Genomic DNA, 288,358 nt, shown 5'->3' on the forward strand with positions numbered 1-288,358 from the left:
GTAGGAGTGAAAATCTTGCAGGACGAGTACAAAAAAAAGTACTCGCCCTGCAGGGTGACTGAAGTTTTCAAAGTTTGTTCAGCCCTGTAATGATCTGAGGACAGGGTGTTTAAGATTTTTTTATTGTAAATATGTATGCAAATCATTTGTGATACACCTGTTGAATTACAACATAGACACACCGTTGAAGAAATAGAAAATCTGTTAAATATGTATTCTCCAAAAATGTTTGAAATATAACTTTTCTATTTACCCATCACATGACTACAATAGTGGTGTAAGCCATTTGGCCAATATTACTGAATAAAATATATCTGCTGTGTAAACTACCTGCATCCTCAGACAAAGATAAAAAGATACTGGTGGTTTCTCCTGACAACAATAATTTCCACACTTCGCTTATCTTCCAAGGTGATTTTATGGATCATTCACGTCTGCGATGCGTTTTCCAGCTACAGCAGAATGAACACTTGAAATATAGTTTGTAACAGTGTTGTTCAATGGAAACATATACAGCATCTTTTTGACTGCACTATCTCTGCATTATGGGTAAATCATCCAAGAATAACATTCATCAAACCGATTAACAGGCCAACATCACCTTTCCATCTTCCTAAGTATTATACCCCAAAAATACAAAGATTTTTAATCGATTAATTATTTCATTTTACAACATGCAGCAGGTGTCCATATTCTATTACTTTACAGCTTTTACGACATCTGTTCAAACCCCGCACATGAAATATGGGTTTGTTTAGACAATACCTCAAAAGACGATAACATGTCTGAATAATGTCGCCCTTCATTTCCTGTCGCAATGTGAGCTTGTGATCAGTCATCTGCTGTCGCCAACTTCAAAGGATGGGAAAATGCTAATCGAAATTATCGAAACTTCAATCGTCAATTTAACATTTTTTTCGATTTTTTTTCGATTTTTTTTATTCCTATGTTCTTTGGAACTTTCTTCTTTGACATCTGTCTTGGCAACAATAACGTTTTAGCAATGCATGTAAAGTACTACTGTGTATTGATGACTCCATTAGGAGCTATTTTAAATGGCATTCTTGGGAACAATTTCCGATATTTTCACAATTTCACCATTTAATATCTTCCTACTTTTACCACTGCATTTCATCTATACCATTTAGTGGTTGTGGGTCAAAGAGTTGGCAGGAATGCCACGGTGGTTTTACTAGGTGGTAGTAATTGCAGCAGTGGTCCATGCCATTTTCATCGCTCACAGATTGCACGTTCCGTTCTCTCACACACGCTTGCTTAGCAAATCATGTTGTCACTAATTAGGTTTCCCACAATATGTGTTTTTGGAATACCGTCATAAGCAAAATGATATATCACCTACCCTTGGCGGAGATGAATAATGAATCAACCTGTTAACACTCCCTGTTATGTTGCAATAATTACAAAAGAGCTATACGAAAGGAATCAAATTATACAATCTCTTTGAGTTCCATTTCAACTTTCCCAACTGAGATAACTTATAAAACGGTTCGTTATGTGATTCGAAACAATTTCTACTTGAAACAAATTCGATCTTGTGAGTCCTTATTTTGTCATGGAAAAACAGACGCAGAGGCAGTACATCAGACACGCGAGATTTTTAGGGGAGAAATAAAACCAGGGATACTTCTGCTTAAACATTTCAGTATGAACTTTACAAAAGACGTAAAGGAAACAAGTTTCGATTTCATGCATGAGAGGAAATTTTGGCGCGATAATACTGAAAATATTTTCTAAGAAACTAACGTCGTATTGTCATTTGAAAGGAAATTTTTCGTATACCCTGTACTTACTTCGAATGTATCTCTGCGTGAATAGTGAATTCAGTTTCCACGAACTCTTTGTCACTCCTCAGTAGTTGTGGACACATCCGAGTAATCGGTATTGAATGGGTGAGTTTCTGCCTAACGTCAAATTAGCAGATAGAATTCCACCCTACAGCAAGCTGCCAAGCTTGTTGAGCCTTCTTCATTACGGAAAAACAAGCAATTTTAGAAATAATCAACTTAATGGCAACTGGTGAATCACGTACATGGCCATGGACAGCGAGGACTTCGAGTGTCGCCAATAATCGACAAGGACTCAGTTTAAGGAGCCTGGTGTTCCCTACCGTTGTCAAAAATACTCATAAACGTCAGACATTCGTATTCATTTGCACCGAGTGTCCAAACCGAGCTGAGTACGTCGGGACTCAAAAATAGAGGTCAGCTTGGTAAACTAAAATGAAAAATCACAACCGTTCTGTGTCCCGATAATATAATGCGAGTTCTATTAATTGCCATCACGTTTACAACCTGACGTTATTAATGTTAAGCCCAATGCAGCTTAATACGATGAAGTTTATCTTAATGCTTTATTCGGGTCAGATTACATAGGCATCTGTGGAAAGAAGCACAAACGTGACTGGGGACAAGTTACAGAAATTGTGTTCCCTTGTAGATTACTTTTTTATGTTCATTAGAGAATTAATCCCATTTTGTTTCCACACAGTCAGGGTTCCTTGAAACAAACTGGAATCAAATGAGGCAGATAATTCCTGGTTGATTATGACTTTCGTAATAAATCCAAAACAGCGACCGTCTCGCAGACACCTATGACCTTAGGCTTTTCACAGGAATGAAGGCTAGGACACCGTGATACAACAGAATACGACTGAATACAACTATGTTGTGCTGTAGAAGTACATTGTACAGTGTAGAAGACACTGATTTGAAATCATTTGAAAACTACCCTGAATGCGGAGACAGTTGCAATTAAAAGTGTTTCGATTTTAATTACTATGTTATAACTGTTTGGCAATAATGGTGTTGTAACTATTATTAAATGTAACTGCGAAGTGATTATGGCTTCATACAAGTGACGGTAGCTTTTCAGATCATAAATGCCTGCAGTTTGTTATCAAATATGGCCGTCCTTCAGAAAAGGAATAAAGGAAAAGAGTCTTTGAGTTGCCTTTCTCACGAATCAAACTGCGAATGTAAAATTACATACCCTCCCTTTGAGGATTGGATCTTCTCGTATACGAAAAATAGAACGAATATGTTGAAACGCCTGTTCCCGCACTCCCAAGTTTTATATGGTAATCTCACACGCAGCAAGTCTAGAAGACAGGGGTTTCAGACGAAGAGGTAAATGGCTTGAGTGTCTCGGTGAACAAGTCTTTAGGATGACCTAAAATCACCTAATCAGTAAAAATGCTCTGCTCGTGTTCTAACTTACATACCTCTACACTTACGCTAGTTGTTACGACAAAAAGTACATTTGTGTTACTAACTTGCATTTACATAGGACACTGGTGTTCGTGTTGTCTGCAGTGAAAACTTGGTAGATTTCGACGAGCGTCTACGAATGACTGTTACAACAAAATCATTAGTTGAAGGATGTTTCCATCATATGTATCAAACCTGGTAAATGCCATTAAGCAACAAGGAACACTAGCAGTAAACTCCCACCTCAATTGTCTTCCAGTACAATAGTTCACAGATATATCAAACAGTTTACAGCTGTGAGAACAATCGGTATAACATATTATGCTTTCAAGTAGGTAGCATACGTACTGTAATTTGAAATTTGAGGTGGCAATTGGAGGACTCGTAAGAGATGCTCAATAAATAATCTCAATTCTCAGTGATTACAGATCCCTTGTTGATATGAAAACTGCAGACATTTGAGCACATATCGTATTCCAAGGGACCACGTCTTCACGTTTAATTCTTCAACCAAATTGGATCCCAGTATTTTATGAAATCGGGTTGAGTGAAGAGTTACACTTGCAATGAAAACGTTATGAATAAACCTTTGGACAATTTTCCATTGAATTATTTGTTGGTATACCCGTTTCAGTTTCTGCACACCGAACTCATAACACCACATGTTAGTACTGGATATATTCTCACAAATGAAAGACAAAGGTGTCTCATTTGTAAACGATTTACCACCCGTAAAACTCAAACGCCTACCTCCATTATCTGCCCTGTTTTTATATTGTATTGCCATTTACAGTTACAATGTTGTTGTGTCACTAGTGTTCACTTGAAATCTGTGATCTACTAGTTGTCTTACTGTCTTTTGCTGACAGGATTTTACCTTTTTTATAAGGATATCTGAGTCCCGATGGTAGCTAGTACGGTTATCTACCTTCAGTTGTTTGTGATCGAAAGCCTGTGTTTTATATCGTATTGTCTTCTTTAATTACGATGTTTTAGTTTTGTATTCTAGTTTCATGTTCATATATTTGACAGTTTAATGTTTTTACTGTCCTTCGATGAAAGGTTTTTACGTTCTCAATTTATTGATTTTAATATTGATATGAATTACATTGTTCTCATCACGATATGGCTAGAATATTGCCGATGTGATGCTAAATATTAACTCACTCACTGTAATTTACCTTTATTTATTGTAAAACCATAACTCGTCAGTTACGATATGGATGAAATATTGCCGATGTGACCCCAAATTTTAACCCACTCACTCACTCACTCAGAGATACCAGCCACGTCACTCATGCAATGGTGCAAAGAGGGGGGTCCAGCAACCAACACCACGCACAAAGACGTTTGTCGACATTCACTCTGAATACTCCGCACCATACATGTGGAATAAAATTTCAATCCATATCAAATCCCGAAACAATCTCACTGGATTCAAATAAAAAATGAAGACACACTTTTGGAGTTTTTGATCAGTAAAATTATCTTTCTCTTGACACAACAGCTCTTTTGATCAGCATTTACTGGATGTCATCGCTTTGAGTTTTACTTAAGAGTAGAACGTTTTCACACGTTTGTGAAATCATGTTTCCTGCATTTTGCACTTCCTGTGTTATGCTCGATAGTAGATGTTGCTGTCACATAGGCATCTAAATCATTTTATAATTCTAAATGTGTTCTTAGCTGATTAGATAAAGATTTCCAGAACCAAAATGGTAACATACACATTAACAATGATAGTTTGTTACATTCCTGACAAGGGTTAGCAGATTTATTGTCGCAACATTTGATATATCGAATTCACGAAGGTGGGGATTAATCGTGTTTGGACAAGCGCCACATTGGATTGTATTTCAGTTCAGATGAGCCTTGAGGAATGTTCATCATATCATGTTTCAGTAATCACTTTCATTATACATCCGCAATAAAAGCAGGATTTTCTGACATTTGGCAATGTTGCTTTAATTCCGAATAAGATATCGTCGTGTTGACTGCTTCTGTAATTGCTGATTGCGTATTGACGGTCACTGCTCGGGTTTATAATGGTAGGTGGTGGAGAAACAAGGATATTCGTCCGAGACTAAGATGAATGAGGTGAGGTGAGACTAGCTGACTTGGTTGACACTTATCGTCGTGCATAGATCGATGCTCATGATGTTGATCAGTGGATTGTATGGTCCAGACTCGATTATTTACATACCTCTGTCGTATGTCTGAATACTGCTGAGAGCTCCAATCAGGGCTACAATATATTGTAATTTTAAACCTTTTGACGTTTCGTCATATAAAGCTGCTGTTTATAGCACTCTATATCCCTTTTGTATGGGCATTACATTTTGAGAAGACCATGCAGAACGAGAATACAAAAGTTCGAATTTACTTTCAACCTGTGCTTCTAAGAGGCTAGTAACGAGATCAAAACAAGAAACTGAGGATGACATAAACAGGTGTATTGTACCCAATAAACGTAGATGTGTGATTCGTCCACTCGTTCCTGCAACTTTAAGTTTACGTACTTTTGTCCTTGACATAAATTCATCAAATGACGTTGGTGCCGGAAATTATAAAACCATAAATGTTAATGTTCTTGTTGCCATTCTTTCGTATTCAACACACATCTCCTGTGGTAATATGATACTTTCTCATTGGCTGGAAAAATATAAAGTGTAAAGATTTGTTTTTAATTAGCTTTTAATGATTTGAACGTCGATAGTGATGTTCATACATTGAAACACAATTACAGAAAATTCAAAACGACAAACCGTGTTGCGAGCGATGATGAGTGAGTACTGGTCCCTTATGCTGCTATTAGGCTTCACGGAGTCTGTATTTACACGAATACAGAATTTTACGAATTTTAACAGTGCTTCAGATTATTATATCTATACTAGGCGCATAAAAATTACATTCAAATTTTATAATCTAAATTTATCAAAACTGTGTAGACACTTAAAGATTTAAGTTCAGAGATAAATGACATGTATCCAACATGCATGCGGGTGCCACGTTCCGTGGCGTCAGTGGTTTCGTCCTTGAGACGTGCAATACATTGTTGCACGTGTATTCCGGGAAACAAAGCAAATGAATGCCACACAATACTGTCACTTTGGTGGTGGTGGTGGTGGTGGTGGTGGTGATTCCGTGATGATTTGGGTGGAACAACAACACGCCAAAGAAGTCCTTTAGTGATTGCGGGCAACATAACTGCTGTGGGCTACAGGTGTCAGATTTTTCGACCTGTGGCAATTCCTTTTCTGCAACGTCATGGCCTGAGTTAGCATTCCAACAGGGCAATGCCCGCCCTCTTACGGCAAGGGTTGCTATGGATTTCTTGCAACACCACAACGTTGACTTACTGCCTTGGTCTACAAATTCACCGGGTCTCTCAATGTTTGGGACGAGATGGGTCGACGTCTACGTCGTGTTCCTCATTCTCCAAATTACGTCCTTGACCTTGCAACAGAAATTCAGAGAATCTGGCGTGACATCCCACATCCTGCCCCGATGGCGGACATACCCGTTATTGGGCTTGTGACATGATCGTTTGACCCCTGTCCCGCTTATGGACCCGTGACGTGATTGACTTTTCAATTGAAATTCTCCCGACTTGTTAAGATGCCTCCATTAAAGTTTATATGTACCTTTGACATAGTTGTCGTACTTATTAACTGGGATAATATTTTGACAATGCACAGTTTCTTTATGTGGCTAGTATATATTTCTGTTCTCATCTTATCTCCGGGAAGCTAGATTTTGCGAACTATTATTCACTAAGTTTATATTTGAGAAAACCTCTAGTTACGTAAACGTGCCAGTCAGAAAGGACAAAACGTCACAAGGCAGGGGCGATGTCTTCAAGAAGACACAAATGAGGTAGCCGTTGTTATTACACTACTGCTGAGAGGGTAATAAGCCCCAAACCTGTCAAAGTCAAATTTAAACCTACCAAATGTTTAAAAGTAGTAGTTTTGTTAATTTGACCGTCGGCTAAATTTTCGTTCAATCACCAGCGGCTGAAAGGATGGTTTAAATCCATCTAGGGTCCATGCAGTATCAAAAGTAGTGTGAGTTCGCATAGTTCGAAGTACTCCATAGAGTCCTATTAGCATTAGCTTCACATGCTAGTTTTAATTCGAACTGTGATAGTCTAGTTGTTTCATTTCATGTCTTTTGACGACGGGTTTTATAAAACACACATACTCTTAATAAACGTCAAATTTGTTCTCATCACGATATGACTGAACCATTGCCGATGTGACGTTAGGTATTGACTTACTCACTATTAAGCTAGTGTTGATAGGAGAGGAACATGAAAGTATGAAAATAGATATAATTCTTTATTTCAATAATGCAAACGCCGAACATTCAATAGCATGCTTGATTTCGTTAATACATTACGAAAGGTTAGGGAGTAGAAGATCATGGCACCGGTAGCTTAAAACATATGTTGCTTGAATTCCGCTAATGTGCCTTCTTTCGCTAGAAATAACACGTGGCCTTGACGTTGTGTAAAGAACCATCAACAAATCACCTTGTTTCATATATACTGTCCATTTCACTTGATGAGCGTGGACGTATCTCATCAAATACGTGTTGTACGTAATGAAAGGACTTAACCTACATCAGTGAGCATCTCAAATATCTCTTTAATGGCACGAGTGGACTGACATCTCGTCAACATATTTTTCAGAGAAAGAGGTTCTTAAATCATCTACATGAAATACGAGATGAAGCTCCGAGACTTTTCCGAATGTATTGCGTAGTTTGTATGAGATACTGATATGATGAGATCAGGTCTTGCCAGCCAAATGTATGTGGTACATCTGTTTCACTGTCTTCAGTTGTTGGCGATCAATAGCCCCGTTTTACACTGTATATTCTAAAACAGATGTTTGTGATACTCTTGCTACAGTCAGTCGATGTCTGGTTATTATTTTTTTGTGTATGTACACCATTTCTCTTCACTATATGCCAGAAATATTGCCGAGGTGACGATAAATTTTAGTTCAGTTACTCACTGTTTCACTGTCTTTTTTTTGTAGTTCGTCTCGATCTTGTGCTAAGGCGGCACTCAACAGATCTGTGACACCACTTCTTATTCCATACTCAGATTAAAAAGCTACAATTACATGTTAGATCCGTGTTCTGATGCAGAAGAAGTGGGCCATTGATGTAGGTATCAATAAATTGCTTGCTACAAAACCTTATATTGGCTACACCTACTTGGGTTGTCTGTCCAGATGTGAGGAGGCCATCATGCGACGAATAAGGGCCCTCCTTTCTACATGTATATCCCTTGTGATGAAAGCATGTCTTTCTTGACTGCATTGAATATTCTATCACAAGGGATACGTATCAAACCAAGAACTCTGAAGGATGTTTTAACGATACTAGTTCCCATTTAATTATTGCATTTTTAAAAGAATTAAATTTGATTAATGGCATGTAAATAGATACATATTTTATGGTTATAAGTATATATTGGTAACCTGGAATGTGAAATTGTTGTTGTTTTAACGTCGGCTATTACTTACAATCGCTAGCAGCTGAAGGATCCAAGTAGGTAGCAAAGGTACTGTAAGTCCCCATGGTCACCAAATATGGTAATGTCCCACAAGGCAGTATTTTGTCAGTTACTTAATTTAGTATTAAAATAAACAGTTTTAAATGATGCAGTTGATGGATCACTCTTCGTGGATGATTCTAATGTTTCTTGTCGTGGGAAAACATGCATACAATAGAGAGGCAGTTATCCCAATAAAATTCATAAATGGTGTCTTGAAAACGGCCTTAAATGTTCCAAATCCAAAACCAATTGTGTACATTTGTGTAGAAAATACAAACTTCATAAAGACCCAAAACGTGTTTTTGACTCTCAACTGACTTTTTTACCACATATCAAATACTTTAAAAATAGATGGCCGAAAGCGCTTGATTTACTGAATTTAAACTAATTCAAAGTGGGGAGGGGACCAAACTACCCTCCTACACTTACACAGATCGTTCGTTCGATCGAAACTTGATTATGGTTCCATCGTATATGGTGGAGCTTGTAACAACAACCTCAAAATACTTGATTCTATTCATCACCAGGGTCTAAGACTTTGGATCTTTTAGAACCTATTGACAGCCTCTACGTCGAGGTAGATGAACCATCTCTTAGCCAACAACGTATAAAACTCTGCTTACAGTATATAACACAACTATATTCTCACGAGTCTAACCCTGCATTTAATTGTGTTTTTAATCCTCTTTATGAGGATCTGTATCAAAAAGTCTTCTCTTGTTCCGCCATTAGGACTAAGAGTCAAATCTATACTTACTGCAGCTGACATTGATGTCAATGATATATCCCCTTCCCGTATTCTTTCTCTTCCTCCTTGACAGTTGGTGAGGTCGCTAGTTGATCTCAAACTAACATCGTTTAAAAAGTCAGAAACTAATTAATTATAATACAAACAAGAATTTAATCAATTAAAAAGAAAATATAATTCATATAAATCCCTAGTTACAGATGGATCCAAGCGTGGTGGCGCAGTAGCTTGTGTCACTGTCATTAGAATCACAACAATATCTTCTAGAGGACCGAAAAGTAGTTCTATTTTCACTGCTGAAGCACGCCATGTTAACGGCTCTTAAATATATTCAAAGACACCCTAAACATGAACAATATATAGTCTATTCAGACTCACTTTCCTGTCTTCAGGCGGTTAAAAACTTATCATGTAAACATCCACTTTTAATAGAAATTATTGAATTGCACAATGATCTTGCCACTGACCAATACGGCATCGTCTTCTGTTGGTTACCGAGGCACGTTGGCATTTCTGCGAATACAATGGCCGATCTTGCTGCCAAAGCAGAACTGAACAAACCTGTGACACCTCTTCTGATTCCATACTCAGACTATAAAGCTACAGTTAAATCGTACATCCGTGATCAGATGCAGAAGAAGTGGGACTCCCAAGTAGGTATCAATAAATTACATGCAACAAGACCCTATATTGGTTACACCTACTTGGGTTGTCCAGATTTGAGGAGGTCGTTATGCGACGATGTCGCATTGGCCATACTAGATACACTCACGAATATGTACTGCATAGCGGATGATCCATGCAGCTGAACCCTTTGGTGGTAGATCTGTAATGATGTGGGGGTGTATCTCCTATGACTGAATCTTATCAGCTTTCAAGGGCCACTCAGTGGTCAGAGATACTAACAAGAAGTACTGGAAGCTGTTGCTGTCCCACATTAGGATAACCACCTCCTCGCCAGTCTGCCTGTATTTATGGACGATAATGCTGGGTATCGCATACTTGCAGAACAACGTAGTTGACAGATTGCTTTGGCCCGCGAGAAGCCCTGATCTCAACCCAATTGACCATTTATGGGACCATCTCGGGCATCAAGTTCAAGTAAGTGATCCACCTGTACAAAATCTGCAGGAATTAGCCCAGGCTCTTCATGACGACTGGCAGAGGATTCCAATGATGCGCATTCGGCGTTTGATTTCCAGCATGAGGACTGCAGCAGTTGTCCGTGCTAGGGGAGGATACAACAAATATGTCACCATTACTGCTGGCTCAGGATTGAACAATTAACGTTTTTGGAGAATTTTCTGTTCGTTGGACCACAGACATTGTCTGTGTAACCATAGTTTTGGATATGACTACTGATTACGTTTTAGTGCCCCCATATGACTGACAATAAATTACAGCCGAAAGTAGCAGCAATGTTGGTAGTTGATGGATTGACACTTTAGATGCTTCAGTTAACGAAATTATAACCATGTGTTTGGATTCCATATCATGAATGACCAGTGTGTTGTGTTAAACAAAATCTTATGGCATGAAAATGGGTGGTGCTTAATTAATACTCATGTGTATATATTGTACAGTCCAAATAGTGATATTAGTTTTAACTTGCTAGTTCTAGCAATTCTAACTGTGATATTCCAGCTGTGTTACTGTCCTTCGTCGACAGGATTTTCATAATATGCATATATTCGTTTTCTATGTCAAGCATGTTCTCGTCACGATATGGCTGCAATGCTGACGATGTGACGTTAAATATTAACTCACTCAATTGTAGTTCGTCTGCCTTCAAGTACTTCCGTCCCTGCAGAATGACAACAGATACAACTCCAGACTGACCAGCAGTCGAAATCAGACAGAATCAGCACCTGGTGTTTTTGTTTCTTTACAGACACTCTAATACAGTGTGTCAAACAGAGGACACTCCCAGCCACAACATGTCCTCCACTTCCTGTCACTGATGAACTCAGGCAGACGACACTTGACTCAGCTCCGGTTTGCCACACAGTCATTCTGTGACATAGGTACTGTTTACCGACTGACTATGCACCAGCGATCTTCCCCAATCTTTTCAAATTTGCTCCTTGACAGGGTTTGAATGTGGTGTGCATCTTGCATCTGTTGGTTCGGTAACATATTCATCACTGGCTGAAGTCTGGTGTGGGTTGACTTCTGAATTTCCAATACAACTTATCAGCTGGAGAAAGGGTGTTGGTCATTTCAGTACTCTCCCTAATCTTTTTGTTTGTCTCTGTGTTGTTTACCGCCTCAACGGTATCAAAACTAAATGGCGGCGATTTGTCAATCATCCATTCTGAACCAGACAATCCAGTTCCAGTTGTTGGCGATCTATAGCACGTGTTTTATATTGTATTTCCTTCTTTAATTTAATTTGTTCATATCCGTGATACTCTAATATTTTTACTGTCCATTGTCGACAGATTGAACTCTTCGTAATGTTTTCATTTTTAGTATTGTATAAGTTGTTTTCGTCACGATGTGCCGGTGTGACGTTAAATATTAACTCACGCACTCCCATATAACAAACAGATGAAACAATGTTGATTCGTGATTCGTGATGCATTTTTACGAGACTGTTGACGACATCAGTTTCAAGTTCTATTTCACATTGTTAGCTTACATGCTCAGTACCCAACTGACCTGACGCTTATGTTGAATTATCCACACATTATATGCCATTTGTTTCGTAAAATCTGTCAACAAAGGGAAATAATACAACAAAGTTCTCAATGATAGAAATTTAAGGCAAGCATGCAAGCTTTAAAACAATTATTACAACACAGAATAATTACGCTACGTCAACCCCTCTTGAAGGTATAGTCACAATCAAACTTAAGTATTCAATCTCAAAAACCAGAATGCATATGCTAATAACAGTACATATCAAAAGTTATCAATTAATTCAATTTCATGTAAACAATCAATGAGGATTAAAACTTTTAAAAAATAAATGAACGTGTACATTACGAAAAGATCCATTATCGTTCTTACACGGAAATACTTGTCCCGTGTGATGGAGGAATCAATACAGTCAAGCGGGATATGCTTGACCGTGATTCTTTCATTAGGATGCAGAATGGAGGATGATCAACTTTTAATACGTATTTCTCAGTATATCGAGAATGGCATGCTGCATCGTCATATAATGACCTCTTCAAGTCTGGACTGGCAGCACAGGTAGGTGTAACCGATATGGGGTTTATTTCATGCAATGAATTTATACCTGCTTAGGTGTTCCACTTGCTTTGCATTAGATCCTGGATATACGATTTTATCATCACTCACGGTTCATAATCACTCTTCTCCACGCTGAACATGAGCACGCAGCCTTCTTTCCTGTTGGGGTCATCAAGTGGCTGTACCATGAATCGGTTCTGATACCCCGCTCTTTTTCATCGGTCACTGTTAATTATCGAGGACTGCGGGGATTTTGTCCGCTCAAACCTACGCATGACAGGATCAAACAGGGGAAGTCAACAGGTTAATTGTCTGTTATCCTGATTTGCGTCCGACCTGTCATACTTGATTGAAAACGATCTGACACTCATATTTAAGGTGCTCAAAAGGATGACTGAAAATATCAATCAGTTTGATCGACAAGAATTATATTGGGCATACAGAGCCCGAGATGATGTAGATCTCGCTGTATTCTTCATTTTGAAAGGAAACGAATACAACTATATCAACATTGATTCATGGCTGTACAGTATACATATCCTTTGGATATAGAAATAGCTATTTCATATTCCTTTCAACGGTAATGTCTCATCTGAGGAGCATCGCTTAGTGTTACACTGACGCTCGTATTTCAGATATGGTTACAAAACAGTGTGTCTGAATGTAGTTATGTAACGGTCTGTCCACAAATGTGTCTATGGAACGAAAAGTATATATATGTAATGTAACGGGTCAGTTTGTCAATTAGATCTCAACCCGTCATATACCTTTTGAAATGTCAGCCTTAATTCTCTACAACTGTTTATAGGGGTGTTTCGGACCCCTCACTATGATTCCTTCTAGAGTACATACTGTTGGTTACCTGAAGGTTCCGAATACATCATCTGGTTACCTGTAGATTATATACAAGTGGAGTGCCTGATAAAACTACCTGTAAAGATCAGGGTTTAGGATGGTCTTCAGCAACCCAAGCTTAACGCAAGAGGTAGTCACGAGATCGGGTAGTCAGACTCACTGACTTGGTTGATACATGCCAGTTTTGTAGATCGATGCTCATGATGATGATCACTGCTGGGCCAGCCTCGATTATTTACAGACCACCGCCACATAGCTGGAATATTGCTGAGGGTGGCGTTAAACAACAATCAAAGCTAACGAACCATTCCAGTTAAAAAGAGTAAAACATGCTCTTTTATTCCTATTCCTATTGGAAAGAGTCAGATTATCACAAATAGACATTTTACGACTGTTTCGTCTAGTTGGCCACACTTTTCTTCTTATGAGCAATATTCGAGATGGGTGAATGAGTTAGCTTTTACGCCGCACTCAGCAATATTCCGATGAAAATCGGGTGCTTTTAAGCCACATTTTCAGCAGCATTCCATCAGATATCTGTATAACTGTTCTGTCAGTTTGATGGGACATGGAAGCGCGACTTGATGTAAACAACGTGACAAACATAACGAACCGAAACAGAATATTTTCGAAAACAAGGTTTAAAATCAAGATCACCGGTTCCTGACACACCTTAGGGCCTTAACTCATGGTGAAATGAAGAACATTTCATGCTGGCTCCATCAACACTTCACCATGTCGTGTGGTTGTTAGCAGGTCGGCGATACCAACCTACAAATCGCAGACACGGATTAGTAAGGAATTTCAGCCTACCAAGATGAGATGACCACTTCACTTGACGTGTACAGTGTCAACAGTAGAGTAGTAGCCTAGTGGTAAAAGTGTTCGCTCCTCACGACTGTGACCTGGGTTCGATTCTGGATACAATATATAGAGCCCATTTATGGTGTCTTCTGCCGTGTTATTCCAGCAGTAAGCGACAATGTCTCTTAAAGAGGCGAAGACAAGACGCATTCACCTGAGAATGACTAAAGAGGTCATTTACTAAAGAGGTCATTTACTAAAGAGGTCATTTACTAAAGAGGCCCAAGGCAGCTGCGACCAGACGTACAGGAAGAAGTCAGCGGAAGATGCTGACATAAAGTAGTGATGTCTTCGACAGTCTGGTACCCGACTCAGTTAATCGTTAATGTCATGTATAAAACTGATTATCCTTCTAATTAGGGAAATATTGTACAATATTGATCTTTGAAGTCTAACGGCTTGTAACGTTTGAATGACTACATCGGCATATGCTTGCCTGTAGCCAACAGTGTTGAAGTTTCTTGGTCACAAATAAACCTATTTAAAAAAAAAACCATTTAATAGAAACAGAGGCGGGATGAGATGGTACTGTAAATATATACCTTCTGGTGGCTTGGGAGGTATGATCCCCAGGGAGCTGAAAGTGAACATCAAGAGCATACTGATCCATGGTAACAATGCAGCAATTTTTAAAAGCGTGTAAGTTCATTAACGAATGGCGTCAAAGAAGGTGTGATAGATATTTAGAGTGGACGTCTATTGATTGTACTGCATCCTTCCTCTTCACAATCCAACGTTTATACGTTTATACCTGCATCACAAGCATATTTTCCCCGAAAAATGAGTGATAAGTCATCTGTTTGACTCTGAGAATTTGCTGTCTTTGTGCCACAAAGATGTCACCAGTTTCTCATTTATCTGTCACCAGTTTATCTATGCCCAGTTCGTCAACGATCCATGATCATTTTCTCATTGATCTCTATCCAGTTTCTAACTTTGTGTTGACAGTTCCTCACATATTTCTACGACGTTGCTCAACGAAGGATCGTCAATCTATCACTAATGGATCCACGGTATAGCACTCTCCATCTTTCCTTTATGATGTTTGTCAGTGAGAGCCACGGAAAACTCTTTCACTGTTATCGGTTTCCTGGCTTAGGTATCACTGAATATTTGCTAACTCCATCTGTCCTAAATGTCCTAAATGTCCTAAACATAGCCTGCTGAAGCACTCATCACGCAGAAGACGCGGGTTTGATTCCCTACATGTGTACGATGTGTGAAGCCCATTTCTGGTCTCCAATATTGCCGATGTGACGTTAAACATTAACTCACTCACTCACTCTATTTTGCAGGTTTTGCTACACTCGAAGTAACATATAAAAGACGAAACTGATATGCATTAGTTCAAATGAATGATATTCCTCGTCGGTCTGTGAGCAATCGAGTCTGGATCATACAATCCATGACCCTGACCCTGACCATGACCATGACCATGACAATGACGTTAATAACGTCATCAGCATTGACCTACGCGTCTAGCTCATCATGACGGTAGGCATTTACCTCTTGAGACTAGAATGCTGATGACCTCACTATATGCAGGGTACTGTTCATGCAGTTACTTCAAACTCCACCAAATACTAGTTCACTGACATCATTTCACTTAATATATAATCAATTGCTCGCCTGTGTCCGCTCTTTTCCAAACCTGATGTGTCTGACAGATGATGATAAAATATGGACCTCCGAGTCAGGTCATATCTGAATCAATCTGTAAAGCCGTTCCGTGCATATAAAACCTGACAGCGCTGTGGCATGTGGCTCCCTTGCTCTGGGAGGAGATCAAAGCTTCGCCCGAGACCCTGAGGTAACGTATTCTCCTTCCTAAGCAGCGTTAATTGCATGTATGCGGTTATGATGTCATAGATGGAGTGTTTCAGCATGATAACGAAGAGTAATGTGACATTACTTCATTAATCTTTGTGACTAACTTGCTAATATAATGTCATCAACTATAGATACGTCTTGCGGCATCAATGAAACTTGCTTTCATCTGAATACAGCGGTCAGTGACCTTGAAAGGAGATTGAAAACGCACACCTCTGTTGTAATATCACTATTCCTAACATTCTATAAAAGGCTGCCTTTATGGCAATAACCGCATATTTCACCCGGTGATTACAAGATTCCTCCGATCTTTATGTTATGACCGTAAAGATTTTTGCCTGACTTCTTGGGATGAGGAGAAGTTGAAATGTCAACAAATCTGATCTTGATAAATCAGAAAACAAAAAACAGTGTGTTTTACATTTTCCCCAGTCAGATTACTGGATTAGGACTCTGAAGGACTATCATAGCAAAGTAGGTACAACATAACACACAATGTTCCAATGTCTGATGACCGTCACTGGGTTTTACAAGGATATTTCAGTATAACGGTATTAAGAGACATAATGCTCAACAAATACCACATGGTGTCAGATAATTAGAAATAATAAGCGTTATACATTAGAGTGGCGATAACACGACGGGCAGTTGTGAAACAGTGAAACGCAGAAAATACTTGAATTCTGTAGAAACTTCAGACTGATAAGTGTCTATTTTCTTTGACATTTTACCAGCACATATGTATCCATTGAGTGGAAGGTTTATGCTATGGATAGCTTTGAAATTCTTATGAAACATGGACAATGATGAAAAGAAGAGCGTTCAACTTCAACAAACTTCCTGCTTGTACGGAGTGTGCATGGCGAGACAACTTCAAACTGTACTCTCATTAAAGCAAATCGAGCGTAATGATGACGTCATCGGTAATGGAATGGATATGACGCAGCGACTGCAAAGCTGTTTTGAGAACAAGGGAAAGCGGAACGGATCAGGTGAAAGTAAGACATCATCTCCGCCAGCTTCAATTAGAGTAAAATTGAAATTTAGAAAGTAACGTTGAGTGACATCAAAGTCGATGTAACGAAGTGTTCATGCCAAGAAAAATGACGTTGATAATATGTGTAGCACGTGGAAACCCGGTCAGGTAATTGGTAATTTTTCATTTGAAGTCAAGTGCTTCATCTTGGAGACATCAAAGAATGAGAGTTTAGATAGCCTGAAAGCTCCACGTGAAGTACCATGTGACTGACGTCAGTTTTTAAGATGCCATAATGGTCTTGGTGGCTTTGCATCTCAATAAACGCTTGACACAACCGGAAGGAAGGTTGCAGCAGGTGTGTAACAGCCATGACTCACAAACTTCCTGGAGCCATGTCCCTGACCAAATATTTTCATTTTGTTCATGATGTATCTGTTGTCTAGCTAATAGGGCTCCTAGGATACCAATTTGTAAACTTAAGCACCTTATGAAAGGTGCCTTATGAATATTCATGACCCGAATTCAGGATGATGGGCATGGAAGACCATGCAGGCAGCACAAAACTTTAAAGAGGCATCAAGGGTCAGGCATATGAAGAATATAACCTTTGGTAGAACATCTACACATGGAACTATTCAGAAATGTAACCGAAACCATTGGCGGTTAGGAACTTTAGATTCCTATGTCCGTAGACAAGAGCTAGATACGTTATCAAATGGAATTTCAACCTTTTACGAAGGATGCAAGGGCTATGTGGCCAAAGGTGCATTACGACTTATTATGATGCTTTTATTAAAAGTGAGACGAAATGAAGGTTTTGCAATTTGGAAACAACTGTAAAACAACGAGTAATAAATACACATCGCACTGTCGTAAATCCATGCCAACTTGATGTACTAAACTAACCCTAGCTTGATGGCTGGTCATTGCAAAAATAAGTGAGTGTCATGATTTTGAATCTATACACTTGTAAGATGAACTTAGTTTAAGAATATTTAAGGATTACATGGCCTGAAGCTATTCACGTAACTTGCATGAACAGATATATGACTGTGACCAGCTTATCCTAAAGTCCCAGCACTGAGCTCGTTTGAATTAGAGACCACCTAAGCACACAGACTTGATTAAACATTTCCTCGTCATGTTACGTGCAACATTAAACATAAGATAAACTGAAAATTATAATGAGACGCATGGAGCGTTTCATGGGTTAAAAAAGAGCGCTTGCCCTTACCATTTGGCAAGTCAGCATGGAAATGTTTTGCATGTTATATATGTCACCTTGCCCCAATTTTGAAACCAATCTTTGCAGTAATAGAAAATATGTATCTAGTGATCCTAGGTGAGTGAATGAGTTTAGTTTTACGCCGCACTCAGCAATATTCCAGCTAAATGGCGGCGGTCTGTAAATAATCGAGTCTGGACCAGGCAATCCAGTGACCAACAACATGAGCATCGATCTGCACAATTGGGAACCGATGACATGTGTCAACCAAGTCAGCGAGTCTGACCACCCGATCCCGTTAGTCGCCTTTTACGACAAGCATAGTCGCTTTTATGGCAAGCATGGGTTGCTGAAGGCCCAGGACCTTCACAGGTCCCTAGGCTAAGATGCACAGTCATGTCCTTCTACGCTGCCTTTGATATACTGTAACTAGTAGTGGTATAACAACAGAGGTGTGTGTTTTCAATTTCCTTGCAAGGTCACTTTATTCAGATGATAACAAAATTCACTGAGTGTGTGAGTGAGGTGATATGTAACGTCAAATCGGCAATATCTCAGCCATATCATGACGAAAACAATTTACATGACAAAAGGTAAAACATTTTGAAAAACATAACCTGTCACGATGGACAGTAACAATACTAGTAACAATATCACAAATATGTATATAACACTAGCATGGAAAAGTAAACATTCTAGAAATTAAAGCAGATAATACAACATAATACGCGGGCTATAGATCGCCAACAACAGAAGGCAGATCACCATACTAGAGACCGTGGGGACTTACAATACCTCTGCTACCTGCTTGGACCCTAGTTGGATTTACACCATCCCTTCAGCCGCTGGCGACTGTAAGAAATGCTAGCCAAAATTAAAATAACAAGAATACAACGATTATAAACTCGGTTGACTTAAATTGACATCGAATGTTTTGGGACTTACATAACCTCACACGAGGACAATAATTATACAATACTTCAAGCCCCTTTGAGAGTACAACCACTAACAATTCTAGTTACTAATCTCAACTACCAATTATTAAAATACATCTACAGAACATATTACTCAAAATGCTACAATGAAACCAATTTCCTTTAATAAACCAACAATTAAATGAGAACTAACTGTGTTGGAAAGATCCTTAACTGTTTCTACAGTAAAACATTTATCCCTTATGATGGAGAATTCAACAGTCAATCAGAATATGCTTGACCATGACTCCCTGATCACAAGGGATACAAAACGGAGGATCCTCCCCCTTTATCAGGCATGCATGAGTATGTCTTCTATGGCCAATACGACATGTCGCAAAATGACCTCTTCAAACCTGGACTGACAGCCCAAGTTGGTGTAACCGATATAGCGATTTATTTCATGTAATGTATTTATTCCGATTTGCGTGTCCCACTTCTTCTGCATCAGATCACGGATGTACGATCTAGTGGTAGCTTTATGATCAGTGTCTGGAATAAGGAGTGGTGTAACAGAGTTGTTGAGTGCTGCCTTAGCAGCAAAATCGGCCACTGTGTTCCCAGAAATGCCTATGTGGCTAGGTAACCAACAACAGAGGTCGAAATGGCCAGTAGCAAGACCATTACATTATTCAATAGTTTCTATTAAAAGTGGACGTTTACAAGAAGGATTTTTAATAGCCTGAAGACAAGAAAGTGAATCAGAAAAGGTAATGTATAGGAGAAAACACGCCTCCGCGGTTTTGGTAGACAATGTAAAACCGGCGGGGGAGGAAAATCCCGAGGGGCACGCATGGGTTGCTGAAGACCAATTCTACTCCGGACCATCACAGGCCCAAAGATCAATGAAATAGTGTCACATATTACTCTTCGGTATCGAGCTGAAACACTCTCTCTATGACATGGATAACGCTTCCAGACAATTGATAGTTTTTCGGCAGGGGAAAAATACTACCTGAAGGTTACGGGTGAAGCTTTGATCTCCAAGTGTTAAGGAACCACATGCCACTACATTGACTAGCTAGTCTTATCTGCATTGATCGACTTTACAAATTGATCCAGATGTGACATAACCTGGAGGTACCTGTTTTACCATAGTCTGCCAAGAACAAAAGATTTTGAAAGGACAGAACAAAACCATTGATGTCGATTATTTAATCTGTTGATAGCAGTAGAATAAGACGATATCAGGAAAGTTGTAATGATGTATTTGTTTTTAATCCATATTTTTTCGGGACCCAGTATACACAAACCCTTACATGGATACAAGCTATACATTAGCGGGGAATATTTCAGATTCACTAGTAATGATAATACTAATAGTCTGCTTATGTGGAGCTCACATCTAAGCATGCAGCCTGCTCACGGCACTATATGCATTAACACCGGATTCTATAATGTACTTGCATGGTTAACCGGAAGGCAGTTAAAAATATAAGGAAAATACTTAACAGCATAGTGACGTTAACCAGAGTAGATTTAGTTATATTTGATATCATTACATGTGTAAAAAGGACGTAATTCTCATGATATTTTAATGAACCATCAATCCTCTCTGGAGTCTGTACATAGTGAGCAAATTACTTAGTTACTTAACAATAAACCCGGTAATAACAATTACGATGACATTTAATAGATTCCATATAAAACAAACTGTCGTTAGTTTGTAGGGAACTAGTGTTTATTGGTGCTGCTAAAACATGTGACCACGATACGAAAGCACAAAGTACAATATCCTGAGTGTGTTCTAACGACACACATGTACAGGCAACATTCTGGAAAATACGTTAAGTAGCGTGAACATGTACTATCTGCACATTGTATGTGTACTGTCAGATTGGTGTGTGTTTTAGATATTCCACATTTGACAAAACAGAACAGACTTTCTCAAATACGTCCTGCGATTTAACACTTTATATTTCGTTTTGCCAAACTTAAGCTCTAGTAGAATATTTTTAAAATACTTTTTAAAACTTACTTGAAAGGTAAGAAACGATATTGGACTTACGATGTGAGTGTGTATGGGGTTTGTTCAGATTCAAATGAATATACTTTTTTCAACAAGTACATCATTCAATAATTCTGTTCATATTTTTAGCCAATGCCCACAGTACCCAAAAACCTAGCTGAATTTCTTTGTCCTTACAACATACATTTTGAGAAGATTCAGTGTTTTCCGTGGGTTTCCATTTAATTTTTACTTTTTTTAAAATAACAGGTGCGCGTATTTGGATAGCAAGAAACGCTATTGATTAGCTATGACAGAATTATATATTTAAACGTGAATCAAGATGTTTATCGTGTCTATTTTCCACATGAACATGATGGTATCTTTAGGGGAACCAACACTGGCCCGACATCAGTATTATTCCGTTTTATAATTCTGTTATGTTGTTATAAATCCTACCGTCTGTCAATATACAACCAAAACACTAAGATGACCATGACATTGGCAATAGTATCCCATTCATATTTAAACCATGCATGTTCAACTTAATCGATATTCTACTCGCGTAAATGCAATTAATGTTTTAAAAATGTTGTTGTTTTTAAAGTAAATATCATCACTGATTCCTTCTAACCCAGTCCTTACAGTTTTAGCCTCCTTATTTTGATGGAACTAATTCCATATCACGTTTGTGATACATGACACATGCAACAACAGTAAGGTATTTTGAACAACACAGGCACATATTATTGTCCCGTCTAAATTAATACTGTGTCATCAACAAAGTGAGCGTTGTGTGACATAGAGCCAGAAACTAGTAAAGCAGTAATTAGTGGTTCTCAGTGAATAACTGCCAACAGAGTGATAGCTGAAGTCTGTCGCACTCCAGGGAAATACTGTGGTACAATCGGTGAGAAACTGGTGATGGGTCGTTGACAACTTGGTGACAGATTCGTGGCACAGTGACAGTAACTATCACTGATCACAATCGTTTTCTGTTCCAGGTTTTCCCAATGTGTACTTGTTCACATCAACTTTACGTAGTAATATGCTCACAAGTAGGAACGTTTCCTTCACGGAGAATTCATTTACAATGATAATTGTTCAGCATACGTCTTAACGTACCCGTGGATTTAAAAAATCAAGTATATCTAGCCATGGTAGATCTGAATAGCTATTTCTTTGACTATGGATATCTATCTCTTTACGAAAATTATCTACAGAAATAATCAACAGATTTCAAATAGCTCATCACACTGCATGTTTTAGTGGATCAGTGACATAAGTTTTCAGAACAATATACACGCACTATTCAGCAGGCGGTTAAGAAAATCCAGTGCGTGATATCATTAACATCGGTCTACACAAATGGAAAACGATAACATTCATCGACCACATCCGCAAGTCTATTTGAACGCTTCGGACGCTTATGGTTACATGTACATATTACACCTGTTTCCGGAAAATACATCCCACTGTGACCCATCCCAATTTTGATTATTTACATGGGATAGAAAGACTGAAGCTGTAAAAGAAAGTAGAAACACGCCAACGCAAGTAACCGCTGCGAATGTCAGAAAGCATCGCCCAATCTTCAGTTTGATTAACAGTAGATGAGAGAGTTAGATTTTCGTTCGCATGGAATGAAACACTAACAGCCCACTTACACAGTTACACAATAGTGGTGGCGCCAGGCTGACTTCAGACTAAGACATAACCATGTAACATAGATGACAAATTTCAGTGAGACACGACCTGTGAAAAACGTATAAAAGACCGGATGCTATTTTATTCAATTCCACACTCACTTCTAAGTAAAAGAGTCTAGACCGGATATATGCTACGATGCTGGCCGTGGGTCGATTCCATACAGTCAGTCACTGTAACCACTGTCACTGTAACCATTTGATTGTATCCACTCAGACATACACGCAAGCTCGAAGAATTTGTGAACTCCATATCCTGTTTTCCAGGGGCCGTTGACGAGTCAAAATGAAGGCTCTGGTTCGGCACACCATTTGAGCACATTGTGTGAAGTACAATCCCTTTGTCACAATCTTTGGACATGTTGTCTCTGCTTATAAACAGGTTCTGTTTCAACAAGTATGTGATTACGCTGTGGGCAGAAAGCCTGAAGTGAAGGTCTTTGGAGTTATTTTCAACAATAGACGACCACAACGTATAAAAAATCGGGTTTTGTTCAATCTACTAAATATGAGGATATATTGGTGTAAACTCCTGGAACTGTGTAATAATTATATACCTTTGTGCAGCTACCTTGAACTCAAACCTTAAACGATACAAGAAACGTGTTAAGGTGATCAATGTTGCCACTTGTCTCATTGTGGTTTCAAGGCTATTTCCATTTAACCATTATAGACTGAATCAAAAAAGAAACTTCACATTCTTCCTTCAGGGCACTATAAAAGAACAAGAGATGGTAAGATGGTTAAATTGTTGTTATTTCACTGCTGCGATCTGTGTGATGTACTTTATATAGTGACAGTGCCACAATCAGTTCCATTAGGCTACACCGCCGTTCCAAAACATGGAGATACAGAATGTCAAGACACAAGAACAAATATTCGAAATTGCGCGGTTCAATATTGTGTATGGCCGCCCCGCACATTCACCACTGCCAAACACCGTCTCCTCATCGACTGCTTGGTGCTTCTGGACACGTGGATGGGAATTCTGCGCCATTGTTCATGCCAGGCAGCGCCAAGTTCCATGACGTTGATTCCAGCCTTTTGAAGGAAATTTCGTGTCAACATCGCGGTATCATGAAAATGTAGTTCTGAGCCATGAGCCGCCATGAAAGGGACGAGTCCAGGGATGAGTACCTGGTCGCGGTAAGCAGCAGCTGTGAGGTTTCCACGGATGACATGTTGGGAACGGTTGTTCCCACACAAAGCATCCCACACCATGCAACTTCCGCCCACGAATCTGTCGACTTCCTGTACACAACACTGGGCATACCGTTCACGGAGTCGTCTTCCTGCCTTTATCCTTGCCGTCCACGAATCTGAGGGTAAACCTGGATGCATCGCTAAAGACGACTTGATTCCAGTTTCTCTTGGTACATCGGAGGCGACGTTGGGCCAGTTGATGAAAGTGTTGGCCCATAATATGGGCTTCGAGAATGGAGACTGGCAGCCCGCAACCGATTTCGAATGGTGTGTTAGAAGAATAGACCTCTAAACATGTCAGCCCTGGTTCCTGTAGCCAGCAGAAATCTGTCACGTAGGTGACGTAGGATGATTTGAGGGTCTTATGCTCGTGACGTCACACGTGCACGACTCGACCTTGGGCGATCAGAAGTGGTGCCAGTTTGTTGTAGACGACCTCGCAAGTCATACACAGTACGACGGCTGCATCCCTCTTGCGACGTCGATAACTGATCTTCCCGCTTGCAACATGCCAACGGCACGCTCACATTGCGCATTTGACAATCGTGGCATTTAAAGTACCGTTAGAACTGTGTTTTTTCAATTCTTGGAGCCAATGCAAACACGTGCAAATGAAGAACACGCGAAGATCACGTGATCGACTGCGCGTGCAAAACCTGGTTTGGAACTAACGTCATTTGCACGACGAATGGATTGGTTTGAATGGGTTTTGCTAACGCTTTCCTAGATTCGAAGGATAAAAATCCCATTTCGGATACCTAGATGTATGATCAGAGAAAAATTATTCATAATTTTAAAAAATTACATTACAAGTTTCTTTTTTGACTCAGTGTATATGAAGGGAACGGTGGCGGCTTAATTATATAGATAATGATGACACCGATACTACCAAGGACGTATCTCATTGTAGTTTGGCCTTTTGGCCACATCTATGTAGTTCCATTTGCATTTAGACTCGATTTGTTAACTAACAACATCGTACAGCTGTAGTGTTGTTGACACAAATACATACTCGTGATGTAGCCACAACTGTACAATCAACTCTGCTTTGGCCACAGAGATCTTATGAATTAGAAAAGGGTTTGTCGCTTCTACTTATAAGAAATAAGTTTTGGTATGGTTTGGTGTCGTATACTGGATTTTGGAATCGGTTGGAATTGTCGAATGTCGACCTTCCTCTGGTCTTGAAGGCTGAAGCAGGACTAAAGAGGGTCCGACACTTGACAAGGCTGCCAAAATGATGATCCTGTGTGGACAATTTCCGTATGCTTGCCCGTCTCCGGCTCTGCAAGCTCTACTTCTGTGGTTTCCACATGCTTTCCATATATTGCCAAAATCATGAATCTGTAATGCATGCACATAATTCGATTAGGCATGTATTAAAAGGACTTAATGACCATTTTTAGCAGCTCTAATACATGTTGTACAGGATTTTTAAAACGTTGGTGGCAACACACTGTTGTATGTGATGTAAATCTGGACTCGTTGATAAGACGCCAAGCAATGTAAAGTCTACTTCAAACTTCAAATATATCATTTTGTATTTGCATGTGATTGTGTCATTTATTGTTTAACAATGTTCCAAATGAAATGCAATGTGTATGTTCATTCCGTAAATGGCTGCTATACTAGACTAAGACAGCAAGATCTCGACAGTAGTGCTGTCCAAGTAAGTTTCGATTTTGGGTTAAGCAAGGGAAGTTAGGTCTTGCCTCTCATCAATGTTCATCCAAAGTTGCAAGACGACAAGCATTGTGTGGCGTTCGTACATACTGGATGCTCTGCTTAGGCCTTTCTTGCTAGTTCAGTAACTGTCGCTCAGGTGACTATTACCATCACTGTCCTATTTTCAATAAGCACTGCACTTGCATAAACCTGTGAGTGAGTGTGTGGGCTAGGTATTACGCCACGCTCAGCAACATTCCAGCTATATGACGGCGGTCTGTATATAATCGAGTCTGGCATTAACCTTTGATTTTGTACTGCTACTCTGTTCTGTAAAGCCCTAGTCATATTTTTGTAGTGAGTTGTAGTCATATACGACAAAATGGTGTGGATGTCAACTCCTTCTCTATTGTTTTCACGACGTTTCTGGGCTATTCCTTGCCCCTTCGTCCGATTGTAGTCAGTATACTTATCCAATTTAGGACACAACTTTAGTGTGGTATGGTGATCTACCTTCAGGTGCTGGTGATCAGTAGGCTGTTTTTATTTTGTATAGTTTTGTATCTTATTTTGTATCTTCAGTAATAGATTTAACGCAGCATACACGTTTTGAACCAAATCTATTATATTTCTTTATGATACAGTCTTTCGACGACAAGTTTATAGGATATAGATATATTTTGATTTCATTGAGGGATTGTTTACCTCACGATGTGCCTGAAATACTGCCTTTGTGACGTTAAATATAATCTCACTCACCCATTAGGACACAATTGTGTTTTGTGTTGGTTAGTTTCACACGTAAGAGTATTCACTGGTAAAAGGATGGTCATTTTGCAGTTTCATAAATATGGCAGATAAGCAGGTTCGTTTTGATGCGGAACACGTTTAGAGACTGAACGAAATGTTTTAGCAAACTCGTGTATCTTGGAAACACAAAACCACCAACAAAAGCTTGAGTACGTATAGGCCATCGACTCGATACACACTCTTGAACATCCGGGTTAGAACTGACCTTCTGCATCCCATGCTTGTCGCAGGAGACGAATGGGTGATCAGGCACTTTGACTTGGTCGACGCACGTTATCGTATCTCAGACAAGGGAATTATCTATCCCTGACTCATTTGTACACTCCAAGGTGGTTGCGTGTACTCTCAAACGCTTCGACCGCCTCCGCGGTGTGGTGTCTAAATCGTCCACCCAGACAGAGGGAGGTTGCTGATTCAATCCCAACCGCGTCAAACCAAAAGACGTTAAAATGTGTTTTTGTTGGTCTGGGCTTGGCGCTCCTCATTACTGGATACAACAAGGACTGGTCGGCACGGAGTCGGTATACTGTGTCTGAGTGTGATATCCCTGCTTAACAGCCCCATGGTATCTGTTACAAGAAACTATGTACCCTGTGTCACATAGCTCATGGCAAACCCTTCAGACAGAACGTGGACGTCTGTTAATGGTATTACATCATAACACACACTATACCTGTATGCAGAATCCCTCGTGGGAATTATAGGACAGAGCTGGAAAACAGAAATTTGAGGAGGGAATTTGGGTGATGACGTTACGAAAACCGACGGAGTGGTTCGTGCGCATACCGTATGCGGCGGGATGTGACAATAGGAGTGCCTTCTAAAGGTACGCAGTTGTGTCCCTTTATCTCGCGTCTGATCATACTTAATGCTATTTTGGCCATCATCAGATTTATCCTCAGGTAAATCTGGTCAAAAGATACCCCCTTCTTAAATTTAATTTATGTATGCTGTTTTTATTAGAGATAAAAAATGTTGATACCCTCCGGTGACATATTTGTTTTCGAATATTAATCTAGAGTGGGTTTACTATCACAAACTCCTATGCTGTTATAAAAATCTTTTTTAATTGATGAATCCTGTTTTCTAGAAGTTAATTGATATGCCATATCCTACATACTGTCTTGGGAAATGAGTTTCCTACTTTTCACATATGAATACTGGAAGATCTATGTAGAAAACACATACTGAATAATAAAAGTAAACAATTTACTTTTAAGAGAACGTTTAATTTTGCCACAAGGGGGATGCATGTGACCTCACCTCACCTCACTACAAGGGCTGAAACACTCTTTCCCGTTAACGCTGAACTTGGTTTATGACAGGAACTACACCAGAAAAACATAAAACCCATTGAAAGAATTCATAAAACATCTTTAATGTTTTAAACTTGAGAATTATGCAAGAATTGTTTGGGGGTTTTTGGGGGGGTTTTTTTTCATAGTGACTTCAGGTCAGATGGAAGCAGCTTGCGCTCGTCATTACTGGATACAACAAGGACTGGTCGGCACGGAGTCGGTATACTGTGTCTGAGTGTGATATCCCTGCTTAACAGCCCCATGGTATCTGTTACAAGAAACTATGTACCCTGTGTCACATAGCTCATGGCAAACCCTTCAGACAGAACGTGGACGTCTGTTAATGGTATTACATCATAACACACACTATACCTGTATGCAGAATCCCTCGTGGGAATTATAGGACAGAGCTGGAAAACAGAAATTTGAGGAGGGAATTTGGGTGATGACGTTACGAAAACCGACGGAGTGGTTCGTGCGCATACCGTATGCGGCGGGATGTGACAATAGGAGTGCCTTCTAAAGGTACGCAGTTGTGTCCCTTTATCTCGCGTCTGATCATACTTAATGCTATTTTGGCCATCATCAGATTTATCCTCAGGTAAATCTGGTCAAAAGATACCCCCTTCTTAAATTTAATTTATGTATGCTGTTTTTATTAGAGATAAAAAATGTTGATACCCTCCGGTGACATATTTGTTTTCGAATATTAATCTAGAGTGGGTTTACTATCACAAACTCCTATGCTGTTATAAAAATCTTTTTTAATTGATGAATCCTGTTTTCTAGAAGTTAATTGATATGCCATATCCTACATACTGTCTTGGGAAATGAGTTTCCTACTTTTCACATATGAATACTGGAAGATCTATGTAGAAAACACATACTGAATAATAAAAGTAAACAATTTACTTTTAAGAGAACGTTTAATTTTGCCACAAGGGGGATGCATGTGACCTCACCTCACCTCACCTCACTACAAGGGCTGAAACACTCTTTCCCGTTAACGCTGAACTTGGTTTATGACAGGAACTACACCAGAAAAACATAAAACCCATTGAAAGAATTCATAAAACATCTTTAATGTTTTAAACTTGAGAATTATGCAAGAATTGTTTGGGGGTTTTTGGGGGGGTTTTTTTTCATAGTGACTTCAGGTCAGATGGAAGCAGCTTGCGCTCGTCATTACTGGATACAACAAGGACTGGTCGGCACGGAGTCGGTATACTGTGTCTGAGTGTGATATCCCTGCTTAACAGCCCCATGGTATCTGTTACAAGAAACTATGTACCCTGTGTCACATAGCTCATGGCAAACCCTTCAGACAGAACGTGGACGTCTGTTAATGGTATTACATCATAACACACACTATACCTGTATGCAGAATCCCTCGTGGGAATTATAGGACAGAGCTGGAAAACAGAAATTTGAGGAGGGAATTTGGGTGATGACGTTACGAAAACCGACGGAGTGGTTCGTGCGCATACCGTATGCGGCGGGATGTGACAATAGGAGTGCCTTCTAAAGGTACGCAGTTGTGTCCCTTTATCTCGCGTCTGATCATACTTAATGCTATTTTGGCCATCATCAGATTTATCCTCAGGTAAATCTGGTCAAAAGATACCCCCTTCTTAAATTTAATTTATGTATGCTGTTTTTATTAGAGATAAAAAATGTTGATACCCTCCGGTGACATATTTGTTTTCGAATATTAATCTAGAGTGGGTTTACTATCACAAACTCCTATGCTGTTATAAAAATCTTTTTTAATTGATGAATCCTGTTTTCTAGAAGTTAATTGATATGCCATATCCTACATACTGTCTTGGGAAATGAGTTTCCTACTTTTCACATATGAATACTGGAAGATCTATGTAGAAAACACATACTGAATAATAAAAGTAAACAATTTACTTTTAAGAGAACGTTTAATTTTGCCACAAGGGGGATGCATGTGACCTCACCTCACCTCACTACAAGGGCTGAAACACTCTTTCCCGTTAACGCTGAACTTGGTTTATGACAGGAACTACACCAGAAAAACATAAAACCCATTGAAAGAATTCATAAAACATCTTTAATGTTTTAAACTTGAGAATTATGCAAGAATTGTTTGGGGGTTTTTTGGGGGTTTTTTTTCATAGTGACTTCAGGTCAGATGGAAGCAGCTTGCGCTCGTCATTACTGGATACAACAAGGACTGGTCGGCACGGAGTCGGTATACTGTGTCTGAGTGTGATATCCCTGCTTAACAGCCCCATGGTATCTGTTACAAGAAACTATGTACCCTGTGTCACATAGCTCATGGCAAACCCTTCAGACAGAACGTGGACGTCTGTTAATGGTATTACATCATAACACACACTATACCTGTATGCAGAATCCCTCGTGGGAATTATAGGACAGAGCTGGAAAACAGAAATTTGAGGAGGGAATTTGGGTGATGACGTTACGAAAACCGACGGAGTGGTTCGTGCGCATACCGTATGCGGCGGGATGTGACAATAGGAGTGCCTTCTAAAGGTACGCAGTTGTGTCCCTTTATCTCGCGTCTGATCATACTTAATGCTATTTTGGCCATCATCAGATTTATCCTCAGGTAAATCTGGTCAAAAGATACCCCCTTCTTAAATTTAATTTATGTATGCTGTTTTTATTAGAGATAAAAAATGTTGATACCCTCCGGTGACATATTTGTTTTCGAATATTAATCTAGAGTGGGTTTACTATCACAAACTCCTATGCTGTTATAAAAATCTTTTTTAATTGATGAATCCTGTTTTCTAGAAGTTAATTGATATGCCATATCCTACATACTGTCTTGGGAAATGAGTTTCCTACTTTTCACATATGAATACTGGAAGATCTATGTAGAAAACACATACTGAATAATAAAAGTAAACAATTTACTTTTAAGAGAACGTTTAATTTTGCCACAAGGGGGATGCATGTGACCTCACCTCACCTCACTACAAGGGCTGAAACACTCTTTCCCGTTAACGCTGAACTTGGTTTATGACACGAACTACACCAGAAAAACATAAAACCCATTGAAAGAATTCATAAAACATCTTTAATGTTTTAAACTTGAGAATTATGCAAGAATTGTTTGGGGGTTTTTGGGGGGGTTTTTTTTCATAGTGACTTCAGGTCAGATGGAAGCAGCTTGCGCTCGTCATTACTGGATACAACAAGGACTGGTCGGCACGGAGTCGGTATACTGTGTCTGAGTGTGATATCCCTGCTTAACAGCCCCATGGTATCTGTTACAAGAAACTATGTACCCTGTGTCACATAGCTCATGGCAAACCCTTCAGACAGAACGTGGACGTCTGTTAATGGTATTACATCATAACACACACTATACCTGTATGCAGAATCCCTCGTGGGAATTATAGGACAGAGCTGGAAAACAGAAATTTGAGGAGGGAATTTGGGTGATGACGTTACGAAAACCGACGGAGTGGTTCGTGCGCATACCGTATGCGGCGGGATGTGACAATAGGAGTGCCTTCTAAAGGTACGCAGTTGTGTCCCTTTATCTCGCGTCTGATCATACTTAATGCTATTTTGGCCATCATCAGATTTATCCTCAGGTAAATCTGGTCAAAAGATACCCCCTTCTTAAATTTAATTTATGTATGCTGTTTTTATTAGAGATAAAAAATGTTGATACCCTCCGGTGACATATTTGTTTTCGAATATTAATCTAGAGTGGGTTTACTATCACAAACTCCTATGCTGTTATAAAAATCTTTTTTAATTGATGAATCCTGTTTTCTAGAAGTTAATTGATATGCCATATCCTACATACTGTCTTGGGAAATGAGTTTCCTACTTTTCACATATGAATACTGGAAGATCTATGTAGAAAACACATACTGAATAATAAAAGTAAACAATTTACTTTTAAGAGAACGTTTAATTTTGCCACAAGGGGGATGCATGTGACCTCACCTCACCTCACTACAAGGGCTGAAACACTCTTTCCCGTTAACGCTGAACTTGGTTTATGACAGGAACTACACCAGAAAAACATAAAACCCATTGAAAGAATTCATAAAACATCTTTAATGTTTTAAACTTGAGAATTATGCAAGAATTGTTTGGGGGTTTTTTGGGGGTTTTTTTTCATAGTGACTTCAGGTCAGATGGAAGCAGCTTGCGCTCGTCATTACTGGATACAACAAGGACTGGTCGGCACGGAGTCGGTATACTGTGTCTGAGTGTGATATCCCTGCTTAACAGCCCCATGGTATCTGTTACAAGAAACTATGTACCCTGTGTCACATAGCTCATGGCAAACCCTTCAGACAGAACGTGGACGTCTGTTAATGGTATTACATCATAACACACACTATACCTGTATGCAGAATCCCTCGTGGGAATTATAGGACAGAGCTGGAAAACAGAAATTTGAGGAGGGAATTTGGGTGATGACGTTACGAAAACCGACGGAGTGGTTCGTGCGCATACCGTATGCGGCGGGATGTGACAATAGGAGTGCCTTCTAAAGGTACGCAGTTGTGTCCCTTTATCTCGCGTCTGATCATACTTAATGCTATTTTGGCCATCATCAGATTTATCCTCAGGTAAATCTGGTCAAAAGATACCCCCTTCTTAAATTTAATTTATGTATGCTGTTTTTATTAGAGATAAAAAATGTTGATACCCTCCGGTGACATATTTGTTTTCGAATATTAATCTAGAGTGGGTTTACTATCACAAACTCCTATGCTGTTATAAAAATCTTTTTTAATTGATGAATCCTGTTTTCTAGAAGTTAATTGATATGCCATATCCTACATACTGTCTTGGGAAATGAGTTTCCTACTTTTCACATATGAATACTGGAAGATCTATGTAGAAAACACATACTGAATAATAAAAGTAAACAATTTACTTTTAAGAGAACGTTTAATTTTGCCACAAGGGGGATGCATGTGACCTCACCTCACCTCACTACAAGGGCTGAAACACTCTTTCCCGTTAACGCTGAACTTGGTTTATGACAGGAACTACACCAGAAAAACATAAAACCCATTGAAAGAATTCATAAAACATCTTTAATGTTTTAAACTTGAGAATTATGCAAGAATTGTTTGGGGGTTTTTTGGGGTTTTTTTTTCATAGTGACTTCAGGTCAGATGGAAGCAGCTTGCGCTCGTCATTACTGGATACAACAAGGACTGGTCGGCACGGAGTCGGTATACTGTGTCTGAGTGTGATATCCCTGCTTAACAGCCCCATGGTATCTGTTACAAGAAACTATGTACCCTGTGTCACATAGCTCATGGCAAACCCTTCAGACAGAACGTGGACGTCTGTTAATGGTATTACATCATAACACACACTATACCTGTATGCAGAATCCCTCGTGGGAATTATAGGACAGAGCTGGAAAACAGAAATTTGAGGAGGGAATTTGGGTGATGACGTTACGAAAACCGACGGAGTGGTTCGTGCGCATACCGTATGCGGCGGGATGTGACAATAGGAGTGCCTTCTAAAGGTACGCAGTTGTGTCCCTTTATCTCGCGTCTGATCATACTTAATGCTATTTTGGCCATCATCAGATTTATCCTCAGGTAAATCTGGTCAAAAGATACCCCCTTCTTAAATTTAATTTATGTATGCTGTTTTTATTAGAGATAAAAAATGTTGATACCCTCCGGTGACATATTTGTTTTCGAATATTAATCTAGAGTGGGTTTACTATCACAAACTCCTATGCTGTTATAAAAATCTTTTTTAATTGATGAATCCTGTTTTCTAGAAGTTAATTGATATGCCATATCCTACATACTGTCTTGGGAAATGAGTTTCCTACTTTTCACATATGAATACTGGAAGATCTATGTAGAAAACACATACTGAATAATAAAAGTAAACAATTTACTTTTAAGAGAACGTTTAATTTTGCCACAAGGGGGATGCATGTGACCTCACCTCACCTCACTACAAGGGCTGAAACACTCTTTCCCGTTAACGCTGAACTTGGTTTATGACAGGAACTACACCAGAAAAACATAAAACCCATTGAAAGAATTCATAAAACATCTTTAATGTTTTAAACTTGAGAATTATGCAAGAATTGTTTGGGGGTTTTTGGGGGGGTTTTTTTTCATAGTGACTTCAGGTCAGATGGAAGCAGCTTGCGCTCGTCATTACTGGATACAACAAGGACTGGTCGGCACGGAGTCGGTATACTGTGTCTGAGTGTGATATCCCTGCTTAACAGCCCCATGGTATCTGTTACAAGAAACTATGTACCCTGTGTCACATAGCTCATGGCAAACCCTTCAGACAGAACGTGGACGTCTGTTAATGGTATTACATCATAACACACACTATACCTGTATGCAGAATCCCTCGTGGGAATTATAGGACAGAGCTGGAAAACAGAAATTTGAGGAGGGAATTTGGGTGATGACGTTACGAAAACCGACGGAGTGGTTCGTGCGCATACCGTATGCGGCGGGATGTGACAATAGGAGTGCCTTCTAAAGGTACGCAGTTGTGTCCCTTTATCTCGCGTCTGATCATACTTAATGCTATTTTGGCCATCATCAGATTTATCCTCAGGTAAATCTGGTCAAAAGATACCCCCTTCTTAAATTTAATTTATGTATGCTGTTTTTATTAGAGATAAAAAATGTTGATACCCTCCGGTGACATATTTGTTTTCGAATATTAATCTAGAGTGGGTTTACTATCACAAACTCCTATGCTGTTATAAAAATCTTTTTTAATTGATGAATCCTGTTTTCTAGAAGTTAACTGATATGCCATATCCTACATACTGTCTTGGGAAATGAGTTTCCTACTTTTCACATATGAATACTGGAAGATCTATGTAGAAAACACATACTGAATAATAAAAGTAAACAATTTACTTTTAAGAGAACGTTTAATTTTGCCACAAGGGGGATGCATGTGACCTCACCTCACCTCACCTCACTACAAGGGCTGAAACACTCTTTCCCGTTAACGCTGAACTTGGTTTATGACAGGAACTACACCAGAAAAACATAAAACCCATTGAAAGAATTCATAAAACATCTTTAATGTTTTAAACTTGAGAATTATGCAAGAATTGTTTGGGGGTTTTTTGGGGTTTTTTTTTCATAGTGACTTCAGGTCAGATGGAAGCAGCTTGCGCTCGTCATTACTGGATACAACAAGGACTGGTCGGCACGGAGTCGGTATACTGTGTCTGAGTGTGATATCCCTGCTTAACAGCCCCATGGTATCTGTTACAAGAAACTATGTACCCTGTGTCACATAGCTCATGGCAAACCCTTCAGACAGAACGTGGACGTCTGTTAATGGTATTACATCATAACACACACTATACCTGTATGCAGAATCCCTCGTGGGAATTATAGGACAGAGCTGGAAAACAGAAATTTGAGGAGGGAATTTGGGTGATGACGTTACGAAAACCGACGGAGTGGTTCGTGCGCATACCGTATGCGGCGGGATGTGACAATAGGAGTGCCTTCTAAAGGTACGCAGTTGTGTCCCTTTATCTCGCGTCTGATCATACTTAATGCTATTTTGGCCATCATCAGATTTATCCTCAGGTAAATCTGGTCAAAAGATACCCCCTTCTTAAATTTAATTTATGTATGCTGTTTTTATTAGAGATAAAAAATGTTGATACCCTCCGGTGACATATTTGTTTTCGAATATTAATCTAGAGTGGGTTTACTATCACAAACTCCTATGCTGTTATAAAAATCTTTTTTAATTGATGAATCCTGTTTTCTAGAAGTTAATTGATATGCCATATCCTACATACTGTCTTGGGAAATGAGTTTCCTACTTTTCACATATGAATACTGGAAGATCTATGTAGAAAACACATACTGAATAATAAAAGTAAACAATTTACTTTTAAGAGAACGTTTAATTTTGCCACAAGGGGGATGCATGTGACCTCACCTCACCTCACTACAAGGGCTGAAACACTCTTTCCCGTTAACGCTGAACTTGGTTTATGACAGGAACTACACCAGAAAAACATAAAACCCATTGAAAGAATTCATAAAACATCTTTAATGTTTTAAACTTGAGAATTATGCAAGAATTGTTTGGGGGTTTTTTGGGGTTTTTTTTTCATAGTGACTTCAGGTCAGATGGAAGCAGCTTGCGCTCGTCATTACTGGATACAACAAGGACTGGTCGGCACGGAGTCGGTATACTGTGTCTGAGTGTGATATCCCTGCTTAACAGCCCCATGGTATCTGTTACAAGAAACTATGTACCCTGTGTCACATAGCTCATGGCAAACCCTTCAGACAGAACGTGGACGTCTGTTAATGGTATTACATCATAACACACACTATACCTGTATGCAGAATCCCTCGTGGGAATTATAGGACAGAGCTGGAAAACAGAAATTTGAGGAGGGAATTTGGGTGATGACGTTACGAAAACCGACGGAGTGGTTCGTGCGCATACCGTATGCGGCGGGATGTGACAATAGGAGTGCCTTCTAAAGGTACGCAGTTGTGTCCCTTTATCTCGCGTCTGATCATACTTAATGCTATTTTGGCCATCATCAGATTTATCCTCAGGTAAATCTGGTCAAAAGATACCCCCTTCTTAAATTTAATTTATGTATGCTGTTTTTATTAGAGATAAAAAATGTTGATACCCTCCGGTGACATATTTGTTTTCGAATATTAATCTAGAGTGGGTTTACTATCACAAACTCCTATGCTGTTATAAAAATCTTTTTTAATTGATGAATCCTGTTTTCTAGAAGTTAATTGATATGCCATATCCTACATACTGTCTTGGGAAATGAGTTTCCTACTTTTCACATATGAATACTGGAAGATCTATGTAGAAAACACATACTGAATAATAAAAGTAAACAATTTACTTTTAAGAGAACGTTTAATTTTGCCACAAGGGGGATGCATGTGACCTCACCTCACCTCACTACAAGGGCTGAAACACTCTTTCCCGTTAACGCTGAACTTGGTTTATGACAGGAACTACACCAGAAAAACATAAAACCCATTGAAAGAATTCATAAAACATCTTTAATGTTTTAAACTTGAGAATTATGCAAGAATTGTTTGGGGGTTTTTGGGGGGGGGGGTTTTCATAGTGACTTCAGGTCAGATGGAAGCAGCTTGCGCTCGTCATTACTGGATACAACAAGGACTGGTCGGCACGGAGTCGGTATACTGTGTCTGAGTGTGATATCCCTGCTTAACAGCCCCATGGTATCTGTTACAAGAAACTATGTACCCTGTGTCACATAGCTCATGGCAAACCCTTCAGACAGAACGTGGACGTCTGTTAATGGTATTACATCATAACACACACTATACCTGTATGCAGAATCCCTCGTGGGAATTATAGGACAGAGCTGGAAAACAGAAATTTGAGGAGGGAATTTGGGTGATGACGTTACGAAAACCGACGGAGTGGTTCGTGCGCATACCGTATGCGGCGGGATGTGACAATAGGAGTGCCTTCTAAAGGTACGCAGTTGTGTCCCTTTATCTCGCGTCTGATCATACTTAATGCTATTTTGGCCATCATCAGATTTATCCTCAGGTAAATCTGGTCAAAAGATACCCCCTTCTTAAATTTAATTTATGTATGCTGTTTTTATTAGAGATAAAAAATGTTGATACCCTCCGGTGACATATTTGTTTTCGAATATTAATCTAGAGTGGGTTTACTATCACAAACTCCTATGCTGTTATAAAAATCTTTTTTAATTGATGAATCCTGTTTTCTAGAAGTTAATTGATATGCCATATCCTACATACTGTCTTGGGAAATGAGTTTCCTACTTTTCACATATGAATACTGGAAGATCTATGTAGAAAACACATACTGAATAATAAAAGTAAACAATTTACTTTTAAGAGAACGTTTAATTTTGCCACAAGGGGGATGCATGTGACCTCACCTCACCTCACTACAAGGGCTGAAACACTCTTTCCCGTTAACGCTGAACTTGGTTTATGACAGGAACTACACCAGAAAAACATAAAACCCATTGAAAGAATTCATAAAACATCTTTAATGTTTTAAACTTGAGAATTATGCAAGAATTGTTTGGGGGTTTTTTTGGGGTTTTTTTTTCATAGTGACTTCAGGTCAGATGGAAGCAGCTTGCGCTCGTCATTACTGGATACAACAAGGACTGGTCGGCACGGAGTCGGTATACTGTGTCTGAGTGTGATATCCCTGCTTAACAGCCCCATGGTATCTGTTACAAGAAACTATGTACCCTGTGTCACATAGCTCATGGCAAACCCTTCAGACAGAACGTGGACGTCTGTTAATGGTATTACATCATAACACACACTATACCTGTATGCAGAATCCCTCGTGGGAATTATAGGACAGAGCTGGAAAACAGAAATTTGAGGAGGGAATTTGGGTGATGACGTTACGAAAACCGACGGAGTGGTTCGTGCGCATACCGTATGCGGCGGGATGTGACAATAGGAGTGCCTTCTAAAGGTACGCAGTTGTGTCCCTTTATCTCGCGTCTGATCATACTTAATGCTATTTTGGCCATCATCAGATTTATCCTCAGGTAAATCTGGTCAAAAGATACCCCCTTCTTAAATTTAATTTATGTATGCTGTTTTTATTAGAGATAAAAAATGTTGATACCCTCCGGTGACATATTTGTTTTCGAATATTAATCTAGAGTGGGTTTACTATCACAAACTCCTATGCTGTTATAAAAATCTTTTTTAATTGATGAATCCTGTTTTCTAGAAGTTAATTGATATGCCATATCCTACATACTGTCTTGGGAAATGAGTTTCCTACTTTTCACATATGAATACTGGAAGATCTATGTAGAAAACACATACTGAATAATAAAAGTAAACAATTTACTTTTAAGAGAACGTTTAATTTTGCCACAAGGGGGATGCATGTGACCTCACCTCACCTCACTACAAGGGCTGAAACACTCTTTCCCGTTAACGCTGAACTTGGTTTATGACAGGAACTACACCAGAAAAACATAAAACCCATTGAAAGAATTCATAAAACATCTTTAATGTTTTAAACTTGAGAATTATGCAAGAATTGTTTGGGGGTTTTTTTGGGGTTTTTTTTTCATAGTGACTTCAGGTCAGATGGAAGCAGCTTGCGCTCGTCATTACTGGATACAACAAGGACTGGTCGGCACGGAGTCGGTATACTGTGTCTGAGTGTGATATCCCTGCTTAACAGCCCCATGGTATCTGTTACAAGAAACTATGTACCCTGTGTCACATAGCTCATGGCAAACCCTTCAGACAGAACGTGGACGTCTGTTAATGGTATTACATCATAACACACACTATACCTGTATGCAGAATCCCTCGTGGGAATTATAGGACAGAGCTGGAAAACAGAAATTTGAGGAGGGAATTTGGGTGATGACGTTACGAAAACCGACGGAGTGGTTCGTGCGCATACCGTATGCGGCGGGATGTGACAATAGGAGTGCCTTCTAAAGGTACGCAGTTGTGTCCCTTTATCTCGCGTCTGATCATACTTAATGCTATTTTGGCCATCATCAGATTTATCCTCAGGTAAATCTGGTCAAAAGATACCCCCTTCTTAAATTTAATTTATGTATGCTGTTTTTATTAGAGATAAAAAATGTTGATACCCTCCGGTGACATATTTGTTTTCGAATATTAATCTAGAGTGGGTTTACTATCACAAACTCCTATGCTGTTATAAAAATCTTTTTTAATTGATGAATCCTGTTTTCTAGAAGTTAATTGATATGCCATATCCTACATACTGTCTTGGGAAATGAGTTTCCTACTTTTCACATATGAATACTGGAAGATCTATGTAGAAAACACATACTGAATAATAAAAGTAAACAATTTACTTTTAAGAGAACGTTTAATTTTGCCACAAGGGGGATGCATGTGACCTCACCTCACCTCACTACAAGGGCTGAAACACTCTTTCCCGTTAACGCTGAACTTGGTTTATGACAGGAACTACACCAGAAAAACATAAAACCCATTGAAAGAATTCATAAAACATCTTTAATGTTTTAAACTTGAGAATTATGCAAGAATTGTTTGGGGGTTTTTGGGGGGGGGGGTTTTCATAGTGACTTCAGGTCAGATGGAAGCAGCTTGCGCTCGTCATTACTGGATACAACAAGGACTGGTCGGCACGGAGTCGGTATACTGTGTCTGAGTGTGATATCCCTGCTTAACAGCCCCATGGTATCTGTTACAAGAAACTATGTACCCTGTGTCACATAGCTCATGGCAAACCCTTCAGACAGAACGTGGACGTCTGTTAATGGTATTACATCATAACACACACTATACCTGTATGCAGAATCCCTCGTGGGAATTATAGGACAGAGCTGGAAAACAGAAATTTGAGGAGGGAATTTGGGTGATGACGTTACGAAAACCGACGGAGTGGTTCGTGCGCATACCGTATGCGGCGGGATGTGACAATAGGAGTGCCTTCTAAAGGTACGCAGTTGTGTCCCTTTATCTCGCGTCTGATCATACTTAATGCTATTTTGGCCATCATCAGATTTATCCTCAGGTAAATCTGGTCAAAAGATACCCCCTTCTTAAATTTAATTTATGTATGCTGTTTTTATTAGAGATAAAAAATGTTGATACCCTCCGGTGACATATTTGTTTTCGAATATTAATCTAGAGTGGGTTTACTATCACAAACTCCTATGCTGTTATAAAAATCTTTTTTAATTGATGAATCCTGTTTTCTAGAAGTTAATTGATATGCCATATCCTACATACTGTCTTGGGAAATGAGTTTCCTACTTTTCACATATGAATACTGGAAGATCTATGTAGAAAACACATACTGAATAATAAAAGTAAACAATTTACTTTTAAGAGAACGTTTAATTTTGCCACAAGGGGGATGCATGTGACCTCACCTCACCTCACTACAAGGGCTGAAACACTCTTTCCCGTTAACGCTGAACTTGGTTTATGACACGAACTACACCAGAAAAACATAAAACCCATTGAAAGAATTCATAAAACATCTTTAATGTTTTAAACTTGAGAATTATGCAAGAATTGTTTGGGGGTTTTGGGGGGGGGGGGGGGGGTTTCATAGTGACTTCAGGTCAGATGGAAGCAGCTTGCCTGTGACAAGAGCAACCGAAGAAACAAATCCAGTGGCCATGTTGTTAGAGAAGTGAACCTGTATCTGGTTATCCCCCTGGACGAACACAGATGACGGGACTACAAACTCCCAAACATCCCAATAGGTACTGCTGGCAGGATTGAACTTGTTAGAGTCAAACAACTTAAAGAAGGAATCAAGGCGGTGGTCATTAAAAGTAAGGTATGATACACTGTTTGTTTCATTGATCAGCCAACTGGTTGAAACTCTCAGTCTTGCACTGTCATACTGGCCATTTGGTAGAGATATCACGGTCGAGACAACATTACCCTTGATTGGTATCAACGTCTCCGTCCCGTAATATGTGGTTTCGTTGAGAGTGACTGAAGGCAGTTGGTTTGAAGGGGTGTTGAATGTAAAGTGACATGACGCTTCAGGAAGAAGTTCAACAATTCCTTGTGTCTTCTGGAGGTCGATGGTTTCGTTGAAGGTGATGACCGGGAACCAGTCGTCCTTGATGGTTATGCAAGTAGCTTGGCCTGTTGTTGGTATGATCCAGTCATCTTGGAAGACTAACTTTACAGTCTGTGACCTCCGAGAATAGCTGTGCAAGAGAATGACGGTTTCGTTCATGGATGAACTTGACATTGCTAACGGCGACACTGTTCTTTCCTCTCCATCATACTGGCTGGTCGTTCTGATAAAGGAGAAGCCTGATGCGAATTTGTACCAAAACTCGAAAAAGTCAACAATACGAGTGGGTTTTCCATCAGGCGTGAAAAGTGAATAGTTTAGAGTATAACGTCCTGGCCCTTCTTCACTGGCTAGAAGAAACACAACCGCTCTGTCAATGTATTCCCTCAGACCCAGTTGGGTAAATTTGTGGCCATTAGACTGGTAGATTGTTGAAAAGTCAATTATAGGTGATGGAGCATATTTATCAAATCCAATAACTGCGTCACGACCATATTCACTGATAACAAGGGGGATCATCTTTCCGGTCTTCTGAAAGGCATAATTTTCAACCAGGTCGATAAATGCTACCAGACGTGCTTCATTTGCTCCAGTGAAGTTGTAAGATCTTCCCGAAACAACGAGGTTGTTATACGAATGGAAAGAAAACACATCTATGTAACCTAAAGTCCCATCCATGAAATATGCCACTTTTTCCCAGTATGAAAAGCTGCTTAAATCTGAAAACTGTGTATAACTGCCTATTGTAGGGCCAGCCACCTTGATGTTAAATCTGGCATGGAGTTTCTCCGCAACTAATCTGTGAAAGGTGGTAATAGTCGTGAAATTCAGGATAGCCCATTTATCACTCGGCTCGTTTATGGGCTCAAGGTAGGGTGGTATACGTCCTTTGGTGCAGTCATACACTCCTTGCATCAACAGCATCGTAAACTCGGCAGCAACATCAACGTTGTTTGCGAAATGGCCATCATGTTCAGATGTGTCTACCCAACTCGGGTATTCAAGAGCTGTCAGTAGGGTTAGAATAAAACTGATACACAAATGAATTTTGTCTTATAATAAGTGGAAAGTCTTAAAACGCTGACAAACTGAAACATGTGAAACTTTACGACCTAGAAAACGTTCAAATGTGTCTTTCCATCTCAGTTGGGACAGAAATGCAATTATCATAGAGGTACTGCCGCCATCCCCTTTACCAGAGAAGTAGCAATTTGCGGTGAGATATTTCAAATAGAATGGGAATAGAATAAAACAGATACACAAATGAATCTAGTGTTGAAATAAGTGGAACGTGGTAAAACAGTGACAAACTGAAAAATTTGAAACTTTACGACCTAGAAAACGTTCAAATGTGTCTAGCCATCTCAGGTGGGACAGAAATGCCATTATCATAGAGGTACTGCCGCCATCCCCTTTACCAGAGAAGTAGCTATTTGCGGTGAGATATTTCAAATATTGCCGTGGTTTGTTGGACATTTGTTCACTTCTGGGCACTAGTTTGGTCGCTGACTGTGAACCGGCTATTCCTGCACCAACAGGGGTTAAGAGAACCAATGAGGGAAAATCATGTTGGCACATTGATGATATCGGGTTTTGACCCAATGATACCTGCTACCAAACATCGAGAAAACAAAACTGAATCAAGACACAATAACAGGACCTTAGCCACTTGAGTTCTGAGATGTTCCACCATGGCGGCAGAATCACCGCCTTTAATATTCTTACCTCCTGCCACCAAGATCATGTCGTTCTCAAAACCAGTGTTGATGTTCTCTAGGTAATCAGGACACAGTTTCTGTTGTCTGGTGACATTCTTCAGGTAATTGGGATCAGGGTAGCCACTACGGTTTGGATCTTCCGGCCACTGTGGGTAATATACCGTGGAAAAAAGAAGTGAATTACGCCAAAGTTTGCGTTCACAACCATAGTTTAAAACTGCATATAGCCGTATTTTAAATATCTGTGTTTATTTCTAGTGTAATGTGTTTTGTCCAATGTGGAGCTTTTAATCCCACTAGTCTCTCAACGAATGGCTGAATGTTTTTTAAAAAAATTTCGAACATTATTCAAAGACACCCTTAGGTTTAAATCAGTTCGTCTTTTCCTAACATTGATGTACTTAATTGAAACACTCAATGGTCAACATATTCGGTTACGGTGTAGATACATTACATTATCATCATTGGTTTAATGAATATTTATTTCAACAGTCACCGATTTTACTTCAGGTCATAAGTGGTCATTCTCAAGGGACACGAGACGATCCGACTTAAAACCGCTGTTTCAAAAGCTTGTGTGAGCTGAATTCACTGTACACTGTGCATACAGTTACACTGACTTGGGCGATGATCACATGGCATTCCAGTAGCACAGATCGATGATTATCATATCAATCACCTGCTTGTCCGGTCCAGACTCGATTTTTTAACAGTCGTCGCTAAGTCAGGCGATCAGTAAAAGAAACCTTACGAAGAAAGTATTTACTTGTTTGATGAGGTTTCCGGTATTTTCAGGACCTGGAAAACGCCCACTATCAGTCCGAAGCCGCCGACAGTTTGGAATGAGGTTTGTTTGATCCAAACCAAAGTGTTTGTTCCACCTGTTATTGTCGTAGCTAACGTTTCCTCCCTGTGCCAGCCACTGAGGGTGAATCGTCACAGTGGTGACACTGTACACGTCATCATCACTGAATGCGCCACCTACTACCAGACTTAAGGCGAAAAACACCTGTGTCCATTTCATTTCCTGCAACACATGAAATCAACGACTTATTTCATGTTGAAGTCATTTCACATTTACGATGATTTGTTTTTTGTCAGTACAAGGGCAGTTAGTCATATACTGTCATGACAGGATGCAAACAGATGAGATGCAAACAGTGATAAATGTATATATGTTGCAGTCAGACTGTGCAATCAGTCATTTCGTGAAATGACTGAAACTTGGAGTCAGTTCGTGACATGACTGTTTTGGTCAGCCACTTCATGAAATGATTGAAATCTGTAGTCATTTGGCCCGGAGCGTTACACTATCTGACTGCAATGGTTGCTCGTTAGTGATACTGCTTCTCGTATTTTGTTTTGAGCATTCTGAAAGTGATGAAAACACCTTAATTAATGTAATCGTGCAATGTGTTAGGGTCAGGGATAGGACTCTGAAGCAACATAGTTATCACAACATCCTTTTCTGCAGTTTGCATTCCGGTTTCTCAAGGATTAATTCTTTCCTGGAGAAGATTCATAAGGGTAGTGTAGTCCAAATGCCGCCATGTTGGGAACCATTGCTCAAGTCGAACTCACGTCAACTAGCCTCCCACGAGATATCGTGGAAAGTCTGCAAACAGAACAAGGCCAACAAGCCGTCTTCAACCCTGAATCAGCATCAACCGAATCAGCATCTGAACTTACTGAAGAACCAACCGCCGAAACCACCGTAAGGTCTCCTCATCCTACTCCAGAAAATTCAACACTTCAGCTCTAAGAACGAGAAGACCATACCCTGAACCCTAGAACACTGGCTGCAGAATCACATGTGAAACAGACAGAGTATCACCAACAAACAACCATTTCAGTCAGATAGAGTAACTCACAGGGCCAAACTTCATTTTCGAAGATAAATAAATAATTTCTTGAATTTATGCGTGACACTAATCCCTGAAGGTACACACACAGTATCCACTTTTAATTTCGATAGATTAAATTTACAATACAATGGCTTAGAACTGACAAGAATGGCGAGTCAGATGACGAGGTCTAGATCTCCAGGTACAGACACTAGGAAGTCAGATATCACGAACCAAATAAGACTCCAAAGACTCAACTTAGATCATGCATAATTAATCAATTAATTAATTAAATGTTCTGTTGCATTTCCCTCCTGTCAAACCCGCATAGTTCTTGACATATACCATTATTTAGATTCTCCGGAAGATTACATATATACGACATACTCACGTGAACCTGTAGGCTTAAATACTCGGCTACACTCGGAGCGAGCGTCTATAAAGCAACAGCCAGTCACATTGACATTACCATACCATAAATGCATTTACAAGATAAGATACGTTGGTATGTAGGTGTGGTGTTGGAATATCTCTGAGATAAATGCCTTCACCATGAAAGAAAAGGAATTTGCACCAAAACATGAACATTGTAACACCAAATCTTGATATATTACTAGTTAGTCAAAGGCAGGTTTTAATTCATTGTGAAAACGTAAAAGGCGACTAACGGGATCGGCTGGTCAGACTCGCTGACTTGGTTGTCACATGTCATCGTTTCCCAGTTGTGCAGATAGATGCTCCTGCTGTTGACCACTGGATTGACCGGTCCAGACTCGATTATTTACAGACCGCCGCCATATAGGTGGAATATTGCTGAAAGCGGCGTAAAAATGAACTCACTCACTTATTGTATCAATGCTCCCGATAGGGAATGGTCTAAGGGAGACAATTTCCATTTGTTTATGTGCCCTTAGACAAAAGGGTGACAACTCTGCAGTTTCCCACTTGGCGTCCATGCAACCATGTGATCGCACGCAGGAGTAAGACTTTAGATTTCCCGATTCTTCATGTCTTTCAACTATACACCTATGCAAATTCTTTTGTCAACAGACAACTACCGTCGTTGTTCTCAGAGGTGTTGTTGCCTCGATGTATCGTAGACTCGATTAAAAACAACAACATACACTGTTCTATTCATAGATGCTCATGAAGTCGTTGAAGTAACGGTTAACTAATTGCAGACACACTTATTTAGAGAGCTTTTTTATAAAATTCTTTCGGCTGAGTTGCAGAGCTCTGTGACTCGACGTGTCCTTTTGATGGACGTTTGCAGCAACTGGAACGCGTTTCAGAACACAGATAGAGTGTGATCAAGATACACCAGCCGTTTTCACACATAAGTGCACGACAGACTAGTAACTGTTATCTAAGGAATTCTTGTGAGAAATGTAAATATAGAAAGCACTTTTACAGTGACTTATAACATACTAGGCTATCGTGTCATAGTAAAGTAGCATGTACGTAACATGACCTCAGTGAGTGAGCGCGTATTACGTCGCATTCCGCAATATTTCAGCAATACGGCGGCTGTCTGTAAACGATCGAGTCTGGATCAGACAAGCCAGTGGTCCAGCTTCGATCTACGCATCTGGAATACGATGACATGTGTCAACCTGTTAGCGAGCATAATCACCCGATCCCTTTAGTCGCCTCTCACGACATGCATGGCTTACAGAAGATCAATTTAACCAGGATCCTCACGAGATACATGACCTTATCTTGTCCTTGACCTGAACATGACCTTATCATTTAATAGAAAGTTGTGAGGACCACAGATAATTTGTAAATTCTAAAGATAAACACCAGTCCTCAGCGCAGTTCTACAATACCAAAGCCATACTCACAACACGTTCCCTTCTTTACACGCACCTTATATAACATTGTCAAGCAAGTATTGTGAAAGGTTTTCGTCACATAACAGCGCAGAATCCTTCATATAGGGTCAGCCATGTCTTTAGTCCAGCGGGAGGGAGACACAACATAATGTAAATCAAGTGTTTTAGGTGAGCAACCTTCACACGGCAAACTAAAGTTTAACGACAGAAGCAGAAACATTACAACAGACAGATAGACGGACAGACTGACGGATGGATATTCAATCCAAAGACAACTGGCCCAAAATACACACCTATTGACATTCAAATTCTGCGCATGTACAAAATACTTTATAAACCACCCTGAGAATGAACGTAAGTCTCAAAATAGTCGATGTAGAATTAAGTCTACCGAGTTATTGATCGTTGTATTCTTGTTATTCTAATTTTGCCTAACATTTCTTACAATCGTCAACAGGTGAAGGTATGGTGTCCAACTAGGGTCCATGCAGGTAGGAAAGGTACTGTAAGCCCCCATGGCCCCCAGTATGGTGACTTACCTTCTGTTGTTGGCGATCTATAACCTGTTTTGATATTGTATTGTCCAAATAGTGATATCAGTTTTAACTTTCCACATTAGTTTTAATTCAAATCATGATATTCTAGTTGTTTTACTGTCCTTCGTCGACAGGTTTTTAAAACTACATATAGTCCTTTTCAGCGTTGAACAGTTCTCCTCACGAGATGGCTGTAATATTGCCGAGGTGACGTTAAATGTTAACTCACTCATTTAAATTTACACGCTAGTTTTTATTCTAATAGTAATAATAAAAATAATATGTGCATTTATACTGACTCCATTCACGTGGTGAATTCTCATAGAGCTAAAAGTCAAAGTATGCATATTATTGCCCTGGATAACCCAACCTGCCAAATAGGTGCTAGAAGGTTATAGTCGCATGACTCATCCCGCCGGGTACCCATTATCTGCTGGTTGAACAGAGGCAATTGTGAACAAACTTGCCAAAGAAGAGACCTAGAAACTCTGCAACAGTTAAGCTGCCAAACACGGTCACCTATGTCAGAATGTTTGAAGATTATGAAAAATAAAGGCAAAAGATCTACTTAATGTTTCCCTGTCATGTAAAATACAGGTGAAGACTCCAAGTAACGGCAGTGACATTGTAGCAGTATATAATGTCTCTACCGTATTGGCCCTGTCAAGGCCGTTTTCTCCTCTGTCACAACCGTTACGCCACCCTGTCCTTACCGTAACGTAAAGTCATACTTATAATGCTCACTGGTTTTATTCAAAAATTTTTGTTATATAAGATTCCAAAACATCAGATATATCTTTGAACTGAAAATTAGATACCAACAACATTAAACTACAAAATATATATATATATATATATATATATATATATATATATATATATATATATATATATATATATATATATATATATATATATATATATATATATATATATATATATATATATATATATATGCACACTTTAAATATATATATACACTAAAGATGACATAAAATATGCTTCCACTTGTAAATGAGATTTAAACTGTGTACATATAAACGATTGTGACAGATTATCAACCTGCATATGCCATTCCTGCTTAAGGTTAAGAGTTAATCTCTGACTGAAGTTCAACATTTGAAAATCACCCACTCCCTGAAACCAAATCCATATTTGAGAGGAGTACTCTTAGTATGATTAGCCCTAGTGATTCCACCTCCCTCTCCTAAAAACATCCTGTAACACTGGACGAAAGTTATCCATGTACAATAATTGACACCAACATGTGACAGTAACATATCAGCAACTCGCTTTCAACACCAATTTCAGGGTTGTCAACCTGTTCTTGAGAAACAGGATCGGTCACTATTCTTACGAACTTTTCCATCAAACTTCCGGTGTTGTCAAACTCAAGCTTGATGTGTGGCGTGTTGTTAAACTCGCTTCGCTCAGAAATTGTCTCGTGATTTTTCTGGTCAACTGGATCTACAAAATTGCATCGATCAAATGATAGTAAAGTTTGACAACAGGTGTTTGACGTGTGTAAACGCCAGTTTCGCAATCTTTAAAATTTTCACAGGTGTTGTCAAAGTTTAACTTGCCGTGTGAAGGTCATTTCAGAGGTACCAGGTGACTCGCATGTGCAGAAAGTCAGACAAAATAACAACCGGTGACCCGGTTTGTCACTCCAAATACCGACTTTCCTTATCACTTGCTTTGACTGCTGTATGGCAATAAAGACCAGACTATCTGTCAATGACTAAGTTCCTTTGAAAATATATATATACATATGTATCTTTCACAGTGAGATATACTTCTACGAGTACAGAGAGTACAAACTTACCCCTGATGTGTTGTGAAACAAATTAGTACCCCAAATGTGAGTGACACTTTGACATGCACTAACCCCAAGGTTACCCTATCATGCCAATGCACCACACCTGCATGCCATTGCATGTTATCTGGTACGTACATTTGTGGAATGTTAGTGTCAAACTGGTATTTTCCATGAAATCCAATATAAAGGCTGTCGCTCCTAGTGTCGATGACCAGTCAAACCTGGACCGTCTCGTGAGTATGACTTTGGTACGTACTATTCATGTCATGAGCCATAATTCACGTCAAAGACTATTGATTTCATACTAAACCATTTATCACAATGTTAAAAGTCTGTTTAGGGTTCAAAGCAAACGGGTGTTATTTATTTAATGAAATCAGTTCTACTTTTAAGTAAATAATTTCGTTCATTTCATTTCATGTTGCAGAAAATGAAATGGACACAGGTCTTGTTCACTCTGAGTCTGACAGTGGTCGGAGGCTACAGTGACACTACGGTGACTATCCACCCTCAGTGGCTTGCACAAGGAGGAAACGTTCGTTACGACAACAATAGATGGAACAAACACAATTGTCTGGATCAAGAAAACCTCATTCCATACTGTCGGAGGCTTCGTACTGCTAGTGGGCGCTGGGGTAACCCAGATACTAGCCGTCGTCTCTTTCAAGACGTGAGAACGTTTGTTTGTTTGTTTGTTGTTCGATGTTACGCGTGTTCAGGACCTGTTCCCCGCTTGATAAAACTACCCGTAAAAATTCGGCCAATTGCAAATGCCAATTGCGTAGATCGATGCACATGCTGTTAATTACTGGATCGTGTGGTCGAGACTATTTAAAGATGGCCGCCATGCATCTGGAATATTGGTGAATGCAGCATTAAACAACTCCAAACAAGAAGAAAGTGGGAGAAGAAATTAGTCAGAATCCTTTTGGTGGTGTCTCCTTTACCTTTCCCGACCCGTGAAGGTCCCGGGGTAGAATAGGCCTTCAGCAACCAATACTTGCCATAAAAGGCGACTATGCTTGTCGTAAGAGGCGACTGACAGGATCGGCTGGTCAGACTCGCTGACTTGGTTGTCACATGTCATCGGTTCCCAATTGTGCAGATTGATGCTCATGCTGTTGATCACTGGATTGTCTGGTTCAGACTCGATTATTTACAGACCGCCGCAATATAGCTGGAATATTGTTGAGCGCGGCGTAAAACTAAACTCACTCACTCAGTCCCTTTACTTTTGCCAGAAAAGCACGCTTTCATGACGCCATATATTGTGTGTTTAGACTGAGAAGCGGCAATAACCATTCCCGCAATGTCGTTGATTACAAGGCCATTAATCTTCTAAACATCTGTTGCAGTGGCCAGAAGACCCGAACCGCAGTGGCTACCCTGACCCCAACTACTTGAAGAACGTCACCAGACAGCAGCAGTTGTGCTCTGGTTACTTGGAGAACGTCAACACTGATTATGAGAACGACATGATCATGGTGGCAGAAGGTAAGTTGAAACAGAAAGCCCTAGCAGACATTATGGGTAAGACCAAAACGAAGTAACATTGTTTCTGATCACGTATTTTCAGGTTCGTTGTATTATATGTGTTCATTCGACCTCTAGCAGCAAAACTGTCTACTACCATTGGGCCAATATCTTGTTTCTCTACTGATTCCTACTCCTTCATGTGGTGTTACTTTCCTTGCCAATTTCGCTCTACAGAACGTTTAATCATAGGATACATTTCCTACAATCGCCAGCGACTAGAGTGATGGTGTCAATCCAACTAAGTTCCATGCACACAGCAAAGGCACTGCATGTGCAAAAATTGCAATTTTATCGTCAGTTTTTATATCAATCAGTATATATTCAGAACTGGAGGCAACAGGTGCAAAGTAAAAGTACAGTAGAATGGACTTCTCTTTATAACTGCATGATAACTAAACAAAGCAATATTTTTAGCAGATGAAAATATAATTGTTTAAATATTTAAATTTGTGGTTTGGAGGTCGTTTCGTAAAAACCTGGGTTTGTTTCTGATGTTACTCATAATGATCACAAATTAGTAGAAGCATATTAATTAGCATATTCGTGTCTCTTATGAATTTTACGAACGACAAAAACCCCGTCTCGTTGAAACTATACAAACATTAGGGTCACCATGACTTTGACCCTGACCAAATGTTCAATGTACATTCATTTCAACACCAAATTCATTTTTGTATCTGTTCTACTCTGTTCTATTACTTATGGCAGCTCTTGAGTTCCCGAGCTGGATAGACATGTCGGAACACGATGGCCATTTCCCAAACAACGTCGATGCTGCTGCAGAGTTCATGATGTTGATGGTGCAAGGAATTTATGACTACACCAAAGGAAGGATACCACCCTATTTTGAGCCTATTAATGAACCGGATGGTAAATGGCAAATACTGAATTTCACCACCATTTCCACTTTTCACAAATTAGTTGCTGAAAAACTCCATGCCAAATTTAACATCAAGGTGGCTGGTCCTACAGTTACCAAAGAAATTAACAACGCAGCTTTAAGGGACTTTTCGTTTTGGCAAAAAGTGGCAAATTTCATGGATATCACTTTAGGATATATAGATGTATTTTCTTTCCATGCATACAATGATCTCGTTCTTTCGGGAAGATCTTACAATTTTACTGGAGCAAATGAAGCACATTTGGTAGCATTTATCGACCTGGTTGAAAACTATGCCAGTCAGAAGACCGGAAAGATTATCCCCCTTGTTATAAGTGAATATGGTCGCGGTGGCGTCATAGGATACGATAAATTTGCTCCATTACCTATTATTGACTTTTCAACGATCTACCAGTCTAATGCCCATAGATTTACCCAACTAGGTCTTAGGGAATACATTGACAGAGCGGTGGTGTTTCTTCTAGCCAGTGAAGAAAGGCCAGGACGTTATAGTCTCAACTATTCACTTTTCACACCTGATGGAAAACCCACTCATATTGTCGATGTTTACGAGTTTTGGTACAAATTCGCGTCAGGCTTCTCCTTTATCAGAACAACCAGCCAATATGATAGAGAGGAAAGAACAGTGTCGCCGTTAGCAATGTCAAGTTCATCCATGAACGAAACCGTCATCCTCTTGCACAGCTATTCTCGGAGGTCACAGGCTGTAAAGTTAGTCTTCCAAGATGACTGGATCAAACCAACAACAGGCCAAGCTACCTGCACAACCATCAAGGACGACTGGTTCCCGGCCATCACCTTCAACGAAACCATCGACCTCCAGAAGACACAAGGAATAGTTGAACTTCCTCCTGAAGCCTCATGTCACTTTACATTCAACACCCCTTCAAACCAACTGCCTTCAGTCACTCTCAACGAAACCTCTTTTTACGGAGTGGATACGTTGATACCAATCAAGGGTAATGTTGTCTCGACCGTGGTATTTCTACCAAATGGCCAGTATGACAGTGCAAGACTGAGAGTTTCAACCAGTTGGCTGATCAATGAAACAAACAGTGTATCATATCTTACCTTTAATCTCTACCGCCTTGACTCTTTTTTTAAACTGTTTGATTCGGACAAGTTTAATCCAGCCGGAAACACGAATTGGAATGTTTGGGAGTTTATTGTCCCCGCATCTGTGTTTGTCCCAGATTCTAACCAGGTCCAGGTTCACTTCTCTAACAACACGACAGCAGGATATGTTTCTTCTGTTGTTCTTGTGACAGGCAAGTTGGTTCAATCTGACTTGATGTCAGACTAATGGTCATATTCCAATTATTAAACAACTGCCATTAATGTGCCTTTGTTGTCATATTCCCAGTCCATAAATCAGGTTCATTTTAATTGCAGTGAGTGTTGACCAGAACTTGAACCTCATGGTTGAAGGGGATACATAGTTATAGGTGTGGTTGAGAGCACACACCTACATGCAGACACGTGTACTAAATCACTGAGTCTGAGCGACTATGCTTGTCGTAAGAGGCAACTAAAGGAATTGGGTGGCCAGGCTCGCTGACTTGATTGACACATGTCATCGGTTCACAATTGCGCAGATCGATGTTCCTGCTGTTGATAACAGCCATATAGCTGGAATATTGCTGAGTGCGGGTTAAAACTAAACTCACTAGCTCACTCACTCACTGACTCCTCCGCCGTTTCTCCTCTGTCACAGCCGTTACGCTACCCTGTCCTTCCCGTAAAAAAGTCACATTTATATGGTTACTGATTTTATTCAGTTGATGTTTATGTTAAATAAGTGACCGAAACATCAGATATCTTTGAATTGATAATTTAGATACCAACAACATTAAACCAGAAAAATGTCACGGCCGTCACAAAGTCAGTTTCTCCTTACCGTAACAAACCCCATGATAACGACATACAGAAATCTCAAACAGCATGTTGCACACGCCTTTTTTGCGATAAAATTCGGAGAAATGATTTTTAATGTGTCAGTGTTTCCTCACTGCAGTTGCTTGTATACATGAAGTAGAATCAGAAACCAGTACAGGGAGGGATCATTATTGCAATTTTTGGGATGATGTTACGGTAGTGGTCTTTTTTAACAAAGGGTGCTTTCCGTGCAAACAAGGCTAAACCACGCCAAGCATCTGGCTGTAGCATCATTAACTACAATTCTTTTGAAAAACTTTCATGTCAATGTTAAAGTAACCAGGCTTTGAAAACATAGTATTTTTCTTATTTTAATTTTGGCTAGAATTCCCTTCACTCACCGGAGGCTGAAGAGATGGTGTAAATCCAGCTAGGGTCCATGCAGGTAGCAAAGGTACTGTAAGTCACCATGGTCCCTAGTCTAGTGATCTTCCTTCTGTTGTTGGCGATCTATAGCCTGTTTCTGTACTGTTTTGTCCATGTAGTGATATTAGTGTTAGCTTTCTACGTTAGTTTAATGCTAATTGTGATATTCTAGTTGTTTTACTATCTTTTATAATACACATACATCCCATTTCAGTGTTAAATGTTCTCGTCACGATATGGTTGAATTATTGCCGATGTGACGTTAAATATTAACTCACTCTTTTGAAAAACACGAAAAAGACTGCACATCGGCGAACGAGTGAAAGTGGGTGGTTTGAGGGTTTTAAGATAAATATCACAATGTTTTTCCCAATTTTGCCACTGTAAAGTGTAGAATATACTGAGATAGCTAGTTACCATAAAACATAAAACAAATATTGGTTTTGACTTACTTTTGTCGCGTCGAACATATAACATAAATATGTACGATATATATGACTGCTGTCAATAATTTTCTGGACCTTATATAAATATATACAGATTTTTGTCAACTTACTGAAGCCTTGAGCTAATAGCAAGTTAGCAAATGAGGTATAAGAACTGCATGTACATATGTCTGGTATATTGTCCCGCAACTGATGATATCGTTCACAATACTGACACAATCGTTCTTAATACAATGTAGACGATTATCTTCCCCTATCACCAGCGATTCTGACGTTGCCACCTCTACATCCACAACAACCTTAGTAAGATATGTTACTACTTCTAAACTATCTATATGAAACGAATCAGACAAATTGTCAACCTGCATATGACACTCCTGCTAAAGCCTATCGCTTAATTTCTGACTAAAGTTACAAATAAACATGTCAACATCACCCGCTTCCTGAGATACCCATACGAAACCACATCCATATTTGAAAGGAGTATTCTTAGTATGATTAGCCCAAGTGATTCCAACTCCCTCACCTAATGATACAAACATCCTGTAACACTGATCAGGTAGATGATGTTGATCCATGTACATTCATGTACACCAATATTTGACAGAAACATTACAACAACTCGTCTCCAACATCAATTTCAGAGTTGTCAAACTGTGGTTGAGAAACAGGATCGGTCACTATTCTTACCAAATTTTCCATCAAACTTTGAAGTATTGTTAAACTCGGGTTTTTTTTCGGAAACAACCCATCGTAGTGAACGAAATTGTCACGTGATGTTTTTGGTCGTCTGGTCAACTAATAAGAAATGGTGTGGCAGTGTGGCAAATGTAGCGCAAATAGGGTTGCGCTGCATAGAGAATATGACAAGCAAAGGTTGGCAACGCACTTCCCTCGATTCGTTTCAAAAAAATACTTCCATGTCAAAATAAAATTTCGCCACCATCAAAGGTATACACCCATTTCTTCACTGGGTTGTGCTTTCACATTTCCAACCCCATGTTGAACAATTACTCAAGGGAAATATTTTTATTCAACGTTTTAAGCGCAACTCGTGGGATAGCAGACCGTTCTTCGCCTCCATTCCCCCTTCCAGCTTCCGGTTCAACGGAGTGAAGGAAAATTAGGGTATTATTCCACATGGAATACTTACAGTTACCTCCCCTGCTTCATTCGCCCATTACGCCAGAAATGTTTTTATTTAGAATAAATGTTACGAAGATTATAACAATAGCGACGACAAGTAAGATAAATAAACTCCAACAGGTTCGTGATAAAATTAGGCAATATGCTATTTCTTATTAATTTCTGCTTATTCTTGTTCCATCACTCCGTTGAACCAGAAACTAGCAGGGGTAATGGAGGCGAAGAACGATCTGAATACAGCGAGTGGCGCTTAAAATGTTAAATAAAATCAGGGAGACTATATAGAGAGGGAGAAGAAACGAAAAACCGCTGAACACATGTCTCGCCTCGTCACGCGACCAGTGTAGGCACTATGGCGGCAGTTTAGTATTTAACATTGAGCCCATTTTATTTCCAGCAGCTGATTACATTCACTGAGTGTTGTAACAACTGAAAACCTATATGTAGAAGATAAATTAACTATTTTGTCACATCAGTTTAAGTCAACTAATTGTTATTAGTGTCAGTATTGGGCCAGTAGATTTGTATTTAAGTTTCAAGTCGGTATGTTATGACTCACTGGCATCCATTCTCGATAAACTCAACAAAAATAAAAAACTTTACACTCGTTTCAAAGTCAATAATTTGAACATTTTGGAAAATGGGTGTGAAATAACGACTGCATTCAATTTTCTTGTCATTAAAGATGATTTAGCATACAGATCATGTTTGTCATGGAATCGGTTCCACCGGAAATGCGACTACAATGTCTATGATCAAAAGTTGTGAGTCACAACTTAATGAAATCATGTCAACATCGGGTGTGTCCTCCATGGGCGTTCACAACTGCGATACAACGTCTCCTCGTGGATTGGATGATGCGTCTGAACACAGCTTGGGGAATGCGCCGCCATATTTGTACCAACAAGCTCCTGCAAGTTCTGTGGAGGGTTCCTTACTTGAAGGAGCCGCCCGCCTAACACATCCCACACATGCGCATTAAGGTTACCTGGATGACAATGAGTCGGGATCGAGCATGACCGTTGACAGTACCCCCAAACATAAGGCTACCTCCCCCAAATCGATCCACATCCTGTACGCAACACTGGACATTGCGTTCTCCTCGTCTTCTCCAAACTCTAACCCTTCCATCAGCAAAAATTAATGTGAACCTTGATTCATCACTAAACACAGCCCTATTCCAATCTCGCTGGGTCCATCTCAGGTGCAGTCGTGCCCAGAGAAGACGTCGGCATCGATGGAAACGGGTTAGAATTGGTCCACGATATGGTCGCCGTGCATGAAGACGATCAGAGCGCAGGCGATTTCGAATGGTTTGGTCAGTCACTCGACCTCCAAACAATACATTCCCAGTGGATGAGGCAGTGACAAGCTGATTACGCATATGACGTAAGACAATCTGTCGGTCCTCTGCGTGCGACGTCACACGTGGTCGACTAGGACGTGGGCGGTCAGCTGTGGTGCCAGTGTGATGGACACGTATCTGGAGATTATGGATGGTCTGTCGAAGGCATCCCATAACCCTCGCCAAGGTGAATGTTTGACGAATAATTAACCACAAAACCGTGTTTTTTCTGAGATGACACTCTGCTACCGTGAGATCAGTTGCACGTGTATCAATAGGTCACGTGACTTGTGGCACGGGGAAACGTGATTTTAGCGTGCAGCGCTCTCGCACGTGCTACGTAAGCCCCAACACTAGAATGAATATGTGACGTAATGCCCTTGACAACGCATTTAACCATTATCAAAACTAGAACTCTTTCAAGGAAAGTTTCAAAACACTATTTGAAAAATAATGATCGTCAAGTTGTTGGGTTTTTTTTCATTTTTGCTGAATAGACAAAATAAGGTCTATAAAAACCTTTCACACATTCGTATAATTCTTAGAATCGAAACATACCTTTAGTTGGAAAGTATTTGCAAGTAGTAGTGATAGGTTTATGACTTAAAAATGGTTACGGTGTATTTGAGGTGTGTGAAAAATATGGCATAGCGCCGATCTGTTCTGATCCACCATTGAAATGCTACACGACGTTGTTTGAATGTTCCTTGTCATTGCTTCAAAAACATCTTTCACATACACCTTTCATTCTTATGAAGCGAGTATACTATCAGGTGAAATGAGTTTGTATGTAATAGTGATACTCTCATCGTCTAAAAAACATATGTTAGGGTCTATTTGAGGTGAGTGAAAAATCTGACATATCGCTGATTTGATCTGATCAGCCATTAAAGTACTATACTTGTTCAAGTGTTCCTAGTTATTGCTTCAAAAACATTTTTCACAGACACCTTTCATTCTTATGAGGGGAATAGACTATTAGGTGAAACTATAATAGTGATAGTTTCATCATCTAAAAACCATGTTGATCTGATTTGATCTGATATGATCTGATCAGCCATGGAAGTACTACACTGCGTTGTTCGAAAGTTTCTAGTTATTATTCTAAAACATCATTCACATACACCTTTAATTTTTATGATGGGAATATACCATCAGGAGAATGCTTTTTGCAAGTAATAGTGATAGTTTTATGATTTTAGACTAATTGTTAGGGCGTATGTGATGTGTGATGAAAAATATGACGATCTCATCTGATCCGCCATTGATGCTGGTGATGCTTGAGGGTTATAGTTCTGTAACTTCTTTGTTTCTTATTGATCTTAATATATTTTGGTGATCTTATTATTTGACAAAACTGGAAAGGCTTTGTGATAATTTTAAACTTTCTGTTTTTGAGTGGTATGTGGCAATGTCAGTTAACATTTTATTAATGTCCATGTCATTCCCCACATACGGTAAGATATCTGAATTAAATATTAATGTAAACACAAATGATTTTTGTTAAAAGGACAGATAATGTTAACACATGTGTTACTTTTGCGATACCTTTTCGTTCTTAAACATGTTTTGGGAGGGATAAACAATAATCTGCCTGAAGTTCTGAAGTTGAAGTTGCGCAAGTCACTGTGTGCACTGGAGCATGACGAGACAAACATTAATTAGTACAAATGGTCAAGAAAGCAAGGGAGTGACCTATCCCTGTTGCAGATTATCCCTGATAAAACATATTCCACGTGAGTAATTATTAAACATGGGGTTGGAAATCTGAGAGCACAACCAAGTGAGGAAATGGGAGTATACCTTTGATGGTGGCGATATTTTATTTTGACATGAAAACTATCTGTCGATCTGAAGCGAGGGAAGTACCATGCCAACCTTTGCTCGCTTCGCTCGCATATAGGAAGACATATCAAATTCTCTATGCTGCGCAACCCTATTTGGGCTACAATCTGCCTGTGACTCGACCTACAACATGGCATCGATCAAATGACAGGAATGTTTGACAACATGTGTTTCACATGTGTAAATGCCACTTTTTAAAATTTTCACAACATGTGTTGTCAAACTTTAGTTTGTGTGAAAGTCGCTTTAGAGGTACCAGATGACTCGCATGTGCAAAAAGTCAGACAAAATAACAACCGGTGACCCGGTTTGTCACTCCAAATACCGAGTTTCCTTATCACTTGCTTTGACTACTGCTGTATGGCAATGAAGACCAGACTATCGGTCATTGACTAAGGTCTTTTGAAGTATGTATATGCAGATGTACCTTTCACAGATATACTTATATTAGTACAAAGAAGGTGCAATATGAAGAACACTGTTTCACATACCAAACACACTCGTAGGCTTCGTAGACATTCCATGTTTACAGTGTTACTTTGGTCAGACATATTAAAACTTACCCCTGATGTGTTGTGAAACAAATTAGTACCCCAAATGTAGAGTGACACTTTGACCTGCACTAACCCCAAGGTTACCCTATCATACCAATACACCACACCTGCATGCCATTGCATGTTATCTGGTACGTACATTTGTGGAATGTTAGTGTCAAACTGGTATTTTCCATGAAATCCAATATAAAGGCTGTCGCTCCTAGTGTAGATGACCAGTCAAACCTGGACCGTCTCGTGAGTATGACTTTGGTACGTACTATTCATGTCATGATGCATAATTCACGTCAAAGACTATTGATTTCACGAAAGGAAATGAAGGATTATTTTCACGCACTTGGGGGTTTAACGGGCATATAGTCATGGAAATGTATAAGAGGACAAGTGAAAGCTGTGCTTGTTTCATCACGACAGTACTAGGAATCCATCTTTGGACTCCAGTGTTTGAAAGACAAGTATACTGGTGAAATGAATAAGGGAAATATGACAATACAAGTGTGTATTTCCAGATTTCCACTCACAGTGCACTATGTACCTTGGGAAGAAACCTTGAAAAGAATAAACGGATGCTTGTACTTCCACGTGCTCAGTTGTTAATTTCCATGAGTATATTTGTCTTTCCAACACAGGAGTCTTAAGAAGGACCCCTAACACATAAATTCGTGATGTAAACAGAACAGCTACATAATGATGATCACACAAAAATGACAGTGGATTATAGTTAGCTATCCAACCTCCTATCTTCGACGTTCAAACTCTCCGATGCATCATTCTTTTATTGGGAAACCAGTAAAACCAACTAGAATAAATTATCACAGTACCAAAACGTAAACCTAGTCTCTATCTTTAAATCTGAATTTCAAATTAGGACAATATAATATAGAAATCGGGCTATACATCACTAGGGACCATGGGGACTTACAAAATCTTTTACTAGCAGCATGGATCATAGTTGAATTCAATCACCCATTCAGCCGTTGGCCATGGTAATCAGATCTATTTAACTTGTAGTCTACTTGCAACAACAAGTTATGTATATACCGAAGTATAACTGTATGCATAATATTGACGTGGATCATACAAAACCACTTATCACAATGTTGAAAGTCTGTTTAGGGTTAAAAGCAAATGGGTGTTATTTATTTAATGAAATCAGTTAGAGTTTTAAGTAAATACTGTTATTCAATGTTGCAGAAAATGAAATGGACACAGGTCTTGTTCACTCTGAGTCTGACAGTGGTCGGAGGCTACAGTGACACTACGGTGACTATCCACCCTCAGTGGCTGGCACAAGGAGGAAACGTTCGTTACGACAACAATAGATGGAACAAACACAATTGTCTGGATCAAGCAAATCTCATTCCATACTGTCGGAGGCTTCGTACTGCTAGTGGACGCTGGGGTGACCCAGACACTTACCGTCGTCTCTTTCAAGACGTGAGAATGCTTGTTTGTTTGTCTTTTTGTTTGTTTGTTTGCTTGCTTGTTTGTATGTTGTGCAATGCCTCGCTCACCAATATTCCAGATATACTAGTATGGTTTGTTTGAGGATAGGGGTTCTGTTGGCGGTGAAGGTAAGTAGTGTTCGATGTTACTCGTGTTCAGGACTTTTCCCCTAATGTCCCTGCTTGATGAAACTACCCGTAAAGATCGGGATTTAAGTTGGAGGCGGCTAACGCGATCGGATGGCCAGGCTCGCTGCTCTGGTTGACTCATACCATATCCCACTGATCACTAGATACTGTGGTCGTGACTATTTATAGATGACAGCCGTGCAGCTGGAAAGATTGAGTAATGCAGCGTTTAACAACACCAAACAAGAAGAAAGGAGGGGGCTGGGGCAAATATATGCGCCAGTATTATCAAACATGAGGCAACCGAAATAAATATTGAAATAGTGAACAGGTGGAATTTGGAACTGTACGTAATACATGCCGCCATGTATTGTGTGTTTAGACTGAGAAACAGCAATACACTGTAATAACGCAATGCCGTTGATTACGAGGCCATTAATCTTATAAACATATATATTGCAGTGGCCAGAAGACCCGAACCGCAGTGGTTACCCTGACCCCAACTACTTGAAGAACGTCACCAGACAGCAGCAGTTGTGCTCTGGTTACTTGGAGAACATCAACGCTGGTTTTGAGAACGACATTATCATGGTGACAGAAGGTAAAACGAAACCGAAAGCCGTGGTGGAAATTATGGATAAAACCATAACCAACTAACATAGTTTCTGATCACGTTGAATGGAAGCTGTCTAAACCGGCACTCATTGGGACTGAATAAATCATACAGTTTAGACAATGTGTCGGATTGTACAGCTGATGATAAATGTACAAGTCATGGATGGAACTGAGATTTTATGCCATTGTTGAAAACTTGCCGGATTGGACAGATTCCGGTTTTGACAGCTTCCACTGTACTTTCATTTCCGTTCTATTATATGTGTTCATTGGACCTCCAGCAGTAAAACTAGGCCAATTGGGCCAGTATCATATTTCGCCACTGATTCCTACTGGTTCGTACTTCTTTCATTGCCAATTTCGCTCTGTAGAACTTTTAATCGTAGGATGGGACGGTTTTGTGGTTTTAGGTTGCTTTGTAAAAAAACTGGTTTGTTTCTGATGTTACTAATAATGATCACAAATTAACAGAACATCATACTCGTGTCTTTATGAAATTTTCCCTTATAACGACTTCAATGTGTCTTAGCTGAAAAAAACTGGGATAAGGTTATTTTTACTTTTCTTAATATAAACCCCTGATACATTTGAAATATTTCACTGTGAACCTGAACCTGTCTTATCATTGAGATTGTGTGTCTTGTCTGACTTCATTCTTTCAATGTGCTTCTTGTCAAATACATCGAAAGCCACAAAAACGTCTCGTTGAGACAACTTTACAAACACTAAGGTCACCATGACTCTGACCGAGATGACCATTTTTACATCATGCATTCTCTTATACAGTAATATTCCATTCATCATATAATTTTCCTTTTCAAATTGTCTGTGTTTTCACAATGTTCAGTATCCATTCATTTCAACACCAAATTCATTCTTGTATCTGTTCGGCTCTGTTCTATTACTTTTGGCAGCTCTTGAATTCCCGAGTTGGATAGACATGTCGGAACACGATGGCCATTTCCCAAACAACGTCGATGCTGCTGCAGAGTTCATGATGCTGATGGTGCAAGGAATTAATGACTACACCAAAGGACGGATACCACCCTATTTTGAGCCTATTAATGAACCGGATGTTCAATGGCAAATACTGAATTTCACCACCATTTCCACTTTTCACAAATTAGTTGCTGAAAAACTCCATGCCAAATTTAACATCAAGGTGGCTGGTCCTACAATTACCAGTGAAATTGACAGGTCAGATTTAAGGGACTTCTCGTTTTGGCAAAAAGTGGCAAATTTCATGGATATCACTTTAGGATATATAGATGTATTTTCTTTCCATGCATACAATGATCTCGTTCTTTCGGGAAGATCTTACAATTTTACTGGAGCAAATGAAGCACATTTGGTAGCATTTATCGACCTGGTTGAAAACTATGCCACTCAGAAGACCGGAAAGATTATCCCCCTTGTTATAAGTGAATATGGTCGCGGTGGCGTCATAGGATACGACAAATTTGCTCCATTACCTATAATTGACTTTTCAACGATCTACCAGTCTAATGCCCATAGATTTACCCAGCTGAATCTCAGGGAATACATTGACAGAGCGGTGGTGTTTCTCCTAGCCAGTGAAGAAAGGCCAGGACGATACAGTCTCAACTATTCACTTTTCACACCTGATGGAAAACCCACTCGTATTGTCGATGTTTACAAGTTTTGGTACAAATTTGTGTCAGGTTTCTCCTTTATCAGAACAACCAGCCAGTATGATGGAGAGGAAAGAACAGTGTCGCCGTTAGCAATGTCAAGTTCATCCATGAACGAAACAGTCATTCTCTTGCACAGCTATTCTCGGAGGTCACAGGCTGTAAAGTTAGTCTTTAAAGATGACTGGATCAAACCAACAACAGGCCAAGCTACTTGCACAACCATCAAGGACGACTGGTTCCCGGCCATCACCTTCAACGAAACCATCGACCTCCAGAAGACACAAGGAATTGTTGAACTTCCTCCTGAAGCCTCATGTCACTTTACATTCAACACCCCTTCAAACCAACTGCCTTCAGTCACTCTCAACGAAACCACATATTACGGGACGGAGACGTTGATACCAATCAAGGGCAATGTTGTCTCGACCGTGATATATCTACCAAATGGCCAGTATGACAGTGCAAGACTGAGAGTTTCAACCAGTTGGCTGATCAATGAAACAAACAGTGTATCATATCTTACCTTTAATCTCCACCGCCTTGACTCTTTTTTCAAACTGTTTGATTCGGACAAGTTTAATCCAACCAGCAACACGTATTGGAATGTTTGGGAGTTTATTGTCCCCGCATCTGTGTTTGTCCCAGATTCTAACCAGGTCCAGGTTCACTTCTCTAACAACACGACAACAGGATATGTTTCTTCTGTTGCTCTTGTGACAGGCAAGTTGGTTCAATCTGACTTGATGTCAGACTAATGGTCATATTCCAATTATTAAACAACTGCCATTAACGTGCCTTTGTTGTCATATTCCCAGTCCATAAATCAGGTTCATTTTAATTGCAGTGAGTGTTGACCAGAACTTGTTGAGAGCACACACCTACATGCAGACACGTGTACTAAATCGCTGAGTCTGAGCGACTATGCTTGTCGAAAGAGGCGACTAACGGGATTGGGTGGTCAGTCTCCCTGACTTGATTGACACATGTCATCGGTTCACAATTGCGCAGATCGATGCTCATGCTGTTGGTAACAGCCATATAGCTGGAATATTGCTGAGTGCGGGTTAAAACTGAACTCACTCGCTCGCTCACTCACTCACTGACTCGGAAATATTGAAACAGCTGACTTCGCAACCTAGTCGCCATTTCATTGTAGGGCAAGACAGAAGTCCTAGAAACACTCAGGAATCAAGCTACCAACTGTGATCTGAGCTCTCTGGACAGGACCACACACTATAAACTATGCATATATATATATATATATATATATATATATATATATATATATATATATATATGTGTGTGTGTGTGTGTGTGTGTGTGTGTGTGTGTGTGTGTGTGTGTGTGTTTCATTTTTCGTTTTTAACATATTTTTCTTGAAATTGTTTTACTACCTACTACCGTAATGAAAATTGTAACGTCATATTGTAAAGAAAGCAAACTCTAAGACAGCATTCATTTATTGTACAAATATATCAAAATATCTAGTTTTACGATACAACATGGCTAATGACTTTTGATATTTTATACTTACTGCTCAGAAGGAGTCAACATGCCAAAACATTCCTTTCACTTCTGATTTGCAAATGTAAAGTAATACGTAGCAAAATCTCTAACATGAGAATATGAATTAGATTATGCTTACTGGACGCTCTACTACCTAACATAATTGCACTACAAATCCAAACATAAGCAGATAAATCCATTTTAATTTAATAAGGAATTAAATTGTTATGGCAATTGTTATGAAATTTCTTAATCACATATTTCAGAATGTTTGAAGAATATGAAAAAAGGCAAACAATTTACTTGACATTTCCCTGCCATTTAAAATACAGGTGACGACTCCATGTAACATACGGCAGTGACATTGTGACAGTATATAATGTCATTACCGCATGGACCCAGTCAAGGCCGTTTTCTCCTCTGTCACAGCCGTTACGCTACCCTGTCCTTCCTGTAACTAAAAGTCATATTTATATGGTTACTGATTTTATTCATTTGATGCCAAATGTTTATGTTAAATAAAATTCCGAAACATCAGATATCTTTGAATTGAAAATTTAGATAGCAACAACATTAAACTAGAAAAATGTCACGGCCGTCACAAAGTCTCTCCTTACCGTAACAAACCCCATGATAACGACATACAGAAATCTCAAACAGCATGTTGCACACGCCTTTTTTGCAATAAAATTCAGAGAAATGAATTTTAATGTGTCAGTGTTTCCTCACTGCCGTTGCTTTTATACATGAAGTAGAATCAGAAAACAGTACATTATTGCATTTTTTTGGATGATGTTACGGTAGTGACATCAAACCTCTTGACAAAGTTTGGTCTTTCTTAACAAAATGCGCTTTCCGTGCTAACAAGGCCAAACCACGCCAAGTATTTGGTTGTAACATCATTAATTGTGACATAACTACAATTCTTTTGAAAAACTTTCATGTCAGTGTAAAAGGAACCAGGCTTTCCAAACATAGTATTTTTCTTATTTTAATCTTGGCTAGAATTCCCTTCACTCACCGGAGGCTGAAGAGATGGTGTAAATCCAACTAGGGTCCATGCAGGTAGCAAAGGTACTGTAAGTCACTATGGTCCCCAGTCTGGTGATCTACCTTCTGTTGTTGGCGATCTATAGCCTGTTTCTATACTGTTTTGCCCATGTAGTGATAATAGTGTTAGCTTTCTACGTTAGTTTTAATGCTAATTATGATATTTTAGTTGTTTTACTATCTTTTGTCGACAGCTTTTATAATACACATACATCCCATTTCAGTGTTAAATGTTCTCGTCACGATATGGCTGAACTATTGCCGATGTGACGTTAAATATTAACTCACTCTTTTGAAAAACATGAAAAACACAGTACATCGGCGAACGCGTGAAAGTGGGTGGTTTAAGGGTTTTAAGATAAACATAATAATGTTTTTCCCAATTACACTCATATATACATCTCACACTCCTGCTAAAGCCTATCGGTTAATCTCTGACTAAAGTTACAAATAAACATGTCAACATCACCCGCTTCCTGAGATACCCATACGAAACCACATCCATATTTGAAAGGAGTATTCTTAGTATGGCTAGCCCATGTGATTCCAACTCGTTCACCTAATGATACAAACATCATGTAACACTGATCAGGTAGGTGAGGTTGATCCATGTACATTCATGTACACCAATATTTGACAGGAACAAAACAACAACTCGCCTCCAACATCAACTTCAGAGTTGTCAAAATGTTGTTGAGAAACAGGATCGGTCACTATTCTTACCAACTTTTCCATCAAACTTTGAAGTATTGTTAAACTCGGTTTTCTTTCGGAACAACCCATCGTAGTGAACGAAATAGTCACGTGATGTTTTTGGTCGTCTGGTCAACTCGACCACAGGCAAACTGTAGCGCAAATAGGGTTGCGCTGCATAGAGAATATGACAAGCAAAGGTTGTTAACGCACTTCCCTCGATTCGTTTCAAAAAAATACTTCCATGTCAAAATAAACTTTCGCCACCATCAAAGGTATACACCCATTTCTTCACTGGGTTGTGCTTTCACATTTCCAACCCCATGTTGAACAATTACTCAAGGGAAATATTTTTATTCAACGTTTTAAGCGCAACTCGTGGGATAGCAGACCGTTCTTCGCCTCCATTCCCCCTTCCAGCTTCCGGTTCAACGGAGTGAAGGAAAATTAGGGTATTATTCCACATGGAATACTTACAGTTACCTCCCCTGCTTCATTCGCCCATTACGCCAGAAATGTTTTTATATAGATTGAATGTTGCGAAAATTATAACAATAGCGACGACAAGTAAGATAAATAAACTCCAACAGGTTCGTGATAAAATTAGGCAATATGCTATTTTTATTAGTTTCTGCTTACTATTGTTCCGTCACTCCGTTGAACCAGAAGGGGCAGGGGTAATGGAGGCGAAGAACGATCTGAATACAGCGAGTGGCGCTTAAAATGTTAAATAAAATCAGGGAGCCTATATAGAGAGGGAGAAGAAACGAAAAGCCGCTGAACGTATGTCTCGCCTCGTCACGCGACCAGTGTAGACACTATGGCGGCAGTTTAGTATTTAAGATTGAGCCCATTTTATTTCCAGCAGCTGATTACATTCACTGAGTGTTGTAACAACTGAAAACCTATATGTAGAAGATAAATTAACTATTTTGTCACATCAGTTTAAGTCAACTAATTGTTATTAGTGTCAGTATTGGGACAGTAGATTTGTAGTTAAGTTTCAAGTCTGTATGTTATGACTCACTGGCTTCCATTCTCGATTCACCGCGAAGATAAACTCAACAAAAATATAAACTTTACACTCGTTTCAAAGTCAATAATTTGAACATTTTGGAAAATGGGTTTGAAATAACGATTGTATTCAATTTTCTTGTCATTAAAGATGATTTAGCATACAGATCATGTTTGTCATGGAATCGGTTCCACCGGAAATGCGACTACAAAGTCTATGATCAAAAACTGTGAGTCACAACTTAATGAAATCATGTCAATATCGGGTGTGTCCTCCATGGGCGTTCACAACTGCGATACAACGTCTCCTCGGGGATTGGATGATGCGTCTGAACACAGCTTGGGGAATGCGCCGCCATATTTGTACCAACATGGCACCAAGCTCCTGCAAGTTCTGTGGAGGGTTCCTTGAGGGTCACTCCATGATATTGATGCTAGCGTTCCTGAGTAAATTCGTAGTTTAACTGGCCGTATATGGTCTGGCGTTGTCCTGTTTGAAAGCCAGACCTGGGACATGAACTGCCATGAATGGCAAAAGCTCTGGAACGAGCACCTGATCCCTGTATGTTCCCGCATTAAGGTTTCCCTGGATGACAATGAGTCGGGATCGAGCATGACCGTTGACAGTACCCCCAAACATAAGGCTACCTCCCCAAAATCGATCCACATCCTGTACGCAACACTGGGCATTGCGTTCTCCTCGTCTTCTCCAAACTCTGAACCTTGATTCTTCACGAAACACAGCCCTATTCCAATCTCGCTGGGTCCATCTCAGGTGCAGTCGTGCCCAGAGAAGACGTCGGCGTCGATGGAAAGGGGTTAGAATTGGTCCACGATATGGTCGCCGTTTTGCTGAATAGACACAATAAGGTCTATAAAACTTCTTTCATACATTCGTTTAATTCTTAGAATCGAAATATACCTTTAGTTGGAAAGTATTTGCAAGTAGTAGTGATAGATTTATGACTTAAAAACTGGTTACGGTGTATTTGAGGTGTGTGAAAATTATGACATATCGCCGATCTGTTCTGATCCACCATTGAAATACTACACGACGTTGTTTGAGTGTTCCTTGTCATTGCTTCAAAAACATCTTTCACATACACCTTTCATTCTTATGAGAGGAATATACTATCAGGTGAAATGAGTTTGTATGTAATAGTGATAGTCTCATCGTCTAAACAACATATGTTAGGGTGTATTTGAGGTGTGTGAAAAATGTAACATAGACTTGATCTGATGAGCCATTAAAATACTATACTTTTTCACAGACATTCTTATGAGGGGAATAGACTATTAGGTGAAACTATAATAGTGATAGTTTCATCATCTAAAAACCATGTTTGATCCGATATGATTTGATCAGCCATGGAAGTACTACACTGCGTTGTTCGAGAGTTTCTAGTTATTATTCTAAAACATCTTTCACATACACCTTTAATTTTTATGATGGGAATATACCATCAGGAGAATGCTTTTTTGCAAGTAATAGTGATAGTTTTATGATTTTAGACTAATTGTTAGGCGTATGTGATGTGTGTGAAAAATATGACGATCTCATCTGATCCGCCATTGATGCTGGTGATGCTTGAGGGTTATAGTTCTGTAACTTCTTTCTTTCTTATTGATCTTAGTATGTTTTGTTGATTTTATTATTTGACAAAACTGGAAAGGCTTTGTGATAATTTTAAACTTTCTGTTTTTGAGTGGCGTGTGGCAATGTCAGTTAACATTTTGTTAATGTCCATGTCATTCCCCACATACGGTAAGATATTTGAATTAAATATTAATGTAAACACAAATGAACGTTTAAAATGGACAGCTGATGTTACCACATGTGTTACTTTTGAGACACGTTTTCGTTCTTAAACATGTTTTGGGAGGGATAAACAATAATCTGCCTGAAGTTCTGAGTTGAAGTTGCGCAAGCCACTGTGTGCACTGGAGCATGACGAGACACACGTTAATTAGTACAAATGGTAAAGGAAGCAAGGGAGTGACCTATCCCTGTTGCAGATTATCCCTGATAAAACATATTTCACGTGAGTAATTATTAAACATGGGGTAGGAAATCTGAGAGCACAACTAAGTGAGGAAATGGGAGTGTACATTTGATGGTGGCGATATTTTATTTTGACATGAAAACTATCTCTCGATCCGAAGCGAGGGAAGTACCATGCCAACCTTTGCTCGCTTCACTCGCATATAAGAAGACATGTCATATTCTCTACGCTGCGCAACCCTATTTGGGCTACAATCTGCCTGTGACTCGGCCTACAACATGGCATTGGTCAAATGACAGGAATGTTTGACAACATGTGTTTCACGTGTGAAAAAATGCCACTTTTTAAAATTTTCACAACATGTGTTGTCAAACTTTAGTTTGCCGTGTGAAAGTCGCTTTAGAGGTACCAGATGACTCGCATGTGCACAAAGTCAGACAAAATAACAACCGGTGACCCGGTTTGTCACTCCAAATACCGAGTTTCCTTATCACTTGCTTTGACTACTGCTGTATGGCAATGAAGACCAGACTATCGGTCATTGACTAAGGTCTTTTGAAGTATGTATATGCAGATGTACCTTTCACAGATATACTTATATTAGTACAAAGAAGGTGCAATATGAAGAACACTGTTCCACAAACCAAACACACTCGTAGGCTTCGTAGACATTCCATGTTTAAAGTGTTTCTTTGATCAGACATATTAAAACTTACCCCTGATGTGTTGTGAAACAAATTAGTACCCCAAATGTAGAGTGACACTTTGACCTGCACTAACCCCAAGGTTACCCTATCATGCCAATGCACCACACCTGCATGCCATTGCATGTTATCTGGTACGTACATTTGTGGAATGTTAGTGTCAAACTGGTATTTTCCATGAAATCCAATATAAAGGCTGTCGCTCCTCGTGTCGATGACCAGTCAAACCTGGACCGTCTCGTGAGTATGACTTTGGTACGTACTATTCATGTCATGATGTATAATTCACGTCAGAGACTATTGATTTCACGAAAGGAAATGAAGGATTATTTTTCACGCACTTGGGGATTTAACGGGCATATAGTCATGGAAATGTATAAGAGGACAAAGGAAAGCTGCGCTTGTTACATCACGGCAGTACTAGGAATCCATCTTTGGACTCCAGTGTTTGAAAGACAAGTATACTGGTGAAATGAATAAGGGAAATATGACAATACAAGTGTGTATTTCCAGATTTCCACTCACCGTGCACTATGTACCTTGGGAAGAAACCTTGAAAAGAATAAACGGATACTTGTACTTCCACGTGCTCAGTTATTAATTTCCATGAGTATATTTATCTTTCCAATACAGGAGTCTTAAGAAGGACCCCTAACACATAAATTCGTGATGTAAACAGAACAGCTACATAATGATGATCACACAAAAATGACAGTGGATTATAGTTAGCTATCCAACCTCCTATCTTCGACGTTCAAACTCTCCGAAGCGTCATTCTTATAATGGGAAACCAGTAAAACCAACTAGAATAAATTATCACAGTACCAAAACGTAAACCTAGTCTCTATCTTTAAATCTGAATTTCAAATTAGGACAATATAATATAGAAATCGGGCTATAGTTCACTAGATACCATGATGACTTACAAAATCGTTTGCTAGCAGCATGGATCATAGTTGAATTCAATCACCCATTCAGCCGTTGGCCATGGTAATCAGATCTATTTAACTTGTAGTCTACTTGCAGCAACAAGTTATGTATATACCGAAGTATAACTGTATGCATAATATTGACGTGGATCATACTAAACCACTTATCACAATGTTGAAAGTCTGTTTAGGGTTAAAAGCAAATGGGTGTTATTTATTTAATGAAATCAGTTAGAGTTTTAAGTAAATACTGTTATTCAATGTTGCAGAAAATGAAATGGACACAGGTCTTGTTCACTCTGAGTCTGACAGTGGTCGGAGGCTACAGTGACACTACGGTGACTATCCACCCCCAGTGGCTGGCACAAGGAGGAAACGTTCGTTACGACAACAATAGATGGAACAAACACAATTGTCTGGATCAAGCAAATCTCATTCCATACTGTCGGAGGCTTCGTACTGGTAGTGGACGCTGGGGTGACCCAGACACTTACCGTCGTCTCTTTCAAGACGTGAGAATGCTTGTTTGTTTGTCTTTTTGTTTGTTTGTTTGCTTGCTTGTTTGTATGCTGTGTAATGCCTCGCTCACCAATATTCCAGATATACTAGTATGGATTGTTTGAGGATAGGGGTTCTGTTGGCGGTGAAGGTAAGTAGTGTTCGATGTTACTCGTGTTCAGGACGTTTCCCCTAATGTCCCTGCTTGATGAAACTACCCGTAAAGATCGGGATTTAAGTTGGAGGCGGCTAACGCGATCGGATGGCCAGGCTCGCTGCTCTGGTTGACTCATACCATATCCCACTGATCACTAGATACTGTGGTCGAGACTATTTATAGATGACAGCCGTGCAGCTGGAAGATTGAGGAATGCAGCGTTTAACAACACCAAACAAGAAGAAAGGAGGGGGCTGGGGCAAATATATGCGCCAGTATTATCAAACATGAGGCAACCGAAATAAATATTGCAATAGTGAACAGGTGGAATTTGGAACTGTACGTAATACATGCCGCCATGTATTGTGTGTTTAGACTGAGAAACAGCAATACACTGTAATAACGCAATGCCGTTGATTACGAGGCCATTAATCTTATAAACATATATATTGCAGTGGCCAGAAGACCCGAACCGCAGTGGTTACCCTGACCCCAACTACTTGAAGAACGTCACCAGACAGCAGCAGTTGTGCTCTGGTTACTTGGAGAACATCAACGCTGGTTTTGAGAACGACATTATCATGGTGACAGAAGGTAAGATGAAACAGAAAGCCGTGGTGGAAATTATGGATAAAACCATAACCAACTAACATAGTTTCTGATCACGTTGAATGGAAGCTGTCTAAACCGGCACTCATTGGGACTGAATAAATCATACAGTTTAGACAATGTGTCGGATTGTACAGCTGGTGATAAATGTACAAGTCATGGATGGAACTGAGATTTTATGCCATTGTTGAAAACTTGCCGGATTGGACAGATTCCGGTTTTGACAGCTTCCACTGTATTTTCAGTTCCGTTCTATTATATGTGTTCATTGGACCTCCAGCAGTAAAACTAGGCCAATTGGGCCAGTATCATATTTCGCCACTGATTCCTACTGGTTCGTACTTCTTTCATTGCCAATTTCGCTCTGTAGAACTTTTAATCGTAGGATGGGACGGTTTTGTGGTTTTAGGTTGTTTTGTAAAAAAAACTGGTTTGTTTCTGATGTTACTAATAATGATCACAAATTAACAGAACATCATACTCGTGTCTTTATGAAACTTTCCCTTATAACGACTTCAATGTGTCTTAGCTGAAAGAAACTGGGATAAGGTTATTTTTACTTTTCTTAATATAAACCCCTGATACATTTGAAATATTTCACTGTGAACCTGAACCTGTCTTATCATTGAGATTGTGTGTCTTGTCTGACTTCATTCTTTCAATGTGCTTCTTGTCAAATACATCGAAAGCCACAAAAACGTCTCGTTGAGACAACTTTACAAACACTAAGGTCACCATGACTCTGACCGAGATGACCATTTTTACATCATGCATTCTCTTATACAGTATTATTCCATTCATCATATAATTTTCCTTTTCAAATTGTCAGTGTTTTCACAATGTTCAGTATCCATTCATTTCAACACCAAATTCATTCTTGTATCTGTTCGGCTCTGTTCTATTACTTTTGGCAGCTCTTGAATTCCCGAGTTGGATAGACATGTCGGAACACGATGGCCATTTCCCAAACAACGTCGATGCTGCTGCAGAGTTCATGATGCTGATGGTGCAAGGAATTAATGACTACACCAAAGGACGGATACCACCCTATTTTGAGCCTATTAATGAACCGGATGTTCAATGGCAAATACTGAATTTCACCACCATTTCCACTTTTCACAAATTAGTTGCTGAAAAACTCCATGCCAAATTTAACATCAAGGTGGCTGGTCCTACAATTACCAGTGAAATTGACAGGTCAGATTTAAGGGACTTTTCGTTTTGGCAAAAAGTGGCAAATTTCATGGATATCACTTTAGGATATATAGATGTATTTTCTTTCCATGCATACAATGATCTCGTTCTTTCGGGAAGATCTTACAATTTTACTGGAGCAAATGAAGCACATTTGGTAGCATTTATCGACCTGGTTGAAAACTATGCCACTCAGAAGACCGGAAAGATTATCCCCCTTGTTATAAGTGAATATGGTCGCGGTGGCGTCATAGGATACGACAAATTTGCTCCATTACCTATAATTGACTTTTCAACGATCTACCAGTCTAATGCCCATAGATTTACCCAGCTGAATCTCAGGGAATACATTGACAGAGCGGTTGTGTTTCTTCTAGCCAGTGAAGAAAGGCCAGGACGTTATAGTCTCAACTATTCACTTTTCACACCTGATGGAAAACCCACTCGTATTGTCGATGTTTACAAGTTTTGGTACAAATTTGTGTCAGGTTTCTCCTTTATCAGAACAACCAGCCAATATGATGGAGAGGAAAGAACAGTGTCGCCGTTAGCAATGTCAAGTTCATCCATGAACGAAACCGTCATTCTCTTGCACAGCTATTCTCGGATGTCACAGGCTGTAAAGTTAGTCTTCCAAGATGACTGGATCAAACCAACAACAGGCCAAGCTACTTGCACAACCATCAAGGACGACTGGTTCCCGGCCATCACCTTCAACGAAACCATCGACCTCCAGAAGACACAAGGAATTGTTGAACTTCCTCCTGAAGCCTCATGTCACTTTACATTCAACACCCCTTCAAACCAACTGCCTTCAGTCACTCTCAACGAAACCACATATTACGGGACGGAGACGTTGATACCAATCAAGGGCAATGTTGTCTCGACCGTGATATATCTACCAAATGGCCAGTATGACAGTGCAAGACTGAGAGTTTCAACCAGTTGGCTGATCAATGAAACAAACAGTGTATCATATCTTACCTTTAATCTCCACCGCCTTGACTCTTTTTTTAAACTGTTTGATTCGGACAAGTTTAATCCAACCGGAAACACGTATTGGAATGTTTGGGAGTTTATTGTCCCCGCATCTGTGTTTGTCCCAGATTCTAACCAGGTCCAGGTTCACTTCTCTAACAACACGACAACAGGATATGTTTCTTCTGTTGCTCTTGTGACAGGCAAGTTGGTTCAATCTGACTTGATGTCAGACTAATGGTCATATTCCAATTATTAAACAACTGCCATTAATGTGCCTTTGTTGTCATATTTCCAGTCCATAAATCAGGTTCATTTTAATTGCAGTGAGCGTTGACCAGAACTTGTTGAGAGCACACACCTACATGCAGACACGTGTACTATATCGCTGAGTCTGAGCGACTATGCTTGTCGTAAGAGGCGACTAACGGGATTGGGTGGTCAGGCTCGCTGACGCCAACTGTGATCTGAGCTCTCTGGACAGGACCACACACTATAAACTATGCATACATACATACATACATACATACAAACATACATACATACATACATACATACATACATACATACATACATACATACATACATACATACATACATACATACATACATACATACATACATACATACATACATGTGTGTGTGTGTGTGTGTGTTTCATTTTTCGTTTTTAACATATTTTTCTTGAAATTGTTTTACTACCTACTACCGTAATGAAAACTGTAACGTCATATTGTAAAGAAAGCAAACTCTAAGACAGCATTCATTTATTGTACAAATATATCAAAATATCTAGTTTTACGATACAACATGGCTAATGACTTTTGATATTTTATACTTACTGCTCAGAAGGAGTCAACATGCCAAAACATTCCTTTCACTTCTGATTTGCAAATGTAAAGTAATATGTAGCAAAATCTCTAACATGAAAATACGAATTAGATTATGCTTACTTGACGCTCTACTACCTAACATAATTGCACTACAAATCCAAAAATAAGCAGATAAATCCATTTTAATTTAATAAGGAATTAAATTGTTATGGCAATTGTTATGAAATTTCTTAATTACATATTTCAGAATGTTTGAAGAATATGAAAAAAGGCAAACAATTTACTTGACATTTCCCTGCCATGTAAAATACAGGTGACGACTCCATGTAACATACGGCAGTGACATTGTGACAATATATAATGTCATTACCGCATGGACCCAGTCAAGGCCGTTTTCTCCTCTGTCACAGCCGTTACGCTACCCTGTCCTTCCTGTAACTAAAAGTCATATTTATATGGTTACTGATTTTATTCATTTGATGCCAAATGTTTATGTTAAATAAGACTCCGAAACATCAGATATCTTTGAATTGAAAATTTAGATAGCAACAACATTAAACTAGAAAAATGTCACGGCCGTCACAAAGTCTCTCCTTACCGTAACAAACCCCATGATAACGACATACAGAAATCTCAAACAGCATGTTGCACACGCCTTTTTTGCAATAAAATTCAGAGAAATGAATTTTAATGTGTCAGTGTTTCCTCACTGGCGTTGCTTTTATACATGAAGTAGAATCAGAAAACAGTACATTATTGCATTTTTTTTGGATGATGTTACGGTAGTGACATCGAACCTCTTGACAAAGTTTGGTCTTTCTTAACAAAATGCGCTTTCCGTGCAAACAAGGCCAAACCACGCCAAGTATTTGGCTGTAACATCATTAATTGTGACATAACTACAATTCTTTTGAAAAACTTTCATGTCAGTGTAAAAGGAACCAGGCTTTCCAAACATAGTATTTTTCTTATTTTAATTTTGGCTAGAATTCCCTTCACTCACCGGAGGCTGAAGAGATGGTGTAAATCCAGCTAGGGTCCATGCAGGTAGCAAAGGTACTGTAAGTCACCATGGTCCCTAGTCTAGTGATCTTCCTTCTGTTGTTGGCGATCTATAGCCTGTTTCTGTACTGTTTTGCCCATGTAGTGATAATAGTGTTAGCTTTCTACGTTAGTTTTAATGCTAATTATGATATTTTAGTTGTTTTACTATCTTTTGTCGACAGCGTTTATAATACACATACATCCCATTTCAGTGTTAAATGTTCTCGTCACGATATGGCTGAAATATTGCCGATGTGACGTTAAATATTAACTCACTCTTTTGAAAAACATGAAAAACACAGTACATCGGCGAACGAGTGAAAGTGGGTGGTTTAAGGGTTTTAAGATAAACATAATAATGTTTTTCCCAATTACACTCATATATACATCTTACACTCCTGCTAAAGCCTATCGGTTAATCTCTGACTAAAGTTACAAATAAACATGTCAACATCATCAGCTTCCTGAGATACCCATACGAAACCAAATCCATATTTGAAAGGAGTATTCTTAGTATGGCTAGCCCAAGTGATTCCAACTCGTTCACCTAATGACACAAACATCATGTAACACTGATCAGGTAGGTGAGGTTGATCCATGTACATTCATGTACACCAATATTTGACAGGAACATAACAACAACTCGCCTCCAACATCAATTTCAGAATTGTCAAACTGTTGTTGAGAAACAGGATCCGTCACTATTCTTACCAACTTTTCCATCAAACTTTGAAGTGTTGTTAAACTCGTTTTTTTTTCCGGAACAACCCATCGTAGTGAACGAAATTGTCACGTGATGTTTTTGGTCGTCTGGTCAACTAATAAGAAATGGTGTGGTAGTGTGGCAAACTGTAGCGCAAATAGGGTTGCGCTGCATAGAGAATATGACAAGCAAAGGTTGGCAACGCACTTCCCTCGATTCCTTTCAAAAAAATATTTCCATGTCAAACTAAAATTTCGCCACCATCAAAGGTATACACCCATTTCTTCACTGGGTTGTGCTTTCACATTTCCAACCCCATGTTGAACAATTACTCAAGGGAAATATTTTTATTCAACGTTTTAAGCGCAACTCGTGGGATAGCAGACCGTTCTTCGCCTCCATTCCCCCTTCCAGCTTCCGGTTCAACGGAGTGAAGGAAAATTAGGGTATTATTCCACATGGAATGCTTACAGTTACCTCCCCTGCTTCATTCGCCCATTACGCCAGAAATGTTTTTATTTAGAATAAATGTTACGAAAATTATAACAATAGCGACGACAAGTAAGATAAATAAACTCCAACAGGTTCGTGATAAAATTAGGCAATATGCTATTTCTTATTAATTTCTGCTTATTCTTGTTCCGTCACTCCGTTGAACCAGAAGCTAGCAGGGGTAATGGAGGCGAAGAACGATCTGAATACAGCGAATGGCGCTTAAAATGTTAAATAAAATCAGGGAGCATATATAGAGAGGGAGAAGAAACGAAAAGCCGCTGAACGTATGTCTCGCCTCGTCACGTGACCAGTGTAGACAATATGGCGCCAATTTAGTATTTAAGATTGAGCCCATTCTATTTCCAGCAGCTGATTACATTCACTGAGTGCTGTAACAACTGAAAACCTATATGTAGAAGATACATTAACTATTTTGTCACATCAGTTTAAGTCAAATAGTTGTTAATAGTGTCAGTATTGGGACAGTAGATTTGTAGTTAAGTTTCAAGTCGGTATGTTATGACTCACTGGCTTCCATTCTCGATAAACTCAACAAAAATAAAAACTTTACACTCATTTCAAAGTCAATAATTTGAACATTTTGGAAAATGGGTTTGAAATAACGACTGCATTCAATTTTGTTGTCATTAAAGATGATTTAGCATACAGATCATGTTTGTCATGGAATCGGTTCCACCGGAAATGCGACTACAATGTCCATGATCAGAAGTTGTGAGTCTTAATGAAATCATGTCAACATCGGGTGTGTCCTCCATGGGCGTTCACAACTGCGATACAACGTCTCTTCGTGGATTGGATGATGCGTCTGAACACAGCTTGGGGAATGCGCCGCCATATTTGTACCAACAAGCTCCTTTAAGTTCTGTGGAGGGTTCCTTACATGAAGGAGCCGCCCGCCTAACACATCCCACACATGCTCTATGGGGTTTGGGTCGGGAGATCTTGAGGGCCACTCCATGATATTGATGCTAGCGTTCCTGATCCCTGTATGCTGCCGCATTAAGGTTTCCCTGGATGACAATGAGTCGGGATCGAGCATGACCGTTGATAGTACCCCCAAACATAAGGCTACCTCCCCCAAATCGATCCACATCCTGTACGCAACACTGGACATTGCGTTCTCCTCGTCTTCTCCAAACTCTAACCCTTCCATCAGCAAAAATTAATGTGACCCTTGATTCATCACTAAACACAGCCCTATTCCAATCTCGCTGGGTCCATCTCAGGTGCAGTCGTGCCCAGAGAAGACGTCGGCATCGATGGAAACGGGTTAGAATTGGTCCACGATATGGTCGCCGTGCATGAAGACGAGCAGAGCGTAGGCGATTTCGAATGGTTTGGGCAGTCACTCGACCTCCAAACAATACATTCAAAGTGGATGTGGCAGTGACAAACCGGATTACGCAAATGACGTAAGACAATCTGTCGGTCCTCTGCGTGCGACGTCACACGTGGTCGACCAGGACGTGGGCGGTCAGCTGTGGTGCCAGTATCTGGAGATTATGGATGGTCTGTCGAAGGTATCCCATAACCCTCGCCAAGGTGAATGTTTGACGAATAATTAACCACAAAACCGTGGGTTTTTTTCTGAGATGACACTCTGCTACCGTGAGATCAGTTGCACGTGTATCAATAGGTCACGTGACTTGTGGCACGGGGAAACGTGATTTTAGCGTGCAGCGCTCTCGCACGTGCTACGTAAGCCCCAACACTAGAATGAATATGTGACGTAATGCCCTTGACAACGCATTTAACCATTATCAAAACAAGAACTCTTTCAAGGAAAGTTTCAAAACACTATTTGAAAAATAATGAGCGTCAAGTTGTGTTTTTTTTTTCATTTTTGCTGAATAGACAAAATAAGGTCTATTAAAACTTCTTTCACACATTCGTTTAATTCTTAGAATCGAAACATACCTTTAGTTGGAAAGTATTTGCAAGTAGTAGTGATAGGTTTATGACTTAAAACTGGTTACGGTGTATTTGAGGTGTGTGAAAAATATGGCATAGCGCCGATCTGTTCTGATCCACCATTGAAATACTACACGACGTTGTTTGAGTGTTCCTTGTCATTGCTTCAAAAGTATCTTTCACATACACCTTTCATTCTTATGAGGGGAATATACTATCAGGTGAAATGAGTTTGTATGTAATAGTGATACTCTCATCGTCTAAAAAACATATGTTAGGGTCTATTTGAGGTGAGTGAAAAATCTGACATATCGCTGATTTGATCTGATCAGCCATTAAAATACCATACTTGTTCAAGTGTTCCTACTTATTGCTTCAAAAACATTTTTCACAGACACCTTTCATTCTTATGAGGGGAATAGACTATTAGGTGAAACTATAATAGTGATAGTTTCATCATCTAAAAACCATGTTGATCTGATTTGATCTGATCAGCCATTAAAATACTATACTGGTTCAAGTGTTCCTAGTTATTGCTTCAAAAACATTTTTCACAGACACCTTTCATTCTTATGAGGGGAATATACTATTAGGTGAAACTATAATAGTGATAGTTTCATCATCTAAAAACCATGTTGATCTGATTTGATCTGATATGATCTGATCAGTCATGGAAGTACTACACTGCGTTGTTCGAGAGTTTCTAGTTATTATTCTAAAACATCATTCACATACACCTTTAATTTTTATGATGGGAATATACCATCAGGAGAATGCTTTTTGCAAGTAATAGTGATAGTGTTATGATTTTAGACTAATTGTTCGGGCGTATGTGATGTGTGATGAAAAATATGACGATCTCATCTGATCCGCCATTGATGCTGGTGATGCTTGAGGGTTATAGTTCTGTAACTTCTTTCTTTCTTATTGATCTTAGTATTTTTTGTTGATTTTATTATTTGACAAAACTGGAAAGGCTTTGTGATAATTTTAAAACTTTATGTTTTTGAGTGGTATGTGGCAATGTCAGTTAACATTTTGTTAATGTCCATGTCATTCCCCACATACGGTAAGATATCTGAATTAAATATTAATGTAAACACACATGATTTTTGTTAAAAGGACAGATAATGTTAACACATGTGTTACTTTTGCGATACTTTTTCGTTCTTAAACATGTTTTGGGAGGGATAAACAAAAATCTGCCTGAAGTTCTGAAGTTGAAGTTGCGCAAGTCACTGTGTGCACTGGAGCATGACGAGACAAACGTTAATTAGTACAAATGGTAAAGAAAGCAAGGGAGTGACCTATCCCTGTTGCAGATTATCCCTGATAAAACATATTTCACGTGAGTAATTATTAAACATGGGGTTGGAAATCTGAGAGCACAACCAAGTGAGGAAATGGGAGTATACCTTTGATGGTGGCGATATTTTATTTTGACATGAAAACTATCTGTCGATCTGAAGCGAGGGAAGTACCATGCCAACCTTTGCTCGCTTCACTCGCATATAAGAAGACATGTCATATTCTCTATGCTGCGCAACCCTATTTGGGCTACAATCTGCCTGTGACTCGACCTACAACATGGCATCGATCAAATGACAGGAATGTTTGACAACATGTGTTTCACATGTGTAAATGTCACTTTTTAAAATTTTCACAACATGTGTTGTCAAACTTTAGTTTGCCGTGTGAAAGTCGCTTTAGAGATACCAGATGACTCGCATGTGCGAAAAGTCAGACAAAATAACAACCGTTGACCCGGTTTGTCACTCCAAATACCGAGTTTCCTTATCACTTGCTTTGACTACTGCTGTATGGCAATGAAGACCAGACTATCGGTCATTGACTAAGGTCTTTTGAAGTATATATATGCAGATGTACCTTTCACAGATATACTTATATTAGTACAAAGAAGGTGCAATATGAAGAACACTGTTTCACATACCAAACACACTCGTAGGCTTCGTAGACATTCCATGTTTACAGTGTTACTTTGGTCAGACATATTAAAACTTACCCCTGATGTGTTGTGAAACAAATTAGTACCCCAAATGTAGGGTGACACTTTGACCTGCACTAACCCCAAGGTTACCCTATCATACCAATACACCACACCTGCATGCCATTGCATGTTATCTGGTACGTACATTTGTGGAATGTTAGTGTCAAACTGGTATTTTCCATGAAATCCAATATAAAGGCTGTCGCTCCTAGTGTAGATGACCAGTCAAACCTGGGCCGTCTCGTGAGTATGACTTTGGTACGTACTATTCATGTCATGATGCATAATTCACGTCAAAGACTATTGATTTCACGAAAGGCAATGAAGGATTATTTTCACGCACTTGGGAGTTTAACGGGCATATAGTCATGGAAATGTATAAGAGGACAAGTGAAAGCTGCGCTTGTTACATCACGACAGTACTAGGAATCCATCTTTGGACTCCAGTGTTTGAAAGACAAGTTTACTCGTGAAATGAATAAGGGAAATATGACAATACAAGTGTGTATTTCCAGATTTCCACTCACAGTGCACTATGTACCTTGGGAAGAAACCTGGAAAAGAATAAACGGATACTTGTACTTCCACGTGCTCAGTTATTAATTTCCATGAGTATATTTGTCTTTCCAACACAGGAGTCTTAAGAAGGACCCCTAACACATAAATTCGTGATGTAAACAGAACAGCTACATAATGATGATCACACAAAAATGACAGTGGATTATAGTTAGCTATCCAACCTCCTATCTTCGACGTTCAAAGTCTCCGAAGCATCATTCTTATAATGGGAAACCAGTAAAACCAACTAGAATAAATTATCACAGTACCAAAACGTAAACCTAGTCTCTATCTTTAAATCTGAATTTCAAATTAGGACAATATAATATAGAAATCGGGCTATACTTCACTAGGGACCATGGGGACTTACAAAATCTTTTGCTAGCAGCATGGATCATAGTTGAATTCAACCACCCCTTCAGCCGTTGGCCATGGTAATCAGATCTATTTAACTTGTAGTCTACGTGCAGCAACAAGTTATGTATATACCAAAGTATAACTGTATGCATAATATTGACGTGGATCATACAAAACCACTTATCACAATGTTGAAAGTCTGTTTAGGGTTAAAAGCAAATGGGTGTTATTTATTTAATGAAATCAGTTAGAGTTTTAAGTAAATACTATTATTCAATGTTGCAGAAAATGAAATGGACACAGGTCTTGTTCACTCTGAGTCTGACAGTGGTCGGAGGCTACAGTGACACTACGGTGACTATCCACCCTCAGTGGCTGGCACAAGGAGGAAACGTTCGTTACGACAACAATAGATGGAACAAACACAATTGTCTGGATCAAGCAAATCTCATTCCATACTGTCGGAGGCTTCGTACTGCTAGTGGGCGCTGGGGTGACCCAGACACTTATCGTCGTCTCTTTCAAGACGTGAGAACGCTTGTTTGTTTGCTTGCTTGTTTGTATGTTGTGCAATGCCTCGCTCATCAATATTCCAGATATACTAGTATGGTTTGTTTGAGGACAGGGGTTCTGTTGGCGGTGAAAGTAAGTAGTGTTCGATGTTACTCGTGTTCAGGACGTTTCCCCTAATGTCCCTGCTTGATGAAACTACCCGTAAAGATCGGGATTTAAGTTGGAGGCGGCTAACGCGATCGGATGGCCAGGCTCGCTGCTCTGGTTGACTCATACCATATCCCACTGATCACTAGATACTGTGGTCGAGACTATTTATAGATGACAGCCGTGCAGCTGGAAAGATTGAGGAATGCAGCGTTTAACAACACCAAACAAGAAGAAAGGAGGGGGCTGGGGCAAATATATGCGCCAGTATTGTCAAACATGGGGCAACCGAAATAAATATTGAAATAGTGAACAGGTGGAATTTGGAACTGTACGTAATACATGCCGCCATGTATTGTGTGTTTAGACTGAGAAACAGCAATACACTGTAATAACGCAGTGCCGTTGATTACGAGACCATTAATCTTATAAACATATATATTGCAGTGGCCAGAAGACCCGAACCGCAGTGGCTACCCTGACCCCAACTACTTGAAGAACGTCACCAGACAGCAGCAGTTGTGCTCTGGTTACTTGGAGAACATCAACGCTGGTTTTGAGAACGACATTATCATGGTGACAGAAGGTAAGATGAAACAGAAAGCCGTGGTGGAAATTATGGATAAAACCATAACCAACTAACATAGTTTCTGATCACGTTGAATGGAAGCTGTCTAAACCGGCACTCATTGGGACTGAATAAATCATACAGTTTAGACAATGTGTCGGATTGTACAGCTGGTGATAAATGTACAAGTCATGGATGGAACTGAGATTTTATGCCATTGTTGAAAACTTGCCGGATTGGACAGATTCCGGTTTTGACAGCTTCCACTGTATTTTCAGTTCCGTTCTATTATATGTGTTCATTGGACCTCCAGCAGTAAAACTAGGCCAATTGGGCCAGTATCATATTTCGCCACTGATTCCTACTGGTTCGTACTTCTTTCATTGCCAATTTCGCTCTGTAGAACTTTTAATCTAGGATGGGACGGTTTTGTGGTTTTAGGTTGTTTTGTAAAAAAACTGGTTTGTTTCTGATGTTACTAATAATGATCACAAATTAACAGAACATCATACTCGTGTCTTTATGAAATTTTCCCTTATGACGACTTCAATGTGTCTTAGCTGAAAGAAACTGGGATAAGGTTATTTTTACTTTTCTTAATATAAACCCCTGATACATTTGAAATATTTCACTGTGAACCTGAACCTGTCTTATCATTGAGATTGTGTGTCTTGTCTGACTTCATTCTTTCAATGTGCTTCTTGTCAAATACATCGAAAGCCACAAAAACGTCTCGTTGAGACAACTTTACAAACACTAAGGTCACCATGACTCTGACCGAGATGACCATTTTTACATCATGCATTCTCTTATACAGTATTATTCCATTCATCATATAATTTTCCTTTTCAAATTGTCAGTGTTTTCACAATGTTCAGTATCCATTCATTTCAACACCAAATTCATTCTTGTATCTGTTCGGCTCTGTTCTATTACTTTTGGCAGCTCTTGAATTCCCGAGTTGGATAGACATGTCGGAACACGATGGCCATTTCCCAAACAACGTCGATGCTGCTGCAGAGTTCATGATGCTGATGGTGCAAGGAATTAATGACTACACCAAAGGAAGGATACCACCCTATTTTGAGCCTATTAATGAACCGGATGTTCAATGGCAAATACTGAATTTCACCACCATTTCCACTTTTCACAAATTAGTTGCTGAAAAACTCCATGCCAAATTTAACATCAAGGTGGCTGGTCCTACAATTACCAGTGAAATTGACAGGTCAGATTTAAGGGACTTTTCGTTTTGGCAAAAAGTGGCAAATTTCATGGATATCACTTTAGGATATATAGATGTATTTTCTTTCCATGCATACAATGATCTCGTTCTTTCGGGAAGATCTTACAATTTTACTGGAGCAAATGAAGCACATTTGGTAGCATTTATCGACCTGGTTGAAAACTATGCCACTCAGAAGACCGGAAAGATTATCCCCCTTGTTATAAGTGAATATGGTCGCGGTGGCGTCATAGGATACGACAAATTTGCTCCATTACCTATAATTGACTTTTCAACGATCTACCAGTCTAATGCCCATAGATTTACCCAGCTGAATCTCAGGGAATACATTGACAGAGCGGTTGTGTTTCTTCTAGCCAGTGAAGAAAGGCCAGGACGTTATAGTCTCAACTATTCACTTTTCACACCTGATGGAAAACCCACTCGTATTGTCGATGTTTACAAGTTTTGGTACAAATTTGTGTCAGGTTTCTCCTTTATCAGAACAACCAGCCAATATGATGGAGAGGAAAGAACAGTGTCGCCGTTAGCAATGTCAAGTTCATCCATGAACGAAACCGTCATTCTCTTGCACAGCTATTCTCGGAGGTCACAGGCTGTAAAGTTAGTCTTCCAAGATGACTGGATCAAACCAACAACAGGCCAAGCTACTTGCACAACCATCAAGGACGACTGGTTCCCGGCCATCACCTTCAACGAAACCATCGACCTCCAGAAGACACAAGGAATTGTTGAACTTCCTCCTGAAGCCTCATGTCACTTTACATTCAACACCCCTTCAAACCAACTGCCTTCAGTCACTCTCAACGAAACCACATATTACGGGACGGAGACGTTGATACCAATCAAGGGCAATGTTGTCTCGACCGTGATATATCTACCAAATGGCCAGTATGACAGTGCAAGACTGAGAGTTTCAACCAGTTGGCTGATCAATGAAACAAACAGTGTATCATATCTTACCTTTAATCTCCACCGCCTTGACTCTTTTTTTAAACTGTTTGATTCGGACAAGTTTAATCCAACCGGAAACACGTATTGGAATGTTTGGGAGTTTATTGTCCCCGCATCTGTGTTTGTCCCAGATTCTAACCAGGTCCAGGTTCACTTCTCTAACAACACGACAACAGGATATGTTTCTTCTGTTGCTCTTGTGACAGGCAAGTTGGTTCAATCTGACTTGATGTCAGACTAATGGTCATATTCCAATTATTAAACAACTGCCATTAATGTGCCTTTGTTGTCATATTTCCAGTCCATAAATCAGGTTCATTTTAATTGCAGTGAGCGTTGACCAGAACTTGTTGAGAGCACACACCTACATGCAGACACGTGTACTAAATCGCTGAGTCTGAGCGACTATGCTTGTCGTAAGAGGCGACTAACGGGATTGGGTGGTCAGGCTCGCTGACGCCAACTGTGATCTGAGCTCTCTGGACAGGACCACACACTATAAACTATGCATACATACATACATACATACATACAAACATACATACATACATACATACATACATACATACATACATACATACATACATGTGTGTGTGTGTGTGTGTGTTTCATTTTTCGTTTTTAACATATTTTTCTTGAAATTGTTTTACTACCTACTACCGTAATGAAAACTGTAACGTCATATTGTAAAGAAAGCAAACTCTAAGACAGCATTCATTTATTGTACAAATATATCAAAATATCTAGTTTTACGATACAACATGGCTAATGACTTTTGATATTTTATACTTACTGCTCAAAAAGGGGCCAACATGCCAAAACATTCCTTTCACTTCTGATTTGCAAATGTAAAGTAATATGTAGCAAAATCTCTAACATGAGAATATGAATTAGATTATGCTTACTTGACGCTCTACTACCTAACATAATTGCACTACAAATCCAAACATAAGCAGATAAATCCATTTTAATTTAATAAGGAATTAAATTGTTATGGCAATTGTTATGAAATTTCTTAATTACATATTTCAGAATGTTTGAAGAATATGAAAAAAGGCAAACAATTTACTTGACATTTCCCTGCCATGTAAAATACAGGTGACGACTCCATGTAACATACGGCAGTGACATTGTGACAATATATAATGTCATTACCGCATGGACCCAGTCAAGGCCGTTTTCTCCTCTGTCACAGCCGTTACGCTACCCTGTCCTTCCTGTAACTAAAAGTCATATTTATATGGTTACTGATTTTATTCATTTGATGCCAAATGTTTATGTTAAATAAGACTCCGAAACATCAGATATCTTTGAATTGAAAATTTAGATAGCAACAACATTAAACTAGAAAAATGTCACGGCCGTCACAAAGTCTCTCCTTACCGTAACAAACCCCATGATAACGACATACAGAAATCTCAAACAGCATGTTGCACACGCCTTTTTTGCAATAAAATTCAGAGAAATGAATTTTAATGTGTCAGTGTTTCCTCACTGGCGTTGCTTTTATACATGAAGTAGAATCAGAAAACAGTACATTATTGCATTTTTTTGGATGATGTTACGGTAGTGACATCGAACCTCTTAAAAAAATTGGTCTTTCTTAACAAAATGCGCTTTCCGTGCAAACAAGGCCAAACCACGCCAAGTATTTGGCTGTAACATCATTAATTGTGACATAACTACAATTCTTTTGAAAAACTTTCATGTCAGTGTAAAAGGAACCAGGCTTTCCAAACATAGTATTTTTCTTATTTTAATTTTGGCTAGAATTCCCTTCACTCACCGGAGGCTGAAGAGATGGTGTAAATCCAGCTAGGGTCCATGCAGGTAGCAAAGGTACTGTAAGTCACCATGGTCCCTAGTCTAGTGATCTTCCTTCTGTTGTTGGCGATCTATAGCCTGTTTCTGTACTGTTTTGCCCATGTAGTGATAATAGTGTTAGCTTTCTACGTTAGTTTTAATGCTAATTATGATATTTTAGTTGTTTTACTATCTTTTGTCGACAGCGTTTATAATACACATACATCCCATTTCAGTGTTAAATGTTCTCGTCACGATATGGCTGAAATATTGCCGATGTGACGTTAAATATTAACTCACTCTTTTGAAAAACATGAAAAACACAGTACATCGGCGAACGAGTGAAAGTGGGTGGTTTAAGGGTTTTAAGATAAACATAATAATGTTTTTCCCAATTACACTCATATATACATCTTACACTCCTGCTAAAGCCTATCGGTTAATCTCTGACTAAAGTTACAAATAAACATGTCAACATCATCAGCTTCCTGAGATACCCATACGAAACCAAATCCATATTTGAAAGGAGTATTCTTAGTATGGCTAGCCCAAGTGATTCCAACTCGTTCACCTAATGACACAAACATCATGTAACACTGATCAGGTAGGTGAGGTTGATCCATGTACATTCATGTACACCAATATTTGACAGGAACATAACAACAACTCGCCTCCAACATCAATTTCAGAATTGTCAAACTGTTGTTGAGAAACAGGATCCGTCACTATTCTTACCAACTTTTCCATCAAACTTTGAAGTGTTGTTAAACTCGTTTTTTTTCCGGAACAACCCATCGTAGTGAACGAAATTGTCACGTGATGTTTTTGGTCGTCTGGTCAACTAATAAGAAATGGTGTGGTAGTGTGGCAACCTGTAGCGCAAATAGGGTTGCGCTGCATAGAGAATATGACAAGCAAAGGTTGGCAACGCACTTCCCTCGATTCCTTTCAAAAAAATATTTCCATGTCAAACTAAAATTTCGCCACCATCAAAGGTATACACCCATTTCTTCACTGGGTTGTGCTTTCACATTTCCAACCCCATGTTGAACAATTACTCAAGGGAAATATTTTTATTCAACGTTTTAAGCGCAACTCGTGGGATAGCAGACCGTTCTTCGCCTCCATTCCCCCTTCCAGCTTCCGGTTCAACGGAGTGAAGGAAAATTAGGGTATTATTCCACATGGAATGCTTACAGTTACCTCCCCTGCTTCATTCGCCCATTACGCCAGAAATGTTTTTATTTAGAATAAATGTTACGAAAATTATAACAATAGCGACGACAAGTAAGATAAATAAACTCCAACAGGTTCGTGATAAAATTAGGCAATATGCTATTTCTTATTAATTTCTGCTTATTCTTGTTCCGTCACTCCGTTGAACCAGAAGCTAGCAGGGGTAATGGAGGCGAAGAACGATCTGAATACAGCGAATGGCGCTTAAAATGTTAAATAAAATCAGGGAGCATATATAGAGAGGGAGAAGAAACGAAAAGCCGCTGAACGTATGTCTCGCCTCGTCACGTGACCAGTGTAGACAATATGGCGCCAATTTAGTATTTAAGATTGAGCCCATTCTATTTCCAGCAGCTGATTACATTCACTGAGTGCTGTAACAACTGAAAACCTATATGTAGAAGATACATTAACTATTTTGTCACATCAGTTTAAGTCAAATAGTTGTTAATAGTGTCAGTATTGGGACAGTAGATTTGTAGTTAAGTTTCAAGTCGGTATGTTATGACTCACTGGCTTCCATTCTCGATAAACTCAACAAAAATAAAAACTTTACACTCATTTCAAAGTCAATAATTTGAACATTTTGGAAAATGGGTTTGAAATAACGACTGCATTCAATTTTGTTGTCATTAAAGATGATTTAGCATACAGATCATGTTTGTCATGGAATCGGTTCCACCGGAAATGCGACTACAATGTCCATGATCAGAAGTTGTGAGTCTTAATGAAATCATGTCAACATCGGGTGTGTCCTCCATGGGCGTTCACAACTGCGATACAACGTCTCTTCGTGGATTGGATGATGCGTCTGAACACAGCTTGGGGAATGCGCCGCCATATTTGTACCAACAAGCTCCTTTAAGTTCTGTGGAGGGTTCCTTACATGAAGGAGCCGCCCGCCTAACACATCCCACACATGCTCTATGGGGTTTGGGTCGGGAGATCTTGAGGGCCACTCCATGATATTGATGCTAGCGTTCCTGATCCCTGTATGCTGCCGCATTAAGGTTTCCCTGGATGACAATGAGTCGGGATCGAGCATGACCGTTGATAGTACCCCCAAACATAAGGCTACCTCCCCCAAATCGATCCACATCCTGTACGCAACACTGGACATTGCGTTCTCCTCGTCTTCTCCAAACTCTAACCCTTCCATCAGCAAAAATTAATGTGACCCTTGATTCATCACTAAACACAGCCCTATTCCAATCTCGCTGGGTCCATCTCAGGTGCAGTCGTGCCCAGAGAAGACGTCGGCATCGATGGAAACGGGTTAGAATTGGTCCACGATATGGTCGCCGTGCATGAAGACGAGCAGAGCGTAGGCGATTTCGAATGGTTTGGGCAGTCACTCGACCTCCAAACAATACATTCAAAGTGGATGTGGCAGTGACAAACCGGATTACGCAAATGACGTAAGACAATCTGTCGGTCCTCTGCGTGCGACGTCACATGTGGTCGACCAGGACGTGGGCGGTCAGCTGTGGTGCCAGTATCTGGAGATTATGGATGGTCTGTCGAAGGTATCCCATAACCCTCGCCAAGGTGAATGTTTGACGAATAATTAACCACAAAACCGTGGGTTTTTTTCTGAGATGACACTCTGCTACCGTGAGATCAGTTGCACGTGTATCAATAGGTCACGTGACTTGTGGCACGGGGAAACGTGATTTTAGCGTGCAGCGCTCTCGCACGTGCTACGTAAGCCCCAACACTAGAATGAATATGTGACGTAATGCCCTTGACAACGCATTTAACCATTATCAAAACAAGAACTCTTTCAAGGAAAGTTTCAAAACACTATTTGAAAAATAATGAGCGTCAAGTTGTGTTTTTTTTTTCATTTTTGCTGAATAGACAAAATAAGGTCTATTAAAACTTCTTTCACACATTCGTTTAATTCTTAGAATCGAAACATACCTTTAGTTGGAAAGTATTTGCAAGTAGTAGTGATAGGTTTATGACTTAAAACTGGTTACGGTGTATTTGAGGTGTGTGAAAAATATGGCATAGCGCCGATCTGTTCTGATCCACCATTGAAATACTACACGACGTTGTTTGAGTGTTCCTTGTCATTGCTTCAAAAGTATCTTTCACATACACCTTTCATTCTTATGAGGGGAATATACTATCAGGTGAAATGAGTTTGTATGTAATAGTGATACTCTCATCGTCTAAAAAACATATGTTAGGGTCTATTTGAGGTGAGTGAAAAATCTGACATATCGCTGATTTGATCTGATCAGCCATTAAAATACCATACTTGTTCAAGTGTTCCTACTTATTGCTTCAAAAACATTTTTCACAGACACCTTTCATTCTTATGAGGGGAATAGACTATTAGGTGAAACTATAATAGTGATAGTTTCATCATCTAAAAACCATGTTGATCTGATTTGATCTGATCAGCCATTAAAATACTATACTGGTTCAAGTGTTCCTAGTTATTGCTTCAAAAACATTTTTCACAGACACCTTTCATTCTTATGAGGGGAATATACTATTAGGTGAAACTATAATAGTGATAGTTTCATCATCTAAAAACCATGTTGATCTGATTTGATCTGATATGATCTGATCAGTCATGGAAGTACTACACTGCGTTGTTCGAGAGTTTCTAGTTATTATTCTAAAACATCATTCACATACACCTTTAATTTTTATGATGGGAATATACCATCAGGAGAATGTTTTTTGCAAGTAATAGTGATAGTGTTATGATTTTAGACTAATTGTTAGGGCGTATGTGATGTGTGATGAAAAATATGACGATCTCATCTGATCCGCCATTGATGCTGGTGATGCTTGAGGGTTATAGTTCTGTAACTTCTTTCTTTCTTATTGATCTTAGTATTTTTTGTTGATTTTATTATTTGACAAAACTGGAAAGGCTTTGTGATAATTTTAAAACTTTATGTTTTTGAGTGGTATGTGGCAATGTCAGTTAACATTTTGTTAATGTCCATGTCATTCCCCACATACGGTAAGATATCTGAATTAAATATTAATGTAAACACAAATGATTTTTGTTAAAAGGACAGATAATGTTAACACATGTGTTACTTTTGCGATACTTTTTCGTTCTTAAACATGTTTTGGGAGGGATAAACAAAAATCTGCCTGAAGTTCTGAAGTTGAAGTTGCGCAAGTCACTGTGTGCACTGGAGCATGACGAGACAAACGTTAATTAGTACAAATGGTAAAGAAAGCAAGGGAGTGACCTATCCCTGTTGCAGATTATCCCTGATAAAACATATTTCACGTGAGTAATTATTAAACATGGGTTTGGAAATCTGAGAGCACAACCAAGTGAGGAAATGGGAGTATACCTTTGATGGTGGCGATATTTTATTTTGACATGAAAACTATCTGTCGATCTGAAGCGAGGGAAGTACCATGCCAACCTTTGCTCGCTTCACTCGCATATAAGAAGACATGTCATATTCTCTATGCTGCGCAACCCTATTTGGGCTACAATCTGCCTGTGACTCGACCTACAACATGGCATCGATCAAATGACAGGAATGTTTGACAACATGTGTTTCACATGTGTAAATGTCACTTTTTAAAATTTTCACAACATGTGTTGTCAAACTTTAGTTTACCGTGTGAAAGTCGCTTTAGAGATACCAGATGACTCGCATGTGCGAAAAGTCAGACAAAATAACAACCGGTGACCCGGTTTGTCACTCCAAATACCGAGTTTCCTTATCACTTGCTTTGACTACTGCTGTATGGCAATGAAGACCAGACCTCATTGACTAAGGTCTTTTGAAGTATATATATGCAGATGTACCTTTCACAGATATACTTATATTAGTACAAAGAAGGTGCAATATGAAGAACACTGTTTCACATACCAAACACACTCGTAGGCTTCGTAGACATTCCATGTTTACAGTGTTACTTTGGTCAGACATATTAAAACTTACCCCTGATGTGTTGTGAAACAAATTAGTACTCCAAATGTAGGGTGACACTTTGACCTGCACTAACCCCAAGGTTACCCTATCATAGCAATACACCACACCTGCATGCCATTGCATGTTATCTGGTACGTACATTTGTGGAATGTTAGTGTCAAACTGGTATTTTCCATGAAATCCAATATAAAGGCTGTCGCTCCTAGTGTAGATGACCAGTCAAACCTGGACCGTCTCGTGAGTATGACTTTGGTACGTACTATTCATGTCATGATGCATAATTCACGTCAAAGACTATTGATTTCACGAAAGGCAATGAAGGATTATTTTCACGCACTTGGGAGTTTAACGGGCATATAGTCATGGAAATGTATAAGAGGACAAGTGAAAGCTGCGCTTGTTACATCACGACAGTACTAGGAATCCATCTTTGGACTCCAGTGTTTGAAAGACAAGTTTACTCGTGAAATGAATAAGGGAAATATGACAATACAAGTGTGTATTTCCAGATTTCCACTCACAGTGCACTATGTACCTTGGGAAGAAAGGAAGTGGATTATAGTTAGCTATCCAACCTCCTATCTTCGACGTTCAAAGTCTCCGAAGCATCATTCTTATAATGGGAAACCAGTAAAACCAACTAGAATAAATTATCACAGTACCAAAACGTAAACCTAGTCTCTATCTTTAAATCTGAATTTCAAATTAGGACAATATAATATAGAAATCGGGCTATACTTCACTAGGGACCATGGGGACTTACAAAATCTTTTGCTAGCAGCATGGATCATAGTTGAATTCAATCACCCATTCAGCCGTTGGCCATGGTAATCAGATCTATTTAACTTGTAGTCTACGTGCAGCAACAAGTTATGTATATACCAAAGTATAACTGTATGCATAATATTGACGTGGATCATACAAAACCACTTATCACAATGTTGAAAGTCTGTTTAGGGTTAAAAGCAAATGGGTGTTATTTATTTAATGAAATCAGTTAGAGTTTTAAGTAAATACTATTATTCAATGTTGCAGAAAATGAAATGGACACAGGTCTTGTTCACTCTGAGTCTGACAGTGGTCGGAGGCTACAGTGACACTACGGTGACTATCCACCCTCAGTGGCTGGCACAAGGAGGAAACGTTCGTTACGACAACAATAGATGGAACAAACACAATTGTCTGGATCAAGCAAATCTCATTCCATACTGTCGGAGGCTTCGTACTGCTAGTGGGCGCTGGGGTGACCCAGACACTTATCGTCGTCTCTTTCAAGACGTGAGAACGCTTGTTTGTTTGCTTGCTTGTTTGTATGTTGTGCAATGCCTCGCTCACCAATATTCCAGATATACTAGTATGGTTTGTTTGAGGACAGGGGTTCTGTTGGCGGTGAAAGTAAGTAGTGTTCGATGTTACTCGTGTTCAGGACGTTTCCCCTAATGTCCCTGCTTGATGAAACTACCCGTAAAGATCCGGATTTAAGTTGGAGGCGGCTAACGCGATCGGATGGCCAGGCTCGCTGCTCTGGTTGACTCATACCATATCCCACTGATCACTAGATACTGTGGTCGAGACTATTTATAGATGACAGCCGTGCAGCTGGAAAGATTGAGGAATGCAGCGTTTAACAACACCAAACAAGAAGAAAGGAGGGGGCTGGGGCAAATATATGCGCCAGTATTGTCAAACATGAGGCAACCGAAATAAATATTGAAATAGTGAACAGGTGGAATTTGGAACTGTACGTAATACATGCCGCCATGTATTGTGTGTTTAGACTGAGAAACAGCAATACACTGTAATAACGCAGTGCCGTTGATTACGAGACCATTAATCTTATAAACATATATATTGCAGTGGCCAGAAGACCCGAACCGCAGTGGTTACCCTGACCCCAACTATTTGAAGAACGTCACCAGACAGCAGCAGTTGTGCTCTGGTTACTTGGAGAACATCAACACTGATTATGAGAACGACATGATCATGGTGACAGAAGGTAAGATGAAACAGAAAGCCGTGGTGGAAATTATGGATAAAACCATAACCAACTAACATAGTTTCTGATCACGTTGAATGGAAGCTGTCTAAACCGGCACTCATTGGGACTGAATAAATCATACAGTTTAGACAATGTGTCGGATTGTACAGCTGGTGATAAATGTACAAGTCATGGATGGAACTGAGATTTTATGCCATTGTTGAAAACTTGCCGGATTGGACAGATGCCGGTTTTGACAGCTTCCACTGTATTTTCAGTTCCGTTCTATTATATGTGTTTATTGGACCTCCAGCAGTAAAACTAGGCTTATTGGGTCAGTATCATATTTCTCCACTGATCCCTACTGGTTCGTACTTCTTTCACTGCCAATTTCGCTCTGTAGAACTTTTAATCGTAGGATGGGATGGTGTAAATCCAACAAGGGTCCATGCAGATAGCAAAGGCACTGGATGTGAAAATATTGCAGTTTCATCGTCAGTTTTTATGTCAATCAGTCTGTCCAAAGTACAAGTATATAAAAATTCTCAGCAGCATGGCCTTCTCTACATAAAAGCATGATAAATAAACAAAGCAATATTTTCAATTAAAAATAGGTTAGCAGTTGGAAAACGTCGTTGAAATTTGTGATTTCGAGGCTGTTTTGTAAAAAACTGGTTTGTTTCTGTTGTTACTAATAGTGATCACAAATTATCAGAACATCATACCCGTGTCTTTATGAAATTTTCCCTTATAACGACTTTAGTCTGTGTAAGCTGAAAGAAACTGGGATAAGTTTATTTTTACTTTCTTAATATAAATACAATGTATATATGTTTCACAGATGAAGTTTTCTACAGGAATTATTTTGGAGTTGCATGCAGCCCATATTTCTCAGCAATCTTTGCTTCCTACGAGTAAATTTAAGAAATGCTCTTGGTTTCCAGTTCGCTGTCCTTTTACAAGTCGTTGGTTGCAAATAGTTCCAGCTTGGGAACTTAAACATGACATGTTTTCATGAACTTTCTGCCAATTCATGGTCACTACCGTCACAAGAGCCCAGATGTGAACCTTCCTTTATAAACCCCTGATACATTTGAAATCTTTCACTGTGAACCTGAACCTGTCTTATAATTGAGATTGTGTGTCTTGTCTGACTTCATTCTTTCAATGTGCTTCTTGTCAAATACATCGAAAGCCACAAAAACGTCTCGTTGAGACAACTATACAAACACTAAGGTCACCATGACTCTGACCGAGATGACCATTTTTACATCATGCATTCTCTTCTACAGTATTATTCCATTCATCATATAATTTTCCTTTTCAAATTGTCAGTGTTTTCACAATGTTCAGTATCCATTCATTTCAACACCAAATTCATTCTTGTATCTGTTCGGCTCTCTTTTGGCAGCTCTTGAATTCCCGAGTTGGATAGACATGTCGGAACACGATGGCCATTTCCCAAACAACGTCGATGCTGCTGCAGAGTTCATGATGTTGATGGTGCAAGGAATTAATGACTACACCAAAGGACGGATACCACCCTATTTTGAGCCTATTAATGAACCGGATGTTCAATGGCAAATACTGAATTTCACCACCATTTCCACTTTTCACAAATTAGTTGCTGAAAAACTCCATGCCAAATTTAACATCAAGGTGGCTGGTCCTACAATTACCAGTGAAATTGACAGGTCAGATTTAAGGGACTTCTCGTTTTGGCAAAAAGTGGCAAATTTCATGGATATCACTTTAGGATATATAGATGTGTTTTCTTTCCATGCATACAATAATCTCGTTCTTTCGGGGAGATCTCACAACTATACTGGAGCAAATGAAGCACGTTTGGTAGCATTTATCGACCTCGTTGAAAACTATGCAACTCAAAAGACCGGAAAGATTATCCCCCTTGTTATAAGTGAATATGGTCGCGGTGACGTCTCAGGATACGATAAGTTTGCTCCATTACCTATTATTGACTTTTCAACGATCTACCAGTCTAATGCCCATAGATTTACCCAACTAGGTCTTAGGGAATACATTGACAGAGCGGTGGCGTTTCTTCTAGCCAGTGAAGAAAGGCCAGGACGTTATAGTCTCAACTATTCACTTTTCACACCTGATGGAAAACCCACTCGTATTGTCGATGTTTACAAGTTTTGGTACAAATTCGCGTCAGGCTTCTCCTTTATCAGAACAACCAGCCAATATGATGGAGAGGAAAGAACAGTGTCGCCGTTAGCAATGTCAAGTTCATCAATGGAAGAAACCGTCATTCTCTTGCACAGCTATTCTCGGAGGTCACAGGCTGTAAAGTTAGTCTTTAAAGATGACTGGATCAAACCAACAACAGGCCAAGCTACTTGCACAACCATCAAGGACGACTGGTTCCCGGCCATCACCTTCAACGAAACCATCGACCTCCAGAAGACACAAGGAATTGTTGAACTTCCTCCTGAAGCCTCATGTCACTTTACATTCAACACCCCTTCAAACCAACTGCCTTCAGTCACTCTCAACGAAACCACATTTTACGGAGCGGATACGTTGATACCAATCAAGGGAAATGTTGCCTCGACCGTGATATCTCTGCCAAAAGGCCAGTATGACAGTGCAAGACTGAGAGTTTCAACCAGTTGGCTGATCAGTGAAACAAATAGCGTGTTATATCTTACCTTTAATCTCCACCGCCTTGACTCATTTTACAAACTGTTTAATTCGGACAAGTTTAATATAGCCGGCAACACGTATTGGAATGTTTGGGAGTTTATTGTCCCCGCATCTGCGTTTGTCCCAGATTCTAACCAGGTCCAGGTTCACTTCTCTAACAACACGACAGCAGGATACGTTTCTTCTGTTGTTCTTGTGACAGGCAAGTTGGTTCAATCTGACTTGATGTTAGACTAATGGTCATGCGTAATTATTAAACAATTGACATTAATGTGTCTTTGTTGTCATATTCCCAGTTCATAAATCAGGTTCATTTTAATTGCAGTGAGAGTTGACCAGAACTTGAGTGAGTGAGTTTAGTTTTCCACCGCAGTATTACAGGACGTTGTTTGGGTACTTACATGGATTTGGTGCTTCATGTGTCCGGGGTATGGCCGCCTTACCTCCTTCATGTCACGAGATGGTTAGCAAAAATCCTAGATAAATTATTTTCCCAGTATCAAGACGGTGGAGGAGGCTAGTGGTTAAAACGTTCGCTCGTCAAGCCGTAGACAGCCACATGGGTACAATGAGTGAAGCCCACTTCTTGTGTCTCCAGCTGGGATATTACTAAAGGCGGCGTATAGTTAAAGTCATGCGCTCAAAGCTGCTATAGTCACCGGTACTCCTACATAACGTAACGTGAAAACTGACAGATTGTTTGCGGAGGATCTCATCATGGGTTATTTCTGCCTACGTTTAGGTGCGTAATCCAGTTCTTTACTGCACGAAAGACTACTGACACATACACAGAAGAGTTACATAACATATATCATCCACTTCTGGTATCCATTCATTTCTTTGCAAACACATATATAATGAATAAATAGTGATACTTCATGTTGTTTGAAGGTTCCCCGCAGGGCAGTAAGGAGCAGAGTATTTGAACACTGACATGTGATAAAAGTCATTTTGATTATTTTGGGTGTCATCCATGGAGCATATAGGCAAAATGGGATTCATCTCCGATAACCTGACAGAATGGACTGAACCTTTAAAGCTTTGTATTGGACAGATATCTTCCTCGCGTATGTATGTATGTATGTATGTATGTATGTATGTATGTATGTATGTATGTATGTATGTATGTATGTATGTATGTATGTATGTATGTATGTATGTATGTATGTATGTATGTATGTATGTATGTATGTATGTATGTATGTATGTATGTATGCATGTTTGTATGTGTGTGTGTGTGTGTGTGTGTGTGTATGTGTGTGTGTGCACGTGTGTGTGTGTCTGTGTCACTGTGTCAGCAGTGGAGAGGATTGTGTTTAGGCGATGCGGCTACTGTGGGGTAAGCAAGTCAGTAGTGAGATATGTATCCTGACAATATGTGGAGTGTATGTGGCCCATGTATGTAGCATAATTATATTCTGCACCCGTGTGGCACTACTTCATCAAATTGAAAAGCATATATGATGAACGAGTGTGCGGCGTATCGTAGAGAATAAGTGAGGGTTTTTTTACGCCGTACTCAGCAATATTCCAGCTATATGGTGGCGGCCTGTAAGTAATCGAGTCTGGGACAAACACGCTAGAGATCGACAGCATGAGCACCAAACTACACAACTGGGATACGATGACATGTGCCAACCAAGTTTGCGAGTTTGACCACCCGATCAAGTTGGTCGTCTCTTACGACAAGCACCGAAGACCAATTCTTACCCGGATCTTCACGGGTTGAATGTCGTGATCTTCACGCGTTGAATGTCGTGAAGAAGGCCAGCAGTGAAGCAACGTCTATATAATGAATGACAAGTGTGAAATGAGTCACCGCAAACCTAACAAACAGGACATTTTTTAAACTTTTTGTTGTTTTCCTCTTTTGGGGACGGATTCTGTGAATAATCGAGCCTGTAGCAAACAGTATGTGAATGACATCACGATAATCTGTCAACGCAGTTAGGACACAATAACATGTTAAGTCATGCCACAGAGCTGCAACAAGCATCATCCCCTATTTCATGTTTATGTGACCGCCAGGAAATCGAAACACCAACCAGCCCGATCAGCCTCTCTGACCACTACAATAATTCTCTCCTACGTTTCATTGCTAATGATTATGATAATTTCCAATATATTCAAATATCTGTCGACAAATACAACTGAAAAAGTATGAATGGGCATATTTCTTACGTACTGATTGTGTTTCGTCATGTTAGGTGGCGTTTTCAATAAAAAGGTTGTGGAGTCACTAACCAGTTTTGATCATTTTAAAATATCAAGATCACCATACTAGGGACTAAAACTTTCTGAGAACAGTTCAGAATTATATATCCTCATGTTAAATGTCCCTTTTCTGTTTTGCTAGGAGTGAGTGAGTAAGTTTAGCTTTGCACTCAGCAATATTCCAGCTATGTAGTGGCGGGCTGTAAATAATCGAGTGTGGACCAGACAATCCAGTGATCAACAATACGAGTATTGATCTGCGCAATTGGGAACCGATGACATGTGTCAACCAAGTCAGCCACCCGGACCACCTGATCCCGTTTGTCACCTCTTACGACGAGCAAAGTCGCCTTTTGGGGCAAGCATATGTTGCTGAAGGCCTGGTTTACCACGGATCTTCACGAGTCAAATAACAAATGCTACAACTGGTTACCACATGAAAAAAGGCCAATTAACTTAGGTGCGTTGCATTTGCTTTTGAACTGTTGAGACGTCCAACAAAACCAGTTTTTGTGCTTTACAATTTCTGCGTATACCCTTGAGCTTCAGGGGTACCAAGCCATTTTCTCCAGTACGCTTGACCGGTTGCACAGTTTTAAGTTTAGATATTAATGAGGACTTAGATCCTTGATTGGCATTTTTGAAGATGCGATTTTGATGAATATAGAGATTTTGTGTGTTACATCTTCTTATTCTGAAGAACAACGTTTTATGGCTTGTCTAGCCCCCATTATCAGGTAGAACCCAATCATTGAGGACTTGTCCAACCTTTTAGCAACATTCAAGTGAGTCCAGGCTGCTTTATAATGGTAGTTATGTTCTGGAACTTGTTAGAGCGACAGTGTTACTTGCGCCTTACAGATTATCCTATCAACGCACCTTGTTGTTATCTTGAACATGAATTCAAAAAACGGAGTGAAGGTGACTGTTAGCTGTCATGAAATCTGACTATATAGACTTCACCTTCTCGTGTACATGTGGAATGGAATTTGGACCGTCTCGTGAGTATGACTTATGTGTGTAATGTTCATGTTGGACATGTTGAAGTGGAGGACTGTTTGTAGTACACGGATGAAATGCAAACATTTGTCTCATTTCATACACCTGGCGATATATATGAGGTTTAACCGGAGCTCATGTAAATATATAGTTTGCATATTTATTAGGTTAAGTTGGTTTCTCAAACTAAAATGTCGGTCAAGATATGTGTGCTCGTTAAAATGAAATTCAAGTATCCCTTGTTCATCAGTCCACAAGCAGAACCACTGGGATTAATATATTTAATTCCTGACAACTCTCAGTACACAGCCAATTCATCGGGCGCATAAGCATTACATACTGGCATAAGACTAGGAAAATGTATCCAAATGTGACAGTGCTGAGGGCCCAAGAAATTAATTTTTAGTTAATAAGTAGATAAGTAATTAATTTCGTTGCTTAAAAATAACCACATGGCCTTACTTTCAAGAGTGAGTGAATTTAGTTATACTCCGCACTCAGTAATATTCCAGATATAAGTCGGCGGTTTTACTTTCAATAAATCATTTCCTGTTTTACAGAAAATGAAATGCACACAAGCCTTTTTCATTCTGAGTCTGTCAGTTTCCGGTGTCTTCAGTAACGATGGTGTATACAGCGACACCACCATCACCATCCACCCTCAGTGGCTGGCACAGGGAGGAAGCGCTCGCTACGACTTTAATAGGTGGACCAAGCACAATAACTTGGATCAAACACGTCTCATTCCAAAATGTCGGAAGCTCCGAACTGACAGTGGACGGTGGGGCGACAGAGATTATAATGGTGATCTCTTCCTGGACGTGAGAAATTTTTTTAGCTTATTTGTTTTCAGTTTATTGCTGCCATTACGACGATGTATCAACATTCGGGTGTAACCCAGACAGTAATGTGATTGATGTCCTGCCATTCTTCAGACAGTCATTCTTCAGACACTTGCGTAGAAGGATTAATCACCCTCACTCCACAGCAGAGATTTTAAATTTTGAATTAGTCTGTTCGTTATAGTTTTTGAGAGTAGAGAGATTTTAAAACGAATTAACTTTGATTAAATTGTTATCATATTGCTATATAAGTGTAGCATTAAACTGGAGCCATTATGTCATTATGGCTGGTTCAGAAAGCAGATCTTGTTACGTCGCAGATGTGTCAGGACAAGTGTTTTTTTTCAAGGTTATCTGTACAGCAAGAATGATATGCACACACTGAAGACGTGTTGTACCAGAGTTTAGTGGATGCCCTTGGCCACCTGCTTCACCTTGGCTGAAGCCCAAAACTGACCCTGTGACTCTAAACCTGACCCTGTGACTCTGTACGTTATTGCATACTTTTCCATACTATTAGTAACATTTTCATGATTATTAATGATTACAACAAGTAACATTATCTCATTGAGTGTAAATGAACATAAAATGTATGAATATTTTGTTACATGGTATTCGTAAAAACATGATGAGATCATATGAATAAATTATATAAATACACATGTCAAAGTGATTGTGTTCCCTAGCGGGGTTCTTCCTTGTCTCTGTCAAAGATAACAACTTTCTTTATTGCTGTGCATTGTTGCTTTAAGCTGTCTGAAGAATGACTGTCTGAAGAATGGGAGATAACCACTAGTATCATTCCCAATAATCTAATGTTTGGGATATGATGGCATGCACTAACAAGGTCTGCTGGTCTGACCACCAGATGGGAGTAGACGCTTTTGACAAGTTCTACAGTTGTTCTTCACGGTCAATTCCAGCCCTGGTATTCAATGATGACGTGAGGGCCACTGATAAAACATACTAGATATTACTTTACCTGCAAGTTATCAAGTATTTTTCAAAGTTATACCTAACCATATTAAGCTGAAACGTTAATGATGATAATGATAATGATAATGATAAAGGATATCTTAGATTACCACATTTGCATGGATGTCGTCGTTCTTTCACGTTTACATTAAACCGAGACCCAGTAACAGTAGCGGTGATACCCGTGAAGGTACCGAGGTAGAAAAAGGCCTTCAGCAACCCACGCTTGCCCCAAAAGGTCACAATGCTTGTCGTAGGAGGAGACTGACGGGAACGGGTGGTCGGGCTCGCTGACTTGGTTGACACATGTCATCGGTTCCCAATTGCGCAGATCAATACTCGTATTGTTGATCACTGGATTGTCTGGTCCACACTCGATTATTTACAGCCAGCCACTACATAGCTGGAATATTGCTGAGTGCAAAGCTAAACTTACTCACTCACTCCTAGCAAAACAGAAAAGGGACATTTAACATGAGGATATATAATTCTGAACTGTTCTCAGAAAGTTTTAGTCCCTAGTATGGTGATCTTCCTTCAGTTGTTGGCGATCTATAGCCCTTGTACTAAATTGTATTGTCTGCTTTAATCACTGGAATGTATCTGTATTTGTGATACCCTAGTATTCCTTACTGTCCATCGCGACAGGTTTTATTCTTCAAAATATTTTCATTTTTCTCATATAAATTGTTTCCGTCACGATATGGCTAAGATATTGCCGATGTGTGTTATTAGCTCACTCAGGAAAGTTTCATGAACATCTCATACCTATTTATAAAATTGCACAAGGTTGGATACAAGTCCATTAATCTAATAAGCATATTGCCTGCAGTGGCCAGAAGACCCAAACCGTAGTGGCTATCCTGACCCCAACTATCTGAAGAACGTCACCAAGCAAGAAGAACTGTTCTTCAAGTATGTAGAGAACATCAACACTGGTTATGAGAATGACATGATCATGATGGCAGAAGGTGAGAAGGTTCAGTATAAATGCAGCGTGGTGGTTACCAAAACAAATAATAATTTCTCACACCATTGGTTTGTTTTATCATGTGGATATAGTTTTATTGTCAGTGGCCACGCTGACGCCCAAACGTGAGCCAATTCAATTTAACCCCCAAATATCTCATGACGAAGCTCCACTTGTATGGCGGTGGTTAGATATGGTCTACTAATGTGCTTCAAGATAAACAAACGAAATGCAAACAGTGTGTTTTCTAACAGAGAGATCGAGTGACATTAGCAGTAATACTGCGTCTCTTTCCCATACTTCAGATGTTCTATTGGTGTTATATCACTATTTCTTACCCCATGTATGTTCTGTTATTTCTCGCATATCGAAATTAAACATTAAACATTAAAAAATACTTTCAAAACATTTCCTTTCCACCCATTTCATACAAACAAATTAATTCTTGTATCGTTTATTCTTACCATACTGACAGCCCTGTTCTTCCCGAGTTGGATAGACATGTCGGAACACGATGGCCATTTCCCAAACAACGTTGATGCTGCTGCAGAGTTCATGATGTTAATGGTGCAAGGAGTTTATGACTACACCAAAGGACGGATACCACCCTATTTTGAGCCTATTAATGAACCGGATGGTAAATGGCATATACTGAATTTCACAACTATTAACATCTTTCACAAATTAGTTGCTGAGAAACTCCATGCCAAATTTAACATCAAGGTGGCTGGACCAACACTAACCAGTCAAATTAAAAATTCGGATTTGGAGGACTTTTCGTATTGGCAAAAAGTGGCAAATTTCATGGACGTCAATTTAGGCTTCATAGATGTATTTTCATTTCATGCATACAATGACATCGTTGTTTCGGGAAGATCTCACAATTTTACTGGAGCAAATGAAGCACGTTTGGTAGCATTTATCGACCTGGTTGAAAACTATGCCTCTCTGAAGACCGGAAAGATTATCCCCCTTGTCATCAGTGAATATGGTCGCGGTGCAGCCATAGGACGAGACAAGTATGCTCCGTCACCCATTATGGAATTTTCAACAATCTACCAGGCGAACGGTCATAGATTTACCCAGCTGAATCTCAGGGAATACATTGACAGAGCAGTGGCCTGGATTCTCGCCAATGAAGAATGGCCAGGGCGATACAGCATAAACTATTCACTCTTCACTCTTGAAGGGAAACCCACAAATATTGACAACATTTACGAGTTTTGGTACAAATTCGCGTCAGATTTCTCCTTTATCAGAACGACTAGCCAGTATGATGGAGAGGAAAGAACAGTGTCGCCGTTAGCAATGTCAAGTTCATGCATGAACGAAACCGTCATTCTCTTGCACAGCTATTCTCGGAGGTCACAGGCTGTAAAGTTAGTCTTTAAAGATGACTGGATCAAACCAACAACAGGCCAAGCTACTTGCACAACCATCAAGGACGACTGGTTCCCGGCCATCACCTTCAACGAAACCATCGACCTCCAGAAGACACAAGGAATTGTTGAACTTCCTCCTGAAGCCTCATGTCACTTTACATTCAACACCCCTTCAAACCAACTGCCTTCAGTCACTCTCAACGAAACCACATATTACGGGACGGAGACGTTGATACCAATCAAGGGCAATGTTGTCTCGACAATGATATCTCTGCCAAAAGGCCATTACGACAGTGCAAGACTGAGAGTTTCAACCAGTTGGCTGATCAATGAAACAAACAGTGTATCATTTCTTACTTTAAATGACCACCGCCTTGACTCCTACCTTAAACTGTTTGATTCGGACAAGAATGCCAGCCACACGTATTGGAATGTTTGGGAGTTTCTAGTCCCGTCATCTGTGTATGTCCCGGGGGATAACCTGGTACAGATTCACTTCTCTAACAACATGGCAACAGGGTATGTTTCTTCTGTTGTTCTTGTCATAACCAAGCTGGTGCAGTCTGACTGAAGACATAGTAATAATACCAATTCTGATATATGTCTCAGAGTTATAGCATTAAAGAAATTCCATCAATGTGTTTTATATCATTACCCTTATACTTTCATGTCAAATTATACTTCAGTGTGATGTTTTAAATATAAACAGTCGCTAAAACGACATGTAATTGTTCTTGTCGCAGCAAAATCTGTCTTGGTTGACTCAAAGTGAGGAAAGTGCTAATTCTGACTACTGGCTCCTCAGTTGCAACTGACACAATTAAACGAACAGAACAAAATCGTTTTCAGCAACTAAAGGTACATATACATACATAAACTGATGGATAACAATATACACATGTAATCTATTAATACCTATGTTTTCGTTAAGACTGATGTTTGTTATCAACACAGGATATAAACAGACACACACCCTTGATGACATCAATCTTTTTATTCTGTGTGATAAATGTGAAAATTAAAAGTTGAGCGACATTTGCAAACTTATTTTGAAATATTCAAATTTCTAATGAAAGTAATTATCACACTTGTGAAATACATGCCATTCAGCTTCAAAGACTAAAATACAAAACAGGCAATGCTTTTCATTATATGCAACAATAGTTTGAAATTACAACACTGAAATCGGGCATTTATCATTTCAAAAGATTACGTGATATTATTATTTACCGGGTAGCTCCATTTGCTCACAGCTATACGGTGACCACCAATTTTCAAACAAATGGTGTGTTTATTTTCTATTTTCCTTTTTGAGTGTGGTTATTCCTTGGATTTCAATTATTTTTCGTAGGATCTGAAACCGTGAAGATCTGGGTTAGAATTGTTTTCGAGTAACTCATGCTTGTCGTAAGAAGCGACTAACGGGATTGGGTGGACAGGCTCGCTGATTTGGTTGACACGTCATCTTATCCCAATCGCGTAGATCGATGTTCATGCTGTTTGATCAATGGATTGTCAGGTCCAGACGCGATCATTTACAAACCACCGCCATATAGCTGGAACATTGCTGAGTGCAGCGTGAAACTCTCCTCGCTCACACTCTCGTAACACCTGAGTGGCAGGGTGACATGCACTTAATTCAAGGCTACGTTATCACCACACCTACATTCCAGCGAATGGTTTTATCATGTACCAGTACGTACGGAACGCGGCAGATAATTCCCATGAATTGTGACCTAAAACCTGTGTGTTTGTGATGACACCTCACATTCCCTCCATGATGAAATGGACACAGGTCTTTCTAGCAGTGTGTCTGACAACATGTGTAAACACTGACACCACTGTGACGATCTACCCTCAGTGGCTGGCACAGGGAGGTAATGCCCGCTATGAGATTGACAGGTGGAACAAGCACAATGGTCTGGAAAAGGAAAATTTGATACCAAATTGTCGGAGCATTCGGACTGACAGCGGGCGCTGGATACATGCAGATTATGCTGATCGACTCTTCCAGGATGTAAGATTTCTAAATATTTCTAATTAAATTCGTAAATACGTTCTGTAAATAACTCACACATCTAATACCCATGAATATTCAGGATAGGTCTTTGTTAATTGGTCTTCAGCTACCCATGTTTGCCGTAAGAAGCGATCAACTGGATCTGGTGTTAAGGTTTGCTGACTTGGTTGACATATGGTACCGTTCCATACTGTGTTGATCGATGCTCATGCTGTTGATTAATAGACTATCAGGCCCAGACTCGATTATTTACAGGCCGCCGCCACAGAGCAGGATCAATGCTGAATGCTGCGTTGGAAACCAAACAACCACATCCCATATTAAAAGAAAGTGCGTTTTGACATAATTTCATACATAAATGTATTGGAAAAGATCATTGCGGTAGAGATATTGCACTGCAATATGAATTTCCTGAACGGAAAGTTAAAAAAGCCTCCTTGTAGGTCGTAACATATGTAGGGGTTGACATGGAGAAGCCTACAAGTATACTTCTTAGTGACTAGGCAACAATATTGACTGAACAATGTTGACTAAAAATGATTTTCATTTCTTATATTACGTGATTACAGTACAAAAACCGTCGGGGATCATGCATACTTTTGAGAGACAATGTTATGAAACTTAGCCTTCACATCAAAATGATCCCCAAATATTCAATTAACCTTTTTGTCATATTGAGATATAGTTCCAAATGGTTTCATCATATACATTATAAAACATAAAGTCTAAAGGCTAAAGTCCTCGGCTAACGTAACTGTATTTAGACGTACAATGATTATGTGCTGATATGCAATGATGAATATTCACGAAACAGGCCATGTATGTAAAAATCTTCTGGTCAGTCAAACATGTTGATTGTAGTGGCCTGAGGACCCAAACCGTAGTGGCTACCCAGACCCCAACTATCTGAAGAACGTCACCAAGCAACAAGAACTGTTCTCCACCTACCTTACCAACATGGAAAGTGGTTTCAAGAACGAAATGATCATGATGGCGAGAGGTCAGAAAGTCTTTTCATAACTTTTATAATCAAAACATTCGTACCTCTTCATCTTTATAGCACAGTGAAAATACCAGCAAAGGCCGAAAGAAATGCCAGAAAAATCGAAAATCAGATATATTACAAAGAAGCGGCGAGGATCAACAGACAGACGTGCCTGATTCAACATGTCCATTATATCCTGTGCTTAACATTGAAGCTATATGCCTGCTCTATTACGCATTGTCCTACATCTTAGTTGATATGCTTACGTTGTGGAGAGGGGGCTTGCAGATAAAATAGGCAAATATGAAGATAAATCCACAACTACACAGTAGTAAACAGCCAAAATGGTCACTACCTTTTCTCACACATCATCTTGATTATACTGGAAGACTGCTGAAAGTGAACTGTACACCACAACCTGATACAGCACGTCCATCGGTTTAGATTGTTTCATTAGGCGGGGTCATGGTCATCATTCATTGAATCCTGTGGTGTATCCTCAGTTTGAGCCAACAGGCTATGCATTATCTAACACATTTGTACCTCCTCATGCCAATAATAAGGTGAGAAGAGTCGGCTCAAAACGTCTTTCGCGGCTCCTTCGTTTGGCAATGGGTGAAGATAGGAACCAAACGTCCAGCTGTATGGACCAGTGATTAAGCAGTTCCATAATGCCAAATTGTGATACTCAGCTCGACGTCTTATTTCTTCTCTTAATAACTAAAGTTGTGTGTTCTCTTTGCAACTTCTTTGAGTGGCATTGAGAAGTTGGTGTGATTAACAACGAGGAGAGTGCTATGGATATAACCTCTTTAATATTAATACTTGCTTGATAGCATCGCTCATGTTATCCATAGAATTCTCCTCTTTGTTTTCGTTGAAGATACAAGCATAGATGTGTTTCAGTTCTTACAGTGTCACTGCATTTTACATTCTAGCTCACAACTGGCCAAATTGGATAAATCAGTCTGATCATGCGGGTCAGTTCCCGAACAACATCGACGCTGCTTCGGAGTTCATATTATTGATGGTGCAGGGAGTGTATGATTACGCACAAGGTCACATCCCGCCATATTTCGAGGTCGTCAATGAACCGGATGTAAAAGAGCAGATCTTTGATTTCAGCACGACTGTCGCCTTCTTCCACAAAGCCGTTGCTGAGAAACTCCATGCCAGGTTTAACATTAAAGTGGCTGGTCCAACAATTACAGGTTATAACACAGTGGTGGACAGGAATAACTTTTCTTTCTGGACAAAACTGGTGGACTTCTTGGACATCACTTTAGACCATTTAGACGTGTTTTCCTTCCATTCATACAACACACTTAATGTCTCAGGAAGGTCCCACCAATTTAATGGGATAAATGAAGCACGTCTGGTAGCTTTTGTTGACCTGATTGAGAACTATATACATGGTAAGACGGGGAGGATTATGCCCCTTGTTATCAGCGAATATGGCCGAGGGGGAGTGATGGGCATCAGTTCGACCGCTCCGTCTGGAATAGTTGAGTTTGCAACAATATACCAGTCTAATGCTCACAGATTCACCCAACTTGGTCTCAGAGAATACATTGATAGGACGGTGGTGTTTCTGCTAGCCAATGAACAATATCCAGGACACAACAGCCTCAACTGGTCTCTTTTTACCCTCCAAGGAAACGCAACACCTATTGCCGATGTCTTCAAATTTTGGTACAATTTCACATCTGAATATTCATTCATCAGAACCACCAGTCAGGTTGGCGTGCAGGAACGGACCGTGTCACCATTAGTGATGTCAAGTTCCTCGCGCAATGAAACAGCCGTTCTCTTGCTCAGCTATTCTCAACAGCCACAGACAATCAGGTTAGTTTTCCAAAACGACTGGATCAAACCGACTACGGGAGAAGCGACTTGCATCACCATCAAAGACAACTGGAATCCTGTCATGACCTTCAACGAACCCATTGACATCGGTAAAAGTGGCGGAATGGTTGTCTTGCCACCTGAAGCAACCTGTCGCTATACATTCAAGACCCCAGCCGACCAATTACCTAAAGTCACGTTCAACGAAACTACGTACTACGGGAGTGATATAATAATACCCTTTAAAGACGGCACCGCTGAGACAACCATACCCATCCCAAATGATAAATTCGATAGCGCGAGGTTACGAGTATCAGTAAGTGTCCCCACGAATGAAACAAACAGCATGTCATCTGTTACTTTCAACAACCAACCTCTAGACGTCTTTTACAAGCTGTTTGACTCCGACAAAACTAGCAGTAAAATCTTCAACTACATGGATGTTTGGGAGTTGGATGTCCCGCAATCCTTGCTGAACTCCACTTCTAACGTGGTCCAGGTTAACTTCTCTAACAGGGAGTCGAAAGCTCGCGTAACTTCGACCACCCTTATCACAGGCAAGCTTGTCCCTTCCGACATTATGAGATAACATACTGCCCAATGATTTGGCGGTGACCTTGACACAGCCAAGTTTGTCCCTTCCACAATTATAGAGTGCATACCGACTTATTTTTAAGCTGAGACATTATTAAACATGATGAACGATTGTATTTTTGTTGTTGTGTAAAGTACATAGTGCAGGTGGTAACTGTATCAAAACATATTTAGCGCCTTGCTTGACGTTGTGTGTTGACACCTAGATATTATGGTTAGATGTACTGCCCAAACAGCACTATTAGTTTCAACTTCCCATGCTAGTTTTAAATTCTAACTGTGATATTCTAGTTGTTTTACTGTCTTTCGTTGACAGTTTTTCATTATATATATATATATATATATATATATATATATATATATATATATATGTGTGTGTGTGTGTGTGTGTGTGTGTGTGTGTGTGTGTGTGTGTGTGTATATATGTGTATATATATATATATTCCTTTTCTATGTCAAGTATGTTCTCGTCACGATATGGCTCCAATATTGCCGATGTGACCTTAAGTATTAACTCACTCACTCACTCACTACTATGGTTAGAACTGGATTTCAATAGAGATCAGTTGTGCCTTTAGAACGAAGACAACAGTCTCATTCAGATAGATGGGCTGCTAAATGGTCGACTTATCAGTGTCACACAACCTCTAAATTCTTTTCGCGTGTTCGTTGTGCAGACCGCCAATGGTGTTGAGGACGTTCCAAGACACTAAGTTGGGAAGTTACCTGAGATTGTAACATCAACGAATTATGAAACAGTGACATGCATCAACCCACGCAAAGCTTGTCGTACACAAACACAAACAAACATATTCATTCGTCTTCAGTGTCTGAAGATTTACATGTGACGTTTGCGTAAGATATATGACTACAGCGTGTTAGGTATCAGTAATCACATGGGGAGACAACCTGGCTCTCTTTATCTTCAGTGAGTCAGTGAGTATGGTTCTACGGGCTCTTTAGCACTATTGCAGCAATAACAGAGAACACAAGAAATGGGTCTCACACATTGTACTCACGCGGCTTCAGCTTCAGCATATCAATAATTACTTCATGACACTTGCACTAAATATCAAATATCTAAACTTTAACGAGCCAGGATGTCATTCAGTCATCTGGGTGTATCAACACAGAACCAATATTAAACTTTTTAAATTCAAAATCAACTACAAACACTGCTGTATCGAACAATCGATCTCTCGGTCGCCTCGAAGTAAGCACTTGGTCCCTGCGTATGCCGGATTTAGTGATCATTCAGTTGGTGTGTTGAACATCGGATAACTTGAAGTGTTTGCGTAGGTCCTTTCAACTTCGACATAACGGTGATTGACTCTATTGCGGTGTAATTATCATGAAATGAGGGGGGGGGGTGAGGAGTCGTCTAGTGGTTGTAGCGTTTGCTCGTCAGGCGGCGGAAGACCCGGGTTCGATTCCCCTCATGGGTACAATGTGTGAAGCCTAGACCCCTCCTCATGCAAAATACGTTTCCCTAACGTAACGTGAAACTAGTGTCACTTCATCACATCCTTTTATGGGTTGGCATTTTGTCAGACGTTTAATATGTATCAGAAAATGCCACTTTTACTTTTAAAAACCCAATATCTATGTATTAATATTTTGCTAGTTAAGTTGGCAGGATAATTAAACTAATCAATTCATGACATGATCTACAAGATAACCAAAATTCATCACATTTTGAACTGATTTATGGCTAAAAAGGACCTTCAGAATGACTGGGGCTCCAAAATGAAATTCAAATAATTAACTTGATATTAAACACTGATGTCGTCAGTGATGCAAATATGCATGTGAAGTCTCAGCTTCTTTGGACTAGCGTTTTCAGAGATGTCAAGGACACCACACAACAGTGAGTGAGTGAGAAAGGTTTCAAGTGACTTTAAGCAAAAGACCAGGATTTCATGGCAACCACACCACAAAAAGACCAAAAAATGATCATTGGACCTTCGATCCTGTGGCGTAATATGCTTTCAAAAATATATATTAGACCATGGTGAGTTTCATGAGGATTACGTCACAAATGTCCAAATGTCTTTTCAGCCATGTCTTCGTTTAGCGCCAATAAATGTCAACTGAACATTTTAACCTCATGCATTTGCCAGAACTGACCGTCGAACCCTGGATATAGCTCAGGACAGGACTCTATCTCTCTCTCTCTGTCTCTCCCTCTCTCTCTGCCTTCCTCTGTGTGAGAGAGAGAGAGAGAAAAAAAAAAGAGAGTGACCAACCCATGTAGTGTCAGAGGTAGTGGGGACATCAAGTTTGTACACAAGTCCTGGAGAGGGGTTTCACTGATTATGTCAGACAGGCATTTAGGTTCACTTACTTTGTACATTAATTTTAGGGTGGGAGTGAGGTGTCATTCACATTGTACATGCAACTCCATAAAATCATCACCACCTCTTCCAGACGTAAATTATCAATGATATGTACACAAACCATTACAAGTTTCTTCACTTATAGATAAATAAAGTAGGACTGGATGGCCAGGGTGCTGAATCGGTTGAAAAGTCATCATATTCCAGTTGTGCCGATCAGTGCTTATGATATCAATCACACGATTGTCCAATCCAGACTCACTTGCTTACAGACTGCTGTCATGCAGGAAAATTGCTGACTGTGGCGTTTAACAACACACAAAGATAAATGATAAAAATCTTTATTTCTTCATGACTTTACAAAAATAATTTTTTTATCATCATTGTCTGTATCAGTTCTGTTGCACCACATACATGTACAACAATAATCAAATTACTCAAACAGTTTCTACAACTGTACATTTCCTGAAACAATGGATCAAGCAATGTTTCAAGTGTTCCACAGATTAAAAAATCATATTAACTCCAACCCGAACATTAAAATATTGTTTCCAGTGATCAAACCTTTGTGGTGTTGGGTGCCATTGCGCAAAGCAACTTAGTGCTTCCACAGTTTAAGACTGCGTTAAGGTGTGGCAGGTACAAGTTAAAACCACAACCTCTTTGTACAATGACACCTTGCATTCTTATTGGTCTTATGGTCCAACACTGAAAGTCATCCAACACCCCACCAGTGCTTCAGACAGGATTAATGGGAGTGTGGTCAATTGGCGCCTTGACCACTAACCTGTGTGTTGGTGCAGTTGAGACTATTGCATTCATGGTAACCATGGTATAGAAGACCTGTGGACTGCATTAAATGTTGCACCAACAGGTACACTGTAGCACTGAAAAGTGCCACTGCATATTTTGTGTCGTTGTAACATGAATGGTGCTGCCTCGCTGAAGAACTGCAAACCTTTATAAATGTGTGCTTTCATCTAACACTGGCAAGAGCACTCAGGGTAATTTAAAATTATTCTTAATCTTGTGGACTTGGAGTCAACAGAGTCTCTATGACTTATCACAGACTGGTTTTATCCGGGCACACTACTATCATAAAAGAAGGCTGTGCTGACTTCATATGTTACACAGTTGTGTTGAACATCACGAAGAGAACTGAAATAATTGTTTTCAATTTATAACCTCTTGGCACTTGTGGAGATAGTTCATGAGAGTCGCTATAGGATATTGATAAAAATATGCCCAAACAAGTCATCATATGTATGGGTAATAAGACATCTCTGTATGATAAAATAAAGAATGCAAAACATCAGAAGATTTAAGAACAAACACATTTACAAACATCAGCAGTGTCATTGTTAAAACTAAATAAAAAACGTCTTCATAAAAATGTTCCTCAGTATAGAAAACATCTCGTAATCCACTATAACTTATCATTGGATACAGTTCACAACGAACAACTTGAGAGATGAAGGTTGTCATAGAACCTACTTATTGTCTAAGTTTGAGTGAATATTCAGTGGCACAATTATGTTTTTGAAAGTATATTTGATTAAACACTCCTGTTCCCTGTTCAATATATTCAGAAAGTGTTAAAAAATGTGGGTTTTTTGTACTTTTTTAACAACAAAAAGAACAAATATCAACATTACATTTAAACTTCAAGTTAAACGTGCTTTACAGTAGACACTGTGCTTGCTGACCGATTCTATTTGAAAAAGTCAAGGAAGAAACAAAACACTTATATCATGAAAAAAACCAAACTAATATTGGCATATAATTATGATTATTATGCATCTGACCTTTAACAGTACTGATGATCAGCCTCTGGTCTATGCAAAGCAGTAACAAAGGGCATCAGTTACTCTGTCAATGTTTTGTTAATCCTTCATTTGATTTTCTTGTAGTTCCTTTGAAATTTTTGTAACACATAACATGCAGCAGTGTGTCCAACATGTCGCTAGTGTAAGTCTACAGAGTGGTGGTCCCAGACCCCTGCTGTATCATCTATGCTTCACATATCACTTCTCCATCAGCTTATAGACTATAGGATATAAATACAGTCAAGCACTGTTGCATCGAACACTGATAACTCAATATTTCGGTTATTAAAATATCTTGGTCCTGGCAAAATCATTCATAATTTTTAATCATTATTCAAGCTCTTTCAGCTTGATATGGATGTCTTGACATTTCTGACATCTCAATATACTTTCACGGTCCTAACAAAATCACTCATAATTTATAATCATTATTCAAGCTCTATTCACTTGATACAGATGTCTTGATATTTCTGATATCTCAATGTAATTTCCAACAAAATCATTCATAATTTATAATCATTATTCAAGCTCTTTTCACTTGATACAGAAGTCTTGATATTTCTGACATCTCAATATAATTTCCAACAAAATCATTCATAATCAGGATTCAAGCTCTATTAACTTGATATGGAAGTCTTGATATTTCTGATATCTCAATATAATTTCATGGTCCAAGCAAAAAAATACCCTTTATACTGATATTTGCAAATGAACTCAACACTCATCCACCTGTCATGGGCAAATATACCTATGAAGTGACGTTGCTTCCAGACATTTACACGGTGCGGCACGAATCACTGTTATGACTAAACACCTCTGATGACGAATTTAAGTTTCGAATCAAAACATACTGAGAATCCAGTGAGGGTTTTGTGTAACATGAGCTGAATCATGTATGATTGCGATCCCTGTGTGTACAAATGTACATACAAATAAATATACATGAAATCTACTTTTTTGTTTTGTTTTCTTTCACAGTGATATATGATAATAGGCCCTGTTTGGATATCTTGAAGTTCAGATTACTTGATGTTTTTTCTTGGTCTTGAATATCGAGACAACATTGCTCCACTGTAAATAATGAACATGTGAAAATACAAGCATTCATTATTCTGTTCCATGTTTCATCACAAGTTTTCTGCTGCATTATGGGTAAAACTCAATATACAAAGGAATACTGTGATGAAGCGGTGTTCCCCTACTTATTTCCTCCAGTATATTTCCTGACATTCTTGTCAAACACGTACATCCTCATGCATGATTTGTTAATGGTTTGAAAGGGGGCACTCATGATTAAATGTATTTTTACCATTAAATCTGGAGGGGATTTTCAAGTTCAAGTTCAACATCAGTCTTCCTGACAAGACATGTCATGACTCTAACCCTTGTAGGGGCAGTAGGATAGCCCGGTGGTTAAAGTGTTTGCTCATCATGCCAAAGACCCGGGTTCAAATCCCATATAGGAATAAAGTAAGAAGTCCATATCTGGTGTCTGCTGCCATGATATTGCTGGAATATTGGAAAAGACGTTGTAAAACTAAACTCACTCACTCACTCACTCACTCACTCTACATTATAGAATTTGTTCTGTTCGAAAGGACCACTCACACCTCCACACTCAACAATATTCACTGCTGATCTTTCATGCCACTATGTACAGGGGGTTTTTGGCATCATCAAATATGTTCTCAGGGAATATCCCTAAAATATACGCAACATTTGTCAACATTTATTATGGGGATTTAGTTTTAACACAAGTTTCATAGCTGAAATTTCATGACTTTTAAAAACGCATTTGAATGAAGCAGAAAGACATGGTAATACCCACTGACCAAGAGATTCCTTTTCTGCAAGAATGTGCACATTATTTGACTATTTACACAGTGAAAAGAAAACACAAAGAAGACTTACACTGCTTAAAACCCACATCAGAGCAAGATCACAATTATCAGGGTATGAAATAAGCCCAAACCCAAAAATGGACGTAACCCGACCAAACACCAACAATTACTCCAATGTATGGAACACCTAAAATTTTTACCAAGATTGATGCTCATGATGTCAATCACTTGGTTGACATGTGCAGAAATCTTTGCAGACCACCACCATACCGCTTGAGTGCAGCATTAAACGACAAAATATGAAACTGCCCTTTGTTTGAAGAAAGGCAGGTTTCCACAGCAACACATTTAGAGCTATATTCCACCAAATCTTGTAGCTATCAACTCCTTTCACACTGTACTACACCTAGGAAATGGTATTCTCCTCAGCTCCAGAGCTTGCCATTCAGTACCATTCAGTACCATTCAGTACCATCTGGAACTATACCTGGGATACAGCTGCAGTCAGTGTCAGATTACTGATAAATGCCTTCATTTTCATAAACCATATTGTAGAGCTATGCTACCTAGTCTAACGTACAAACTGGAATGAGAGTAACAAAACACTTTCAATTCGGGTTAGTGATATCAAGATGTGGCTGATAACATTGACTGTAACAGATTTTGCTGGAAATTCACCAGCAGAAAACTGACAAATCAACAATGTTTGGATGGGAAAGATATTGTCATGTTTACTAGATCTGGTTGTCGCTTGTCTTCCAATTTCAAAATATTTTATTCACAGTGTGAAAAAGATTGGGAGCAAGTTCCAACATAGAACACTTTTTCCTTGTTTAAAACGTCATTAACAATAAACATCAGCATTAAGAAAGTACTAAATATTCGATGCGAAAACTGAACGAACATAAGGAAAGGATAAGGAAAGGGAGAACCCATCTCATGAAAATTCCAGATCCCAAGAATGGATTGAGGTGTTAGGGAATTTTACTGAAATCATGGGATAAAGATAATAGCAATCAAGAGGATAAAAAGGTGATGCTCTTGACATAAAGCTGGAAAGGTCAGGTGCTTGACACACCTCATTAATACCATCATAGATAACACTGATAATACATGTACTTGTTTTTTATAAAACCTTTGTGTAATTAAGTATTGTTAATATCCTGGTTTGGTGCCATTTTGAACAGTATTATATCATGACAAAGAAGCTAGGATTCTGAAACTATTATCAGGGACTAAGCACAATTAAGCTGCACAACTACGACCATCTGGATGATTGATTCATCTCAACACAATGTTCACAGGAAAGTTATACTTGATATAGTGTAGGTTACAAGATTCTGTTTTTCTCTAGCCATGTTTAATCATGTGACATACATGATAAAACAATTTTTTTTTTAAACTTCAACTTTCAAGAAAGCTGACACTGACTCTACAAGGAAAGTAAGAGGTAAATGTTCTTCAAGAAAACAAGACAATAGACAGACAATATAAACTATGTGAACTGATTGATTGTGTATGTTGTTACGCCTACAACTGTGACCTTCATTTTGCTCACAAGCTGCTCACAACTGTGAAGGTGTCAGAATACCATTCCAAGTTTGGACATACATTTTCTAAAACAGATATGCAAGTCCAATATTTCAACTGCCTGAGAAGTTAAAACTCTTAAAAATAAAGGGTTGTGTCTGCTTCCATTTTGTGCTGATATACAAATTCTCCTTCAAATATATATATATTGTAGGTTTTAAAGCTATATATACATAAAAAATATCCCTGGAGCCTCTCGGCTCCGGATCAGGATTGGGGTAAGGGTCAGGTCAGGGTCAAGCTTAGGTAAATACATTTACAAACATCAGGAGTGTTATTGTTAAAACTAAATAAAAAACGTCTTCATAAAAATGTTCCACAGTATAGAAAACATCTAGCAATCCTCTATAACTTATCATTGGATACACTTCACAACGAAAGTATATTTGATTAAACACTCCTGTTCCTTGTTCAATATATTCAGAAAGTGTTAAAAAATGTGGGTTTTTTTTTACTTTTTTAACAACAAAAAGAACAAATATCAACATTACATTTAAACTTCAAGTTAAATGTGCTTTACAGTAGACACAGGGTCAGGGTTAGGTTTAGGGTCAAGCTCAATATGTGAGTAAAGGTCACAGCCAATGCGTGGGTTAAGGTTATAATCACTGTCAGATTTGGGGTCAGGATCTTGGTAAGGTTAGGGTCAAGGTCACAGATAGGTTCATGGTTACAGATGGTTTATTTATTGTGATTCATGTCTATTTCTGGGACTAAACTCCAAACATTTTCTGAGTACATATAATAACATATATATTGAATGAAATTATGTAAAATCAAATTACACAGATAAAATTCTTTTAGCTATTTAATAGTCTTCACATCAGTGATAAAATATCCTCTGTAATTCAAACATAAAATGACACAGCTGTAAGATGGTGAGCATGAAGCTAAAATCAAGGTCAACAAATTTTGACAAAAGTTAGAATAAAAGGAAAGACATAAAACACAAAGGCAACATAAAACATCTTACACTATGTATCTAATAAACATTTTAAAAGACAATGCAAGTGTTTTGAACACATGCTCAAAGAATTTCTATAACAACAAAATTCATATTGCACATTACTTCAGAATTTCCTATTTGTTACTGCAAAACCAAGACAGATATCCCTGTGTCATCTGCAGGAGGAGCCACCAGTATGGTCCACTCCTTGTCAGATGGGGCGTGACTCTGATATATGACATTGTGGTGATGTTCTGGGTGTTGGCGCTACGGCCGACCGGCCTTCAGAACCATCACCTGCTGGTTGTCATCTGTCCAGCCGGAGATATCTGTGGGAGGTCAGTTCCACCAGGAGCTCATTCTCAGCTGGTTCTTGTAGCAGACCACTGGAAGAACAGACAACACATATATACTGAGGGAAACAAATAAGGGAACACATGAAAGCTCAAGCATTCCTATAGTCTTTTCTAGGTTTCTTTGCAATCTTTGTATTGCACTGTGGTTAAAAATCTGAAAATAAATAAAGGAACTCTGCAATGAAGTGGTGTTCCCTTATCCGTGTCATTCAGCAAATATTTCATTACACTAAATTCAGGCCCACCTGCATGTAGAACAGCCATCATGTATTAGAATTAATCCTCAGCTACCCATGATTATTGTAAGAGGTGACCCATGGTCAGACTTATGGACTTGGTGTCACATTATCACATCCCAATTTTGTTGAATAACATGCTGCTGATAACTGGATTGTTGAGACTGGTTCAGACTTGATTGTTTACAGAACAACTCCATATAGCCGGAATATTGTGCAGGGTTCAATATAGCCATTGAACAGACAACCACAATGCTAGGTGAATGAGAATCAGGCCAGAAATATATTGTTAAAGCTATCCCAATAAACTAGTTGAAAGTTTCAGAAAATCAATTCTTTATTTAATGCAAATGAAGATGATAAAGGCAATTATTATGATGTTACAAGTCTGCTGCAAAGGTTTAAGATATTATTGCTACATTAAAAAGGTGTTATGTGAAAGAAGGTAGGAACCATTAAAATTCAAATGTAACATTTAACTTGAATCTTAGTTTATGTGTTTGGTTGATTTATATCAATTCCAAGGGCTGACAAAAACTTACCATCTTCAGTTACCAAACGTCACCCCAATTCTGACTGATGGGCATTTTGATACTGATAATTTGCAGGGCCAGTAAAGTCTGATGTGGGCAAGCAACATATTTACTTCAACTAGCCCTCCCAGCCTGTGACTTTTAAAAATTAATTCATACGATGGCTGAGTGCAGCATTAAACAAAAACCAAACAAACAAAATATTGGTGTTGAAAGGACATATCTTTCTGTCTGTCTCACTGACCCTAAATCCTCTAATTTTGCCTTCTGCTAAATCCTGAATGTAATGTTGTTCTAAATAAAACAATTCTACATTTACCATTTCCAGGTTCCAAATATCCTATCTTTCGGTCTTATTTCCACATCAGATTGAATGGAATATTTGTGTTTCAACAAAATTTTACATTTCACAGACTAAGTGCCAGCATTGATATCCATCTGTTAATTTACCTTATGTTCACATACAGACAATCGGTTTAAACCCTCGTCTCAGTAATGAGTTATGATAGGTTCACTGGAAGATTTTTAACATGTTTGCTGACTCATCACAACATTTCATGGACAGAAATTGTCATCAGCACATTTTGGGCACAAATTGATTCACATACAGACTGACGGGAACACATTGAGCAGACAGAGATTCACCATAACAATGTACAAACAGACTTACAGCAATACTGCCCTATGCCTGGTTGAACTGGAATACTCTGGTCGGTCAAGTAAATATCTTCACTAAACCTTGCTGTGGTACAGCAGTGCCAAACTACTAGAATGTTTTGTTAGTTGTTCTGTTGTTTATAATTGATACAGAATATTCGCATAAGAATCCAAGTTGTTAATTGTGGTCAAGTGAAACTAATGTTTGGACAAGTGGATTTTGAAAGTTTACTGGACTTGTGTCCAGTGGAGTTCTGAAAATAATTTCAACCCTTGTTCAGTGAAGCATTATGAGTAAAGCTATACTCGACAGAGCATTTCATGAACAGACAGACTTACCGGAACATTTCATGTACAGACATGAGGTGACTGGCCTCTTCAACTTGTCTGGATTCTGAACGATCACGGGAGGCATGCAGTATCTTGTCCCATTTCATGATGAAGTTCTGTAGCAGTGTTTCACCAACATTATTACCCTGTGTATCTCGTAACCACAACAACAGTGCAGACCTCAATTTTCAAACAATTCTGTAGTGGTCTATCAACAATTTGGATGAGGCAAAACCTGGATGATAAATTACTACCCAAAGGTCTCTTCTTTCGCCTGTAATGTTCTCAACTGGTCCTGATCAAACAGAAGTGACTGACCAAGTTTGGTCTCATTTGGTCTTTAAAGGCATAATGTCACAAATTTTCATCAATATTTTGGCCTATACTATATATATTGGGACTTATGCTCTCACTTTAGCTTCTTATTGATGCAATAATACGAATTCCTTACAACTTGGCCAAGATCAATAATTTCAACATCAAGGTGAACAGCTTCCAAACAGATAAAACTATATCTGGAATGTTAAGGATTGCTCCATACATCGAAAACTGTCGCATGCATTGTCAGTGTTTGCAGAACTGGTTTCAATCACAAGTTGGGTGTAGGATATTCTTAAAGAGTGCTCCAAGGACATAACTCCATGGGATTCACTTGAAATAATGTTCAGCTGGTAAAGGGCACGAGGGTTGATTTCACACATTATTGCATTAATTCATTCAAACTTTTCTTCAATTTATTATTGTAATTTATATATGTGTTCCTTTTGGAATAATTATATGGTAACTTCCCAGAGGGTTTACAATTTGTATTTACTGAGAGATTATTGTGTTGGCTGCCTGTAAATGGTACCAGATTTATTTGGGACTGACACACCTCTGACAGACACACCCCTGACAAACACACTGATAAATCTGCCACAAACACACCTGCCACAGACTCAACTGACGCAGACCACACCTGACACACATTCACCTGGCACAGACACACCTGACTTGGACACATCAGACACAGACATACCTGACACAGACAAACCAGACACAGACACACCTGACACAGACTCACTTGACACAGGCACAACACCAACAGAAACACCAGACACACCTGACATAGACTCGTTTGACATAGATAGATCAGACACAGATACACTTGACACAGATACACCAGACACGGACACACCACCAACAGATACAGCTGCGACAGACACACCTGACACAGACACACCTACGTTTGACAGCACGTGTAAGTATTCACAGCCAGATTACCAGTGTCATCATGTCCTGCATGGTCTCCAACACAGAGAGACACAGAGACTCACCTCTAGGATCAAAGCTGTGAACAGGTTGAGAACGATGACCACAGTCAGCAGCCACCAGGCTATAAAGAACAGGTAGGACCATCTGGAACACCCACCACATCATAAGTCTACCGTCTCTAAACAATATCATGTACGACCTATTGTCACACACAGCAAAACTAACCTATCTGCATTCTATTGTTCGGAGATTGCTTGCTACACATATCTGTAGGAATACTTCCTTTTGTGAAGCATTCCGGTGCTACAAACATGCTTACAATTTTACAATTTTACAATATCCCGGTACTGAAAACATATTTCTCAGAGTGCAATATTAAGGTATTTACACATTTTCTTTATGTATTCTATATCAAATACCACTCATTTTTGTCTCTCTGAATCACAAATTGTCACTAAACTTTCCCATGCCATTTTGCATAAACTGATGTGGACTAAACACTGGTAATATAAAAGATCACAAAAACTGCTGCAATAAATACACATATGAAAAATAGATTTCAGTTAAACATGAATGCTAAATATTTGTAGTTTTCAAACTGTTTGTTTCCTTTCATTTTTGGGTGAATCTTTGGTATGTATGGCTATCACAGAATGGTATGTGTTACTTACGCAGATGTTGCTTGTTTGAATGCGGCAAGGAATACCATCCAGTTATTCACCACCATGATGTCCCATAACACCACCACAGATGCCTACAACATAACAGCAGTCATGTACTTGAAAATATCTGCGGACAATTCGGTCCCAGCATTTCATCACTGTCATCAAGTCGAAGTAGATGTGATCAACTAACTAATCAAATAATCGACAGTGCTGACATTGCAAGCTGTGATACTCACTGAAAAACCATGCCCCATTCTTAATACAAACACGGGCAGTGGCATAGTGAAGTGGTTAAATAGTTCGCTCGTCATGCCGAAGACCTGGGTTTGATTCCCCACATGGGTACAATGAGTGAAGCCCATTTCTGGTGACTCCTATTGTGATATTGCTGGAATATTGCTAAAGAGGCATAAAACTAAACACACTAACTCACTCTTGTCACAAGGAATATCAAACATCAAAGCTTGACAGAATCTTATTTGCTGAAACAGATTCCACTAGATGTAAACCTGAAGCAGCAATGACTTATTCCTTCTCAACCTGATATAAAGCTATCCTTTTGACCAACCATCTCACTGGTGAGTAGAGTCCAGCTGACTGACCTCCAGTCATTTTCTAAGAATAACTTCAAAGCTGTGAGGAGCTAGAGACTATCTGTCCCAGTTTTAGCTGGGCTACAGCAGGACTAGAGCTACTTGTCACCCAGCAGCGTTTAGTGCCTGTGGTAAATGTGTTGTACATGACAGTATTGTATAACATACAGCAAAGTCATCGAAGTTGTTGGCCCAGTACTGCAGCTGTTGGTAGGTCCCACACTCAAAGCTGGAGCTGAAACAGATGGGCTTCAGTGAAACAACAGATATACAGTCCTTTTTCTCAGTACATCCAACTTGTCCTGCATTTTTGGTGGGGAAAAACATATATATTTGCCATTCAATTCAACAATATTCAATGCATAATGTTACACAACATGAGAAGGTATTTACATAAACACAGGTATTTCATCTGATAATTAAAAAATTGCAGAATCTGGAAATACATGAGTATTAAACAAAAAACAAACAACAAAAACTTCTAATTTTAAGAACATCTTGGAAGGAATAAAGCTATATAGGCTTACCTACAGAAATACCTCACAATGTCGAAATAACAAGAATATTTGAATTCTGTCAAGTCTCAAGCAAGATTTTCAGGAATTCTGGCAAAAATTTCCACAAAGCATTAATGCACATAAACTTTCAAGACAAATACTGAGAGTACATTTTTGTCTTCCTATCAATCATTTCATTGCATTAATCATCAAATATTTTATTTCACAACATACACATCAATGGCATGAATTGAAAAAAATGGTTGACAATCATTCCAATATGTCACATCATTACAAAGCCCAGCTATCAGACTCATATCTGTGTTTCTGTCTGCTCATAGATCATCAGACTGGCAGACTCACCTGTTGGTGTCATTCTTGTTGGTATTCACTGGCTGGTACTTGATGACATCGTGGAACAGCTCCATGCCCAATATAGCGAAGGAGTAGTAGATCACCTGGACACAACAGTCACATATATTACTGGACATTGGATACAGTGGAACCCTTCCTATCTGGACCCAGGATACCTGACTCCGATTTCAAACTTAAGTTTTCACCCAAATTTCAAACTGAGTTTGACAATTTGAAACAGCTGATTTTCCAACTCTGCCACATTTTTTCATATAAAAAGCCCAAACAATTTAAGTAATCTATCTGCAAAATTCAAATTGTCTACCGTATTTGAATTTGATATTGATTTCTGTTATTCCAGGAAATGCATTTTCCTGTCTTTTCTCAAATTTGAGCAAAAACTGTAGCTTATGCCAAAATGCACACTTTAGTATGTTTAAATAAATTGGGGCCTACAAAATTGGGGCCCAAACTCCCATTGCCAGATGCCAGGGACAAGTCAGTTTTTATTTCGGGTGATCAGTTATTTGTATCTTACTTCCCCGTGGAATACTAGACATTTTCTTCTTACGGTTTCAAACTGCAAATATACTTGGATTTCATTTCAAATCTGCTCAAAATCTAGCTATTAAACTAAGAGGAAAATTTGTCAGGACAAGTTACATTCTTAAGTAAGTAAGTGAGTTTAGTTTTAATCCGCACTCAGCAATATTCCAGCTATATCGCAGTGGTCTTTAAATAATCAAGTCTGGACCAAACAATCCATTGATCAACAACATGAGCATCGATCTGCGCAATTGGGAACTGATGACATGTGTCAACCAAGTCAGCAAGGCTGACCATCCGATCCCGTTGGTCACCTCTTACAAGAAGCAGAGTCGCCTTTGATGGCAAGCATACGTTACTGTAGGCATATTCTACCCTGGACCATCACAGGTCTACTTTCTTAGAGTCACTTGCCCTGTGGCAAGTGGCTTTTAAAAAAAATTCTGAGCCCCTGAATGATATTTACATGAAACAAGGTAAACATAACACAACATATTCCATTTGTCCAGAAAATTCAGTTTCTGGATCCAGACATTTGGATTTCAATGACAACAGTATCACCACTTTTGTGTTCATCATAAAGGCCTAGGAGTCTCAGAGGTCAAAAACTAAGAAACCAGTGCTTACAACAAGGATACCAGCAAAGGCCTTGAGGTTCTTCACCAGGTCTATGAGGGTGCTTGCTATCACAGATGTGGCCTGCAGGATGTCAATGAGATGCAGTGTGACACAAGAGCATTTACAAGGTGTTAAATACATAAATACATAATACATAGGGCTCTTACGATTCACTCGCTTTATTAGAGAAACGAACTATTTCTCTACATGGATTCAATTCACTATTCACTGATGCCAGAATCAAATATTAACATTTTTACATGGAACTTGCTATTTATCAAAGTAAGATAGGCAATCATGCAGTAATGGACTTGTGTCATTTTGTCAAGGCCCTTTATGGTACTGTTATAAGGCTATGAGTGTTTTTCTAGTAATGTACTGCTTGTTATCTCAATTCCTTGACATGAAACATAATGTATTCCCTATATTCTAGACTAATAACTAGTCCCTGAAATGAACATATTTTACTGAAATATGTTTATATTAAAAAAAACATAACATAATGAAATGGAGCACTGAGACTTTCTTCATTTTCTAGGGGAATCTAGCCTTGCCACATTCTCTAGACTTGCATGAGCTTTCTTGGATATATTTGCTTCAGGGTCTGTACGACAGACTACCTATGTTCCTGAAATGTATCATATTCACCTCATACTGTGTTTGTTGCAGCTCTAATTAGTTACCTAAGGTTGAAACACACAGAGACTCTGCCACATGACGAGGACACTTAACTACTCAAGTGGTTTAACATCAGTGTTCGAAATAATCGCAAGCCCAGAAGCTCAGTGCTGGTTGTTATTGTATCGAGCAGGCAGTTTTAAATATCTGCTGGCCCTGGTGGCCATAAGTACATTTTCTCTCTGTTTTCTTCAACTGGAATCTTTCCCCTTTTTTTTCTTTATTAACGTTCATGAAACATCTATGATCCATTGGATTATGTTAACTTACAGTTTCACTTCCTGGTGTTTAAGTACTTTTGCACATAGGAATGTCACCACCAATCTTTAATAACTAAAAACATCTCTCTGCGCCATAGGCTTCGCTAACTGATTTTGCAGAAACAGTGTGAAACTCTGTACAGGGTAGTCTATTTTGTTCTTATAGGTTTGACTTTAACAAAATGGGCCTGCAGATTTGATTCTGGGCCTTTAGATATTAAAGCCTGTAGGCGGTAGCAGGCCATACTGACCAGTAGGCAAATTAAAGTGTTTAACATTGAACAGTAAGCCAGTTGAATCCCTGCTCATCTGTTTGAAGTGGAAGCAAAAGTCAAGGTGATAGTGGTATCACACCATCCCCACTTGGTGAAATACACCAAACAAATCTGGAAACAACTGGGCTGAACAGGGATTTGAATCCACAACTACGTTTCTAACTTGAACAAGGGAGATAACTCTGCACTATGAACTGCTCTGCCACAGTCAATACAGGCATTTTACTCTCACTCATTCAAGCAACCATCTGCTCAGTGACTCACTCCATCACCTACTCACCCACCCTCAGTCACTAAAGGCAGTTTACTCTCACTCACTCATGCAGCTCAATCTCACTCACTCACTAGCTCACTCACTCATTCATGTATTCTGACCTTGATGTGGGGGATGATGCGGAAGAGCCTGACCATGATGAGGATGTTGATGAAGCGTACAGTGTTCCACAGCTTGGACGTGGTGGCATGTGTCGGGACGCTACAAACAGAACATTCAGGAACACAAACCACATATCACAGCTGCACATAAACAAACTACAAAAAGGCATCAGAAATTCTACCACATTTGTCCTCAACTGTAGTTATGTCACAAGCCTGTCTCACTCTTGATTTCAATTATCCACTGTTTCTAAATTTCTTGTCCTTCATTGTAATTAGTGTTATTAGTGTGACCATTTTTTCAAACTAAGATTTTCAAAGCTCTCTTATTATTAATTCAATTCAAATTTCAATATTGAACCCTCCCCGCAATCATTTTTGATTCGATTCAGAAATCCATTGTCAACTTGGTGATGTCTGCTAAACACTATAGTAGTTTTGATTGGAGCTGTAAGTGCCATACATTAACATTAACATACCACTATCTTAGCGCTAAGAGAGCTTCAAAAATCTAGGCCCTGGATGTATCAAATGCTAGAACATCAGTGAATAACAACAGTCACTTAAAGGAAAGATGCTGTAACATTCACTGTTCCAACTAAACACAGGATCTATAAAACAGTGTTCAGGATAACACAAAAACCTGCATATTTCACACAAACGCACAATATTTTCTACCTGTGTTCTATACAAATAGCTTTTTGTGTTCTTGGAACAAGTAACCAAAAACGTATTTGCCCAAGGAATTAACAAAATAAAATAAGGTTTCTCTGAGCTAATTGAATTTGTGAATAATGGCAACATGCCCTGCAATGCAAGGAAATGATGTCGAAGTTGTAAGGGAGCTACCACAAACACTGTACAATCTTCATTAAATTCCTTTCATAAAAACATGTATGCACTGGTATGCTATGAAAAGTCCAGAAGATTTTCATGAACAAGATCAGAGCTAAAACAAAGTTTATTAACCTATAAGATACCACACTATGCATCATTATCAGTGACCACAACAATTCTGATTTGGGATTCTACCACAGGCCCTGTGATCAAGGCTAGAAAACGACCCCTTCAACAAACTAAAGGGATATCTTGGTTGTGCCTTCTACAATGAGATAACAGATGACATATCCCATACAGAATGCATTGACAGTTTCCCTGGGGCTCACCTGGACGAGTAAGGAAATCCATACTGTACTCCCGTAAATATCTCTCCTACCTGAAAAAAACAGACAACACTCTTGAAATCATGAACAGTCACTCTACAGATGTTTTACTACAACATTTATCCATAGCAACATGACTCTGCTGCTGCAACGATTCTCCCCAACCTTGATTCAGTTCAAATTTCAAAATTGAACCCTCACCGCAATCATTTTTGATTCGATTCAGAAATCCATTGTCAACTTGGTGATGTCTGCTAAACACTATAGTAGTTTTGATTGGATAATTATCCAGGTATCGACCGATCATGTTTCGCCTTATTTCAGTGCTTGAAACTGTTCAAGTTGGAGTCAAATTTACTTTCTAGCTGTGTGGAAATAATTAAAATAGTCATTTAAATATTGAATAGAAACAGTGAATCTTCAAGCCCTAGAAGAGAGACATTTCTTCACATATCACTGTAAATCCAGACACGTTTACAATCAAAACTGCTAGATCTTTACTTCTTATCACATTTTTTAAAACATTCCAACAGAGTATTTTTGGTAACAGTAACTTTTTCTTTTAACGGTTTGATGAATTATTATTTCTAAAGCTCCCTCTTAGACTATTTATGCTATTCAATGACTTCTGGGGGTCTCATTCTGACCATTAAATGATTCATCCATTAACAACATGATATAACTGAATATTACAATACTTAATATTCCTTATAGGTCTCCAGCTTCAAATGATACAACTAGATTTATGTAAGTATAATACTAAAGCCCACGTTTTTATATCTTCATACGTGAAGATAGGACCGAATATAGGAAACATGTAGATAAAACTCATCCGAGAATCACTACAACCACAAAGATGGCACAACAACCTACCACCAACGCCAGGGTGATGAGGGCATCAAAGATATTGGTCCAGTACCATATGTAGCGCCGAGGACCCATTGCCCACACTTTCAGTGACTGTTCCACAAAGTAGTAGATGACAAACGTGAAGTTGGTCACCTGCAGAGATGAATCAAAGATGTTCTTGTAACTATCTTTGTAACTTAATGTAACATTTAAAATACAGTGGAAGCTGTCAAAACAGGCATCTGTCCAATCCGGCAAGCTGTCAACACTAGCATAAAATTATGGATTATTTCTTCAGTCCCGATAAGTGCTGGTTTAGACAGCTTCCACTGTATATAGGGAGGCTTATCACTATCTGTGTTTTATCATAGTTGTATATCGATAAGACAAATGGAAACATGAATATTTTCATACTGTATTCAGCAAACCTCTAAGGATTCCTCAAACTGCATTTTCAAGACAGTGTCAAATGGAATTTGAGTTATCCTAAACAATCATTACCCATGAAGATCTGAGTGAGAACTGGTCCTCAGTATCCCATGATTGTCCAAAGAGGCATCTAATGGGATCAGGTGGTTGGATTCACTGATACATGTCATCATATTTCACTTGTGTAGACTGATGCTCATGCTGTTGATCACTAAACAGTCTGGTCCAGATTCACTTATTTACAGACCGCTGCCAAATAGCTGGAAAATTGCTGGTTGCAACATTAATCAACAACCTGACCAGTCAACTTAATCAGTCTTACATAGATTTTATGTGAAAACTTCCACAAACCCTCAACAAGGAATGACTGGAACGGATGGACTCGTCATATCGTGTGGCAAGCTGTACCTGTAAACAAAGAAGGTGAAGGTCATTATGGTATACTGGTAGGTAATGAAGTCGTAGTTCATGCCAGGGTTTGGGTTCTAAAAATATCAAGATTCTACAACACTCATAGCAATAATTCTACACCTGTGGCATCAGCAGAACAAGGGACTGACTGTTTGGTTTGGTTTTACTACGCTTTTAGCAATATTCCACAGTGGATGAAATAGAACCTGCCCAGCGGCCCACTGCTTGCTAGTTTCCTGATGGGCTTACAACTTTATTTTATAGCCAGCCCTGTGGGCCAATACATTTTCCCAGAATACATATACTGAACATCATTGAAAACGCACCACCCCTAAAATTGTGGATTTCTAAGAGCAGAAGTGAGCAATCTATGTAAATTTTACATATTTGTGTAGACCAATGTTTGATAAAGAAAAGAAGCAAAAAACAATCAAGCAAAACAGTGAAGATTTAATGCAGCTGACAATGAAATAAAGATGGGGTCAAAATGGAAAGTCAGTAGCGTGTATGACCCCCGTTAGCAGCAACACAAGCTGTGCAACGTCTCCTCATTGAACGGATAAGTCTCTGAATAAAGTCCTGAGGCACTGCATTCCACTCTTGCTGCAAGGCATTGTCGAGTTCCCCAAGGTTGTTGATCTGCGGACGACGTGCGAGGCGTTGGCCGATGTAATCCCACAAGTGTTCGATGGGTGACAAATCTGGTGACAATGCAGGCCAATGAAGTAGAGGAATGTTGTTGTTAGCCAGATACTGTATCGAAACACGTGCAGTGTGGGCTCGTGCATTGTCATGTTGAAATGTGTGCAGATCTTGATGCTGGTGAAAGAAGGGAACGACGTTGTTCTGAAGAATGTTGTCACGGTAGTAAACGGCATTCACTCTGCCACGACAAACAATCAGAGCGGTTCTGTGGTGATAACTTATCCCTCCCCACACCATAATGCTGCCTCCACCCCACCGATCGATTTGCACAACACAATCCTGATGATAACGTTCACCCCGTCGACGCCATACCCGTAGACGCCCGTCAGCATTTCGCAAGTGAAAACGCGACTCGTCGGAGAACACCACACCATGCCAACGTCGTAACAACCACACACGATGCTGTTCAGCCCATTGTCGGCGTTCACGGCGATCCCTGTCAGTCAGGATGGGTCCAACGTAAGGGCGTCGACAACGTAACCCTGCCGCACGGAGACGGCGTCGGACGGTGGAAGCGCTGATCAAACCACGTCGACCCTGGACAGCGTTGGCGGTTCTGGCAGCGGGCAAGGTTCGATCCCGAATATGGCGCCGTACAATGTCTCGATCTTGACGAGGGGTGGTAACACGTGCCTGACCTGGGCGTTGCCGGTCCCTGCTGGTTCCTGTTTGTTGGTATCTGTTAGCAAGCCTCAGAATGGTCGAAAGATGACACCCAAATCGTCGTGCAATGTTTCTGCTTGAAGCGCCGACCTGCAACATACCCAAGGCCTGTTCTCGTTCCTCTGGTGACAATCTTGGAAAAAACTTTACTTACGAAAGTACTGCGAAAATGAGAACGGTTTTGTGCCGAAGGTCATTTATACCCCTGAACAGCATGCTTTCTGCATGCAATTTGTGCCCTTCGTGTGTGATGTGCATGAATTTTGTTGTTTTCATGTGATGTCTTCGATGATGTGTTCGAACGATCCGTTTTTTACTGTAGAGCGTTATTTACGATCCAGTGTGTTATTATCAAAATTCCCACCATTAATTTTCCATTTCCAAAAGATTCTATTGCCTTATTTCAAAATTTACAGGTGGTGCGTTTTCAATGATGTTCAGTATATTTGACCTTGACATTGATTACAGGACAAATTTTGAAAATAGTTTACAACTGTGGTAGCTAGATGATGTCTGTATAGTTCATGATCAATCAAACTTCCACAGATCAGCCTACCCATTTATCTAACACTAAATGTGACTGGTCTAGAGAATGCTTTCAGCCAATGTTGTTCTTTTCTCCTTTTCTGATTCAGATGGCAGTGACACTAAACGAATCAACAGTGACCACCAAGTTATGACTTGATTAAATTTGCTTTGGTACATGTTTAAGTTTAACTCACTACAAGTAGTTCATTAATTACTTTATTTTAACACCATATCTCAGTTTCCTATTTTTAATACAGGAATACAGGGCTGGTATTCTAGTAACATCATTGAGTTGGGTAGGGGCCAGAAATGGGCTTCACACACTCTTCACGTTTAACAAGGGAGGTAACCACTGTAAAATGGTCATGAATGTTGACAATGATGGTTCCTACCCACAAAACTGAGCTGGCAAGAGATGTATTGCAGGGTGACTCGTTCACAATCAACAGATCCTGGTAGGGTCAAGGGAGGTAAATCTACACAGTAGCATGGTAAATCTTGCATGCATAAAAGTAATAATATATATAATATCTAGACATCAAAAATTGTAAATACTGCTATAAAAACTGGATTATGACATCACCAGCTCCTGAAAATAAAAAGTGTTTCAGTGTTTGAAGACATATTTAAAGATATACATGGATTTATGAAAGACATCCATGACATTTTCTAGGAAGCTGGAGGTTATTACAACTCTACTCACAGAGATGGCAATGACATTGGCAACAGCGATGAAACTTCCGAAGTAGGAGAAATAGTTGTGGACAAACACCCTCTGTATTCTTCTCAGTACTGGATTTTCATACCAGTGGACATCCGGCCTCTGTGAGACATAGGCTGGTGTCAGTGACCAGTTCTTACTGTGTTTAATGCATAATGGTAACACTAAAATACTGAAATTCACTACATGTAAATATTAGATTGCTATATTCAACATGTTAAGGCTGACAGATTACAACACCGACTGCTAGTTTCACAGATTTGAATTTTGTCCAGTCTCCCAAACAAAGATATATCTAGACCATCAGCAGACCTTAAGACCAGTCTCCAGGCAGACTCAATTACAGTCTTTCAGCAGAAGTCATGGCAAGTCCACAAGCTTAGCCTATAACCTAATGATCAGTAATATTCCTGTATAATTCATTCAAATGTAATCTTATAATAGATCATTGCTGGTTTCTCCACTGGCCCACATCAAAATCAGTTCATCCAACTTCCTGTAGATCTATACAAAAGCATTCCGTCACTACTCACACAAGTTTAGTCAGTTTCAGAGAGAAAGAACATACCTTATCCTTCGTGTGCTCCCTTTCCAGCTCCTCAAACAGAGTCTGGAACCCGGTGGCCGAGTATGTACCCTGGGGGCTCTGCATCAACTCCTGCAAGATTGAGCACAAGACGCTGTAGTGGTTGCCCATGACTACGCAGTGGTCATACACGACCGGCACAGAAGTAGTTAATGCACCGCCTCTTGTTCACTTATCACAACACTTCTTCTGACTTGTTTGTTTGTTTGTTTCAAACAGTATATGTGCATGCAGACCAATATGAACATTCTGCTGATCAATACACTGACAAGAAGGGGGCCCAGTCGCCAAGCAAAGTTGTGTAACTTGATGACATATTAAACCTGAGTTCATAGGTGCATAGCAAGCCAATTTTATTGGGTACGCCCAATTCTAAACAAAGATTTATATTTAGGTAAAATTGAGGACTTGTCCAACTTTTTAGCAAAAATCATGTTTAAGCCTGGGCTTTCTCTAATGGTACCTGTGCCCATGAAATCCTGGTTCTCCTTGGCTATATTTTCTGCTGTTGTCAGCACCATGTTCCTGCTTGAAGATATCATCAAAAAGGACACTGTCTGACATTTGCATAACTTTGTTCTTCCTCACATATTTTGCTCAAGTGATAAAATTAGATTACTGTTCACTGAGGTGTTAATTCCAACTAACTCACTCACTCACCTATATAAGAAGTACAAGGTAAGAAGGACTCATCAAGTAATTTTGTAAATATTTTAAGTCTGTTTCATTCAAATTTGTTATACCTGGGCCTCCTTTCACAAAGAACTAAGCTGATCGAAAGTCACTAACGTAACCTTGGTGTAATGTCAAAGTAGGGGATTCAGGTTAATCTTAGTAAAGGTCAGAACACCTGATAATGTTTATATGTGATGTCATGTTACACAATTTAATTAACTATGCACTCTGTGTTTACTGATGTGTTGGTATTGTGAGAATTCAAAAAGCAGAATGATATCTCCTCAGAAACAGCACAGTGGGGTAGCTCAGTGGTTAAAGCATTCATTCATCATGCCAAAGACTCAGGTTCGATTCCCTACATGGATACAATGTATGAAGTCCATTTCTGGTGTCCTTTGCCACGATACTGCTAGAATATTGCTTAAAACTAACACTCACTCACTCAGAAACATATGGCCCTTTGAAGCTGGAACTATGAATATATCATCCTTGTAATGTGTCTTTAACATGTGCTTTCACATCTACAACAGGAATTGTTGACAGGCAACCATACTGAATGTGTCAGTTTGTGCTCAGTGGGCTAAATAACTACTAACAATTTGAACACACAGAATCAGAACCTTCTAAACACAGACTTAGCTTGTGATGAGAGAGTGAATATCACTTTACCTGGAGGAGAGCCTGTTTGACGGACTTGGACAGGTAGGCTCTCTGTACAACTGCTTTCACAACAGGTGCCCCCACCTCAATGCTGTCAATTACATGATGTGATGTTTTAAAATTAAATCAAGTCAATCATATGTATGTAACGTTTAGATGGTATAACATCGCACATACAATACACTGATTTGTATATCCAGTATGGTTTGAAAATTAACATACCATTTTGATACTGATTTTAAGGGTCAATTTTATGACCCCAGTTTACATATGAGATTAGCTTATCTTTGACAATATATAGCATATGATATGAATATTGAAAACAAGTTCATGGTGTTCAAATGTACACATGTAATTAAACACCTGCTTCTGTTTTAAAACAGTAAGAAAACGGCACATACAGTTATCTTATCTATAAACATTAATAAGAGTCCTCATGATGTTGGAATCACTTTTCCAAAAGGGATGAAGCAATATCCTTTCAAGCTGATTCTCACCCTACAGAAGGGAGACAAGAATTATGACGGAAACACAGTTTCCGCCGTCTCAAGACTTCGAAAGCAGCTCTCACTCCAAGCCGGCGTCGAAAAAAACTTGCCTGCATGGAATTCTGAAGAGAAGGAAAAGAATAGCTTCAAGATTAATATCGGAATACATTAGCTTTGGCAGAATCAACAAGTGATTGTGCTCTGATAGTGTCAAACCATTTAGGTGATTAAAATTAAAACTATACAAAGGATTGATCGACTCATTGTTGTTAAACACTGCACTTGGCAACATTCCAGCTAATGTAAATAATTGAGTGTGAACCAGACAATCCAATGATCAACAGCATGAGCATTGTTCTATAATAATAATAAGAGTATTTATATAGTGCTGACTTCCACCAAACTAAGGCAATGCTCAAAGTGCTGACAAGTCACTGTTCATATGCACAAGATAATACATGGATTTATGAAAAATATTTTGAAAGAGATGTGTTCGGACTCTCATTTTGAAGTGTGGCCGAGTTGGTACTAGTGTTAGATCAAGAGGCAGAGTTCCAAAGGGTAGCAGCTGCATCCTGAAAGAACTTGGCACCAAACAGTTGTGAGTGTTCTATGTATTTACAATAACATACATCATCAAGTCAGTAATGCTGATCCTCCGATCCTCTTACATCCAACATGGTTTCTGAAGACTGTCTCTAACCCAGATTTTCCTAATCTAGACTAAAGGATATCATATAGTTATAATACACATTGGAATATAGTATTATTTAAGCAAAAGGATGCCTCTCTGGTCTTGTGGATAGAGCATCTGGCCAAAGAGCAGCTGGTAAGTGGCTGAGAGTGTTGTTGAGTGTTCCAGTGGGTTGGTGTTTTGGTGAATGAGTGTGTTCATGGATGGTTGCTTGGATGGGACAGTGTTCTGGATGAAGAAATCTGAGAGTTCTGGTGGGTGGATGTTTGGGAACATGACGTGCTGGTGTATAGGTGAATGTATTTGGGTGGGTGAGTGCTAGGGGTGAAGGATGAGAATATTTTGAGCACAGAGCTGTTTTTGCATCTGCGAAAAAGTGTGGAAGTGGCATGGTGGGTTGTGGCGAATTGTGTTTGACTGGCTGCTTGAGAGAGTGAGTGTGAAAGAGATTTTCTTACCAGGAAGTAGCCACGGAACTGGTTGTAGATGACAGCTGTCAGCATGTTCATGAAGCAGTACAGGCCTGACAACACCAAGACAGGTTGGTCATACATGTTGGTCATACATTGTCCATTGTTACGAGTGTGTATTTTCTGTACATTTTGTTATTAATTCAGTAATAATTATTATTGGGTCACAATGTTTAGTGTTTTGAATATTAAATATGATGGGTAACATTTCGTTTTAATAGCTGGTCAACACTTTTAGTATTCTGGTTTTCCGGAGTTTATCTGCTTTCGGGAAATGGCTAAATATATAGGCTGGTTGCCGTGTTGAGGGCACTCATTCATATTAACATTCGGACATTTCTGGAGTTTATATCATCTGCATCCGTCAACGCCTGAATCTACATTATCTGCTGTCACACCGATCCCTGTGTTTACATTCTGCATAGCTGTTCCCTCTCACATCAAGACTTTGGTGAGTTTGCTACTATATATATCTTGTGACCCACTGACTTACCATTTTGTCTCTCTTGAATTGTATTTGTAATCAGCATTGTGAAATTGACTTGTGACTTCCTTCCTCTCGTTGCATAATAATACAATTTGAACATTTATGACTTGTCTTTGTTGTTTTGCTGGTTCACAAGGGGAGTTCTTACACAGTTTGTCACTGTAAATTCTAAACCGTAACACCATCATACACAGCCAATCATACACAGTCAATCATACGCAGTCAATCATACGCAGTCAATCATACACAGTCAATCATACGCAGTCAATTATACGCAGTCAATGATATTATCTCAGCCTCTGAGCACATTCTGAAGACTTCATTTATATAAAATACTGAAATCTCAGAAATGATGTGTCACAATCTCAATAATCAAACCAGATGTATAAAGGTGTAAAAAATCTAAAAAGATAAAGCCACTGACAACCAGGAACTATAACCATATTTTCTTACTTCTGTTACAATCATATCATCACCCATTAAACAATTTAAACAAGTTCACACATATTTTCACACAGATTGCAACTTCAATCCTGAATCTCTCTGTGTCTAAAATCATTTAGGTATTCAGCAGTGTATATGTTTAGACATAAAATGTGCTGTAAACAAAATATAATCCATCCATTGTCTCTTAAATACTAAAGATGAAATATTTTATCCTTTATTTTACTGTTTTACAGTAATGAAAAGTACTTCTGACACCTTCCTGTGACAACTTGGAACGCTAAATCAGAAACACTTACCTATCACCAGAAACAGGATGAAGAACAGCGAATACAGGCGGTTGTTCTGGTAAGCTGGCATCGTGACTATGACAACACAGAATCATGGATTTAGTAAACTGTTCAAGTAGAGGCAATACAAGTTCATGAAGTTTATGAAGTTCATGAAAGTAGTTGACTAGATAAGCACAATCAAATACTGACACAAGTGACATAAAATCAAGTCTGTCACTCTTTCACAATATGACCTATGACGACAACTGTCGTGTTTCCATCAAAATTCACAACTTTGGGGTAGCGTAGTGATTAAAGCATTCCCTCATCACGCCAATGGTCCAGGTTCGATTCCCCACATAGGTACAATGTGTGAAGCCTGTTTCCAATGCTGACGTAGTTAGCATGTATCATTATATTCCCATTGGGCAGATCGAAGCTCATGATGTTGACCACTGGATTGTCTGATCTGCTGCCACATAGCTGGAATATTGCTGGGAGCTGTGTAAAACTAAACACACTCACTCACTCACACTAAATGTCTCTCTAAGATGACCTGTATATACTGACCATCTGGGTTGTTGGCTGTTGTCAGCAGAACCAGTAGACTCATGAAGGAATCCAACAAGGTGCGGAAATACTTCGACTCCTGTGTTTTCTGAAAATGTTTCAACAAGTATATACATTTACCACAACATACTTCATGATAAATTATACAACTGTATGTAAAATTAAAGAAAACCACTTAAGCACTGATACATTCAAAGAGATTCACACATTATTATCATAACTGTTAAGTGAGTGAGTGAGTTTAGTTTTACACCACCCTCAGCAGTATTCCAGCTGTATGGTTGCGGTCTGCAAATAACTGAATCTGGACAAAACAATCCAGTGATCAACAGTATGAGCATCAATCTGCACAAATGGGATATGATGACGTGTCAACTAAGTCAGTGAAACCAGACCAAACAAACCCATTAGTTGCTTTTTACAATAAACAGAGGATACTAAAGACCAATTCTAACACAAATCTTTAACAACTAAGGAACATCTGTCAGTTCTGTAATTAGAATGTCTGTTTAGAGCTAGCAGCTGGTTCTTGACAAGACTGCAATGGACAACTTACACTGGTCGTGATGATAGTAGCATTTGTCTCATCATCAAATACATTGTTGGTTCCATTGCTTGAAGAATTCTGAAGTAAAACGATATGTCAATGTAAGTCAATACCAAATATTCAGTGCAAGGTACTGCACAGTATTATTAGGAGTCAATGTTCAAACCATTTGTCATTGTTTCCAATAGATACACCTTTTTTTTCAAGCAAATGACTTACAATATAGGGTGTAGGTGAGTGTGTTTTAGTTACATCTCTTTAAAAGTATTCTCGTCATATCATAGAGATGTTCATAATCAAGCCTGGATCAGACAAACCAAGGGTTGATATTATAAGCAAACTGTAATAAGGCCAATGTAAGCAGGTAAGATGCAGTGAAGGTGTAGACATTGTGAATGTCAAATGGTACAAACACATCAACATAAGCTGTTATATATGTTCAGGTTCTGTAAATGCCGTCATACTGGAATAAAATGAAATATCAACAATCATAGGTTGGCTTAGTGGGTTAGATCGCTGACTTTAAATGGTGTCAATCTGTCACAATGCTCTAAGAGTGAGGGCTCAGATCCCCAATGGAACTTGACCTAACATACATACTAGAATCTGTATTTTACTGAGAAAGTGTAATCTCAAGTATAACATCTATTACATTTGGCCACTTCCTCAATGGCATTGTCTATTCATAATCATAGGTCTAATCGAACTGGGGCACCCCACCAGCGCATCCAGCATATTCAGTACCCCATCTATTTCACCCTCCCATAAACCAACTAACTTTCATGAGCACTTGTACGACAATGACAAGGAAATCAATAGATGTCTGTGCGTGTAACAGGGTATTTTTATCAGTGTGGATACATGACGTAAAAAGTGGGGTTTTGAAATATATCCTCTATTTAACATGCCATATTTACCATAAGTGTCCTCGGTGCTAAGACACTGACAAAAAGGTCAAGCGGTAGATAGAACATTTATGAAACTGACAACTTGTACAGAGAATCAGTACATTTGTGAAAATTTGGGATGGAAAGCATCCCCAGCAGAGACCTCACCTCAATTTTTGGAAACAGCAGCATCCCAAACAACGTGAACAGATAGATGTGGAGCCCAAGTAGAGCCAGTACACTGTCAGATACAAGAGTTACAATCACATACAAGGATTATGGTTACATAGAAAATTCACAGTCGGATACAAGAGTTACAATCACATACAAGGCTTACAGTTATACTCAAGAGTCAAGGTCAGATACAAGAGTTACAAATACAGACAAAGCTTACAGTTATACAGAAGATTCACAATCAGATACAAGAGTCACAGCCAAATACAAAAGTCAGTCAGATTCAAGAGTTATAGACAGATACAGAGTTACATTCACATACGAGAGTCACAGTCAAATAAAATAGTCATAGTCAGATACAAGAGGCACATTCAGATACAAGTCAGTCACACACAAAAGTCACAGTCACCTATAACAGCCATAGTCAGATACAATAGGTACAGTCAGATAAGAGAGATACAATCACATACACAAGTCACACTCAGATACAAGAGTCATGGTCAGATACAAGACTTACAATTAAATACAATAGTCAGAGTCAGATACAGTAGTCACAGTCAGATACAAGGCACAACTACATGCTAAAAGAGTCAAAGTCAGATAGATACAAGTCAATCCGATACATGAGTCACAGTCACATACAAGAGTTATAGTCAGATATCAATTACAGTCACATAAAGTCACAATCGCTGTGAGTACTCACAGTAACAAACAAGCGTCAAAGTTGGAGACACAGTCAGACAAAACAGTAACAGTCAGATTCAAGAGTCACAACTACACATAAGAATCACAGTCAGATACAAGAGTCACATTAAGATACAAGGGTTACAGTTACATTCAAGAGTCACCATCAAATACAAGAATCACAATTACATACAATAGTCACAGTCAGATACAAGAGTCACATTCAGATACAAGGGTTACAGTTACATACAGGAGTCACCATTAAATACAAGAAACACAATTAGATACAAGAGTCACAGTCAGATACAAGAGTCACATTCAGATACAAGGCTTACAGTTACATACAGGAGTCACCATTAAATACAAGAAACACAATTAGATACAAGAGTCACAGTCAGATACAAGAGTCATCGTCAGATACAGGCCACATCTGACAAGAGTCACAGTAAGACAGACACAAGAGTCAGATGAGATACATGAGTCATAGTCACATACAATACTCACAGTCACACACACAGTCACAATTACATACAAGCTGGGCAGAAGGACTCGCCCAAACAAGCCCCTTCATGGACATTCAGTAACGTTGAAACTGACACTTTTTCTGCTGAAACCCATGCAGATTAGAAGGTTGTTTTCACTTCAGTATCCTACTTGAATGAGAGCAGTCACACTATTGTCTGGCAACATATACGCAGAAAATAGCCAGATGGTTTAGCAACATATACCCAGACAATAGCCAGATTGTTCAGCAACAAACATCCACAAAATCACCAGAGATTATTCAGAAAGAGTACCTACAAAATGGCTTGTGTGAGCAACACCTAAGAACCATTATTTGAGTCATTATTCTTGACTGTCATGTCAACAGTCTATTCGCCCCACCTGGCCACTTCTGGCAGCGTTCTCCTCAGACAGTTGACAGTCTTCTTCATGATGGTAGAGTTCTGTAGTAAGAAGAATGGTCGCAGTATTCTCCGGAACCGAATGTACTGAAACACATCAACATAGAATATGAGCATCATTCAGAAATATTTCAACACATTACCAAAGCCAGTTAGGCAAATATTCCCTTACGGTTGCTCAGGATCCATACTGAATATACAATCACCAGTTGCCCCCCCTTTACACTGACCTTCACCCTAAGATAATGCTTATATCATCAAGACAGCAGAAAGGTAGAATTCCACCTGCATCAGATGTCCAGGAGAGACAAACTTCAAGAAAACTTGAAGTATGTATTTCAAGAGAAGTGTGTATGTCTGTTTATGTTTGTCAAATGTTGAGAAGTAGATTCTCCTTGCTCATTAACTGTTGTCCCCTTCCCACCCTGCAACTATCTCATTCATCCATTCATTCATTCATTCATTCATTCATTCATTCATTCATTCATTCATTCATTCATTCATTCATTCACTATCTTCATGCTGAACTGTTACTGCCACGATGCAATTTCACTTCAGTGGAAGCTGTCTAAACCAGTACCTGTCCAATCTGGCAAGTTGTCAACAAAAACATGAAACCTCAGTCCCGTCTGTGGGTTGTACATTCATCATCAGCTCTACAATCTATAAACTGGATTATTTATTCAGTCCCAATGAGTGCCTGTTTAGACAGCTTCCACTGTATTAACAGTGCGTGAGTTTTGTTTTATGCCACTTTTAGCAACATACCAGTATTAACATGAAGGGGAACACCAGAAATGGACTTCAGTCATTGTACCCAAGTGGGTAATCTAAACAGGGACTTGGGCATGACGACCAAATGCTTTACCCACCACGCTACCGCCCCACACTTCGCTATTTACAACCTGCACTGGTGCATGTTAACAATGGCTGGTGCAGGTAACAATATATCATGCAACATCGTATACCTGATCTGTTTGATTGGGATTTTAGAAGTTGATGAATAACAAGTAAGGCACAATACTTTATGGGTGACAACTTCTTTATCATAAACTGATATAATGATGCAACATAACTATCATGATTCACAGACACTCTTGCTTGACGATGGTTTAATATTAATAGTCTGTACACTGTAATGACGTCACTATGTCTCCCCGCTTTGTAAGTGATGTCACAATGCATGTCACTTGTCATTGCCTTGAACTGAAAATACTCCGGAGCACCCCGTTTCTTGGTTTGCGGTTGTGTCATTCAGCTAATATCACTGGTGGAAATTTATGTTTTTCAATGGATATAACGCCTCAGTTCAACTGACAATTAAACAGTGACATGGCAACTTTCACAATATTTACATTCCCATGATGCCTGTAGGTTGTAGAATGAATGAATTTGTGTGTTTGTTATGAATGGCGAGTGAGTGAGTGAGTGAGTGAGTGAGTGAGTGAGTGAGTGAGTGAGTTAGTTTGGTTTTACGCCGCTTTTAGCAATATTCCAGCAATATCACAGCGGGGGACACCAGAAAATGGGCCTCACACATTGTACCCGTGTGGGGAATCGAACCCAGGTCTTCGGCGTGACGAGCAAATGCTTTAACCACTAGGCTACCCCACCGCCCCTGTTATGAATGGAAATGTAGTGTTATCAAAATGTGACATAACTCAGAGGTCATCAGTTATCCAATCAAATCACTGGAATCTCAGGTCAAGTCATTACAACTCAACCTGATACGACACTTGTGTGACGTAGGAGATTAGTATGCAGCTACCCATATGCTGACCACGTGGTTAATAATAAATAAGGTGTTATCCATAAAGCATTATATCTTTCATCATCTTATAAGTTATACATGTCACCATGAGTTGAGATTCTGATGGCGCAACTTCAACCTATGAGCATGGTTGCACTCGGTGCAGGTTCTGAAAACTGCACCCTAGCTGTTCATCACCCCCTACCTCATGGCATCCCAGAGCTACTGACACAGACCAGTCCAGGAGAGATATCGCAATGATGACTGAGCCAGCCACCAGCCACTTGTGTCTCCAGAAGTAGTACTTGCCCATCAAATAACCCTGCAACAGCATTAACAAACAACCTGAGAAACTTTATTCACAAGCCACATAGCCCTTGAACAACATTGGTATCAACAAGAAACTTCAGAAGTAGGCTTCACATGTAACATGACCCTGGATTAACATGGACATAAACAAACATCTTCAGAAACAAGTTACACATGTCATACAGACCTTGAGGGGTGGTGGGGTAGCCAAGGGTTAATACTTACATACGTAAGTGTCTGAATGTAATGCCTATAAACCCTATCACTTCGCCATGCTTCTGGGAAGAATTGACCATATTGGTATTTACACTGATTTTTGAAATTACATTAAGGTTTGTGGTTTCAGTGTTAGAACTGGTCTTCAGTAGCTCATGTTTGTCATGAGAGGTGATTACCAGGATCGGGTGGTCAGGCTTCGATGCTCATTATGATGATCACTGGATTTTCTGGTCGATACTTGATTATTTACAGCCTTCTGTCATACCGCTTGAATATTGCTGAGTGTGGCACTAAACAAACAACCAGCCAACCCACATTAAGGTTTGAATGAATAAGTTTCTACCTACCCTGATGAACGTGTCGATCAACAGGAGAAGGAGGCACAGGACCTCGATGCCTTCTGTCAGCCAGCAGGGTACGACTATACGGTTCCCTCGGAAACGGATATCAGAAGTCACGGTGAGTGAGGACGGGTATTCAAATATCACCAGAATATGTAGTAAAAATATCACAATATAGCGGAATCTGAAATAAAGTAAAAGGGGGAGCTATAATTACCATGTATACACAAGACCTTGTAACAAAACAGACAGAGCATTTACAGTCTTAAGTTCTAACCACATTAATAAAGTGTTTTTATCTGTTTGGCATGCGTTCTTCTTTAACTTAATTTTAAGGTCCAATCTATGGATCACAAACTGACCACACTACTAAGGTAATTTTGTCCAGAAACAAGCATCTTAAATATAATGGATTCTTCAGTATGCTCAAAGCCATTGACAGATAAATTCAAGGTTACTCTCCTCATGATACTCACATCTCAACAGGTGTGGATAGACAAATTCAAGATTACTCACATCCCAAAACGTGCGGAAGGGCAGAGTGAAGGTTACTCACATCTCGACAGATGTGGAAGGACAGATTCAAGGTTACATCTTGACAGATGTGGAGAGACAGATTCAAGTTATTCAAATCTCGACAGGTGTGGAGAGGTTACTCCCATCTCAACAGGTGTGGAGAGATACAGACAAGGTTACTCACATCTTGACAGGTGTGGAGAGAGAGATTCAAGGTTACTCATGTCTCGAAAGACGTGGAGAGACAGATTCAAGGTTACTCACATCTCAAAAGATCTGGAGAGATACACACAAGGTTACTCACATCTCAACAGGTGTGGAGAGATAGATTCAAGGTTACTCCCATCTCAACAGGTGTGGAGAGGTTACTCCCATCTCAACAGGTGTGGAAAGACAGATTCAAGGTTACTCACATTTCAACAGGTGTGGAGAGATAGATTCAAGGTTACTCCTATCTCAACAGGCGTGGAGAGACAGATTCAAGGTTGCTCACATCTCAACAGGTGTGGAGAGGTTACTCCCATCTCAACAGGTGTGGAGAGATACACACAAGGCTACTCACATCTCAACAGGTGTGGAGAGACAGATTCAAGGTTACTCATATCTCGACAGGTGTGGAGAGACAGATTCAAGGTTACTCACATTTCAACAGGTGTGGAGAGACAGATTCAAGATTACTCACATCTCAACAGGTGTGGAGAGGTTACTCCCATCTCAACAGGTGTGGAGAGACAGATTCAAGGTTACTCATATCTCAACAGGTGTGGAGAGGTTACTCCCATCTCAACAGGTGTGGAGAGATACACACAAAATTGCTCCCATCTCAACAGGTGTAGAGAGATAGATTCAAGGTTACTCATATCTCAACAGGTGTGGAGAGATAGATTCAAGGTTACTCATATCTCGACAGGTCTGGAGAGGTTACTCCCATCTCAACAGGTGTGGAGAGATACACACAAGGTTACTCCCATCTCAACAGGTGTGGAGAGATAGATTCAAGGTTACTCATATCTCAACAGGTGTGGAGAGGTTACTCCCATCTCAACAGGTGTGGAGAGATACACACAAGGTTACTCACATATCAACATGTGCAGAAAGATAGATTCAAGAATACTCACGTATCAACAGGTGTGGAGAGATAGATTCAAGGGTACTCACACCTTGACAGGTGTGGAGAGACAGATTCAGGTTTACTCACATCTCGACAGGTGTGGAGAGACAGATTCAAGGTTACTCACATCTCAACAGGTGTGGAGAGACAGGTTCAAGGTCACTCACATCTCAACAGGTGTGGAGAGATAGATTCAGGTTTACTCACATCTCAACAGGTACAGAAGGACATATTCAGGTTTACTCATATCTCGACAGGTATAGAAGGACATATTCAGGTTTACTCACATCTCGACAGGTGTGGAGAGGTTACTCCCATCTCAACAGGTGTGGAGAGACAGATTCAAGGTTACTCATATCTCAACAGGTGTGGAGAGGTTACTCCCATCTCAACAGGTGTGGAGAGATACACACAAAATTGCTCCCATCTCAACAGGTGTAGAGAGATAGATTCAAGGTTACTCATATCTCAACAGGTGTGGAGAGATAGATTCAAGGTTACTCATATCTCGACAGGTCTGGAGAGGTTACTCCCATCTCAACAGGTGTGGAGAGATACACACAAGGTTACTCCCATCTCAACAGGTGTGGAGAGATAGATTCAAGGTTACTCATATCTCAACAGGTGTGGAGAGGTTACTCCCATCTCAACAGGTGTGGAGAGATACACACAAGGTTACTCACATATCAACATGTGCAGAAAGATAGATTCAAGAATACTCACGTATCAACAGGTGTGGAGAGATAGATTCAAGGGTACTCACACCTTGACAGGTGTGGAGAGACAGATTCAGGTTTACTCACATCTCGACAGGTGTGGAGAGACAGATTCAAGGTTACTCACATCTCAACAGGTGTGGAGAGACAGGTTCAAGGTCACTCACATCTCAACAGGTGTGGAGAGATAGATTCAGGTTTACTCACATCTCAACAGGTACAGAAGGACATATTCAGGTTTACTCATATCTCGACAGGTATAGAAGGACATATTCAGGTTTACTCACATCTCGACAGGTGTGGAGAGATAACTTCTGTACACGCGGAGAACAGGAATCTCCAGCTTGTGACATATTGAGCGGTACTGGAATCAGAGACACAGAAACCTGTTATGATGTCACCAAAATGTCCATATGTAAGTAAACCATTCAACATATCATCTGACAGAGTACTCCACAACGTATCATCTGATAGAGTAAACCGTAACAATTACATTTTAGCTGTGTACATTGTACATTGTAATCGGCTGAAATGATCACATTCAAAGTGAATGTAAGATGTAAAACTGAAGCACGCTACATTCACCACTATCGCTATGCAGATTCATACATATTGCACATCATTTAGTTATTCATACCTTGGTAAGCCACTGACAATACGACCCATGAAGGTCCAAGTCAGAATAGGCCTTAGCAACCGTGCTGGCCATAAAAGGCAACGATGCTCATGCTGTTGATCACTGGATTGCATGGGCCAGACTTGATTATTTACAGACCAACGCCATATAGCTGGAATATTGCTGCATGTGGCATACAAATAACAATGTACTATAGGTTATCTGGTGATTCTTTTCCTTTCTAATTACATATCTATTTTCGCATACTCCGTGAAGAATATTTCCCACTAACCTTTGCATGCCAAACATCCACCAAGAAGGGATTCAAAAATATTTTGAAAAGCCACTTGCCACAGGGCAAGTGACTTCAAGAAAGCAGCTTGTCCTGATTAATTTTTATTATTATGAACTTTAATAGCTTCATTGTGAGCAGATATGAAATCTAAGATTATTTGTAGTTTGAAACCATAAGTGGAAATTATCTAGTAGTCTATGGAAAAGTAAGATACCATTATTTGATTGCCCGAAATGAAAACCGGGCGTCGGGCGATGGGATTTTTTATCCCCTGCCAAGTATGTTTTAGACTGTTGTTCAGCTGTGTTTTGTTGCACCCAAGACATATGAATTGTGTCATGTCAGAATAACTTCCTGTTTGTGCTACACCATGATATGCTGGCACAAAATGAGTGAGTGAGCTTAGTTTTACGCCGCACTCAGCAATATTCCAGCTATATGGCGGCGGTCTGAAAATTCAGTGATCAACAGTATGAGCATCGACCTGTGCAGTTGAGAACCAATGACACATGTCAACCAAGACAGGAAGCCTGACCACCCGATCTCATTAGTCACCTCTTACGACAAGCATAGTCACCTTTTATGGCAAGCATGGGTTGTTGAAGGCCTATTCTTCCCCGGACCTTCACATGTCTGCTGGCACAAAAGATGGCACCTACCTTGTAAGCATCTTCAATAAACACTACAGCTTGTAAAATAGTAGTGAGGTCTGCAAAGTAAACATAACCATGTAAATATGTAAGATTTAAAGTAAAGATAAATCCTTGTGATATATCACACATGAATAGAGTAGAGATAAGTTCTTATAATATACAGTCGAAGGTGTCATTGTCAAAACCTGCAGCTGACCAATCTGGCAAGTTGTCTACACCAGCATACAGGGCTTTCACTATGCAGTAAGCATACTAAATAAGGGAGACACCTCTTGAAGGCTTAGAAGGCAGCCCATTACGTCAAGAGTTATCTCCCTTGTCTGAGCAGACGGCTTCCTGTGTTGACATGGCAGAATTTACAGTAAGAGAAAAGAAAGCTCATTCTAGATGATTTTGAAAGGGGTGAGGCTGATGCTAAAGTGTTAGCTTGTAGACATGGTATTCCTCTGTCTACAGTATACAGAACTTTGAAGAATATTCAAACAGGAACCGGGATAGAGCACAAAGCAGGGGCAGGTCGGCCTAGGAAATTCAGTGTTGTGGATCGCCGAAGACTTGGGCAGATTGTGAGTAGGGGCAAATAGAAAAGTGTTGAGAACATCAGAAATGAAATGATTAGCAGAGGAAGTCCTAAGGTATGCAATGAAACAGTTAGGCAGGAATTACAGAGACTTAATTGGGTGAAAAAACATGGAATTCCCTCGCCGTTGATTAAAGATGCACAAAAGGAACTGGTGTCGGGCTCATGAAAATCAAGATTGGGATAATGTTTTCTTTTCGGATGAAAGTTCTGTTTGGCTTTTCCCTAATTGTGTGAAAATTTGGACCAAAGATACTGTCAAACCTATCTACCAGCGACCAAAACATAGCCCGAAGTTTCACATGTGGGGTGGCATATCGGATCGCGGAGTGACGCCATTGTGTGTTTTCACAGGAAACTTGACAAAAGAAAGATACGTTGACATTCTAAATGGTCACCTTCTTCTGACAGCACATACATTGCATGAAGATGATTGGATTTTCCAGCATGATAATGACCCAAAACACACTGCGCGCTACACAAAACAGTGGTTGTCGGGCGAAAATGTTCAAGTTTTAGACTGGCCCAGTTACAGCCCAGACCTAAACCCAACTGAGAATGTGTGGGGAGTCATGAAGGGCAGAATAAACCAAAAGGGACTGAGAAATATTGAAGATATGAAGGTCGAGGTGGTCCAATATTGGGATACCCTGTCACACGATTACCTACAAACTTTGATGGGTAGTGTGCCTAGGCGTATTCAGGCATGCATTGCTGAGCGAGGAGGTCTAACAAAGTACTAAAACATGACTGAGACTGTAAAAGGATGCTGTTTTAACATGTTTATGTAAGTAAAACGCCAGAAGTTAATAAACGTAATGAGTTACATGACGCAACATGATTCTCAATAAAATCTGGGAATACTATAAAATCTCAATCCCGTCAATGGCTTGTACATTGACCACCATTTAAAAGCTCTGTAAGCTGGCAGTTGTCATTTCCGGATCACAGCATGAATTGAGCCACCCTTTTATATGATTCTACAGTCATTAGCACTGTCAAATCCGAGGCATCGAAACCACATGGTTGCAGACAAAGGTAAGTTCATCTTAGTTCAGCACGGGTATACATGTACATATAATTAGTAAGTTAAGTAGGTGTGTGCAGTAACTGAGCGAACCATGTGCTACAACAATGTATATAAGAGTGACAAAACAGGTAAAGTTCTTGTTGTAGGTAACAGCATCAGCTCTATCATCTGGCATTCTGTCTGAATCGGATTATTTCTTCAGTTTCAGTGAGTACTGGTTTAGACAGCTTCCATTGTACCAGTGTCTCATATGATTCATGGCGATGAGTCCTATCAACCGATCATGGTTTTGATTTGTCAATATGGTGGGATAAGTCCTATAGCTGTAACTGATAATACTGATAAATGGATTGGAGATAAGTCCTCAAAATATACCTGATACTGAAAGTAAACAAACTAATGATAAAACTGATATACTGTATATCTGATGATAATGGTGAGCATAGAAGGGTGAAATCCTAATGATATGTCTAGATCTGAAATCACTGGTCAACAGAATGCAGACAACAAACCCTCATAATAAATCCTTCTGTTATTTGGGGTAGTGGAGTAGGCTTATGGTTAAAGTATCATACCAGGGATTCAATTTTTTTTAAAAAAGGCACTTTCCACAGGGCAAGTGACTTTAATAACTAACTTGTAATAATTTTCCACTTGCCCTGATTTCATTACATAATCAAGAGTGATAAATAGCAAACTGAGATAACTCTACTTTCTGAAATTTATTAGTTACATTTTAAACAGGTATGTAATGAAATCCAGTTTTATTTGCAGTTTGAAACCATAAGTGGAAACTGTCTAGTAGCCTATGGACAAGTAAGATACCATTACTTGATTGCCCAAAATGAAAACGGACTTGTCCTAGGCATCCGGCGATGGGATTTTTTAACCCTGTTATACCAAGGCTGGGAAACCCACATGGCTACATGTGAAAAGCCCATTTCTGGTGATTTCATTAAAACACTGTTGGCATATTGATAAAAGCGGTGTTCAACCATGTACTCGCTGGCTCACCTCATGACATTTAGTGTTAACATGATTAATGGTCAATCAGTGGTGTGCTAATTTTTCAAAAAAAAACATTCATTTTGGCAAAATCTAATACAAAAATTGTTCTTGATTTTTGTCTGGCATTAATGAACATGATGAAATGCATGACCGATAAAGCAGAGACAAGTGGGATAAACAACTTAATGTTGCCTGGTATATGTATGACATACATGACCAATAGTGCAGAAAAACCCTGTGTCATGTTTACTGTGTATATGTTGGAACACAAATGTAATAACTTGGCAATTCTCTATTATAGTGGTGCCATCTGGTATGCATGAAATACATGACAAAAACGACAGAGAGAAACCTTTGTGTCATGCTTACATTGCATATACTGAACTATGCAATTCACTATTTGATAGAGTCATTAATCATGTGGCTACTATTACACAAGAAATCCACACTTATTTCACTTTCCTCTTGATTCACCTCCTTGTTCATACATCAAGTTCATCTGGTGTAATATACTGGAAATGATGGTTGTATATATGGTTCCTTAAAGGTCACATGCAATGTAAAACACAACTTTGCAGATTCTGATACCGTTCGGTATGCACTTACTGAAACAAATCATCAAAATTGTGATTTGAACCTATGAAGTTTAAACAAAATGTGATGTAAAAATCCCAGGAAATCAGTGTTGAAACAATTTTTAATTTTCCCCCAGTGCTGGTTTCAACAGCTATGCTGCTTTGCTCTCAGAGCAGGTTCGACAAGCTTGTAACAGTATGCCTGCCGGGAGTATGAGGTCGTGAGCAGTAGTCTGTCTTGGCTGTGCACATAAACAAGTAAATAATCTACTCGATACATTAAAAAACATGTTGATTGTGCTAAGCAGCCTCTGTCACAGAGAAAACTCGATGTCTGGTTTACTGACACCTATATGTCTGCATGCCTGTCTGCTAATGACAATATGCAATGCACAACTTCAATCACTGACCACATGCAATTTGAAATTAACACCTAACAGACTTATAAGCCTTAAACAAAGAGCGGCTAAGTGTATCGGCAAATGAACCAGTGGCGAATGAAAAGGCCTTGTTACACTTGAGTGTACTCCCTCTGGCTGGGTTCAGTTTGCAGGAGGTAAACCAAAAATATTGCCATTTGATTTGCGATTATATGCTTATAATTTTGTTTATTTGTTTTTTTCTCAATCAGCAATGCAGTTTTATAAATAATGAATAAGTGATAACTATGCTTGACTTTTTGGTTGCATGTGACCTTTAAGTCTCATGTGAGTACATTGACAGTATCGACACTGAGACAAACAAATGCACATTCACTAGCCGAGAGCCGCAATGAGGTCCCATACCATGCATACATGCAGGGTCATGCCGTGACTGTACATAGGATAGCATAATGGCTCTCGACTTATCCTTCACTCACAGCGAAGCTACACTTGGTTTTGGACAAGTGTGCAGTAAAACCCTGATCAAGAATCTCATCATCTTCAGTGACTGCTTGATTGATATGTCAATCTTTTCGTTCAAAATTTTCAAACACTTTACAATGAATACTTGTTGAAAGGGGTAGTACGAAAACAGGCCTCTGGATTAAGTTACCCTGTCATGTTTTACGTAGATATAGATCCATTGAAAGATATCTTGACCGCGATGATCATATCTGAATACACCTGAAGATACTGTCACTAGTCTAGTGCAAGATAACGCTGACTCACTTCCGAATCTAGAGAAACTTACCTAACCCAGCAAACTGATCGTGTGTTTCGTTAGCAGCAGCGTCCACATCTGTGAGACTGGGTGCGACGTACCAAGTTGTCCCCCTCACCGACTCGGATGACGAGTCAACTCCCCTACGCTCCCCTGGCAGCGATTCCACAGCAGGAGAGGAGGCCGATCTGGACCCATCACCAAAGTCTCCTGAGTTTAAACTGAGATTAACATGTTCTTCAAAATCAAAAGTCTTTCTGTGGTGAACATCCATTTAGTCACGCTATCAGGTGCTACCACTACAAAGCATGACTATCTCCCTCTCCCTCCCTCTCCCTTTAATGTCAACATCCGGTTTACTTCCGTAAAGGGAGGCTATTCTGCTTGGTCTACCGAACGTCCAAGGGTCTGTTCCACCAGTGTGTATTCTGTTTGTAGCAGTGACATTTCATGTTGTATTTTATATTTTGTTTCACTGATAATGTCAATAAAGAGAAACGTACAAAAACATTTCTTGGTGTTATACATTGTGTTGGCCATAGGTATTGTTTCTCTTCTGGGTAGGTGAATCTGCATTGCACGTGCATTCCATGTTTGCGAATCTTTGCCCTCACAGGAGATTGTGATTGGTTGATTGCATGATCTGCTTTAATACGATCACACCTCGTGTCTCGTTGTGGTCACGGCATTCTGAGAGCTGATGATGTGAGGTATATTTTGAGAAGACACCAGGTCACTTATACATCTTGTTGTGAAATACTTTCTACTAGTTCAGGGTGTATTATTTCATAATAAAGTTGTAGACTAAATATGTCTATTATATACAAGTTTGCGGTATGAATGTGTAATTATGTTTCGCAAACACGGGTTAGGCTGTGCAGTATGTATACTTTTCATAGCGTTTGTTATAGTCTATGTGTTCATCTCTTTTATGAGTGTCAAGCGTGTATGCCGTGCGCGCTGCAGTGATGAATGCTAACACTGGTAATCGTCTGCGTGTGCTTGTGATTAGGTTCTTGTGCTTAAAGTTTGCTTGTGTTTTCATTTTGTGTGTACTTCGGTCACCCTACCAAAGGTTGATGTCGGTCATCACGCATCCAGGGGTAGCTTCGTCTTATAGATGGGTGAGCAGTTATTGACTATGAACATAAACGTGTGAAATATATTTTCTGCTATTAATTGTAACCAATATTGATGAGTTTATGTTTCAAAATCATTGTGATCATAATTGTGAAAACATCGGAAAGTTATCTCATCAATGCATATATATATGGTTATGTGCATATTGTAATGTGCATATCCATGTGACCATGATTTAAATGTATTCAGTTGTCTCCCTTGTTCTCATAAATGGTACAGATGAATCTGATATGTAGTATTCCCAAAAATTATTGAGAATCATGTTGCGTCATGTAACTCATTACGTTTATTAACTTCTGGCGTTTTACTTACATAAACATGTTAAAACATCATAATTTTACAGTCTCAGTCTTGTTTTAGTACATTGTTAGACCTCCTCGCTCAGCAATGCATGCCTGAATACGCCTAGGCACACTACCCATCAAAGTTTGTAGGTAATCGTGTGACTGGGTATCCCAATATTGGACCACCTCGACCTTCATATCTTCAATATTTCTCAGTCCCTTTTGGTTTATTCTGCCCTTCATGACTCCCCACACATTCTCAGTTGGGTTTAGGTCTGGGCTGTAACTGGGCCAGTCTAAAACTTGAACATTTTCGCCCGACAACCACTGTTTTGTGTAGCTCGCAGTGTGTTTTGGGTCATTATCATGCTGGAAAATCCAATCATTTTCATACAATGTTTGTGCTGTCGGAAGAAGGTGACCATTTAGAATGTCAACGTATCTTTCTTTTGTCAAGTTTCCCGTGAAAACACACAATGGCGTCACTCCGTGATCCGATATGCCACCCCGCATGTGCAACTTCGGGCTATGTTTTGGTCGCTGGTAGATAGGTTTGACAGTATCTTTGGTCCAAATTTTCACACAATTAGGGAAAAGCCAAACAGAACTTTCATCCGAAAAGAAAACATTATCCCAATCTTGATTTTCATGAGCCCGACACCAGTTCCTTTTGTGCATCTTTCATCAACGGCGAGGGAATTCCACGTTTTTTCACCCAATTAAGTCTCTGTAATTCCTACCTAACTGTTTCATTGCATACCTGAGGACTTCCTCTGCTAATCATTTCATTTCTGATGTTCTCAACACTTTTCAATTTGCCCCTACTCACAATCTGCCCAAGTCTTCGGCGATCCACAACACTGAATTTCCTAGGCCGACCTGCCCCTGCTTTGTGCTCTATCCCGGTTCCTGTTTGAACATTCTTCAAAGTTCTGTATACTGTAGACAGAGGAATACCATGTCTACAAGCTAACACTTTAGCATCAGCCTCACCCCTTTCAAAATCATCTAGAATGAGCTTTCTTTTCTCTCTTGCTGTAAATTCTGCCATGTCAACACAGGAAGCCGTCTGCTCAGACAAGGGAGATAACTCTTGACGTAATGGGCTGCCTTCTAAGCCTTCAAGAGTTGTCTCCCTTATTTAGTATGCTTAGTGCATAGTGAAAGCCCTTTTTTCCAATCTTAGCATCATTAGGAAAAAAACAAAGATTTTCTCAATAATTTCTGGGAACACTGTATACCCTTGTGATAATCAGTTACATATTGTGATCTTCATATAGTCATGCAATGTTTACAGGGTATTTGTCCTCTGGTGTCTGAATAAACAAACGGATTCACACCCAAGGGCTAGTCTGGAGTTTTATTTCACTGGCTGTGACATATGGAACAAGCAGACAGTTTTGAATGTCGCCAAAAACGTCTTTGGGAGGCATTTTAGAAGTTGTAAAGATGAATTATAACCAGTGTATGTTCTATGGATAGTCAGCTTCCCATGACTGCAATAGGTTCGCTGTTTCGGCGTAAGGACGAACACCGTTTTCAAGTACGTGCTCACTAACGTCGCACTCATTGCAATAAAGAAGTTGACCGTCCATAGTACTTGGTTTTCCTTCAAAAAATGTCGTTAAATATAGAACGTCAGTGGAAAATAATAAGCAGTCTACACACACCTACATATAAATTCATTTCCATAGAAATAAACATAAAAACATAAAAATGGCACCAGCTGTCCGCCAAACATATATCCCAACAATATAAAACATTCATTATCTTATGGTTACATACGTGTAATGGAATCCTGAAAAAATGAGCTAGTTATGCTTTAACCTCCTGGCATTATCTGTCTTTGTCAGAAGTAGATGAGTAAGATGACATCAATGGTGTACGAATGAATGAGAAATACGTGTGCATGGATCGTCACGCATGTCACTTCTGGTGTCCCCCGCAGTGTTACTGGTGGAATGTTGCTAAAAGCGGCCTAAAACTGAATTCACTCACTAACGTAATACATGTATGAGCACGATTCTGAAGTGACTGGGTTAAGCGCAGTCATGGGAGTAAGTCCATGTGGCTTCTTATCCGTTTCAACGGCACTTCAGCATCACGGCAGTGAACACCTTACATGGGTTTCACACTTTGCGTTCATATGTGGATTCGAGAGAGGACAATCGGCGTATCGAGCGAACACTTATACCACTCGGTTACCCCAGCTGAGGTAGCGGGATCATGGTTGAACGTACTATAGTCGAGAAGTCAAGGGTCGGGTTTATTTCTGTCATAGTTGCATGATATTATATTTAGAGGGAAATCGAAACGGTGATGACAACCGAGCAGTTAAAAGACAGAATTGCCTACCACCTAGATCAATACACGCAGTTAAATGAAACATGTATTTTGACATTAGTCGACTGAAATACCTTCAAGATCACTTCAGTCCATACTTCAACCCAAAAATCATTATTTACCCAATCACTTCAACACTGACCCTGACAAGGCTCACTGAGATTTACAATCCTTCTATAGTGTCTCAAAGTTAATGTATGGACGCCTCATCTATAATGTTCAATGAACATAAGCACACCTCAGTTTTGTACATTCAGCTGTACATACAATGTCAAACATACGCATAGTGTGCGTGTATCTCACAGATATAGACAAACATAACATACCTCCCCAATGTAGTGCACCCAAATGTATATATATGTGTATACAGTAAAATGTGTGTGTGTGTGTGTGTGTGTGTGTGTGTGTGTGTTTCAGAAGTAGAGACGAACAAAGCACACTTCCCTGTAGTACATTCTGTCGCAAATATACTGTCAAATATATTATGCGCATGTATCATATAGATGGAGACGAAAAAGCACACCTCTCTGTAGTACATTCATATAGGTATAGACAAACGTAGCATACCTCCACGTGGAATACCCAGCTGTACATATACAATAAAGTATGTATGTGCATGTATCTCATAGATAGAGATGAACATTGCACAGCTCCCTGTAGTATGTACAATTGCATATATACTGTCAAATACTAGTATATAAAGTGTATGTATCACATAGATAGAGATGAACAAAGCACAGCTCCCTGTAGTACACCCGATCTTACGTATATTGTGAAGTATACAATATGCATGTACCCAATAGGTATTCTTGTAGCCAAACTGTCCTGAAGATTGTTTCAAACTGCAGCGTTATCATGGATATTAATAAACAACGAGTCAAATGTATCTACTTTGCAGTGTTGCGTCCGTTTAGAGTTTTCATTGTCATATCAGTTCCCATCCCAGCTAATTTGGGTTCTGTCACTGATTCATCTAGCTGTACTTTATTCCGAAGTTTATTTACTATACATATGTAAGGTTTTGCAACCAAAGTTTTATCCTACGATCGCTATGCCCTAATATCCTCTTGACAATTTCTATATATACTCATCATCTATCATAACCACGTCGACTCTCAGAGCTAACAGTGTTTATATCGCCAGGACACTGGAGTCACGTGATTCCGTGGCTGTGGAACGTGATTCACATTTACTTGAGCACACAGCAACCAACAGCCTTCCTGGCAGTAAGAAGGACTTTACTCTAACAAGGTGAGCTACCCGTAACTCAAAGTTTCATTCAAATCCCAGTACAAGTCTTACTCCTTACTATGGAAAGGTATGCGGTTAGGTTGAACAAGACTGATGTATGAGCATTTTATGCTGAAAATGATTAAGCGAATCTTTCATTTTAATTGTTCACTTATTACCACTCTGAGCACGTGCACATACATGTTGCCAAGGTAACGTCCAGATACCTCGCCCATGTCTCTTCTGACTAAATTACAGTCACATAATCGCACGCCGGTATACAGTAATATCTGAAAAGTATCTGGGTTAATAGGATATATTATACCTAACGGTTCTTTCCATTTAAATATTTCGAATTCCGCTAAGGATGTACACAATAATGGATAAACGTATCAGTGATAGTCAAGAAACTCGGCAATTCCAGTCGTCGAGTTTGCATGATACGATTCATGAAACCAAAACTATTGTTTTTACCTTTAAATACATCAACAGCTTAAGTATAGGAAACACGAAAGGCAAGAAAGTTAGCCAGTTATTTAAACAAATACTTAGCATGGACTGATTTGCAATGTCAGGGGGTAAGGTTATTCTGGTGTCGGTGACAGACGGACACGTCAATGAAAGCTGCCTCAAAGATGACCACCGCTTCCATAAGGTAAATTTTGAAAGCAGCCAGGATCTGTTTATGAGAACAAAACATCACATATGTATGCGAAAACATAAACAACTGCACAAAAAAACCCACAAAACAAAGAAACAATTGTCGACACCAATCGTGCAGTTTACGTTATGACAGACTGTAGTACCCATTACTAAAAACTATGAACTGTAACAATATAAAAAATGTGTTATTTGGAGCAAGAAGTGATGTAGTTTAGACAGCAAGCATGTTATACCTGCGAAAAATGTAATATACGTCACGCTGTGACTGTAACATGGTAAAGTTGTTTACAGTAAAAGTAAAAATATATTCATTCCCATTTTGTTTTCGTGAAAGGAAGCGTTTTGTTATCCAGTTTCTGATTTTAATCTTTGATACTTTATAAATGTGGTATGCGTGGTTCCGTCACTTCTGGATTTTGAATATTTTAACAGTGGACTGACGTGATTTTGTTTTTTCTGCGCTGTGCACTCTGAATAGCAGTTTCGTTGCGAAAGGCTGGTATACGTGGAAAATCATAAAATACTAGAGTCATAATTTGTGTATTTCGTCTACAGACACTATACTGTCGATGTCTCCATCTCATTACTCAGAAAAGAGACAATAGCATATGAATGTCACTTATAAACATTAAAACATTCTTATTTTCTCAGAGAATGGGGACAAATCAACTTACATATAATTATACAAGTTGGAAAAAGCGGAACGTTGACATAATACCTTGATGATAAGAAGGGTTCCTTCTGGTCGAAAAAAATATTTCGCCATCGTTGATAAATTCGACGTTACACGATTCACCTGCATATAAGCACACGGCTGAATCCACGGGGGCTTTTATTGCTGGAAATAATACGTCCTGGGTCCAACAACCGTACACTGATATATGTATATGGATATCAGTGTACGGTTGTTGGACCCAGGTCGTACCCAGTGTACCCAGGACCCAACCGTACACTGATATATGTATATGGACATCAGTGTACGGTTGTTGGACCCAGGACGTACCCAGTGTACCCAAGACCCAGCCGTACACTGATATATGTATATGGATATCAGTGTACTGTTGTTGGACCCAGGTCGTACCCAGTGTACCCAGGACCCAGCCGTACACTGATATATGTATATGGATATCAGTGTACGGTTGTTGGACCCAGGACGTACCCAGTGTACCCAGGACCCCGCCGTACACTGATATATGTATATGGATATCAGTGTACTGTTGTTGGACCCAGGACGTACCCAGTGTACCCAAGACCCAGCCGTACACTGATATATGTATATGGATATCAGTGTACGGTTGTTGGACCCAGGACGTACCCAGTGTACCCAAGACCCAGCCGTACACTGATATATGTATATGGATATCAGTGTACTGTTGTTGGACCCAGGACGTACCCAGTGTACCCAGGACCCAACCGTACACTGATATATGTATATGGATATCAGTGTACTGTTGTTGGACCCAGGACGTACCCAGTGTACCCAGGACCCAGTCGTGCACTGATATATGTATATGGATAGCAGTGTACTGTTGTTGGACCCAGGACGTACCCAGTGTATCCAGGACCCAAACGTACACTGATATATGTATATGGATATCAGTGTACGGTTGTTGGACCCAGGACGTACCCAGTGTACCCAGGACCCAGCCGTGCACTGATATATGTATATGGACATCAGTGTACGGTTGTTGGACCCAGGTCGTATTATCTTAAGCAATACAAGCCCTTGTGAACAGTACACTTTCGTGTCGATTTAATTTTCTAGTTGTTTGGAATACTTACTTAGTTTCTTTGGCAGGAATCCAAATTCAGATCGATGCTTGTATTTTATGATTTATTCACTGTTATTTACATATTTCTCTGCATTTAAGCACGGGTTTGTATTCCTTTCCTCGCTGACTGTTGGGTAGCCAAGTGATTAAAGCGTTGACTCTTCACGTCGAAGCATGGGTTTGAATCTCTACACGGGGACAAAGTGCGAATTTCATTTATGGTGTAAAAATATTTATGGTGTAATATTTCGGGTCTTCCTATAACTGATTGCATAGTTCCAGATAAAACACTCATTCACTCGCTATGTCAAATTGTACGTCACCATTTACATACAAAACTAACTGTGTTTTGTGAGAAAATACAGAAACATTATGAATACTTTTGTTCTAAAAATATCACTATAATGGAATGTTAAAAGCGATGCCAAGTATTCCCTATGTGTATCCATAGCAAAGCTTCATGTTACAAAAATGTAAATGATTCGTATTAAATTTGTCAAATCTGTTAGATCAAAGTGTATTTACATAAAGAATATCGGTTTATTACGCTTACGAATTAAAAATAATGAGATAAAAACATACGTTACGGACGTCACAGGGCGGGTTTGTTTTCGTTTGAAACATCACCATAACGTCACATATAGGGTTCCCTGCAGTGACACAGCGACCCCTCCCGATCAACTCTGTAGCTGGGAGGAAGCAAGCGCAGTGTGAAGCCTTAGCACCATAACTTTGCATTCTAACCGTAACGCCTGAATATTTGATAATCAAGTTAACATACACCATCTTCTTCACTTCATAAAGGTAAGACATGATAAGTGTAGTACTGCTATAAGTAACTTTAGAGCTTTTGCGCTAAGCAAATGTCGAGATCGCCTTTTACAGTAATGTTGTTTAACAAGCAAACAAAGAGTACCCTCTGCCTTAGAAAGGCAATATGCTTGTAATTAGAGTTATCTGTAATTATATTACAGAGACAGTTTACATGGAATGTTCTGTTATTTATGTTGCGAAATAACAGCTTTATCTTCTGCATAGTGTGGTTAGGTAGCCACCTGGTTAATGCATTCGATTGTCACTCCGGGCTCGATTCCTCACAAAGGTGCAATATGTAAAGCCCATTTCTAGTGTACACCGCCGTGTTATCGTTGAAATATTGCTGAAAGCGGCGTAAGCCTTAACTCACTCACTCACGGTCTTCTTAAGTTGTTTGTCCGTGGTTACTAAGGCACCAAGATAGTGTAGCATACCAACAACCCCAGTCTAGTAATCTTCTAAACGGGATGTCTTGGAAGTGTACACACCGAGTGTGACAGAATAAATCTACCGGGATTTATTCCATAGAGAATATACGGGTTTTGCTCTCTGATAAAAGTAGCCTTTGACTATAATACATTTATCGCTTCTGTCAGTTCTATTCCTGAAACAATACACTGCGGTCTAATATACTCGTATTTTAAGCGGTCGATAGCTTGACACACACTTCTCCGTTACAAACAGGTACCCCCGTCTCATACTGTATTTTGTATTTTACATTGGTTACATTGTTGTGGACCCGTGAAGGTCACGGAGTAGAATAGGCCTTCAGCAACCCATGCTTACCATAAAAGGCGACCATGCTTGTCGTAAGAGGCGACTAACGGGATCGGGTGGTCAGACTCGCTGACTTGGTTGACACATGTCATCGGTTCCCAATTGTGCAGATCGATGCTCATGTTGTTGATCACTGGATTGTCTGGTCCAGACTGGACTATTTACAGACCGCTATATATCTGGAATATTGCCGAGTGCGGTGTAAAACTAAACTCACTCACTCACAATATTGTTGTGTTGCGAATCCTCTCGTCATCGAGACTTTTAGTAGAAATAATTAATGTTATATAGTCAGCATCTTTCTTGATAGAGCGTTTGAATAAAGAAGGTGTTGTATCAAGGTGAAATGTTACGAATGGTGCATTTCGGACTACACTTCTTTCCTAAAGCGGCGTAAAACAATACTCCCTCTTTCTGAAGTACAAGTTCTATTACTTCTTTGGTAGCTTTTAACATGACACGATGCTTTGCGTACACAGTTTGTTTTCATAGCAATTTTACATTTGTCATTTGTCAGAGGGTAGGTTATTTGGGCTATCTGTTGTCAGACTTGCGCAAAGCATCGATGGTGGGATTGCCTAAAACCCAAGCCACTGGGAGATACTAAATATAGACTGCAGAATCTTGAAGCGAAGCCTGCACATATGGATAGATAAACATTCACTAACATGAACATATTTTACAGAAGAAAACTGTTCATAAAAAATAATCACATGGTATACTATTCAAAAAAAGAAACGCATAACCAAGAAATCTTTTACGAAAATGTTGTATCAAACATGCATCACCCGTCCACAGTTCACGAACTTTTGCATCAATTTAGAAGACGGAAATATCCCAGGCTAAGTAAACTTATCCTCAGTACTTTTCGTTACACTCCACTACTGAGTCTAACAAAACCTTATGGGAGGTCGCGTCAGGTAACCGTTGAGATTGACCAATCAGAACACAGCTTACCAATTCGCGAAAGTGCACATTCGCACATCCCTTTAGAATTTTTTATCTCGAAAAGGTTCGTACCCGAACGATTCCGAATGCTATTTAGCGTACGATCGCTTCTGGGTGATGCACACGGCGTACGTACTGCCTTGACAACGGTGAGTAAACAGTCGCTAAAAATAGTGTCTTTTGACAATATTCAAGGATGTTTTCTTGCGGAAATATTTGCTAATGGTAACCATGTCAACAGAAACCCCAAAGCGTATATACTGCAGGTCAAATAACTGTGTTATATGCTGATTTGTGTTTGTGGAGAGATCTGTGTCGGTCACCTGCATATTTTGAAAGTACCTCCGATCCCTAAATAGTAGCCGTTGTCTGATTGGTTAAATCTATTTAACCGTCTCGCATTTGATTGGACTGTCATTGGTTGCTCAAAGGTTACCTGACGCGACCTTCTACTAGGTTTTGTTAGACTCAGTGGTGGAGTGAAACGAAATACACTGAGACTAAGTTTACTTAGATTGGAAATATCCAGACAATCAAGTGGATCATTTTAGATAACGGACACGCTGAGCGCCGTGGTGACAGTGCAGACTCTTTGTTACATAATTTCAACTGGGAGGTGAGTTATTTTGCGTTGTGGTGGTTCCTTTTTAATCCTTGTAAGAAATACAATCACCATCAACCTTTTCAAGTAAAATACATTTTTCACTTATGAAATGGTGTAAAATCATGTTGGCATATTTTGACGACTGTTTGAAGACAAGATATAATCAACAGATTTATAAAAATACAAAATGCCCATGTGTTTCTTTTTTGTTAGATAGTGTATAATGAAAAGAGACCCAGAGAGTTTCTTCACTTTCCTGAAACTATGGAAATCTTGCCATATTAAGTGGACTTTCTTGGATGTATTTATCTCAGTATGGAAGTCAAACTTCAAACCTTCACAAGTGTATATCCTTGCCAATGTTTGATTCAAAACATCTTGTGTGGTCATAAAGTACAAAGAAAATTATGACTACATACTGAGTTTCCCCGTAGAAAAGCCACTTTCCTGATGTTATCTGATTTCTTTGATGTCTAGTTGTGAGGGTTACTTACTGCCCCTGGTTTGTGACGTGTGACGTCTTGAGCAGGAAGTGGCCTTGATTTAACTTCTTTTCTTCCCTTGAATAGCCTATTGGAGCTCATGATTAACATGAGTTAGAAATCTGACAAGGTGGCACTTTGTTGTCTCACTCCGAGAGTGTGGGTTTGGATCCGGGTTACGTGTTTTCAAGGTTGTAATAGTTTACAACATGCGGCGGTGGGGTACGTAGTCTAAGGCTAGTGGTTAAGGCGTTCGCTTGTCACGCTGGAGACCTGGGTTCAATCTCAGGAGCTGATACTCAGGAGCTGATACTGTTGGAATGTTGCGAAAGGTGACGTAAAACTATTGTAACCTTCTAATTAACTGGACTCACTCACTCAGTTGATAGGTATGCGAATACGACCGCCCGCCCTTTTGTTCATCTATATATGTTACGACAAAGGCGTTTGGGTAATCTAGTAGTTACAGCGTTTGCTCGTCAAGCAGAAGACACGGTTTTGATTCCCCACAAATCAAATCATTCATCACACAACCATCTCTTTCCCTGCTGATTGGGTTCCGTCCTATTGTGCAACTCTGTACAATAACCAGTCCAGAATTTTTAGACTAACTCATTCAACTGGATATATAGATATTGTTTTATCTGATATATCTAATCACTTGTATATTGTAACACTACGCTTCTTCTAATCCTTGCAAACACGTTCGTACAGTGTGCTCAGTCATGTGCTCAGTCATGTGCGCAGTCATGTGCGCAGTCATACTGCATGTTCAGACAAACGGAAATCGCGGAAAACTCAAAACGAGGCTCGACCGCTAGAAACGTCTGGCGGTCTTTCACGGCCTTGATATTACATCAGTCGCATTGTACGTGACAAAAATACACTTTGTAAGCGCAAAGAACACATAAGAGGTTTAACCAGTGAGCCAAATGAATTGTGATTCATTGTACGACCTCTTCTAACAGGACCAGTCGTATCGGCTGAAAAATAGGTCATAGTCTGTATTGGTTAATGAAACTCATGCATCGGTTTGAATGTGTAGACCTCAGTTTTTCTGTACCCCGACGTGACATGACTGGAATATTGCTAAAGCGGCACAAAATTTTACACCCTCATTATAACAACGTCCTATGGATCATCTAATCCAAACCATAATCATCCGTATCCGAGCGTCTTCTCGTGTCTGAAAGCCATCTAATCAATTTCCCTTCCGACCAACCCTGTATTGTGATGGCCCGAAATGAAGTCCAGACGTCCATTGGCTGTCATAACTGGGCCGGGCACTTCTTTCCGTTTAGGTTCGGCCCCATCATACATATTTTCAAAGACTAAGCGTTGGTCTAGAAAACAATCACGTTGCTTGAAAGGCGTTCCCCGGAAGACAACTGGACAAATTATCTTGATGTGATTGGCGTAAACGTCTATTGATCAAATAGTTTCCACATATCGCTCATTGTTGAGCGCCTTATCAGAGTTGACCCCTCCTGGGGACGTCCATGTCGCCCAACGACTACCCGGACTGTGCTGAGTTCTTGACTCAGATAACAGTTCGTCCACCCTTGTGTTTGGCGTTGTGTTGCCCCAGTTCTGACCGAAGTGGTTTTCGGTTTTGTTGATAGTTACAGTCACAACAGTCAGCCAGTCTAACCTAGCGTATCCAAGGTTAGAAGCATGACAGCATGTGCTATCCAAACATTAAAGGAATATACTCAGTAAGTGTAGAATATCTGTTCAAATCAAAACAGACGTGTCAGGCAACGTTAAAATGTCAGGCACACTACATTATTCAGAGGCCTGTTTGCTTATGCATGGTGTCACAAAGGTCGTCTTTCTGTAACAATGTCATCATTACTTAACTCACTCACTCGTTTTTCTGTAATGATCGGACGGTGACCTAGTGATTAAAGTGTTAAGGCTCGAGTTAGATTTCCAACATGGGTGCAATGTGCGAAGCACGTTTTTGGTGTTCCACGCCTCAATGTTGGAAGAATATTGATAACCCCATAACCCCACTAACTCTGTATTGATCATCGTCTCAGAGTCGTAAGACGATCTCTATGTTACGACTGTCAAAGATCTCTGTCTGAAGTCCCTCACGCAATGTCTGCTGAAGTCCTTCAAATGAACTTTAAATCTACCATACGATCTCTGTGTTCTCTTATATTATCTCCGTGTTACGTTCGTCAAATGATCGCCATGCGAGGAATAAATGACTTCCATGTCAAGGCCGTTTAATGTCCTCTTTGTCAAGTAACAGTCAAGTAATAACAAACCTGGCTTCCAAAGCAGGGCGAACGTAGATCCGAACCCATGTTCACATGTTCTGTTACTCCTAAAGTACACAAACTTTGCACAGGATATTGCAGTGCCTCGCTGGTCTAAGCTGGCTTCAATATTTGCCCCCATTCGGCGTGTTTGTATGACGTTACCTACTAACTACAGTATAACAGTAAAACCATATGTTCGTATCCCTACAACGGTGGGGGACGGTGGGGGGTAACCAGTGGTTGAAGCGTTCGCTCCTCACGCCGAAGACCCGGGTTCGATTCCCTACATGGGTCCGATGGAGCCCATGGGAGCCCATTTCTGGTGTTTCCCGCTGTGCTATTGTTGGAATATTGCTACATGAGGCTTAATACCAAATTCCCTCGCTCTCTGGGGGTACCGTTATACACTTATGCTCATGAAGCTTCAGTCTTGCTGTCAAATTCGGAAGCATATGTTCAATGATAAACGAAACCCTCAGTTCTATATTCACAAACTCTGCCCAAGTCCATCTCTCTAGCCTGATCTTCATCACATCTTGCAACACACTGCGAAGATTAGGTCAGATGAGTGAAAAATTACAGCAAAACTGTAATGTGCAGTACAACAGGTCAAAAAGGACAGAACAGAAAATAGTCCAACCACTTGGACCTCATTGAAGACCAGCCCGTTTTATACAGCTTTGTATCGTTGTATGATTACAGATATATTGTGGATAGAAGAAATGAGATAGAGAAAAATAAAGTAAGAATGAACAAAGTAAGTGGCCGGATGAACAAGAATATTACAAAGAAATATTGGAACGAATATGGCCAAATTAGACAGTCAGGAAAAATATCTAAGAGAGACTGAAAAAGTCTTACCGACACAACCACTATAGTCGACAAAGTGCTTGACATGTGTGGTAGAATGATCGTTTTCATGGCCTTACCTACCCATTCCATGGCCTTACCTACCCATTTCATGGCCTTACCTACCCACGAGACAACCTCGTAGTAACAAAACTCTCACAGAAGTTACCACATTTATAATCTATCAATAAGAGCACGTGCTGATTTTGTCGTCTGCGCCATGCGTTTCCACGACTACAGTCCAGCAGGTTGAATTCTTCGTCTGCACAGTACACACTGCTGCGGTCGTTATCTCCCGCAGATTGCGAAGAAACAAAAGCTGTGAATTGCTAATATGCTAACCGTGTTTCCCCGTCGATTTAAATCGCAGACAAAGGAAAAGCAACTCCACAATGTCGTAACTGTTATTTGGGCGTCAGTACAGAATAGGTCAAAACATGGTTCCTCGTCTTGAAATTGAAAACAAATAGGTACATAGGCATATTAAGCAGCGTGTATCATTTCATTACATTGTATAAAATATTCACCTAATTTTACAATAGTTTTATTACTATTGTAAGTAAGTGTCTAAGTTGTAGGACATTAAGGATTTTCCAATAATATTAATTAACGTAATATTTATGTTCCTTAATATATATGGGAAAAATCAAAATGAAATGCTAGCGCTCTTAGTCTTCGAGTCGATTAAGAATAAATAATGATAAATAATTAACACCGTTTCTTTCTTCCCTTATAAGTAAACCCTACAACAGTCACTTACAAATTATGTTCGTTCCACATTGTCTTTGAAGATGCTAGCTAAGGCTCTCCCTTCGCTTTTTTCCGTCGAAAGATGCTAAGCCAAAGAGGGGTTGGACTCCTTACTAACCACATAACATTAATGTACTGGTACATATACATTCAAGGATAAACGCAACATCACGTCTATACTCACCGAGATTTATTCTGTCTCACTCCATCTCTCAATCTGCAACTTCAACACAAGGCCCCGCACACCTATACCACACAGGGAGTTATCACAGCAAACATCGATCAATAGATTAACACGCTGATTGATTGATTAATTTTATCTTTCACAGCGGATTTGACAAAGGGTAGTCTTTATGTATGTAGATTTTCTAATCTACACTGAATAGACCTTGTTGTATTGTGCCTGTGTTACAACGTCCTTAACCGCTAAGGATTAACAACCTCTTTTAATCAGTCTGTTTTAATTTCAATATTTGCATTTTGTTGTATTTGTTGTAGCATTCAACATGATTGTTTTCGCCGTGAAGTGTAATGAGACATACAACATACACTAGGTCGCATTTTGGGCGTGGAATATGATTCACGCTGCCAGTCTATAAAATCACTACATATTACAGTCATGTTTTGAATTCACTGTAAGTATAGCAGATCATTTGTTTTTCAATAAGTTTCAAAATGTAAACAAATATTATAATAAACCAATTAGGAGGAAAAGACAAAATATAAAGACGTACATTGATTTCGTTAACTTTCAGTCCGATCATTTTTTACCATTGGCAGATGGTTAATCTTCAATATGTCTATTTGTTATCATAATAATGAAGATGGAAATGTTATCGAGTAAAAACGATTCCATCTTTTTTTTATCAGTCTACCACTGATACTACAGTTGCGCATGCCGACGGCGCAGCAGAGATCACAAACCAGCAAAGAATTATGGGATATCATCGTGTAAAGACAAAACAATAACCAGTCCACGGAAATTGGTCTGGATCAGTGCCCATTTATGTGTAAATGTATTAAGTATTAGAGCACAGATGAGTGCACACACACACGCACACGCACACACGCAAGCACACACGCACATACACGCACGCACGCACACACACACACACACACACACACACACACACACACACACACACACACACACACTTACTCATATGGCAGAGGACACCAGAAATGAACTTCACACATTGTACCAATGTGGAGATACGAACCAAGATTTGTCGGCGTGACAAGCGAACGTTTTAACCATTAGGCTACCCCACCGCCCCAACAATACATAATGACACAATCTCTTTTTCATCAATTCCGTCAAAGAAAGATGTATTTACATGTGGTTGTGCATTTAATAGTGCAGTGTTCATTTCACATGCACTTAACTTTCTTGCCAATAATTACGACATCTATTCTATATACTTGTCACGTTGAACTGATCATTGTGTGAATTACACCTCAAGTAGTAGTTGCTGAGTAATGATTTATACAGACACTTTCTTCTTGGTTACCGGTTGAGCACTGTACTTGTTCCCAGATCAACACCTTCATTTCAGCGGCGGGGGGTAGCCTAGCGGTTAAACTGTTATCACACTAAAGGTTCAGGTTCGATTCTCTACATGGGTACAATGTGTGAGGCGTAGTTCTGGTGCCCCCCCATCTTGATATTGCGGGAATATTGCGGCGTAAAACCATACTCACTCTCTCTTCACTTCAGGGTGTATGGAACCATCACAATCCCACCTCAGCAAGTTAAAGAGGCAACAAAACCCTTTCCACATCCATGAGAAATCTTTTCTACAGGCAGAGTCGATTGTACTAATGTGGTTATATCATGAGTACATACTAGTTTCAGCAGTATTACTGCTGTATATTTTTTATAAACGAATCGAGTCTGGACCAGACAATCCAGTGATTGTCACAATGTGATACGATGACAGAGCATGTGTTTATGAATCAGTATGAAATAGTAAGGCTGTATAAAAAAAATTAAATGTTTCTCGTACACATTTTTTTCAAAGGTGACGAGGGCGGTAGGACTATTTTTTTAAATTTTTGATAGTGACGAGGGAGGAACACATATTTATTTTTTATCTCTCAGAAATACAGTGTGGCAGTACAGTTTAGCAAATGATGATCAGTTGTAGATTCAGTCATACTCGTTCTTACAGACACTCATTCTTATAGTGGACAAATGGATGATCAGGACGCGGCGAAGTCAATTTTTTTCAAATGGCCATAAAAAAAATGTTATGCTCGCAAATAAAAGTGACACGCCGATCCCCGAGAAATATTTCACTTTTTTTCTTTAGGCTGACGATACCAGGTGTTCGCAGTCTCCACATCACAAATCAATCTGTTTGTCTAATACAGTTGGCAATTCAAACCAGTCTGCCATGACCAAATCAACTTTAATATAAATTTCAGCTTCTTGGCACATTGGCACAGAAGTTGACATGTCTAAATCAATAGTTGTTTAACTAATACAGCATTAATGGACAGGGCGATGGGGTAGCCAAGTGGTTAAGGGTTCGCTCGTCACGATGAAAAAACAGGTTCGATTCCTCACATGGATACAGTGTGTGATGCCCATTGCTGTATGTATGTATGTATGTATGTATGTATGTATGTATGTATGTATGTATGTATGTATGTATGTATCACAGTCAGTTAAAAACGTCGACGTGATCACTTCAAACATTCCCCACTGTCCACTACATTCACCCGTTCACAGTAACCAGCAAGACAAACAACCTTATTACAACCTGTGATAGCACAAGTCACGTCCTACCTAACTACCGATAGTTCTGTTTCAGTTTCACAACACAATGCTATGCCTAGCAACCTTATCTCATGACAAAACCATTGCACGCGGATTTACAAGTACCGATGACGCCATTCTATTTCGCAATTGCGAAGTATATATATTTATGTCCTTGTATGAAGCTATACCAGTATACTTCCAACTAAGCGGTATCTGTGACAGGTATATTGAAATGTGTTTGTGGACAAAACCACGAAATGGAGATTCAGTCTGTAATCAATGGTGGAGTCTACCTGTGTTCACTGGAACGACGGACGTGTTTGGAACGTTAGAAAAGCACAAAACTAAATTGAATTCCAGATGATCTCAAATTTAAACTTTGTTATTCGGATATATCTTAATTCTGCCAAAAGATTAGCTGCACAAATAATTGACGTGGGTTTAATGTTTGCTTTCTACGGCAATTGTCATACCCGATAGGCTCTTGCTACAACCTGAGATACAGGGAATGCAATATATTTCAGACTTCAAACTAAAATAATTTGTACATGTAATGTGTATTTCATTTGACTCAGAGAGATTGATATTCTGTGCTCACTTTTCAGAACATGAACGTTTTAGATGGCAATTATAAAATGACGATTAATGGGAGAGGTGAAACTCGATTCCTTGTAATCCACCCTTGTAATCCACCGCAATCGCAGTCCAAGAAAATGACAAATGGTTGTAGGGTCAAATTAGAATCTCCTAGCATTTCGTTTTACTTCCAGTAGCAGCCTGCAGCTCTCATCTCCTTAACAACAATGGCGGTCGTCACTCAGCCCACCGGAAACCCCAACCTTCTGGTCAGACCGGAAGGTCATCGAGACTGGTCAACGGGCATGTTCGGTTGCGCCACCGACTGCGGCTCATGTAAGTAACCAAAGTGAAGATGTACATGGTCAAGTAAACCAGGAGATCAAACATCTACCTTGTAAGTATAAGCCAAATTATCTAAGAGCATCGTTTCGTGTACCCCTAGCACGATCGCTGTTTATATTCTTGACATAGCCATTCATATTTGTTCAAAAGATCCTATTTCAAACGAATGTGCAGAATTTCGATCTGATAAAGAAAGAGAGTTTCACGAAAACATACTATAAGCTTAATGATTTGAGATCAACCGTTACGTGTACTTCTGGCGTGATTGCTGTTTATCAACAAAACACTTATTCATATTAAATCGAAAGAAGTTAATTGAATCAAATATGTCGATCTTAATTGAATCGAATGTGACTGATACGAGCTCCACGAACACCATCTCATTACTTTCAGGTAATTATATGGAAACACCACTTTCTTACAAAGCGAATTTTGATCGGATAGGGGCTCCCCGAAAACACCCCATTGCTATAAGTTAAATTATATTTAAGTACCACTTTCTTCAATGTACGTACAGGCATAGTACTGAAGATAGTTATTAATATTCATTCGAAAGACATTAATTGATATGGGTGTGTCGCACTTCGATGTAATGACGAAAATCGGATACTTAATGGGATGAATGTCTGTGTCTTGTGAACAGAACGCTGGTGTTTTTAGTCTTAAATATATGTGAATATTTGGCAGGGACGCATTCTGGTACCTATCTGTCAGATGGGACGTGGTCATGTTAGGAAACATTTTGAAGAAATTATTGTGTGTTTCTTTACCAAATATTTTCATACACTCATGAATGTCTGGAAATGACTGATTCATTTCAACATAGAGATACGATAAGTGCGAGCCTTTCATTGGATGGAGGTTATGAGACACCGGTCACAAGTGCAGGGGAGATAACCCACATTTCTTGAAATTGTAATTCATGCCTGCTGTTTTTGTAATTGAATTGTAATCGTCAGTTACCGTGTTCAGCACTACTGATAAGAAGTTACATACCACTAATAAGAAGCTGTATACTACTGATACGTTGAATCGCTAAGTTGAAAGCATCCTTAAGGAGAAGGGCATTTATGGTAATACAGTTATTGCATAGCGCAGTGACGTAAGTGTCTATAAACGTGAGTTCGCCCTTAAGAACTTATAACGGTTAACTTTTTGTCACGATTCTACCGGTCCCGGGGTAGAATAGGCCTTCAGCAACCCTTGCTTGCCATAAAAGGTGACTATGCTTGTCGTAAGAGGTGACTAACGGGATCGGGTGGTCAGCCTTGCTGACTTGGTCGACACATGTCATCGGTTCCCAATTGCGCAGATCGATGCTCATGCTGTTGATAACTGGATTGTCTGGTCCAGACTCGATTATTTACAGACCGCCGTTATATAGCTGGAATAATGCTGAGTCTGGCGTAAAACTGAACTCACTCACTCACGATTCTAACTGCAGTACACAGATCACCATTATCATCTCGCGTAAGTTCGTTGAACATTGTTGTCCAGGTCTCTGTACATGGTGTTGTCTGCCGTGCATGCTGTGCCGCCTAGCCGAGAGAATGGATGAATGTTGTATGATGCCATTCTGTGTTAACGGATCCCTTGTTGCCATGAGAACCAAAGTCAGAACCATGGGTGGGATTTCGGTAAGTAGCAACGCCTCACGCTAACCCGAATTGTAGACGTGTCTCCATTAGCCGCACCGAGATTTGCTGAAGTTGTTGGCACGATTAAGAATATTTGCACGGAGATTTCTTCACTGCAGCCAAATGGTGACCTTGGGATCGCTCTTAGGCAAGCGCTTTGCCATCTTACGCCAAAGGGTCGACAGACGGGATCCTTTACCAGACGACCGACATGTTGACAGAGCCATCGGTTACTTAGACTAAAATGAAAAAAGTGAAATGTTTCTCAGGCATGGACGCGTTACTTTCATTTGTGCGCGTAACAATTTTTTATTGTCGTTTAAGAAAAGATAATTTTTACTTAGCCTCCTCCCGATCATCCATTTGTCCTTTATAAGAATAAGTGTTTGTAAGAACGAGCTTGACTGAATCATTAACACGTGCTAAACTTCCAAGGCTGTATTTCTGAGGCAAAAAAGTAAAAATGTATTCCTCCCTCGTCAGTTTTTCCATCAAAAATTCATTCCAAAACAGAAGTCTCATTAACTTATTCAGACACTGACCTACTTTTCAGCCGATCCGAATTTTCTCGTGTGAAAGTGTAAATCGACACTTCAAACAATTCTAGTTAAACTGAATTTCAATTCCTTGTTTCATAAGAAAATGATATTTATAAATGAATTGTAATTATAAACTTTAACAACACCGTCTTTCTATACTTTATGTCGAGGTTCAGGCAGCATATCTTAACTATGGAATTGCAGACTGCCCCTGTTTGATGAGGTCGTAAAATAAGTCACAATGAATCTGGCTTACTGGTTAAACCTGTTATGTATTTTTTGCGCTTATTCACAGTAGTCCTGTGACGCACAACGAAGTTGAGGTAATATCAGTTCCGTCAGAGACCGCCAAACGTTTCTAGCGGCAGAGCCTCGTTTTGAAATTTCCTCGATTTCTAGGTTTCCGTTTTTCTGAGCTCGCTTTGCGACAGAGCACGCCGTACGACGTATTTGCTAGGATTAGAAGGAGCTTAGTGTTGCGATATTCAAGTGCATTGATTTATCAAATCATACTGATTAATATTTATGCATCCAGTTAACTGACATAGTTTTAAAATTCTGGACTGGTTATCGCACTAAGTTGCGCAACAGAACGGAACCAAGTAAACAGGAAACAAGACTGTTCTCTACTCAATGTTTTGACATTAAAATAAAGTTCGACCGAGCTCGTCAATTTTGAAAAATATGTGAGAGAAACATTTATTTTTTTATGAAGCCATAGACACAGGGGATTCATGTACTATGCATTTTTCCAAAGTCACCAATCTGCTACAGATAAATCAGCAACGATGAAGGAAGAATGAATGAATGAATGAATGAATGAATGAATGAATGAATGGGTGACGGAAGGAGTGAATGATCATGAATAAAGGGGCAAAGGAAAGACTGAAAGAAGGACTGAATGAATTAATGAATCTGAACCCCATTCCATCTCTTCCTTTTCCAGGGTTCAATCTGTAAAGATTGTCTTTCCGTCTCTTGCTGTGGACCATGCGTCATATGCCAGATGTCTCGTGAGATGGACAACATGGGCTTGTAGAGTTACCTCCCTTGAGCAAGATGTTGGCTCTGAAACCCAATTGTCTTGAACTCGTTGCTGTTAGAGACAACGATACTGCAGTCCCTCAGTGTCAACGCTTCTTATAATGATCTGATTGTGTTAAACTGTAAATTTTAACTGTGAAGTTGATTTGATTGTTAGTTTTAGGTTTTGTTTATTGTAATGAATGTAAGCGAAACTCGAAACACTGAACTGCTGTTAACATTCACCCAGATACCAGATTGTTCCGGGCACAAATTCTTACTAAGACAACAATACTATTTTCCACACAACTGACCACGTATCCTTTGCATATTGCCACAATAATCAGTACCTTTCAAAAAAAAGTTAATATTCAACCCACAATCGGTAGAACATCTGTACGATAATTTACAGCAATGTACGAACAATTCACACAAAAAATATACCAGTGAAAGGTTCACCTTGGAACATTCAATCGTTACTATCGTCATAAAATATGACTCATGGTTTGTTTCAAAGAGAACGAAGTCTCATGGAAACTCAACCTGCTAATAGATCTGGGAACACACCTGACGTTTACACATTATTACTGGTCGTTTGGGTAGCCGAGAGGTTGAATAGAGTTCGCTCGTCACACCGTAGGCACGGGTTCGATTCCCCGGGGACAATATGTGAAGTGCATTTCTGGCGTCCCCCAGTATTCGTAAAACCCGACTCATTCACACACTCACTCCAATTACTGATGTATAGTAATTCCGCCTTCTTTACTTTCTTAAACCACTAATCTCACTCGATCACGTGTATCTTGTGCATTTTCATCACCATTTTATATGTGTACCAGAGTAATGTTAGTCTTACATTTAGCAAGATGGAAACGTGTAGCATAATGTTGCCATAGTTTCACTGACCACTCTAGTATTGTTACATCAGACAACATTTTAATCTACAATGTTATGGTGAAGCCTATAAACGCTGAACTTACCATGGACATGACAGGATATATCTATATGCTTTATCTCTTAGTATTATCAGTCTATCTATAAGTATAGTTTGGATTTTAAAAATATACCCTTTTTGCCAAAATAAAAATATGAACATAATCCGTCCTTGTGTTATTTCTTCGACCTGTGTATATTAATTGTCCACATAGATGGATCGGCCATTCACTATTGCTCTACACTTCTGACAAGTAACAGGAAATAATAGGAGTAACCATGCATAAAACCCTTTGTGTAGAAAGGAACCCAAAGGAAGATGGGAGGTTCCTGAACCTGGGGATAGCACCTGCTGTACTATCATACCTATCCTATACACCTAGTTCAGGATCACCGAAAATTCGGACGGAATATTCTTCGTCACCTCTGTAATTGTGAATTAGATAACTGCGTGGTTCTCGTTATCTTTGTTTCTTTGTTCATTCTACTTAGAAACGGTTGAGCGTTGAAAGAGAACCCCTCCTCTCCTTTTACTCTCCCTTATCCTACTATACCCCATTACTCTTTTATTTTCCCACACTTTCATATCATGTCTCCCTTCACTGTCCTCATAAGTGTAATTTACAGACCCCCAACTAGTGGCTCCCTTGTTGCATTCTTCTTGGAGATTCAGGATTTTATTGATAACCTGAACAACAAACCCGGAAATATACATCTATGTGGCGAGTTTAATATTCACATAGATGAGCTGACTTACCCAAGAAGATTGATATCAATTCTTAATTCAAGGAATCTCATTCAAAATGTGATACTCCCAGATCAACGGCCTCTCCGTCCACAATCTATTGCTAAAGGCCCATTCTCACTTTACGACTTGTAGCAAAACTACCTGTAGAATCGACCCGAGAACATCCAAGTCGAACCATGCGAACGGGCCTTAATGCACAGGCGACCATCATTGATTGTGAGAAGAAGATCCAGTACTGGATGTCCACGCACTTTCTCCAACTCAACGCCGACAAGACAGAACTGATGTTATCTTCCTTATCCATTTGGTTATCTGTACATCTTCACGGCATTGTTTTTATTTGGGTGCCCTGGTACTATCTGCATGGTCTCAGTATGTTAACAAAAAAATCATTTTTACGCGTGTTTTGCCGTTGGAAACTAAGAAACAACCGTATATTTCATTATTATCACAGACTTCCTGACTGTACGTTTGGTGCATTAACTCTGGGGTAAGTCACGACACTGAACCGTTACAAAAAGTATCGTTTCCATAGTCCCTTCTCGCAGTGTCATAGTATTTTCTGAAATGATCATGAGCTCTGTGCCTTGTGCCTGTCTCATCATAAAGGGGTCTTTACCAGATATAGCACACGCCTAAAATTCATCATGTAGGGCGACTACATACTGTCCGTCACGGTCCGGAGATTCGTATTTGTTGGAAGGACACAATTACGTATGTTAATATGGTCAATGAAAACCTGAAATGAATTTGATACCATGTGACTATAATTATAATGACAATATTTCTATGTTCAGCGGTTACAAAATAAAAAAAAAATTCTATAATCATAATAGCTCCTTACCACATCACACGTTGTCAAACGCTTAGGAATGCATCACAAACACACACTGATCACATAGCGTCTCGTGGAAAGTCAATGTGACGCTGCCCCATCGTTGTGACGAACTCGTTTAATGGCAAGCCAATTGTGTACACGATAAATGCACACGAAGACACTTAGTTCAGCTCACAAAGGTGATTGTATAGGATCACATGTTCCCAAATGTTACGTCAAACTTAACTTAACATATGATGGTTTCTAAATGGCATTGTGTATTCATACCTAGGGGGAAGTATAGAGCGAGAAACGATTATTATTATTGCAATAGTAATACTCCACTGCGACCAGCTGTTGGATTAGTTTTTTCAAATCACTTATTTGAAGCCATTTCTAACATGAATATAAGGTTGATATGAAATGAAAACAAGCCGACAAGAGACCCAGATCATGTTGTTCAAGAGGTACCAAGGACGGATAATCAAGGTCAAGGTAAATCAAGGTAAATGAACCTGGTACTTCCTGTATTTTGCGCAGCGCAATTATCAACTGACGTCAATTACTAAACTATCGATAGTCACACATACTATCGATGCATCGTTAGAGCCCTATTCATACTTATTGAAACAGTTAAGGGGTGATCGTTTTTATTTCTAATTTCAGATCTGTATGAAACTATTCTCATAAAATGCATTCATTCCGTTTCGGGTTCATGAGCCTCACGTTTCAAATAGTTAAGTATCAGTGCTCTTTGAAGAAGAATCATTTTGGTAGAATTCAGTCAGGTATACTGTATTTTCAATGTAAAGGTTTTGCTGCTTGCACTGTGCACATTGAATGACATGTAAAACTCTCCTTGGTCCCAGTTCATATAACAGATTATATAGAGTAATGGAATTTTACAGGTAACGTACATGAAACAAGACCATCGTAAATTTGAAAGGCCTGTAAGTGAATCTCTGGCGTAGGATTCGCTTACAAATGTATACATTCTCCTGGCGTTGATGTGTAAAATAACAGAACAAATCAGAGGCGTTGGATACAGATTACAAACTATAGTTTATAGTGTGGACTAGAACAAACAAAAATTATCATAGAATCCACAAATTCCCAAGCATCGAAGCACAGGCAAATTGCAGCGTAAATTAACGCTGCGCAAAAGAGAGAAAAATGACCAGTCACCCTGTATGCGATCGAAGCGAGAAAAGTTTGGCAGCGTTCTTCCGTCGCTTCGGTTCGAAAAATATGTTTAATGTCAAAACAAAATATCGCCACCGTCAAAGGTAGAGACCAATTTCCTCACATGGGTGTGCTCTAAGACTTCAGACCTCATATTTAATATTTACTCAAGTAAAATACATTTTATTCAACACTTTTCAGCAATCACATAATTCTTCGTCTCCATTACTTCTGCCAGCTTCCGGTTCAACGGTGTGAAGGAACAGGGGAGTTAACTTTTGTTGAATCATATGTCCGCCAATATGTAAACGTAACCTCTCTTGCTTTCATTCACCCGCTACGTCAGAGGTATTATTTAGATCTAAATAAAATCTAATAAAAATGACGACATATAAAATAAATAATCTGCAACAATTTATTGGTAAAATTAGGCAATTTGATATTTCTTATTTATTTCTGTATAGTCTTGTTCCTTCAGTCCGCTGAACCGGAAACTGACAGGGGTAATGGAGACTGAGAACGATGTGATATGCCTCGAGTTGCGCTTGAAATGTTGAAGATAGGGGCGGCGGGGCAGCCAAGTGGTTGAAGCGTTCGCTCGTCACACCCGGGTCCGATTCAATTGTGCACGAGTACAATGTCTGAAGCCCATTTCTGGTGTCCCCCGCCACATGCATGATATTGCTGGAATATTGCTGAAAGTAAAATATTACTCATTCACTACAAATGGAGCTGAGTACATGTCTCGTTTTCTGATTTCATGACGTACTGAATCCTCTCAATCCCACCTCAACAAACAAGCATTAATCTCCATCTTACTATATGCGTACTTATATGGATCTTACTAATCCACCGCGTTGTAAAATACAGTAGGCGACAAATACGTATGACGTGTCCAAATCAAATCTTTGAGACAACAGTTGTTGTCTCAGTTAACTTCTCTACCTAGCCCTTACACACAACAGTCGTTTGACTAAGAGAGCATTTCATGGAAAATCCCGACGTGATCCAAGAGAGAATAGATCCACACCACACCCTCTTTGCTCGTTTAAATTCAAAACTATTCAGAACCTGTCGACAGTTCTGTTTAGTCTCACAACACACTGCCATACCCAGCAACCAAAACCACTACACTTTTTTGTACCATTACCGGTGACGCCATTCTATTGCACAATTGCTTCTCGTTGGAGTATATGTATGCCCCCTTACGTCGATATACTACTATACTCCCTTGAGGCGGTACCTGCGACAGGTAAGTTGAACTGTGTGTGCATATGTGGACTAAATTACGAAAAGTGAGAGTATATTTATGTCATCTCGTGAAGCTATACCTGTACACTCCCCTCTTAATGGTATCTGTGACAGGTACACTAATATTGAAATGTGTGTGGACTAAACCACGAAATGGAGAATCAAATTGAAATCAACGACGGTGTCTACCTGTGTTCACTGGAACGACAGACGTGTTTGGAACGTTAGAAAACACCACATGGCTCAGCTGAATTTAATGGTGATTACAAAATCCAAACTTGCATTTGGGATGTTATTCGGACATCTTTTCATTCTGCCAAAGCATTGGCTATACAAATAATTCATATGGGTTTAAATGTTTGTTTTTACTGTCATTGTCACACCCCGACACGCTCTTTCTACAACCGGAGACACAGGACATACAATATTTAAGACTTCTATCTATAATCATATATGTTTCTTTCCACTCAGTGAGATGAATATTCTGTGCTCACCTTTTGGAAAAGTAACGTTTTATATGGCAACTATAAAATCAAGATTAATGGGAGAGGTGAAACACGATTACTTGTCATCTACCACATTTGAGTCATTTTCGTTTTAATTTTCCCCGGGGTAGAATAGGCCTTCAGCAACCCATGCTTGCCATAAAAGGCGACTATGCTTGTCGTAAGAGGCGACTAACGGGATGTGGTGGTCAGGCTTGCTGACTTGGTTGACACATGTCATCGGTTCCAAATTGCGCAGATCGATACTCATGTTGTTGATCACTGGATTGTCTAGTCCAGACTCGATTATTTACAGACCGCCGTTATATAGCTGGAATATTGCTGAGTGTGGCGTAAACCTAAACTCACTCGTTTTAATGTTACCTTTTTAAGTTAACTGTAATCCAAGAAAATGACAAATGGTTGCGTTTCCCAGCGTTTCTTTTTACTTCCAGTAGCAGCCTGCAGCTCTCATCTCCTTAACAACAATGGCGGTCGTCACTCAGCCCACCGGAAACCCCAACCTTCTGGTCAGACCGGAAGGTCATCGAGACTGGTCAACGGGCATGTTCGGTTGCGCATCCGACTGCGGTTCATGTAAGTAAACACCTGTGTAAGCCAGCCAGGTGATTAAACATCCGTCAAATTAGTATAAGGTAAAATATGAGGGCCTCCTTTCGGATTATTTCTAGCATGATCACGGTAAATTCTCGATATAGTTGTTCATATTTATTCAAATGATGTTATTTGGAACGAATGTGTCGAATTTCGATCCAGTTGCGGAAGAGAGTTTTACTAACACCTATGCAAATACTTCAAGTTCAATTAAAATAACGCCCCACTTCATCGCTGTTTAATCTGCACATACTTATTAATAGTACTTACTATTCTAACCGGTCAAGCGACTCAAGTCATTCTTGCACATTCTTGCGTTTTAGAAGCCCTTTACAGACTGACGGGCAAAAGAAACTACACCAATACAAAATTGTCTCTGGGAAAATATAACGCGAAGAAATGTCAAACGTTGTGTAATTGTTCAACAACTCATTTGTCAATGGATATTCATAAAATTTACAGCATTTGGGGTTGACATTAGAAAGGTACAGAAATGAAGAAGGTGTGATTTGTAAATTTGCAGTTTGTTAACAGACTTATTGGAGCTTGTTGAAATGATCAGATCAGATCAGATCAGATCAAAGGAGTCATTATCCGACACAATTCAGTGTCAGTAACGAGTATGTCCTCCATATGCATCGACGCATGCTTGAACACGACGTCTAATAATAATAATAATAATCGCTTAATAACGTTGTTTCCAATGGCCTGCCACTTCACTATCAATGCATTTACCAAGTCTTGGCGATTTGCAGGTAGTGGGTTACGTGAACGAATATTTCTGTCTAGGTGATCACTCAAGTGTAAAATCGGCGAGATCTCTGGGGATCGAACTGGCCATGTTGTTATGCTGGCGAAAGTCCTGTACAATCCTGGCAGTGTGGGGCTGGCGTTATCTGGCTGAAACATGACACGCCGATGTTGCTGTAAGAATGGCAGCACAACAGGACGCAAAACTTGATCAATGTAACGCTGGGCTGTTATGTTTGCATCGAACACTACCAGCTGTGTCGTCAAATCTCTGCATATGCCGCCCCAGATCATGACACCCTCTCCACCAAAAGGAATCGTCTCTTGAATGCAGCAGGGCGCTGTTCTCTCACCTCTACGACGGTAGACTCGAGCCCGAACATCTGCAAGGAATAACTGAAAACGGTTTTCATCGGTAAACAGAATTCGTTGCCAATTCCGATTCTGTCAATGCTGCACAGTGCGGACCCACCTGAGTTTGTCACGTCATACCCAAGAATCTGTGCCAAGGGGATCACACCAGAACTGAAATCACCCAACCGTAAAATGGTGATAGATAAAGAGGACCTGTAGTTAAGAACTTGTCTACGTCACTTAGCTTCAAGTATTCAGAATATGTCCCTCTAGATTCATATTATTGGACATTATGTCTGTATGATTATGTAAGTTGGAACTGTTAATAGCATTAGGAAGATAGTTAGAACTACTTTGAAAATGAGTCCCACGCTGCCTCTAGATACAAACCTAATTCACCATTTTCATTGAAAACACCGAACTTTAGAGATCAACCATTCGTTCATTAATGTTGACAGGAAAACTGTTCCAGCAATATTATAACAATCCACATATTTTCAATGTATATGGAAATTTTCAGTAGTGATAAAAAACACCTTCATAGTTATTTTTGAATGTTTATTAACCATAGGTATAAGACATATGTCTTGTGTGGAGTTATATCCCTTTACTCGGGCACAAGTGCACATACAGATGTGTTGATCCTGGCTAGGTAGCCCAGCAGGGAAGGCAATTAAGCCGGACAGTGAGTGCATCCGGTTCTCTATAATAACACCGTATTTCATTGCGAGTCACAGTTTTTAAATAATAAACATTGTTTCCAATAGATGTATTCACAACATAAGCAGACACAAATCAGAATCATATGACATTGCATTATACACAATACATTTCAAGAAAATGCGAAACATATCAATGAACTTTGAAGTTAATGTACAGTTTGGGAAAGCATTTAATCCATATCAACTGAACTGATCATGTCAATCAGTTTTTCCCGAGAGGACACTTTAGTGTGTACTCCAAGTGAGGCAAGTTTGTCTCTCAAGTCAGCCACGCTCAGGTCATCTAAAGGTGGTTGAGTACTGGGGATGACATTTCTGATGTCATACTGTATAGCAGCCCTTTTCGCACTTCTGGCCTCTTGTAACTCAGATTCCCAGTACTCAAGCTTACGTTTAGTGTACTGTCGTTTTGGTCGCGCCAAGTGTGACCGACTTTCAACGCGTTTTCGGACAGTCATAGTCTCAATGGGACCATCCCACTTTTGGGTTTTCTGTTGATGAATCCTTTTGATGTCATCATTCATTTTTTCTAGAGCCTGTCCACTGAACCTACCAATGTTCCCGTGCCTCGACATGAACACAGTGACATGGTACACTAAACAGTGCATGTAGGGCGTGATGTTCTTAGATAAACACCCCTTCCTTTTCCGTCCTACTCTAAGTATCAGCTGTATCCACTCCTTAGCCATGTCGTATAACTGCTGTGCGTCGTTGCTTTCCTCGGCGATGACGAGGGGTCAAGGCCATCACACGGAATGGTCGATAAGCACGAATACCATAATGTCTCAGTCGTCTGGGAACTGTTCTTCGACTGACCACATGATTCAACGATGGTGCGGCTGATGACGTCACAGTGATGAAGAGATTACGAAGATGCAATAAACGCAGGTACCGGTCTTCATTGTCGGTGGGAACTCGTGGTCTGCCCCTCCTTGGTCTGTCAGTAGTGCTACCTGTTTGTCTCAGTCTTGTCTGCAGCCTTGTTATTGTTGTTCGAGTGCAACCAAAGATTCTTGCCACATGAGAATGCTTGGCCCTCAGTTGGAGCATTCCAATCCCCCTCTCGCGCTGATCTGCAGTCAATCTCGGCATATTGGTTGCAGTAATCTTCTTGTTTATGGTCTTGGAACATTGACTGCAAGGTTTTAAACCCACTACTATTTCCACCATGCGATGCTCGTGCATTACATTTTTCATCACTGAAACTGATTTTCGCATGAACCAGTGCATTTTCACATAACTCGTGCTCAAAATGATGTGTGTTGTATTTTTGAGACATGTTCATGTAACCTGGAAAGAACATTCAGTTCAAAAATTTAAAATACTGAAATCCGAAATTTGGTATATTTTCTTTTGCCCGTCAGTTTGTTTCTCACCTTGTTCTCATTTCACTCGCCGGTAGCGTGCATTCAATACATACTGAATCGAATACTCCAGCCTAATCAAAAATATGCGAGAAGTGTTTTTTTTCTTACATATGTTTAGGCGCTTGGATCTTCTTTGGTTCGCACTAATATGAACGCCTGTGAATGATTCTGTCCAACACACATGTGTAGTAATGCCGCGCTTTGAAATGTGATTTCGCGCCTAAGGGCCTAAAACAGTTTACAATAGTGTTGCGATGGTACACATGTAACAGTGATTACTTCTGTCCAGGTCTCTGTACGTGGTGTTGTCTGCCGTGCATGCTGTGCCGTCTAGCCCAGAGAATGGATGAATGTTGTATGATGCCCTTCTGTGTTTTCGGATCCCTTGTTGCCATGAGAACCAAAGTCAGAACCATGGGTGGGATTTCGGTAAGTAGCAACACCTCGAGCTAACCCGAATTGTACACGTGTCTCCACTAGCCGCACCGAGATTTGCTGAAGTTGTGGTCTTGGCACGATTGTGAATATTTGAGAGTAAATTTCTTCACTGCAGTCGAATGGTAACATGCCATTATGGAAATCAAACTCAAGTCCTCCGGCTCTTGGGTCTTCTACATCTCGGGGGCGACTGCCGGATCCCTTTATCAGACGACCGACTTTGAGTCCTCACTTGACTTGACCTTCATGACTGTGCACTCCACTGTTCCAAAATCAGCGAATGAATGCTCCTGTTTCATTTTCAGGGTACAATCTGTAAAGACTGTCTTGCCGTCATGTGCTGTGGACCATGCGTTGTGTGCCAGATGTCTCGTGAGATGGACGACATGGGCTTGTAGAGTTACCTCCCTTGAACAACAGAGTTAGATCTGTAACCCAGTTGCTTTGATCTCGTTCCTGGTTTAGACACTTAGTGTCAACGCTTCATGAGATAATCGATTTTAAAAGTCAAGCTGCAAAATTTTTTTTATTGTAATGAAATAGTTCTTTCATAAAAATCTGTCAGCGTGATAAAACAAACAATGTTATTATTATACAGCATTTGAAAAGGGTAAAACTATGCTCAACTTAACAGCTGTAAACATTCATATTTGTTAGCCATTGAATCTTTTTTAGTTTTCAATAGTTTTCAAAACATTTTTGAAACTATTTTTTTTAACGTACTAGAGTTTTCAAAACACAAATGTTTAGGACGACAACTTTTTCTGATATTATTTTCCTCATCACAGACCACGAATTCTGTATAACGCTACGATGTTTAGTACTTGGCATAATACGTTTTCTCTTTCTTCAAAACAACAATCGGTAGACCATCAAGCAATTCACAAACAACATACTGATGAAAGGTTCGCAATACGCTTTATTGTCAACACCAGAATAGCGTATACCATTCACGTACGATCATAAAATCGAGATTTGTTACCAGTGTGAGAAATAGCCACTGGCCCTCAAGCAAGTGGCTAGTAGAAATCAAGTCGTGCAAGTAAGTCTTCGAGTCAAAAGCTAGTGAATTTTCATTTTTTGTTTAACGTATCACTGTTTCCCACTTGTGAAGTTGTAATGACATATAAATCATGCAAAGTTATGGTGTGATAAACGATTGTAATCTTTCTAATCTTTTGCCTACATTATGCATTCAAATTTTGGACAAGTGAAGTATTGCATGGACTAATAACGTCCAGGCTAAGCTAACCCGACTGACAAGAAAAAATTAGAAACTATTTCGCACATTGTTTGTTACATAATGTTTGTTGCAAAAAGAGAACTTAGCCTAATAGAAACTCCATTTGCTAAAAGATCTTGGGTTTTCCAAATATATATATACTATACTAGTATACTAGTTGGTATCACCCTCTCTCCTTGCATTTCTGAAACCACAAACTTCACTCTATCACCTGTAAATGTGGGTTTTTTTTCATTACCAATTTTATCTGTGTACCTGAGAAATGTCTTCTAATGGCATCTTAAAATTAGCAAGATGGTTTCGACATTAAAATGTGTGAAAATATATTTCACAGTTTCACTGTGCTCTTTGGTTTTGTTCCATTGCGCAATGTTTTAGTCTAATCCGCCACACTGAAGCTAACCTATTACCACCGAAGGTTGTCATAGACATGAGGGTATATGTACGCAGTGATCACACTGAGTAATGGTATTATTGGGATTTTAAACGTATATCCTTTGCAGAAAAATAAAAGGTGAAAGGAACACGTTCTTGTATTATTTCTATGACCTGTGTATCTGCATTGTCAAAGAAGAAGGGTTTTCAATTCCTGAGATTCCTGACAACGATCTGTAGATAACAGGGGTTACGATTAGAGCTATGACGATATATCGTAGTATCGATAATCGTGATACTTTGTCGGACGATAGACGTATCGATACTTTTTTCGTATCGTGATTTGCATCGTTGGCCTTAAAACTGTAAATTTGCACTAGAAATTGACAGTTATGTCAAAATTTACACTGCTACTTGACATAAAAAATATACAGTTGTACATAAAATATCTAAAGATATCATATCGTGATGTCCATAGAATCGAATCGTATCGTTTGAAGATATCGCGATACGTATCGTATCGTGAATTTTCTGTATCGCCTCAATTCTTGTTACCATGCATTAAAACATTTTTATGGGAAAAAATCCACACAGAGATGTGAGATTCCTTAATCTAAGGAAAGTCTTCGTATAAAACTTTCTGCAGTACAGATAGGGCCGGCTGGAAGGGAACTCGCATGGCTCAGGGTCTGTGAGACTGAATGAACTTGATTCTAAACGAGTTTGAGTGGGCTGGTTGTGGGGGTTGGTTGGTGTGGTATCGATAATCGTGATACTTTGTCGAACGATAGACGTATCGATACTTTTTTCGTATCGTGATTTGTATCGTTGGCCTGAAAATTATAAATTTTCACTAGAAATTGACAGTTATGTCAAAATTTACACTGTTACTTGATATAAAAAACATACAATTGTAAAGAAAATATCTAAAGATATCATATCGTGATGTCCATAGAATCGAATCGTATCGTTTGAAGATATCTGTATCGACCCCGTTAGTCGTCTCGTACGCACCAACTCTAATCCGGATCTTCACGGCTTGAAGCTCGTACTGATCCACCGATGACAGTCAGAGCCATATTTTTGATACATGGAGTAAACTACGGTTGTAACAGATTCAAGTGGTCACTATTTTCAGTCCCTCACAACAGGGAGGTACCCTAGTTATTGAAGTGCCCACAGATCATGCTGAAGACCCAAGTTCGATACCCCACGTGGGTACAGTATCTGATGTCCCCTGCCGTGATTTTGTTGGAATATTGCCCGAAGCGGCATAGAGTCATGCTGACTCACTCACTCCCAACAACCGTAGTTCTTTGCTCGCAGTCCGAATAAATTTTATGGCAGGAACCAGTAAAGAAGTAGGTGAAGTTCATCAGTTCGTTACAAGTGCGTTCGGTATAAACGTACGAACAGAATAATGAGTACTCACATTTCTCAGAAATGTGAATGCATGAGGCATGGTTTAGTAAAAGCAAGCAAACCACATCTTCTGGGGTAGTTTTTCGTACTGAATACGAATTTTTGTTTGCTAAACTCAAATATGCCTAATTAGGTCACTAACTGGGGTCAAAGGTCAATGGGTGTAAAATCATTTTTGTTTCCAAAGTGTTGTATTTATCATTAATTATTAACATGGCTACTAAGTAAGATGTCCAGGAACATCTGCACAGCAGGAGGCACACTGGCCAATTCTCCATCTTCACTGACGTCACAACCTTGGAATCTCAGCAGAGACCATATAATATTATTACATATTATATTATATATTATATTATATGGTCTCTGATCTCAGATATGGGATGCTATCACTGTGGAGTCTCAGAGCAAACTGCACCAGCGACAGGAGCTCGCCATCCTTTTGTCTGGAAGTAGGAATATATTCTGCAGTACTCTGGTCTCATGTCATTTACGAAAGAAGTACGTTATGGAATCCGACCGGAAGAAGCAAAGTTTGCTTTCAGAAAATTATAATAATTCTAACACGTGTCCATTTTCACAGTGACGTAACTCCTCACACAACCAAACCATAGCCACATCAGGTGATATTCTCTGCTCTTTTGGCATCACCCAGGAAATGTACTAATACAGTCAGTGTGATAGCACGTTTCGGTTGCTATCAAATCATTCACGACTGCAACATATAGAAAGAACTTGTGTACATGTGTTTCATTTGTGCACAGTCTAGAACGCATTCTCAGGCTAAAGACATCTCTTATCTTCTGATTACTTTCGGCACTCTGACAAAAAAAATCCCTCACGAATGTCCTGTCAATTATGAAAGTACCGCTGCATAAAAAGTATTGCCCTCCATCTTTCATATTCTTGTGAAACATTGAACTGTTCCTTAGCAAGTCTTACGTTTATTTTTGTCCTTTGCGTATGCTGAATATCAGAGCTGGTACCATTTCAGTTTAAGATTGATGTCAGGAGATTCTTCAAAGCGGGAGGAATGCCTCCCTTTCGTAATGTCTCACTTTGTGCCTGACCTGGATGGCCTCCCGGGTGGAAAAGATGCCCAGTTCTGTTTGGTTGTAGATGGTATATTTTGACCGACTGTTTCCTGATTATTCTAGAGCTATGTATATACTGCCACTGAAGACCCCATCTGGTACAAGCACGCTGAACCTTTTGGATAAAAAAGTACAGTGCAGCAACTAATAAAATCCATTGGCACAAAGATTTCTTCAAACGATTACCGCAAAGTCTATCAGCGTACCCTTGATTCTTCAGTCAAAATGAATATGGTACATGGCAAATAGCTTAATGCATTTATTTTCTACTTTCACATTCATCTTCATATTATCTGTTGGGGTTTTGACACATTATCAGATGGGGTTCCTACCTGTTCCCGTGATTCAGTGATCTGTTACGTGGGTGATGGTGTTGATAAAGTCATCACTCAAAGTATCTGCATCAATGAAAGCATTTTCGTTTGACAAGCATGTGAAACGGTATAAAGCCTCCGTGTAGCATACATGTAAAACACCTTACTGTACTAAATAAATGCCTCTTGCAGTCTTAAAATGCACATTTCTGAGAAATTTGACTTGACTATAAGGTTTTGCGCCGTTTAGCACCAAGACCACCAGAAGAAGCCACAACTGGGCTTCGCATTGAAGCCGCCTCAGTGGTGTTGAGGTTAGAGCGTCCACCGGAGAGCGGAAAGTCGCGGGTTCGATCCCCGGTTTCGTCATACCAAAAGACATTGTTAAAATATGTACTTGTCGGTCCCTGCCTGGCGCTCGGCACTAATGAGTACGACGAGAATTAATGGGCACAACAAGAACTGGTCGTCTCGGAGTCAGTACACTGCGTCTGAGTGGTGTATTCATGATTAAATGGTATCTCTGTCAGCTAGCAGCAACACATAAATACGCTTGCACGTCTTCATGGTACGAGCACAAACTCCATTTCACCTACTCTAAAACAATGAGAAGCGAACTGACTTTTCAGTGTGACGAGCGAACCCTTTACCACTAGGCTATAACGCTATCAACGTCTGTTCATCAAACAGCTTTAGTCTGTTTGGGTCAAAAATAATACCAATGAATCACAATCTAACTCCATATCGGTTCATGAACAAACATTGATTTCAACCCAGAATATAAATGAAAACACCAGACAATGGTTGGCCTGATTTTGCCACTATAAAGCTTTTTTGTGTATATGGAACGAATGTACAGCGTAGAAACTTTAGTGCACGTTTACGTTCGAAAGTGCCTACTTGCAAGCAACTGTCATGGAGAATGACTGGTTCGCAATATACACGTGCAGTTCTGAGGACTCGTGATCAGGGACAATAGAAACATTGTTATTACACGTCGGAGGCTGTGGACTATTAATCTGTCGTTGCTCGTAACGTCAGTGTTCACCAGTGTATACCATCAGACGTTAATGAATTACCCAGTTCTACGCAAGAACGGATTCGAAATGGTAGACCTCGGGCTACTGCTGCAGTGAAGGATAGGTACATCCGGGTATTCCATTTGCTGAATCGAATTGTCACAGAAACTACAAATGCAGTGCGTCGTTTCTGGAGATTGTCGGCGCAAATCATTCGTAATCGTTTACGAGAAACTAACTGAATAAAAGCGGCGTAAAACTTATTCACTGAATTAGAGGTAGGACTGGGAAAGGGGGTTGCTTCCAGGGTTGGGGTCTGTCAAGTTGGTTTAGGTTCTGTAAGGGAGACTATTGTAGAACGGACTGCGCCATCTGGCAGCCAATTTTAGGATCGTCGTCATGTCGCCCGTGGGATGTGACACAGAGAACAGAGAAAAATTGGTTTGTAAACTAAGAGGAGACGAGGAGGCGGTTCCAGTGCAAGGTGTCCACTTGACGAACAATGCCATAGTTTTTACTTTATCCCCGCACATCAACATACAGCATATTGGTGTTACGTAGTCTCAGGTGACTGAGTGAGTGAGGTTTTAGCAATATTCCAACATGAGAAATGGGTTTCACACATGGTACCCTTTTGAGGAATTGAACTGGGACTTCGTCGTGACGAGCGAACGCTCTAACCAGTGGGCGGCAGTGTTATAGAATGGGCGTATGTCTGGTCTACAAACTGCCACACATGCACGTCGCTGTATAAGAGTGACAGTTATTGATTAGTGTGTTGAACCTATTTTATTAAGTCTCGTCAATGTTTTGTCATACTTTCGTAACAGATGGAATCAAAATATATACCGGCATTATGACATATGTACAATCAGCGGTACTTCTGTGTGTGTTTCCTTGTTTGTTTCTTGTTGAATCATATATATCAGGGATTAATGATTATTGAATTTTGTTGATTAACGCCGCACTCAGCAATAATCCAGCCACTTGGCGGCGGACTGTTAGTGATCATGTCTCGGGATCAACTCACTCAACATAATGAGCATGGATCTTCGCACTCGGGATACGATGACGAGTCAACCAAGTCAGGGAGTCTGTGAACCCGATCCCATTCGACACATCTTTAGGGCAAACACGGGTTGCGCGAGACCATTTCCAATCTGGATCTTCGCCGGTACTACCTCTACGTACTTAAAGAAGTCTGTAAATAGAGACAGACACTTCATTATGGTTAACAGTTTAACCGCAAACCTCACATGCCATTGATGTAATCGATTACGGTTCTCTTAGCAGTTGGACATTCATCCAAATCATGTCACTAGGTATTATAATGTCCTAAGTCCAGGCTTGATTATGGACTTCTCAAACTGTCATTTTGTGACGAAATGATCTAAGGATAAGAGTCTTGGGGGAAGGGTTAGCCTATCACGCGTTCACTCGTCACGTCTTGGACATGGGTTCGATTTCCCATGGATACAATGCGTCAAGCCCGTTTCTGGCGTTCCTCGCCGTGATATTGCTGTTATACTGCTATAAACGGCTGTTATACTGCTATATATTCACTCACTTACTTTACTTTCGTTTGTTTATCGCACTCAGTAATATTCTAGTTGTACGGCGCCGATCTGTAAATAATCGAGACTGGACCATGTAATCCATTGATCAACAGAATGAACATCGATCTGCGGAATTGAGATACTATGACATGTGTCAACCAAGTCAGTGAAAATGAAGATCCTGTTAGTCGACTCTTACGGCAGGCGTGGGTTACTGGTGATCGATTCTATAACCAGGATCACATTATAATGATACATCATTATGGTGTCATCCGTTTTGTGACCCGTGAAGGTCCGGGTTAGAATAATGGGATCGGGACCGGGTGGTCAGTCTCGCTGGCTTGGTTGACACATGTCATCGGTTCCCAACTGCGCAGATCGATACTCATATAGTTGATCACTGGAATATCTGGTCCAGACTCTATTATTTACATACCACCGCCATATAGCTGGAACATTGTTGAGTTCGGCGTAAAACTAAACTCACTCACTCACTCATCCGTTTTGCGGATTCGTTCAGAGTGCTGTGTATAGTTCGCCACTGAAATATCTGGTTGTTTATTGTTCAACGCCACACCCAACGATATTCCAGCTATAAAGCGACGGTCTTGGGGTCGAGTGAGGACTAGACAGTCCAGTGACTGAAATCATGAACATCGATTTGACATACGATGATAAGTTTCAATCAAGAGAGCGAACCTGAACACCTTGTCCCGTTAGTCCTCTCTTACGAAGAATGGGTTGCTGAAGACATTTACTTTTAATTGATAAAAAATAGTAAAGATTTACTAAATTACTAAAGGCTGTCCAGTATAACATAGCCCTTTAAATTTAGATACTAACTGCATATGACACAGCTTGTGTTCGCAGACGTCCCGCAGACGTCAAAATCTTCCCTAAGCCGTAGTCGTGCTAAGCAAGAAATGGCAGGTTTCAGTTTAGACATTAAACTTTCATGCCATCGATCACATCTTTGATTCTGTGTGGTTAGAGCATAGAATAGGTTCTGCTTCCTGTAAGGATGGTGTATGAACATGTCAAACATTGATTGATTAACATTGATTACAGAACAGTCTCGTTCCTGTTCTGTCCTATTGCGCAGCTTAATGCGATAACCAGTCCAGTATTTTTAGACTATGTCATTTAACTGGATGCATAAATATTAATCAGTGTGATTTGTCTACGAAGATACCGATGATGTATTAATGCGACGATGTCGATATATGTTCCCATTCACCAGTTCCTGTTGATAGATCCCTCATTTTGCTTGACATATTTTCGGAACTTAGATTCTGAACTTAAAACTTAAATCGTGCAATTTGGAGACAAAAAGTAAGAACCAACTCAAATTTTCATTTTCACTCATTCTATTTAAAACGGACTCAAATGGGTTTACAATTATCGATCGATGTGAAAGTGTACCCCGTTTCAGAGGGACCATGAGAGGGACCTGTGGTTAGCTCAATCGGGAGTTACAAACATTTGGACGAAATGCGCGATATATAAAAAACAACAAACATATGTTACCTCTTTTAAAAGTATTGCAGAAAAATGACATATAACCACACTTATATATTTATATCTTTCTTCACTGTTTTCAGTCGTAGCATTTTCTTAAAAGAAAACACAGTCTATTCTTTAAAGTCAGAAAGAAGTAGGCAATAAAACGAATGGAAACGCGATAGCGTGGAGGAAGGGAGACAACTCTCAATGACGTCACAAATACATTATGGGATGGCGGCTATCTTGTGACAAAAATACAAGTCCCGGGTCGCTTCCAAAATCTGTTCAAGCTTACCATATCTGAAAGGTATGCCTTTTTGTATCTTTTCGTGTGTTCACTAGTTTAGCTTTTGTCTAGATTATTTTCATTTAGTAGTTTTGATATTTGTTGTATTCCCAATTTTGCCCGGACCGCACCTGATGTTCGGGCAAATCTGATTTGCATACATTCACTTGTCAAAAATTTCGAATTAACTGATGTTGTTGCATGGCAAAGATATGAAATTTATATGGATAAATATGTAATGCCTCACTTGTGTCGAGTATTATTTTTGCTCGGCATTTAGTATTGAATTTTAGAAGCGATAGAAATAACAATTCCGAAACAAATATGAAACTGAGCCCGCCATGTTTGTTTGGTTGCCATCCAGGAAAGCAGGCTCACGCTCTGAAAATATTCCGTGCAGTTAAAGTAGAGCTCGGTCATGACTCTTTAACTTGGGTTCAGTTTGAAATAAAACATTATCTGATGGGGTGTTTTATACGTCAGTTGTCTTTTTCTTTTCATATTCTCAAATGGATCGGCATGTATTCACGAATGAGGTGCTCGAAATATTTTGTATTTGGTGATTGGATTCGAGTCAACATGACATTTTTTTGTCTGCAAGGAAATAAAGCAAGGATGACGGTGAATTGTCACATTTAAATATAGCGGGAAAGTTAAATCATAATGCATTCCTTGCTGACTGTTGACAACCTTAGGCGTAAACCCAAAGTGATACAGGTCTTGCAGGTTATCTAATGCTACATTTAGATAATGTGGCCTGAGAACCAGAGTGTTCTCCACTTTGGGGGGAAATTGCGTTAGGGTGTACAGGATAATTATTATTGAGGTGTATTCTATCTCCAGATAAACTCACATAGTCTATGTGCCTTAGAAAGTGTTTTTTTCGACAAATAACATGTTCTATCTCCAGAAATATAACAGCTATTCAGTCTCAGAGTGTTCTGTGTGACTAACATGAGCAAGATTTCAAGAAAACCTTTAGGGCATAATTGTGTTTCATTGCAAATAAGACCTGTGGAGGTCCCAGGGTAGAATAGGCCTTCAGCAACCGATGCTTGCTGTAAAAAGTGACTATGCTTGTCATAAGAAGCGACAAACAGGATTGGGTGGTCAGGCTCGCTGACTTGGCTGACACGTCATCGGTTCCCAGTTGCGCAGATTGATGCTCATTTTGGTGATCACTGAATTGTCTGGTACAGACACGGATTATTTACAATTACAGACTGCCGTCATATAGCTCAAATATTGCTGGGTGTGGCGCTAAAACGAAACTCACTCATTGTAGGTATTGATACTAAAACATACACAAGGATGAAGTCATTCTGCAGTTTTCTCAAATGGAACTGTCAAAGTATTGTATGAGATGCATTTAATTGCAGCATGTGATAAAAATGCACATGGACAATGAAGAATAAATCCGATGCACCATTGGCTATCACTTGAATCAGATGAACAAGAACTGTGATATGGTTTTGTTTCTGAGTACAGGAGCATGGACTCGACCTCCATTACTGTACATGTTGTCACTTAGTTGAGAGTATATATCTGTATACAGAAACACATGTGGGGAACATATCTGTAGTATCTGTGAAATATATACAACCCTTCAGCAGTACTGTAGTTATGGAGATTTATATTTTGGGATGTGAACTGATTTTCAGTTCTGCACCACATTTAGCAATATTCCTATGATCCCTCTATTTGCAAACTTTAATTTGGATCCTTCAGTGTGAGAAGCAAATGTTTTATCCACAAGATGACCCCCACTGCCACTACTATCTTTGTGCATGTAACTGTAGATTATATATAGTCTCTGGCAGCATTATCTCGTCTGATTTGTAATAGTCTCATAGTCATAGTAGTTACTGAATCCATTTAGTTAGACAAACAATTAGCCTCTGCACATATATCTTATTTTGATAGTAACAAACAAAAACATTTAAACTGAAAAGTAACAAATAAAACCATTTCAACTAAATAGGGACCTGTGAAGATTCTGGGTTAGAATTGATCTTCAGTAACCCATGCTTGTGAGAGGTGACTAACAGGATCTGGTGGTCAGGCTCACTGACTTGGTTGACATATGTCATGTTATCCCATTTGCATAGATCAATGATCATGATTTTGATCACAGGATTGTCTGGTCCAACCTCGATTACTTGCAGTTTGCCACCATGTAGCAAGAGTAGTACTGTAAAGCCAAACTCAGTTACTGAACTGAAAAGGACCCCAGAACCTGAGAAAATCAACTCTTGCTTCATTAAGACTGTAGCTATGCAGGGAGAGCTAGGCAGTAGGGGAATAATGTGGCTTAGGGACTGTTTGCCTACCTTTTATAATAGTGAACAAACTTTAAAGGTCACATGCAATGTAAAACACAACTTTGCAGATTCCGATACCTATAAACTTGAAAAAAAAACGCGATGAAAGAAAAGCCTGCGAAATATGAGTTCAAACGATTCAATAAATTTCCCCCAGCATTGGGGGCAAAAAGTGGTTTGAACAACTGTGCTGCGCTGTGCCCATAACGCATGCGCAGTAAATAGGTTCATGGAGCTTGGAACAAAATGCATGCTAGTAGTATGAGGTTGTGAGTAGTAGTCTAATCTTGGTGTGTGTACACAAACAAGTAAATAATCTACTTGTTGCATAAAAAAACTTGTTGATTATGGTAAGCAACCTAAGTCACAGAGAAAGCTCAATATCTGGTTTATTGACACATATATGTCTGCCTGTCTGTCTGCTGAAGACAATATGCAATACACAGCTTCAATCATTGACCACATGCAATTTGAACTTAACACCTATCAGGCTATATGCCATAAACAAAATAAACTGATTTATGACTCGTGGACCCGAGTCCTCTCTCTGCCACATTATGTAATTAGGCAGGTGTGATAGTTGTACACATGGCATGTTTTTATGTCTGTGGGTTGCAAACAAACTACATCCATTTTTCTTGGATGACTGGATCTGACGGAAACTGGTGCAAACCCATGTCAGTTTCAAGTCCTGCTTGGACGAATGACAGTTTCCAGCCACGCTGTAGTTCATCTCTACTGAGATGATTTTTGATCGCATCGAACGCAAATTCAGAGAACAGGTATTTACAAAACCAACATTTCTATATAATCATTCTTTATGGATAAAAACTTCTCCTAGTGTATATGATTTTTTTTGTTTTACAACGGTATATGAATCCATACTGAAACGACACATTAAGTACAATAAAAGAAGTTGTTATATATAAAGAATCTTACTTTCTTGTGACTCGCCATACTTCTAAAATGCCCATCAACAGATCATCTTTCAGTACACACAATGAGTCCTCAGCATATCAGCAAATGAACCAGCCAGTCGGAAGCCATCGCTGCACTAGAGTGCACAACCACTTGGTATGACTGGGTTAGGTCTCCCGAGGACTTTGTTTCGAGGGAAGTAAGCCCAAGTACAAATTCTTGCTCTTTTGAATCGCGATTGCATGCTTATAATTTTGTTTATCTGTTTCTCACAAGCAGCAATTTATATTATATGTCACGAATAAGTGATAATTGTGTTTTAATTACATGTGAGTTTTTGGTTGCATGTGACCTTTAAGGATAACAACTTCTTTATTTCATAAGTGTGATGTTTTGATAGGGTTTTTAGTACCGTTGACCATTTATGTGTTGAACAAACTTTATTGTTTGGTATGGTACAACTTCTAAAATGCCACTCAAAGAAATCTACCATTTAGTCTGTAATTGGTCAATCTTGTTTTTGGATAATTATTTCACCATCACCATTTGAGTACCAGCCATCAATTATCAGTTTCGATCCACTAGGATGACTGTTAACTGGAATGGTGCATGAAATAATTAGCTCCTTAACACTTCTTCAAAATAAATAAGTGCTTGATAAAGGTGTTAGTACCTACGAAATGTCACACTCGATGCTATTAAGAAGTTGACTAAAATTGCTCTGGGTTTTCCTTCATCTTTACAACTTCTAGAATGCCTCTCAAAGAAGTTGCAAAATACTAGTTCTACAATCATCGTTAATCATTTTTTTTTATCAACCTAATCTGCAGTCTCTTGATTGGTGGTAGGTTTGGTGTAGTTGTTTAACATGTTTAATGCCACGCCCAGCACTGTTCCTGCTATATGTCAGCAGTCTGTAAATAATCAAGTCCAAGACCAGACAGTCCAGTGATCAAAATTATGAGCACTGATCTGTGTAACTTAGGATATGTCTGGGAAGTCTGTGAACCTGACCACCCATTTGCATTTGTCACCTCTTCCAACAAGCATGGGTTACTGTAGACCAGCTTGAACCCAGGATCTTCATGGGTAGATGGTAGGGGCTGCACAACTAAACTGATATCAGGATAACAGCATTATCCAACCATTATCAATTCTCCCAGGGTACCTGCCCAGGCAATGTGTGTTTGTCCTCTTTAAAAATAATTTTCAAGCAGCATAGTTTGTTCCTCTTATAAGTCACACCAACCTGACCACAGGAAAACAAGAGTCTCCTCTCCCTTACATTCTGCTCATATGGACACAAACCAGGATGTACAGTGTCACAAGAAAATTCTGTCACTGCTACGCTACTACAACTTCACATGCATGAACATGTGATCCAATTGATGCCTGTACAAGCTGACCATCTGTGTCATTTGTTCTTCCTAATATTGTCTGGTACACCTTCCACTTCTTTTGACTCTTTACAAATTCACAAAAATATTCTATTTATTTTCAGGCATGAGTAATTCATCAAGCTTTTTCTGTAATTAGTTGTTGAGCAAGCAGAGCCACTATGAGCCAGATGCAACAATAACAATGCATCTGTATTTCATTCTTGTGCTAGGTCAGTGAGAGCGAGTGAGTATAGTTTTACACAACACTCAGCAATATTCCAGCTATATGGTGGCAGTCTGTAAATAATTCAATTTGGACCAGATGATCTAATGATCAGCAACATGAGCTTCAGTCTGCACAGTTGGATTTTGATGACATGTCAAATTCATGAGTCTGACCACCCACCTTGCCTCTTATGACAAACAAAGGTTCCTGTTCTTGGGTATATACAAGAAGTAGACTGTGGCTATATGGTATACCACTCTCCCCTTCAATAAGCAAATGGTGCATGTAAGCAAATATTTCCACTGCTCACAGTTCTCAATTGGTCGGAAAAGGCCTTAAATACAGAGTCTGCCAATATAATTGAATTCTAATAGCCCATGTTGCAATTTCACTCTATTTGCAGTAAACATAATGACTGAGTGTCATGGATGGCAATTTTCTGCAAATCCTTGGAAATCGGCAGATTTAAAAGCAAATCAATCAATCCTTGAGCCTATTTGGGGCCTGCGACCACAAAGCTCCCAGCTGAAATCACTTTCACCTCCTGCCACCCCTAAAGTGTATTGGACTGAAATACATATATCTAGTTGGGTTTTGGACCAGAGACTGCTTATTCAGGATTTGAGTATCTCTTTCTTGTGCAAGCTGATTAAGATATTAATTGAGATTTGATGGTCACAATGTGTGATGTGGAAGATTTAGTGTGTGACTGTTCTCAGTCTTGATCACGCAGTTTTACATTGTCACAAAAATGTGAAAGTCCAATATTGTTTTGCATACACAGAACACTTCACTATTGTCACTGTAAGGAGGGAGTTATGTGTAAGTTGAGAAATGGTATTGTTGCTGAAAGGGTCAGTATGGCCAGGGAACAGGATGATTTGGCCGTGAGACCTGGGTACAACTTACTTCAGTACTCAAGGTGTGTCTCGATGATGAACCGCTGTGGGATGTCTGTATCAGCTACTGTGGGGAATTGGTTAAAATCTCATAATTGATGATTGGTTCATTAAAACCGATCAGCCATAGAAAATAATAGGTTAGCATCATTTGTTAAACGTTCCTGCTGTATTTGTTAATGCACACTAAAAGCAAAAATGAAACATGTAGTTCTTGTGGGTCTTTTTGCAAATTGCCCAAAATACATTTGCAAATTCGCATGTTTAAGGAATGACTAGTATGTTAGCCTACATTTCCTGAAGTCTTTAACATAAATTGAATCATGACAAGAAACGAGCTTGTAGTGCTTATGAAATGTAACAGACAAAAGCTCCCTTGCGATAAATATTGTTAATGCAAGCAAGTGTTCCAAAACTGTTTGTGTTCAATTTTCAGTAAATGTGATCAGCTGCTTGTTAGTTTCGACCAATCCTTGATTATTTCAATTAATCAGACCAGCACTAGTATCATCTGTGTTCTGAATTTCTGCTTTTTCTTCAGAATTGGTTGTTACATTGTGATATTTGTTTTCAGCACTTTCATCATGGATGCAGACTCAAAAGATTCATCTGATGACCTGCAAGTCAAAGCAGAAGTGGAAGATGAAGATAAAGTGGTAGAGGCAGATGGGGGCAGCAGTGTGACAGAGGTAAATATTGAGGAAAATCCACATGAGGATGATGCTGATGAGGGAAAACATGCTGTTGCAGAGGATGCCACAATTCACACATCAGTGGAGGAAGTTGCGGCTGTTGAGTCTGGTGGTGATGATGCGATGACAGTTGATACTGTAGGTGAGGACAGTTTGATGATTGACACAGCACAGGAAGAAGACCCACAGGACACTGAAGTGAAGATGGAGGAAGATAAAGGAGATGTTGAGAGCTCTGTGGGTGATGACATAAACAATGTTCCCACAGCTGGTACAGCTGTAGATATGGAAGCTGTGAATCCATCACCAGATGCAGAAATACTGGAGGAAGAAGACCACCTAGTTAATGCAGATGAATCAGGAGCAATAACTCTCAATCAGGACAGTAGTGAGGGACAGTCAGGGGCAATAACTCTACATCAAGGCAATGGTGAGGAACAGGCGGGGAGTATCACTCTTCCACAGGAGGGAACTTCTTTGAGTGAGCACACTGAGCCTGAGACAATTACCATCAGCTTGGAGGAGGCCACACAGATCTTCCTTCAACAGCAAGGCATAGAAGGAGCAGTGCAGATAGCCCCAGGGACGTACATCCAGGTGGGTTGGTTTGGTTGGTTTGATATGTAATGCTGCACGCAGCAATATTTCAGCTATATGGTGGCGATCTGTAAGTAATCAAGTCTGGATCAATGTCATGAGCTTCAGTCTATGCAATTGGGATGTAATGACATGAGTAAACGAAGTCAGCATGCCTGACCACCCAATCTGGTTAGGTGCCTGTTACGATTTACTGTAAAACAATTCTAACCCAGATCTTCTTGGTCTATGCTAACAGGTGACATTCATACTCTACTCTGGACTGAATAAATGTAGCATTCTAGACACTGAACTATCTTGTTGATCCATATTATTGTTTCAACTAGGATAACATTTTCATAAACTGGTAATGAGTGCTACAAATATATACTTGAGCATGCTTAAAGCTGCATAAACAGCCACAGAAATGATTTCATGTCTTCTGATGAAAGATCAAGAAAGAGAAAATTTCTGTGTACATGTAACATGCTTTTTAGTTTTAGTTAGTTAGTGGTTCTTCATTCTGACTCGCAGGTGACAGGGGATGGTACACTTGGCCCAGCCATTGGCGGTACTGGTGACCCTCTACAGGTCATAGCTACCGGGAATGGTGACCTTGTTGGATATAGTCTTCAGCCTGGGACTGGAGAGGAAGACCATGAAATGGTGACAGAGGTAGGAGGTCAGTTTATTCGGATTGAAAAGGCCAGTATTGACAATACTGACATTGCAAGTGATGCAGTTGTGAAGGAAGAACCTGATGTTCAGGATGAGGCATCAGTTGTGGTCAATCACAGGGAAGGACAGCTTGGGCAGGTGTCTTCTCAGATAGTCACAACCCCTGAGGGTCAGTTCACCCTATCCCAAGGTCACTATGTGAGAGATTCTGATGGAACTGTGACTGCCGCCACTACAGACGGGATCAGCACCACCCCACAGTTGGTCCAAGTTGCAGGGGGACAGCTGATGGCTGTGTCCCACAGTCACACTGGACAGTTGACCAATGTGTCAGACTCACAGCTCACTTCACAGTCTGCAATACCATTCAGCAGTCATTCAGGAACAGTATTCACTACCTCAGGAAACCAGATTATTGTGTCATCAGGAGGGCAGATACCCGTGTCGTCTGGTGGTCAGATAGCTGTCTCAGAAGGACATCTGTCAAGTGGAAACACTGTCCAGTACTCATTACTTAACACAGGAGCTCCAGTCTCAGAGGGAAACCTTCCATCAGGGCAGACGTCAGTGAAGATGACGAAGACTGAGGTTAAGTCTCCTCCTCGACAGCCAGATTTGAACAGCCCTATCATGGTTGGAGACAAGACTGAGGTGGTCATTGGAGGAAAGAAATGTGTGTTGATGATGAATCCAGACACCAAACAGATTTGTGCCTATCCATTGCTGCCTCCACCAGGTGGGTCTGTTTGGCTGGTCAGGGGTGTCATTGGTTAATATCCTGATTAATATCCCGGTCCCTGGTCCATACTAACATCCCTCGAAACAAAGGTCCTTTCCTAACAATCACGTCCACCTCTGTTAACTAAGCTCCTCTTGACTCCAAGGTCCCTCAACCTAAACAGGCAGTTGCGTAACTGCCACAATCTTGGCAACAGGGTTCCATTCCACAAAGAAATCTTAGCCTTATGGTATATCATTACTCCCATATAGGGTGGGGACGCCTCCAGATTTCCTGCCAGGGTACCCCACACCCCATTACCTGACCCAAACCAGGTACCCGTTATAGCACTAATTGCAGTTATTCCCCTTCTTAAACTAGTCCCCTATAACTTTGGTTGTCCATCCAGATTTGAGGAGGTCAAATGCTGATATTGCACAGGCCATATGCATTATACCCTTTAATGCTTGATAAAAGGTGAAGATCTTCCATTCAGTGCCCCTTGTGATCAGAAAGTAACAATCAATCATCTCCTGCTTGACTGTGTTGAATTCTCCATCTTAAGGGATAAATACTTCAACGTAAAAACAGTTAAGGGTCAAGTGGCTGTATCTTCAAAGGGAGTTAGATTTTTTACCGTGATGTTTTTGTCACTTTAAACTTCCTACAGTAGCATTAGCTGAAGATATGGTGTAAATACAACTAAGGTCCATGCATGTAGCTCAAGCACTGTGAGTCCCTATGGTCCCCATGGATTTTCATTTGTTGGCAATCAGTAGCCCATTTTTACACTATATTGTCCAAAAGTGGTTTTCTACATTTAATGATACGTGCTAGCTAAGTTTAACTCATTTTGTAAAGATCTAGTTATTTTACCCTCCTTTGTTGACTGGGTTTCATATATTATATGTATGCATTATGAATTAAGAACTAGTTTTAGTCAGGATATGGCTGAAATATTGCCAATCTTACCCACTCAGTGAACCAATCAAGGCTGAGATTAAGAGCTGCATCTGATATTTTGAATCTGTTGCATCAGTCACAAAGTCAAAGAGCATTTTGGCTTTCATTAAGTCGCCTATTGCAGTATTGTTATCAACTGCTGTGCATTTTTGCGGGAATGATTATTTGAACTCTTTCTTTAACGCCATTCATTGCTTCTTCACCAAACTTGGTAGTATTAGATTTTGCACAATGTATTTTTTTTCATTTCCATGGCAGCGCATTATAATTTAACTGAAATTGTTGGTAGTGCTACTTTCTGGAGCAGAACTTTCAAACCTTTCAAAACTATCTGTCCACTTTGTGGGTATTCATGAATCTAACGACATGAACCAATAGTACCACTCTATTTCCAGTATCAACATTACTGATGCACATCAGAACATGGAAGTACTCATGCAGTCTCTTGTTGATACAAACATGGTACTATATGAATAATTTACACATGTATGATTTCATTAGATCAGTGTGAAGAACAATAATATATTTGACATTGTCATTATTAGTTGACTTATTCATGAAGAGAAGTTTACCACTGTGGACGATATTGATGACTTGTTTTCTTGTTCATGTTTCAACATGGTTTAGTTTCGTTAACAATCCAGTTATGTTAACTGTAATTCTCTGCCATGTTGAACCTGGATAATATTGAATAAGGTATGTGGACACTGGGTGGTTCTTCTTTTCAGACTCTACTTGAAGTGGATGTCTGCATTCCTGAGTCTTTTACATGGAAACAAACTACTTGCAACTTTGTTACACAAGGCATGCTTAGTTGTCGACAGTTGATATCTTGTTAGTTTTCAGGTTTTGTTCCCAATTTGTGTCCACATAGGACATAATCTCGTATATAAAGTTATGACATAAAAAACATTCAATCAATTCTTCACATTATCAAAAGGGGTCCAGGTATGAAGATGGGTACCTGGATCCAACCCATTACCCACCCGTCCCGAGTATCCAGGTTACCCGTGCCAGCCCTGCTCCCAATACTAAAACATTGGGTTACGATAGTTGTAGTGCTAAGATCACTTTGTGGAACGGAACCTTGATGCCAAGGGTAAAGCAAGTAGGACACTATCTGGTTTGGTTGAGGGTCTGTGGATTCAGGAAGAACTGAACGAACAGAGGAGGACCTAATTGTTATTGACAGGACCTTTGTGTCTAGTGACTTTGGAATCTATTGTGTAGCAAGAAGGGCAATAGGTGTGAGGGATCTTTGAAACAGGAGGGGGACCAGGGCAAGCAGGTAGTGTGGGATGATGGACCTGGAAGATGTCTGTGGCAGAGAACAAAGTGTATTGGGGAAACAAGTGAGGGATAGCAGACACAATGGTCAAAGTGAGACCTGTTGCTGTGATATACATAGCAACACATATTAGCATTATCTTTTCATCTGAGGGATGGTTTTAGCCTATGATTGTTATGCAAAATGATTTTTGAAGATTTCTGACTTCAAAGAGCATCTGTCATCATGTAGACCTTGATAACAGGTAAGAAGAAGCGTGGGCGACCGCGGAAACCCAAGCCAGGTGAGGAAGGATATCAGCCACCAAGTCTTGATGGATCTGCAGGCTTAGACACAGGGAATGACTCCCAGAGAGACCAGACATCCAGCGCAGCAGAGGGATTGCTGGAGCTCTCTAATGCAGGTGATGACGTAGGATTTTTACCTCCTTCTGTTGTTTGATGAATCATTGTGTTCATAGGTATCTTCTTAATATTCTGTTACCATGCAGCCTTGTTTACAGAGAGACTTGTGTTGTAGGTTGTTGTCTTATGATGTAGACTAGTTATCAAATTTGCTCATGTCCTCCAGGTCCTGATGGGGTTCGGAGGAGCGGTCGGATGAGGAAGAAGACTCGTGTTCTAGATGGTTTGTCCCAATGTTTATTGTTATTTGCAATCACAGTTAGCCTTTGAAGGACTGGCTTTTGGTACTATTTTATAATTATTCTTTTTTCCATTATATTAGGCTTCAGTTTTATTAGCATTATGGAGGGACACAATATTCACAGACTGTGAATCAGAAAGATTTTGACAAATCTGAAGTTGAGCAGCTGAAGCCCATCAGGAAGGATGTGAATGTTGCAGACTATGATGTTCTCGAGGTGTCTGGCAGTGAAGATGACTCACCACAAGATGACTATGAAGCCGATCCCGAAATCACCATCACTGGGATGAAAAAGAGAAAGATAACACCCCAAACTCCAACCATGCCTGTGCCCATCGCAGGTAACATCATCACATCTGACACCATTTCTCATCACACCTGTCCTTATCATAGGTTACACACGGTAACTAACATACCTACTGTATCTGCCAATATGCAACACAGTTGTCTTACTTTCCTGTACATCATGAACCCAATGATCCTGATATAAACTTAGGGGCTGTGTGGTCAGGTGGAACACATATGCACCGGGAACAATATAGCATTATGTAGACAATCAACAATGTTCTTTATGCTTGGTTGTTTTTACTTGGATTTATCTATAGGTATGAAGAGAGGGCGAGGTCGTCCCCGCCGCTACCCCCCACCAGGACAGACATCCACCGCTAACAGCATCCCAGCAGTCATCATCCCCACCGCCAATGGGCAGACTCTCATGATGGCTCCCATACAGGTGAGTCTGCTTACACACCTCTCAGTCAGACGATCCAGGGTCTAGATTTTCGAAGCTCTCTTAGCGCTAAGATAGTCGTGTGTGCCATACATTAACATTAACTTACGACTATCTTAGGGCTAAGAGATCTTTGAAAATCTAGGCACAGCATTGCAAATGTAAAGCACATACTGTTGTTATGAAATGTATACCCCAATCACTGTTCATAGAGATGCAACCCACTGATTTTATGATGTTGTGCATTCCACTAAGCTGGGGCATGATCACCACATTCACAAAAATTATACTTACTTCTTTCGCCCAAACACTTTCGTGTGTACATATTTGGTGAGTGGCATGTGCCGCCGGGGATGCAGGACACCCTTACACTTTCGACGAACGCCTGGTGTCAATCAACTGTTTTTCAGTAAAAGACATGTTTCTTTCATCACTATTTTATCTGGTCAGCTGGGTAGTCAAGTGGGTGTGCTGAAGGCACGTTCCCCACATGGGTACAATGAGTGAAGTCAGGCTCTGCTGTCCCCCACTGTGATATTGCTGAAAGCAGCATAAAAAGTACACTCACTCACCCACTTTTTTTTTTAGGTCCAGTGGAATTGTTTCGAAAAGTCAGCCTTCTTGAGTATTTGGTCTTAAGCATGTTGTCATCTTGTCGCAGGGTAATGGATCACCAGCATGTTTTTTCATTGTCTGTATGAGAATATCAGCATGTCCTTGTCAATGTCTTGTTGTAGGGTATTGGGAATATCCAAGCTCTCCAGAACCAGGCAAAGACTCTCCAGAAGATTGAGCCAAAGCCTGCAGAGTCAAGAGAGGCAGCACTCGCCATCAGTGACAGTAGCCTCATCACAAGTCCAGCCAAACTCAGTTCCACCGTCACACCCATAGCGCTTGACTCCTCCAACAACTCAAGTGAGCTCTATCAATAGCATTATTTGTACACCAGAATATGATAAATATATGTATATGTTGAATGTAGGAGAGGATTAGCACAGTATGTTTGAAGTAGCACTACATATAAAGTACGAGTAACTTGCAAAGTATGTTGATTTTCTGATTAGACATAGATGAATTCAGTTCCGGGACTCGACCCTAAAGCATTTGTAAGTCAGTGATATATTATGAAGTTATCACAGGTTGTAACAATATGAATGCTTTGTGATTAGGGACCTTGATGTGATTTCTTAACAGTCATATGAGATATCTGATAAGTTCTGATAACATGTGAGATTTCTGATAAAGTCCATATCAGATGTATTATTCCAACCAGGTTTTATTCTTTCTATTATTTCTTTTGTTCCAATATTGTTTCCAACCAATACCATAGTGCTCTCTCTCTATCTTTCTCTCTCTCTCTTTTTCTCTCTCTCTCTTTCCCCCCAACCTTTTTTTTAATTCATCCCTGGAGCTACCTGTGCTATCTGTCCAAAGCTTACAGGATATAAGATTTGGCAAAACGTTTTAATGCCATAAGACTGAACTAAAATCACTACAGCGATAAGTGTATCCCAATGAAGTAATAACGCAACTGTTTACAGTCCTTGACAGTAACAACATTCTCATCAACCCCCTGCATGACGACGGAGCGGTCTCTGACAACGAGGACATTGACGCCATAGGTGAGTCGCAGGAGGAATGTCCTACGTATTGCAGTTTCCATGTGTCATTGAGCTTGAGTGACAGCTGTTTGGTACCAGAATGTTTCCACTATGGTGACTGTTGTTTTGTAAATATACCTGTGTAGGACAGGAATCCTTGAACAATCGAAAAGAGTGTTGCATGGGTACAGATGCTTTGTGGAACCACCATGTGGCTGATAGCAGGAGCATTAATATATCATGAAAGATGACTCACCATGCACTGATGTACAGATGTCTTTGATTCCCTGCCAAATCTTTTCAAAAAGTGCTTCTAGACTATTCAGTTAGAACTGACAAGGGCAAAAATATCAAGGTTCATATTTTCATAAGAAGCCCAAGATGAAAATGTGACTTTATCATGGTGATGTGACGTCATGACCAATGCTGTGACGTTGCATTTCTTCTGACGTTGCTTTCTTTATTATCTGATGTCTAAGAGTTGTCTCCCTTTGACCATTTTCTGTAACTCCTGTTTATACTGTAACATGTGTATGAGAGTCTTGTGTGTCAGTAGAAATATGTTCCCTACCTTCTTAACTATTTTATTTTTGTGCCATTTCTAGGGCACCAGTATTTAAACATTTATTGTCCAAGTACAAATTTCACATGTACTGTATTAAAGGGCTAGTTTTTTGTATCATCCCAACGTCTTAAAGTATTGGCTGTAAAATTAAGCTGTATTAATGTGTCACTGTTTTGTTGGCTTGTACTATTATTCTTAGCATCCCCTTTGATATGGCTGGAGTATTGTTTGAACAAAAGTTGATGGCAACAGTACCATGTGTTGTAGAGAAGCCAGTGTCAGTGGATGAGGAAGGGAATGAAGGAAGTGGACAGGCCACCATCATCCAGATACCTGAAAATGTACTGAATATGTTTGTACAGAAGAAGGACCCTATCAAGATTGGTGAGTGCAACCATGTCCAACACATTGCAGGCAATTTGAAGTTACCTCCCTTAGTTGCAGCAGAAACACTTGATCTGGGGTTAAAATCCATATCCATGGTGTGATTTCATTATTTACAACCTGCACCCGTACATGTTCCAAATGACTGGTACAGGTTGCCTTTAGTAACAGGTTGCACCCAGTGGAAGTAACAACAAATCCTCCAACATCTTGTTGTTGACATCCTGTTTCATTTGGGGAGTTAGTGGCTGGACATAACTAGGCTTGTTACAAGCAAAAACATTTGTGTACTCATTAATCAGTTTCAAAGCAGTGTCATATAAATTGAGATTTATAAATAATGGCAATGCAAAATCATCATCATCATCATCATCATCATCATCATCATCATCATCATCATCATCATCATCATCATTGGATCTGGTTCTGTTGAATACATACGATACTGAGTACTTTTTATGAAAATTACGGAACAAGTACTTATGTTACGTTTAAGAACAAATGACAATATTTTATGGTGCAACCCAAATTTTGAAGGTACAGCCAAACTTCATTACCCAGGTATTACGCAATGCAGGTAGTGAAAATACATGAGTCTCAGCACCATAAACCTCCTCATTGTACTGCTAGTTGGATATGTCTAATATGCAGAAAACAGAAATATTCAAAATGTTATTCAAAACTGGTTTCATGTCAGCCCTTCCACTTCCATCAGTGGTGGTGCTTGATAAAGGACAATAATGTTCAGGTGGAATAACAGGGCAGAAATGGAGGAACTCCGAATGTTATATTTTATTCCAAATAATAGTCCAAACAGAACTGTGTTTTATCACAGTTCTGGAGTTGATCTGATTGCAGCATGTTGACCCCAGAATGAAAAATGATAGACCCTTCTGAAATATAACGTAGTCATAGCTTTCTGGAATCAGGACATCATTACCGATCACTCCACATGACAAATGAGATGTACACTTACCACTAGTGAAAACACTGTGTGATTATATAGTATTCCCAGAAATTACTGAGAATCATGTTGCGTCATGTAACTCATTCCGTTTATTAACTTCTGGCGTTTTACTTACATAAACATGTTAAAACATCATCCTTTTACAGTCTCAGTCTTGTTTTAGTACTTTGTTAGACCTCCTCGCTCAGCAATGCATGCCTGAATACGCCTAGGCACACTACCCATCAAAGTTTGTAGGTAATTGTGTGACAGGGTATCCCAATATTGGACCACCTCGGCCTTCATATCTTCAATATTTCTCAGTTCCTTTTGGTTTATTCTGTCCTTCATGACTCCCCACACATTCTCAATTGGGTTTAGGTCTGGGCTGTAACTGGGCCAGTCTAAAACTTGAACATTTTCGCCCGACAACCACTGTTTTGTGTAGCGCGCAGTGTGTTTTGGGTCATTATCATGCTGGAAAATCCAATCATCTTCATACAATGTTTGTGCTGTCGGAAGAAGGTGACCATTTAGAATGTCAACGTATCTTTCTTTTGTCAAGTTTCCCGTAAAAACACACAATGGCGTCACTCCGCGAGCCGATATGCCACCCCACATGTGAAACTTCGGGCTATGTGTTGGTCGCTGGTAGATAGGTTTGACAGTATCTTTGGTCCAAATTTTCACACAATTAGGGAAAAGCCAAACAGAACTTTCATCCGAAAAGAAAACATTATCCCAATCTTGATTTTCATGAGCCCGACACCAGTTTAAATGTTTTTCCTTTTGTGCATCTTTCATCAACGGCAAGGAGATAACTCTTGACGTAATGAGCTGCCTTCTAAGCCTTCAAGAGTTGTCTCCCTTATTTAGTATGCTTAGTGCATCGTGAAAGCCCTTTTTCCAATCTTAGCATCATTAGAAAAAAAACAAAGATTTTCTCAATAATTTCTGGGAACACTATATGTGTGAGGAAGAGAATTTTATGGATGTCAACTTCTTTATTTTGATGAACGCAACATTTCAGGGTTTATCTATACTCGTTCATCAGGTGAATCAAGGAGTAAGGATATATTCGGAAATGAATGCTCCAAAGATTTGAGAAGTGATATATGGATACAGTTACCTTGTATGGCATGTTGGTAGTTTGATTATTCTTGTCAAGAAAGTGACAAAGAAATGAAGTCATATCTCAGACATCAATGCATTGATCAGAGTCTCTCACCGACTTTCATAACTTCACAGAATGATGGGATGGTCTAGTGGTTAAAGCATTCACTTGTCACTCTGAATAGCTAGGTTCGACTGGCCACATGTGTACAATGTATGAAGCCCATTTCTGGTGTCCCCAACCGTGATACTGCTGGAATACCATGGTTCTCTCTCTCGCTCTCTCTCTCTCTCTCTCTCTCTCTCTCTCTCTCTCGCTCTCTCGCTCTCTCGCTATGCTGGTGAACATGTTGAGAGAAGCACCCTGAAAATGACTATTTATTATTTTGTTATATGTGCCTCTGACAACAGTGTTGTGTAAGAAATTGTGTAAGAAATGTGTAAGAAATGTTTCGCCAGTATTCTTCAGAACACTTACATAGATTATTGTGTGTGAATTCATCTTCACATTTCTGCATTTCCTGCACTGAAAAGGAGCTCCATGTAACACCTGAAATAAGCTGCCCTCTGACTGACATAAAATGGCAAGTTTTAGGAATACGGTCTATTTTTCTTGGTCATGTGTATGTCATTTAAGCTGCTACTTGTGTTGGGAATGCCCTTTGTGTCCTTCCAATACCCCTGCATAATGCAATGTGACATGTCTTGAATGGTTGTTTCCTTCTGTGTATCATACACTAGCAGTGAAACAATCAAAGATGTAGCCTTATTGACCTGTGTCATCATATACATGTCTTGGAAGTACTGACTTGACTCAACTGTAGGTTTTACCAACTCTGTTAGGGCCTATGAGTATAACTGTCAGCTCCATCTATATTCTGGTACAGACAGGTACTGGTTTTGACAGGAAGTAGCCTCTAGGCGACAATATATCCTGGTGCCATATTTAGATATAGGTTGTAATGGTGACCTCAATAAAGGCCTGAAATAGCTGAGGTAATGAATAGAAATCCAGTGATATTGTGTCTAGTACTGCTCTGATGATGTATTCTTTGGATTACCATGTACCAGTGTAATGCAATCAGAGAGGGTTGGTTCTCGGATTTATAAATGGTAAAATCTGAATCTGGTGTAACCAAAATAGTTTACTTTTAACATTCTGATAGCGACAAGGGCTAATATTGTCTTCCATGCTGAATTTCAAACACAGGATTGTAATCAATTGTAGCCTGCAAAGCTTATCAATGATTAATCAGTTGTAACAGTAATTATGAAGTTCTGAAGCATGATTGAGGAAGTGAGTGAGTTTAGTTTTATGCCGCTGAGAGAGAGTCCCAACACAAGGAGTAATAGTGATAATCATTTATCAGTATGATGGTATTCCAAGATTACATTCCTATCACACGCCTTGCTGCTATCATCATCAAGCATTTTTTCTGGAAATGGGTAAAAAAGAATGTGAGAAGAAAAACAAACTTAAAAAGATGTGTTTGAAGTTCTTCTTAGAAAGCACAAATCCAGAGAACTATAACATGTGTTTGCTTTTATATCATGGTAACCATTCAAAGTTACAAAGGTGTAGACAGGATTGCAGGAATTGCTTTCTTTGCTTTTTCTCAGAGCGCTGTCAATCATCAATGATAGCTTCAGGCATCAGAAGGGAACTTTGAGAAAAATTAGGCTGTAGGAATTAAGTGGATCTGAGATATTTAGTTTCAACATTCTTTAACAACTCAAAGTAACAGAATAAATAAACACTTGCTAAATCTAAAAAAATTTGTTGAAGGAGAAGTTTCATGACAAAAGAACCTAACTTCATTCATGCATTAGCCTAATTAATTAGTTTGTATTTGACCTCCGTCATTAGTATATATGGATATAAACAGTTCTAAAAGCATTATTTGTGTAACAGTAAGATTTGGCAATGTTTGTATTAATATTATGATCAATTCTTGCAGTCATTATATGTAGGCAGTTATGTGTATTCTAGTTATTGTGTTTAACATACAATTAAGTGCTATTATATAGACATGTTACTTTCAAAAACCATTACAGTGCGAATTCTTCAGCTGTGCAGTGCCGTGAGATGTAAGATGGGGTCCCATATGTGATGTAGCCAAGAGGTTAAGGTGCTGACTTGTCTGTCTGTTTTACCAAAGACCAGTGTTTGATTCTCAACAAAATTGAGTTCATTTGTGGTCTATAATAGACAGTAAAACCTGGATGAAAATTATGTCTAATTTTGCTTAGCACTAAAATTTTCTGTAGTCAAGTTTTAAACGATAGGGATTGTTACAAGGATTTATCCAGTTCTGTCTGTCAGTTAACGATTTAGTATCCAAGGTTGACAACAGTACAGACAACCAATGAAATAACAGAAATGTGTGAGGACATGCTTCTGGTGGGTTTTAATGTACAGAATAATTATTGGTGAATGAAAAACAATGCAAAAAAGTTCATGTTGATTGTTTGTAATGATTCACAGACAAACTCATTACTTCCAGATGGCCACATTACTTCCAGATGTTTACTATCTTTGTTACCAAGACTGTAGGGTAGCCTTGTGGTTAAAGCTTTTGCTTGTCACGCCAAAGACCTGGGTTCGATTCCCCAGATGGGTATAGTGTGTGAAACCCATTTCTTGTGTCCCCCCTCCTGTGATGATATTGATGGAATATTGCTAAAAACAACCTAAGTCCACTCCACTCATTTGAGAATTCTTTTCAAAACAACCCAAGCTCACCTGTTCCCAAGTTTTTGTTAGGTTTCCCTGTTGACATGATCTACAAATAAATCTCTTAAGTTGGACCTTTCATGTTCTGCCTTTCTGACTTCAAAAAAAAGTTACCAATGTTGGCAATGATGATGTACAAATTGATGAATACTTCAATACTTGCATTAGATTGATATTGTTTACCATATCTTTACAGTAGATGTGGGAAGGGATTAAACATATAAGCATGTATTTCATTGCACTGTTGGCATTATACCATGAGTGTTCATGACAGTAGGTCTCCAGGGCATACGAGAAGACATTTCAGTAGGCTCCTGAAACATTTGTTTTAAAAACTCAAGAATTATCAGCTTTTCAAATAAGCTAATGAATCTAATTTTCGGATAATGTTTTCGTTTTTGATGTAATCAAATATCAAACTGGGAGTTCACGTCACCTCTGGCCTATTTTCACCATACTGAAAATTTGCTTTGACAAAAATCAAAACCAGATTGGCCTGGCTCCTTCAAAGTGTGTTTTAAATGGGTTTAAGTAAGTGATTGGTCGGTTGAGTAAGGTTTGTGTTATCACTGGCCTGTGTAATGTACGTCCCAAGAGTCGCTCAGTGGAAGGGAAGGTTTGGTCACATGGTGTGGAGTTGGAGTGATGAAATGGAGGCTTGTGTGAATACTGAGTGTCAAAGTGAGGCAGGTTATTAATGTTTACTGTCAATTGTAAATGAAGTGATGGAATATGGTTCTTTTAGCAATGCATCAACTAAAGAAATCTGTTTGATTGTGTGTGGTAAATTATATATGAACACATTAATCATTCTAATCAGATTCCACATACCTACACAGCATTTCAGTTTGGTTTTCTTCTGATAAAATGATCACATGATTGATTTTATATCTGGCAAGTTTGGATTGATGAAGCACATTCAAAGTCTGTCCTAACTTCAAGCTACATAAGCATGTATAGAATTGCAGCTTGGGCTTTTTATTAACACACTTCAAAAATATGTGAAATTTCATTGACACATTTAAAAAATAAGTGAAATAAATATTGTGAAGAGTAATGTCCATTTTTCGACATTTTATCAACATAGCAGACGGGGAAATTGGTTTCTATGACGATCATCTAGTTGATACGGTTCAGTGGTAACCCATGCTGTCACTCCACTCAAGTCCATATCCTGGCTGCCACTGGAATGAAGGGCCAACAGCAGCAAGTGTCTCCCAGTACAATGAAGCCCATGCTGCAGACAGCCAGGGAGAACCGCCCGTGAATCAGCTGTGAATGAAGTGGACCAGTGATCGGTGTTCCTGTGACATTCAATCTCAGGCCAGAAGGTGTAGGCCACACCAACTGCAGCCTCAGACCATGCTGCTGGGAGGATGGCTGTCACTTTATACCCTCTGATGGCAGCAGGAAGGAATCTGTTTCTGCAGAACCGTACAGTTCCTAATAGAGTTGACATGTTCCACTTGTATCATGGTTCCTTTGTTTGATCAAGTGAGCTAGCAAACTAGTGGCTGAAGCATGAACATCTATCTGTGTTGTTTGGGTGCTTTCGCACGCACACACGCACGCACGCACACACGCACGCTCACACGCACGCACATCTGTTGGTGGATGATTGGATAGCCCCCTGGTTCAGGTGATTGCTCATAGCTCACATTAACTAGTTCTATTTTCTATTTCCCACACTGGCACTGTGTAAAGCTCATCCTTAGTGTTTCCAAGAATGATATAGGTTGAATATCACAATTAGCAGTGTATAACCTTGCTCAATCACTTATGCATCCAGCCAGTTTTGTATATCAGGGCAATGTTCAGAGAATCTTCATCTAAGAAGTTGAAATTTTGGGTACTATGAGTTCAAATTACGTTAATACTATGTTCAGACTGCAGGGGGCAATTTCATAATCCTAACATTAAAAGTTAAGATCTAGGGGGACCTGAGATTCAAATGCTATGTATATATACTGTGTTTAGACTTAAAGAGAATTTATCTCAACACTGATATCAAGTGTTAAAATCTTGGGGTCCCAACATTCAATTATTATAGCAGATTAATGTCAAGCATTGCATTAGTCAGTCAGTCAATATTCTGAACAATACTTTCAAATGTTTTGCTTAAACAATATTATTTATGTAAACAATTTAGGTATAATCATGTTCACTGTTTTTAATGGATGAATGATTATTGTGTTTGTTTGTCTTGCCAGAATGAGGAAATGTAGAACATACACCACTCTTACTGAGAGCTGTAAAACAGTTATACCAGAAAGGGTGTGGGCTGTGACATTCTCAGAGGAACTATGGTAGGCATTAGGCTGTCACAGATGTTGTATTTTGTACTCAGCCCGCCCTTTTCCAGTCATCCATTCATTTGTAGCCCCTCGACTTATCATAAAATCTCCACCACTTGTCAAAAAAATGAGCAAAAAAGTGGTTCCCAGTGCCTGTTGAACTCTAAGATCCCTGTGGAGTGTGTTGGTGTGGGGGTGACCCTCCTCCTTCACTGCTTGTGACTACACTGGTTGTAATGAGGCCCTGCAGATAGAAGTGGGGTTTACTGACCTACGATGGAATGCAATCATAAGTGTTTCACAGATTATCATTTGCTGTTGAGTTGTGAACATTTGGGAGTCTTTGTCAGCTCGGATTTCATGTATGATGACTTGCTTGCTTGCTGGAGTGTGGGTGGTGGCATAGGAGATGTGTAGTGCTTTGTAGTAGGGGTTGTAGCTGGGGTGGCAGTGCTTGTAAGTATTGGGGTTGGTGTAGACACTGTTGCAGGTAGTAATAGTGGTGAAGCCGGTCATTGGTGGTAGTAGTAGTAGTACTAGCAGTGGTAGCAGTAGTGGGATGAATCGCAGTAGCTGCAGCAACTGACATAGCTTGACTTTCAATAGCAGCAGCAGCAGTAGTAGTGGGATGAATCACAGTAGCTGCAGGAATTGATATAGCTTGAATTGTAGTAGTAGTAGTAGTGGTAGTAGTAGTAGTAGTAGTAGTAGTAGTAGTAGTAGTAGTAGTAGTAGTAGTAGTAGTAGTAGTAGTAGTAGTAGTAGTAGTAGGAATCGCAGCAGCTGCAGCAGTTGACATAGCTTGAATTATAGTAGTAGCAGCAGCAGCAGCAGCAGCAGCCATATCTGTATGAATTCCATATCAGGTGATCCAGTGTTTGATATCGTGAATGGTTCATGCTTTTTAACTCTGAGTCTGACCACCCTATCCCAGTCTATGATTCCCAAAGGTGCAAAACCGTGTAGGCTACAATCAAAGTAAAACATATATTGTCATAATATATCAAAGACGCTGTAAGATGCTGACAACAGATGTTGAGTGTAAACTTCACTCCTTGAAAAATAAATAAGATTCTTGAAATGTTCAGGAAATATTCAGAACATTCTTGACAACAGGATCTAGATTCCATACAGATGTAGTAATGTAACAGACTGTATCTGCCTATTGACCAGTGCAACGATGTGTATTGATGGAGAACTATTCCATCCAAGCAAACCGAGGATGTACCATATTGAGTTTTGCTACCTACGAGTAGTTGGTGAATATTCACACAACTGCTCGTACTTCTACTCTGTCTTCTGGAAGTCTCTGTCATCTGGAAGCCTCTGATGCATTCACTCTGTAAATATGGATTCCTCATTGTAAGCTGCATCTGACGCCTGGTTAGCTCTGCTGCTTCCAGTAATGAATCTGAGAAGCACCACCAGTCTAGGCCACGATAGGAGCTTGCGTTTCATGTGCCCCTTATATATATGACATGGAGTAAGTTGAAGATAGTGTTTCCATCATTGCCATTATGATTGCCTGAATCCCTTGTCAGTGATGATAATGGTCTGTGGATTCTTAACAGTAACTTTTCCCTACTGTTTCACATTTGTGGTGAACATATATATACACCTGCTTGCTTGTAGACTTCCATCAATTAACTTTAGGTGAATTAATAATGTGTTCAATGTTTTGTCATACTTCAAGTGTACCACTTAATCCACTTATTGCAGAACACCAGGCAGGGTAACAAAAAGTACCTTCATTTGCATCTTTTGATATGCCTTTGAGAGAGATTGAACCCCTTTCACTGTCCTCACTTTGGGCAGACTGAAAAGGAAGTAACACACTGAGCCAACACACAATCATAAACCGTCATAACATTCCAATTAGTTGTCTCTTTTTTATGTCAGTGTGTTAGAGATATTATAGTTCGTGTTGTTTGTTTGTTAATACCACACTCAACAATGCTCCAACTACATGGCATCAAATTATAAACTTTTGAGGCAGGGTCAGACAATACAATGATCAACAGCATGAGCATTGATCTGTGCTCTTGGCATACAATGATGTATCAACAAAGTCAGAGAGTCTGATCTGCAGATCCCATTAGTCGCCTCTTACGGGATTGCTGAAGATCAATTCTGACCCGGATCTTCATGGCTTTACAGGTTTCATAGCCTGAATGTGGTGGTATTTAGACTCCCAGTGACTCGGTGTGGTTACCGGAAACACAAGTATATGATCATCGAGGCCTCATCTCCATGGTTATGTCAACTATTTGTAAACCTCCAGGAGTCTCCTGTGTGTTTCTTGCCAAGCTACATTGCACAAGCATTGTTAGTCGGCATCCAGTACAAGTTTGATAGATGGATGGCATGTCAAGATAAGACCTTGATGAAGTCTCCAAAATTGGCAAAATCTTTGTCTTTTGTGACAGAAACTTGAAAAAGAGAGGTATAGGCTGACAAGCCAGCTGTGCTTTGGAGGCATCAGTCTTGCGTAACAAATGCAAATATACGAGACACGCGTGGGGATGATTACCCGCTCCTTGTGACTGTTATGCATGTGACCACCCATATACTGGGACAAAAATCATCTTATCATCTGCCATATTTGCTAAAACTAGTAGAATGAGGGAGCCTAGACTTGCTTAGGTTTTGAAGGAACTTGATATTATGTTTTGTCTTAAGTTACATCTTTTCAGGATCTACTTCTTTTGTTCTTAAGGCTTGATTGATTTTATTTCTTGTTTTACGGCTCCGCATGCTTTTTTTCCTTTTAAGACTAAGAAAAATTAATTTAATTTAAAATTTATTTTGCGTGTTCAAAAACTAAATTCCTAATGTTTATGTAATATAAATGAAATACTCTTGAAATCAGTATGACGCCCAAACTCGCTCAACTTATTTTTACTTGATATAAACAAACCAGAAGAGTTTAACAGTGATAATCACATGGTCTTTCACTTTGACGGGTGATTTTTAAATTCCCGACTGCCTATAAGTTTTCTAAAGACAAAAATTCACAAAACAAGAAATATGACTGGTCTGGCCTATTTGTCTGTCTGCATAGATTTTCTTATGTCTGTGATTTAATAGCCATGGTTACGAGAATGACAAGGATTTTATCTCCACAGCAGTCTTTGAGCAAGGTTAGCTTCTCAGATCCATCATTAACATTTGTGTATGTCTTAGTTGTTGGGAAGTATATTCAGTACAGCATTTTCTTAATGAAACAGAATCCCAATTCACGTGATAAGAGAACCCTTCTCCTGTTCTTCTGTAGAGCTGGGATGTAAAATGTGGCAGGCCTGAAGGTCCTCAACAGTGTAATGGCTTTGTAAATTTCGGGCTTTTGAGGTGGTGGGGATGGTATTATATTTTATCACTGTTCAGGCTGGTCACTGTATCATGATTCATTTGCCTCTTTGATGAGAGACAAGCTGAATTTCATAGATGAACATTCTCGGTTCTTTAGAATTTGTGAGTAACAGTCGGTACACAGACATGTTATTGTCCTGTCCACCATGTATCTACCTTTCGCACATCCCTTATGAACTTTTTTATCTCGAAAATGTTCGTACCCGAACGATTCCGAATGCTATTTAGCGTACGATCGCTTCCGGGTGATGCACACGGGGTACGTACTGCCATGACAATGGTGAGTAAACAGTCGCTGAAAATAGTGTTTCTGACAATATTCAAGGATGTTATCTTGCGGAAATATTAACTAATGGTAACCATGTCAACAGAAAACCCAAAGCGTATATACTGCAGGTCAAATAACTGTGTTATATGCTGATTTTTGTTTGTGGAGAGATCTGTGTCGGTGACCTGAATATTCCGATCACTAAATAGTAGCCATTGTCTGATTGGTTAAATCTGTTTAACAGTCTCGCATTTGATTGGACTGTCATTGATTGCTCAAAGGTTACCTGACGCGACCTTCTACTAGGTTTTGTAGACTCAGTGGTGTAGTGTAACGAAATTTTTCTTGAGTCTTTCTTGATATGGTGTTGGTTGGTGTCTACCAGTGTTGAAGTTGCTGCATCTGAAGTGTGACATCCTTTTAAAGTGAGATATTAGTTATGAATTCAGATAGTACTCAACAGTGAGTAGGGATTTATATTGTTTATATGAATAAGAGTCTGGTAAGTTATGAACACTTACACTCCAGGTTTGTTGTAGATTGTCAAATAGTCTGAGGCTGCTTGAACACTGATAGGAAAATATTTTTGTCGCCAACATCTTGGGAGACGCATACATATCCAAATCCAAATCCAAATAAAATATTTTTGATATTTGTAGCATAACAGGTGCGTACCATATCATCAAGGGCAGTAAGCATTCTGTAGCCCTGGTAGGGGAGTCTCTCAGGGCCCATTTGTATCAGCCTACACCAGTACCTGACAGCTCTTGTCATATACGAGTATGTAAGCTGCAGTGGAGCTCTACCACATTCACCAAGCACCATTACATTACATGTATATTTTGACACTTTGAGCAGAGATTGGCACTTTTTTACATGGACATCTTCAATTATTTTGCAGTAATCATATCCCCAGATTTCAGAGCCATGACAAAGGATAGGAGTAACAGTACTATCGAAAATCTTGAACAGATCTTTATGAGAAATATCACCAAATGTCCTGTGTATAGCCATCATAGCTTTAGAGCTCTGGGAAGCTGAAGAAATTTGAGCCTGTGTCCATATCAGTTTGGGTGTAAACATAATGCCTAAATATCTGTAGCAGCATACAACTTCAATGTTTTGGCCATTGCATGTCCACTTTTCATAGCTTCTAAAGGGTCCACCATTTCTAAAAACCATGACTTTTGTTTCCTTCAAGTTCACTTTCATTCCTGTTTTGAAGCAAAATAACTTCAGAGCATCTATTTTCTTTTTGAGTTGAATGGCTGAATACACTACAGATGATACATCATCTGCTAACATTATGGCAAAAACATTTTTAAAATCTTGCGAAATAAAAACACCTTCTCCTCCAACATCTTCCAGTTGTTTTTAAAGCTTATTTATGAATATAATAAATAGCTGGGGATGCAAAATACAACCTTGATGGGTGCCAATATTACACTTGAAATAATCTGTTAGTCCTCTTGAACCTCTCACACAGGTACACAGGCTTTAATATATAGATGAGAGCATATTATAAAATTTTCCATTTATTCCAATATCTTCCAAACTTTGTAATAGAACATCATGTCTTATAGTGTCAATTACCTTTGAAAAGTCCACTAAAAGACAGTAAAATCTCCCTTTCCTTTATCCGATATATTTCTGTATCATTGCTTGTAGGCTGAATATATTGTCAATAGTTGAGTAATTTGATCTGAAACCTGCTTGCAGCTCATCGATAATTGTATTGTCCTCACAGAAAGTCTTGAGTCTCTGGTTTAATATAGATGTAAATATTTTACATACGGTATCAATCAATGAAATTCCACTGTAGTTGTTAACATCATTCTTATCTCCAGATTTAAAAAGAGGCCAAATAATGCTTCTATTCCAAGGAGGAAATACACCACTGTCAAATATCTGATTACAATTGACAGTAAATATGGGTAAAATAGTACTTGTTTGTATTTTCAAAGTATTCTGTGACAACTCCATCAGGTCCAGGTAACCTTTGGATATTTTGTTTGACTTCTTGGCTGCTAATAGGTTGATTTAATACTGCACTAGTACCACTATCGTCTTTCTCTATAATGGGAGGTAAAGACGGTGGATTTTCTATTTGGAGGAGAGATGAAAAGTGATCTGTCCATTCCTGAGTACTGATTCCATCTATTATGTGTGATTGTCTCCCCTGTTCAGCAATTTCCAGAATAATTTAGGGTTTCCTCTTGCACCAATTAGTTTTTGTTTCTGTTTATCCTGGTAAAATTGTCTTTTGATAACAAATGCTTTCTTGAATTTATAGCGTAGGTCCCTGATTAGGTTAAAATCCTTGTCATGATCTCTGTTGCTCCTCTGTGTGCAATATTTCTCACTCTTTAAGTCTTCAGGTTCAGTGTCTCACCAGGGAGGTTGACGAGATAATTTTGGAATAATGATTTGAACTAGAAAAGTAAACTCTCCTAATGATCCTAATCTATGAATCCTGGTTCTTTTTAGAGCATTGTTGTTGGTAGATTAAAACTCCTCTTCTCACTATCTTCCTCTCTAGAGTTTATCCAGAGTTGTGTGATGGTACAGTGGTAGAATCATCAGCTCACCACACACATGCTCCAGGCTTGTGTCCATGAGTGGATACAATTTATCAAACCTGAAGGATTTGTGGAAGCTCACTTGATTGGTCATGTCTCAAAATTCATAAACATGTCTCCTTACTTGGTCTGACCAGACACCCCTGTCTCCACTGACTCCTGTCAATGACCAGAGAATGTTACAGTGCAGCTTATGACCTGGTTGGTTGTTGATTTGTGCCACACTCAGCAATATTCCAGCTTTACAGCAGCAGTCAGTAAATAATCAAATCTGGTCCAGACAATCCAGTGATTAACAGCATGAGCATGCATGACCAAATGACATGATGACAAGCATCACCTACGTCAGCGAGCCTGTTACTCACCTCTGATAACAGACAACCATGGGTTGCTAAAGACCATGTCTAACCCAGTCCTTCAAGAGTGGGTAGCAATGTCAGATTGACAGATGAAGTGCATGGTTGTGAAGTGTGATACAACCAATGTTTTTCTAAGACTATCAAACTGTTATAGAACAGACTACAGTTTGTGACTTCAGTGGTTACAAAGTGTTATACAACCTGTTTGTTCTAGGGCTATCAGATGGGTATAAAACAGACTGTAGCTGGTGCCTTCAGTGGTTGTGAAGTGTTATACAACCCATTTGTTCTAGGACTATCAGACTGGTATAGAACAGTCTAAAAACAGCTTTTGTGAAGTGTTATACAACCCGTTTGTTCTAGCGCTATCAGACTGGTATGTAACAGACTGTGAACAGTGCCCTCAGTGGTTGTGAAGTGTTATACAACCCCTTTGTTCTAGGGCTATGTGTCTGGTATAGAACAGACTATAGCTACTGTGCCTTCAGTGGTTATATGATACAACTAGATATTTGTATAGCACCAATATCCAGCTAGGTCAACTGCTAAAGGGCGCTTTGTTTTTCCCTCGATCATTGGATGTCCATCACAACAGCACATAGTATTTTCAATCTCAACTGCCTGGGGAGCCTACCAGGCACACCGGGATAATGTGGCTTTCTCATCGTTATGAGGTACCCCTTGACAGCTGGGTGGACTGGGACAGATAGTCACAGTACTTCGTCCATGTTTACTGCAGGTTGCTGTACCCGCAACTAGCTGTTTGCACGTATTCGTGTGGCCACCATCTGGTCATCTACCAACAGATTCGTGGGTCACCCGGTCACAAGTGTGCTCAATCCCGGCACCTCCAAGCTCGCTGGATTAGTAGCCTGGTGCCTTAGACAGCACCCCCATTGTGCCGTGGTTATGAAGTGTTATACAACACCTTTGTTCTAGGGCTATGTGTCTGGTTTAGAACAGACTATAGCCAGTGTGCCTTTAGTGAACCGTGCCTTCAGTGGTTGTGAAGTGTTGTACAACCGGTTTGTTCTAGGGCTATGTGTCTGGTATAGAACAGACTATTTAAACAGTGCCCTCAGTGATTGTGATGTGTTATACAACCCCATTGTTCTAGGGCTGTGTGTCTGGTATAGAACAGACTATAGCCAGTGTGCCTTCAGTGGTTATGAAGTGTTATACAACTGCTGTAGTTTCAGGCACGTGGGAATGTGTGGGAGGGTGGGAGGCATCTTCAGCATTGGGTGACCTCAGGGGCAGGAGTAGCAGAGGTCACAACAAAAAATAGAAACCAGATTTGTGTTTCTAGGGAAGCACAGCTGGGAGGTGGGGGTGTGTGTTAAATGTAAAATCGAAACTGGAGCTGTGTTATCAAGATCCTTGACATGATCTAGTCATAGGCAGAAGACTTACAAATTTCAGCCATTACTGGACTAACTAATATGACTAATATTATCTAATGTGAACATATTTTAAAGAAAAAAAAAGTTCATTAAAAAAAAAATGAAAAGGAGCCCTGAGACTTTCTTCATTTCCTGAAACCGTGGAAGTTTAGACTTGCTGCACAATCCAGACTTGCACGGGCTTTCTTGGATATGTTTGTTTCAGGGTCTGTATGACAGGCTAAGCTATTACCATTTTACTTTCTTTTTAAAAATGGTGTTGGTGTTGGTGAAGAATGTCCTGGCCAAGCTGTTTGTTTATGTTTTTTTGTGATTTGCTGGGTTTCATAAATGTATTTTATTATGTACCATGTGCAGTAGGACTAATGTTTCATTCATCAAATAACTTTGGATACAATCACTAAAAAAGAATTTTGAAAACATTTTTCAAAGTATTTTGTAAAGGCTGCCTATTTCCTGTGATGTATAGGCACAACACATACAGAGCTTAGTTGATGAGGTATTTAAAGTAAGTACTATACCCGATGCCCCATGTTCCACCTCCCATGCCCCATGTCCCATGCCCCACACCCCACAACATGTGCCCTGACACCACACCCCACACCCCCAACACCCATACCCCACACCCCATACTCTATCCCCCACACCCCACAATTCATGCCCCACACCTCACACCCCATGTCCCACATCCCACACCCCATGCCCTACACCCCACACCCTATGCCCCACACCCCAGATCCAACATCCCACACCCCATGCCCTACACACCACACAGCATGGCTGAAATTATTGGTGTAAGAAATATTTAAAACTTTACTTAATTATTCAACATCATGTCAGTAAAATCATTCTTCATCCTTTATCAAGAGGAAACAAATTGCAGTATGATGCATGTTCCACAGTTAAATACAACAAAGACGCTCACACTGCATCCCCACTGGAAGATGTAACTGAGAAGATTTACTAATCCATCATGAATGAAAAAAACATGCAAAGCTGTTGAGATGTGTTGAGAGGAATGCTGTGGACTTTATGAGATAGATTCCGAAGTTTGAATATTACACCTTTGTTCATGCATAGCAGCTAAATCTTGCACCCATTATGAAATAAACACATAAAACATGACATGAAAATTTATATTAGCGATTCAGTGACAAAAGTCAGCCTGTAGTACACTGCAAGAAATCCACAGTTTATTACAGTGCTGCCCATGTTGAAATCTTGATAAAACATTAACTGCTTTTGAATTCCCATTATCAAAGATTTATTGGTTATCCATTTCAAGATGTGTAAAAAATTGTGTGAGTTGGACCCAGTCCTGGCCCTGTCTTATCAGAGCCCTGGAGACAGCAGGCCTGATTTCAACCTAGTTTCAATGTTCAAGTCCTAGTTTTCAAACGACGACAACTGTGTCGTAAATATTCCATCTAAGGTGGTGAGATGGGAGGAATGTTTGAAGATATTAACTCCACTGACTTCCGCTCTCCCAGAATGTGAGACACTAGCCCATGAGGAGGCTCTCCACGGCAGGTGCCTGACTTGTCCCATGTAGTTAACTTGGGACGTTGTGGAGGAGAGATGCTAAATAGGCATTTGGAGATAGTTTATGTTCAGTAATGAGATGCTGAAAGTAGGTGATGTTCAGCAATAATATGTTTGAAGTAGTTGATGTTCAGGATTATGATGTTGGAGGTAGCTGATGTTCAGCAGTAAGGTGTTGGGAGTTGGTAATATTCTGTATTATAGTGTTGAAAGTAGCTGATGTTCAGCAGTTAGATGTTGGGGGTTGGTAATGTTCTGTATTATAGTGTTGAAAGTAGCTGATGTTCAGCAGTAAGGTGTTGGGGGTTGGTAATATTCTGTATTATAGTGTTGAAAGTAGCTGATGTTCAGCAGTAAGATGTTGGGGGTTGGTAATGTTCTGTATTATAGTGTTGAAAGTAGCTGATGTTCAGCAGTAAGGTGTTGGGGGTTGGTAATATTCTGTATTATAGTGTTGAAAGTAGCTGATGTTCAGCAGTAAGATGTTGGAGGTAGCTGATGTTCAACATTAAGATGTTTGAAGTAACCGATTGTTTGATAATTAGATGTTGGAGATAGTTGATGCATTGCATCAAATCCTACGATGTCTGTCATGGCTGATGTTCAGTATTAGGGTTGTTAGCACTGGTAGTTTTGAAGACCATGTTCTGAAAGATTTAAAGCCAAACACTTAAAGGCGAGCAATACCAAATATCATCATCAGTTATAACTGACCTTTAACACTACAAGTTCTAGACAAATCAGTTTTGTTTGTTTTATACTTCCCATTTGCAACTGAGTCCAATATAGTTACTTCTAAGAGAATACAAGCACATTAAGAGAGGCATCATCCCACTAAGTTGTGGATCTACTGGCTTTACAGAGTGTTATCTCCTGGCTGCCAGGGTCTGCCTGCTTGCTTGATGACTTATAAATGATAAAGTTGTATCAAGGAAAAACCACAAAATGCATGCAGAAATGTGATACATGCAAACACATACCAGGTTGCACATGACTCCTGAAACAGCACATGAGCACATCCATTCTGAAGTAAGCAAGGAAATCCTACGATGTCTGTCATGACAATCTCTGGTGATTTAAAGCATTCACTGTACATGTAGTCTTCTGTTTGTTGCATGTCTTGATACTTTACTTACCCATGAAAGTTCTGGGTTAGAGTATTGGCCTTTAGTAACCCATGCTTGTCGTAAGAGGCGACTAACAGGATTGGATGGTCAGGTCAGGTGTCTTCTGTTCCCAGTTGTGCAGAACGATGCTCATACTGTAAATCAATGGATTGTTTGGTCCAGATTGATTATTTACAGACTGCTGTCATATAGCTGGAATATTTCTGAGTGCAGTGTAAAACTAAACTCGCTCAATTTAATAACTTATTAAAAAAATCATTCAAGTATGATGCATTGGTCATAACTGTCATACTTAAGCCCATGAAAAATCAGATTGTTTCTCAGTTATAATTATAATATATTGTCTTTACAACCAAAAGATTATGAGAACTATCATCGTTGAGTTGACTTGCAAACCGTTCAGTATTTTGAAATGTGTTCATTATGTACACCAATATGATACACTAATAGTTTTATTTTTGATGTATAAGTAAAAACTGCAGCTAAGATAACATGCTATTAGAATATATTATTCCTGAAAAATTTTTCAGATGTAGTCTCAATGATCCTTGCTTGAATATTGTAAGTTGTAAGTAGGATATAGGGTATGATTAGTCTTTAAATAAACTGATTGTAGATCATGTGTGCGAATTGCATTTTTCTCAGTCACCGTGTCTAGTAATAATTTGTCACAGATTTCACATTTCCATCGCGCAAGTTTTCATTCTGTGTTCTTCACTGGTAGAGACATGATGTTGGTTTGGACATAACACAGGAAAAGAAATTACAAATATTCTCCAGATATTTTTAATACACGTTACACTCAATTAACATAACTTAACTTTCCTCTGTTTATGGATTTGGGGCAGTAGCCTAGTGTTTAAAAAGCTTGCTTGTCACATGGGTACAATGTGTGAAGCCCATTCCTGATGTCCCTCGTGTGACATTATTGGAATATTGCTAAAAGTGACTTGAAATATAAACTCACTCACTTACTTTATGGGTTCCATTTCCCGATTTCAGAACAATGGTCTCTTGCACATGCTGTGTCATCACTGCATCATCAATTTCTTCTCTTGTTAACTTTTTTTAGTAGATTTTAGTCTGAACTTATTGACATACAGATTAAGGATTCCAGATCTATAACAGTCTCAGTCCGTTGTGCTAAAGTTGTGTTGCCCAAGACCCTTACAACCCTTCACAGGCCTACCATACAAACGGTGAACAAATCATCAAAGCTGAACTCATATACACCAAAACAGAGGAAAAATAACCAGAAACTGTCACAATATCCTCTAAAACCAAAACAAACCCCTGTAACAGAAAACTAACCGTTTGAAATGAAAACAAAACTTGCGTATCAGCTACAACAGTGTTTGACAATGGTCGCTGAGTGCACAAAACGGCAGTCACAGCATCCTGAAACGGCATAAATATTATCAAAGATGGCGGCGAGCGGAGATGAACAGGCTGTAGTGAATAATGTTTTTCGTCACCATGAGTCTAATCTTGAATAGTTGACATCAGGATGTAGCGCATCAACCCCCTATTGTACTAAACTTCAAACCAATGTTCAGACTTCTCAGTCAGGCTTGCGATCCTGTACAATATGGTTGCCGTTTTTGGATGCTGTGACTGCCGTTTTGTGTGCTCGACGACCATTCTTGGGGGCTGTTGCTTCCATTCCAAAAGATTAGTTTTCCTTTAGAAGGAGTTTTCGGTTTTAGAGGATATTGTGACAGTTTCTGGTGATTTTTGTTCTGTTTTGGTGTATATGAGTTCAGTTTTGGTGAAAATGAGCTCAGTTTTGATGATTTGTTCACCGTTTGTATGGAAGGCCTGCTTCAGAGGCCTTGACAGGTATTGCCCAGGCCAATTTGCAAATAAGTTACAGGACTGCCACTTTCTGGGTCATAAGAAGCCTCTATAATAACAGGAGAAATGATTATAGCTGCACCTAAGTATCCATGCAATTGATATAAAGAAAAGGTTGCAGCCCTTCAAGCCACAAGGATAGTCATTAACAAAAAGAGCACTAAACTGGAACCAAATAAGGGTGTCTGTTTTTACCTGCTGTAACTAGCAACTTGTCTGTGAGTTCAGTTTTATGCCGCACTCAGTAATATTCCAGATGTATGGTGGTGGTCTATAAATAATCACGTGTAGACCAGACAATCCAGTGTCAACCACAGAGTGAGTATGAATCTGGGATACGATGACGTGTCAACCAAATACGTGAGTCTCACCACCTGATCCTGTTAGTCACCTCTTACGACAAAAATGTGTAACTGAAGATCAATACCTGTAAAGGTCCCGTGGTAGAATAGGCCTTCAGCTATCCATGCTTGCCATAAAAGGCGACTATGCTTGCCATAAAAGGTGACTAACGGGATCGGTTGGTCAGGCTCGCTGACTTGGTTGACACATGTCATTGGTTCCCAGTTGCGCAGATCAATGCTGATGTTGTTGATCACTTGATTGTCTGGTCCAGACTGGATTATTTACAGACCGCCACCGGATAGCTGAATAGCAGCATAAAATTAAACTCACACACTCACTGAAGGTCAATTTAAACCTGGATCTTCATGGGTTAAGCGACAAGTAAGATACACAGGAAAAGAGTTGGAGCCCTAGACTAATGCTTGATAGTAACAAACATGTACATAGTAACACACATAAATTGAAAAGGAGCCCCAGGGTGTCTGGAGATTCAGAACCTGAGGAGATCTAGACTTGCTTAATTCAAGGCCTTAGCAGTGCAGAGATGGCTTGGAAGACAGCTAAATAATGTGGTTCAGGGACTGTGAGACAAACTACTGGAGCCCCTCAAACCACAAGGACAGCCAGTCACAACAGAGCCCTTTACTGTGCAAGGGTTTGTGTTGAACCTACTTCATCCCAACAGCTGAGATGTACATGAGATTGTTATGCCACCAATGTCATCTTATCTCAGATTGAGGAACTTATCTCTGTACGAAATAGTAACAAAAGGTACCCCAGTTCATTTAAAATATCTACACTGAACTGTTCAAACACACCCCCTCATGGAGAGCCCCTGACAAAATGTGCAATTCTAGAGTTAGGTGATTAGTTTTACTCAAGTCACAGCAAAGTTTTTACCCCAAGCTTGCAATATTGGGACATGTTTTGAAGACAGGAGCTGATCATATATGTAAAAGTTTTTGTGTTGAACTAAGCACTGAGCACACCATTGAGACCAGGAGCCTGCTGGTAAAGGCTTATACCATCTGCCGAAACAGCAGACAAAGACCCTGCATGCACTCAGATGTTTAGGGACAAATAAGTAAATCTCTTTCTTCTTCATAGCACTTTGTATCTTTGTTCCTGGCAGAGCTTGTGTAGAGATAATCACAAATCTGAATTTTAGCTTAAAAGTCAATGAGTCACATCCCTTTATATTAAACATTTAACTTGAACCTCAATTTTCCTTTGACAATATTCATGTTTTGGGTAATTTCACTTAGTAAAAGCACAGTGTGAATGTCTTGACTCCAACTTGCTTGAATAGCCACATGTACAGCCCTGACCATCCTTTAACTGTGGCCCACTTCCCCAGACATTTTAAGTCTGTCATCATTGTTTTGCAACTGGCATAACTCAGCCCCTTTCTCAACCACAAAGAAGACTTGGGCTGTGAAAATAGGAAACACTTCTGTAGATGTACATGCATTACATACTATGTTTATCTGTGTCTGTTTTACATCTTGTGTCTTTTATATACAAAGATAGCTATGGGGAAGGTTTTATTAAAAAATATGTTTCATGGGAACCTATGTGTAAAACAGTATCATCATACTAACATTTGTACAGCACCGATATTCATATCAGCTGCTCAAAGGCACTTTGTTTTTTCCCCTCAATCACTGGATGTCAACAGCATGTCACATCTAATTATGAATCTCAACTCCCTTGGGACCATACAACTCTTGGTGCCACTTGGTGCACCGAGTTTATGTGCATTCCTCTTAACAAAAATATTGCTCTACTATGGTAACTGCAAACAGAAGCAAGAAGTGTCGGCACTGGCGAGATCCCCTCATAGTTCTGTACTTGACTGCTTTTTCACGTGAGATAAAGTGTAGTCCTCTTTTGCTACTCATAATCACACACCTGTACCAGTTTTCAAAGTTTTTGCAGTTTTTCTGTCTGAAAAGCTGTTTATTGTTATGGTGACTTTATGGGATATGTAAGAATTGCCAACTTCCTTAAATGTAGCAGGTTTCTGAATGTCAGTGGTGTCCATGACATGTCATTTGTTTGCTGTGTATGATATGTTATTACTCACCCATTGAAGATACTGCAGTGTAATATTTTCACTTCAGTATTACACTACTGTAATACCGCTTGACGTATGATGTCAAAATGGTTAAAAGTTGTGACGTCACAATGCTAATGTTGATGTCGCGATTTTACTAGACCTTGCTTTGACTTGAAAGCTGAGAGTCCTCACACTGTAGGCAATTTCACCGCAGTTTCTGTCAATTTATGTTGGCGAGTAATAAACAGAATACTACACTCGCTTCCGTGAAATACAAAATAATATCCAAAATAATTTCATTAAACTCGTTAAAGATTTAGTATCAAACTCGCTTTCGCTCGTCTGATACAAAATCATTAACTCGTTTCATAAAAATGGTATTACACGGAAGAATGTTTAGTATCCTCTATTTATTCATCGGTGCTCATGACATGTTGTTTGTTGCTGTGTGTGACATGTTATTCATTGGTGTCCATGACATGTTTATTGCTGTGCATGACATGTTGTTCATTGGTGTCCATGACATGTTGTTTGTTGCTGTGTATGACATGTTATTCATTGCTGTCCATGACATGTTGTTTGTTGCTGTGTATCACATGTTGTTTGTTGCTGTGTATCACATGTTGTTAATTGTTGTACATGACATGTTTGTTGCTGTGTATGACATGTTGTTCATTGGTGTCCATGACATGTTGTTTATTGCTGTGTATGACATGTAGTTCATGGGTGTCCGTGACATGTTTGTTGCTGTGTATGACATGTTATTCATTGGTGTTCATAACATGTTTTTTGTTGCTGTGTATGATATGTTGTTCATTGGTGTCCATGACATGTTGTTTGTTGCTGTGTATGACATGTTATTCTTTGGTGTTCATGACATGTTTGTTCCTGTGGATGACATGTTATTCACTGGTGTCCATGACATGCTCTTCGTTGCCGCATATGACATGTTGTTCATTGATGTCCATGACATGCTCTTGCATTGCTGCATATGACATGTTGTACATTGGTGTTCATGACATGTTTGTTCCTGTGTATGACATGTTATTCATTGGTGTTCATAACATGTTCTTTGTTGCTGTGTATGATATGTTGTTCATTGATGTCCATGACATGTTGTCTGTTGCTGTGTATGACATGTTGTTCATTGACGTCCATAACATGTTGTTTGCTGCTGTGTATGATATGTTGTTCATTGGTGTCCATGACATGTTGTTCGTTGTTGTGTGTGGCATGTTGTTCAATGGTGTCCATGACATGCTGTTTATTTCTCTGTGTGAAATGTTGTTCATTGTAGTCCATAACATGTTGTTTGTTGCTGTGTATGACATGTTGTTCATTGACGTCCATAACATGTTGTTTGCTGCTGTGTATGACATGTTGTTCATTGACGTCCATAACATGTTGTTTGCTGCTGTGTATGACATGTTGTTCATTGATGTCCATGACATGTTGTTTGTTGTTGTGTGTGGCATGTTGCTCATTGTTGTCCATGACATGCTGTATATTTGTGTGTGTGAAATGTTGTTCATTGTTGTCCATAGCATGTTGTTTGTTGCTGTGTATGGCATGTTGTTCATTGATGTCCATGACATGTTTGTTGCTGTGGACAACATGCTGTTCATTGGTATCCATCACAGGTTGTTTGTTGCTGTGTATGACATATTATTCATGGGTGTCCATGATATGATTGTTGCTGTGTATGACATGTTATTCATTACTGTTCAGGTATCAAAGCATCCGAAACGGACCTCGAGCGACTGAAGTGCCCGAAGTGTGACTTCCAGGGCTGCTACCCCCAGCAGTACCAAGACCACATTGCCCAGCACGGGGACGACATCCACAAGTGTAAATGCTGCAACTATCTCACCTTTGATAAAGATGACCTCCTCACACACTTCAGGGTAAGGAAATACAGTCACATCCCAACAGGTTAAATGTGATATTTGGGCACAGTACTTTCAATGTATACTTTTCCAATGAACCAGTCAGATTTCAAAGTGGTCACTTAAAGGCACAGGTTAAAACTACCACTTCAGAATTGATGGTTTAGAAAAAAGCCCTAGTCAACCAGTTGAAAATATATTAAGAGAAAAGTTCACAGCATACAAGCAATACTGACTGTTTACTTCTTTACTTGAGAAACATATTCTGTCTGTTTTATATTAACATCATCTAAACACTTCAACAAATATGTATATGTTGTGCTGCATTTGATGAAGGTGAGGGATAATACTCAAGGCTAGTATTCAAACTTGGCTAGTAGATTTTTATATTAACTAGGCATATTGAGTAGCATCTTTTTTTAATAAATGTCAATTTATGATTAGGGAAAGGAAGACAATAATGTATTGAAAATGGGAGACATTTATGCCCTTAACTGACCATCCCCTTGGAGGTGTTTGACAACATCAATATATCCAAGGCAAATCTCTATGTCTGTAGCTATATATGTTTGCATCTATACACATATGTTACCACAGGGAACTACCTCAGCATTAAGACAAAGAATATGTTGAGCCCAAACCTCTTTAGTTTTTCTATACAATGCATCATAAATAAATGCATAAACATGGCAATGAACTAATTTTTCGGCTCCCATGTGTATGAGGTGAGAGAAATTCCAGCTCAACTTCAGGGTGTTTTCTTTGAAGGCACATCCTGCTTGTGGTCACCTTTGTATAGGATGATTTGGAATGCACATGGGCTCACACAGCCATTTAGTGTTAGGCTGAAAGAGCGATGATTTGACCAAAAGATCAGAATTTTACTGAATTTTGATTCAATTTTAGTGAGTGAGGTTTTTTTTACGCTGCTTTTAGCAATATTCCAGTAATATCATGGCTGGGGACACCAGAAATGGGCTTCACTCATAGTATGCCTGTGGGGAGAGGAACGCAGGTCTTCAGTGTAACGAGTGGTCACGTGAACCTTTAGGCTACCCCACTGCCCCAATTTTGAGTTTGAAAATTTGCCATATGTTGATGGGACATGAACTATATATGGATGTAAACATATATAGTTTGAGACAACAAAGCCCATACAAAGAGACAACAATGGAAACAGAAAACAGTAAAGAGGCAGTGTCACTGCCTTGGTGATGTGAAGGTAATCACGGTCAAGGGAATGACCAATTAGGTTATATATTTCACTCATCATAATTAATGAAAGGGACAGAGTGGCAGGGACTTGGCTGACAAGTCAATGTACAATGTGTAGGTGGTGAGGATTAAGAGTGGAGATTAGCGTGATGTAAATAATTTCAGCTTAGTCATGCATGTCTTGGCTTCACAGATTTTGTCCTTTGGAATTATTTGGACAATGGTTGACCAGAATCAGTTGCTATGACAATGAATTGATCATTTGACGACTTAAATATCATGATCAGGTGATACTGACTGTGGACAGTTTAATCATGATAATATTTTTTAGACTACTTTTTCATTTATGAAACAGATTGATTCCAAACAACAGTGGTGCTTAGTTGTTAATTTCCTTCAGTCAGCAGATATCTGGATCTTGGTAGTCAACATAACTGTTTGGATAATGATTTTCATATTCACAGTCCATTTCACATTTTGTCACTTATATTTATATCTAGGGACCCAAAGTCTTAACACCAGGCTAACAATGAGTCTAGTTAGATTTTCATGTACTATTTCCAAGACAGATGTCATAGTTGAGGGTTTTACCTTGACTCACAAACATAGGGGTCCTGTGGACCTCAAATTATTAGTTGTAAGGATCCTTGTAGGCAAGAGAAGGGACCTGTGGAGGAACAATGAAGAACACAGTATTTTTTGATAATTTCTTTACAACCTGGAATGAATCATTGGTCATGTGAACTGATGGAAGAAAAGATGCATGTCATTGCTCTAAAAAAAATAAAGTCATGGGTGTGTTGCGGGAACAGTGAATAATAATGTGCGTCCCTCTGGACACATTGAATATTTTTTCGGTGTCCTTTGTGTACATTATGCGCACTGGACGCATATTAGAGCGCCGCATAAAACCCTGTCTGTGCCTTCTTTTTGGTCTGCCCAGTCTGTCTATCCCAGAAGTATTTTAAGAGTGTTCTAACAGGTAGGTGGCGCTATCACAGGAAGCGATGAGAGTCAGTGGCCCATGCTGTTAGCAGGGCCTGATTACCTGCTTTCAGTGTCTCCGGCTCTTAACTGCTAGGCTGAGAATAGGTGCAGGGTTATCTCCCTTATGTTAGAAGATCATTCATTAAGATACAGACCATCACCACTTGTCGTGGGTCAGCAGAGGTACATCTATTTCGGTGAGGGCGGGGGTGGTTGTAGGTTGAAAGAAGTGTTCCAATGCACGTATCGCACCGGTAGATTGCAACTCTAGTGCTCTTCCTTTGATTGAGGTTAAATATGAGTCTGGGGATTTGCCTTTCCTTGACACCTTCTTCCCTGACGGATAATAAATTGTATCTACTCCTTCTCCAGTTGATCCTGTGTGGCTATAATTGGAAAGAATACTGACGTGGGATGCAAAAAAGATTCAGACACTTCACAGCAATGCAAATTTGATTTTTTTGTGTGTCAGTTTGAAAATTGTATTTAGAATATTTTCTTGAGCATTGTTGAAACGTCACTGGTATATAACAAATCTATATATTCAAACCAAAATAAGGTAAAGTTAACATATATCATAATATGTATTAATAACCAAAAAATTAGATGTTCATTAACTTTTGAGAATATGAATATCAAACTTTCATGTCATTGCTTTGAGGGAGATGTTGATAACTGATTGGCATTTATACTGAAGATTTTCTTTCAAAATCATAGGTAAATTGTAATTTTTTCATTATTTTCTAACTCTTATCATTCATGAGATGAAAACAACACTTATTCACCAGCTAGTATTAACGTAATGGTTTGTTCTGTTTGAGAAGTGATACTGTTGGTTTTAGAACTGTGTCTGAGCACTATCTCTAAGCATATCAGAGATTGGCCTATCAGTAGCAGCCTGATACAGTTGTACACTGCAAACCAGTGACTTATTAACTTGTCATATTATTGTGAAGGATGTGTGTGGTAATCTGTAATTATCTGTTTCTGACTCACCGGAGATGCACTCGTACATCCCCTCCGCATCCACAGCCTGGCCACCACAAATATCTACCGCTGTGGCAAAGTTTAAATACTTCATACTCATCCACAATGCTATGTTTCCTGACCAGAACAAATAACCACCCATGAATGCCATAACTGTTTTAAGGTCATTTAAGCAGACAAAGGTCAAGGTCAAAGTTGTGGCTGAAACTTGGAACTGTGGTAATGTGTAACATCCAAGAAATGTACTTTTTATGATAAGAATCATCCTTTCAACCCTTCTACTTTGTAATCTTGTTTGGAATTGTATTCTAAATATATATCTTGAGTAATTAAAAGCATCATGCTACCAAAATATACTTTCATAAAATATCTATAACATAGTTTAACTCAGCCTGAAATATTCGTCATGTTTGTTGTTTTTTTATCTTGTTCCAACAAATATCTCTTTCAGCATCTCACGTTTGTGTATCACCTGTTAAAACAGGAGCTAAGATTACCTTAGTTAAACAATTTCTCTTTTTATGCTAGAAAATGTAGATTTGATAAAGCTGATCTGGCTGATAGATGCCCATTTGTCTCAAAATGTCTTCATTTCCGTACAGAGAAGGAAACACATCACTGTCAATTGCATGATCACAGTTCAGTACTGTGTTGACACTGTCAGTCTGGCATCAAGGGAACACAAAAAAAGGTGGGGAGGGGAGGGGTACCCTACTTGTTTCCGTTCCACTCACCACTGTCCATGCCAAAGCCTCGGGTTCGATTCTCCTCATGGATACAATGCATGAAGCTCATTTCTAGTATCCCCTACCGTGATATTGCTAGAACATTGCTAAAAGCGGCACAAAACTTACTCTCACTCACTGAGAAAGTGTAACAAAATGCGTCTGTAAATCCTGCTGCATGTAATAGCTTGAGCTGTAATGTCACCGATCTGATGAGAGCAGTATGTACTCTTTTACATGCCTTTGCTAACTGCTGACTCTCTTCAATCTGTTTGTGACTTGTGTGATACTGGATAGTGTGTGCAAAGTTTAAGCATTTGTAAATAATTAAACAAAGCAGATCTCTTGCAGACAGGCCTGACATGTTGATACACTGAATGTATTGGATAAAGCTGAGGTTCTCATTGACTTGCGACATTTAGTCTTAGGTTCTGTTTAAAATTATGATTTCCTGGTCAGTTTGGAAAAAAGTCGCTTGTTGAAAATGCTTCATCTGCTTTGAAACAGCTAAAATGGCAGAAGGGATTCCTGTGTTTAATACCAAAGTTGAAGCTCCTAGCTGTTCATTCACAACGCTTCTAGTCCTACAGTGGCAGTATTTTTATAACTGGTGTCACTGTTGGAATTTTCTCCCATTGTGTGAAGTGGGCTACTACTGGGTTGTTCAACTGTAGGAGACATCCGTTGTTACAGCTTGGAGCAGTGAGCTGCTGCTGGACCCCCCCACTTCCATCTCCACATTCCTGAGCATGCATCTGCTGTGTGTCATCTTCCTCCCACACCGCAACTCACATGGTGCACTGTGATGCACAGCAGCTGGCATGGTGATGCTGTGGGACATAGCGAGCTTGGACTGTATGAGATGGTGTGATAGACAACAGCCACACAGCTAATGTGACACTGTCATACTTAGCATGCATGCAGCTTGTGTGACACTGTCATACTGGACATGCATACTGGTCTTGTGACACTGTCATGCATGCAGGTCGTGTAACACTGTCATACTGGACATGCATACAGTTCTTGTGACACTGTCATACTTGTCATGCATGCAGGTCATGTGACACCATCATACTGAACATGCATACAGGTCTGGTGACACTGTCATACTTGGCATGCATGCAGATCTTGTGACACTGTCATATTTGGCATGCATGCAGGTCGTGTGGCACTGTCATACTGGACATGCATGCAGGTCTGGTGACACTGTGATACTTGGCATGCATGCAGGTCTTGTTAGACTGTCATACTTGACATGCATACAAGATTTGTGACACTGACATACTTGACTTGCATGCAGGTTGTGTGACACTATCATACTTGGTCTTGTGACTCTGTCATACTGCACATGCATACAGGTCTTGTGACACTGTCATACTGGACATGCATACAGGTCTTGTGACACTGTCATACTTGGCATGCATGCAGATCTTGTGACACTGTCATATTTGGCATGCATGCAGGTCGTGTGGCACTGTCATACTGGACATGCATACAGGTCTTGTGACACTGTGATACTTGGCATGCATGCAGATCTTGTGACACTGTTATACTTGGCATGCATGCAGGTCTTGTTAGACTGTCATACCTGACATGCAGACAAGTTTTGTGACACTCTCATACTTGTCATACATCCAGGTCTTGTGACACAGTCTTACTGGACATGCATACAAGTTTTGTGACACTGTCATACTTGGCATACATACAGGTTTTGTTACACTGTCATACTTAGCAAACATACAGCCCTTGTGCCCCTACGCTTACTGGCATCTGCTGGATGGATAAGACAACTGCTACAGGCAGCTTCAATAAGTACAGCACCATACAAGACTCATGCAGGCATTGGGAGATGATTCTAACATAAAACATGTCTGATACAGCTGGAAGCAAACCTTTCCTGGAATATCAGATTAAATGGCCACATCCACTGACTCGTGACTGACCTTGCCAAGGTCACAGCTGACTGAAATGGAAACCCTGTCAATAGTGGAATGGTAGAATACCTTCACTCCTCATGGCCCCTTACCAATACTTCCCTGTTGTTTCTACAAATGGTAAAAAAGTGGTAATTAAACAGAACTGAATATCTTCTACTTGTCCCATCATTGAATGCAGTAAATGCTTTTCAGATTCTTTACCAAATGTGTCTTTTTGTTGAAAGTTCAACCAGTAGAAATGAAGTGCAGTTGCACCATATAATATTCCATAAGCAGTTCATATGACTTATAAACAGAAACAACATGCTACAAATAATGAGTTTCTTCTTCATGGCTGTGGTGTGTGGGGGATTAATCAACTAAACAGATACAGATGGGTAGTTTTTGTCTCTCTCTGAAATCTAATGTTTTAATGCTTATATTATAGGTACACATACAGATTATTTGATTATTTCTAATTTTTCCATCAGCGAGATTTAAAAATACAAAACAAAAGTGGCATGTGTGCATTGTTTCTGAAACCAGCCCCCTCGTTTATGTTCACTTTTAGGTCATCAAACCATTGAAAAATATATCTTGTATTTTCCTATCGATAAATCAGTGAATTCATGTGGGAGTTTGAATGTAGTTGTTTCCTTGGTTTAAAAAGATTCCCCATCAATCATACAATAAGCCAGCATGCTTCAATCCTTGTCAATCGTCCCAGTTGAGTGTTTGTAATTAACCCATTTCTGTTATGTGTGAATGTGATTCATAAAATTGTTTGCACATGTACGTTCAATCATGAGCATTTCTACAGCAGCCAGCCCCGCCCCTCCAGTGATTTCTTTGAAGCTGTATATTCATCAACATATATGTTCCTAATTCCTGGGTCCTCCATTTCCCTGCTGATTGATGCTGTCATAAAACTGAAATTGACACACGAGAAATGTTTTGCTTAGTCTTTTTGCCCACATAAGCTTTGATACATGATTTCCTGTCAGTAATTTGCTTTCATACATAGATATTTGTTTTTGTGGATAGCTTGTCAAATTATTTGTCAAATCCTGCTTCATTTTTAGTATTGACACAGAAGTGTTTTTGTACCTGTCAATGTAATCAGGAAAACGGTCCAATGTTCTGGGTCTTTTTTGTGTTTACTTGTATTACTAAAATAAGGATTTGCTGGCTAAAATGGCTGTTGTGTTTGTTTCTTATGTACTTGGAACCAACAAAGAAGTGAAAGTTTGAAATACATGAAATAAACCTAGGCAGAGTCTGACTGTCAGATCATAAGCTGACCCAGAAAGATGCAGGTTAGAATTGTTTTTCAGCAACCCATGCTTGTCGTTAGAGGCGACTAACAGGATCAGATGGTCAGGCTCGCTGATTTGGTTGACACATCATTGTATCCCAGTTGCATAGATTGATGCTCATGCTGCTGATCACTGGATCATTTGGCTGCCAGTGCAGACTGCCACCATACAGATGGAATGTTATGATTACTAGATACCATTTAGAAAGTGGTCAAATGTAATTGCCATCACACAAAGGTGGCTAAGTGGGTTAGGTCTCTGTTAGGTGCCTGACGAATCCCATATGGGACTCAACTGAATAAGTACTCAAATTTGTGCTTTACTAAGAAAGTGTAATCCCAATTGGGAATATGTTACAGCTGGAATATTGCTGCGTGCGGCATAAAACTAAGCTCACTTGCTCACCATAGACAGGTGTTTACTGGCGCGATGACAGGGTTAAAACAGAAAGCATGCAAATATATACACACAATCCTGAAAGGTTTGTGGAACGCGGAGAGGTGAAAATGCCCCTTGATTTGGTATTATCTTGTAAGACAGTAAAGCAGAAAAGTACCTCAGTACAATGAAAAAATACCTGAAAAATCTTCATGATCCATAACATTTTATTGAGTATAGTCAAGCTATTATTATTATATACTGAACAGCAAAAGAAATTCAATTTTTGAAAAAAAGAAATCTAATAAATGTAAGCGTTCATTTTTATGTCTTTTATTTAAAAAATTGGCAAGAAGCTAGTTTGCGTTTCTTCTCCTGTTCAGTATATCTTTCATTATCTTAACATGGCTGATATAATGTAAAATATTATAATATAACACCAAATTGTTTATATTGGATCACTTTCTACAAATATTGGCAGCCAGAGAGATAAGGTGTTTTTGCTTTTAGCGTTTGTGGAATTATTGCAGCACTGTGTGCCTTATAAAGAGGAGGCTCTGGTATGTGATGGGAAATTGACAAGGCCGTTAGACTATGAGTAAGGCTTTTGGAATGACACTTAATTGTCACATATTCATTGAAAGTGACATCTTGTACCAGCTCATATCCTGTGGCTGTTTTTTTTTATTCTGCAGCATTACTGGGCTGGGTGCTGACATACTGGTTAATAAGCATGGGCAATGAACTATGTCAAGTTTATGATTTAATGGTACGCATTCCTGATTGTTTTATTGAGTTTTTTCTATAGCAGGTGCGCTCTGTAAAGCTCCAACACAGAGACCATTTAGCTGTTCTTCAAACTTTTGATTTTGATTGTGTTTCTGGTCCAAATGGGTTATTTTTTATATATGATGCGACAAGATAGGCTACAAGGATCAAGGATTGGATGCTGGTTTAAAATTCAGTAGGTATTTTTAATGGTAACATGGGTGAAACATGATGCTTTTCAACTGAAATGTTGGCTACTATTTACATGAGAGTTGCCCTGTATTTGTAGTTAGTGACATCACATGGAGGGGTGGTGGTTAGCCTAGTGGTTAAAGTGTTTGTCTGTCATGCCTATGACTGGGGTTTAATTCCCAACATGGTTACAGTGTGGTAAGCCGATTTATGATATTGCTGGAATATTGCTGCTAAAAGCAGCATAAAAACACATGTTAGATATAAGAAGCATCTTCATCGTAACAGTTTTGGTCCCTACTACTCTCCAGTGAATTTATGAGTGAGTGAGTGAGTGAGTTTAGTTTTACGCCGCACTCAGCAATATTTCGGCTATATTGTGGTGGTCTGTAAATAATCGAGTCTGAACCAGACAATCCAGTGATCAACAACATGAGCATTGATCTGAGCAATTGGGAACCTATGACATGTGTCAACCAAGTCAGCAAGCCTGACCACCTGATCCCATTAGTCACCTCTTACAACAAGTACAGTCACCTTTTATGGCAAGCATGGGTTGCTGAAGGCCTATTCTACCTCGGGACCTTCATGGGTCTCCAGTGAATGTATAATGTTTGGACCTTACCTCAGGACGTCAGTGGTGACAGACAGCTGTCAAAATTGAGAAAAGTCAAATAACACCTGTAACCCTCATGCGGATGATTGTAAAGGTTGAGTTATAGTTATCAAAAAGTATTTTTCATTATTTTACTAAATGCAGTGATAAATCAGACAATATATGTTATTGTTGATGTGCAAAGTGTAGTCTCATTAAACCAACTTGCGTTACACCTGGTTAGAACCAAAAGAGGACAAGGAAGGATAGTAGCTTTTATAACAGTGGAAGTGATCAGATCTTATCAAAACGAGAATCAGACTTGTAACAATCACCAGTCTTAGCAGTCAGTGTGTTCTTGACATTGTCCAAGGTCAACAGTGCGCATTTGTCCACATACAGCATTACTCATCAACCATCTGAATTCTGAGCTTAATTGTGCAGTTGCATACCATTGTTTCAGTGATAGAAAATTGATGAAATCTTCTGGGACGCTTTGAGAGTATATATATGATTTTGAGCGATATTGTTATGTCTTGTTGCTAACAATGATTCCCCATCTTTCCAGATAATGAAGGTCAAGTTCAGTGAAGAATTCACGTACACGTGTCAGTTCCATGTTTTGGTAGTGGTGGTAATCACTGATTTTGTTCTGACATTTTGAACCTTCTACCAACAGGACACACATCCACGGTGTATCTGCAGCATCTGCGACTTCATGGCGGAACATGCCTACATCATCAAGCGACACATGATGCGACACAATGCTCAAGGCTGCACCTGTGATCTCTGTGGCAAGGTCTACAAGGTCAGATAACTCATTATATGTAAAGGGGAAATAACCATTGTAAGAAAGAAAAGTGTGATAACTCTCCTTATCCATAAAGGAGAGATAATTCTCTGAATATGTAAAGGGGACATAACTCTCCTATTACATAAAGGGGACATAGCTCTCCTAATGCAACAAGAGGATATAACTCTCTAAATAAATGAAAGTGGACATAACGCCCCTAATGCATAAAGGATACACAACTCTCTCGGTACACTAGGTGGTTTCTAAAATACATTTCCAACACTCAAGATATCCATGTTCATTTGTTTTGCCAGTGGCAGTGGCATTGAGAACATCCTGCATCCACACTCACACTATATTTATGTAGAATTAAACATTACATTATTATTTTTGGTCATTCCCATTCAGCAGCTGGGAACCATAATGTCTTCACTTGAAAAATAGTTGTCATGGCCTAAAGCTTTGATCAAGGAACATGTCAGAAGTTCGAAATCTATTTTCCTCAGAAGTGATTGAGATAAAGTATGAACACTGACTACTTATGACATGGTCCCCTCAAGGTGACTGACAGAGATTGATGACTGAGACAGGCACAGGTATGATATTGTCAGCTTTACCTGTCAATATGGTCATTACTGTCACAGGTATTTCATTATCTGGGCATCAGTCCAGGAGCTAAAATAAATTTGTGAATGTCACATGGTGGCCAGAATATAGCAAAAATTCCTTACACAGTGTCCTGAAATAGATCTGCTTCGTTTAATTCAGGTGGCAATGTTGATTAATTGTTGTATTCTCCAGTCAGTCAGTGTTCACTCTGGATTAGGGCCAGAATAGGTATCTGTTTGTCAGAGAAGGCTCTGTGGTTATTGTGTCTGATCTTGGCATGCATGGTGTTCTTCATGCAAAATGTCAGAGGTTTTTCTGGCCCAGGACAAGCTAACTTTGCTGGCACATTGTTTACTAGCTTAAAATAACATTGACTTACCAGCTCAATGAAAAAATGCAACTGGAAGATATGGATGAAATGTGACCTGCAGTTGTGGTATTTTTTTTCTTGAAAAACATGGAGAGGTTATATCATTAGAGAAAAAAATGTAAAAATATTTGTTATGTTTTGTTGTTGATTTTGAGGATGATTGTAAAAATATGTTTTAAGTAATTATTCAGGTTTCGGTTCAACAAAGTCCATTAAATCTTCAGCTTCTAGGTCAATATTATGTTATATTACCATAGCAGTTAGGGGTGAATCTTTGTTTCCACTCAGTTAGGGGTGAATCTTTGTTTCCACTCACTCACTCACTCACTCACTCACTCACTCACTCACTCACTCACTCACTCACTCACTCACTCACTCACTCACTGTGTTGGAGATTTAATTGCATCATTCCCATGTTTCAGGATCAGTACATCCTGAAGATGCATATCAAGATGGTCCATATGCCAGCAGAGGTGTTGTTTGAATGCACAGTATGCTCAAAGAAGTTTACACGGAAAGCTCACCTCAAACGCCATTTACGAATACATGACCCCGAAAAGCCGTTCAAGTGTCCCCATTGCGAATATAGGTCAGTAATTTCAGATGCTGACTCAGCATTTAATGACAGATAACTGTCATATGATTATCTATTTATAATTGACTGAGGATGGGATGCCTGTCTGTCCTCTGTCACCTGTCTGGACAGGAGGACATCAGAACCCCAGACTTGTGTCATTATTGGCATTGTAGTTAAAGCGTTTACTTATCATACCGAAGACCTGGGTTTGATTCCCCACATGGGTACAATGTATGAAGCCCATTTCTGGTATCCCCAGCAGTGATATTGCTGAAATATTGCAGAAGCCATTATAACTAAAGTCACTCACATATGAAGTAAATCCCCAATATCCCATGCTCGTGTCCCCATGGAGAGACCCCTATATTTTTGTCTGTTTGTGGATTCCGGTTCAATATAAGTCACTGTTTTGTTCAGGGTTTAATATTTGCCATGAGTAGTTAACAACTTAAGCATCCATAGGCTGATCAGTTGATCCGAAATCCGTGTAGATTCTCTCTATTGTTTGAGTCAGGCATGAGGCCAATGTAGGAGCCTTGTCATTCATGAACCATGTATTTAAGTATGTGTTGTAATCGCATACCAAAGTTATTAGAATGGCCGAGTTTGCCATTTGTGATTAGAGAGGGTACAATTAATTGAGAATGTATAGACACAAAAAGTACCTCTTTGACAGCTGAAACTGCCTGAGTCATACTTGATTGATGGCTGACCTAAGGTTAGAATTCTTTTCATTACGCCATTATTAATGAAAGCAACCCAAAGCACATATATAACTGTCGCTCGTGTTGGAATAAAAAGAGCTCATCATTTGACATTCAATTTACGATTGTTATATGGGGTTTGTTGCACTCATTCAGGTCTTACTCACAGTATCTGCATTTGTCTGTGTTTGACATCCTGGGCTAATCTGAGGTTTTCTACTGAATCTAGACACTTTAAAACGTGACCGAGTGAGTTTAGTTTTAACCCATGTTTAGCAATATTCCAACACAATCACAGCAAAATCACTGAATATTGGCTTCACACATTGTGCCCATGTGGGGACTCGAACCCCCAGTGTTGGGCGTGACGAGTGAATGCTTCAATCGCAATTCTACAACACCGCCCTTTTTATATTGTAAAGTTATCCCTTCATGGTCATGAGAAGGAGACCTTTGGGGTTTTTGGGGGGCACAATTTGTGAAGTTTTTGCTGTGGGGTCATGAAAAGAATATTTTTTTTTTTGCATAATTGTTAAGTTTCACTATAAGGTGATAGAGAAGGATACCTTTGTTTCCTTGCAGAATTTGTTTTAGTTTTTAGCTTTAGAGTCACAAATAGGTCCCCTTTATATCTTGCAGAATTTTAAAATTTTGCTTGTAATGGTTGGGTGAGGTCTGGTTTGGGTTGATTGTTTATACTAAGTATAAGGGTGCTGTCTTGAGGATATCACAACTGGGTGATGTGGCTGAGGATGTGGTTTGGTCCTCTTTGTTGAAGATTTTACTTGTCATGCTGGAGATGCTGATTTACCTGACTAAAGCCCATTTCTGGTGTCAGCCACCATGTTGTATCTGGAATCTTGATAAAAGCAGCAAAAATCCATAGTCAATCCGGCTGTCATTTGGTTTAATTTATCTTTATCAACACCTTTCTTTTGTCTCTTTGACTCTCTTTTTGACTTTAATCTGTTTTGCTGTACTTTCTTTTCGGTCATTGAGTCTTTCTGTTCTCTCCTGCTGCTCATGACACTCCATGACAAATAGGACATGTATAATGTCAATTCATTCATGAAACATGAAAGTCATGAATAATCATGTTTTAACTCTGAAGGTAGCTGAAACTTTATGCAATATTTCAAAAGAAATTGTGCCTATGTGTGACATATAGGAGTGCATAGGCGGATATGCTTCTCACTTTTATTTCTGAGATCAAAGGAAAGAATTTTTATTTTGTTTGAAACTGCTGTAAAATGGGCAGGCTCTATGTTTTTTAATATCACTTTAAGCTTCGGGATGACAAATGTATGCATTTGCATTTGTTCATTCACAATATGTATATTTTGCACATGTCGCAAATAGCGTCTTAAATTCATCTAAATGAAAGTTCATGTGAAGGTTATAATATATTCTTTCATGTATGGAGGTTAGTCTAATTTCAATCCAACCTTCAGGTTGTAATGGTTTTTTTTTTCATAGTAATTTCTTACCCAGCTATGACATGAAGATGAAACAGTTTTTTTTGTATTGTTACTTTTCATCTCAACCTGTTTGTTTAAGGCTGTTAGAACAACTAGAGAAAGAAAAGCTTGGATGAGGTACAGAGCCTTGTAAATAAATTTGACTGAACAGGGATGTGTATGTTAGATCTATAGCACTGTAGTTCTGTCCTTCTAGGGATGTGTATGTCAGAACTAAAGCACTGTCGTTCTGTCCTTCTAGGGATGTGTATGTCTGTTGGATTGTATCGTCTGTCTGTCCTTCTTCTGATGTGCATGTCTGTTGGATTGTATGGTCTGTCCTTCTGCTGATGTGCATGTCTGTTGGATTGTATGGTCTGTTTGTGATTCTACTGATGTGTATGTCTGTTGGATTGTTTGGTCTGTCTGTCCTTCTACTGATGTGCATGTCTGTTGGATTGTATGGTCTGTCCTTCTACCAATGTGTATGTCTGTTGGATTGTATGGTCTGTCTGTCCTTCTACCAATGTGTATGTATGATGGATTGCATGGTATGTCTGTCCTTCTAAAGATGTGCATGTCTGTTGGATTGTATGGTCTGTTTGTCCATCTAAAGATGTGTATGTCTATTGGATTGTACTCTCTTTTTTGTCCTTCTACTGGGGTGGATGTCTGTAGGATTGTATTGTCAGTTTGTCTATCAGGGAATGTTTATGTCTGTCAGATTGTATGGTCTGTCTGTCCTACCAATGTGTATGTCTGTTGGATTGTATGGTCTGTCTGTCCTTCTACCAATGTGTATGTCTGTTGGATTGTATGGTCTGTCTGTCCTTCTACCAATGTGTATGCCTGTCGGATTGTATGGTCTGTCTGTCCTTCTACCAATGTGTATGTCTGTTGGATTGTATGGTCTGTCTGTCCTTCTACCAATGTGTATGTCTGTCGGATTGTATGGTCTGTCTGTCCTTCTACCAATGTGTATGTCTGTTGGATTGTATGGTCTGTCTGTCCTTCTACCAATGTGTATGTCTGTTGGATTGTATGGTCTGTCTGTCCTTCTACCAATGTGTATGTCTGTTGGATTGTATGGTCTGTCTGTCCTTCTACCAATGTGTATGTCTGTTGGATTGTATGGTCTGTCTGTCCTTCTACCAATGTGTATGTCTGTTGGATTGTATGGTCTGTCTGTCCTTCTACCAATGTGTATGCCTGTCGGATTGTATGGTCTGTCTGTCCTTCTACCAATGTGTATGTCTGTCGGATTGTATGGTCTGTCTGTCCTTCTAACAATGTGTATGTCTGTCGGATTGTATGGTCTGTCTGTCCTTCTACCAATGTGTATGTCTGTCGGATTGTATGGTCTGCCTGTCCTTCTACCAATGTGTATGTCTGTAGGATTATTGTCCCATCTTTTTCCCCTTCTAGTGATGTATATGTGTGTAGGATTGTACTGTTTGTTTGTCCTAGTGATGTGTATGTCAGTAGGGTTGTACTGTCAGTTTGTCCTTCTAGTGATGTGTATATCAGTAGGATTGTACTGTCAGTTTGTCCTTCTAGTGATGTGTATGTTTGTAGGATTGTATTGTCTGTTTGCTCTTTTGTACTATAGTTGCCACATCTCTGTTGTCCTTCTCAGGATGTGTATGACTGTACTATTGTCCTGTTTGTCCTTCCAGGGGCTGTGAACGGTCCGACATCTCCAAGCACCTGCTGATACATCAGGATCCCAAGCATGTCTGTGAAGTCTGTGGCAAGGCCTTTCGCCATGTGAAGAACAAGGAGCTCCACGTCAAGAGGTACACCTGACAGCATGGCTAGTTCCTGTCACTTCCCCTACACTTGCATGTCACTTATAACACTCCAGTTCCGTGTTTGGGGCAGCACCTTACTCCCAGTGCATGCTGTAACCTTGAGCAGATCTCCTCATGCATTCCACAGTTACATTAATCACACTTTATTAGAGCAGTGATGACAATTATCTGCTGCACCTACAGTAAGGGTTTGATTTATGGAGAAGCCAACTTTAGATTTCAGTGAATGATAATTCATGGCTGAATATAAACTGATATGCTTATGGCCAATTTTAGATTTCAGTGAATGATAATTCATGGCTGAATATAAACTGATATGCTTATGGTCAACTTTATTTTGTGAATGAGAATTCATGGCTGAATATAAACTGATATGCTTATGGCCAACTTTATATTGTGAATGAGAATTCATGGCTGAATATAAACTGATATGCTTATGGTCAACTTTATTTTGTGAATGAGAATTCATGGCTGAATATAAACTGATATGCTTATGGCCAACTATATATTGTGAATGAGAATTCATGGCTGAATGTAAACTGATATGCTTATGGCAATCTACTGCTTTGTTTAATCTTCTTTTCTTGCCTGCCCAAAGAGTGAGTGAGTGAGAGAGTGAGTGAATTTGTTTTAATGATGTTTTGAATTGAATTGTATTGTATTCCACTTATATCACCACATGTGAGCTTTATTTGAGGGGGAAAAGTCATGTATGTTGAGGGTTTTCTTTCCTGTCAGAGAAACCCAAAGGTCTTGAAATCTAAAGTTTTTATGACAGGAGGCAACACAAAACACATATTTTTTTATCATATCAGTGAAAAATATAATTTTAAACAAAACATTTTAGAACTGAAAAAAATATCCCTATAGCTTAGATTCAGACACAGCTCATGGCATGCAACTTTGTGCCAGCATTATTCCACTTTTGCCATGCTGGAAATGGTGTCATTTAACCAGGAGTGACTATATATTTTGTATTGTAGTTGACAGTGGTACAGAACTTTTGTCTGGCATAATGTCACTACACCAGACTTTCTTTACTAAGATAGCAACACACCTCTTTCTTCGGTAATGAGGTAACATCAGACTTTCTTCCCTGAGGTAGCAACATGTGACTTTCTTTACTAAGATAGCAACACGCCCCTTTCTTCAGTACTAAGGTAACATCAGACTTTCTTCCCTGAGGTTGCAACACGTGACTTTCTTTACTAAGATAGCAACACGCCCCTTTCTTCAGTACTAAGGTAACATCAGACTTTCTTCCCTGAGGTAGCAACATGTGACTTTCTTTACTAAGATAGCAACACACCCCTTTCTTCAGTACTAAGGTGACATCAGACATTCTTGCCTGAGGTAGCAACATGTGACTTTCTTTACTAAGGTCTTGACGTGAGACTTTCTTTACTAAGATAGCGACATGAGACTTTCTTTACTAAGATAGCAACATGAGACTTTCTTTACTAAGATAGTGATGAGACTTGCTTTACTAAGATAGTGACATGAGACTTTCTTTACTAAGATAGTGATGAGACTTTCTTTACTAAGATAGCGACATGAGACTTTCTGTACTAAGTAGATAGTTACATGGGACTACCTTTAGAGAGGTAGATAGTTACATGGACCTAGCTGTACTAAGGCTGATAGTGGCATGAGAAATTCTTCCATGAGGTAGATAGTTACATGGGACATTTCTTAACTAAGCGAGATAGTTGTATGGGACTTTCTTTACTATGGTAGGTGTGGTAGGGTAGCCTTGTGGTTAAAACCTTTGCTCATCACGACAAAGACTGACGTTGGATTCCCCACATGGGTACAATGTGTGAAGCCTATTTCTAATGTTCCCAGCCATGATATTGCAGGATTATTGCTAAAAGCAACATACAACTAAACTTACTCACTTTACTAAGGTAGATAGCTACAGGGAACTTTCTGTTCTATGGTAGTTAGTTACATGGCACTTCCTTGACTAGCTTGGGACGTTCAAAGTAATGCCATCGAGGTGGCCCAAACATTCACTTCAACAAGTGTTGCAACTTTTGATGCAGAGAAAGGTGTTTTCAGGAGGGTTTTTTTTCATGCATAAAGTTTCAAGATGAAAATGCCAAATATATGAATAATGATCTACCGTATTGGTTTATTCATCTTTCAGCAATTTTTGGAATCCGCCTTGAAATATCACATGGCCGAGACGATCTCAGTGTTATTTTTCTCATTTAAAAAGAAATGTTACTGGGCTATAATTATCACAAGTGTGTTTCAAATTGCTTTCATGATAGTTTACACTCCCCCAGAATGCACCGAGGAAAAGTTGAAATATTTCATAAAGACTTCATGTTTTGACCCCATACATGTGTTGACATGTGTCATAATGTTTTCACAGGTAATGGTCAGGCCTTTTTCAGGTTTGTAAAAAGATTTTTAAAAGAACTACATGGATATACATAAAACAAATGGATTTTAAATTACTTACATAATATTTGAAGTAAAGGATTGAGAAGTGGGCGAGAACAGTTAAACAAATCAAAAGCATTGTGATGTGTAATGGCATTTTTCGTGAACTTTTGAATTACTTTTAAAAGGTTTGCTATTTCGGGGCTTAGTGTGGATCTGAGGGTGTGGTTTTGAAATGCATATTTCTCCAGTGTTGGTTGACAGAAAGTACACACTGGTCTGTATAGCCAAATCAACATGATACAGCTAATCACACGTAATGCCAAATGAAAATATTTTGAGAAATTTTCATCCACATTTGGGAAATATTTTGATATTTGTATTTCACGTCCTGAGGGGCAGTTCGCCAGTTCACTCACATGGCGTAAATTGACAACACATTTTGACCTCCTCTTATGAAAGTTCTATTCCAAGATTCAGGAGCATGTGAAAAAAGCCCCGCCATCAGGAAACAATCTACATTACTTCCCCTTTCTTCTGAATATTGAGAAGTCAGCAAAAAATATATTGGGGCTAAATGGGAAATATCGCTATATATATAATGACATTCAGTCCCATTTTATGGATCAAGTGAATATTTAAAAAATATAAAGCTTCTTTTTAATCAATGAATTTGAATGAAAGATTATTAATTTAAATGAGGAGAAACGGAATGTTAGTGAATGTCAGGGGAATATCCCAGACAGGAAATATCAACTTTCATCTTTTCCTCTTCAGATGTCAACGTTAACAGCATTTTTTTAAACAGACAAATTACCATTTTTTATGTCATTGAATTGACACTTCACCTTCACGTTTGTAGCAAATCTATATATAACGTTCATTAATCAAAGGCAGTCAAATTATTATAGAATTCCAACCCCTTGGCCAACAAAACTGGAGAAAAATTGAAATTCTTAAAATTCTTATACTTAGGATATTTATGTATATTTTTAATATTTTTTATATTTGTTTCATTTAATTAAAAAATGTAAAACTCTACATTATATATAGCCTTTTATTGTTTGAAATGGAAGTCGTCTCTTTGGAGAATTTAAAAAATGTAACTTTATTACAGTTAGGGAAATTTTCTCTCATGTTTGGAGAACATGGGGTTTAATATTGACCTCAATTCAAGTCCACACAGGTCTCTGTGTATGTGATACCCTAATTATCATTGCTAGACTAAGGCTTATTGTAGTCGTATAAGTTTGGTCATTACCAGTGTATATTGTACATCCTGACATGTGATACTGCTCATACTGGCCAAGTGACCATTTCCTTCTTACTTACTAGCCATTACCTGACCTTTGATGTAACCTTTGACCAATATGTCACTTCCTGTTGGCGGAGATGGACACAATATGACCCAGTGCTTTGCATTCAAGTGCCTATTTTCTGCCTACCAAACCCTATAGGAATGCTTACAGGTGTGAGAAGAAACCATGAGTGAATGTGTGTGGATGGTTGAACAACTCCAGGACTCGGGGCTAGCAACCACCTGTTTTTTCCACACAGGCTGGTCTTGTCTGGTGTTAATACCGGACATTAGCATCGTTTCCACATTAAACAGCACTATAGTTGGGTCAGGGTAAAGTTGCACATAAGGATAGTGTTAGTTTCTTTGTTACAGTTCTGTGTAAACAGTGCAGGGTTACCTAAGGATTTTAGATGTGAGATAGGCACAGAGGAGGCTGCAATCAGTTCATGTATTTCTTTTTAAGGCCACAGGGAAGTTATTTAGCATTCTAAACTAAGTATCCCTAACAGGCAAATACAGGGGAAATGTTCTTTTCAAAACAGTTGAATAAAAAATTAAGTTCTCATATCTTTAGTTTTAGAAACATTTTAATGTATATTTAGGTTATATCAATGGTAATTTTCTAGAATTAAAAGCTTCTTATTCTTTATATGTACATTTTTCATTTTCCCTGATCCTGAAACTTCCTGGAAATAACATAGCAGTATTTAAAGCAAGTTTATTTAAATTACTCACATAACATTTGAATGATGAAAAAACCCCAGAGAATTAGATGAGATCTGTTCTATGAAGTTTTGCAGTTTGATGAGGAATTGGACTCAGTCCTAGATTTGGATAGTTTCAAGATGTGAATGACACTATGTTGCTTAAACAAGAAGTATATATTCTATGTGGAAGTGGAGGTTGAAGATGCAGAATTTCACTCACTTATTACCACAGTCTTTGATATCAGAATTTCTGTGCAATTATATAATAAAGATAGATTAGGGTACAAAACTTTCACTGATGTTTTCTATCACTGTACTTGTCACAATACAATGTATTTTACAGTATGCATTATAATTTATTTCACTCATTTTTGACTAAATTATATCTGTTTATTTTATGTTTGCTTTTTTTTTTGAAGAAGAAGAAGAAATGTTGATATGAAATTCTCATGTTTTTTGCTTCCAGACACAACGGTCAGAGAGACTACAAGTGTGGTGTGTGTGACTTTTATGGGTACACCTTCACCGATATCCGTAAACACATTGAAAGGAAACATGCTGATATAAAGACCTTGGTCTGCGACAAATGTGGTTCCGCGTTCAAGTCCGAGGCTCTGCTGAGGGTAGGTGGCGCTCTGAGGAAGTCATGCACATGTGTCGCTACTTGGGGCGTAACATTGAACGTGATCGTGATGGGGCAAAGGTGCAGAAACTATTTGCCAGGGTCCTAATCGGCATTGTTACGAGATTGCTATTGTTTTGGTTACGTATTGCTTGAGGATTAAGAATGTTAGATTTGCTCTTTTTGTTTTGAATTATTCACCTATATTTGATAGAGACATAACAGGTGGTAAATATAGGAGGTTATTTGTGAAATCAGTCGGTCTCCATCAAAATGCTGAATGTCGTGTTCATGTTGTGTCTCATGGACACAGATTGTTTCCTGACATCATTTAGCACAACAACTTACTTATTGGAGAGTTTTAACCAGTCCCTGACCAATGGGTAGATGAGTCACTCCAGGTCCTTTCAGCAGAGTCATAACAACCGCTGTCACCCACAGGGAGTATTGCCAAAGGGAGTGATTATTACATCCCTTCTAAACCAGGGTGGTCATTACAACTCTTCTCAGTACTAGGGATTCATTACAACCCTTCTCAACGCTGAGGATCCGTTGCAACCTTTCTCAACCAGGGTGATCGTTACAACCCTGTTCAGCAAGGGTGATCATTACAACCCTATCATCACTGGGGATTCATTACAACCCTTCTCAACCAGGATGATCATTACAACCCTCCTCAACCAGGATGATCATTACAACCCTATCATCACTTGGGATTTATTACAACCTTTCTCAACCAGGGTGATTGTTACAACCCTATCATCACTGGGGATTCATTACAACCCTATCATCACTGGGGATTCATTACAACCCTTCTCAACCAGGATGATCATTACAACCCTCCTCAACCAGGATGATCATTACAACCCTATCATCACTTGGGATTTATTACAACCTTTCTCAACCAGGGTGATTGTTACAACCCTATCATCACTGGGGATTCATTACAACCCTTCTCAACCAGGATGATCATTACAACCCTATTCAACCAGGATGATCATTACAACCCTATCATCACTTGGGATTTATTACAACCTTTCTCAACCAGGGTGATTGTTACAACCCTATTCAACAAGGATGATCATTACAACCCTATCATCACTGGGGATTCATTACAACTCTTCTCATCCAGGGTGATTATTACAACCCTATCATCATTGGGGATTCATTACAACTCTTCTCATCCAGGGTGATTACTACAACCCTTCTCAACCAGGATGATTATTACAACCCTCCTCAACCAGGATGATCATTACGACCCTTCTCAACGAGAAGAATCATGACATTTCATCTCACCCAGGTTAGTCATGACAACCCAGGGGAGTCATTGCAATTTACAGTGCCTAGGAAAGTCATGACAAGTATTCTCACCCAAGGGAGTCATTACAACCCATCTCAACAAGGAGAGTCTTGACAATCCTTCTCACCCATGTTAGTAATTACAACCATCTAACCCAGGGAAGTAACCCTTTTCAATCAGGAGAGTCCTGACAACCGGAGACAATAGCTGTTGTTGCGAGCCTTTTCACCCAGGGGAATTTGTTACAACCCTTTTTACTCAAGGAGCATCATTACAGCCATTGTCACCTAATGCTAAGTTGTTTCCCCTCATTGGACTTGAGGATAGTTGACTTCGAATATTGAAAGACAATCACCATTCCCTACCTCTCTGTGTGAGGTTGAACCTGGCATTGCTAACGTATTTAATATATAAGACATATATAAAAAACAACCAACCATGATTTCAATTTCACATAGAACTACCACACAGTTTCTGAAGCTGTTATTGAGGGATTACAGAGGCATTCCGATAAAAGCACGATTTGTATTTTTGTCAAGATGAAAGGAAAAGTGATGAATTGACAGTTTTTATGAGACTGTACATGTTTGAGGATACATATTAGAAGAAGAAAATCCATGTATAATTTCCCAGAACTGTTTCAGATTACAAGAAAAGTTATGATTTTCCTTTTTTTTCTATAAATGTGTTGAAACATAAGATACAAGCTGCGGAGATTTGATGATGATCTGCAGTGCCTGTGTAGTCGAGCTAATGGGTTTGAGAGGCTTATATTGAAGGAAAGTGATGAGTCGTCACATTCTATCACAGCTGGTATAATCTCTGGTAAATATGTCCGGGACAGGGTTGGATGACAATTCCAGCTGCCAGTCCTTTACAGACTCAAGTAGATTCTTTGTGCATGTGGACATTTTGTGAATTTCATTGACAATTTTTGTGTCGAACAAATTCTGCAGAGGAGCATGCCACGTGCTGAGATTCTCTGAGAGCCAATCGGCTGCTCAAGACATAACACTGAGATAGGTTTTAAAACTAATGAATTAAGAGTCTGTAGGTTAAGTTACATTTCTAGGAAAATGTGCAAATTTGGTGTTTTCGTGCTTCCGTAAACTGGAGATTATAACATTGCAATAGAAGCCAGTGGTGCATGGCAGGTCTGGTGGAGATAAACAGAGGGTGTAGGAGGAACACAGCAGGGTTGTGTGACAGAGATTTACAAGGAGGTTTGGGAACAGGCAGATTTGGTAGACATGCACTGGGAGGTTTGGGGTTTGGGACCAGGAAAATGATAGAGATGTATGGGGAGGTTTGGGAACAGGGAACAGGCAGATCTGATAGAGAAATTTCTGGGAGGTTTGAGACCAGGGAGCAGGTAGATCTGGGAGAGACATATTGGGACATTATGGACCAGGGAACTAGCAGAGATGTACTGGGAGGTGTGGTACCAGGGAACAGACAGATCTGGCTGAGATGTATAGGGAGTTTCAGGAGCAGGGAAGAGACAGTTCTGGCACAGACGTATAGGGAGGATCTGGAAACTGGCATAGATGTACAAGAAGTAATGGGACCAGGGAACAGGCAGATCTGACTGAGATGTACACCTGTATAGGAGATAGGGAGCTGATCTGCCTAAGGCATAAAAGGAAGATAGAGAGCAAGGAGGTCTGACATACGTACAAGTGAGGTTGTTGACCAGGGGCAGATAGAGAGCAAGGAGGTCTGACATACTTACAAGTGAGGTTGGGGACCAGGGGCATATCTGGCAGACAAACACAGATGGTAGGGAATAGGGACCAGTAGTGACAGATATACAGGGAGGGAAGGAGATGGTGAGCTGAAGACTGACAGGATAGTTGACAGCAACAGGGCAACTCATCACCAGACAGAGTTGCTTCCAGAAAAGCTGCACTTGAAATAATATACTTAGGCTGTGAAGTGGAATTTTAGGACAAACATGAAATCATTATTTTTTAGTCTTAAAAACATAAGCCTGCTATAATCCTAGCTTGTTCAACAGCTTTTGGAAAAGAAAACTCTGAAATAATCTGGATGTTTGGTTAATGTTTTTCAGCTATGCAAAATTCTTTAAGAAAATACATAACCCCTCTGTGTTGAAGAATTAACAGTTGATAGAAATGAGATGACCTCAACATCAGCTTGTCATGTTTCTAAAGGTTTAAACTGATCATATTAAAGCACTTAAACACAAGTGTATGAATTCCATGCACTTGCTCTACCCTTGTAAAACACAGACGTTCATGTAGTTCCACACGTTCCCTTGTAAAACAGGGACATTCCTTGTAGTACTTGGAAAATACAAACATCTCATGTAGTTTTGGTAAATTGCAGACATTTCATGCAGTTCTTATAAAGTACAGACATCTTGTGTAGTTCCACACATCCCCATCTTCTTATGAAATGCAGACGTTCCTTGTAGTTCTTGTAAATTACAGACATACTATGCAGTTATTGTAAAATACAGAAGTCACTTGTAGTTGTAAAATACAGACATTCCATTCTACACGATTTTATAGAAGTCACTACGAATTTTAGCTTCAAACTATGCCAGTACAACTGCACAAGAAATTCTACGAAAATTTTGAAAAAACATGGGAAATATAGACAAAAACATATATTTTTTTTATTAATTACATTTTCGGACTTCAGTTACCTTTCATTCATTAAATTTAATGACTTATTTGAACTGGAATCATTGCAGATAGCATAAGTACTTTTAGCGAAAATGTCTATCAGAAACCTGAAGCTGATATCAATACCTTTGTGATTTGAACTTCTTATTGTGTACCAGCAGAAAATGACAATCCCATTGGAATGATTTAACCACATGACTGCCTTCCGTTTGATTTTACAAGACCATATTTTCTGATGAAACATGTAAATCATGTTGATGACTGACTTCATGTCTTCCTACAGGACCACCAGAAGGACACCTGCGAGGTGCTGATGATAGAGCAGGCTCTTGCTATTGCAACATCCTCAGGGGGCACCAGTCAGGCCACCATTCAGATCCCCTCCACCTTGTCAGTGGATGGCAAGCACATTACTATTGATGGACAACAGATAGCAGTGGATGACGGCCAGCATATCACCATTGATGGGCAGCAGATTGCTGTAGATGGCAGTCAGGTCAACATCACCGTGGAACAAGTTATGACAGGTAGGAATTTGGACAGGGAACTAGTTTCCAATCTTACCTGATCTGGTCCTACAAGTCAAGCTTATTTTCATGATGATCATCTATAGATCTTTCTGTTTGAGTGAGTGTAACTTTATGCTGCACTAAGCAATATTCCAGCTATATGGCAGCGGACTGTAGATAATTGAGTCTGAACCAGACAGTCGAGTGATCAACAGCAATAGCATCAATCTGCACAACTGGGAACCAATGACCTGTGTCAACCAAGTCAGCAAGTCTGACCACCCGATCCGGTTAGTTGCCTCTTACGACAAGCATGGTTTGCTGAGGGCCTATTCTACCCTGGATCTTCACGAGTCTTTCTCTTTGAGCATGTGTATGTTGTCATGGAACTGTTTCCATGAATATTATATACTGCACTTGCTGGCATGATCATGGTCTTGTCATGTCTTAAAACGTTTCATGATGTCTTTGGATTGTTTCCATGTGTTTGTCTTTGCTGCAACATTTTCCAGCGTATTTTACCTCCTTGTACTCTTTCTGTGAGCATGTTATCCCCTGGAACTGATTCTGTATGTTATGACCAGAGATGGATTCTGTATGTTATTCTCAGGGACTCATGCTGTATGCTATCCAACAGAACTGATTCTGTACATGTTATCCTTGGTAACTGATTCTGTACATGTTATCCTTGGGAACTGATTCTGTATGTTAATCCAGAGGAAGTTATTCAGTGGGTATGATATCCTCAGGAACTGTTTCTCCATGTTATCCTCATTAACCTATTCAGTGTGTATATGTTATCCCGAAAACTTATTCAGCAAGTATGTTATTCCCTGGAACTAATTCTGTATGTTATCCCCAGGAACTGATTCAGTGAGTGTTATCCCCTGGAGCTGATTCTTTATGTTATCTCCTGGTTCCGTTGCTCTATTTCCCCATGAGTACCTCCAGGGCCTGTGGCAGTGAGGATGTCACTCCCATACAACTGATTTATATCTTCTAGCTGAGGTTTATCATGACATTTAAATACTCTACATGGTACAAGCCAGTGTGGGTACTGAAGGATTTGACTCATGAAGGTCTGGTAGAATAGGCTTTCAGCAAACCATGCTTGCCATGAAAGCTGATTAAGGTAGAGGTGACGATGGGGGTTGAGTTGTCAGGCTAGCTGGCTTGGTTGACACATGTCATCGGTTCCCAGTTGCGCCAATTGATGCTTATGCTGTTGATCACTGGATTGTCTGGTCCAGACTCGATTATTTACAGACTGCCACCATATAGCTGGAACTTAGCTGAGTGTGGCATGAAACTAAACTCACTCACAGAAGGATTTCAATATCTGCTGATACTGAGTATTAAGAGAGCTATCTATTGTCTCCAAAGTGAATAGAATGTCTGCTTGAATCGATCCCCAGACACATAACAAAAAACATTTAACAAAGTTACTTCTTGTTTCCCTGCCTGGCACTTTGCGTAGATGGATAAAATAGTTCAACTCAATGTCAATTAAATGAGTAGGGTGTTCAAGTTAAAATAGCTTGTATCTCAGTGAGTTGGCACAATAAAACAGACACAGGTATAAGCACATGCTCATTCATGCACATTGCACATATGTGCAAGCTCACCATTGTATAAGTGCAATAATCTTTACTGCACGTGCTCATTCATGCACATTGCACATATGTGCAAGCTCATCATTGTATAAGTGCAATAATCTTTACTGCACATGCTCATTCATGCACATTGCACATATGTGCAAGCTCACCATTGTATAAGTGCAATAATCTTTACTGCACATGCTCATTCATGCACATTGCACATATGTGCAAGCTCATCATTGTATAAGTGCAATAATCTTTACTGCCAAGTGAAACCCCATTTGATCCAGCACACCTCAAACCACTCAGTTGCACAAAACAGTATAAATATTCCACTTGTTGACCTTTTGTTCAGAGCACAAGAGTTATTTCCCTTTGACTGCTGCATCCACCCACATGCTAGAAGGACTTCCTGGTAGTATAGCATACATGTGTGTGTGTGTGTATATATGAGCTGTGTCAGGGGTGAAAACTGCTTACTCAGCTTATAACACTGAAGCTGGTCTGTAAAAGGAATTAAGGAAATACAATTTACAGTGTTTTTTATTTTATGCTTCATTTTGCTATCTGTTTTCCTCTGGATGTAGATTATATAAATCATCTTTAAAAACCTCTTCTGAACTTTGCAGATAAGTGTATTATTTGAATGCAATTTTAGTAAAAAGATTTCAATTACAATGTTTTGGTGTAGGCAAATGATATCACTGATTCAAATAGGGTATGATTAAGAGTTTTTGGGCAAGATGAGGTCTGACCTTTATTTGATGTTTAGCGTTTTAATAACATAAGTTCTTTGTCATCAAATCTTTCATGTAGAACTGATGTGTGTTTATGGCAGTTAATTCTGGTGCATAGATATAAATGAAAAACACATCTGATGTAGAAGTTGTCAGCTTTAAAGCCTGGTGTTGTGTAAAAGTGCTGTAACTGACAGAAATTGGTGATAGGGGCAATGTGTGACATGGGTGGGAGGCAGGCCTCACAGCCCAGCACTATCTATGTCACATCAACAGCTGAACAGCTGCTCCATGTGTCTGAGATTGTCAGTGACACATACTGAGTGCAGATGTCCCAACCCAGTAATAGCAATGTCACACCAACAGATGAACAGCTGTTCCATGTGTCTGAGATTGTCAGTGATACATACTGAATGCTGACGTCGCAACCCAGCAATAGCAATGTCACACCAACAGATGAACAGCTGCTCCATGTGTCTGAGATTGTCAGTGATACATACTGAATGCTGACATCCCAACCCAGCAATAGCAATGTCACACCAACAGATGAACAGCTGCTCCATGTGTCTGAGATTGTCAGTGACACATACTGAATGCTGACGTCCCAACCCAGCAATAGCAATGTCACACCAACAGATGAACAGCTGCTCCATGTGTCTGAGATTGTCAGTGACACATACTGAATGCTGACGTCCCAGCAATAGCAATGTCACACCAACAAATGAACAGCTGCTCCATGTGTCTGAGATTGTCAGTGACACTACTGAATGCTGACTTCCCAACCTAGCAATAGCAATGTCAAACCAACAGATTAACAGCTGCTCCATGTGTCTGAGATTGTCAGTGACACATACTGAATGCTGACATCCCAACCCAGCAATAGCAATGTCACACCAACAGATGAACAGCTGCTCCATGTGTCTGAGATTGTCAGTGATACATACTGAATGCTGACGTCGCAACCCAGCAATAGCAATGTCAGATGAACAGCTGCTCCATGTGTCTGAGATTGTCAGTGATACATACTGAATGCTGACGTCGCAACCCAGCAATAGCAATGTCACACCAACAGATGAACAGCTGCTCCATGTGTCTGAGATTGTCAGTGACACATACTGAATGCTGACGTCCCAACCCAGCAATAGCAATGTCAAACCAACAGATGAACAGCTGCTCCATGTGTCTGAGATTGTCAATGACACATACTGAATGCTGACATCCCAACCCAGCAATAGCAATGTCACACCAACAGATGAACAGCTGCTCCGTGTGTCTGAGATTGTCAGTGACACATACTGAATGCTGACGTCGCAACCCAGCAATAGCAATGTCACACCAACAGATGAACAGCTGCTCCATGTGTCTGAGATTGTCAGTGATACATACTGAATGCTGACATCCCAACCCAGCAATAGCAATGTCACACCAACAGATGAACAGCTGCTCCATGTGTCTGAGATTGTCAGTGACACATACTGAATGCTGACGTCCCAACCCAGCAATAGCAATGTCACACCAACAGATGAACAGCTGCTCCATGTGTCTGAGATTGTCAGTGACACATACTGAATGCTGACGTCCCAGCAATAGCAATGTCACACCAACAAATGAACAGCTGCTCCATGTGTCTGAGATTGTCAGTGACACTACTGAATGCTGACTTCCCAACCTAGCAATAGCAATGTCAAACCAACAGATTAACAGCTGCTCCATGTGTCTGAGATTGTCAGTGACACATACTGAATGCTGACATCCCAACCCAGCAATAGCAATGTCACACCAACAGATGAACAGCTGCTCCATGTGTCTGAGATTGTCAGTGATACATACTGGATGCTGACGTCGCAACCCAGCAATAGCAATGTCAGATGAACAGCTGCTCCATGTGTCTGAGATTGTCAGTGATACATACTGAATGCTGACGTCGCAACCCAGCAATAGCAATGTCACACCAACAGATGAACAGCTGCTTCATGTGTCTGAGATTGTCAGTGACACATACTGAATGCTGACGTCCCAACCCAGCAATAGCAATGTCAAACCAACAGATGAACAGCTGCTCCATGTGTCTGAGATTGTCAATGACACATACTGAATGCTGACATCCCAACCCAGCAATAGCAATGTCACACCAACAGATGAACAGCTGCTCCGTGTGTCTGAGATTGTCAGTGACACATACTGAATGCTGACGTCCCAACCCAGCAATAGCAATGTCACACCAACAGATGAACAGCTGCTCCATGTGTCTGAGATTGTCAGTGACACATACTGAAGGCAGACATGAAGGTCCAGCATTAGCCATGTACACCATCAGGTTATCAACCCTTTAATCTGTCAGAGATTATCAAGATTGTCAAGTAGATGAAAGCCTCACCTGCATACATTCTGCTGTCTCGCCAAATGTTTGTTTCATCACTCTGCTTTAAAAACTATGTGAAGGTAATTTTTATGTGTAAAAGTTCTCCATGAAATACCTTTTCTCTGCTACTATTTACAAGGTCTCAGTCCACAGTTGCATTTATGAATTCATTTCTGTTAAATGTGTGTCAGTGTGTGGATCAAAACACAACAAAGTCCATTGTTACACCAGTACCATTATCTAGAGGGGGATCAGAAAGAAAGTCACAGCAAAAATGTCACAATTTTGACAAAGAAAAAGTCACTGGAATAGAGTCATTCTAACCCGTTTTATTCAATTCAGTAATTTCTGTTTATATCACCATGATCAAAGACCACTTTAGTAAGAAAATACAGAGTACTTGCTCTAGCACTCAGTGAAAATCAGAAGCCAAGCCTTCTTCTTTTCAGGTAAATAAACAGACAGTCATCACAAAAAGCATTATAGCTAATTGTGGTCATAGTGAAGCCACCCAGTAAGACTGCCATATTAACAAAGAATAAGCAAAGCAATGAAGAGTTCTATCACGTTTTGTTTCTTGAAGGTCATGGGTTCCTTTAGTTTGTTCCTGCTTCAAGATAATCTACTGTCCCCTAATATCAAACTTTTAACACTTTCACAATGGAAAAGACCCATGACATTTATGCTTCATGATAGCGAACTGTTACTCATGTTATCAACCACTGGTTTGCTTTGTTTATGACTTAGCATCTGTTTATGATGAGTGTCATCAGAGGGGAAGGACATGTTAACCTTTTCGTGAACACCAGGTATCATCACAAATTCACAGCAATTCATAAACACATGCTTTGTCATGATTGCATGGTGACAATCACTGGATTGTGTGGTCCAGATTAGATTTGTTTACAAACAACATTATATAGCTGTAATGCTGCTGAAAGAAGTCTGATTTTGTCACATTTGTACAATCAACACTGTTTTTAGCAGTGGAAATGTTTTGTCACCTCTATTGGCCTATATCAATCATATACAGGCCAGCTTGATATACAGTCAGGCCGTGTTAGTCCGGATCCCGACAATCTGAATCCTGCGATATCCGAACAATAGCTAGCTGTAACCAATCTTGTTTACTATATAAACTCATTGCCCGTTGATTCATTAATCCGATGCTTCAGTCTCAGTATCTGGACATTAATTAGTGGTAACAGATTGGCTAGTTACACATTGTCACCTCTATTTGCCTAAATCAATCATTTACAGGCCAGCTTGATATACATGTAGTTGGAATATTGCTGGGTATAGCATAGTAATATTCATTCGTTAAAGATCATCTATTATGATTAGATAAACATACTCCTTTCCTTGATATCTTTACATGTAAGACTTCAAAGGTTACAATACTACTGAAGCCCATCTGTCCCATGACTGTTTACTCTTAACATGGAATAAATTAAGATAAATATCTTTGAATATTTGACACAGAATAGAACCCTATTGGTGTGAAATACATCATAAATCAGTTCTGAAAAAAAAAGTGTTCTCTTTATATCCATGATCGGCATACCTCCTGTGTCGTGAATGTACAAGTGATGTATGACTTTGTTGCCATGGAGACCCAGGATGAGCAATTTGTCCCATGTATTAGGATACACACATGCAGGGAGGTGAGTATCGGGTGTCACAAGTCCTGAGGGACTTCAAAGAAGCCAACCCTTTGATGTAGAGTGCCCCGATCCAGTCATTGTGTGGGTGGTGTTAGTTGTGGGGCCCAGTGTTGTGCTACATATTTACCAATGTTCCAATGTCCAACTGTCCTGAGAGGAGGGATGTGTTCATGGAAGGGACAGACACTTGTGTTGACACTGACCGTGTCCTTGAGGCTGAGGTCAGTTTAACAGGAAATGGCCACAAGTCCAGACAACTGTACACTGGGTGAGACAATGAGAGGAGATTATCTGGGAACATCCTGAATATGACCTTGCTATATACCTCTCTTACTGCTTCTGGGTGGTGGGGTAGCCTACTGGTTAAACCATTAGTTCTTAACACCGAAGACCCAGGTTCTATTTCCCATATGGGTACAATGTGTGAAACCTTTTCTGGTGTCCCCTTATGTAATACTGGTGGAATATTGCTATAATTTGTGTAAAACTATGCTTACTCGCTCTTTATGCTCTTAAGGGTAGACACCATGAGTTATCCTTAATTAAGTTCAGGCTTTGTCTTTATGTAAAGTGTCTGCATTTTTAGGAGAAAAGTATTTGTCCTTATTAGTTACTTAAATGTTTGATATAAAAATTAAAGTCAAAGTGGAAAGTATTCATGTCTGAATGAGAGTTTTTCCATGTTGTACATTTGGAGGTGAAAGTGCCACTTGACGATGATGGTGTGCCTTTGGTTGTATGGTTTTGTGATGTGATGGAGGTCTGCTTGGTATGATGGTACACTTGATTCAGGTAATTTGTCTATCCTGAACTATCTGGCTGTAGTAATCTGATTCTAAAGGTCTAATTCTGATGGTTTGCCCATGATGCTCTCACTCTGGTGGTCTGCAAAATGGTGATGTGATCCTGATGGTCTACTTTGGTGGTCAACAAAATGGTTTTCTCACACTAGTGGTCTGCTCATGGTTGTCAGACTGTGATGGTCTTCCTTTGGTGGCTTTACTCTCGTGGGCTACAAAATGGTTGTCTCACTCTGATGGTCTGCTTTGGTGGTCTGTAAAATGGTGGTCTAACTTTGATGGTCTGCTTTGGTGTTCTCACTGATCACTGGTCTGCAAAATGGTGATCTGACTCTGATACTTAGGCCCTGGCAATCTCACTCAGTTGGTCTTCCATGGTGGCCTCACTCTGATCTTCTGCCTTTTGGTCAGTGGTGGCGTGACTAAGATGGACTTCCAATGGTAGTGTGATTGGAGATCTGCCTGTAATGTTCTGAGGTTGGTTGTCAGACTCTGATGGTCTCACTTCTGATGTGACTGTGGTAGTCTGACAGTACTCTCCTGTAGTGAGATCTGGGAAGGTCTCACCAGAAGTATATGATGATGTAACCAGAGATTTGACCATGTGAAGGTCTGCCTTTTTGTGGTCTGGTAGATGTCCTCCTGTTGTGGCGTGTCTATGACGATGTGGTGGTGTGGTGTTGGCCAGGAAGCAGGAAGACAGTGTCAAGTGTGCCCCACTCTGTGCCAGGTGTAGGCCAGGTCATGGACCCACCTCTGACCTTGTTTAAGTACTATACACATACCAGGCCAAGTACTTATCTACATGGGGAGGCCAGCTTCCTCACTACACTTTGTCGTATATTAGAACTTCATGTCCCTTTGGTTTTCCTTTTCTGCTGAAATAAAAAAATGTCTCCCACAATATGTTTGATTGAAGTTTGTCAGACGTGAACACAACCATGGTAATTTCTTGGCATGGGAGGCCTTCAGTGGTGATGTGACAGCTCCTTGTGGGTACAAACCTGTGCTTGAAGATGCGAGTTCAAATTGGTCTTCAGTAACCTATGCTTGTTGTAAGAGGCTGTATGTAGTCATGACTTCTATTGAACATATGGTTCCTAACAAGTTTTCACTCAAGAACATTGCTAACAGAGGGATATAAGAACATTCTTTCATTCTTTCTTTTATTAATTCAGGGGTGGTAGGGTAGCTTGGTGATTGAAGACCCGGGGTTTGATTCCCCACTTGGGTACCCTATGTGGAGCTCATTTCTGGTGTCACCGACCATGATATTGCTGGAATATTGCAATAAATGGCTTAAAAATAAATTCACTCACTCACTCTATTTCCATGATTCTTGATAAAACTGTTATTTCTATTAATTTTAAGCATCAATCCAAGAAAATTGCTGATGGATATAAAACAGTATTCATTCATTCAATCATCCGTCCATTCATCAATTCATTATTCAGTCATCCATTCATCTATTCATTCATTCGTTCATGATTAATATATTATTTCTGTTTCGTGTTTAAGTGGTAGCCACATTAATATAAGTCTCTGAGCTATAGCTGCCATGACATGTTTGTTGTAGACCTACTTATTGAAATTTGACAATTGGAGTGGTCATCGAAGCTGAGTCCATGCACTGACTGAGTAGCCACATTCATATATGGCCTCCAACAATAGTTAGCAGTGGTTGTTTAATGGTGACAAGTGCTTGTGATACTCAGCGATGTAACAATACCCTGATCGTGTTTAGTGAAGTATCAAGCGTTTTGTCTAAGTAGGCTATGTTGGTTCAAGCTGATAGTGAGGTTGTTGAACCATGAATTTAACATACACCGTATTTCCTCAGAAGGATAGTCTTTGTAGGCACTGAGTCAAAATCCAGAGTCCAAGGCCCACTTAAATAAAGAGATTTTAATCCTAAGACAAACATAAAGAACACTTTTGGAAAAATCTTATAAAATTCAGTAGTGTTTAGATTGTGTTTTGATTGATTATTTTAGAAATTCAAAGATTATTTTGTTATTATTATTTCATATTATTATTTTAGAAGTTTTAAAAATGAAGGGTAGCAAAGTTCTATGTATAGTCAACTTCTTTATTGCAATGAGTGCTATAAAGAAGTTAGTTTTCCAAAGAACATGGTTTTCCTTCAGTTTTCAGGTTGCTTTGAGGCATCGCTTAAAAGAGTGGTTCCAGTTTTGAGACCATTTTTTGAACAGTTTGTAACTTGAGATGAAGAAGTATTAGCACTCTCTGATAGATGTCAGATCTTGAATGAAAATTTGTCAAAAATGTTGAAAAGGGTGCATCTTTTGGAGGATCTCACTTCTGTCTGGTGTTGATGAACAGTGATGTTGTGCAGGAAGTGGTTGAACTGCATCTGGCTGCAAAAGTGCCAGAGTCTAAATTGTGGGAAGTGAAGTATGTAGGATTCTCAAATGTCTGACTGACGAAGGTCAATGTTCTGCTTATCTATTATGGGCAATGTCAGAGTGAGTGAGTGACAAACCATGCAGCAAGTTCCTGCTAGATTGGTGCTGTCTTCATGTTGGTCATGTTGACACCTGGATATGAAATGGAGGTTATAATACCGAGGATTAGAGACTGCCAATCACATTATGGTCCAGACTGGAAAACTTGTACAAACTCATAGTTTCCCTCTCAAATCAAATTACAATTTATTAACTCTGTCACAACTGATTTTAGGACTGGTGGCAGTTTAATGAGTTCATACACAGGGACATTTCTTCATGTGAGAGTAAGTTGAGATGGGATGAGTATCCTATCACTGTCAGAAGTTGTGTATTTCGGTATAAGTAATCTCCCAACATGCATCACTTCCTCGACAGTAAACACAAGCATTCCAGCCAGGAATCTAACAGGACATAATTTGCTTAAGCCATATTCTCCTATCCGAAAGACTTCAGATAAACCCTGCACCCACAAATCTGGGTATGATTACCTGATAAGGCTGGGATGTAGGTGAGGTGAATATGATCCCAGGGGACCTAGGGGGACCACGGCAGACCCTCACTGCCTCATTTCCCACCTCAGTACACCCCCACAAAGACTTCTGTTGTGGCGAGTGCTGATCCTGGTGTCCACCCTGTCATTACCCCACTTTGGAGCCCTCTTGGTACAGCGGGTCGTCAGAGACCCCTTCTCAACACTCTCTGCTAAGAGTACTTATTATAGGGTTTATTTGTGTGGGTAAGAAAATGATGACTCTCTCCAAATGTAGGTAAATATCTTTCTCAAGCCAAATGCTTGTCCTTTACATTCCTCAGGTCATCACTTATGGAAGCTGTTTGCTTGGAAATCACATGATTGTTATGGAGTAGAATCCTTTAATAACTGGTCATTTGTTTTGGCCTTGTTGTAAAGGTCTCTGTGACGGCCCTACTATTGAATGTCCATGTTGTACAGTGATCTCTGCAGGGTCACTTTCCCAATCTGTTTATAGATGAAAGATGTGTTATTGTGGAGAGGTCTTACGGAGTAAGTGAAGAACTGTGTGAGAAATGTTTTCAGACAGATAGTCCCTGAGACAGTTATGTTCAGTTTCACTCAGACTCTTGCAATTACTCACATACACACACTAGTCCACTCACTTGCCCACCAGTTTGCTCATTTTCTCACTCACTTACTTGCAGTTCCACACATATGAAGACCTAGTCACTCACCCACCCACCATGCTACTCACTCGTACTCACTCACTCACTCACTCTCTCACTCATCAACTCTCTCGTCCTTTCACTCACTCATTCACCAACTTAATGATCTTCTCACTCCCTCCCTCACCCGCCAACCAACTCCCTTATTTTCACACTCGCCTACTCACTCACTCTCTCATCCTCTCATTCACTTGCAGTCACACACATAGACACACCTACACACACAGTCATAAGGTGTGCTGACATGACAGATCATGCCCTGATGGCAAGAAACAGTGCTCATAGCATCAATCACTAGTTTGTTATAGCTTACACAGACACTATACGAAAGTCTGTGTCAAGTAAAGTGTATCTCTGTCAAAAAAATTATATACTGAAAATGATACCAAGTATCACACTTCAAAACCTTTGTCACAGACTGTTCACAGATTCTCACCACTCCTGCTGAGCAAGATAATAAATATAAATGAACAATAAAAAATGACAACCATGTGAATAGTGTCACTACCCTACAAGAACAAGTATCAATAACCACCACAATGGGTAATACGCTGCCCATGTCTGTCCAGTCAACCACCAATTTCACATGTCAAAATACAAAACCTGATCTGATAACCAGAAATCAATAAGCAAATAGAAAATAATCACCAACACATCACTCCCATGCAACGATTGTCTACAAATGGAACCAGCTTCTCCTCTGTGTCATTGCCCAGTCAGCGTGAAGGGCAGACAATAGACTATGGGACCCTTCCACTGACAGTGTAATCACACAGTAACTCACGACCACTTCGTAGGCTATGATATTTGTCATAGTTTTCACACATAATTTTCATATGTGTCATTCTAGCTATTGCAGGATAATCATTCTGCTAAAGGTCATGGTGTCGGCCTTGGGGTGATGCCATGTATGGACAAGTTTAATGAACTGAGAGAATCCCACGGTGGTCAGCTAATGTGATGAATGTTTGGATGCTGTGTCTGCTAGGGTTTTATTACAGAGCTGTTGTGCTGCATGTAACTCATTTATTAGCTGGGACAAACTTTGTTGGGACAAAAGATACCACGATTGCTTCTTTTCCATCATAGGTGGTGTCTATGTGGTTGAAGCATTAGTTCATCATGTTGAAGATCCAGGATTGGTTCGCTACTTGGCTACAATGTATGAAGCAAGGTTTCTTGTGTTCCCAGAAATATTAAGACATAAAAGCTCATTCACTCGCAGATTAGGAAGTTATTTGATCAGAAAGGATATCAATTCTCATTTTCCCTAATGCTAAAGCGACAACAGTGCAGGTAGTATTTACCAAACAGCACACATAAAAAAATCTGTTCATCTCTACTAAAATTGACAATTAAACATGCAGGATGTGCATTGCAGTGATCAAGAAAACGCTTTGCAAATGATTCCTGAAGGTATACTGAGTTTCTCTACACTAAACATCACCTGTGCTTTAGAATTACTCTCTATAGGGATTGAAAAAGCACGAAGCTAATAGGGTGATTGTATGTATTTTTATGAGCCATTTCGATTTTCATTTGTTTATGTTTGTGATCTTTCCTACTGAAAAAAACGGCATCATAATCCTCCTTGGTGAAGACTGAACAAGTCTGTCTATCAGGGTCTGGCACAGAAATGTTAACAAAAATCTCATGTAAATACAACATGTGAAAGTCAAGATTTCTTCAGTATCAGGACACATATTTCTTGGCACCTTCATCTTTCATGAAGATGAAAAAAGATGAAAACCTTTTCTTAATTAGTTTCAATTCAGCAACAAGCTCTATGTTAGTATTTAACAGTTATAGCCTTAGAAAACAATTGACTTTCCCAAACTCTTGTCCAACTTAGAACAACACATCGTCATCCTGATATTGTCACACAACAGGCAAAAGAAAATTCATGCAAAAAGAGTTCTGTTGGCATTTGGCCGTTTGGATAAGGTTTGTATGCGTTTTTTCTTCCAGTGCCTAAAAAACAGATTCTTTATGTTATAATGAAAGTCAAGTCATAAGGTGGAAGAGAGCCATCCGAGGGTCTGAGTGACCTTGAGGTGATGAGTCATCTGTAGGTTACCTCCCTTTGACCATAGCAAAGCCAAGTCCTTCTTGTGCCAGCTGCACCTCTTCCAAGTGACCACTCGGAGGTGTCACAAAGCACTGTCCCATGTTTCCCATGTACCATCTTGGAAATAACAGGTTGACATGCCAAGCCAGTTCCCAGTATTTTTAGTGATAGTTTCATATTTTGCATGTTCCCACTGGAAGGAATCCTTGCATTTAAAGTGAGTGAGTGAGTTTAATTTTACACCACTTTTAGCAATATTCCTGCAATATCTCGCAAGGGACACTGGTAGTGGGCTTCACTCATTGCAACTATGTGGGGAATCAAACACATGTACAGGTCTTCAGCATGACAGGCGAACGCTTTAACCACTAGGCTATCACACTATTGCTTTTAAAGAGTAGAAATAATTTAAGAAAATCAAACATAAGTATACATTGAGCATCAACATTGATCACACATGAGGAGATGATTGAATGATAACTGAAATTTATATCAAGGTGTCATTGGATCTCTGATATGAAAAGGTTTCTTGTGTTTGAAAAACTTCTTTACATTCAGTTCTTTCTGCATGTGATATCTCTAAACATTCCTTTTTCCATTTACGTTATGTTGTAGATGGTAGAGGGTCCATTCCATATATTGAAAATTTGTGATATTTTGGAGGATTATAGATGTTTCCTTTGAAGTTGGAGGATTCCTTTCATGGTTTTGAAACATTATATGTATCAGCTGATCGTATTGATTGGGAAATCTTTATGTACACCTAGATTATGTATCAGGAGATCACAGGGTGAAATTACATTTCTCAAGATCATAGATGAAGATTCCAGTGATATACTGTGTCAAAAGTTTGTGCATGTCTGAACACCATTGTACTTTACCTGTATATCAGAAAGTCCCTGTATATCAGAAAGTCCTCAATGTGTTCTAGAGGGGTTTTGAACTTTGTGTGAGATGAACAGTGGATTGATGAGGCTTTAGGTCAGAGGGTCTTGGTGTTGTCCAGGAATGTCCAGATGACAGGTGATGGACGTCTGACTGTGATCATCCTGTATAGACTATTACTGCTTCCTGACTCAGGGAAGTCTGTGCTTTGATATGTAAAAGATTCATTTTCTAGTTAACTTCCTCTACTTGCTTCTCATATTTTAATGATTGACAAACTTCTGCATGACCAAATAGTCGGGGTGTTATCTGTGATAACAAAATATGATTTATGCTGGAGTAGAGCAGTCTAGATGTTGATCAATTGAGCCATGATAAAATATGCTTGATTTATAGCCGTTTGATAAAATCACCTGAGGTGAAGTGTTTTGTCTGTGAGGGCCCATGTTGTTACTGGACAATAGCAGTGGGCAGTCAGCTGACCAGTGTGTGCAGCCATCTGAAGGGTTACCTGACCCTGTGTGATGGAATGAGGTCAAGATTTTCCTAACTGGCCATCGTCAAGGTCAGGTGTCACATATATGTAACAAAATGGCCCAGCAGTATCACCTTGGCAGATACATCTTCTAGAAAAATTTATTTTCATGCTATTGATTGACTGGGACAGAATTGAACCCCTCAAGCCTACAAATGTCATAGTCTCCTCCCCCAATGGGGAATCGAACCAGAGTCTTCAGCACGACGAGCAGATATTTTTACCATTAGGCCACCCCACCTCGATGGTAATTCTAACAAGCATGTGCATCATGAATTGTGGCCATATTGGAAGGACTGATTATGTGTGAAATATTTTGTCACACAGATACTCCTCCAGGGCAACAGAAATGATCGTTTGGCAGTTCCATTGAGATGGGAAGACTTTTCCAAACAGCTGACTCAGCTATCTACTGACTAACAATGTTCATGATAGGGCTGACAACTGGCCGAAACAAAGACATTTTTAGCTCTGAGGTTCTACAGCAAAGATCTTGTGTTGGGCTAACTGGGACAGAATAGGCTCATTCACGTCCAAAACAAGCCTCCAGATGTACATTTCCACACTGAATGTCATTCAATTACCTATCCAACAGAACTATTTGGCCTCTGAAGGAGTGAAGTGGTTGCATATCAAGGTAGATATACACACACTTTGTACGAACACAGGAGTAGTGTGAATGGCTCTGCCCACATGGTTACAAAGATTTGTGTTAGTGTTTTGTCTGTTAACGATTTAGCCTACCCTTCACTACTGCCGTCTCATACACCAACTCCCTCCTCGAACCCTGCCCCTCAAGGCAAGTCCACAGCCGTTCAGGTGTCATTCATGTAGAAGTCCTATTTATTGAAGAGCACTTGTATTGATTGATATCTTTGATTTGTAATCTTTTTGAATCGTTGATGTTAATGAAGTATGATTGTGGAAAGTTAGAACTTCAGTTTGGGTTTTGTGTCAGTGTTTTTCAGTGTAATCAACCTGGAAGCTGTTCGGTCACTTCTTGCATATCTGGACATATTTGGTTTCTAACTTCAGGATAGTAAGTCCCTTTAGGGATTCTGGGTCTGATGAGGTGACCTCTTTCCCAGACTGGAGTGGACTGAGATTAATCTCGGGTCAGGAAGCTGTCACAGTTATGTTTCAGTAAAGATTGTTCTATGTGAATTGATGTACTCAGTGAAACATTGGAAATAAAGATGTTGCTGTATCCCGTGAATCACCCGTGTAACAAATATGAGGATGAAAGGATTAGTGAAACAGAATCATATTCCTTTGATATTATCGGTTTTCCCTTATCGTTGTGGTTGGAATGATGGACTATCTGGGTCACTTGAGACTGATTGTTGCTTTGTTTGAGTGGATGATGATCACTTTGAAAGGATGCTCTCCAGATACATGCTGTCTTGTCTAGTATACCATCCATACCCCAGGACTGGGTCACTGAAATAGGAACTATGTCCATAGGTCCACACAAAGGAAACAAGTCATAACCTCTCATACCTACCCACTCACTCACTCACTCACACACTCACTCACTCACTCACTCACTCACTCACTCACTCACTCACTCAGATGTAATTGTTACTTCCATTGTTCTCTGTTGATAAGTTGCAGTCTGTAAGTATTGCTGATCCCTGAAGCCCAAGGAGGCAGTGGGGTAGGCTAATGATTCAAGTGTCTACTGGTCACACTGAAGACCTGGGTATACTGTGTGAAGACCGTTTCTGGTGTCTCTGGCCATGACATTGCTAAAAGCGGCATAAAACCATAGTCACTCACTCACTCGCTTACTCACTCATTCTGAAGCCCAAGTTATGTTAAGATCTGTTCATTCTTGTAAGTTCAGCCTATGAAATACCCCTGAAATCTCTTGAAAATGATGTTAAGAGTTATTGTCATCTGCTTAGATAAAGTGTTCATAATAACCAACTTGAGATCTTCTGCAGTAGACAGACTTCTTTCATCCCTCCTTTAGAATACCCTCTTTGGTTTGGTGTCTAAATGCTTTCGTTGTTCATGTTTTTCACAGTACTTGTCCACTTCACAAACAAATATCAGCAAACAATGATGGTGCATGATAATCACCTTAACAGATTGTGGTAAAAATAAATAAGCAATTGATGATAAAATGACACATTTCTTATTCATATTATGGTTGCCGTGGACACGCTCTGTTGTTTACACATTGGCGATGCAGACTGAACTGAACTTAAAGTGGTTGTTGGAAACCAGAAACAGTTGTAGATGTTGTCCACACATTGAGTCCAACTGCATCTGTGGTTGTCACTTGAGATATTGACCAAAACTTGACTAACCTTAACATTAGTAGGGCTGGCTGAAAAAAATTGATAATTAGAAATATCATTGATGGGAAAAAACGATAGTTATTATCGATATAAAGATAGGGTCATCAGAAATATCTGACATAAACTTTTGAGAAAATAAAATTTAACACACACTTCTGTTTCTATTCATGGGCTGTTTCTAAATTATGTTCAGGAGGCAGTTTTGTTAGTGATCCATGCATAAACATTTCTTCACTCATTAGTGCGGTGAAATATATTCATTCTTCTAGAACTTTCCTTGGCAATTTTGCTCAAAGTTTTTTCTCTGATATTCAGGGATTACATTTAATCCTGTATTTGACTGTCCCCCTAATTTATACTCCTAATTTCAGGGTGCCTGGACTACAAAGTTGGAGTTCAAACATTCTTAAATAAAATGATTAATACTATGATGTGAATTGTATACTGTTATTATAATTCAGTTATTTTTATTGTGTTGTGGATCATGATTATCACATTGTTACAGTAAATTAATAACCCAGGTAGTAGCAGACTTGGTGATAACATTTTGTTGCTAGTTCAAAAAGTTTACTTTTTCAGCATCCTTCTGGACTCACTATTGAATATTGTTGCATCCATTGTTAATAATTTTTATGTGTATAAGACGAAGGAATGGGCATCCTGTCAATCCTGGTTAGTATCATTAACTGATTGATATTTATCAATACATAATCATTAGATTGATCAATATTACTGGCCATCCCTGAACATCAGTTAAAAGTAACAGCCATTATGTAGTTTCATCATGTCAGAAATAGTACTAACAAGTGTCTTTACTTTGATATTTATCAATACATAATCATTAGATTGATCAATATTACTGGCCATCCCTGAACATCAGTTAAAAGTAACAGCCATTATGTAGTTTCATCATGTCAGAAATAGTACTAACAAGTGTCTTTACTTTGATATTTATCAATACATAATCATTAGATTGATCAATATTACTGGCCATCCCTGAACATCAGTTAAAAGTAACAGCCATTATGTAGTTTCATCATGTCAGAAATAGTACTAACAAGTGTCTTTACTTTTAATGCTCCATTTGGTGTCTCTGATAACGAAATTACTAAGATTTTAACAGCCAAGAATTAAAATTCCCATTTGAAGAAACAGAATTGTCTTTAGGCATTAGTTGACTCATTTGATGAGAAATGATATTTTCACCATTAGACCTACGACGACTTTACTCATGAAACAAAAGTCCTCATCCTCACATGATGACAGCTGAATTTATTCAAGAGGTTCAAATCCAATTTTGAATATGGCCGCCATGTATTTTGTGTTTAAAACTGAAACAGTTGTTTGCCATTTGAAATGCTATTACTACTTACAGCAAAGAAAATCTAACTGTTGTGCATTTCATCAACATTCTGATTTAGAGAATATGGTTTAACGCAGCTTTTAGCAATACTCCAGCTGTATCACAGTAGGGGATACCAGAATGGGCTTCTCACATTGTGCCCATGTGGAGAATCGAATCCAGGCCTTCAGCATGATAAGCAAGCACTTCAGCCATTAGGCTACCCCACTGCCCCTCAACAATCTGAAATATATGTTCAATGTTTGAAAATACTTTAACTCAGTGTTTCTGAAGGAAATATGCTGTTAACTTCATATACAGGTGATCTACAGACTACAGCACTCTTTTTATGAATTTTCCTAAAAGATCCAAAACCTAATTTAGACATAAAAAAGTTAGTAATATGATAACCACAGCATTTCTGAATGATGATACATCGATCAAAGTCCTTGTAAGACACAGTTTAGTGATCCCAGCAGAAACCTTATCATAGTTGTCAAATATGTATCTTCACAAAAAAGACAACATGACACATATTCAGTAGTTGAGAGTATGAATGTTTTTTACCACTGATAGAGGGCTGCTCTTTGTGCAGACTACCAGCAGTGCACCCAACAACCTCCAGGGAGAGGGTCCTTTGTTCAACATTACTCTGTTTATGTTTCACAGATTTAACGCAAAAATGCTGACATTTAAATTCCTGTTCAGCGGACTGTGAATACAGCCTTGCTAGCTCTTCTCCTTCTTGGGTGACACGCCCACTAAAGTCCCACAGATTCTCGTCTGATGCTGGCTACTTGAGACCAGGATGAGGAGCTAATCTACCCAATTCTCTACTCTAGACTCACCAGTATTCAGCCACTGACCACCGGCTAATATAAATACTGTTTCCCTGACACATTATAGACATGTTGTCATGTAATTGAAATTCCAGGATAGCAGGTAGCTTTACCGGACAGAGGATCAAAGTTTGTTTACATTCAGTCTCAACTCTGTCACAGGGATGGATCATTATACGTCTTTATCGCTGTTGACTGTGATTATTATTACATTTAGTCGCAAAACCTTCATTTTGGACCATCGCTGGTCACTCCCAGTAAATACATCCTTGGATAATGTTTCATATAAGTGGCTTATTTTTTCATTAAAGTATTAAGAAATTCTCACTTTTACCCTTCACCATTTTTGACCTCTTGGCTAAAACTCGAACCCTGTAAAGGTTTATTGAAAGGCAAAGAATAATGGGGTAATTTTCTACATCAAATGTCTACCATCAACTTGCATATGTATAACAAGTAGTTAAAGTGTGTGTTTTCTGATTGTTGTATATGATTTCATAAACCACAGTGTTAAAAGCAGTTGAAGCTGTTTAAGATATGGAGATCGGTAATCTATTAGCCTTAGACAGCCTTGTGACTGGGATTGGGGAGATATAGAGGCTGAACTATCAATAAGAACATGAAGACATGTCATTTGCTCTGTTTCATGGGGATATTATAGACTGAAGGTACATGAAGTGGTTGTTGTGAGAATATAATTGAATCTCTTTATGCGGACAGTCTTACGGCTAAATCAAGGGCTCTCTGTTTACATACGGGAAGTATGAATGGGACATATTGTCGGGTGTATGTGAAAAACTTTTATCAATGGAGAAGCATGTGTGTATTTCCTACTGAGATTGAACTGTTGTATATAGGATTATGCTTGATGTTTGTGATCTCATTTATGCCTACAGTGACATTTGTTCAGCCTGTGAAGTGGTCTTACTGATGGCAATGTTATTATGATAGCATCTTTGTTGATGTCTCAAAAATCTTATGTGACATAATTAAACTATAAGCTCAGCTTAGGCGATGCCATATTATAGGACAATTTTTATGTTTCAAATGCCAAGTACTACGGGGACAGGGCATATGTACTTAGCAGCCCTTTACACAAATTTATGACTGTCTGAGAATATTGTGACTCAATGCTGAAAATTGATGTTCAGTACTCTGATGAATTACATCCTTTAGACTGAAAATTTGAAATTCTTAGTGATTGCAAGTTATTTTCCAGTGTTCAAGACTGGTTGTTGTAGAAACCCTAATACTAAGAGATACTAGTTAGGTTTAAGGACTCATTATGGTGAGCGAGTCACTGATTGAGTGAGTATGGTTTTATGCCACATTTAGCAACACATTGTTACCAATGTTGGGAATTGAACCTGAGCCTTTGGCATGACAAGTGAACGCTTTAACCTCTAGGCTACTCCTCCTCACCCTTATGTTGAAATACGACAGAAGACCTTTATGTTACTGATGTCATGGAAGTTGATCCACCATGGTTACTGTACAGATGTCAATTACGAGACTACAAGTTCGTCTCCAAATGTTCATCCTTCTGTTGCAGGCAGGATTTCCAGTATCTGTGCTACCCAAGTAAACAGTGTATTCTGTCCACAGTATTCTCCATATAGTTACTCAACACTGGAGGGTCCATACAACAGACTCTAGTTGCTCCAGTACTATACAAGCTGTAGATTCTTTATCAAGATAGAAGTGTCACGTTAGCTGTTACAAAAAATCTCCAGTGGTTTGTAATTCCCCTCATAACACTAATACCTGTGGGAAAGTTGAAAACATATTGTAAGGTGGACTGTAGCAGGAAGACTAATCACCTCCCTACAGCACAAATACCCTGCTGCATTCACCCTTGATTGCCCTTATTCCTGGTGAGGTCTGCTTGCTGGTCAATTTGTGTCACAGGATAGGAGGGTTATGGGGTTAGCTGATCATCCCCATTCACCACATCCTGTCCCTTTGTCTTCAGCATTCCAGCCTCACCCCGCTGATGTATCAGGTCCTCACCCACCCGACTTAACAAACTTATCAGGCCCTCACCCTCACCACCCACCTTCCACCCCCACCCCCACCCCTCTCTTCCAGACTGACTGCCACATCAGGTCGTTACCCAACATACTGAGTGAAATATCAGGCCCTTACCCCCAACACTGTCTGACATATCAACCCCTCACCCCTACAGACTGAGAGATATGAGGCCCTCACCCTACAGACTATTTGAATTATCAATCCACACCCACCCACCCACACACACACACACACCCACACACCCCCACTGACTGTTATATCATACCCTCACCCCTACAGACTGACTGTAATTTCAGGCCACCCCACCACACCCCACCCACCCCCAGACTGAGTGAGATATCATTTACTCACCCAGAGAGACTGACTGTAAGATCAGGCCTCTACCCCCACAGACTGATTGACTTGTTAGACCCTTCCCACAAAATAATGCTTGGCTTAGGAGGCCCTTAAGAAATGCCTACATTTCCGGTAACCTGAAACATTAATCACTTAACTGGTGTTCCCTGAATTAATAAACTATCAAACTTACTGTTAATAAATAGGAATGATGTCAACCTGTGTTGACATAGGGCATGTTACCTGAAACGAGTGTTGGAGGAGAAGGGGGACAGGGATGTATGCAGTATCAGGCCCCTCCCTTACTTCCTATATCTACCAAGGACACTGGTGGACTTTCCCAGGATAGCAATGTTGATGACTATGACTAAGCCACACACCCTATACTTATATCTGGGACATTATCTTGCATGCTTTAGTAAACTCCTGTAGGCCTACAGTGAATTCCGAGGAGATTCTATGCCCTTTGTAGCCTGAATAACCTGTACATGTTATCTTTAGATTTCAGAATATTCCGCTTTGTTAAATTTGTACTGGATGAAATATTTTCTGAATAATGTTTATTAGTGACACTCAGGATTAAAAATACAAAATATCTCACACTGTTTTCAGTATTGTTATGAAAGATGAAACTGCGTGTGAAAAGTAAATATGTCACTATTGCATCGCAAACCTTGTATCACAAACCTTGTATTGCAGCATATATTGCATCACAACATGTTTCTGTGTCCGTGATGCATCGTGATCCTTGTATCACAATGTGTATTGCAACACATGTGTGTCAGTAATGCATTGTGATACAAGGATCATTATGCATAGTTCATGTGGCTCTGTCAGTAATACATTGTGATACAAGGATGACGATGTTATTGCATCACAACCTGTGTGGCTCTGTCAGTATTACATGCAATACAAAGATGACGATGTGTATTGCATCACAGCATATGTGGCTCTGTCAGTAATACATTGTGACACAAGGATGACAATGTATATTGCATCACAGCATGTGTGGCTCTGTCAGTATTACATGCAATACAAAGATGACGATGTGTATTGCATCACAGCATGTGTGGCTCTGTCAGTAATACATTGTGATACAAGGATGACGATGTGTATTGCATCACAGCATGTGTGATGATGTGTATTGCATCACAGCATGTGTGGCTCTGTCAGTAATACATTGTGATACAAGGATGATGATGTGTATTGCATCACAGCATGTGTGATGATGTGTATTGCATCACAGCATGTGTGGCTCTGTCAGTAGTACATGCAATACAAGGATGACAATGTGTATTGCATCACAGCATGTGTGATGATGTGTATTGCATCACAGCATGTGTGGCTCTGTCAGTAATACATTGTGATACAAGGATGATGATGTGTATTGCATCACAGCATGTGTGATGATGTGTATTGCATCACAGCATGTGTGGCTCTGTCAGTAATACATTGTGATACAAGGATGACGATGTGTATTGCATCACAGCATGTGTGGCTCTGTCAGTAATACATGCAATACAAGGATGACGATGTGTGTTGCATCACAGCATATGTGACTCTGTCAGTAAGGGTCACCTGCTACTGCACATCATGAAGTCCATATCTCAGAAACAAACATAGTAGTACAACTGTAGGATAAGAAGATAATGTTGGTAATGATGACTATGATGACATAGACGAGATATTGTTGATGATGTCATTCAGCTGATGATTCAGACTGTTATTGATGATGATCGTTACAAAGCAGATGTGAATGCTGATGATATTCATGACATGGGAGACAACTATATCGAATAATAACAGCAACTACCCAAATGTGTTTTTGATGATTAAGCAATTTTCATTTTTCAGACTCCATTCATTTGATACCTACATAAAACATTTTTCAAGTCTCTGAGACAAAAGGCGTAAATCCCATGCACCAAATCACTTAACACAGGCCATGACATGGCCATATCTCACATAATACTGTATAGCTTAATGCTCCTCTTAGAGAAAGACTTCTTTAATACTTTACTTGAGTGAATGGAGGTAAACTTTCCCACGACACTGTATAGGTATCTTGAAGAAAGAGATTCACTGTGTACTGTACAAAGACGACTTGCTTCATCGACAGTGCCTCATCTGTCAACACCAAGTTTGTATATCGTGTGCACTCTCAACAGAGGTCTTTAAGAATTTCCACCATTTTGATTAGACAGTTATATGATCATGAGAAGACACGAGTAATAGTAAGGGCTATTAAGGGTGTCCCTGAGACGTAAATCCTCAATTAATATTGGACTTGATGGTGTCTCTGTATCATTGAGGAGTTTAGTGTTTGATAATGTATGGTGACAATGTGTGTTAATGGCATACTTGGACCAGGGGTCCTCCGTGTTCTTTGTATACTATCCTGCTTCATCAAACAATGTTTTAGGTAAATGTTTTATTCCTTCCAACACCACAGGATTTTAAATGTCTCAGTGACCACAAATACATCTCCAATGCTGTAGTTTTGTTTATGTCAGATTTTTCAAATAGTTAACAGTTATAAGGCTTCACCTTGTGTGAAGTTAGGAGCAGAATGATTAACAGGGAAACCTCACCTCTAGGGATGCAGGGGAGGAAGGGGTCATTAGATGCTGTAAAGGGAAAATACCCAGCATGGATTGCTGCTATGGTTTGGAATTGATCACAGTGTAAGACAACAGTTTTAGGGCCTGATCTCTGATGTATTATAGGGGAAGAACATGGCCTTGGTATGTTTTATTTTGCAAGGTCAGTTAGATACGATTTGGTGGTCACAGGGCTTTTATGGACTGAAAAGTGGATTGCATGGTCTTGATATATTGCCTGTCATCTTTGATGACAGCAGAACTTGTTGCTGACTGCTAGATGTTTGTGTGTTTCGTGTTTAATGCTGCTTTTTAGCAATATTCCAGCTAGATGCAGCAGTTTGTAAGTGATCGAGTCTGAATCAGACTATCCAGTGATCAACTGCATGAGCATCGATCTATGCACCTCAAACGACAAGCATGGGTTGCTAAAGATCAGTTTTAACCCGGATCTTCAGGGGCCCCAACTGCTAGATTGCCTAACCTAAATAGTCTGCTGAGACTCAGTATTCACTCGTGTGCAATGGCTGTTTTCATGACAGGTACCCATTCATCAACTTCTGCGACAACCACGACCAGTTAAACTGTCTGTCATGATGATGCTTCTGTGGAGAAATACTCTGAACACATCCACATGTGTGGATCTGCATGATCATTTATCAACAAGTGCTTAGGAAAAATATCATAGTTTGACTGCCTGTTGGATCTTTGACATCTCCAAGATGATGAGTATGGTATGCAAGATGGTAATGGTGTGATATTGCCTCCTGCACTGTACAAGCAGCCATCTTTAGTCAGTCATGAACTTCACAGTCCAAAGATTTCCAAATTATTGGTGTTCTTGGACACTGACTTACTACAGTTCACACTGTACAAAAATGTTGGTTTCAATTTAAGCTGCGGTATAGAAGTTGATAAGGTAATCAAAATATTCTTGTAGCCTTCAGCAACATTGCACTGAGGGTCCTTGGATAAGGCATTAAAGCCTAGGACTCCTTGCGTTGTTTTTATCAGCATGCCCAATTCATAATGATCAAGGAGCGTATGACTCTCAGAGTCTCAGTTTGTGTATTAGACCTGATGCAGGACTTTTTTCGCTTGTTGATGGTAATGTGCTATCATGTTTGTCCCCAAAATGTAGAAAAATTTAACTTGATGAAAAATGGTAATTCAACTGGCTTAGTGCTGTCCTCTTTGTTGCAGATGATGATGAGGATCTGACCTTGACGGAGGACCAGGTTGTGGATGGTCGGATAGCAGTGAGTGAGTCACAGGTCGTAGACTCCAGCCAGGTCATGTCAGAAGTCATACACATTCAGCGCCAGGAAGAGGAGATGGAAGAGTCTGAGATGGAATCAGAGGGGATCATGACAATGGCAGAATGATCATCCACTAAACCTTTGATGAACTGAGTCTTCAAAATAAAATCATGCCTGTTGCAGAATAAGCTATTAGCATCAGAGTGTCGGAATCCTACTGCCTTTGGACATGACAGAATATCATTTTGATGAATCTGTGAGGGAGGCATTAATCTGATGCAACAGTTAGTACATGAACCAGTTGTAACACTGTTGAACATCTCCATGTTCTTCAGAGTCTCACCCTTTCAAGGAGTGTCACACTGTGCAAGGTAGAGTCTATGGTGCTATCACATTTACGACAATGAGATCTGCTGATCTACTCAGAATACTCGCAGACAAATGTGCTTTAAAGGAAAGAGATCTTCTCGTTGATGCAACCACAAATGACACCATTGGAGCTTACGATTTTAGTGGTGACACAGGAGTCCAGGAGCTAATTATTCAGGTGGTGTCAGGAGTCAAGGAGCTTATGATTCAGGTGGTGTCAGGAGTCCAGGAGCTTATGATCCTGTTTCTGTGAGGAAAAACTTCAGTATTCTGTGATTCTCATAACTGATCGGATGGGCGTTAGTATTATGTTATCTGGAGAATGTTGAAGTACTGGAAGATCCCAGAGAGGTGATTTTGGATTCTCCCATACTAGATCATGGCTATTCACAGCATGTTTTATGTAACTCACTATTCACCCAGCAGTTATGTTCAGAATCACCAAACAGTAAAAAATATTTCTTTGTCCGGGATTTTTTATTCCATATGAATCAAAAAAAAAATTAAAACAAAGAAGGAATGACTATATCCCCTTATTGCATGAATACTTGTTATCAGATTATGTGCCCTTGACCCTGTTTCAAAAGACAGTCATAGCATTAAAGCTATGGTAAGACTGTATTAAAATATAGGTGTTCCGATAGCTGTAGTACTATGTCCACTTGTGGATCTGGCTATGTATCAGCTCCATATGTGTTATATACCACTCAAAATATTTCAGGACAATTTTGGTGATCTGGCAGACTGATAACTGATAACTACATCAATATGAAAGAATCATCCTCAGGTCATTGTTTTTGTATTATTCCTACATGCAGTGTCAATAACTTTTGTTGATGGCATTTAGTGATACGAATCATCAGTTTAATTTTGCTTGGTGTTCAAGAGTCCCCTGCATCCCAGTATACACTCCAACTAGAGTTATAAACAGACCCAACACTAAGCTTCTTCAAACAGGTAATTTTGACAGAAAGTAGTAAGTACATAAACTCTAAATTTAATGGAGCCCAGATGACAGGGTTGATTCAGAACCTGAGAATAATGTAGACTTGCATTATTTTGGGCTTGTGCAAAAGAGCCATGTTGGAAGGTTCAGAGGCTGTACGACATACTTCAACCAACCTTGTGGATTATTGTAATGTAGATCTACATGATTTACTGAAGGTTCAATGAGACCTGTGTTCCCCGTCATGTCAAATGGTTTCATCTTGCAACATATCTGATATGTCTCTAAAGTGTTTATGCCTCAGAATAGAAGTTCTAAGTCCAAAATATATGTAACGGACTACAGTTTGCAAAATATATTTCGGTTTGACCCTGTCAAGGTCCATGTTAATAAGAAATAGTGGTGCTTACTGTAATATGTTAAGTTTAAATGTATCATAGCACATCTGCTGTCATGATACAGTCCACAGAATAAAGTCAACCATTCACCTGAAGTGTACCAATAAAGTGGATTATACGAAGTTGGTCTTGACATCAACAACATCAGAACAAATGGTTCACAAAGTCTGGAAAATGAGGCATCAATTGACCTCTAGAATGCTGCCACGAGCATGGACGTTTTCAATGGCTGTATTATCATCAGTTTAGGAAACATGTATTCCTATTGAAGTCCAGTGATCTTGTGTTACCTATTTCCTGGAAGCATGGAAGGGCATCATGTTCTCCACAATAGAACCTCATTGTCAGTCAGGATTATGGACGTACTGCTCATGCCAAGACTGGAGCTTCTACACGCCTGTCATCACAAAGCACAACTTTTGTAAGGGGATGTTATCGTTCATACACTCCCACATCAGAGACAGAGACTTCAGGTCATTATCAACGGCTGTGGATGTGCCCCGAGAATTATGGGAAGAATGTACATGGTTGTTACACCACCCTAGGGCAGATAGGGTGGGAGACAGGTTATTCCGTATGACAGACTTTCAATGACATCAGCATGCCTCTTTCATTACTGGACACATCTGCGGACAGGAGTTCTACATGTCAAACATGGTGTATGTCGGTGTGAATTTTGATGGGATTAGTACTGACCCCATTTAAACAAATGTTGACATGGTTTAAGGATGGTACTTTCACAAAGGACAGTCAGGATATTGAATGTATAGATATATGGAATGGCAAACATTTATTGACACATGGCTCGAAGAGACATAATGGGGTTTGGGTAAAATTTTGTGGCAACTAGTATCAGTATGCAATAATGTCAAGGGAGATTTTAGTATTTATCCATGAAATTAACAGAATTAATGATATTCTAATCAACATTTTTGTTACTGCATGTTATACAGACATTTCAATATGCTTAAAGTAGTTTTTGTTTAGGAAATTATTTTGACCAGTTATATCAATTAGGGACCAAACATATTGAGCTTGAGGTTGGGGTCGTAGAAGGTACCATTGAAAATATGTTTTTCTAAGAGATGTGTGATATATATGATCATGATTCAGATTCTTGAAGACCTTTTGTCAACTCTCAAAAAAAGCTTATTACATATTGGGGTTTTGTTAGATATGTCGAGACCCATGGCTTCAGTTTTGTTAAAATCTGGCACTGCAGCAGTACCTGAAAAAGGATTTAATCACCATACAAAATCCACCTCTTCAAGTATATCTTAGTATCACCAATCACAGTATTCATATGGAATCATTCCTGAAACAGATTCACACTTAGTCCTTCTTACTCCCACTGGATCCCACCATTGTACTGGGCATATCTGTACATATCATGGGTGGTCACATCTGGCAAAGGATTGACGTGACTGTATGTGTTTCCTCATAGAAGGATGGATTGTCAGCGAGGTGAACTGATCCTGTGTCTGGGCTTGTATGGTCCAGACTTTCCTTCTTTCTCACCACTGTGATATAGTTGTGACATTTCTAAGCATGGCATGAAATATTATTTACTTTCTCCAGTAAATGAAGTACCATACTACTACAAAGTACTGAAGCAGAAAGTACTTTCATTTCATCAGGCATGTCTGTAAATACTTCACATTGTACATTCATTATTTATAACATTCTCAACTCCAGATTATCGGTGCTGTGGACTTTGACAAGGACTGTGTTCCAGGTTCCATCTGGTCGCTTATCGTGCCAAAGGCCCTGGTTCGATTCCTTACTTTGAAGTCCATTTCTGGTGTCCCCTGCCGTGGTATTGCTGAGATATTGCTAAAAACTGTGTAAAACTAATCTCACTCACTCACTCTTACTGTATAGACTTGAACATCTGGTACCCAGTAACTACAAGCCAGGAGTTCAAATCCCAGTGATGATGAGAACCATGTCCAGTCACTGGAAGGTTTTGTCCCATTGTTCAACCTGTATAGCATTCATCATAACAACACCAGGAGTTATTGATATTCTTCCTCCAGCTCTCTCAGTCCTTTTCATTGGTTGCAGCAAAGGTGGTCTTGTTTATGTTGACTGTAAATATGATTGTTCAAATTGACTGTTATTTTTTGTTATACAGTTTAAATTATGAATAAACTTGAAGAATATATATCCTGACTTTCTTTGCATTCATCAAATGTAGAATGTGCACCTTCAAGAAATACATTCTGATTTTCAGGGCATTATTTATTGGTAAGAGGTGAAAATCAATTGTAACAGGTTGTCAATCTCCTTGACTAACATAAAACATGCACACGCACACACACACACACACACACACACACATACACGCACACACAGATGAGAGGCAGATATGAATTGTGTAGCCAGGTTCGTGTCAGTTTATGTGGCCCAACCACGTAGACCTTTACTCATGATATCAAACACTGGATTGGCCAAGTTTCAGTAAATAGTTCTGTATTACTGTACTGTTCTATAATCAACAAACACACCATTCTTAATCAGGGTACCCTACCTACAAATTAAGTTCCGCCACAATGTGCTTCTTTTGTGATGTAAGGTTTACATTAACATGTCTGAGGTCCCGGACTATAGCCCTTCATTTCTCACCAGCCAACTCATTCTTGTTGCTAATTCAAGTTACCAGATCCAAATGGGCTTTCTTCCCGATATAAAACTGTCACGCTTGATATGACTGAGATACTGTTTAAACAGTCTTTGAATCCAGCCCACACTCTCCACCCCAATGCATATTCATCTTTCCATGGAGAATTGAGACTTACAGAAAGTAAACTATTCATAACAAAACTAATAACTATGATCCTTCTTTTGATCCCAGAGTGTCAACACACTGCAGACTATAGTGCTTGGAACACATGCACTTTGTCGAACATGCCACTCGGCGTTTGATAGGGTTGCTATGCAGGCAGGGAAACTTCAACAGAAGCAGATACAGAATAATTCTGTCGTAGCAGCACGCATTGTCTGTGACCCAAACTGCCAGAAACGGCTATTTGCAGTTATACCTGCATAAATCAGCTGGGTATTTCAAGGTTGTCTGTACTGAATTGTCCACCTCCAGGAAGGGCAGTGACTGTGACTGTCAGTGAATGATCTACATATCCCCAAACCTGGTCAGATGGATTTTGGCCACACTGACCATGTGCTTACTTAACCGTGTAATCTAAACATTGTTTGCAGTAGTGGAAATGTGCATTTAACCATCAAATATAGGGTTACCACAAGGTTGTATGCTTTGCCCTATTTTATTGTAGTTAACCACTGACTATTTTACAGTTGGTATCCTTAACGACCTCGGATAGATCTTTCATCTCATTTCAACAATAGAGGCACATCTTTCAATCCAGATCCAGCTGTCGTGTATGCATTGTTCATTGTAACGCGCGTGTCAAACTCTGGTATATATTTTACACACAATTTAATCAGAAATACAGATTTGCTGACTTGGTTAAATGCATGCTGGCATGGAGGGAGGTCAATAGCAGATGACCATCGACCACATAGTTTTATCTAGTGATAAAGGGTATACATACAATCCCGGATCTAAACGGCCAACATTGCCGACAGATTTTCTTTATTTACGTCAGACCTCTTGATGTATAATACAAACATAGAACTTAGTTAAAAGTACAAAGAGTCGCACAAAAATGCGTTATGAGAGACGATGTGAAACGAAATAGCATAAAATATTTACATAAAATAGCAATATGTGGCTTATCACAAAGTACAATAAAAGTACATAATATAATGAAATAAACATACATTGTCAAAACCAAAATATAAAACAGAAATATACCATAAAGATGCTTTCAAACGATAAGGTAATGAACTAGGCTATAAGAAATATGCAAGGTAGTTAAAGTGTCTTTGCAGGTCTTGGCACTTCATAAAATCACTGAGGAAAGAATATAACCACTTTTCTGTACATCACTAAAAACAGATGGCAGGGCTCACTAAAACACATTTGACATACAGGTCATGTCTGACATCTACATATAGTGGTCAGTGCAGGAAGGCATGTATCATGTCTTCATCAGGGTGCGCATCAGTCCTGCATGCATGGGGTGAGCGGTAAATAGCGTGGAAGAGGAGTCGTAAGCCAGACTCTGCGATCTGTGTCAACCTCGACTACCTGGAAGAAAGGCGATATGTTATGAAAGAAGTTAAACTGAATGCACGATATGGAAGAGTCGCTCGCAAAACCAGTTAATGTGTAACGATGGTTATATTTCGAATCAGGAGACAGGTCAACAATGTTCTGATCTGAACTTTTTTACATTTTGTGGTTGGGTTGAGGTGTCAGTATTCGTAGAAGGATATTTGGAGATTATTCGTATAAGATACCAATATAAGCATACATGGTGTAAGTTTTATGTTCAGCCGGAACCCTTTAGAACCACGGATGACCCCCGTGTTACATATATTGCATTGGTTACATATATCTTTATGTATCACAATAAATGCTTGTCGTGATATGAGATATGGTTGCCAGGATCGCTGAGTTGGCTATCACGTCATCGAATCGCAGCTGCGTAGATGGATACTCATATCGTTGATCAGTGGATTGTCTGTTCCATAGCTGGAATATGGTTAAGTAATGCGTAAAAATAAACACACATTCATCAAATGGATATGCTACACTTAAAGTATCGCAAGTTTCAACCAAATTTAATCCCATCATTAACGCATGAATTTATTGATACCAGGGGAGTTAACGAACCAATTAGTTAATGATGACAATGATGATGATTAACTCGTGATAATTAATAAACATAACAAAACACAAATAATGAAATCCGTATACAGACTATCAGGTACGAAACGATTCTCCTTATTTCTATCAAGCACCATGTGTATATTTTGTGAAAAAATTATTGAATTTAGTCCTAATATATCAGCATATCCTCACTGACAGGTGACATTAATGCACTACATGTATGTTGACAGTCCGAGGTGAGAAAGTACTGATAACTGCCGATAGGAAGGTAGAGTCATGCTCCATCTACCTGGCGAGGTATGTGAGATATGTCGCCCCCAGTGGATGTGAGGTAAATGAAGCGGTTTCATGCATATACTTATCCATGCATCGCAGGATTTGAAGGTCACACCTACATCATATTATTTGTGGCTGTGAAACTTAATAACAAGTCATAATGTTTGTTTTGGTGAGATGTTTATTGTTGAAACTGGCTGTCTTGTGTGATGTTTATTTGAAAAATGAAATGTGTCTGTAATTAGGAGATTACAGTCAAAAGTGCCTCTTAAATTAGGAATGAGCACTACGATTTTGATTCATAATATCCGACATATGGAACAAGTATGTGATGTCTACGTGTTAGTCTACAACAGGCGGACGGTCACATAAACGCAAAAGGTCGTTGCTGCCAAGTGAGTAAATGAGTGAGTTTAGTTTTACGTCGCACTTTGCAATATTCCAGCTATATGGTGGCGGTCTGTAAATAACCAAGTCTGGACCAGACAATCCAGTGATCAACAACATGAGCATCGACCTGCATATTTGGGAACCGATGACATGTGTCAACCAAGTCACAAAGCCTGACCACCCGATCCCGTTAGTCGCCTCTTACAACAAGTATAGTCGCCTTGCATGACAAGCATGGGTTGCTGAAGGCCTATTCTTCCTCAGACCTTCACGGGTCCGTTGCTGTCAAGAAAAAGAAGAGCGGTAACGCCGGCTCATTGTCGATCGGTAAACATTATGTTTTGGGGCGAATCAAGCAATGCCACTAACGTTAAACAGGACGATCGTGGTAGGGGTGGCTAAGTATTGGTGTGGTGTGCGATCATTGTA

General features: G+C 39.5%; 12 protein-coding genes across 15 annotated transcripts; 10 read left to right on the forward strand and 2 right to left on the reverse strand.

Moving 5' to 3' along the window:
• Nucleotides 1-41,120: 41,120 nt before the first annotated feature.
• LOC137287393 (beta-porphyranase A-like) lies at nt 41,121-45,747 on the reverse strand. The gene is made up of 4 exons (XM_067819655.1): nt 45,652-45,747; nt 44,183-44,443; nt 43,424-43,562; nt 41,121-42,705 (listed from the first exon to the last, which is right to left on the reverse strand). Exons 2-4 carry the CDS (start codon nt 44,438-44,440, stop codon nt 41,210-41,212), a joined length of 1,893 nt encoding a protein of 630 aa, XP_067675756.1. The 5' UTR covers nt 44,441-44,443; nt 45,652-45,747; the 3' UTR covers nt 41,121-41,209.
• Nucleotides 45,748-49,665: 3,918 nt separating this feature from the next.
• LOC137287327 (uncharacterized) lies at nt 49,666-53,225 on the forward strand. Of its 2 annotated transcripts, none has more exons than XM_067819572.1 (4): nt 49,666-49,698; nt 49,878-50,120; nt 50,806-50,944; nt 51,695-53,225. In XM_067819572.1, the coding sequence occupies exons 1-4, from the start codon at nt 49,690-49,692 to the stop codon at nt 53,188-53,190; spliced, it is 1,887 nt and encodes a 628-aa protein (XP_067675673.1). In that variant the 5' UTR covers nt 49,666-49,689; the 3' UTR covers nt 53,191-53,225. The 2 variants fall into 2 exon arrangements, with proteins under 2 accessions (XP_067675673.1, XP_067675675.1); XM_067819574.1 differs by having other exon boundaries at nt 49,667-49,683.
• Nucleotides 53,226-59,743: 6,518 nt separating this feature from the next.
• Nucleotides 59,744-64,123, forward strand: LOC137287868 (uncharacterized). The gene is made up of 4 exons (XM_067820246.1): nt 59,744-59,761; nt 60,719-60,961; nt 61,561-61,699; nt 62,628-64,123. Exons 2-4 carry the CDS (start codon nt 60,722-60,724, stop codon nt 64,121-64,123), a joined length of 1,875 nt encoding a protein of 624 aa, XP_067676347.1. The 5' UTR covers nt 59,744-59,761; nt 60,719-60,721.
• A 6,437-nt stretch (nt 64,124-70,560) lies between these two features.
• Nucleotides 70,561-74,941, forward strand: LOC137287869 (uncharacterized). Its single transcript, XM_067820247.1, has 4 exons — nt 70,561-70,578; nt 71,537-71,779; nt 72,378-72,516; nt 73,446-74,941. The coding sequence occupies exons 2-4, from the start codon at nt 71,540-71,542 to the stop codon at nt 74,939-74,941; spliced, it is 1,875 nt and encodes a 624-aa protein (XP_067676348.1). The 5' UTR covers nt 70,561-70,578; nt 71,537-71,539.
• Nucleotides 74,942-81,943: 7,002 nt separating this feature from the next.
• On the forward strand, nt 81,944-86,302 carry LOC137287870 (uncharacterized). The gene is made up of 4 exons (XM_067820248.1): nt 81,944-81,961; nt 82,919-83,161; nt 83,741-83,879; nt 84,807-86,302. The coding sequence occupies exons 2-4, from the start codon at nt 82,922-82,924 to the stop codon at nt 86,300-86,302; spliced, it is 1,875 nt and encodes a 624-aa protein (XP_067676349.1). The 5' UTR covers nt 81,944-81,961; nt 82,919-82,921.
• A 6,943-nt stretch (nt 86,303-93,245) lies between these two features.
• On the forward strand, nt 93,246-97,911 carry LOC137287871 (beta-porphyranase A-like). Its single transcript, XM_067820250.1, has 4 exons — nt 93,246-93,263; nt 94,062-94,304; nt 94,884-95,022; nt 96,416-97,911. Exons 2-4 carry the CDS (start codon nt 94,065-94,067, stop codon nt 97,909-97,911), a joined length of 1,875 nt encoding a protein of 624 aa, XP_067676351.1. The 5' UTR covers nt 93,246-93,263; nt 94,062-94,064.
• Nucleotides 97,912-100,782: 2,871 nt separating this feature from the next.
• Nucleotides 100,783-105,693, forward strand: LOC137287096 (beta-porphyranase A-like). The gene is made up of 4 exons (XM_067819232.1): nt 100,783-100,889; nt 101,448-101,708; nt 103,537-103,675; nt 104,150-105,693. Exons 2-4 carry the CDS (start codon nt 101,451-101,453, stop codon nt 105,625-105,627), a joined length of 1,875 nt encoding a protein of 624 aa, XP_067675333.1. The 5' UTR covers nt 100,783-100,889; nt 101,448-101,450; the 3' UTR covers nt 105,628-105,693.
• Nucleotides 105,694-106,773: 1,080 nt separating this feature from the next.
• On the forward strand, nt 106,774-110,612 carry LOC137287307 (beta-porphyranase A-like). The gene is made up of 3 exons (XM_067819545.1): nt 106,774-107,073; nt 107,938-108,076; nt 109,000-110,612. Exons 1-3 carry the CDS (start codon nt 106,813-106,815, stop codon nt 110,493-110,495), a joined length of 1,896 nt encoding a protein of 631 aa, XP_067675646.1. The 5' UTR covers nt 106,774-106,812; the 3' UTR covers nt 110,496-110,612.
• Nucleotides 110,613-117,846: 7,234 nt separating this feature from the next.
• LOC137287053 (two pore channel protein 2-like) lies at nt 117,847-152,509 on the reverse strand. 2 transcript variants are annotated; one of them, XM_067819165.1, is made up of 26 exons: nt 152,174-152,509; nt 147,814-147,863; nt 146,531-146,607; nt 143,907-144,084; nt 143,237-143,353; nt 141,262-141,368; nt 139,687-139,759; nt 138,641-138,709; nt 138,085-138,172; nt 137,542-137,607; nt 136,300-136,364; nt 135,157-135,269; nt 134,669-134,750; nt 133,304-133,393; nt 132,718-132,837; nt 130,059-130,115; nt 129,303-129,431; nt 128,433-128,482; nt 127,267-127,366; nt 125,688-125,759; nt 124,524-124,618; nt 123,832-123,898; nt 123,077-123,159; nt 122,468-122,549; nt 121,161-121,267; nt 117,847-119,425 (listed from the first exon to the last, which is right to left on the reverse strand). In XM_067819165.1, exons 1-26 carry the CDS (start codon nt 152,415-152,417, stop codon nt 119,347-119,349), a joined length of 2,460 nt encoding a protein of 819 aa, XP_067675266.1. In that variant the 5' UTR covers nt 152,418-152,509; the 3' UTR covers nt 117,847-119,346. The 2 variants fall into 2 exon arrangements, with proteins under 2 accessions (XP_067675266.1, XP_067675267.1); XM_067819166.1 differs by having other exon boundaries at nt 117,899-119,425; nt 128,433-128,478; nt 129,299-129,431; nt 152,174-152,419.
• Nucleotides 152,510-157,092: 4,583 nt separating this feature from the next.
• On the forward strand, nt 157,093-174,171 carry LOC137287237 (placenta-specific gene 8 protein-like). 2 transcript variants are annotated; one of them, XM_067819430.1, is made up of 4 exons: nt 157,093-157,161; nt 170,609-170,747; nt 172,254-172,393; nt 173,879-174,171. In XM_067819430.1, exons 2-4 carry the CDS (start codon nt 170,639-170,641, stop codon nt 173,969-173,971), a joined length of 342 nt encoding a protein of 113 aa, XP_067675531.1. In that variant the 5' UTR covers nt 157,093-157,161; nt 170,609-170,638; the 3' UTR covers nt 173,972-174,171. The 2 variants fall into 2 exon arrangements, with proteins under 2 accessions (XP_067675531.1, XP_067675530.1); XM_067819429.1 differs by having other exon boundaries at nt 157,113-157,161; nt 170,606-170,747.
• Nucleotides 174,172-179,830: 5,659 nt separating this feature from the next.
• LOC137287659 (placenta-specific gene 8 protein-like) lies at nt 179,831-184,015 on the forward strand. Its single transcript, XM_067820040.1, has 3 exons — nt 179,831-179,968; nt 183,469-183,608; nt 183,923-184,015. The coding sequence occupies exons 1-3, from the start codon at nt 179,860-179,862 to the stop codon at nt 184,013-184,015; spliced, it is 342 nt and encodes a 113-aa protein (XP_067676141.1). The 5' UTR covers nt 179,831-179,859.
• An 8,343-nt stretch (nt 184,016-192,358) lies between these two features.
• Nucleotides 192,359-281,679, forward strand: LOC137286904 (uncharacterized). Its single transcript, XM_067818926.1, has 17 exons — nt 192,359-192,447; nt 198,744-199,458; nt 199,972-200,851; nt 203,329-203,487; nt 203,655-203,711; nt 203,930-204,070; nt 204,335-204,462; nt 205,197-205,374; nt 206,001-206,081; nt 206,893-207,009; nt 230,730-230,905; nt 240,646-240,774; nt 242,161-242,327; nt 246,153-246,272; nt 251,152-251,308; nt 255,542-255,785; nt 280,742-281,679. The coding sequence occupies exons 2-17, from the start codon at nt 198,754-198,756 to the stop codon at nt 280,921-280,923; spliced, it is 3,621 nt and encodes a 1,206-aa protein (XP_067675027.1). The 5' UTR covers nt 192,359-192,447; nt 198,744-198,753; the 3' UTR covers nt 280,924-281,679.
• Nucleotides 281,680-288,358: the final 6,679 nt, after the last annotated feature.

Source organism: Haliotis asinina, chromosome 6, assembly GCF_037392515.1.
Source record: "Haliotis asinina isolate JCU_RB_2024 chromosome 6, JCU_Hal_asi_v2, whole genome shotgun sequence".
Lineage (NCBI taxonomy): Eukaryota > Metazoa > Mollusca > Gastropoda > Lepetellida > Haliotidae > Haliotis > Haliotis asinina.

Bases quoted from the DNA above. Each gene is read 5' to 3' on its own strand.
- LOC137287393 (XM_067819655.1), bottom strand. From the start codon at position 44,440: ATGAAATGGACACAGGTGTTTTTCGCCTTAAGTCTGGTAGTAGGTGGC. The intron at 43,563-44,182 runs GTAAATACTTTC...TATTACCCACAG, and splicing joins CCGGAAACCTCATCAAACAA to TGGCCGGAAGATCCAAACCG. The intron at 42,706-43,423 runs GTAAGAATATTA...CCCTACTGACAG, and splicing joins CATGATCTTGGTGGCAGGAG to CTCTTGAATACCCGAGTTGG.
- LOC137287327 (XM_067819572.1), top strand. The intron at 50,121-50,805 runs GTGAGAACGTTT...CATCTGTTGCAG, and splicing joins GCCGTCGTCTCTTTCAAGAC to TGGCCAGAAGACCCGAACCG. The intron at 50,945-51,694 runs GTAAGTTGAAAC...TACTTATGGCAG, and splicing joins CATGATCATGGTGGCAGAAG to CTCTTGAGTTCCCGAGCTGG.
- LOC137287868 (XM_067820246.1), top strand. From the start codon at position 60,722: ATGAAATGGACACAGGTCTTGTTCACTCTGAGTCTGACAGTGGTCGGA. The intron at 60,962-61,560 runs GTGAGAATGCTT...TATATATTGCAG, and splicing joins ACCGTCGTCTCTTTCAAGAC to TGGCCAGAAGACCCGAACCG. The intron at 61,700-62,627 runs GTAAAACGAAAC...TACTTTTGGCAG, and splicing joins CATTATCATGGTGACAGAAG to CTCTTGAATTCCCGAGTTGG.
- LOC137287869 (XM_067820247.1), top strand. From the start codon at position 71,540: ATGAAATGGACACAGGTCTTGTTCACTCTGAGTCTGACAGTGGTCGGA. The intron at 71,780-72,377 runs GTGAGAATGCTT...TATATATTGCAG, and splicing joins ACCGTCGTCTCTTTCAAGAC to TGGCCAGAAGACCCGAACCG. The intron at 72,517-73,445 runs GTAAGATGAAAC...TACTTTTGGCAG, and splicing joins CATTATCATGGTGACAGAAG to CTCTTGAATTCCCGAGTTGG.
- LOC137287870 (XM_067820248.1), top strand. From the start codon at position 82,922: ATGAAATGGACACAGGTCTTGTTCACTCTGAGTCTGACAGTGGTCGGA. The intron at 83,162-83,740 runs GTGAGAACGCTT...TATATATTGCAG, and splicing joins ATCGTCGTCTCTTTCAAGAC to TGGCCAGAAGACCCGAACCG. The intron at 83,880-84,806 runs GTAAGATGAAAC...TACTTTTGGCAG, and splicing joins CATTATCATGGTGACAGAAG to CTCTTGAATTCCCGAGTTGG.
- LOC137287871 (XM_067820250.1), top strand. From the start codon at position 94,065: ATGAAATGGACACAGGTCTTGTTCACTCTGAGTCTGACAGTGGTCGGA. The intron at 94,305-94,883 runs GTGAGAACGCTT...TATATATTGCAG, and splicing joins ATCGTCGTCTCTTTCAAGAC to TGGCCAGAAGACCCGAACCG. The intron at 95,023-96,415 runs GTAAGATGAAAC...CTCTTTTGGCAG, and splicing joins CATGATCATGGTGACAGAAG to CTCTTGAATTCCCGAGTTGG.
- LOC137287096 (XM_067819232.1), top strand. From the start codon at position 101,451: ATGAAATGCACACAAGCCTTTTTCATTCTGAGTCTGTCAGTTTCCGGT. The intron at 101,709-103,536 runs GTGAGAAATTTT...TATTGCCTGCAG, and splicing joins ATGGTGATCTCTTCCTGGAC to TGGCCAGAAGACCCAAACCG. The intron at 103,676-104,149 runs GTGAGAAGGTTC...CCATACTGACAG, and splicing joins CATGATCATGATGGCAGAAG to CCCTGTTCTTCCCGAGTTGG.
- LOC137287307 (XM_067819545.1), top strand. From the start codon at position 106,813: ATGACACCTCACATTCCCTCCATGATGAAATGGACACAGGTCTTTCTA. The intron at 107,074-107,937 runs GTAAGATTTCTA...TGTTGATTGTAG, and splicing joins CTGATCGACTCTTCCAGGAT to TGGCCTGAGGACCCAAACCG. The intron at 108,077-108,999 runs GTCAGAAAGTCT...TTTACATTCTAG, and splicing joins AATGATCATGATGGCGAGAG to CTCACAACTGGCCAAATTGG.
- LOC137287053 (XM_067819165.1), bottom strand. From the start codon at position 152,417: ATGGATGTTCACCACAGAAAGACTTTTGATTTTGAAGAACATGTTAAT. The intron at 127,367-128,432 runs GTGAGCCCCAGG...TTCTGTTTGTAG, and splicing joins GGATTTCCTTACTCGTCCAG to CGTCCCGACACATGCCACCA. The intron at 123,160-123,831 runs GTATGTTATACA...GTTATGTTGTAG, and splicing joins ACAACTTCGATGACTTTGCT to GCATCTGTGGTGGTGTTATG.
- LOC137287237 (XM_067819430.1), top strand. From the start codon at position 170,639: ATGGCGGTCGTCACTCAGCCCACCGGAAACCCCAACCTTCTGGTCAGA. The intron at 170,748-172,253 runs GTAAGTAACCAA...ATTGTTGTCCAG, and splicing joins CGCCACCGACTGCGGCTCAT to GTCTCTGTACATGGTGTTGT. The intron at 172,394-173,878 runs GTAAGTAGCAAC...TTCCTTTTCCAG, and splicing joins GAACCATGGGTGGGATTTCG to GGTTCAATCTGTAAAGATTG.
- LOC137287659 (XM_067820040.1), top strand. From the start codon at position 179,860: ATGGCGGTCGTCACTCAGCCCACCGGAAACCCCAACCTTCTGGTCAGA. The intron at 179,969-183,468 runs GTAAGTAAACAC...ACTTCTGTCCAG, and splicing joins CGCATCCGACTGCGGTTCAT to GTCTCTGTACGTGGTGTTGT. The intron at 183,609-183,922 runs GTAAGTAGCAAC...TTTCATTTTCAG, and splicing joins GAACCATGGGTGGGATTTCG to GGTACAATCTGTAAAGACTG.
- LOC137286904 (XM_067818926.1), top strand. From the start codon at position 198,754: ATGGATGCAGACTCAAAAGATTCATCTGATGACCTGCAAGTCAAAGCA. The intron at 203,712-203,929 runs GTTTGTCCCAAT...TGAATGTTGCAG, and splicing joins GAAGACTCGTGTTCTAGATG to ACTATGATGTTCTCGAGGTG. The intron at 205,375-206,000 runs GTGAGCTCTATC...AACTGTTTACAG, and splicing joins TGACTCCTCCAACAACTCAA to TCCTTGACAGTAACAACATT.